This window comes from Gobio gobio (genome assembly GCF_949357685.1).
Source record: "Gobio gobio genome assembly, chromosome: 6".
Lineage (NCBI taxonomy): Eukaryota > Metazoa > Chordata > Actinopteri > Cypriniformes > Gobionidae > Gobio > Gobio gobio.
Genome location: NC_137102.1, coordinates 40,899,667 through 41,171,517, shown reverse-complemented (window position 1 = coordinate 41,171,517; position 271,851 = coordinate 40,899,667). Strand labels below are relative to the sequence as shown.

The 271,851-nt window shown below is 38.7% G+C and overlaps 11 protein-coding genes across 19 annotated transcripts; 1 reads left to right on the top strand and 10 right to left on the bottom strand.

Moving 5' to 3' along the window:
* Nucleotides 1–18,449: 18,449 nt before the first annotated feature.
* On the bottom strand, nucleotides 18,450–29,102 carry pdcd10b (programmed cell death 10b). Its single transcript, XM_079819134.1, has 8 exons — nucleotides 28,929–29,102; nucleotides 26,784–26,947; nucleotides 26,059–26,112; nucleotides 25,748–25,865; nucleotides 25,425–25,551; nucleotides 20,626–20,704; nucleotides 19,045–19,127; nucleotides 18,450–18,886 (listed from the first exon to the last, which is right to left on the bottom strand). The coding sequence occupies exons 2-8, from the start codon at nucleotides 26,871–26,873 to the stop codon at nucleotides 18,805–18,807; spliced, it is 633 nt and encodes a 210-aa protein (XP_079675260.1). The 5' UTR covers nucleotides 26,874–26,947; nucleotides 28,929–29,102; the 3' UTR covers nucleotides 18,450–18,804.
* A 2,461-nt stretch (nucleotides 29,103–31,563) lies between these two features.
* On the bottom strand, nucleotides 31,564–46,324 carry golim4b (golgi integral membrane protein 4b; the record flags this gene model as incomplete). The annotated part of the gene is made up of 12 exons (XM_079820457.1): nucleotides 45,824–46,324; nucleotides 42,621–42,695; nucleotides 42,407–42,456; nucleotides 42,235–42,288; nucleotides 41,971–42,121; nucleotides 41,719–41,801; nucleotides 41,368–41,451; nucleotides 37,829–38,162; nucleotides 36,018–36,094; nucleotides 34,259–34,399; nucleotides 31,806–31,874; nucleotides 31,564–31,701 (listed from the first exon to the last, which is right to left on the bottom strand). Exons 1-12 carry the CDS (start codon nucleotides 46,008–46,010, stop codon nucleotides 31,564–31,566), a joined length of 1,443 nt encoding a protein of 480 aa, XP_079676583.1. The 5' UTR covers nucleotides 46,011–46,324.
* A 12,265-nt stretch (nucleotides 46,325–58,589) lies between these two features.
* ptx3b (pentraxin 3, long b) lies at nucleotides 58,590–66,077 on the bottom strand. The gene is made up of 3 exons (XM_079819399.1): nucleotides 65,718–66,077; nucleotides 63,832–64,386; nucleotides 58,590–60,677 (listed from the first exon to the last, which is right to left on the bottom strand). Exons 1-3 carry the CDS (start codon nucleotides 65,890–65,892, stop codon nucleotides 60,061–60,063), a joined length of 1,347 nt encoding a protein of 448 aa, XP_079675525.1. The 5' UTR covers nucleotides 65,893–66,077; the 3' UTR covers nucleotides 58,590–60,060.
* Nucleotides 66,078–76,599: 10,522 nt separating this feature from the next.
* Nucleotides 76,600–77,866, bottom strand: LOC307127425 (cytosolic 5'-nucleotidase 3-like). The gene has a single exon (XM_079818642.1). The coding sequence runs from the start codon at nucleotides 77,740–77,742 to the stop codon at nucleotides 76,876–76,878; it is 867 nt and encodes a 288-aa protein (XP_079674768.1). The 5' UTR covers nucleotides 77,743–77,866; the 3' UTR covers nucleotides 76,600–76,875.
* Nucleotides 77,867–77,903: 37 nt separating this feature from the next.
* On the top strand, nucleotides 77,904–89,605 carry ccnl1b (cyclin L1b). The gene is made up of 11 exons (XM_079818703.1): nucleotides 77,904–78,236; nucleotides 78,527–78,601; nucleotides 78,682–78,791; nucleotides 83,402–83,519; nucleotides 83,639–83,703; nucleotides 84,724–84,823; nucleotides 86,058–86,162; nucleotides 86,281–86,422; nucleotides 88,212–88,311; nucleotides 88,608–88,703; nucleotides 88,821–89,605. The coding sequence occupies exons 1-11, from the start codon at nucleotides 77,997–77,999 to the stop codon at nucleotides 89,161–89,163; spliced, it is 1,494 nt and encodes a 497-aa protein (XP_079674829.1). The 5' UTR covers nucleotides 77,904–77,996; the 3' UTR covers nucleotides 89,164–89,605.
* An 896-nt stretch (nucleotides 89,606–90,501) lies between these two features.
* On the bottom strand, nucleotides 90,502–103,423 carry klhl6 (kelch-like family member 6). 2 transcript variants are annotated; one of them, XR_013816645.1, is made up of 8 exons: nucleotides 103,025–103,423; nucleotides 102,724–102,889; nucleotides 100,992–101,441; nucleotides 98,283–98,520; nucleotides 97,968–98,170; nucleotides 92,935–93,148; nucleotides 92,067–92,830; nucleotides 90,502–91,540 (listed from the first exon to the last, which is right to left on the bottom strand). XR_013816645.1 is itself a non-coding variant. In XM_079818688.1 (7 exons), the coding sequence occupies exons 1-7, from the start codon at nucleotides 103,294–103,296 to the stop codon at nucleotides 92,529–92,531; spliced, it is 1,845 nt and encodes a 614-aa protein (XP_079674814.1). In that variant the 5' UTR covers nucleotides 103,297–103,399; the 3' UTR covers nucleotides 90,901–92,528. The 2 variants fall into 2 exon arrangements, 1 of the variants encoding a protein (XP_079674814.1); XM_079818688.1 differs by having other exon boundaries at nucleotides 90,901–92,830; nucleotides 103,025–103,399.
* pak2a (p21 protein (Cdc42/Rac)-activated kinase 2a) lies at nucleotides 103,360–139,269 on the bottom strand. Of its 5 annotated transcripts, none has more exons than XM_079818697.1 (15): nucleotides 139,206–139,257; nucleotides 129,630–129,892; nucleotides 122,649–122,881; nucleotides 121,278–121,381; nucleotides 120,878–121,022; nucleotides 120,676–120,797; nucleotides 120,398–120,530; nucleotides 120,192–120,255; nucleotides 119,990–120,038; nucleotides 112,825–112,937; nucleotides 109,342–109,459; nucleotides 109,156–109,255; nucleotides 108,879–109,075; nucleotides 108,596–108,733; nucleotides 103,360–104,906 (listed from the first exon to the last, which is right to left on the bottom strand). In XM_079818697.1, exons 3-15 carry the CDS (start codon nucleotides 122,833–122,835, stop codon nucleotides 104,820–104,822), a joined length of 1,557 nt encoding a protein of 518 aa, XP_079674823.1. In that variant the 5' UTR covers nucleotides 122,836–122,881; nucleotides 129,630–129,892; nucleotides 139,206–139,257; the 3' UTR covers nucleotides 103,360–104,819. The 5 variants fall into 5 exon arrangements, with proteins under 5 accessions (XP_079674823.1, XP_079674826.1, XP_079674827.1 ...); XM_079818700.1 differs by having other exon boundaries at nucleotides 129,630–129,737; XM_079818701.1 differs by lacking the exon at nucleotides 129,630–129,892 and adding an exon at nucleotides 138,600–138,720 and having other exon boundaries at nucleotides 103,511–104,906; nucleotides 138,858–139,257.
* Nucleotides 139,270–139,405: 136 nt separating this feature from the next.
* ing5b (inhibitor of growth family, member 5b) lies at nucleotides 139,406–141,521 on the bottom strand. Its single transcript, XM_079818733.1, has 8 exons — nucleotides 141,264–141,521; nucleotides 140,873–140,944; nucleotides 140,623–140,789; nucleotides 140,430–140,541; nucleotides 140,237–140,330; nucleotides 140,005–140,140; nucleotides 139,850–139,911; nucleotides 139,406–139,736 (listed from the first exon to the last, which is right to left on the bottom strand). Exons 1-8 carry the CDS (start codon nucleotides 141,298–141,300, stop codon nucleotides 139,697–139,699), a joined length of 720 nt encoding a protein of 239 aa, XP_079674859.1. The 5' UTR covers nucleotides 141,301–141,521; the 3' UTR covers nucleotides 139,406–139,696.
* A 2,944-nt stretch (nucleotides 141,522–144,465) lies between these two features.
* LOC307127483 (H-2 class II histocompatibility antigen, E-S beta chain-like) lies at nucleotides 144,466–148,335 on the bottom strand. 2 transcript variants are annotated; one of them, XM_079818732.1, is made up of 6 exons: nucleotides 148,240–148,335; nucleotides 147,694–147,969; nucleotides 147,257–147,538; nucleotides 146,499–146,631; nucleotides 146,367–146,394; nucleotides 144,466–146,234 (listed from the first exon to the last, which is right to left on the bottom strand). In XM_079818732.1, exons 1-4 carry the CDS (start codon nucleotides 148,301–148,303, stop codon nucleotides 146,501–146,503), a joined length of 753 nt encoding a protein of 250 aa, XP_079674858.1. In that variant the 5' UTR covers nucleotides 148,304–148,335; the 3' UTR covers nucleotides 144,466–146,234; nucleotides 146,367–146,394; nucleotides 146,499–146,500. The 2 variants fall into 2 exon arrangements, with proteins under 2 accessions (XP_079674858.1, XP_079674857.1); XM_079818731.1 differs by having other exon boundaries at nucleotides 145,613–146,234; nucleotides 146,509–146,631; nucleotides 148,240–148,331.
* A 5,609-nt stretch (nucleotides 148,336–153,944) lies between these two features.
* On the bottom strand, nucleotides 153,945–155,595 carry LOC307127481 (H-2 class II histocompatibility antigen, A-U alpha chain-like). Its single transcript, XM_079818729.1, has 4 exons — nucleotides 155,504–155,595; nucleotides 155,033–155,278; nucleotides 154,478–154,759; nucleotides 153,945–154,270 (listed from the first exon to the last, which is right to left on the bottom strand). Exons 1-4 carry the CDS (start codon nucleotides 155,559–155,561, stop codon nucleotides 154,089–154,091), a joined length of 768 nt encoding a protein of 255 aa, XP_079674855.1. The 5' UTR covers nucleotides 155,562–155,595; the 3' UTR covers nucleotides 153,945–154,088.
* A 5,981-nt stretch (nucleotides 155,596–161,576) lies between these two features.
* On the bottom strand, nucleotides 161,577–256,240 carry LOC307127455 (cadherin-2). Of its 3 annotated transcripts, none has more exons than XR_013816643.1 (16): nucleotides 255,890–256,192; nucleotides 252,644–252,752; nucleotides 198,880–199,100; nucleotides 195,761–195,898; nucleotides 194,627–194,782; nucleotides 192,555–192,699; nucleotides 192,288–192,460; nucleotides 190,958–191,095; nucleotides 189,418–189,603; nucleotides 187,592–187,845; nucleotides 187,208–187,350; nucleotides 184,877–185,110; nucleotides 170,675–170,931; nucleotides 169,832–169,971; nucleotides 164,003–164,164; nucleotides 161,577–162,750 (listed from the first exon to the last, which is right to left on the bottom strand). XR_013816643.1 is itself a non-coding variant. In XM_079818678.1 (16 exons), exons 1-16 carry the CDS (start codon nucleotides 255,944–255,946, stop codon nucleotides 162,544–162,546), a joined length of 2,694 nt encoding a protein of 897 aa, XP_079674804.1. In that variant the 5' UTR covers nucleotides 255,947–256,240; the 3' UTR covers nucleotides 161,577–162,543. The 3 variants fall into 3 exon arrangements, 2 of the variants coding, with proteins under 2 accessions (XP_079674804.1, XP_079674805.1); XM_079818678.1 differs by having other exon boundaries at nucleotides 170,701–170,931; nucleotides 255,890–256,240; XM_079818679.1 differs by lacking the exon at nucleotides 198,880–199,100 and having other exon boundaries at nucleotides 170,701–170,931; nucleotides 255,890–256,114.
* Between the last annotated feature and the right edge of the window lie 15,611 nt (nucleotides 256,241–271,851).

The following is a 271,851-nucleotide window of genomic DNA, read 5'->3' as shown; positions in this document are numbered from 1 at the left end:
AGGGGTTTGTGATGCAGTGCTCCATTGGGACCTAATTTACAGAGAGAGGTGCTCCACAATACTACAGAGCAAAACCCCAACAAACAAACTACTTACAATTCATTTATTCCGGCACTCATGCACAGGAGACACAACTATTTTCACTTTTACCTAGTGCTTCAGGAGCACCGTTTCTAATGCAAAAGTTTTCTTTTCCCCCTCTGCAAATCTCTTACAGAGGGAAAGAAAGTCAGCATGCAAATAATTGTTTAGGTTCATACATTCATGCGTATGGATTTAAGGTTTGGGTTCAGTAGGCAATCTATACCTTTAAATATTCATATCAAGTTTTAAAAGCATGCATTGTAGATTTAGCTTTAGAGAAATATACTTCTTCAATGGGGTAGAGCGACGCCGAGCTGCTGCTCTTGCAGTTTTTATGTGACTTGGTTTTCAATAAGGTTGGTTTTTTAACCATAACGATGGTTATTTTGAGTTTAAATGACTTTAAGAATACATCCAAATTATTTTATTATCATTACAATTTCAGAGTTTAATTAAAAAAACGGAATTTCTCAGTATGCAATATGTCCACTTTTGATTTAATGACCTTGAGCTAAGTTCTCAAGTGATGATGATTCATGGTTTCCAGCATGATTTGAGAATGTTCCAAATGGAAGGAAGAAAAATGTGAACATGCTCAGTGTCACAAATGTGCTTATTTGATCAGTGACCTAGAAAGAGTGTCAAATCTTAACTATTTCTCATTATTACACACAGTGCTGCTATGGAGTACATCCTTCTGATTGGTCAATTGCAACATTCAGATATTTTGTAGTATTTGCTGTCATCCTTGGCAACACTGTATATCTTGGGTAACTGATACTAACTCTCGTATCACACCGTGGACTCTCTATTTTTTTCATACAAATGCATCTGGCATCATCTTACGCCTATTTATTCACATAAATGCCAGATTGATTGTAGTTAAAATGGCCTTAGAGGATCGTATTCATATTACTGTAGTGTTTTCACTGTGTTTGTCTGGTTGCTAGGCCGATTGTTTTGTACATTATAATGGATTATATATACAGTGGGGAGAACAAGTATTTGATTCACTGCCGCTTTTGCAGGTTTGCCCACTTACAAAGCATGCAGAAGTCTGAAATTTTTATTATAGGTACAAAAATCCAGAAAATCACATTGTATGATTTTTAAGTAATTAATTTGCATTTTATTGCATGACCTAAGTATTTGATACATCAGAAAAGCTTTTGTTTGCCATTACAAAGATCATAAGCTTCCTGTAGTTCTTGACCAGGTTTGCACACACTGCAGCAGGGATTTTGGCCCACTCCTCCATACAGACCTTCTCCAGATCTTTCAGGGGCTGTCGCTGGGCAATACGGACTTTCAGCTCCCTCCAAAGATTTTCTATTGGGTTCAGGTCTGGAGACTGGCTAGGCCACTCCAGGACCTTGAGATGCTTCTTACGGAGCCACTCCTTAGTTGCCCTGGCTGTGTGTTTCGGGTCGTTGTCATGCTGTAAGACCCAGCCTCGACCCATCTTCAACACTCTTACTGAGGGAAGGAGGTTGTTGGCCAAGATCTCGCAATACATGGCCCCATCCATCCTCCCCTCAATACGGTGCAGTCGTCCTGTCCCATTTTCAGAAAAGCATCCCCAAAGAATGATGTTTCCACCTCCATGCTTCACGGTTGGGATGGTGTTCTTGGGGTTGTACTCATCCTTCTTCTTCCTCCAAACACGGCGAGTGGAGTTTAGATCAAAAAGCTCTGTTTTTGTCTCATCAGACCACATGACCTTCTCCCATTCCTCCTCTGGATCATCCAGATGGTCATTGGCAAACTTAAGACGGGCCTGGACATGCTCTGGCTTGAGCAGGGGGACTTTGCGTGCGCTGCAGGATTTTAATCCATGACGGCGTAGTGTGTTACTAATGGTTTTCTTTGAGACTGTGGTCCCAGCTCTCTTCAGGTCATTGACCAGGTCCTGCCGTGTAGTTCTAGGATGATCCCTCACCTTCCTCATGATCATTGATGCCCAACGAGGTGAGATCTTGGATGGTGCCCCAGACCGTGGGAGATTGACCGTCATCTTGAACTTATTCAATTTTCTAATAATTGCGCCAACAGTTGTTGCCTTCTCACCAAGCTGCTTGCCTATTGTCCTGTAGCCCATCCCAGCCTTGTGCAGGACTACAATTTTATCCGTGACGTCCTTACACAACTCTCTGGTCTTGGCCATTATGGAGAGGTTGGAGTCTGTTTGTTTGATTGAGTGTGTGGACCGGTGTCTTTTTTACAGGTAACGGGTTTAAACGGGTGCAGTTAATACAGGTAATGAGTGGAGAACAGGAGGATTTCTTAAAGAGCACCTATCATGGCATTTAAAATGTTCCAAATATTGTTTTAGAAGTCCCCAACAACAGTTTTGCATGCATGCAATGACAAAAAAGACTTTAGTTTTCTTATAATATGCATTTATTTTTACCTGTTTTGACAGCGATTCTCAAATGATTCCTTTAGTGATTCACTTTTCAAAACCCCGCCTTTACGTGACTCTAATCTGCGGTGATTGGTCCGATGACCCAGTCAGTTGTGATTGGTATAGTCTGTGCAGATATTTTCGGAAACGGAACGCCCATCAAAGTCTTATAGTGACAGTAATTTGTTAATATGTGTCAGGAGTTATGAATATGAAAACCGCGTCTGTACCGTTTGATTGTAATATGAGCCTCAGCTGATCTCATTCATAAAAAAACTCCTCTATTCTCCTCACGAAGACTCGCGACAAATCAACATCCCTCAGGGCTTTTAGTTCAAAAGTGTGCAGATGAGGAGACATATTGATAGATTCTCATATGTCTGTGTCAAATTTCTAAACAGAGGAGTATTTTTTATTCAATACTTCCTCAAAATGCGCAGATATAGCCTAATCATGAGCGATTGAGTCTCTTATGTGTTGTTTTCAATTCATACTGGCAGCCGGAGGGCGCTCTGTGCACATGTAGTCCATGTACAGACAGACGAAGAAGAACCATGTGCCATAATAGAAGTCCATAATAAAAGCTTCCTGAGATCGCGAAACATACATTTGACGACTAATAAACACACAATCGCGACGATGTATGGTTTGTCTTCAAGCCACGTATTCTTCAAATGCTCATCCTTGGGCAGATGAAAAAAGTTTGCTTTTGAGTCGCACTTCAGAACACAGCATCTCGTCACCATGATGTTTTCTAGTTTTCACTGGCGTCTTGGAACGCAATAAGTGGGCGTATCGTATTCAAATAACTTGACAAGTTGACGTCATCTAGTCAGAGAAAAAGCTTCGGTCTTCTAAAGATTCTTAAAAATGACTCAGAGTCGACTCTTACTTTTGATAGAAAATAACTATATATACGGTGCACTGTCATATTTCAAACTATGCAGGATGTTTTTGTTCACTTAGATCTATGTTACACACTACATGAAAGGTACATTTCAAAATTCCATGATAGGTGCTCTTTAAAGAAAAACTAACAGGTCTATGAGAGCCGGAATTCTTACTGGTTGGTAGGTGATCAAATACTTATGTCATGCAATAAAATGACCATGGACCACAAAACCAGTCATAAGTCGCACAGGTATATTTGTGACAATATCCAACAATTAATTGTATGGGTCAAAATTATCGATTTTTCTTTTATGACAAAAATCATTAGGATATTAAGTAAAGATCATGTTCCATGAAGATATTTTGTGAATGTCCTAACAAAAATATATAAAAACGTATTATTATAAGTAATATGCATTGCTAAGGACTTCATTTGGACAGCTTTAAAGGAGATTTTCTCGATATTCAGAATTTTTTACAGTTGTATCTCGGCCAAATATTGTCCTATATCCTATCAAACCATACATTAACGGAAAGCGTATTCATTCAGCTTTCAGATTTTGAATCTCATTAAAAATTTTTAGAAAATTGGTTTTGTGGTCCAGGTTCACATATGTCCACATATTTTTGTTCTTCTTTAATTTGTCGAGTAGCCCTCATCACTGTTTATTTAGCGGTAATGAATATACATTATACTTAAATATACATCATAATGTTTTTTTCTTTTTCTTTTAAATGTTCAAAATCCTAAAACGTAGTTTATTCACAAGTTATTCAACATCTAGTGGATCATGATGCTTTGTATGCTATCACTCTTTTTCTTCCAGATGCTGAATGCAGCGTACATTTGACTTTACAGTAAAGCTGTCATTTATAACCACTTTAAGCAAAATAATAGGTTTGAAGGTTTGGGAATATTATTCAATTTTACAGCCCATCGTGAAAGAGGTTTTTTTTTTATCTCCCTCACAGATGAATCCGTCTGCCCAATTGCTGTTTCTGGTAATACACAATAAACAATATCAAAATGCATTTTTGCAGAACAGGAAGGGCAGGAATTGATCACACTCTTCCATTACTGGAGCAAACAGCGGGCAAGAGGGAGAGGAGGAGAGATGAAAGAACATCAATGCGGAGAAAATGTGCAAAGCCACAGAGAAGCACTGCCCGGCATAATGACTCAGCTACCGCGCAGGGACCAACAACTTTCTAAAGCATCTCAGACATTAGGCAGAGAGATGGGATGCTCCTTGCCCAGTACTCTGGCTGTGGGCGCTGCCTGATGCAATTAAACCGAGCCCTCGTGTCTGTGCGCAGATGCAGTGAGGTGCCTCACACTACTGAAGGATCACATCAGTGTTGTAAGGCCGGCCGGGCCCTAATCTACACTTTTTCAACAGCCGGCACACAATGCATAATTAACACACATTACTAATTCAAACCTAAAGTGGTTCCCATGTAATCTACTGCAGTTCACTTGAATTAAACACATGTACTCTCAAACGATCTGAAACAATGAATGGATAAAGAACTGCAGTGGACTTGTGGTCATGTGCAGCCATGGAAACATAAACGGAAAAAGAGATGGGATCATTTAAGGGAAATAATATTTTGAGATATAGTGTACCCAAAATGTTTTTGGCCATTTAAAAAATCATTGCACGGATAACAAAATGTAAAAGTGGCATCTCCAAACAAATGATAACTACTTTTCTCTGAGCTAACTTCACTTTGCTGAGCTACTGTTTTTAAAGGTGCAGTGTGTCAATTTTAGCGGCATCTAGCGGTGAGAGGTCACCCCTCTCTTTCGAAGGACAAAGATGTCATCGTCTGAGACAGCAGAGAGGAACTAGCACTCTGTAGAACAGTTTGTTCGGTTAGGGCTACAGTAGAAACATGGCAGCGCAAAATGGTGACTTCACTGTAAGGGGACCTGCAGTGTATATAGACAGAAATGGCTCATTCTAAGGAAATAAAAACATAACGGTTCATTATGTAAGGTGTTTATCCACCAGTGAAAACATAGTTATGTATATTATATTGCATTTCTGTCATCGATCCTCATAAATATTACACACTGCACCTTTAACTAACTGGTCTATACAAATTATAATTATATATATATATATATATATATATATATGCATTTATTTGATCAAAAATACAGAAAAATAGTAATATTGTGAAATATTTTAATTTAAAATAGTCGTTTTCTATTTTAATTTACTTAAAAATATTATTTATTTCTGTGATGGCAGATGAAACTTTAGCTTTGCAGTACTGCAGTCTTCAGTGTCCTTCAGAAATCATTGTAATATGCTGATTTATTATCAATGTCAAAACAGTTGTGCAGCTTAATATTTTTTTTATAACCTGTCAGACTTTTTTTCTGACTCATTGATGAATAATATTGATGATACAAAGTTAAAAAGAACATATTTTATTCAAAATAGAAATCTTTTCTACTCATATAAATCTTTACTATCACTTTTTATCAATTTAACACATCCTTGCTGAATAAAAGTATTAATTTTTCACACAAAAAATACTGACCCCAAACTTTTGAACAGTAGTGTTTATTGTTACAAAAGATTTCTATTTTAAATAAATGCTGTTTTTTTACATCAAATAATACAGAAAAAAGTATCACAGGTTATTAAAAAAATGTAAGCATCACAACGGTTTCCATGGATAATAAATAACATTTTAGAATGATTTCTGAAGGATCATGGACACTGGAGACTGGAGTAAGGATGCTGAAAATTCATCTTTGCATCACCGATAAATATATAATATTTTTAAGTAAATTTCTGTACATTTGGGTGGGTGGGTATAGCTTGAGAGAAGAATTAAACTTTAAAAAGCTTACAATAAAACAACTGTAAAAAGTATGTGCATCACTATTTGTGGGGTGAGGTTGTGGAACGGTTTGAAGCTGGGGTTAAAACATTCTACAAACATAAAAAGTTATATAAAAACACTTTATTAAAGGGATATGAAGAGGAAAAGAAGTGATGGTGAGTGTGGGTTAAAACATTGATTGCAATAACTAGCAGGTAAAGGGTTGTTTGGTGCAAAATATACAGTGAAAATGTGGTTGTTTTTTAAATTATTGTATATTTGTTATCTTGCTGAGAATATAAAATGATATGTATATAAAACATTTATAATATATAATGGAATTACTTATATAAGTTATATAAGGGATGGGGGGGGGGGTTATTGTTATAAAACATTATAAATATTGTTTTTTACTTTGGTATGGTATAAAATGCGGAATATATATATAAATTGACAATGCTTATTCAATGTTCAGTATAATGCAGAAAGAGCCATTCTTGAAAAAGGACTAATTTAAACAATAGTCTCACATAGTCAGATCTATATTGTCAATTCATATGGATTAGTTTTACAGTATCTTTATTAACTTTTTGAAGCGTCAAAGGGGTAGTTGCATAGACTGTCAATGGAGATTTCTGTCAGATTTCATTAAAAATAACTTAATTTGTGTTCCGAAGATGAACAAACATCTTACGAGTTTGGAACGACATGAGGGTGAGTAAATGATGACAGATTTTTTTATTTTGGGTGAACTATCCATTTAATGGCCACAGGTGTCACTAATAACAAGGGTTTCTGAATTCTACTTATAGCCACTTTAATTTAAAAGACACAAAGGCATTTGTTAATGCGTCTTAAGTGTGCAAATATTTTTGTGGGGTATTTTTGGGGTAAGTGTCCAAATATTTTTGGGGGGTATTTTGGTTACACTTTATTTCGATAGTCCACTTTAAACATTCTACTAACTATAAGTAACTTTGCAACTACATGTCAACTAACTGTCATTAGAGTATTAGTTGACTGTCAGTAGACTGGTAGGTTATGGTTAGGTGTTAGGGTTCGGGTTAGTAGAATAAGTTGAATTGTAGTTGCCAAGTTACTTATAGTTAGCAGAATTTCTGTTGGGGGACTACCAAAATAAAGTTTTAGTAAATATTAATCAGTCTACAAATACTCTAATGACAGTTAGTTGACATGTAGTTGCAAAGTTACTTATAGTTAGTAGAATGTCTAAAGTGGACTATCAAAATAAAGTGTTACCGGTATTTTTAATCTGCATGACTTTAGGAATTCAAATTATATATGTTTGATCTTGGAATGTGCATAAATAAAAAGCAAAACCTTTATCAGCTGGTGTCCATAAAGTATAGGCTGAAACTCTGCAGTGATTTGTAACCAAGCATTTGAGATTGCCAGGAGCCAGGCTGACCTTTGACCTCTCCTGAAACACATTATTAAGATAAACCTTTTAAAGAAAAGTCGGGAGACTGGATTTACTCTATTGTGCTTTAAACACAGTAATGGAAACAACCCCAGTGGGCAAGCCTTTGCTGGAACGTGTTATCAGACAGCTGACCTACTGAAATATCAGTGTTGTGACCCACGCTGCCCCTGCATTAAAAACAGCTGTCTCCTCACAGAAGTCGGCCGGAATGGAAAACGCATCTTTGCTAAATTTAACAAAGGATCCTTAGTGAACCGAAATTGTGTTTTCAATGCAAATGAATTTGTTTCCTTCTGTCGTCCTTTACTGTTCCGGTTCTGCACAGGCTCATACATGTAAACGGAAAATCTGAGGCAACACATTGTGGGTGTTACGAAGGTAGAGTTCAGAGACAAATTGTGGAGGTGTAAGAAAGGCAACAAGAAAATTATACATCTGTTCTATTGCTGCTCAAACATGTACTTTGACACAATTACCTTGCGTGAGTGAATTTTCACCCTTCGGCTTGTGAGAGGTACAGTGTGATGGTGACAGGTGGGAACGGAGTTGAGGATTGCCTCCAAAGTGCTTGGAGAAATTGACAAGCTGCTAGAGGGATGGCAGCAGTTGATACTTCACAGCCAACAAACATCTCAAGCGTAGTGATATGACTGCAGAAGCCACCTATCACTCTTTTACAGTGTTTACATGTGTTGTTTGTCATACACTGGTAGCGTGCTTTTTTGAAATGCAAAATTATTTCTAATTGGTCAAATTATGGTAATAAAACACCACTATTTGATCTATAAAAAATAATAAAAACTAACTCCTACTAATAGGGTGCAGTCAGGATAACAGTCAGTACTATACTGGCATCCAGTGGCTGATATGGGAAGATTGTGGGAACCCTGTTACACCTACAAACTTGGACTTGGTTAAGTTTTTTTTTTATATCAATTTAAATATCAAATCCTGTGAAGTTTATGTTAAGGGGGTAGTTTGGTCATTAATATACTATGCCATTCAAAAACAACAACAACAACAAAATAAAATAAAAAATAAAAGAAATGTTGTTTTGTGTGTGTGTGTGTGTGTGTGTGTGTGTGTGTGTGTGTGTGTGTGTGTGTGTGTGTGTGTGTGTGTGTGTGTGTGTGTGTGTTTGTGCTTCATGAGGACACAAATTTGTGTAATGACATGGGTATTACACTGTATTACGATGTAAACGTGAAATATGAGGACATTACAGATGTCCTCATATTTAATATAGTTTTAAAAACATACTAAACAATGTTTTAGTAAAAATGCAGAATGTTTCCTGTGATGGGTAGGTTTAGAGATAGTTTAGGGGGATAGAATGTACAGTTTGTACAGTATAAAAACCATTACGCCTATGGAATGTCCTCACTTAGATCTATAGAAAAACAAACCTGTGTGTGTGTGTGTGTGTTTTGGACACAAACTAAAGTCAAAGGGGTCTATTGTTGTTTTGCTTTTTACTTTTGTATAAGTACAAATATAAAAAGTTAGCTTTATATATATGTGTTAGCTCAAACGGTTAGCTCAGTCAACTTGAAATATATCTAGATATCTATGGTTGGAATCACTTTCAGAACGATTTTATCCAGCTGGACAGCGAATAGAGATCCACCATTAACCACCACCACGCTCGCGCCAGAAAATTAACTGCATCTCTGTAATTGGCCAAAATTCGCAGTTCGATTTTTCCGAGACCCTTTACTCTTCCCTGTTGATGACCCCTGACCTCACTGTTGCCAACAAATTTTCAGGGGAAGTTGCTAAAGGCAGATCGAGTTGTTGCTAAAAGTTGCTAAATGACGTTGTGACGTCATTGAGCAATGACGTCATTACGTAATCGGAAGGCAAAACTATGCCATTATGTAACACGTAGATATTATTTGAAATGCTAATTTAGATTTGTTTGTAAAATAAATTAAAGCAATGTGTTAGTTAATATGTACGGATCGAACCCACACATGACGTGCAAGAATAAAAAAAGTAAATTGTGTGCAAAATTTACAAATTTGTTCCCTCGATTTGCTAAACCGTCCACACGATTTACTCATTTGTTCCCTTGATTTATAAATCGTGTGCACTACTAGTTTTTTTCCTGCATGTCATATGCAGGGCTCCGTAAATATGCTACCTAAATGATCTTCTGGTTTTTACAGCGATCTTAAGGAATTATGAATGAACCGCTTGGCCTATTGAGCTAGCTTGTACGTGTGTTGTTTGAATAAGTCACTTTCCAGAAGTTGCTAAAAGTTGCCAAATAAATTAAAAAAATTGCTAAATTTGTTGCTAGGTGCTTTTAGAAAAAAAAGTTGCTACGGTAGTCTGAAAAGTTGTTAAATCTAGCAACAAAATTGCTAAGTTGGCAACACTGCCTGACCTACTTTCTTTAAGATCTGAATTTCTGCGTTTTGAATTTTAAAATACTGAATTTGATGTTCCGAATTTCTTCTTCATCTGAAATCGTGAATCTGTATTTTCAAAAACTGAATATTTCCAGGCTATTAATCCAGAACTAAATATCTGCTGTTTGAAAATATGTGTCTGTACAATTTCGACATAATAAGATTTCAGGTGTGTTCAATTTCAAATGTTCAGTATTCAAGATTTAAAAATTCAAATTCAGAACTATGTAGCTAAAATTTAACATAATATTCAATTTTGTTAGATTACACTTGTCAATAATTCAGATATACACAATTCAAATTCAGATCATTTTGTCATATTTCTAGCTCCATAACAGACTAGCAACAGACACGTTATCTTTATTTTAGTTATCTTTAGTTATCGTTGTTGGTGTGAACGGGCCCCAAGCTTGAAAAAGATCCAACTTAAAGGGTTAGTTCACCCAAAAATGAAAATTCTGTCATTAATTACACACCCTCATGTCGTTCGACACCCGTTTGACCTCCGTTCATCTTCAGAATACAAATTAAGATATTTTTGTTGAAATCTGATGGCTGAGAAAGGCTTCAGATAGGCCTCCATTGGCATTCAGTACATTTACACTCACAAGACCCATAAAAGGAACTTAAAACGTTGTTACAAAGTCCATCTCACCACAGTGGCTCTACAATAATTTTACGAAGCGACGACAATAGTTTATGTGCGCAAAAAAAAATCAAAATAACGACTTTATTCAACCTCTTCTTGTCTTCCGTGTGTGCCTCCACAACGCATGCGCGACAATATGACGTAGCGCCGGCGTTCGGGAATCCATGAAATGCACACTCTAGCCCCATTTTGAGCACTACGCCGAGACCTAAAGCACGATCAATGTAGAATTCAACAGCTTAGACACACGAGTCTTCCTCTGCTTGTAAACAAATCGCTTCTGGGTCATGTGTCCGAACGTCGGATCTGCGTCATATTCTCGCGCATGCGTCGTGGAGGCCTACACAGAAGACAAGAACAAGTTGGATAAAGGCGTTATTTTGATTTTTTTTTCCGTAAAAAACTATTGTCGTCGCATCGTAAAATTATTGTAGAGCCACTGTGGTGAGATGGACTTTGTAACGATGTTTTAAGTGCCTTTTATGGGTCTTGTGAGTGTAAATGTACTGAATGCCAATGGAGGCCTATCTGAAGCCTTTCTCAGCCATCAGCTTTCAACAAAAATATCTTCATTTGTGTTCCGAAGATGAACGGAGGTCTTACGGGTGTCGAACGACATGAGGGTGAGTTATTAATGACAGAATTTTCATTTTTGGGTGAACTAACCCTTTAAGTGGGGCGAAGCGAAATTCAATCGTACGAAACCATCATGAAACTATATCGCCAAAACGTAAAATATTTACAATTTGCCACGAAAGTGTGTTGGTTCTCCTTGCAAATGAAGCTGACGTAAAATGAAATCCGTCATACATGTAATCAAAAAGGTAACTTTTTTTTTACACAATGACTGCAACATGCTATTAAATGTATGCTGTGTGCTGAGACAGGAAGCAGGAGACGCTCTACTATACTCTGAATGTGCTTACGCTTGTGTATTCAATTACCGCGCCCCAAGTTAATCCATGGTTCAACAACAATTTTAATTTCATGGAAGAGTACACAAATACCTGGGGATTGAAAGATTTCTGCATTTTAATGACCTGGGTTACAGTAGGGCTCCTGCCGGCACCGTCTGCAGACTTTTTGTGCAATGGCGCTCGTTCTGACTGGCGAAAAATAAACAAACGCTCAGCAATCTATCAATCAAGCGTGTTGCTATGATAACTAATGGTGTGAGGAGGTCCCACGTCTCCACTGAAGTGCTCTCTCCATCAGTAACACCAGCAGGGATTCTCTGGATCTTTATACACCCTGGCAAGAGAGACCCAAAATCGAGGTATGATTGAACAGACAGAGATAACTGACATGAAACGTACCTCTAATGATTGAAAGCCTCAGTGCTTGAGCACATTTGTGATTATCTTTTGGATAGGTGCTATAAATGTTGTGGTGGAAATGAAAGTCAGCATGTAGCCTATAGCAGAGCAGAGAAAGTAAAATTCTGCCAAACTTAATGAATTAACCCTATTATGGTGCGGGTCAGTCTGCCCAAGTTTCAATTTTTAAAACACTGGTTAAATGGTTTTTATTTCTTCTTGAAACTTTGTTCTCAAATAGGATCATGAATATGAATGCAAAGTTATGACACAGATGCGTTTTGGAAAGGCTGTATACATTTTGGTGACTTCGACAGTGTCCAATGGACCCCCATTGGTTTCCATGCAATTAGCCAAAAAGAAAAAATAGCCAATATTGGTCTTATTGGTTTATTTAAAGGGATAAAAAAAAAAAAAAAATTTGCCCATGATTACTCATCCTCAAGTCATCCTAGTTGTATATGATGTTTTCTTTCAGACGAATACAATCTGAGTTATATACTTGTTCACGAGAGACTGGCATTCCAGTGTATGACGCAGGCGTATCGTAAGTTCCGGTTACGAACGTGAAAGCACATAGAGCAAAACAAAACTTGGTTCTCGCAAGAACTAGCATATTCTCACCGGAGCATCCTACGTCATCAATGAACGCCAGTCTCTTGTGAATGCGCGTACGACAGTTAGTGGTCGCATTTAGAAGAGAATCCCAACCGGTTGTTTGGTCATCTATATTTGATAGTCAATCATACATTTAATCGTTCCGTTTTAACCCTTTGTTACAATTATAACGTTCCACATTGGAGATAGTTAATAATTACAGATTAATTCAGAAAGGATCAAAATGTAACAATTTATTAACAATCAAGTAAATGTAAAATGTCAATTACATCATAGACATAAATCTCTTCTAAAAGGAAACACAAATTCTAGTTATGGTTACACTCTAAATAGTTTCAAATAGATGTAAACATAAACCATTAATTATGCTCTGTAGGCCTCTGCCTAGAATGTTACCTGTGAGAGAGAGAGAGAGAAAAAGAGAGAGAGAAAGAAAGAGAGAGAGAGCTAAAGAATAGAGAGAGAAAGAGAGAGAAAGAGAGAGAGAGCTAAAGAACAGCTCTCTCCAGAGAAAGCAGAGAAACCAAAGAGAGCGAGCTACAGATGAAATTCTCTTTTATCCTCTTCCCTGAAGCCACCAAATTCAAATCTGACTCTTGTAAAACTGACCAATCAGACCAAACCGTGAGACATTTGAAAGTAACCAATCAGACAAAACTTCCCCCATTGTATCAAAGGTGTTAACCATTTGGCCAGCCAGCCAATCATTCTTTTGTTCTTAGAAACTCCAACTGGCCCTTCTGATGGCGTTAAGGGGGAAGGGGTTGAGTCAATTTCAATATCTTGATCAGGACGATGGCAATTAACAGCAAAGCAGATGATTTTGTTCCATTTCAAATATCTTTGATTATTTTCTATTTTTACAGCGGACGTTAGAGATTACAGTTTGTAAAGTTTTAAATATGGATATTTTTCTTACACAAACGCATGGCTTCGCTTCAGAAGGCCTTTATTTACCCCCTGGAGCAATGTGGAGCAGTTTTATGATGGATAGAGGCACTTTTATGGACAGCCATTCACTGCCATTACACAGCTTGGAAGAGCCAGGACATTTTGTAATATAACACCGATTGTATTCGTCTGAAAGAAGAATGTCATATACACCTAGGATGACTTGAGGGTGAGCAAATCATGGGATAATTTTCACTTTTGGGTGAACTATCCCTTTAAAAGATTTAAATTATTAAAGGATTAAAAGGGATTTAAGGAAATAAAGACAAAGAAATAAGAAAGGTAAAAGTATATATATATATATATATATATATATATATATATATATATATATATATATATATATATATATATATATATATATATATATATATATATATATATTAAATATGCACACATTCAGTCTTATTTAGTCTGCCTAATATGTCAAAATGCTAAACGTTTCTTGTCACATCAAATTCAGTTATGATTTACATAAATAATGTAATATTTTCAATTCAAAACGTGAAATTTCATAAAAAAATGTCTAGTAGTTTGCATCACTCTATATTATTGTTGGCCGGTGAAAGTTTTTTTTTTAATCGTAAAGCAGTTATCAAATATTAAATGTTTAGCTACTTACATCTTACGACGCACTCTTTCACTGCCAAAACTAAAGTGTCACGTTGGAATTCTCATTAACAGTAAGCTCCGCCTTCTTTGATTTGATTGGCCATCTCACTCATTCTGACAGTGATGAGCGCTGTTAGACAACTTAAAAATGTAACATTTTACTTTTGTCATCCTATCAACAAACAAAGCAGGTGTGTAATGGAGTACAGCAGAGCAGCATCAACAATATCAAATATTGGGGGGGGGACAATTTGGTCATTTCTAATTATTTAGGGGGACAATGTCTATGGTGGTTACGGCCCTGGGTCAAATTGACCCCTAACACACAGGGAGTTTATAATTTCTGTTTTTTTTTTTTTTTTCAGTCTCTGACAAGCTTCAATAGAGGTTTTATGTTTTTACACAAATGGTGTATTATCAAGACATGAGGGTTGAGCTGTAGAATCTGCATTGACTGGACAGACTTGTGTCCAAATGTGTAAACTTGCTCCAATATTGCAAGAATACAGAAAAAACAAAACAAAGCTGTCCCTGGTAGAGGCTCATTAAACTCAACTCAGACCATTTTAAATGCTAATTCTGCACTGGCTTGTGGGCATTCTGCATTAATGCCTGCACTTTTTTCTGAATCCAGAAGATTGGAGAGCATCACATGAATATCAAACATTGAGTATAAATTAAATTGGAGATTTTGACTGGAATGACTTTGAGCATCTGATTTAAATTTAAAATTCCAAATGCAAAGCCCACTTTGGAAAATGAAATGGAATTTGTACTTCAGAGCCATCAACTCTCTGGGTTGTTTTTATTCTATAACAAGCACTTATTATGATGAGAGCTATTAAAGCAGGCAGTAGAGGAGATCGTGCCAGCAGCGTCTGCAATGTCAAAAGCCCCTGTATAACGTCCAACTGACAGCCCCTCTCTTCATAAAGAGACTTTTCAGCAGGTTCCGCCAATGCCAAAGGTCAGATTATGCACATAACCACTGTTGCTTTATCGGGCTCGCGGACAGAACCCCGCCAAACCACTCACCAAGAAGCGGTGGCACTCGGTCTCATATCGACAGGTGGAGGAAAATATTATGAATACAGTTGACGCACACAGTCATGCCTGCTGACATTTCCAATCAATAGGCCTCTATAATTGATCAATCTACCGCAGCTGCAAACTTCTAAACTGTTTCAACAAATAGCTTCAGACTAAATAGTTTTCACAAGACAAATCGGTGAGCCTAAAAGGGCATCATTAGATATTAAAGCAGAAGCAGCAACTTGTCTGTGCTGGCCTTGGGCGTTCTATTTAGAGTCAGTAATAAATGGTTTGCTCACCAGTATCATCTGTCGCCCTGCCTTGGCAGTCACTTACGCTTTTCTCTAAGGGATTTTACCACACATAAAACTACAGCAGAAGGCTTATATTGGCTCATACAAGATGATATTTAAAGGGATAGTTCACCCAAAAAGATTTGCAGCGAACATTCTACAGCATTTTGGCTGTTTTTGTTGTTCCTGATATTTACCTTAAAGGGATAGTTCACCCAAAAATGAAAATTCTGTCATCATTTTCTCACCCTCAAGTTGTTCCAAACCTAATTATTAGGAACAGCAAAAACAGCCAAAAAGATGTAGAATATCCACGGCAAATACTTAGTAGATAGTAGATAAAAAAGTACTTTGGTGCGCAAAGCTCAAAAAAACATCAAAGTTCAAAGGAGAGGAGCTGGCACACATAAGCCGCGTTTCCACCAAAATGACCCGGAACAATTTGTACCAGGAACTTTTTTTACAGGAACAACCTATGTTATTATCAGCTATTACGGACATTGACCATGCGATTGCTGAGACGAACGCGCGCCATCGGACAGAAAGAGCAAAAGACCGATATTTACTGAACGCAGAACTTTTAAAAATGCCGGTTGAAATAAAATGCTGCGTTAGCTCAACCAATCAGCATGTTCAGCGCCCAAGTCCCACCCCCGAAAGTTCCTGAACTTTGAAAAAGTACTACCTCGCGAGCAGGGCCATTTGGAGGGGGAAAAATTTACCCGAAACTTCATTTAGACCCTGGTTCCTGCGGTCGAAACACACCGAGTACCACCCCAAAGATCCTAGTTCCTGGGGAAAGTTCCTGCGGTGGAAACGTGGCTATAATAGTAGAACATGTCATATATATTTAAAAAAAAAAAAACGTAAAGGCGATCTAAACAAAAATGTTTCGTCTTTGCATTTGGCCTCTAAATTATTATTATTTTATGTAAGAAATCTACTTTTATGCGTGTGAGGTCCTCCCCTTGTTGATAGGTAAATATCAGATTCAATAACAGCAAATGCTATGGGATAATTTTAAATCATAATTTACTCGCCCTCATATCGTTCCAAACCTGTAGAACATTACTTTTCTGTGGAACAAAAAATATCTTTTAAAAAAAACAACAAAACAAAAACTAATTATTTATAATCAAGTTAAGTAAATTTTATAATATATACACCAATCAGGCATAACAATGATTAGCATGATTATAACATTACTAATATTGTTTTGGACCCCCTTTTGCTGCCAAAACAGCCCTGACCCGTCGAGGCATGGAATCCACTAGACCCCTAAAGGTGTTCTGTGGTATCTGGCACTAAGATGTGAGCAGCAGATCCTTTAAGTCCTGTAAGTTGTGAGGTGGGGTCTCCATGGATCGGACTTGTTTGCATCCCACAGATGTTCGATTGGATTGAGATCTGGAGAATTTGGAGGCCAAGTCAACACCTCAAACTCGTTGATTACTCAAACCATTACTGAACCATTTTTGCTTTGTGGCAGGGTGCATTATCCTGCTGAAAGAGGCAACAGTCACCAGAGAACACCGTTTCCATGAAAGGGTGTACATGGTCTGCAACAATGTTTAGGTAGGTGGTACATGTCAAGGTAAGATCCATGTGGATGTCAGCATGAGCACCCTGACTGGTCTGAGGCTATGCAGCCATACGCAACAAACTGCGGTGCAGTTTTCTGAAACCTTTCTATCAGAACCAGTATTAACTTCTTGAGAAATTTGAGCTACAGTATCTCGTCTGTTTGATCGGACCACACGGGCCAGCCTTCGCTCCCCACGTGCACCAGTGAGCCTTTGCCGCCCATGACCCTGTCGCCGCTTCACCATGCACTGTTCTTTCCTTGGACCACTTTTGATAGATAGTGATCACTGCAGACCGGGAACACCCCACAAGAGCTGCAGTTTTGGAGATGCCATCGTCTAGCCATCACAATTTGTCCGGTATCAAACTCGCTCATGTCCTCATTTTTCCTGCTTTTAACACATCAACTTTAAGGACAAAATGTTCACTTGGTGCCTAATATATCCCACTCACTAACAGGTGCCGTGATGAATAGATAATCATTGATACACTGATAATTCAGTGTTAGTTTATATATTATATAATTATATGTAATCTAACATGTTTTGTATTACATTATACGTGTTATATTATTGCAAAAGAGTTTCACTTCAAATAAATGCTGTTCTTTTTTCAGGATGCAAAGATTTCGAGGGGTCTAGGTTTCCACAAAAATAGCACAAAAAAAAATTACATACATTTTTCATCTGTTCTCAATATTGATAATAATAAGAAATGTTTCTTGAGCATCATTTTAGAATGATTTCCTGAATGATTGCCATGATTTTTTCATTTAGAATGATTTCTGAAGGATCATGTGACACTGGAGTAAGGGCCGCTGAAAACTGGCAGTCATAACAGAAATAAATTACATTTTAAAATATATTAAAGTAAAAATCAGTTAATGTAAATTTTAGTTATATTTAACAATATTACAGTTTTTACGGTTTTAAATAAATGTGAACACGAGACTCCTTAAAAAACATCAAATCTTATTGACCGCATACTTTTGAATGGTAATGTATGTTTGTACATAAAATCAAATACAAAAATAAAATGCGTTTCAAAACGCTTAAGTTTCAAAACCAATAGCATTATGAGGCTATCCTCAGCATCTTTCAGCCCAGGACACCCCCTTCTGTATCTGCTCAGACATTACAGAGACCATTAAATATCCACTTAAACAGAGAAAGTCGAAGAGCTCTTCCATTAACCGTGCTTCTTAATGTACATTACAGAGCAGACTTCATAAAAGTCATGTTCTTAACTTCCTTGCTGCATCTTAGGGATATATTAAGCACATCAATTGAAACCCTCCCAAGACAGAGAATATTAAACATTTGGAAACTATTTATTGAACATTTATAACCAAATATCTGTTAAATACATCATTTATTCTTATTCTTTATGCCTGAATGACAAAGAATAGCAATATTTACACTTTGTATATGGAATGTTGCATGACACTTTAAGGCGCAAAGTCTTTTGGCTTTCATTTGATTGGAACAACAGTGAAAGAAAAGTGAAAAAAATCATGATTATTCAGCTAAGAGTAAATGAACATGTCTTGAACTCCTCAAGTTCCTTCAAATGAGGCAAAAGTTTATAAATTATACTTTCAAAAAGACAAAAATCTTTGTATATTACACAAAACTGGCTCCACACACCCGCACACGTCACAAGCTGCGTCTCCTAGGCAACGGTTTTGAAGGTCTGCAGTATCAAGTTAGTTTGGTGGATAAGCCTGTTGGCACTGATAAAGACGTTTATTGCCCTGCGGACGAGAAAGAGAAAAGTCAGTGCTCGGGACATCAATTGGCCTGTAATTTTTCATTGATAAATGCACTTTCATATAAGATCTGTAAACTAATGTCTGCTTGAAGCATGAGCGCTGCACTTTGAAAAAACATCCGTCACTGTCTGCTTGCTTACTTTCCATCTTTGAAGTATGTTTTCAGCGTATCACTGAAGCTTTTGGAGTACTTCACAAACTCCTTCTTTTGGTGTTCAAGTGCCTGGGAAAAAAGGTCTCCATATTAGATTTAATAAAAAAATAAAAGTTACAAAAGTAATCCAAGCATGTTAACTCTTTTCCCACCAGTGTTGTTTTTTATAAGTTGGCAGCCACTGCCAGCATTTTTGACCATTTTCACAAAAATGTCATAGCCCCCAGAATATTTAGTTGTATGAATATCTGAACATGCAATATATCAAAAGAAAGAACGGACCCTCTGCTTTTAAAGGATTAGTTCCCTTCAAAATGAAAATTTCCTGATATTTTACTCCAAGATGTTCATGTCTTTCTTTCTTCAGTCGAAAAGAAATTCATTTTTTTGAGGAAAACATTCCAGGATTTTTCTCCACACCATTGACTTCCATGGCAACCAAAATGTTGAAGGTCTAAATCAATGCAGTTTCAAAGGGTTTCAGAGGCTCTGTGCGATCCCAGACAAGGAACAGGGTCTTATCTAGCGAAACGAGCGGTCATCGTTGGTAGGCACAATGGTAGGCAGAAGTACCGCCCCCGTGTTTACAAAGCGCACATGCGAAGACTAGCAAAACGCGTTAGTATTAGTCCTCGTACGTTCACTTGGGGCGGTACTTCCGTCTACGTCTAGTGTGACGTTTTCGCAAGATTGCGCAATCACTGGCGAACCACAGAGCAGTGCAAGATGAGCAATTTAGGTTAAAAAGTATATTCATTTTTGTTTTATTTTTTTAAATGACTGATCATTTAGCTAAATAAGACCCTATTCCTCATCTGGGATCGTGCAGAGCCTCTGAAACCCTTTGAAACTGCATTGATTTGGAACCTTTAAAACCTTCAACATTTTGGTTGTCATGGAAGTCAATGGGTGTGGAGAAAAATCCTGAAATGTTTTCCTCAAAAAACATATTTTCTTTTCGACTGAAGAAAGAAAGACATGAACATCTTGGATGAGATGGGGGTGAGTAAAATATCAGGAAATGTTCATTTTGAAGTGAACTAATCCTTTAAACAGACAAAAAAACTTTGTTCCAGCGTAATGCATTCATTTTTATCAACACTTGAATGTTTTCTGAATTTCCAATAAATTGAGCTCAATTGGCAGCATTTGAGGCACGTTTATTATGCAAAAAAGGGAGAAAAAAAGACATCATTATCTTTATAAAGAATTTTTGGATGGTTTAAAAGCAGAAAGCGATTTTCTTTTCCACACTAAAATCATGTTACACATTAGGGGCCCTATATTAACAGTCTAAGCGCATTGTCTAATGGCACAGGCACTTAGGGCGTTGACAGAACCCCATTTTGCTAGTTTAACAACGGGAAAAATGGAACATGATCTAAAAACTAGCAAAACTGAAACTAGCAAAAAAACACTTGCGTCGCGCCTGGACTTGTGGAGCTCTACAATCATAATCAAGAGCTGTTAGTTGAGCTTAACTCGTATTAAACCCAACATATTCTTTTAAAAAAAACATCCCAACTTGCTTGTGCAACAGTGTTTCTGTGAAATAAGAAATACTTACCCTGCGATTCTGATACTGATATTTCTTAAACACATTGTTGACTGTGTCCAGCAGCTCCTTTATAGCACTGGCGATGTCTCTGTGGAAATCAGTGAGAGGTCAGGAGTGATGAATACATTTATGAACAGCGAAGCACTGACTCAGCAGTCAGCCAGTGGAGAATGGCAAGATAATAGAGGCGAGGCCCATTAAAATGTCTACAAATCTTTCACGTTTGAACATCTCCTGAGGTCTATGTATCCATGTTATTGTCGGCTATGTGAGACTGCTTAGTCGATTAATTGCTGGCTGATTGCTTGATTAAAACTAAAGCACTTGACTTTATGCAAGGCTATAAGGGGGGAAAATCTATAGGCTCCAAACGATTTTGACTGCGGATATTGCGTAATCATTACTCTAGTTTGTAGTAAGTAAGTTCAACATAAGTAGTCATTTAGCGGATGCTTTCATCCTAAGTGACTTACAGTATGCTTATTACTGGGACAATCCCCCTGGAGGGACTGGAGGTGAAATGTCATGCGGATTTCTGGGCCAGGGGCCGGTTGCACCAGCTGTGCGCAAGTTACAACTTAGCTGAGTTTTTACATAAAGGGGCATTAACTTACAACTTGCACTCTAATAAATATTTTGCACCAATAAACTTAGATGAAACAACTCTACCTATAAACTAAATATTTACAGAAACCTCGACCAGGAGTAACAGTTGAAATAAAATAACACTGACTGAATTACATCAATAAGCTAGTTTACCCCACAGACATGACAACATTGACATTTACAAACGCTTACTTTCTAAGAGAGAGAACATTAAAGTCCCTTTAAGACAAGTCATTTCACTTGGCGGCCATCTTTGAAACGCCTCTCGGGCATGCAAGCTCCTATCTTAGGGAAACATCAAATTCTCAAACTCTTCGCCAAGCTTACGATTAAATTTTACATTTAAACATCACCAATGAAATCTGACGACAACAACTGTCTCATAAATGTGGTTTCTAAACGCTCAAATCATGACAAAAAACCCTGCTTTTTTCAGCCTGGACAAAGCTAAAGCTAAATGCGCGTCTCAGAACACTGTCTGTTTTTATAATAACGAGAGCAGTGACGTGATGACTTTACTAATCAACTATTGGCTCTTTCATTTATAAGGCGGGGCTTACTCGCCATATTGGGCATTGCACTCTCCCATTTAGAAGTAATCGGAGTGAACCGCGTCTTGTATAAAGTCTTTGGAGAACATTATGTGAATAAACTACTTTGTTAGCAGCTCTACAGCACAAACCTGTCCTAAACAGCGCACATCTATGTGCATCATTCCATGTTGTGCATGTCAGATGAATAAATGTAATTTCTTTTGTAAGTGTATTTATTTATTGATTCTTATCCATTTCTGGAAGTTATTTACATATAAAAATACCTATGATGTTATTCATGACCAAGTAGTAATGTATTTTAATGGAAAGTTATTTTTATTGTTAGTTATGTGAGGCAAAAGAAGTTAGAATCAAGGATACTTTTTTTTTTTTACAGCATTTCAACAACTTCTGCTCACATATTTGAAGGCTGCCATTGGATCATTGATTGTAAACATCATTTTATGCGACAATGCATGAAGGCCATGTCACACCAAGCCTCCCTCAAAGAAATAGCAGCAATGACAGCTGACAGTGTTGTCGCCTTGCATTCTGCACCTACGAGCAACTCAATGGTCTATATCAGCACATTCAGCAGGTATCAATACTCTATTTCTGTCATTCAAAAAGAGAAACTGAAACTAGGCCTGCAGATATACATGCATAAACAAAGCAGTGCTTGCTTACCACTTTGAAAATCAATCATGTTGATCACTTTCTTCATTACAGGTGGCTCATGTTGTTAATATTCATGTATTGGAATGAACTCAAGTATGAATTAGAACAACCTTCTGCCTGTGCCGCCTTGACTTCTTTGATCGCTTTCATCACTTTTGCTGAACAGCCAATCAGAGTTCTCAGTCAATGAAGGCCCTTGAAGCCGATTCAACATGCTGCATTGGCTGAACTGTCACGACGGGGGCCCGACATTTGAAAACACACCGCGAAAACTAGCCCAACAGATGCATACCGCGTACGGTGCCAAACCGATACTTTTAAAACGGTACCGGTGCTTAAACGGTGCCTCAACCGATACTTACAAATGTTTTTTATTTTTTTATTTTTTTAAGACACACAAAACGAGGTGGATAAAATTAAAGAATGCCTTTTTATTTAAAAAATTATAATTATTATTTAAATTGTACAATTTATTAAAAGTTTAAAGTATACTTAAATATATAAATAAATACAAAACACAATTTACTTAAATTCACAATAAAACCTAAGCCAACTAACCCAACTACAATAGGCCTAATTTAACACTAAATAACAGTTACAGTACTAATAACAGCAAAGTAGTTGTTATTCTTGGTATGCTGCAAACAAGCTTCAAGGTTCAGCTTTATTTTGAAATATGACCATATTCTCTGGCTAAATATTTTAGAACGCATCAACTTATTGTTTCCATGGCGACGCGTCATGCTTCTCACATGACACACAGCAGCCGCAATAGTGATGCATGACAGCTGTATCGGTTTTATTGCGTTTTTTCTTTTTTCTTCAAAATATTCACAAACTTGTTAACTATGTCACAAACTATCTGATATTCTGATTTTCAAATATGTGTGAGTGAATGTGTGTTAGTTGATCTATAATGTGCGATGGGCGCCGCCATGTTAGTTTGCGCCTCAGAGAATCGGATCTGTCGGATTTATAACGTGTATATTTATCCACGTCTCACGAAATACATAAAAGTAAGTGACCGCTGAACTGGGAGAAGAATAGAGTAAACTATATAGTATATAATGTGTATCTGATATGAATAAAACACGTAGCTAAATTATAACTGTCTGAAAGGATTGTCATTGACATCATATAGACATCAGTGTGTGTTTTTTGCTAGTACTTATGTGCATTTAAATGTCTGAAACCTAAAATAAATATTATGTGGTTGAAAACATAATGAATTGTTGTGATATGTGATGAGCGCGGAGCACGTTTGTCTCTGGCTCGGCGCCAACCAAAGCACGAAAGCACGTTTGAATTTAAGTGGCACCGAAATGAGGCACCGGAATCTGCGTTCTGATTCGGTCCAGTTACATAGGTACCAGTGCCAACCCTACCGACGGGCGATCGAATGAAACAAATGGTGCAACCGAATAAAGTACAGAGTTGGTTACAAAATAGCTAGTAGTCACTAAGCCTCTAGTGTGGACTTTCGGTTCAAATTTATGTAAAAATTACGAATGGCAGGTGCAACAATATCCAGATCTTAAACACTTTTCCATCAATGATAAAGGTATAGTTCACACAAAAATTGTAATTCTGTCATCATTCACTCACAGACTTTCGTTTATCTTCGGAAAACAAATCAAGATCTTTTTGATTAAATCAGAGATTTCTGTCCCTCCGTTGACAGTCTATGCAACTACCACTTTGAAGCTTCAAAAAGTTCATAAAGAGATCGTAAAACTAATCCATATGAATCGAGCGGTTTAGAACAAATTTTCTGAAGAGACACGATCACTTTATACAACGAACAGATTGAAGTTAGCCTTATATTCACATATGAACATTGATCAGCAAACATAAACAGAACCTCAACAGAACTTGCTTGACGCACAAGAACAAACCTCAATGGTTCTCGCACGTCAAGTGAACATGCTTGAGCTTCCGTTCACCACAACTGATGAGTGTGTTGATCTATGTTTATTTGTGAATAAAAGCCTAAATTAAATCTGTTCATCATATAAAGTGATTGTTTCTTCAGAAAATTTGGATCAAAGCGCTTAATTTATATTGGATTAGTTTTACGATCTCTTTATGAACTTTTTGAAGCATCAAAGTGGTAGTTGCACAGCAGTCAATGGAGGGACAGAAATCTCTCAGATTTAATCAAAAAGATCTTCATTTGTGTTCCGAAGATGAACGAAAATCTTTATGGGTTTGAAACAACATGAGGGTGGTAAATGACAGAATTTGAATTTTTTTGGATGAACCCTTTAAAGGTCCCGTTTTTCCTGTTTTTTTTTTAAGCTTTCATTGTGTTTACAGTGTGCAATATAACATGTGTTCATGTTTCGCGTGTAAAAAAAAAACTATATTTTTCACACAATTTACTTATCTGTATACCGCTGTTTTCACTGTCCTAAAAACGGCTTGTTGATTTCCTTATTCTATGAAGTCCCTCCTTCAGAAATACGTAACGAGTTCTGATTGTGCCAGCGGTTCCCCTGTTGTGATTCGACAGCAGCTTAGCGCACGTTGCCCGGAAAGGTCACGCCTCTTACCATAACGGGGAGATGCATGCGCTCAAAGTACAGCGTCCCTGAAGGCCAAAGGTGATTTGACTCCGGGATGAAAATAACAGCGTCTCGACGACATGACGACAAACGCAACCGAACGCAACACTTCCTCTTCTCCACGTGGGAGAGCAACAAGACCACGCCCCCTTTTTTGTGTATTCTTGTGGGCGGAGGTTAGTCAACAAACTGTTCTACTGACGTCATTAAAGCAGGGAGTACAGGGATGTAGTCCAAACCGGCCGTTCGCTGTAGGCTTTGAAAGGGAACTTCTGTTAAATAAAATATCTCGCTTGGCATTGAACTTTGAGCTTTATAATTTTACAGGTATTATTTATGCTCTAACAGCAACATTACACACTAACTAAAGTTTGAAAAATGGGTTCACGAAGAACAGGACCTTTAAGACAAAGGAAAGGATCCTCACTTTATGGTCTGTAGGAAGCGCACTCTGTCGTTGATCTCGTCTGGGATTTTACTCAGGATATGTTTGAGGGCTCGTGCTTTCTCGTTCAGGTCCTGGAATTCCTGCTCTGGTCTTTCAATCAGGTACTCTGTGAAATAGGAGTCAGACACAAACCTTATTAGTTTCAGATACTAAATCAGGTACACATGATCACATATCACTTTGATATTTACTGAAAAACCAAAGAGACTTTGTTGGCCAATCATTACATGTATTATTTTGAGTGTTACAGCAGGAAAGGTGCAGAAATAGGGACTTGTAACAGAGGCAAAATGCTTTCTTACCCTCCACATCATCTGCAGCCATGCGTAGTAGTGACTCTGTGAAGTTGAGCTCCACGTTCTTCTTCTCCAGTATCTTCATGATGATATCCTGAGTGAGCCCTGGGTTCTCTTTCTCTGCCTTCAGAGGGTGGCAATGATTAAAGAGCATTAAACTCACATCGGTAAACCTCACATTATGTTAAGCTTGAAATCAATCTTTTAAAAAAAACAAATACATCACAAGGTTCAGATGAAGAGATAACGTCAGAAAAATAAATACTGTACTATCGGCATCTGCCATCTGATAAATGGACACTTTCAGCAAGTCTTACTTTGATAAATGCTGCCCGCAATGTCTGTGCCGCTGACAGGTTTATCCTCTCCAACTGTCATATTATGAAAGTCAAAATCAGACCAGCATTTCATATTCAAATACTTTATGATAATATATCAACTGCTATCACCAGCTACACTACTGTTCAAAAGTTTGAGGTCAATAAGACTTTACTTTTTATTAAGTAATTTATACCTTTTATTCAGCAAGGACACATTCAATTGATCAAAGTGACAGTAAAGACATGTATAATTCAGTAAAAAATACTGTTTTTTAACTTTCTTTTTAATCAACGAACCCTGGGGGTTCACAGTTTCCACAAAAATGCAAGCAGCAATGTTTCCATAATTGATAATATAGGCCTATAATTTTTCTTGAGCATCAAAATCAGCATATTAGAACGATTTCTGAAGGATCATGTGACACTGACGACTGGAGTAGTGATGCTGAAACTTCAACTTTGCCCCCACAGGAATAAATTAAAAATTTTAAATGAATTCAAAATAGAAAACTATAATATTTCACAATATACTGTTTTTACTGTATCTTTGATCAAATAATGGCAGCTTTGGTGAGCATGAGACTTTTTTTTACTGTTAGATAAATTAAATCAATTTAAAAATCATAACTTTGAGAGAATATATACACAATATACACGGCAAATCATTTTTATGGCCAATAAACACTGCATACTGGCTTATACTGAAGTGTAAATGTAAATACCTCATTGAAGACTGGGTACATGACAGCATATAATGTCATAGAGACTATTGAATTTGTCTCAGCTTCATTCTTCATCTCTTCCATTGTCATCCTCAATGGAGGCCCACCGCAGGTGAAAATGGGCAGTTGAGCCACACAACTCACTCACAGTTCTCTCAAGCGCACTACAATGTTTGGAAGAAATATACTGAATTAATCTTCCAATTATTATTTTTTATTCCCAAATAATAAAAATCAATAGCACTTACATAAAGCATAGTAATTTTTTTTATAATTTAGATAATGTTTATGGGCCAATGACATGACATGTATTTTGTGTGTCCGAATTCATTATTTTCCTAAAAAAATAAATACGTCAAATATCAAATTGATCTACAATATTTCCTTTATAAGATACTCTTTAAATTTTATTGAAATTCAATTGACTTTTTGAGTTGTGGTGTTTCAAAGACCTAAAATGTCAGGTGGTGCGACCAGCAAATTTACATTTAAAAGTATCAATTCCCACTGCAATTGCAAAATGAAGTAAGAAATATAAATGTAAACCATTATATAATGTATACAAATAATAATAAAAAATAAAAATAAATAAAAAATTATATTATATATATATATAAAAAAACTCCTTATGGAAAATTTTGTTCTGAACACAGAAAAGTGTCTTGAATTACTAAAAGGGCAATACATAGAAAAGGGAAAAGGGATTTACCATGTGATATGCATTTTACAATGATTCATATGTATATTGTATATACATTATTTTAAATGAATATATGGTCGCACCACCTGACATTTGCTGGGTGGTAAAATCAGAAATCTTGTTTAATAATTAATTAATGCTGGCTTAAAAGCTGTAAAACCAATAATCAACCAACACCATACATTTTTGGACATAAAAATGCATTTTAAAACTCTTTAGCTTAAAATTATTATTTTTTTATCTTAAAAAATATATATATTATTTTTCTTATTTGTCATTGACCCTTATGCCAGAACTATTTTTAAGAACACTTTGATTTCAAAGAGGAGAGAATAGGGCAATTGTAGGTTGCCATGATTTTGCGCAAGGCAAGTTCCTGAATCAACATCTATCATTGATCCTGTCCATTCCGGTCCAAAAACATAGTCCTAACCCTATCCCTAAACATAATTTATCCCAAAAATCCGACTAAAACGATAGGTGAATAAGAATGGTGTAGAAGCCCCTAACTAACCCTTGCTGTGAGCCTAAACTTGACATTAACTAAAAAACTATCCCTCAAATAATCGGATTGGTTGATTGGAATGTTGTTCCAGGATCAATAAGGATGTTGATGATCCAGGAACATGTTCTACTTGGTGAAATCCAACTTTTTTTAAAAAAAAGTGTGATTGCAAGAAATGTTCAACATTTAAAAGGAACAATATTTCATTAAAAACAGTTTGTCTAGTTAAAGATTGTCCTTATACTCTGATCATTAAAAAAAATACAATGCCACTTAAACTTCTGCTCTATGACAATTAATATTATGCACTATAATATTAAATTAATTATATTGTTACTTGGAGGTATGCTCAAAAGATGCAATTAATATTACTCTGACTTACTGAAATCTCGTTGAAATCACTATTATAAAAGGTAATTCTCAATGTGAATATTTGAATGGCATTAATAGTGCCACATGTTTTACACCAAAAGATAGCAGTTAGATATAAAATAGCCTAGTTATGACGGAGGAAGAATACGTTACTGCTATGGTCTTTCTCTAATAATTAAACTTCACAAGTGACAGCAGAGCCTCACCTAAAGCACATAATATCGACATTATCTGACTCAATCTAGTCACCTTGTTTTAAAAACAGCCTAGAAAGTCGATGCTAGTTAAACTATGGTTAATCTATATCCATTGTAATGGACGGGCTATGTAGCAAATGTTTTCTAGCCTCTTTATTATTAAACTCAGTCATTCGGGTTCATATCGATTCAGTTTGGTTGTTTTTAAACCATCAAAGCGAAATCAAATAGACCTCATCCTGAAGCTCATTTTAGAGTTAGCAGCCTAGCTTTCATAGCAAGAGAGTAGCCGGCTGGCTATCAAAGTTAGCAGGCAGAGCTGCCCATCTCGACGTCTGTAGACTTGATCACAATAGTGTCAACTGAAATACCTGCTCTCGTCTTCGCCTGCACGTCCCACAGCGGAGAGGTAAGTACTAAAGGCTTCCTTGACTGACGCTTAGCTAACAAAATGTAGCTGTTTGTTTTCAACTTCGGAAGTCGGAAGTTTTCTGCGTGAGCTGTGGGAAAGGTGACGACTTCCGTCTCCTGACCAACCATACTGCACAATCTTTGGGCGTTTAAGCGTGTCTCACATTTTGTTTTGAATATAATGTAAATATTGTTTTAAATATTTTTATTGTTAAGCAGTAAACATACAGGAATTTATCTGCGTAAAAATACAGAACGCAGATATATAAATAATTGTATGGACAGAAGAGGAGTAAAAAAAGGTGAACATGACCAAAATAACCACAGTAGGCTAATCATCACATTAAACACACCAAACACAGTGGCGTGCACAGACCTCCTCAGGGGCAGGGGCAGAAGGACCACAAAGGGTACTAAAAAATAACAAGAATCTAATGTACTTTTTACATAATTTAAATGCATTTATTTATGACATAAATCACCTGTATTTAAAGCAGTACACATCTGTCTGTTGTGTTTTTAAATATTTTAACAACAAAAAAAGGGGGGGGGGGGTACATTTTGTTCCCCACTGGCTTTCAATATATGGTTAAAACCATTCTTAAAAATATTCCATATTTCCTTGGCATTCTATGAAAAGACATTGATACAAATACAATGCATAACACATCTAACAAAAACAGGGAAATTATGATAATATTACTAAATATATATATATATATATATACATATAATTATTTACTTTGCTAAACTAAACAGTGAGAATCAAGCAGGTAATTATGAGGAATTCATGTTCAGTTTTGTTGATGTTGTAAGCCTGCATTATAAGTATGAAAGTATTAGCTATCATGAAATCGGTAACATTTTACAATACAATTTCATTAGTTAACTACATTTGTTAACATGAACTAATAATAAACTGCCCTTCTACAGCATTTATTAATCTTATATTAATTGAGTTTATATTAATTTCAACATTTACTAATACATTATTAAAATCAAAAGTTGTAGGCTGTTATATTAGTTAATGCACTGTGTCAAGTAACATGAACAAACAATGAACAGCTGTATTTTTATTATCTAACATTAACATTAAGATTAAAATATTAATATGCAATAACAAATGTATTGCTCATGGTTAGTTCATGTTGGTTAATACATTAACTTTACAAATGAGACCTTCATGCAAGTGTTACCATGATATCAAATATATACATTTAGAGTTTGACATGGACTTTTTCATTTAATTTCTCTAGATTTATTTCCCCGAGCTAATAACACGATAAAAACAAATTGAATGACATTGTCAGACTCGTTCATCAGCCAATCAGATTCAAGCATTCAACAGCCCCGTAGTATAAGCTTTTATTATAATTAAGCATAACTTGCACGCTCCCGCAACCTTTACAGTAGCGTGGTGGTAGGATAAATATACATTTCCTGTATTAGCTTACCTGCTGATCGTGTAGTTTGAAAACTCGCGCGGCTAATTGCAGTGCTGTGTGCAGGCTGCGTGCATAGAGCTGAAAGGGTAACTCCGCCTACCGATCCACCTCCGCCAATTTTTTTTATAAAAAAATACTTTTTGTAATATTGTTAGTGGTAAAATGGTATAGAAGCGTATTGTTATTTATTAAAATATTTATAATAATAGTAAAAAATATTGTTTACTATTACCAGGGAGGGGCACATTACATTTTGAGACAAAATGTCTCAAAACGACCCCCCCCTTGTGCACGCCACTGACCAAACACACGGCTTTATGGCTAAATTCAGGTTCCTACTGAGAAGCATACACGTTCCATTTAATTTTAATAATAGAATACAATAACAGAGCTCATATTTATGCTTGACAAAGAAAGTCCAGATGTAAACAAAAAGTAAAGAAAAATATTTTTGAAAAAGCATAAAAACATTGACAGTTTTCTTCCTCTATTTTTTGTTGTAAATTCTCTCTTTTACTACAGTACCACTTTTAATATTTGAAAAATAATTAAAGATTCATTTGAAAGCATTTTAACCCATATTTAACTTTTTAAGGGAATATTTAAAAAAAAATGCCTATAAGAAATCACTGAAATATTCTCTGACATATGGAATGCATGTTTACTTTAGTTTTCATTCAGCAGGGTGCCAGTTCATATCGCCTTAGTAAGATCAAGAAGATACAATGCTTTGATTAAATATAAATGCTGAACAAATCCTTGTACATGAAAGTTCAAGGCACTTGCATAAGTAGTCGCTAGGTGATCACAGTTGATGCACTTCAGTTTTCAGCCAGTCAAGAAGAGATGTGTAAAGCCTCTCAGGCAGCAGACACTAGAAGCAGTCATGTTCACATCTCATGCTTTTGATTGCTTTCCTTAAGGTCTTCCTCGTCCTCCTTTTATCAATGTTTCTTGGAAGCTCTCCTGGCGTCCGTTTCTGCTTCTGGGGTTTCGTTCAGTTTATTGAGGCCCTGAAACAATTCATTATTTTACGATATTTCAAATCTTCTGTTTTCAAAACGCACTATTTAGCCTGTCTAACATTAAAGTGCTATTACATTCTGAATACACTGTTCTGCATTTTCAAGTACAAAGTTAAAATCCTTTTCTAGATGCTTCTCACTAATTGATTGATAGGAAAAGACTTCTTGGGCATTTGGCTGACCTGTGCTCCATTACGCTCACTGAAGGGACTCTCTTCCTCCTCTGCTCTCTTCTGTCTGTCATGCACCGAGTCATCAAGAGTCTAATGGATGTTGCAGTGGGGATGATGGGAACAAGTCATTTTTCATGTACCATTTTGTATCAGTTCCTCAGCACACCAGTCCATCAATGCCTGTATTCCCTCACCTCATCCTCTACATCGTCCTCATATTGCTCATCCGGCTGGTCCTTTTGCTGCTCGGGATTGCCTGCCACCTATTGATATAGTGCATCAGTAATCTGCTTATCATTCCATAGCAGTGGGTTTAGTTCTTCTGCTGGCAACTACTAACAGCAACTCAGTCAACAGGTTCACAGCTGTTTTTATGATATTAAAATGAATTCCAATTCCAATTTTGTCTCAAATAAAACTAAAACTAAAATGAGTCATTTAAAATGCTACAAAATTACAACACATACAGTATGAAAATGGATGGTAATTTTAAGATTTGCTAAAAGTAATTAAATGGTAAGTATTTTTAAAGATTTATTTTAAGTGTGCGTTCGATGACGGCAAAGTTAAAGTTCATCGTAAAAATATAAATGTTAAAAAAGTAACTTCAATTCAAAAGTTTAGGGTCGTTAAGATTTATTAATGTGAAAGGTGATTCTGAGATCCACTGCCGCTTCAATATAATTGTATATATCCTAATTAAATTTACAATCAAAGCCTTGATCAAAATGTATCTTTCTATAATGATTTTTTTCACGATTCTCTCCAGTTATGATTTGCTCAATCAATAGGACCAATGATTGTTGTTTCTTCCTTTATATTTTCTAAAGTCTGTATTTGGCCTCTGAGTGGTGACCATAGACTGTAAAAAAATATGGACGTAGTGTCCGTGACGTCGCCCATAGGATTCTGATGAGCAGTTTTGAAGCGCAAAGTATGGACGAGCAGGCCATTGCCATCTTGGAAGAGCGTCACTCCCGGAAAAAAGAAAATGGGCAAAAAGGCGGGACGTGGGCGGAGCTGAAGTGACGCAATGACCAACGGTCAGCAGTTAAATGGCTATCCACCTGTCACTCGAAGTGGCCACGCCCTTAATTATGCACAACTTTAATGCTTTATATAATGTAAACGAATGAGTTATAAAAAAATTCACCCCCCTCACAGTTGTCATGAAGGGCAAAATTAGCCGTATAGACCAAAACCACAATTTGTACCAGGCTGTAAACATGTTTTATTCTGCTGTAAAGTTGGGCATTTTAACATGGGACTCAATGAGATTCTGCTCCCTTCTAGAGCCTGTCCCTAGCGGCCAGTCGATGAATTGCAGTATATGTCACTTCCGTATTGGCTTCAAGAGAAACTGCGGGAGGTTGCCGCTTGGTGGTGACTGAGGGTCTGTTCTAGGGGTGTGTGATTTCACTCGAACACTTGATTTCAGTCATGTGTTTGGATTTTGGAGGCATCACACACTCCTAACTCGTCAGGAGTGCAGTAACAGTGATTGCTCATTTGGCTCAGCTTCCAGATATCAAATATGGATTTGTCTTTTATTTTATATTCCGTTTTGTATATCCTTTTACTGAAACCCTAAAGAATTGAATGAATATGGCCTGTATTATTGTCTGTACCTCTCACTGAGAGAAAGCACATGTTATCCAGTATGTTTTGGGAAACTTTTTCTTGCTCAACCGACTCCAACCTTGGAGATACTGTGTATCAGTGTATGTGCACTGTATTCCGTGTTATAGATCAGTATTGGAGGTAGATTACGGGCATCCTAATAGATGGGTAAACTTGTTGTCCTGGACAAGCTGGCGCCTGCTCCAGAATCTGGAAGGTCATTACGTGCCTAATTCCGGGGTGAAAGCGTCAAAAAGTGTACACGTGAATCTGATTAACTGACGATGTGTGGAAATTTACCATGACTGTCCATTTTCTCTGAGCCAATCAGAATCATCCACCTGGCAGTAATAACGTGGCTAGACCTTGAAAACAGTATAACTTGAGAAACTGTATGTACGATAGGCTGGTAGAGGGAGCGCGGCCTACAAACTCCTTGTGAGACTTGAAGCTGGCTTCTGCTGATGAAACTGCAAACTCTTCTTCAGTAAATTTCTCTTTTAAATAATTGCACTCCTGACTCGTGGTCTTCGGTTTTTTTTTACTACTGGTCCTGGGTCCTAAACTGTTACCCCAACAAATGTTTTTGAAGCAAGTCCCTTATGCTCACCAAGGCTGCATTTATTTGCTTAAAATACAGCTGTAAAACAGTAACACTGTGAAATATTATTACAATTTCAAATAACTATTTTCTATTTTAATTCATGTAATTTATTCCTGTGATGGCAAAGCTGAATTTTCACCATCATTTCTCCAGTCTTAGGTGTCACATGATCCTTCAGAAATGATTCTGATATGCTGATTTCTTTCTCAGCATTTCTTATTTAAAATATTTGTGCTGTCTTTTCAGGATTCTTAGATGAATAGAAAGTTCAAAATAACAAATATAAATTTTTCCATTTTAAAATATTTTTGTAACAATGTAAAAAGTCTTTACTGTCAATTTTGATCAATTTCTTCAAAAAAATACTTTAGTCCATGAATAATTGAAGAGGAACTTGTCCCTATAATCTTCTTGTTAACTCACCACAAGCTGCTCATCTTCTTCAGGCCTGATCTTGTTCGCATTGGCCTTGTACTCAGTTTCCTCTTCTGCCTCTTTAAATTCATCTTCGTTCTGGTTGTTGGCCTCCTTCTCAATATTTAGTCTTTTTTCTCCTAGGCTCTGCTAAAAGGAGCCATTTTAAGAGAGAATAAGTCATTAATAGAAATCTTAGACTTCAAATGATGTAATTTCCTGTGATAAAACTTTAACGAAATTGTAATTTGCACTTCAAAGTCAAATAATTGAGCTTTTCAAGAAATAATACAGAGAAAGTACAGCCATAGTGTTTACGCCACACTGCCTTGATGTTATTGAATAATTCATTTATGACTCTGCATGCAATTTGTCTACATTCATGCAGTGTGTAAGTGGTCCAAATGAGTTTTTTTCTCTCTCTGCATGTGACACAGATCTAATTTCTGAACAGCATCAACACATTGATCTATTCAAATCTGATTTGGGCCACTTTAAACTTGGGCTACAGCAACTACTCTCAATGCAGAGGAAAATTTGCAAATGCAGACACTGAGACATTACTGTATATACACTATATTGGCAAAAGTTTGGGGACGCCTGCCTTTGCATGCACACAAACTTTAATGACATCCCATTGTTAATCCGTAGGGTTTAATATGGAGTTAGCCCACCCCTTGCAGCTATAACAGCTTCAACTCTTCTGGGAAGGCTTTCCACAAGGTTTAGGAGTGTTTTTATGGGAATTTTGTACCATTCTAGAAGCGCATTTGTGAGATCAGACACTGATGTTGGACGAGAAGGCAGGTCTCCGCTCCAATTCATCCCAAAGGTGTTCTATCAGGTTGAGGTTGGGACTCTGTGCAGGCCAGCCAAGTTCCTCCGCACCAAACTGGCTCATCCATGTCTTTATGGAGTCATGTTAGAACAGGAAGGGGCCATCCCCGAACAAAAAGTTTGGAGCATGAAATTGTCCAAAATGTCTTGGTATGCGGAAGCATTAAGAGTTCCTTTCACTGGAACTAAGGGGCCAAGCCAAACCTCTGAAAAACAACCCACACCATAATCCCTCCTCCACCAAACTTTACACTTGGCACAATGCAGTCAGGCAAGTACTGTGCTCCTGGCACCTGCCAAACCCAGACTCAAGAAGCGTGATTTGTCACTCCAGAGAACACGTCTCCACTGCTCTAGAGTCCAGTGGCGGTGTTCTTTACACCACTGCAAACGACGCTTTGCACTTGGTGATGTAAGGCTTGGATGCAGCTGCTTGGCCATGGAAACCCATTCCATGAAGCTCTCTACGCACTGTTCTTGAGCGAATCTGAAGGCCAAATGAAGTTTGGAGGTCTGTAACTATTGACTCTGCAGAAAGTTGGCGACTTCTGCACACTGTTCACCTCAGCATGCGCTGACCCAGCTCTGTTATTTTACGTGGCCTACCACTTCGTGGCTGAATTGCTGTTGTTCCCAATTGCTTCCACTTTGGTATAATACTACTAACATTTGACCGTGGAATATTTAGTAGTGAGGACATTTCACGAATGGACTTATTGCACAGGTGGCTTGAATTCAATGGGCTCCTGAGAGCAACCCATTCTTTCACAAATGTTTGTAGAAGCAGTCTGCATGCCTAGGTGCTTGATTTTATACACCTTTGGCCATGGAAGTGATTGGAACACCTGAATTCAATGATTTGGAGGGGTGTCCCAATACTTTTGGCAATATAGTGTATAATAACACACACACACTGCATTATCATACACACCTTGTCATGCTTTTGAGTGTCCTCTACATCTTTTGCATCTTTTCGTCCAGCCATAACATGTGATAGCACGGCATTTCCTGTATTTTAACAGAAATCAAAACTAGCAAGGTATATATGTAAATGTATACTTTGATGGGTTATTAATCTCAGCTATACAGGGAGTGCAGAATTATTAGGCACGTTGATTTTCTGATCATATTTTTTTTCCAGGCACATTTGACCAATTCCAAACCACAGTAATCCTAATAACTACTATTGATTTAGTATTTAATAATGTATAAGTGATATATAATTGTTCATGAAGGCTGGAAATGAAAATCACCTTATATTCAGGTGTGCAGAATTATTAGGCATGTTTTCTTTTACAGATAAATTGAGCCAAAAAAGAGATTTAACTCAGACTGAAAAGTCAAAAAGTATTAAATGCCCATGAGAAGGATGCAATACTAATGCAATACTAGACATTGCAGTTAAGGCATGACCATTGGACAGTGAAATGCTCGTTGGGTCAGCAGGGTCAGACAAAAACATGTGGCGGAGAAAAGACACCTGTTAACCGCAAAAGAATTAAGAATTAAGGTGAAGAATTAAGGGTGAAACCATCAGGAACCCTTTAGTCTCCAGCGCCACCATTTTCCAGAGCTGCAACCTACCTGGAGTCTCCAGAAGTGCAAGGTGTCAGGATCTCAGAGACTTCAGTTAGGTAAAGAATCCTAAAAAATGACCCCCACTAGATAAGAATCACAAGCTGAAGTGTTGTAAAATACATGAAGAAGGTTTTTTTATAGGCTTTATGGACAGATAGGTTGAGAGTGACTCTTGAAGGACCAGCTCCTCATCCTCTAGTACCACTGTTTGAAGAATTCATCTTCCAGAATCTGGCAGTACATTTTGGGAGTTCATTTTACTCCATCCTGAAGTCCGTTTTGCAGAGATGGACTAAAATGAACTCCCAAAACGTACTGCCAGATTCTGGCAGATGAATTCTTCAAACAGTGGTACTAGAGGATGTGGTGCTGGTCCTTCAAGAGTCACTCTCAACCTATCTGTCCATAAAGCCTATAAAAAAAACCTTCTTCATGTATTTTACAACACTTCAGCTTGTGATTCTTATCTAGTGGGGGTCATTTTTTAGGATTCTTTACCTAACTGAAGTCTCTGAGATCCTGACACCTTGCACTTCTGGAGACTCCAGGTAGGTTGCAGCTCTGGAAAATGGTGGCGCTGGAGACTAAAGGGTTCCTGATGGTTTCACCCTTAATTCTTCACCTTAATTCTTAATTCTTTTGCGGTTAACAGGTGTCTTTTCTCCGCCACATGTTTTTGTCTGACCCTGCTGACCCAACGAGCATTTCACTGTCCAATGGTCACGCCTTAACTGCAATGTCTAGTATTGCATTAGTATTGCATCCTTCTCATGGGCATTTAATACTTTTTGACTTTTCAGTCTGAGTTAAATCTCTTTTTTGGCTCAATTTATCTGTAAAAGAAAACATGCCTAATAATTCTGCACACCTGAATATAAGGTGATTTTCATTTCCAGCCTTCATGAACAATTATATATCACTTATACATTATTAAATACTAAATCAATAGTAGTTATTAGGATTACTGTGGTTTGGAATTGGTCAAATGTGCCTGGAAAAAAAATATGATCAGAAAATCAACGTGCCTAATAATTCTGCACTCCCTGTACAACTGCAACCAAGTTGGTAGCATGCACTTTAGATTTTTGTGCTAGAACCCTTAGCTTCATAAAATACAGCAGTATCAGAAAGGCCAATACCTGCCACAAAAATATACGTCCTTACCAGCAATAACTGTATCCAAAGCCTCAAAGTGTACTTTGGTTCTGTGAAGTGGCTCTGTCTGTGTCTGTTTCTCCGGGCTTTGGCTTAGCGTGTTGCGAGGGTTAATGCCCAGCTCTTCTGGGTTTGATAAGGAATGTTCCAGCACTGCCTTTTCCACCTTATCCTCTCCTCCTCTATCCTTTGATGTGCTTCTCTCCTCTTTCTTGCCGTTTCCCTCAGCAAAAATATCAATTTTCCGAGGCTGCTTCATTGCCACTTTGGTCGCATTGTTATTTTCAATCTCCAACACAGCTTGAGGGGATAACCCTTTTCCATTTTCCTCATATCCTTCCACCTGTAAAGGAGAAACCAAAAAGTGTGGTGTGGCCTGATGATAAGACACTTGTATTAGCCACAGTCACACATTTACATTATTAAGTTACATGAGTCATCTCATCCTGGAGTTGACAAACTAGCCCAAATGGCCTTTGAATATATACTTCAGCTGCAGTAGAAAGTGAGAATAATTTCAAAAAAGGATTAAGACATAATCCATTTGTGACCCGAGAGTGTGAACAGCACACATTCATGTCAACAGTAGACAACTCCATAGGCTTTCTTACAAATACAAGGGAAGAAAAGCCAAATAATGAATGAGGGAGTCTTTTAACGTTGTATGTTACATTTCCATCTGTACCTGAATGGGCTTATTATCCAGCTCCTCATTTAGGGATTCTACTGTCTCCAGTGTATAGCTGTGGGTGCATTCAGTAGCAAATTTATTAATTTTAGCTGCATTGCCTGCACTGGATGCTTTATTGCGATTCTCTTAACCGCCTCAGCTCTTCCACCTGAAGCTTCATTCAAATATTGAATTAGGATGGAATTAAGCATTTCTGATGTGATACTTTGTGATGCATGGATAATGAAAGTTAAATAGTATGAGACCTGACGCTATGAGAGAAATGCTAACTCAGCAACAGAGATAATTCAAAACCTAAATTAAATAAACTACAAAGGAGAAAATGTACTGAATTTATAATGCAAGACAACGGCGTGTTATATATTCTAACCTTCATAAATCATTTTAATGATAGATATTTCCCAGTTCCATTTGAGAATTATTCTTTTTTTCATATATTATTACATGATGCTACTGAAGAGATAATGCCTGCAATGTAAGTTTTAAATGTTAGAATGTAGTTTAAATGTTAGAATGTGTCAAAGGGGCGCATTATATCCAGTCAGATATAATGACATGTTAATGAAATGTTAATGGCAGGCAAACATGCATCACTCACACAGGGTCAACTGTCAGGGAGGAAACACGTCTGTAGTATTTACAGCTTGAACCTGTGGCCTGAGGCGTAGAAAAAGATGTAAGACATTGCTAGAAAGCAGCTTCCAACAACTTCATTTCACATTGGTCTGCAGTGCTGCACATTTCATCCGCTGTCTTTGTAGGATGAGATGGCATAAAATGAGAAGAGAACAGGGTTAGTAGATTTAAAAGTGTGGTCTCTCTCTCTCGCTCTCTCTCGCTCTCTCACACGCACAGGCACACACAAATCTGATCTGGTTCGCCATCTTTGCGGGGACTCTCCATAGATGTAATGTTTTTTATACTGTGTATTCTATCCCCTTACACTTGACCTACCCCTAAACCTATCCATCACACAAAATATTCAGCATTTTTACTTTTTCCAAAAAAACTCATTGGGACCCCTTGAGTCAGTGTACATTCAGGTTGAAGTCCCCACCGGGATAGAAACCAACTAACCAACTCACTCACTCGCACACTCACACACGCACGCACACTCACACACGCACACACACAGTTACAAAAACATCAAATAAATGCTTTGATCAAATATATCCATCAAAGAATCCTGAAAAAAATAAATAAAGCAGAATAACTGTTTTACCATAAATAATAATAAGAAATGTTTCTTGACCAGCAAATCAGCATATTAGAATGATTTCTGAAGGATCATGTGGCACTGAAGACTGAGGTAATGACAAAAAAAAATCAGCTTTGCCATCACATGAATAAATCAAATTTCATCTTGAAAACTGTTATTTTAAATTGTAATAATATTTCACAATATTACTGTATTTTTGATCAAATAAATGTAGCCTCTGAAGAGACTTCCAAAATCTTACCGATCAAAAATCTTTACCAAATCTTTGAACAACTGTCTTAAACAGTCTAGCTTGATTACAGTCAGCAAATACAAGTTATGTCATGAAACTCTAGATGGCACAGGCTGATAGTTCCTTAACTCAATTTGCTTACAATCACATCATTCTCTACAGCCGCGTTTCCACCGCAGGAACTTTCCCCAAGAACTAGGAACTTTGGGGTGGTACTCTGTGTGTTTCGACCGCAGGAACCGGGCCTAAATGAAGTTCCGGGTAAATATTTCCCCCTCCAAACGGCCCTGCTTGCGAGGTAGTACTTTTTCAAAGTTCAGGAACTTTCGGGGGTGGGACTTGGGCGCTGAACATGCTGATTGGTTGAGCTCACGCAGCATTTTATTTCAACCAGCATTTTTAAAAGTCTTGCAAGGATCGTTCTGCGTTCAGTAAATATCAGTCTTTTGCTCTTTCTGTCCGATGGCACGCGTTGTTTCAGCAATCGCACGGTCAATGTCCGTAATAGCTGATAATAACATACATTGTCTTATTTTAAATCTAGCTTTATGAGCTTTCAGAATACGCTTTAGTATCAGTGCTCATCTCTTTTCCGCCATTTTGTTAATTACATATTTAGTAAACCAATACATAAATAACAACAATACATGCTTAAATCTCCCCCATACTTGTTATTGCTGCAGACAGTATTGCACAAAAATGATTACTGTCGCGTGCAGTCCCACGTCTCTGGACTAATTTGCCTAATCTTCACGGTACTTTAGACCGCAGTGGAAACGCAGACAGTAGCAGGTCTGGGGGAAAAAAAGTTCCTGTAAAAAAAGTTCCAGGTACAAATTGTTCCGGGTAATTTCGGTGTAAACGGAGCTTATATGGCACAGTGGATTGGTTCTTGCAGTATCGGTAGCCATTGAGTTTGCTGCTAAACCCTCAAATACCTGATCAGTATTTGGTGTAGCATTTGCAGTGCGCTTTCAGAAATCCGCCACCTTCCCCAGCTCCACCTGTATAAATCTGTTATGGGTAATGCATGCAATGCATTGCTATATTGTACAGCAGCAGCATGTCTTACTTGCTCACAGCTGCGTGTCGTGTACGTATTGGCAGTAGCAAGCGCCTTACTTGGTCTGCAGCAGCAGTGTAGCAGATCAAGACCAAACATATATCCATTACCAAGCCAAACACTCAGAACTTTGTCATGACAGAACTTTTATTGCTTTCTTACATTAATAGCAAACAGTTAGTATTAGGAAAGCCATTGTTTTGTTCTATTATGTGCTGATTTGTTCTTTTATTTGTTTAAAGCGTTGAAGCATGCAGTGTCAGAATGTGATGTACTTCAAGCACACACACCAATATATCTAGATTCTGGCAAACTTATAGCAGTAGTCATGACTGTGTGTTACCTGAGCTGCAACAAGTGCTTTTCTATGGTCTTCTAATGCGAGTTTGAGATGATCTTTTGAAGCTTGCAGGTTCTTGTGCTGTTCCTGAAATGGCGAATGGTATAATTTCAGTATGCCAGCCTTGAATAGTTTGAGTAGTACACAAAGAAATACAGATGTTCGTTCTTGATGTCAATTTGTAGGGCAACCCGTAAGTTAATTTGCCATAGGTTCCCTCTGGAATTAAGGTTTAGAACGACAAACTGAACAGCAATATTATTTATCCTTAACTGAAATACTACATGCAAATTCAAGCTCCCTTTAAACCTTAATCGCATAATGTATCCCAGAATCCTTTGTAGTTTCTCTGACCTGCACATCAAGTAACTGTGTGTAGATGTCCTGATGAGCTTTCCGCAGCTGTCTGTTCTCCTCTCGAAGGTTGTACACATTCTCTACAAGTAGGAAATCAGGTAACTCTAACAAATGTGTATGGTCAGGTACATTTTATATGGATGGAAATGGATTTGTGCATTTTATATGGATGGAAATGGATTTGGTCTGAGCCGTAAATCTGATGACTCTGAATACATACACAAGAATAAGAGTAGCACTCTGGCTTACCTTTCAGTCTGGATATTTCAACCTCCTTCTCTCTCTGCAGGTTGTCTATTTCCAGCCTGTGCTCATCCAGCGCATGTTCATGATCCTGCCCTTGATTCTGGTTCTTCTCTTGAAGTTCATAGTATTGCATCTTTAAGTCTTCGTGCTGGGACTGATTAGTTGTATGCAACAGAATTTGATATCCAAGGAAGATTTAATATGTTTAACATCATCCACAACTACAGAATTACTTTTTAAGAACTTCCATTATGAAGGTCATCTCACCTTCAGTATTTGGTGCTCTGTCTGCAGAGCATTCAGTCGATATGTTGATTCTTGCTGTTAGGTCGAATAAAACTGCAAGTTATTATGCATCCACAGCATCTGAAATGGCTTTTTCAGCTCTATCATGTTTACACATCATTTAGTAATCAAAACACCATACGTTTTAAATTACCTTTTCTTTGTTGAGGGCCTTCTGTGATTCCCGCTTAAACACAAGGAAATCTATGTGTATTGACAATCAATAGAGGCTTTTAAAAACAAACATGAAGCACAACCTGGACTCATTATCATTCATTATCTATCATCATCATTATCAAATCGCATCTAGATTAAGTGGGTTGTGTAAATCAGGAAAACAATTATTGTGCATATGAACAGGACATTACCCTCTTCAGCCTTCTTATGCTCGACTCTCTCTTTCTGGAGGGATTTCTCTAGTTTAGAATGATGCTCATATACCACTGAAAAGAGAGAGAAAAACATATTTTTTATTGCATTATTGCCACCTTATTTATTGCAATATTATTAATCAAGTCATTTTACTCCATAATCATTACTGTAATGCAAAAATCTCATTCTCAATAGTAAAACATGAAAAATAATGAATAATTAACATAAATTATTTTAGTTTTAGCTATACACCATGGTATTAAACTGCCTTTAATTACAAATATATATATATATATATATATATTTAATAAATTAAAATCACAGAAAAACTGTATTTCTTACTGTAATACATTAACAAATTATAACAAAATAAATAAATTATGAGAGAGACAATACCAGGCACATTACAGTAATAAAAATACTGTCCTGAAAATAATGTCATCAAGCAAAATATAGGCTTATATCTTTTTATTTTATATAACATTTTTTATTGAAAACATGGATAACAAAATATCCACACACGCACACACAAAAAATACATTATATATATATATATATATATATTTTAACCTGTAAAGAAGTTATTAAATCAAGGCTAAGACAGAAATATCCACATATTTTTGTATACAAAAGCACAACATACACGTATCAATCAGTGGAGTGAGAGGTGTCGATATTTGGTTATTTTCCAGAAAATGTATAAAAAGATTCCACATTTTATGGTAGTCTTTTAGTTTGCCCTTTATACTGGAAGTTGTTCTTTCCTATGCAACGTGACAGATCTTTCAACCAATGATCAATGGATGGACCTTCTATGTTCTTCCAGTAAAATGCTACTAAACGTCTTGTAATAACAAGACAAATGTTGATCATTTTAGTGTGGTAACCTGATAATGATAAACTTACAGGAATTAAACCCAAAGCACATATTTCAGGGGTCACTGGAATTGGTTTTGAGATAATTGAGAAAATTAGTGTTGACACTTTTTTCCAGAATGTCTTAATCACCTCACATTCCCAGATACAATGGAAGAATGTTCCCTTATGTTTTTGGCATTTAAAACCGATAACTGGGATGGTTAAACCTATTTAAAGGGATAGTTCACCCAAAAATGAAAATGAAATGATTTACTCACCCTCAAGCCATCCTAGGTGTATAGGGCTACACAATATGTCAAAATTATCGAAATATCGCAAATGTACATATTGCGATATGCATATAGCAACGGCACGCAATATATGAATGATTTTAATAGGCTACTTCGACACTGTTGTACTTTTTAGGTCGACGCATATAGCAGAGAATAGACTGGGCACACACCTGTTACTTATGTGACTTGCTTGACGTTAAAAAGAGTTATTAAACTCAATAACTTGCGAAAAACAACTCCTTGCAGTCTCGCGCTGTCTGACACACACACCGAAACGTGCGCACAAGCCGCCTCTCTGAAAGCATGTGATCCCTTTAGTTCTGTCGAACTGTCAAATAATACACACACAGTTATGTCAAAATGGCTGCCTTGATGAGTATGCATGAAAACACAGTCGGTGAACATTATCAGTTGGGGAAAGAAACCGAATGAGTGTCAATAGGATCCATGCATTAGGTCTTATAAAGTGACCTCCAAACCTGCCGCTATACAGTAAACCTGCCGCTGTCTGTCAAACAACAAAAGAAAAAGAGAAAAGAATAACCTTTGTAGATTTATTATGTATCAGTGTATATTTAATTAATGTGAAGACTACTGTTTTTAGTTCTTATTTTTAATAACAAAGATAAATTAAAATTAAAATAATTGTCCACACCTAGTGCAGGTGTCTTTGTTTACCTGGGTGTTCTTGATGTTAAGTTTTAGGTTGATATAACTATATATTACCAAGTCAAGCAAAGAGTTTTTGGTATTTAAATATTGGCATTACATTTTTTTGTTTGTTTACATTGATGTCAAAATTATATTGTCAGATTTGTGACATTAATTTGTGCTAAAACACTGCTGAAGTCACTTTCAGAAGTTGTAGCGATGCTTTCTTTTCCCAGAAAGAATGTGAAACACATTAATGGTATCATTCTCAGTTTTTTAATTTAAAAAAAATATAATTTAAATAGATTTTACACACTTAAAGCAATATCGTATCGCATGTCGAATATCGCATTATTTAACAAGATATTGCATATCGCATTTATCTTCAATATTGCACAACCCTAATGTATATAACATTCTTCTTTCAGACGAATACAATCTGAGTTACATTAAAAAATGTCCTGGCTAATCCAAGTTTTCTATTGGCAGTGAATGGGAGCCCAAAATTGAGAGCCCAAAAAAGTGTATCCATCCATTATAAAAGTAATCCATACGGCTCCGGGGGTTAACAAAGGCCTTCTGAAGTGAATCGATGGGGTTTGTGTAGGAAACATATCCATATTTAAAACTAGATATTTCACTTTATAATGTTTTAAATATGGATATTTTTCAAACAAAAACCCATCGATTTGGGCTCAAATTTTGGGCTCCCATTCACTGCCATTATAAAGCTTGGATTAGCCAGCCCAGGACATTTAACTTTTCAGGGGTGACATAAATACACATTAGTATTTTAGTATTCTAGAAGTATTCTAGCATCTAGTATTCATTGACAAATTCTGGGCTCTAACACATATCTGGCTCCATTCTGATTCTGAAAGGTCATTGTAAATCTATACCCCATGCGACTCTCTAGGATTCAGATAATTCTTTAGAACTGTTCACAAATTTGCCAAAATATATTTAATATTATTGTTTTCTTTTGGGCTGAAATGTGATGTGGACATTTCTTGACAGGTTTGATGACATTCCCCAGATATTATGAACAGTATAATCTGGCACAGAGAGGTGAAAATCCTCAGTGTAGTGTTATCCAGTGTTTGTCAAAGGACCCCATTCAAAAGCTTAAGAGACAGACCGCATTGCCATTAAATGAAAGCAAATAAGTATTCTCAAAAAATGTTGCTCACAAGAAAATCTTGATGCTGTTCTACTCAATTATTATGTGCCAGCTATTGGGCTGATGCTTGGATAAGAGGAATTAACAAACAGGCCAAAACATTTTGAATAGAAATCTCCAAAGGCATCAGATATCTCAAAACAATCAGGTAATCCCTAATCAAACATGATCTAATACAAAGTGCCTTCACTGTAGGATCTTTTCATTAATTTTCTACCTTGCAGCTGCGCAGAAAGTGACTCTTGATGCTGCTGGTACTTCAAAGCCGTCGCCTCGGTCTTTTTCAGCTCTTTATGCATCTCATATGAGATCATGAAGGCGCACAACGTCCCGCAAACGAAGATGAGAAGTAGGAAAGACTGAAATATTCTTCTCTGCCGTCTCGAACAAATTCCTTTCCCCATCTTTTCCTCCTCTTCTTGAGTAGACGGTAAAGACTATGTGCCATCCGATTCTTCAGTAACGTAAATGTTTAGGAAAGCCACAATGATCCGTCTGTTTATTTTTTCCCCTTGCGATGCTGTCCCGTTTAATGGACGCACCGGTTGCTTTCTCGTTTAGGCCTACTTCTCTAGATAGCTCTAATTATAGGCTTCTTATCCCTTACGGAAAAAGTAAGTCCGACTAATGGCTATGAATTGGCTATTTCCAAACTTTCATACGTGTCATTCAGAAAGGACTATCATTACAGTCAGTTTGTTCTCGCCAACTCCTCCCTTTTGAGTACAGTGCCACCCAGAGGCCAGTGCGCGCATGTACATTAGATCCGTAGACTGCAATGTATTTCAGAGATTATTTAATAATGTACGTCTGAAATCCATCCAAACGTTATTAATGCTATAAGCTATGAGTTATTTCTCACCTATGGGCGAAAATATGTATTTACTAATCTCTACCACGTTGTAATTTCCACACTTTGCACACACTTTGCACACACTTCAGATTGTGTTATATGTGATTAAAGTTTTTACAATCGCTGTGACAATTTTTTCAATAGCCTACTTTTAACAAATTTCCTAAACTCTTAACACACCAACACACCTACATCACACAATTGCCAAAACGATTAATTTCATGCCCAAAATCACACATTGTAAACTTAACTCCAGAACAAATTTTCAAAATACAATTATTCACTAACACAATACACTATGTCTACCAAAACCCTAACACATGTTCTCTTCCATTTAGTCAATCATAGCACAATGTCATAAAAACAATAATACTAGATGGAATTACAGAAACGGCATTATTTTCTGTGTCAGGTCTGCCCTTGTACAATAGACAGGGGCGCAAATTTGGGCCATATGAAAGAATATGAAGTAGGGCCCCCAACCGCACCCTTTCCACACCAAACATACAAGCCAAGCTAGCTATCCAAAATCGAATCTAATACTGCTCAGCACTGCTCGCTCAAAATATGTGAAGTTTTTTCTATACTCGACTAGTAGTTGTTCTTTTAACCATTCGTCAAATAAACTCCTTTATTAATTTAATTACATTATATATATATATATATATATATATATATATATATATATAAGAACCGGCAAAAGTAATGATTATGAATGTGTCAAAAATAGCAATAGACATTTTTATTGTTTATTAATAAACTTAATAAACACTAAAGTTTTCTGTGTCAGTGTCGGATGACGATGCTGACTCGCCATCTCTGCAGTAGGCTATAGGATGCGCCAAGCGGGAAATGCACATTTCATTACATAATCAGAGAGTAGCCTATTTTATTTTTTTCATTTTGAATTGTTTCCTTTAAAAGTCGACTTTTCAAGCGACATATTTCTCATGTCTGTGAGACGCGCTCCAGTTCACGTGCAATGCAATTAATCGCGCCACCGCTTCCATGTCTCGATTATATTGTCTGCTATTTGCTTATTGTTTATTAAATCCGGGCAATTGGTTGATGAAACATTGATTCAAATTAAGATACAATTTATACAAAACAAAATTCACTTTAAAGAAAGGCTTTCTACAAAACAAAACTTAATGAAGTGGTCATTTCTGACCCGCTCCATGTCTTCCGACATATCGCATCTTATGAAAGGTTTCTAAACACAGACTGGAGTATGTTTGCTTCTCAAGCCACCAGTGGCGCTCACACGGACATTGACTCATTCACTTCCTCTGTATTGGATCATATCAATACCACCATCGACAGTGTTACAACCCAGAAACAGATCACCACATACCCTAATCAGAAGCCTTGGATGAACAGGGAAGTTCGACTCCTGCTGAAGTCACGCAATACTGCCTTCAGATCAGGTGATGCACAAGCCTACAGTACGTCCAGGGCAAACCAGAAGAGGGGCATCAAAAAGGCCAAGCACTGCTACAAGCTAAAGATAGAGGGTCACTTTTCCAACTCTGACCCTCGACGCATGTGGCAGGGCATCCAGGCCATCAGTGACTACAAACCCCCCCACTCCACCCCCGCAGCCACTGATGTCAACTTCCTGAACGAGCTAAATTACTTTTATGCTCGTTTTGAAAGAGACAACAGAGAAACTGCCACCAAGCTCAAACCCTCAGCTGACCACCCACCAATCACACTCTCCTCCACAGATGTCTGCAAGGCACTGAGCCGGATCAGCGCACACAAGGCTGCTGGACCAGACAACATCCCTGGACGTGTGCTCAGGGCATGTGCGGAGCAGCTCGCTGGGGTTTTTACAGACATTTTCAACCTGTCTCTTGCCCAAGCAGCTGTACCGACATGCTTTAAACGCACTTCCATTGTGCCAGTGCCAAAACACTCTAACCCGAGGTGCCCTAATGACTACCGCCCTGTAGCACTCACACCCATCGTTATGAAGTGCTTTGAGCGGCTGGTCCTGGAACACCTAAAAGACTCTCTACCATCCACATTGGACTCACACCAGTTTGCCTACCGCAGCAATAGGAGCACAGAGGATGCCGTTTCCATGGCACTGCACTCTGTGCTCACCCATCTGGACCATAAGAACACGTATGCACGCATGCTGTTTGTTGACTTCAGCTCCGCATTCAACACTGTAATCCCATCCAAGTTAATAGCTAAACTTGGAGACCTGGGCATCAACACTTCAATGTGTAACTGGATTTTGGACTTCCTAACTGACAGACCCCAGAATGTTCGTTCAGGATTCACCTGCTCCACATCCATCACACTCAACACTGGTGTACCACAGGGCTGTGTGCTAAGCCCGTTTCTCTACTCCCTCTTCACCGCCGACTGCAAGCCTGTTTATGGATCTAATTCTATCGTCAAGTTTGCGGACAACACTACGGTGATTGGGCTCATCAGCAACAACGATGAGACTGCCTACAGGGAAGAGATCCAGCACCTGGCCACATGGTGCGCTGATAATAACCTGCTCCTCAACACCACCAAAACGAAGGAGCTCATCGTGATTCGTGGACTTCAGGAAAGAGTCAAGAGGCACACACGACACCATCCACATCAATGGAATGGCTGTTGAACGTGTCTCCAGTTTCAAGTTCCTGGGGATCCACATCTCGGCGGACATGTCGTGGACGACCAACACCTCCAGCCTGGTCAAGAAGGCTCACCAGCGCCTCTTCTTCCTGAGGACACTGAGGAAGAATCAGCTCTCCTCGGCTATCCTGGTGAACTTCTACCGCTGCGCAATAGAAAGCATCCTGACCAACTGTGTGGCAGTGTGGTATGGGAGCTGCTCTGTTGATGAGCGCAAGGCACTGCAGCGGGTGGTGAAAACTGCCCAGCGCATCACAGGGACTCCACTGCCTGCCATCGAACACATCCAGAGGAAACGCTGCCTGCATCGAGCTCGCAGCATCCTCAAGGACTCCTCTCACCCAGCCCACAGACTGTTTTCTCTCCTGACCTCCGGCAGGCGTTTCAGGATCCACCGGACCAGGACCAGCAGACTAAAGAACAGTTTTTTCCCCAGAGCTGTCTCTTTATTGAACTCAAACCCCCGTTGATCCACTTCCCTCATAAACTGATAACTCTCCTACCTCACATCTTCCTTCACTTTGTTATTTGCACTACCGACTGTTTATCACAGTAACAACTGTTTACATATGCATCTTACACTGCCATATCTTAACTGGATTATGCTCATTTGCACTGCCGACTGTATTTATAGTACCAATGTTTACATTTGCATTTTTGCACTGTACTTCTAAATGTAATATGCAACCACTTTCCACTGCACTTTACACTTTTTTTCCGGATAGCTCTGTCCATAATTTATTGCACTACCCTAATCCACTGCTATTCCTCATATTAGCCTAACATATTATTGTATACCTCTATCTGTAAAATTCTGTTTATAGTAATAGCCATCTGTATATTGTATTCATAGTACATATTCACCTGTAAATTCTGTTTATAGTAATAGCCATCTGTATATTTATTCACTGTACATATTCACCTGTAAATTCAGTTCTGTTTATAGTAATAACGTCTCTCTATTTATACATATTTATACATATTCAGTACATATCCATGTCCTGCACTTACGCATCCATTGTATATCCTGCACTTGCTGCTATTGCACTTCTGGTTAGACCTAAACTGCATTTCGTTGCCTTGTACTTGTACTTGTGTAATGACAATAAAGTTGAATCTAATCTAATCTAATCTAATCTAATCTAATGATGTGTCCTTTCTTACTCACTTTTCATAATCCACATAGATGAAATTAAAAAATAACATTATAATATTTCAAACTAAATATGAAACTAAATACATTTTCTTAATAACTACAACAAGTAGCCTACTGTACAGAGAAATTTCATGTCGGAGCTAGGGCTGCACGATTAATCGAAAAAAAATCACGATCTCGATTCAAACATAAATGCGATCTCATTTCTTAAAGCTACACTATGTAACTTTTCCGTCCACTAGAGGTCGCCTGTTCAAAACAAAGGCGTAGTTTGATGACGGCACGTTTGAGCGCAGAATCTCGGGACATGTGGTCTTCACCTCACAGCCGGTGGAAAACAGACTCGGGCAGAAATCATGTTCATGGATGCGATTATTAACATTACTGTAGTGAAGCAGAGCAGGACCGAGTGTTGTGGAGCTGAGCAAGGCCGCAGGAGCGATTGAAGAGCGGGACTGTTATTATGGCATAGTCGCTGGCGGGACTTTTATTATGACACGGTTCCCGGCGCCACTTCCTCTTTTCCAGTCATGAGTATATGAGGTAACGCAACTCTGTTTATCATATTACATATATCTGAGTGTGTTGAAAAGGAAGTTATGACGTTCGCTTGGCGGCTGCTATGACACTTGTTCACACTGCAGTGAGAGTAAAGTGTTTCACTGAATAAAACCGGAGACCGAGGGTGACGCAGATATGACGCAATCGACAGGCGACTCCCTCACACGCATAGCTCACACGTCCCGGTTCCTTGGTTAAAATAGCAATTTTCTCACGATTTACAAATAGTTGAAAACATTTGGGATATTCTAAGTACTCAACTGAACAAAATATATAACACTGGCCTAGTGGTTTCTGGATATTTTACTGCAAAAATCCTACAGTTCACCTTTAATGTTGGCGATTCACTTCCGTGTATTTCCCTCATCATGCTGCGTTCACGCGTTATTGGTCACACCAGAGCTTGTCACACTCACACAATAGGCTTGTTTGAGATGCGCCTCGCCTCGCCTGAAATTCAGCCGAGACTAGGCGGCTGCAGTGAGGGGAGGAGTGAAAAAAGTGCAGGCAAGACGGACAGTTCTCTCTTCTCGTAGTGGATCCGACACCTGCGAGATCAAAGGCGGATATCGCGGGATTCACACTCGTGCGCTTTGTTGTTGATAAACTGGATGTAATTTAAGTTCTGTTACTTTTATATGAAAATAAATATTATGAACAAGACACCCAACGTTTTTGTTATTTATTTCCATTCGAAAGACGTGTTTATCAATCATTTTTGCCTACATACATGTTAGTGTATATATATATATTTTTTTATAAATATGACAACAATCACATAACCCACAGAGAGATTGCCTTTGTTAGAGAGTTTGGGAATATTCACACATAAAAACATGATATCAGAGTTTTAAAATCAAACATTTTGAAAAAGAGCCATACATCACGGTTGTTTAAACCAATAAGCATTAAGCTGTGTCGTCAGCAAGTCGTTTCCCATCATGCTTTTGCTCCGCGCAGTCGGTGGAGAGCAGCTGCGCTCGACTGCAGAATCCGACACATCCGCCTTTCGCTCGCGAGAGTTTTTTGACATACGTCGGCATGACATCAGAGCAAGGCGGACCGCCCTCGGACACTTTTCTAACCGCAATGCATCTCGTGCTGATCACCAGTGATCGGTTCTGCGCAGATTTTGCTCATCTCAAACAAGCCTCCTGCCCTTTTTCAAAATTAATCAAAAGTGCCCCTCTCAGACAAATATCAATGATAATATCGTGGTCAATAAAACTAAATAAATATGATTATTATAACATGACAAGGTATACAATAGTATCGAACGGCTCAAAAGTCGGACAATTTCTGTTGAGGCGTTGCCATAACGCGTTGCTATGGGTCGCGTGCGTTTTGATTGACAGCTGATTTTCCACTGTTCGGAAACGGCTCTCGAGCCAAATATGGTCCTTTCAGAGAGAGTGTGGCCTCGCGAGAAAAAAATACGCCAATATTTTTTTTTCCATCCATAATCAGAGCTAATGTGTTGATTTAATTACAAATCTATATATTAGCTATATATTTTAAAGTATTACACAATTCACCAATGCCCGTTTGTCATGTATATACACCAACCAATCGTGATCTGGCAAAGCAAGTTCAAATTCCATTGGGTGATGTAAAGTGGAGCGGTAATTTCTGTTCTTATTCATAAATCGGTTGAAAATTACATGGACAGACGAACTAACGTTTGTGGAACAATTTCCTGCGGTTTGTCTCATTTTATAAATAGCATCACTGACAAAATGGATTTTAACAGACAACAAACAAATCCCTGCACAAAACCACAGCAGCAAACGTCGCATTAATGGTAAGTAGTGTTGAATTCACTTGTATTTATTTATATTGATACACCGTTTACTATTTCATGAAACTATAAAAGTTAACAAAACCCAAGTGCCACCGGCACCTACAGGCCTATTAAGCGAAGTGTAGGCTGGCGAAATGGTTACATGAAAGGAAAGGACTTATTACCATTTTTGAATATTATGTAGCATTATGAAAGAAGTCTCTTATGTTCATCAAGCCCGAATTTATTTGATAAAAAAACAGCAATATTGCGAAATATATTAAAATGATGGTTTTCTATTTTAAAATAATTTAAAATATAATTTATTCCTGTGATCACAGCTGGATTTTCAGCATCATTACTCCACTCTTCAGTGTCACATGATCATTCAGAAATCATTCTAATATGAGGATTTAATGTCAATGATGGAAACTGTGATACTCTTTTCAAGATTCTTTGATTAATAAAAAGTTAAAAAGTATATATAATAATATTTCACAATATTAGGCTACTGTTTTTTCTGTATTTTTGATTAAATAAATGCAGGCTTGATGAGCATAAGGATATATATTAGTGCTGTCAGTTAAACGCGTTATTAACGACATTAACGCAAACCTATTTTAACGGCGTCAATTTTTTTATCGCGAGATTAACGTTCTTTTTGGTCTAACAAACTTTGTAGTTTTTTCACATGCTGTTGCAACAACTAGTAACGTTAGAAAAACTACAACACCACTCCGGATGTAGCTAGACCGGAAACAAAACATCAGGCACGCTGCGGCTGCCCGCACTCGTTTGGGCCATTAAAAGATTAGACGTGGATGGCAAGCGTGAGACGCCGAAATGAGAAACGTATTAAGCCATGGTTTAACTCAGGGGTCTTCAACTAAAAGTGCTTGTCTTGATCGCTGCTTTCTGCTCTGATGGTGCATTCACACCAGACGCGAATGAAGCGTTTTGCGCGAGTGATTTAAGTCAATGCAAAGACGCAAATAGACATTCTGCGGCGCGGATTAAGCGGCGTGCATGTCGCGTCATTCGCGTCCGGTGTGAACGCACCATCAGTCTCTTCTTCACTGCATGCTTGACCGCGCGTCTGGGTCTGAACGTAGTAACAGAGCATTGCAACGTTAACTGTTTCATTACGTCAAAAGGCTTCGCGGTCCGGATTCGGACCGGAGTCCGCTAGTTGGCGACCCCTGGTTTAACTGCACTATAGGCGGAGTCCTAGTTTACCTTGCATGTGCACTTTGTAATTTTATTTTGTATCACCCTGTTTTGATCCCTTAGAAAGGGCTGTTGAAGGGGCTGTTTGTGCAACAAAGTATTTGTTTCACCCTTTTATTGATGGGCAGTGTTACATTGTGTGAGCGATTATTTGCTCCAAGTGAGAATGTTGGTGTGAAATCGAACACTAAAGTATGCCAATGTTGTTTTCAATAAAACAAACATTTGAACAAAGCAAGCCGATCCACTTTTCTATGTTGAGAAGAGCATTAAAATAAGAAAAAATAATGGGACAAAAAGAAATCAAGGGACATTTAGAATAAATAAAAATGTGCGATTAATTGTGAGTTAACTATGACATTAATGCGATTAATCGCGATTAAATATTTTAATCGTTTGACAGCACTAATATATATATATATATATATATATATATTGCCCCTTTTTTAAATTTGAGCCCCTGCCCCTGACGAACTCTCTGCACGGCCCTGTACAGTGCCGCCGCTCCCATTACGCACATCACGCGCTGCGCGTCGGCACCAAGTGCTGAGGGGGGCACCACAAGAATGCTCTCTCCACCTGTATTTCAAGATGATAAAATAATTTCAAATCCATATTAGTTCATTTGTGCGCGCGCACGATCTGCATGCACTCGTCGAGATGGATCGTGAGGAGTTGAAGAAAAAAATAGCCCCAAATGTGGAAGTTCATCGCTGAGGAAGCACGCAGATAACTGTGGTAACAAACCAAGCACATGCAGTTCTATCGAACAGTATTTTTGTTATGTTTCCTGATTTTGGTCTCTTAACAACACTGTCTTAGTACATTAAGCCACGTTAAGCGTTTTCTTATAAAAAACATTTTAAACATATTTTTTTACATTATTTATAGTTTTCATTTTTTACAAAAACACAAAAACAAAATGAAACAACGAAATAAGACAACAAAAACCCTCTCTCCACAAGGCAAGATAAATAATCATAAAAATAGAAATAAACAGTAATAAGCATATATTTACATCTAGTCTGTCTTCATTTGTTGTTTCTACATTTTAATTTAATTGTAACTAATTACTTTTATTTAAAATTGATTCATTTTTCACATTTTAGCAAGAATCGTGCAGCCCTAGTCGGAGCGGATTTGAGCGAACATAGTTTTACTGGTGAGCGTGAGCTGTTCATGAGTGGAGTGTTTTGCCGGAAATGCAGAAATAATTCATAATTTAGTTTTATTTGTAACTCTTTGGTAGATTATACATTTATAATTTGTATTACATTACTACTAGGCCTACTAATAAAACCGATCTCTGGGGGCCCCAAAAGTGCGTGGGCCCATAGAATTGTCCTAACCCCCCATCCCCCAGTTAGCAGCGCCCCTGACAATAGTATATTTTATTGATCATAGATTGGGTGTCTTCTGAAGACTCTCCACATTTTTGTTTTGTTGGGTTTAGTAAAGGCATGCATTTTGTTTATTTTGCTGCAGAAATTCAATACAAAAAAATAAATGACCCATCTCAGAGTAGCTTTATAGAATGCCCTTCGGTTTTATTTCATTATCAGCAATCACCATGTTGATAATAGCAAGTTCCTGTTCTTCATTTAGGAGCTTTCCTCTGCCCCCTGAGGGAGGTAGATGTTGAATCCTTAGATAGACAAAATACAATTAGGGACCAGCGGCATACAATCACTGTAATACATGGTACAATTATTTACACTTTGCAGTAGGAGAAGCCCTTATACAATATCCTACCTGTTGGTTTCTCGTAATGGATGCCACTGTGTCCCGGCTGAGATTTGGCTGTTCTCGTTCACCAGCCTCTCTGTATGATAGCCTGTGGTTTATGAAATGGTCTATGATAGTAGCTCTTATTTCATCAGTTACCCTAATTCTGGCCTTCTTTGAGCGCCACCATGCATTCTAACTCCTCAATACCTTGCCCTTGTCCAGGTATTCCTCTCCCTTGCCCTTGTCCAAATCCTTTCCCTTGCCCTGGTACTCATTTTCCTCTCCCTCGTGCAGGCATTTTTCTTACTTTCTTTGTGTTGCTCTATATTGTTCCTTTTTCATACAAGATAAGCCCAAAGAGGTCCTCTTTGACTGTATACCATATGGTCACGTGACTGAAAGAACATCAACACCTGAACAATTCCTAGATGGGAATTCATAACTTCAATCAGCTCTTTCTCTGGAACAATGGAATAAAATACAGGAATATATTTGTTTCAATTCTCAATATGACCAGTTGTTTACTTTAGCCTATAAGGTTGGGTTTAGAACATGGTGTTATCTGTTCTGACATCCAGTGTTAAAGCATTGGTAAATTTGGCAGTAAAAATCTATTGTTTTGCAAAAACCATGGTCTTAGTTGAGCTTGTGTGTAAAAGAAGTTCAAGCATATTCAATTTGTGTTAACAATATGCATTTTATGTAAAAGCAACAATAAATGTGTTAATTTTATAGCCTACACAGACAGATGTTGTGCTAACTGCGTTAAGAGTGTAGGAAAATTGTTAAAAGAATTGAAAAAACTGTACTAGGCTAGTGTTGTATGGAGATGACGTATAATACAATTTCAAACATTGCTGGAATAAAATGTGTAGTGTATAAAATACAACTACTTTGTATTGCTGTGGCTAATTCCATTGCATTTTATATTGTCACGCTTTTTGCATAATTTGACAAAATTACATCTTTTTAATTACTCATAATAACAATTCTGTTATTGTCCAATTTCTAATTTAGACTAATTTCCTCATTTCTGGCTGCAACAAATTAAATTAGTACATGAAATTCAGATGAAAAGCTTCCATGGATGGTAATCTGAAACAAGGGGATCCGAGACCTCTACCAGTTTTGTCATTGAACTTTTATCATGTTTGCAAATCAGTGGCCTGTGACATCATCAGCATATTTCTTTGATATATGTCTGAGTTGTGCAGCTGTGAAATTGACAAGCTAGCGATGGATAGTGCTTTGCAGTCCTTTGTCTCATGGGCTGACGACGACTACTGGATGCAGATCAAGTGGGATGAAGTGATAGACTCCAGAGAGGAGAAGCCCGCTCCAGAGAGAAGAGTTCAGGAGCAGAGGAGTTTTAAAAGGCAGATCTGCCGTCCTACCATGCGCTCTGTGAATGGACAAGCGCTGTGGGTGCCATTAATTTTGTAAAAACGGTTGAGTCTTTCTCTTTAGCGGTGGTGATTCCATGCCTGATTAAACCGCTTTCCAGTCTACTGCTGCTATCTGGGATGAGGACATCGACTTGAGCAATGACTCTGCTGGAAAACTAGAGAGACAGTCAGATGTGATGTGCTCACTGCGTAAGATCTACTATAACCGTGAAGCCTGCTGTGAACGCTGGGATGACATAAATCCTATTCGCTCCTTTCATGACAAGCTGGAACACAAGTCAAAGGACAGAAAGAAGGCAGTAAAGAAACCCTGCCAGATTCATGAGGGATCTGAACCCTTGTCTATTGGTAAATGGCCAGCAAAGATGGACCTTGAAGATTTCCTTTGCCACCTTCAATGTCCACCGGCATGACAAAGCCACTTTTGAACACTGAATGAGTGGGATGACATAGATGCTGTTCGCTCCTTCCATGACTAACGCAATTCAAAATTAAAAAAGAAGGTATAGTGAAGAAATCCCGCAGGCTCATAATGAATCTTGACCCCTTGTCCTTTGGTGAATGGTCGGCAATTTCCTTTGCCACCTCCAATGTCCACCGGCATTTCGTCAAAAACAAGTTTTAAAAAGTGTGCTGAACATTTTGTGCTTGCCTGTGAAGTTCATGAGCTCTCAACCTCAGAACACTACAACACAGGTGTGTGTGAACGTAAAATCTAGATATGAATTAAATCAGAATTATGGCTCAATGTAACTAAAATCATCAGTAACAGCATCTCCTGGAGAGATGAATGGCAGATCATTTGATCATCAACTTATCTGTCACACAGACCCTGAAAATGTACTTTCTGTGGGATGAATTTTAACATTCATAATGTTTTCTTTTAGTATTATTTTAGGTGTTTCAGAGTACATTATGCAGATAAATTGCAAGTATCTTGCATCAGCATTTTTTGTCACAGTTTTACTACATTGTGTGAATCCAACGTAAAACATATCTTTCATTAAAATGGGTTAACCTTAACCCTGTTTCATATTATTTAATAAAAAATAAACATATAATGTACATTTATAACACTATACTGTGTATTCTTTCTTTCTGTCATTTAAAGGGAAAGTTCACCCCGAAAATGAAAATTTGATGTTTATCACTTCCGCCGTTTGCGTAAACTACACCAGATCGTGTAAAGACCTCACGTACGGAAGTGATCGCGCGCTCAAGGCTGTTGGATATAGTGGTGTATTAGAGGTAAAAATGATATAAATACTGTTCGGTTTCTCACACAAACCGATCGTTTCGTGTCTTAAGACATCAATGTGTCGTCACGAGCCGCAGGGTTTAGTTTGGATTTGTCTGTGCATGTTTTTTTACTCTCTGAGAGTTTTTTGTTACCATTCACATGCATTATACGACTGACAGACTGCAACGGTTGGAGTTAAAAATCTTCATTGGTGTTCTGCTGAAGAAACATAGTCACCTATATCTTGGATGCCTTGGGGATAAGCAGATAAACTTCAAATTTTCATTTTAGGGTGAACTATCCCTTTAAATTACAGAAAACCAGTTAATGCTGCTATGTGAGGGTTTGTAATAATAGGGAATGATTGAAAAAAAGACATATTTCTCTCTTCTGGACAATGTAATCAATCTCTCCATATTTATTTTCGAAATTTTTTTTTGGGAAAGTCATAGAAATGTTATCACAGATTTTTTATTTTGCTATTGGGGCAAATGGGAATGCAACAATTATGTTTGATGTAATTTCCATTGTAGTTTACCTAAGATGACTTCCGCTTCTGAGAACCCCGGAAATGTGAAAAGGGTCCATTCATTGATTTAAAAGTTCTGACATCAGAAACAAAAAGCTCCTAAAATTATTCTGTGACAATGATTAAACAATTAAGTTTACACATGATGTGGCATTTGAAAAAGAAAAAAAAAATATTTGAGGAGTTGCTAAAGTTTCCATGTCAGTTTTAATGTGTCCTACAAACATTTTCAAAACTGCTAATTTTAATAAAAAAATTCAACTCCTTGGAAATAAAAGTGCCAGAAGTAAACCAGAATGCAGAAACAACAAGTGAACACATTTGCATCAACTTATTTTTGTCTATATATAAACAGTCATTTAAATTGATGTTTTAGGCCTTCAAACTGGTGAAACATTGCCTCTAGGTTGTCAAGACAAAGTCAAGTCAGTCAACATATGCCTCACACACCACTGGAAAATACAGCTCATTGTAGCAATAATTACACATACACTTGTGGGTGTCATTTCAGAGTTACTGTCTCTATAGTTTAAGCACACGCCTTGTTTGGGTTAACTTAATATTATTTGTGGTCAGACTGGACGAACTGGCAATAGTCGTATGGAGCAACACCTATGCAGCAATGAGACTGAGAAACATTGTAAATTACTAAACTACAAGAGCAGGAAAATCTGTTTCTAATTATTGGTGAACAATGTAAACAGTCATGTCCAGCGTGGTGCTGTAAATAAATCCAGACTTGCCCCACCTTAAGTCATTAAAATGTAAATTTGGAACAACAGAGAAGCAGTTCTGCTATTTGTAGTCCATCAATTATGCTGACTGAGCCACATTGCTAGAATTTATTAGCTTTTTACTCATTTAATTTATTTACATGTTAATGCAATTTACTCTTTAATGTACTAAAGTACAAAAAAATAATACACAATTAAACTATTTTAATTGGCGTTGTGTACAGTGTTTTAAGGTCAAAAAGGAGAGTTCGCCCAAAAAATTATTCTAAATCATCATCACCTTCATGTTGTTCCAAACCTGCTGGATTTTCTTTGTTCTGTGGAGCACAAAAGAAGATATTTTGAAGAATATTTCAGCTGTTTTTGATATACCATTAAAGTCCATTGCACCTCGTTGATTTTCATTGGACAAAAACAATGAGAATTTGTTTTGTGCTCCACAGAACAAGGAATAACATAAGGGTGAGTAAAATATTTTTTTGGGGTAGAATATCCCTTTAAGCAGTGCTTTTTATTTGGAATGAAAAAGAAGCTAATTACAAAATCATTGATATACAATATAATATACAACATTTTGTTGTGATGAATATTGGTGCAGTCTCAGTTGATATATTGAGCGCCACCATGTGGAATGATCTCTGAAACACCCCATCCAATCACATTCCCGCGGCAATCACAGGATCCATCGTGATTGGCGTACTCTTTAATCCTTTCTGCTTCCAGCACGTGGTCCCACATGTTAACCCCTGTCATTTTTCCAGTGAAGGCAACCGACGAGTCCAGATCTCTGTAGATACCCGACCGGCTGCGCTCTTGCCCGAGCAGAATGAACCCATCACCGGACAATACGTGCCCCTCGGCTACTCCAGTCACTCTGGCAACGTTCTCTCCGTTCACCCACAAAGTGGCCAGCCCTTGCTCCGAGCTCCAAGCTGCACAGAAGTGTCCCCACTGCCCATCTGTTACTACGCTGTGAGCTTCCACTAGATGGGTCTCATCGCCAACCGTGAAGAGCACAGAGCGCCTTGCCAAGAAAAGCTGGAGCTCTTGAGTTTTTTTCTTGGTTCCATAAGAGAAAAGCACTGTTTTAGTCAGAGACTGAGTCACTTTAGCCCACAGACAGATGGTGAATGATTGTAGGGACATAGACATGGAGGGTGTTATTTCTGCAAAGATGTGCTTGGAGCGCATTGGGAATAATAAAGCCATTTCACAGCCTTAAAAAAGAGAATGAGAGTTAGTAAAAAAAATAATAAGATTAATTATTGCACTAAATTAGCTTGCAAATACTGACAAAGTACAATATTCTGAGGTATTTGCAAAGGATTTATTTATTATTTCTCAGGAACACAGAAAAGTGAGGCTATTATACATAACCTATACACACTACCGGACTGGTCAAAAGTTTGGAATCATTATGATTTTTTTGTGTGTTTTGATAATAAATTAATAATTTCAGTTAATAATGTAAAAAAATGTATCAATGGTTTTGCTGCTTATTATTTTTGTGATATATTTTTTCAGGATTCTTTGATGAATAGAAAGTAAAAAAAAACAGCATTTATCTAACAATTATTTTGTAAATGTATAAATGTCTTTACCGTCACTTTTGATCAATTTAAAGGGGTCATGAACTGGCTTTTTATATTTTTTATACTGTTGTCTGAGGTCAACTTATGACGTTTGCGTGGTTCATAATGAATCATAACGAATAAGTAATAGGCTATTTTCTGCCCTGGCTCTCTCAAGAAACGCTCAGTTTTTATGGTCGTGCCGCACTGAAGACTTGGAAGTAAACGCCCAGGGCTAGGATTGGATAAGATTTGCATATTTAATGAGCTTCGGCTCCCCTGTGGTCAGTGGGGAAACAGCAACTGGAATGAATCGCCCAGAGGGCTCGCAAAATGTCTTTATCAAACAAACACAATGATTCATCTCTCATCCACCCGAGATTGATTGGAATGTTATTTTTTTATTAACGTTACTTGGCCCACCCGATCGATGAATATAACCGCGAACCATACACACACACACGCGCGCGCCCTTCAAATATCAAGTCAAGTGAGTGAACAGCCCACATCAAGAAAGGAATGTTATTTCACTATTTAAGATAGCCTGTCGGCAGACCGGGCTTACGTTTTTGCTTGCGAGCACTGGCCAATAAACATGTCTGATCTCGAATCGCAATGAACCACAACACCACAAATAAAGGATTCTCCAGCCTTTGCCAGCGTGCTAAGGTATGTTCAGTTAGACATGTACAGATAATCAATACTATCTGTATTACCATCAATACTAAGTATTAAGAAACAATACTATCATTACTCACATAAGTGTGTTGCTTCATATATTCATGTAATCTCATCCTGTCTGTAAATCCAGTCTCTTGTTTACAAACGAATCCGTGGTTAAATGAAGGAAAAGACGCGTAATGTCTTCCCCACGTGAGCTGGGTATTCCTTAAAAATAAAGTTCATCCATGCATTCATAATATTGGAATCCGAATGAAGCTTATGTGGTATGTTTACTGCTTAGAAATTCGATGCGGTTTAGCTCTATGTAGGCCTATATCATGTTGGTGGCACAAGTCGGTGGGCGGAGCTACAGAATCAGGCGTTGTTCTTTTTCTGTTGAGGCGGCGTTTCGCCACACGATGACGTCAAGGTTTAGCCTGCTCTTACCAGACTCTCGTACATTTCATTTGTACAGAGAGTCTGGCCACTCTCCATTGACAAGCGTTTACTTCCTTGAAGGTGGGAACTCTGTTGAAGTTTAAAACTATTGGATCTGCCCAGAGCCACTCTGGATCTGCCATAACCAATCGCTAATGTTTGGTTCTGACGTATGTCATGTGCCATTCGCCTCTGTTTCTCACATGGAAGTCCGTAAAAATAACTGTGCAGATTGTGCATGCCACCTCAGTGATAAAACCTAAAACTTGTGCTTGTGGATTGTGATTTGATCACGGTGCAGGGGAGAGTTTTGTGATCGGGAACGTGCTGCTCACGTGGTCCGCAACATGATTGTATGCTGTAAATAAAATGTCATATGCTTGGTATGATGAGAATACATGCTGCTGTAAATAACGGCCAAATTCACGTTCACGTGCTTTTATTTTTATTTTTTGAGCGATGATTAAATATATTGATCTTGTAAATACTTGCCAGCATTTAAAGAAATACAAGTCTAGAAATGCATCCAAATTACAGCGAAGCGCAACCGCACGGTGCTCTGCAGTGGTCAAAAAGGATATAAACAGTGAATTTTGAAGTGATATAGTCTTGAAAACTAGTCTTGAAGACGTGGATTCGGACAGCAATTAAATGACCACACAACCTTGGTGTTTGTCTAAAACAGTAGGTAATTCGGCTGGGGATTTTTACGCGGGTGGTGGGAGACAGACGGCAATAAAATCCCTGACTAGCCCCTGTAAATGATGCCAATACCTTCAGACCCCACGAGAAACAATTACCGTCCGAATAAGTCCTTCACCACTAACAGAGCGAGCTGGAAAATCAAACTTTTCCCGAACCCCGTGGGGAGGAGGGCCACAACATCATGGCCACCAACAAAACTCAGCTAAGATTGTTCTTTCTCCGGCTTTAACTTCTGGATATTCGGCAGCGATGCCACAACGGAATGAATGGCTTCGTTCACCTCTTTCTCCGCCGCCATTACTGAACTACAACTCAAACTAGTGCACAACATCAACGTCATCGTTCTCAGCCACTCCCTCTGTTTGCTGATTGGACCGGTAAAAATTTTTTCCGAGAAAACCTACGAATATACCGCAGTCCCAGACGGAGTACTGAAGAAAAATGAAAACTGAGCGGAAGTACGTAGGAGGGCGGAGCCAGGCTAGTCAAGGTGTGGCATATTCTGAAATCGATCGTTTGCTGGGCCAGGTGTAAATAAAAGCTTTTCTTTGACTAACAAGGAAGTTTTCAGCTCTGAAATTTACAGGATATTCTTATATTACTATGACCTTTTATATATCAAAAGCTCAAGGGAAAGTTGATTTCTCAATTCATGACCCCTTTAATGCGCACTATGTAGCATTTATAAGGGTTTCCACAAATATATTAAGCTGCAAAAACTGTTCTCAACAGTGATAATAATAAGACATGTTTCTTCAGCACCAATTCAGCATATTAGAATGATTTATGAAGGATCTGGAGTAATGATGCTGAAATTTCTGCTTTTTTATCACAGGAATTAATTAAAGTTTTAAATATATAAAAATGGATAAGACAAATGTATATGTCTGTCTGCTCTGTCTGTTCCCTATGCCCTAACCAAATCGCCAAAGTATATTAAATTAAAAACAGTGAAATCATCATGAATTTGTTTTCGTATAGTTGAAACATCTACCTGAGGGCAGATAACGGTGTGCCGTTGTTCTTTGGAAAAGGGCCAGCTGGGCATGTACCCTTTGGAGATCCGCAGCTGTGGCCATTAGTGCTCTCTCCAGCTTCCCGCCATCTGCATTGCTTGCTTCTTGTTCCTTTGGATAAGCGGAGAAAGACTTCATGGCCACCTGTCCCAGACCTGCTCCTAGCAGTGAGTTGCTCTCCAGTTTGGTGAGACGGGAGGCCTGGTTCCTGCTGAACTGAATGAGCTGCTGCAACGTTTCATTGTTTTGGGCTTGATACATATCTGCAGCCTCTCTGAGCTGCTCCATGGCTTGGTTCAGATTGTGGTTCATCTGTTCACTTATACATTTGCAGGTGTTTTCTGAAGCTTGGACGCACGCTTTGTTGTTGTTAAGCTTACGGAGCTCCTTCCGTATGGTGTCCATCTCCGCCTTAACCATGTCTTCACTCTGCTGCAAGAGCATGTCTTGCTTCATCTGAGAGTCCTCCAGCATGATGAAAAGTTTGTCCCAGCGGGAGAGGTCTTGGGGTGGACAGGGTTTTTGCGTAGGTGCTGTGAATAAAGAGTAGGACTTTTAATGCTCTGTGTTGATGCTACGTGACTGAAAAGGTACCAACATCAAGTAATAATCCTTAACAAAATGTACTTTTAATTAAATAAATAACATGAACATTTTATGGTTTGTTGTCATGCTTTCTTCTTCCCAGGGATGAAGGTTTTGTAGCAGGCACAAGAATGGCTAACTGCGGCTTTGCTTGTTCCTCAGTACCTAACTAAACTCTCAGTCAAGATCTCAGAAAATTAATAACCTTATGCTCATAAGCATCTTCTGGTTAATATGTCCAAGCTCCAGGCTTAGGTTTGCAGGAGAAAGCGTCAGTGGAATGGTATGTAAATGTCAAATGTCATGAAACCTGCTAACCCTTTTCTTCCCTTTTTTTTAAGCTATGGGTCATGACTCATGACACACGACACATTATACTTTCATATCATTGTTATTTACAAATACAGATGAATTATACATTTGGGTTGTTGACATTAAATACTTTTAGAATGTTGCCATATCGTGTGGTCTGATATGCCATATCTAAAACATGCAGGTTTTATGAAATCATATCATTTTATAGATTATATGGAATATTGATATGATTTTAATTTTAAGTTGGCACACTGTAATAACATTAAAGGGATAGTTCACCCAAAAAGGACAATTCTGTCATCATTTACTCACCCTCAAGTTGTTCCAACCCTCTATGAGTATCTTTGTTCTGCTGAACACAAAAGAAGATATTTTGAAGAATGTTTGTAACAAAGCAACCACTGACTACCACAGTAGGGGAAAAAATACTATGGTTGTCAATGGTTGCTCTATCTGCTTGCTTACAAACATTCTTCAAAATATATTATTTTGTTTTCAGCAGAACAAAGAAACTTGAGGGTGAGTAAATTATGACAAAATGTTCATTTTTGGGTGAACTATCCCTTTAAAACTTGTGAAAAGCTAAATATTATTTAAAAAATGCAACAAAAAATCTTCTACATGAAATATTTGAACTTTTAATATTAATTTGCTACACGTTAAGACCATCTAAAATGGACTAGCAAAATTTTAAAAATAGTGAAAAGAAAATTTACAAGAAATGATGACCAGTTATACCACCACGTGTCGTTTATACCTTATCAATATTAACTTGAAAGAAGCAATAATAATACACACACAGATACATAAAGTTTGTTCACATATACCCATTTACTAAACATTTCTTTTAAAGTTATTTGCCATGCCGCCAGTTATTTTTAAAAAAGTCAAACGAGAATCAAAATTCTGTACAGAAACATTTATAAATAAAATGAAGAGACTTCTGGAATGGAAAAATACTTACTTTGCAGGCGGTCACCATTGGAGATTTCATTATAGTAGGAATCGGAGTAATCCTCTCCATATTCATAACCAAACACATTCCCACTCAAAAAGCAGGGCAGGCAGAGGGCCAACACGGCCCTGGGCGCATACATTCTGATGTTAATGCTGGTGTGTATGTTAGTCTGTCTCTGCATGTAATCAGATTATTTTGAAGTAAATCAGATGTTCCACAGCCACCAAGATCCCTTGTGGGGGCTTTTTTCTCCCTGTGTTGTTACACAGCCACCGTGCCTCGTGTGCCTGGGAGTCCACTGAGTGTACATGAGTCTGAGCAAGCTCTTTTAAACCGCACTCAGAGCAGGGCTGTCACACTGTGAGTAATGCTTTTTGGAGGTGGGCAGCATATGTGATGTACTCAAATGTCACAGTCTCTACCGCTGTATGGGCAATAAATCGTCGTGGGGGTGTGGAAAGGAAAAAAGGAAAGGGGTTGGGTCTCCTCAAATGAGAACTCTGCCTCAGGTCAAGGTAAAAGGATAGAGAGATTTGGACAAAAAGATGTTTCATGTTTTGGGAATAGCTAATAACTCCAGAGGGAGCTTTCCTTTGCATGTTACCTTCTCATTAACTTCTCGATTCATATCTTTCTTATTGCTGTTCAACACATTAATGTGCCAGTTCCACTTTTGACTCTTAAAGGGATAGTTCACCCAAAAATGAGAATTCTGTAATTTACTCATCACCCTCATGTCATTCTAAACATGTATGAGAGTTGTTAACGTGACATGGCATTTTCACCATCACACAAGATGTAAATGAATATAATTAGTATTGTCATCGTTTAAAATGCAGTAAATGGTTAAACAAAACATTTATTATTCTTACATGGACCTGTTGATATAAAAACTGCTTTGTCTTTAGATTTGTTAACATTTTTGAGTCAAATCTCAAAATTGTACTATGGTGTGACTGTCTCAAGCATGGTTCAATAAATTACAACTTTTATCAATTAAAAAGAAAAGCTACAAATGTTATGCATAATTTTACAAGTGTCTATTTTAATTTTCTACATCCATATATTTCTAAAAGCGTAGGTATTGATACATTTTGTCACTGAAAACCATGTCCTCCCGTGTGACACCATATCCTGATATTATTAAATTGGGCAATTCCACTGACAAGTTGAATTAGTTGAAGGACCCCAGTGAAGACCATGTCATCTGCACATGGTAAGATTTTGTCTCAGAATTGTTCAAATATTTAACTTTTTTGGAACCATTAGAAAAGTGTTCATTTCTGTTGTCCTTTGGTGCGACATCCCTATATTCTTAATTCTTTCTATATCACACCATAGGACACATTTCAGTAAAAAAAATTCAAAAAACATTGAAAGGATTGAAAAAGTTAATTTTCTCAAAACATCAGACCTCACACTACATAACTATATGCATTGTTTTCTTCAAAAGTGGTGTTTTAAACAACAACATAAAAAACATTTTTTGCTTACTTGTCAACTGCCTGACTTTCTTTTTTCTGCAGAAACGTGCAGAACACAATATAGGATATTCTGAAGAACTCTCCATACAATGAAGGTCAGTGTGGTCCAAAACAACATGAGACATTTTTGTTTTGCACAGATGAAAGAAAGCCATACGGGTTTGGAACAGTAAATGATGAATAAAATGATGGCAGAATACACATTTGGGGTGGACTATTCCTTTAATATTCTGAGGTTTCAGCTCTCTGAATATTAACAGGTTGTGTAAATATTAACTGTGGGTGCATTAGAGCATCAACTCTTTGCTGATTGAAGTTTAACTCATTTTTCAGATTGAAGAGGACTTGGGAATTAAATTACGCCACACAATATTGAATTAATTGCATCAACCTATATTAATAAATTACCAGCAGATCTTTAGAGAGGCGTGGGATAAACAAAGAATGATTGAGTTTGTCATGGCTATTTAGACCCTAAGGCCAAAATGTTAATAACACAACTTAATAAACACAATACGATACAAATACTAAACAATGAAGTAATATCGTCACATCTATGAAGTAATATCTGGTTTACAGCTTTCATACTACAGAAGAAACGTGTAACCTCAGTGCATTTTAATGGAACAGACTGAACACTTGCGGTCAAAGGATTGGGGCTTGAACACCTGAAGTTTATTCTTTTTCCAGCAAAAATATATTTCAAACCAGAGCAGTTTTAAACTAATGCTTCACCCTCTGCTTATGAGCAGAGAGAATGTTTTAGAAACGCAGCCAAATAATTTAATGAGGGGGATACTCCTTGCCTGGGGTGTGTCTTTAGTTTCAAATAGGCTTTTATGAAAGTGACAAAAATAGAATTGTCTGATTTAGTGTTTGTCGGCTCTTGTGCTGTGAGTTAATCAGTATCACCTTTCACAATCCTTTACAGTCTGTTCTTAGATCTTTTCTTCAAAAGTGCATCTTATTCTTGTATATTACTATACATGTTAAAATATAATATAATTTATTTGGCACCCAAATATACTGCTTTTATACATTTTACAATCCTGATGGTAATCTGTTGGAGATTATGATATGAATCATTTCTTCAGTTTTATTATGGTGACTTTGAACATATCCCATATATTTTAGTTTAATGGTTTAAAGGGATAGTTCACCCAAAAACGAAAAATCTGTCATTAATTACTCACCCTTATGTCCTTCCAAACCCGTAAGACTTTCTCGTTCATCTTCGAAACACATATGAGAGATTTCTGTCCCTCCATTGACATCTACGCAACCACTTTGACGCTTCAAAAAGTTCATAAACAGATCGGAAAACGAATCCATATGAATCGAGCAGTTGTCCAAATTTTCTGAAGAGACGCGATCGCTTTATATGATGAAAAGATTACATTTAGGCTTTAATTCACATATAAACATTGATCAGTGAACATAAACAGAATCTCAACCAAACCTGCTTGATGCGCGAGAACAAACCTCATTGGTTCTTGCGGGAGCTCAAACGTGCAGGGTATTGTGCATAACACACGAAAATCAACCTCAATGGTTCTCACACGTCAAGCAAACATGCTTAAAGGGATAGTTCACCCAAAAATGAAAATTAGCCCATAATTTACTCACCCTCAAGTCATCCTAGGTGTATATGACATTCCTCTTTCAGAAGAATAAAAAAAAGTGGATCTGCCCATCAAATAACGTGCTCCACGCGGCTCCGGGGTGTTAATAAAGGCCTTCAGAAGCGAATCAATGCGTTTGTGTAATAAAAATATTCATATTTAAAACTTTATCAAGTAAACTTTCGGCCGACCACCTTCCGTGGAAAAGTGTTGAATGTTGAAAGTGAAACTCAAGATGCGTACGTGATGTCATGACGAGCTAGTCAGGTCGTGTTAGTCTTTCGATCGGCAGGGGAACTTTCAACAATTTTTCCATAAATTGAACAGGGAAGGCGGTCGGCCGAAAGTTTACTTGATAAAGTTTTAAATATGGATATTTTTCGTACACAAACGCATCGATTTTCTTCAGAAGGCCTTTATTAACACCCCAGAGCCGCGTGGAGCACGTTATTTGACGGACAGATGCACTTTTTATGGACTTCAAAAACAGAGAAACTATGAATCCAATTCTGATGCTTGGATTAGCCTGAACTTTTGTAATATAACTCAGATTTTATTTGTCTGAAAGAAGAATGTCATATACACTTAGGATGACTTTTGGGTGAACTATCCCTTTAAGCTTCCGTTTATCATAACTGATGTGTGAGTTGATGAATGTTTGATCTCTTTAAGAGCTGCCATGGAGGGACAGAAAGCTCTCAGATTTCATCAAAAAGATCTTTATTTGTGTTCCGAAGATGAACGAAAATCTTATGGGTTTGGATTGGAACAATATCAGGGTGAGCAATTAATGACAGAATTTTAAGTTTTGGGTGAACTAACCCTTTAAGACTGACTCTTTATCAGCATTTATCTAAATCAAATTATATTATAATTATTTTACAGTTCTTTATGTATTTTGAGCAAGAGAATCAATATTTTTCTGTTTTTTCTAATATTCTTTACTGTTTGTCATGTGTTTTTTCCCTTTAGACACACAGTTGTTGACATCATAAGCAGAACACCTTGTCATTTAAACCATGTTGTCATGAATTGTTTACAATAAGCTTGGAAATTTAGACAAAAAAAATATTATTTTCCTAAATGTATTGATATCCTAATTTTTTTTCAATACAATTTGCAGAACAGGTTTTACTGTTAAACTTGCAGTCAGAATTCAGAAGGCATTATTAATATGGCAGCTTTCATTTGGTTCCCATTTAAAAATGATATTCTTTTTTAACATTGTCTAATTATACAATTTTAAATCAATTTAGCTCTGTTGAGATTGAAGAAACATATATAAAACCATTCAACAGCATTATCTTTTCCCTATTTTTTAAACACAATGTCCTCAGTTGTTGTACTTGGCCCACAATTGTAATTCCTCAACCTCAATTAAATAAATCAAGGTATGGAACATTACATTTTTTTTAATAAAACACAACTAAAATGGGCGGCTCTATCTTTGCAGCTTTTTAAAAAAAAAAAAGTACCCTAAGTCAGACAACAGTATAAAAATTCCAAAAGACAGAAATTCTGAGAAACAATCATTAACTGAACATTTATGAAATCTCTCCCCCAGTGATTTATCATCTGCTGGCAGAGCAGTAGTGGAGTTTCATTCCATTCTGTTTGTCAGTGGGGGTTTTACAGACATACCACATACTAAATGTGTTACATAGAAACAGAAATCAGTGATCACGTGTGATTTTGTTCTATAGTTAGGCAATCAGTTCACAAAACAGCAGCCTAAGTCAGAACAAAATTGAGAACATGCGGAGATGGAAATATTTACACTTCTGGGGGGTTGGGTGAGGTGGGAATTAGGCCCAGTGTGAACCGGGCAACACCAGATCTGGGCTGTTTCTATAAATGGGTTTCAGATTATGAGGTATAGGAACTGAACTTTCTGCAGGTGTTCTATGACACTGAGTCTCAATAAAGCAATGCAGCTGGTGTGTAGACCAGGTCAATAGCTGTACAACAAGACATCTGTATACCATATACCAGAGGGGATATCATATATTTACACTTGAATAACCAACCCCCCCAAACACCCCCCCCCCCACACACACACACACCACCTTTGCTTCCCTCCTCTGACACACATTAGAGAATGGAAAATGACCTCAGGCCTTGCACCGTCTGAACAGCGTTGAGGAGAGAGGTGAGAGGTTGAGAATGTTTCAAACAACAGCAGTTTGTATGTTTGCCATCAGCTGCCAGGTCTCTTTGGCCCTGCTGTATGTCACAGTCACAGGCTTTGGCAAATCCTTAGCATGTTAAGAAAATATGGCTGGCTTTGCTTTCTAAAAGGAACTCAGTTGGTTCTTACTGGCATACAAACAGCGAATCAAATCTGTGTGAGGTAAATATGGATGGAGACTTCCGAGAACAAAAACATTCATGAGCATTCCTTAGGTGCAGGGCCATAACCACCATAGATATTGAGGGGGACAAGTCCCCTGATCCCTAATCAAATCTAAGCAGGCGGGTTTACGTTCTCTTTTGGCTCACGCACAGTCTTCACACAGACGCTAAATGCCGTTAATGCCAAAACAAAATGCAGTTGCACACAAACGTGTCCCTGCTCTTAATAGCCTACAATCATTGATTAACATCTTTGGGGGGGAAAAAAACGATAAGGGTGGATTACAAACCGGAACCTTTAACACTGTTTACATAAAGGCTACCACTAGGAAACCCAAATGTGCACTGCAGATCTATGTTGGCCTATTTATTTATTCACTAACGTGAATAATCTCAGGACTAACAATATATGTGACGCAAATGAATGCAAATATTATTTGCAAATAGTCCCAAAATCACTATTTCACAACTAGAATTAGACCTAGAATTCCATTCACTGTTTTGTTTCTTTATGCTATGCTTTAAAAAATAAATAAAATTGGTCCCACCCCAATGTAAGACATGGTTACGGCCTTGCTCAGGTGAAAGGAACATGTTCGCCATGAAGTCAGACATAGAAACATGCTGATTTATGTCACTCGGTTGTCTATGTCGAGCGCGCTAGGGCAACAACTTTTTCTCCAATCTCAGGGGGCTACTTCAAAACTGCCTCATAAAGCGGTGTATTGTTCACGTTTAACTGCGCAGTACTGCTGATGACATTTCCTTCCTGTGGACTTTAGGGTTTTAGATATTTGATTCACTCAAGAATGTCTTGTTCATAATGATGGTCAATGAAGCTCCTGCACTGTGAAATGAAGGACTCGCAGAGAATTCAGCATGTAGGCAGATATCATTTTTGGTTTTAAACATCAAATTTTCATTTCATTATTTATGTTAGATGATAGATAGTATTATTAAATTGCAAATACACCCCTCTGAACCTGTGAGGTGAAACATTTCAGCTCTCTAAGCAGATCCCAATAGTGCCATTCAAGCCAGCAGATCTGGAATACATTATGAATCCCCCAGTCACTGACAGAAAGGATGAATAATCACCTGATTAAAATGTCTCAGTGAGTGATTTATGCAAAAAGAAGCTGCAAGATGTTCCTCCCCTGGGACATTCGGTTTATTCAGTGCTACTCAGCTGCCAGTAATACATTGTATGTTTGAGAGAATATGACACTTTGCACTTGCATGGCTGACACGCAAGGTAATTTAAATGGCTGTCCAACTGAGCTAATTTTCTCTATTTTGAAGTGAAAGCCATAACATAATATAGTCATAAACATGTATCAAACTGCATTCAGAAGCAAAGGGAATGGAGCTTAAATTAAATCAACTCTCTCTCTCTTGAGCATATGGTGTACCCTTTTATTCAACAGAAAAAAACACCTTGTGTGCAAGGCGTTATTTACATGTCTTATTGACATTCTGGCATGCACAGAAATTTCACATTTGCAAACCTCTTGAGAAGTCAAACAGTGAAACATTTCAATTTAATGCATTTACTTGTAATGGCAACTTTATTTTTCCTTTTATATTTGCAGTTTCAGAAACAGGATGTTTTAAGTATGTTTCACAGAATTTAGAACTGCTACCGCAGTGGCAGGATATTTTGTCTGTAGGTCTTGTTTACCGTTTCTCAACTTGGGACATGCATTTCGCAAAAACAACCACAGGCAAAAAAACCCAGTGAAAACACATTGATTAAAAAAATGATTTACTGTTTGCTGGCAGTGACATCAAAATGTTATTTTCACTTGAACTGAGAAAAAAGCATTTTGCACAACTTCTCTATAAAAACTATTTAATAGTACATTTATGCAAAACGTGCTTTAAAACGTCCAAGAGATCAAATTGGATTTAATCCATCTTATACTAAATATTTGTTAATCAAAATTAGTGGTGCTTTGAGAAAAACAAAATCAAATGTGGAACAACTTAATGTTTTTTTTTTAGACATATAAGGGCTTTAGTTGGGAGATGAGAGGGGCAGGCGGGTAAATGCAATAAGGTCAGAATGAGTATCAATGACAGCTGGCATCTCTCCTACTTCCTGCCTGCATGGTGAACAGTAAAGTCCAAGGCGATCCTAAATAGAATAGCCAGAACATTGCTAATGAAAAAGTTCACAGCTGAGCTTTCCGTTCACATATAGTGCCATACCAGCACAAAATCAAATTGAAACAGAATAAAAAAAAACAGAACATTAAAATGTGCCAATACAAATGTAAAGAGGACCACAGTGCTTTATTGCATTGTTGAAGGCATTAAAGTCCCATCAGCTATCAGATCTTCTTGCTCATAACAAGTACATTAATTCCACCCTAGTGTCATTGATATGAAGAGGGGAGCACAAGATTTCCTGAAGTCAACAACCATCTTTTTTATGTCTTGTTGACCTGGTGTGAAGCGTATCACATCCCCCCTGTAAGCTGTCTCATCATTTTCTGTGATGAGCCCCCTCACTGTGGTCTCAAATATGATGATTTGATTACCTTGGTACTTGGCAACAGTCGTGGATTACAGCACATCCCTGTGGGAACAGAGTACCAGAGCATTAAATCCAGTCATGCATCTATCTATCTACAGTGGCATGCTTGCAGTCTGTGAAAATGGGAATAATTTTAACTAAATAAGAGGGATCATACAAAATGCATGTTATTTTTTATTTAGTACTGTCCTGAATAATATATTTTACATATTTTTTTTTTTACATATAGTCTACAAGACAAAAAATAGCTGAGTTTATTAAAATAACCCTGATAAAAAGTCTATGAACCATTGATTGTCAGTGCTGTGTTTTGTTCCCAGGATGATCCACGGCTGTTTTTGTTTTGTTTTGTGATGGTTGTTCATGAGTCCCTTGTTTGTCCTGAGCAGTTAAAGGATTAGTTCACTTTTAAATAAACTTTTGCTGATAATTTACTCACCCCCATGTCATCCAAGATGTCCATGTCTTTCTTTCTGCAGTTGAAAAGAAATGAAGGTTTTTGATGAAAACATTCCAGGATTGTTCTCCATATAATGGACTTCAATGGGCTCCAAACGGTTCAAGGTCCAAATGACAGTTTCAGTGCTGCTTCAAACGATACCAGACGATGAATAAGGGTCTTATCTAGCCAAACCATCAGTTTCTGTGAGAAACCGAGCAGTATTTATGCTATTATTTTACCTCTTATCAGACGAACGTGATCATCTCTGAGCTCTGCCATAACTTCCGCTAAGTGAGGTTAAAATACGAGCGTGGCCATAGATGTATACGTAGATGCCTCATTAGCGCCTGCACGGATCAGTAGAATGAAGCATCTACGATCGATATATCTATGACCACGTTCGTATTTTGACCTCACTTAGTGGAAGTTATGGCAGAGCTCAGAGATGATCACATTTGTCTGATAAGAGGTAAAATAATAGCATAAATACTGCTCGGTTTCTCGAGAAGCTGATCGTTTGGCTAGATAAGACCCTTATTCATCGTTTAAAGCCCTTTGAAGCTGCACTGAAACTGTCATTTGGACCTTGAACCGTTTGGAGCCCATTGAACTCCATTATATGGAGAACAATCCTGGAATGTTTTCATCAAAAACCTTAATTTCGTTTTGACTGCAGAAAGAAAGACATGGACATCTTGGATGACATGGGGGTGAGTAAATGGTCTGCAAAAGTTTATTTAAAATTGAACTAATACTTTAAACTGCCCAATGTTCTTCAGAAAAATCCTCCAGGTCCTGCACATTCTTCAGTTTTCAAGCCTCTTTTTCATATTTGAACCCTCTCCAGCAATGACTGTATGATTTTAAGATACATCTTTTCACACTGAGGACAATTGAGTGACTCAAACAAACACAACTATTAAAAAAGGTTCAAACATTCACTGATGCTCCAGAAGGAAACACAATGCATTAAGAATGCATTAATGAAAACTTTTGAACCAGACGAAGATGTCCACATTTTTCTTATTTTGTTAAAATATAATTTTTTTTTCATTTAGTACTGCCCTTCAGAAGCAACAGAAGATACTTGCATGTTTCCCGGAAGACAAATTAAGTACAATTTACCTTGATTTTCAAATTCAATAGGTTTTAACCCCCCGGCTCTTAATGCATTGTTTCTCCTTCTGGAGCATCAGTGAATGTTTCAACCTCTTTTAATAGTTGTGTTTGAGTCACTCAATTGTCCTCAGTGTGAAAAGATGTCTCTTAAAATCATACAGCCATTGCTGGAGAGGGTTCAAATATGAAAAAAAGGCTGGAAAACTGAAGAATGTGCAGGACCTGGAGGATTTTTCTGAAGAACATTGGGCAGTTTAACTGCTCAGGACAAACAAGCGACTCATGAACAACCATCACAAAACAAAAAAACAGCCGAGGATCATCAACACATTGAGAATCAATGGTTCATAAACTTTTTATCAGGGTTATTTTAATACATTCAGCAATTTTTTTGTCTTGTGGACTATAAACATTTTTTATGTAAAATATCTTATTCAGGACAGTACTAAATAAAAAATAACATGCATTTTGTATGATCGCTCTTATTTAGTTAAAATTATTCCCATTTTCACAGATTCTGCAAGCGGTTCACATACTTTTTCATGCCACTGTATGTATCTATCTATCTATCTACACTCTGAAATAATGGTGCTATATGGCACTAAAACTTGGTCGTAATCATAGGGGAACCACTTTTAGTACTATATAGCACCATATCTTAACATGTTCTGTATATGGTAGTGGTGCTATATAGCACCCCAGCCAAAGAACCGCTGAAGAACCACTAAAGCACCAAGATTAGTGCTATACAGCACTTAAAAAGGTTCCCCTATGATTACGAGCCAAGAACCACTTTTAGTGCCATATAGCACCTTTTTTTAGAGTCTGTCTGTCTATCTATTTATCTATCTATCTGTTCTATTGTGGTATAAAGTCGTTTTCCATTTCCTTTAAAGAGTTAGTTCACCCAAAAATGAAAATTCTGTCATTAATTACTTACCCTCATGTCGTTCGACACCCGTAAGCCCTCCGTTCATCTTCGGAACACAAATGAAGATATTTTAGTTGAAATCTGATGGCTCTGAAAGGCCTCCATTGGCACAATGTACTTTACACTCTCAAGACCCTTAAAAGGCACTAAAGACGTCGTTACAAAGTCCATCTCACTACAGTGGTTCTAAAATAACTTTATGAATCGGCGAGAATAGTTTTTGTGCGCAAAAAACCCTAAATAACGACTTATATAGTGATGACGATTTCAAAACACGGCATCATGAAGCTTCGAAGCGTTATGAATCAGTGAGTCGAATCAGCAGTTTGGATCGCCAAATTTCAGCAGTTTGGCGGTTTGACACGCGATCCGAATCATGATTCGATTGTTTTATGTATTACAAATATTTTTTTTATTATGATTATATAATTTACAATAGTTGTGAGAGCATTTTGGAGGAATATTTAACACAACATTTTTTTCTTCTTCACTTAATTTATTTGTGTGAGTAAAGAGTGAAAAGACAGAATGGAGGAAATTGATGCACATGAAGAAAGCATAACATTGAGCTATAGAGATCAATTTATCTTTTGATCTTCACTCAAGGACAGAACGTGTGTAGCATAATGGAGACACCAAGTTTGATTCTTTAACAAGAAATATATATTTCTAAGTTTATTGTCCTGTGATGTATAACAAAATGGCATTAGGAACATCCATGGTTTCATCTTTCTCCAGGATGATATCATAGGCGTCCAAGTATGACTGTCTCCTCTCATCAACCTTATCATTGAGGTATCCGATCTTCAGGATGTTTTTTAAGTCCATGACTCCCTCAGCCATGTCGAGATCCCCGAGAGAGTCTCCGAGTAACAGGACATTACCGCGGCTCTCGAGCGCTTTGAAGTGTTCACCATTGAGCAGAGCTCCTTCCCGTTTGTTGTAGATGTGAATTAGCTCTCCTTTAAATGCTTGCAAAACACCAGATTCATCAAAGTCCATAAAGTTGGAGAAGACTTTGACATTAGGATGAAAAACACCAGCTTGTCTGATCACCTCCTCTAACACGTCCCCAATCCCAGCAGAGAAGATCAGCAGAGGAACAGACATTTGACGGAGATGATCAAAGAACTGCTGGTGTCCATCCCTCAGCATGGCTCCAGACTCTTTTACAGCTCGAGACAATTTATCCCTACTGATCTTCTGCTCCACAAGGAGCTCGTGAGCTTTAGTCCACCATTCAACCATGAGTGGTAACTTCTCTTCCACGGAGCGTGTGGAATCGATCTCTATAGGGTAGTATGTTTCCAGAAGTTTCTGCAGCTTGGCTTTGCAGTCTTCACTGATCAGTTCACTATTGTCCAATATACCATGGCAGGTAGGGCACCGTTTGCCATTGTAGGCGAACCTGGTAAGAGTCATATCAAAATCTGAGATCACCTGTAGTGTGCAGGATCCATCATTCCTCATAGATGTCAATACCTGTTCTACCCTCTCGCGGTCCCTCATGCTCACTGAACTTTTTGATAACTCTGGAATCATGTTAAGACTCAGGGAGATCGTGGTTATGAATTGAATTAAATAGATAATGTACAAATCGATCACTTAAAATTACCACGTATGCACGCGCCGCTTCTTCTTCTTCCTGTGTTTCAATCTCGCGTTATTCTACTACGAGATTTCAACGAAACATTGACGTCACTTCCGTTGTTGTATTGCGTCAGTTACGAAACGTTGCCATTTCCGCCTGGCAGACGAAAGGTCTACGTTTTACCATACCGATTTACTCCATCAAAATGTCTGTGGGCGTTTTATCTCCTCATTTGAACACTCCACCAAATAACCAAGGCATACTTATCGGCGATAAAGTGTATTCGGAGGTGTTTCTGGCCATCGATAGCTCGATAATACCCGATGAAAGATTCTCTGCGACCCCGTCCATGCTGGATGGCCTCGACAATGAGACCGAGATAGATCTGCGGATTTTGGGCTGCGAACTCATCCAGTCTGCCGGGATTCTTCTACGTCTGCCACAGGTTACTGTCTAACTATGTTTATATATGTTCATAAATTCGTTGGGTTGATTCCCAACGTCCCGAGACGATGCGCTTAGCGCGGCTTGCTAACGTTAGCCGTAGCCGGCATACTTAAACCGGCGGCCTTTGTCTGGCAGCGAGTCCTTAGATGGTGCCAACCGCGGCCGTGCAATGTAGTTTGGGTTGTATTTTATATATTTTTTAAAATTGTTGTTATATAACAAGTGTTTATTTCCGCTGTAAAGTGTCATGAACGTCGTTTTAATTTGTTGTTTGGTATTTTTGGTTAGGTGGCGATGGCGACAGGACAAGTCCTTTTTCAACGATTCTTTTACTCGAAGTCCTACATCAAACACAGCTATGAGGCAAGTCAGAAATACAAAATGTATTCACTGACTCAACGCAGGTCATGAAAATAACTAATGTGACTTTCACTTTAAAACAGATTGTTGCTATGGCCTGTGTGAACTTGGCGTCAAAGATTGAGGAATCGCCGAGACGAGTGAGGGATGTGATCAACGTTTTCCATTACTTGAAACAAGGAAAGGGCAAAAAGTAAGTCGATCGTGTTTTTACTATTTAGTTAAGGTGTTAAGCTTTTTTTTTTAAATTTTTTAGATGTGTAACTATTTACCATGAGATCCAAAAATAAGGAAAGGGCAAACAGTAAATGTATCATATGTTTTTAATATTAATTAATCTGTTAAGAAATGGTTTGATAGTTGTTTTTTAGATGTGTAACTTTTATTTTCCATGAAATCCAAAGTTAGATATTAGCTGTTATTTTATATCCCTCAATTACTTGTCTGTCTTCTATACTAAGAATTGGATTGCACATTAAATGATGATTTCTTTATTTGAAACCATTTTGAAGATGTTTAATTTTTGAATGAGATGTCATTAACAAAAATAATCTTCAAAGTGTATGAAACAGGGATGCACGATTTGCGGAAAATATCTAATTGCGATTATTCTGGTTAAAATTGCGATTTGCAATGTAATTTTTTTGTGTGTGTGTAACATTGTGTTTATATATTATGACTAATTATTATTATTATTGTTAAATATAAATATTAAATAAAATAAGAAATATTACTATTACAATATAATTTTCATTACTAAAAATTAAAAATAGTATTTAAGAATAAATATAACAATACAATAATAATATATATTATATTTTACAGAACTTATTTTACAATAAAACTGCAGACAGCCTCTGACTAAAAATCATTAGAAAGTAGGGCTGCCACTAAAAACTATTATTATATCGATTCATCTATTGACTAATTTATCACAATAATTTTCAACAATTTTACTTAAAAACATTTAATTTAACTTGCAACGTTGGCCTTCGGTAGTGTACTATAAAACAAGTATAAATGTAAACAAGCCCTTGACAAAATGTAAAACTAAGAGTAAAAAGGTACACATTTGCAAACCAACATAAAAAAGAGAATATCAGCAAATACTTTTTATATAGAATAGTGTTGTCACGATACCAAAATTATGACTTTGATACGATACCAGACTAAAATACCTCAATACCGATACTGAATCGATACCATGGCAAAAAAACAGTAAACGTAATTTAATAATATGACAGAACTTACTATACATTGTTTTATCATTATTTTAGGGTTAAAAAACCCTAAAAACCACCTTGGCCGGCATGTTCCTGCCCTGCTTCACACAGAATGTTAGGTCCGGCCCTTTAAGATCTGCACGGACGAAATTCATTGTAACACGATTTCTCATTCTACTCTGTATACGTTCACTAAAGACATGCATGGTGGCGTTTACCCAAATACTCGCCTGAACGTGCCTTTTTAGATTTTTTTTTACCATTCAAACCCAATTATCCTCAAAACTGCCGTTGGATCTGTCTGTGTGTGCGCGCTTCAGGTCAGAGTCCGGCAGCACGCACGAGCACTTCCCGACCGCACCGCACTTTTCTGTTGCTTTCTTTTTCTTGAGCTGCGCATATATTTTACTGTTCTGCTTCCATTGTTTAGTGAACGGTGAAAGCAGAGCTCACACACAAGTCCTCACTCCTGCTGTCACACATGGACGCTAATTAAGAAAAACTCCTTAGTGCTGTCATTTTTAAAGTACCGGTACTAATACAATTTCATATCATACCCAACTTACCCAATCGACTAAAAATATTGATGTTGACTAATTATCAGCGTCGACGCAGTCGATTGTATCGACCAATCGTGACAGGCCTATTAGAAAGGTCTAAGGATTTATATAAAAAAATCTGTACTTTTTATCTGATATCAATTTCTTAGTCAATGTCTTTAATATGAAATATTAGCCTCTTATGCATCCACTGTGGGGGAAAAACTCCTGTACATTGAAGAAAAACATGGATTGTCATAAATTTATTTAGAGAGAAGTATTATTTTTCTTATTTTTTACTCAAGTTTCATTCATACTGGATACCAGAGGGCGCCTTCAAGCAGAAACTCCACATTTGCCGCAGAAAAGTAATCGTTTTCAGGAAACCCCTTATGTGAAGCTATCACTGTAGGCTGAATAAAAAGAAGATAGAAACGGTTTGACTGATTAAAGATGAAGAGAATAAACACAACTGCATCAAGAAGGTGTATTTGAGTTTTTCAAGCCTTCTCAGGTGTTTTCATAATAATAAAGCAGTGCTGATTGACAGACTATCACTGTATAGAATACTATACAATAATGCATTGTCTTCCTCATTCGGTGATAAGAAGCCTCATCAGCTCACAAACACTCGACTGACGATATGAAGTGAGTTAAAACGTGTTATTAAACGTATTTTGTTGGTCAACAGGTTTATGAACATACAAGTATTACTAGTTTGTCAAGATGTTTGACGCATGTTGCTTTTTCAAATGTACGTTATAAACGACTCAAACTCGCAGTGCTTTAAGACGGAGCAGCGCTTACTCCTGGTCACAGAGTCGCTCTTCACTAACACGCTGTGCATATATTTATTTAATTAAAATGCACCTTCATAATCGCACATAAGCCAAATCGCGGTTCGATTTCGATTAATCGCGCAGCCCTAGTATGAAATAAAGCAAAATTGTAAATGCTAGGGAGCGACACATATGAAAATTTTGGCCAATACCAATAACTCTTTATATTTGAAAGCTGATAACCTATATATGGGGAGATAAATCTAAATACAAATTTTGATAAACTTTGAGAGCCTAATTACAAAAACAATAGGGTCCCCCATTGCCTTGTCCCAAACACTTCAACATAAACAAATATACAATACAGTAGCCTAATTTGAACTAGTAGAAGATTCCTTAACTTTTATAATACATTTTACATTGCTATGGCCAACTTTACAACAAGGTTTCATTTTTTCGTCAGCATTAGTTAACATGAACCAACAATGAATGAACAAAACTTCTACAGGATTTATTAATCTTAGGATCTGAAAATGTTGAGATCATTATGAACTAAGTTGTATCTGTTAACATTAGGTAATGCACTGTGAACTCATGCTGTGTTCCTGACAGGTTTTTGAGCCTGTAAGTTACGACTTCAAACCACGAGTCACGTCTTTGTAGCGTTCCAGGCAAAGTCATGCCAAACAGCCAGAGTGCTAGGAATTGTGGTAGCTAAATGTACACAAAGCATGGCGGACCGTACGGGGCTAATGCTCATTTACAATCATTTCTATCGCCAAAGGTGTTTACTCCTTGCTTGAAGGAAATGGAGGAGAAAAAATGGCGCATAAGGCAAGAGAAGGTTTTATACCCTTTTATTTTACGTTATTTGTATATTCCCACCGCATCCGTAGGGCCTGCCGTTGTTGTTTCGTGGGCTATGTGACGTTAGAGCTCTTAACTCGGAGTACATCGATCTAGTACGAGTTCACGGGTGGGAAGTCACATGTTTGACTGCCGTTCCAGTGGACTTTCACAGGTAGAAGGTTGGAAAAACACTGGTTACGGGTTGCCTGGAACGCAGCATCACATGAACACAAATGTTATTGCTCTCTGATTGTTCATGTTAGCTAATGCATTAAATGATTAGTTCATATTTAAAATGAAAATTACCCCATTATTTTCTCACCCTCAAGCCATCCTAGGTGTATATGACTGACTTCTCTCTGATAAACGCAATTAGAGTTATAGTAATAAATAGGGCTGGGTAAAAAATATTGATTTCTCGATTTTAATCGATTCTCACTTTTACAAAACAATATTGATTTCTTAAATCCCAAGAATCGATTAGTCATCCTGTTTTCAGTTATGAATGAAATAAACATTGTAGCGCGCCTCCCATCCAATAAATCGCAATTATCTTTGTGCTTTATTACTATAGAGATGAAACAAAGTCTCAGATTTCAAATTACTTATATTTTTTTTCACGAAATTCAAAAACATAAATACCGTTTTGTCGCTGTGGCGCGAGATCACTGCCGCAGCTCAGCTCAAGAGAAGCGGCAGCGCGGAGCAAACATGAATGGATCTTCTCTTCCGCCTTAATACCAGTAACAGCGCGAAATAACAATATTTATATAATTGTTATATTATAACAATACAATAACAATAAACAATATTTCAAAAAACGAATTGGAGTAGAATAATGATTATGTAATTGTAAAGTTAATATTGTAACTTTATTATAAGGAAAACATCATTTAAGTGTTTGTATACAAATCAGATAATTTTTACCTTCAATATTAGTAGGCTAATGTAGTATCAACTGACTCCCATAGTTTACAACATTGTTTTCCTTGAGAAAATTGTCCATGTATTATACCTGATACATATCCAAAATAATCGATATTGAATTGAATCGAAAATCGAATCGAAAGCTTGTGATTCAAATTGAATTGTGAAATTTGTGTCAATACCCAGCCCTAGTAATAAATATCCTGGCTAATCCAAGCTTTATAATGGCAGTGAACAGGGCCCATGAGTTTGAAGCTCTAAAAAGTGCATCCATCCATCATAAACGTACTCCACACGGCTCCGGGGGGTTAATAAAGGCCTTCTGATGTGAATCGATGGGTTTTTATAAGTAAAATATTAATTTAAAACTTAAAATGTCTAGCTTTCACCAGACCACCTTCAGTATTCAACTTATGATTATTAAAAACAAGTTTTTATGTCCAACATGAATCTACATGAGCCCCTTTACTTTTTGTGCTCTACCAGGAGCAGCCCTCTTGTCCTTGACCAAAACTACATTAACACCAAGAACCAAGTGATCAAAGCGGAGCGCCGTGTCCTTAAAGAGTTGGGCTTCTGTGTTCACGTCAAACATCCACACAAGGTGAGTTTTGTTTTCTAAAATTCTTCATTTTGTTGCTATCAATTTCTTTTATATGAAGATCCTGATAGTGTCCATAATTCAGTTAATTAATGAATCAAAATGTTCTATTTCTATTTCAGATTATTGTCATGTACCTACAAGTGCTTGAATGTGAGAAGAATCAGATGCTGGTTCAAACAGCATGGTAAGTGTGCTTTTGTCTTCGGAGCTCATGAAAATGCCCTTTAAATTGACTTGAACATTTTTCCCACTATAGAGGAGACATTGGATCAGGTTTATGGTTGGACTCGTGCTGTGTTTCCACTAGTAGCTGTCATTATTTGCTGATAAAGAGCTTGAACTTGTGAAAGAGCTTTCTACTTAGGCATCGACAGGACTTAGTGGAAACACTGCATTTTAAAGTATGAATTGCATTGTAGCTTGGTATACCTAAAGGTAAGATAGGCTCACATTATTCCGGCTCCCCCCCCACCTCCTTTGTTATTTGTTTTTTTTTGTAATAAAAATGCAGGATTATTCTGTAGGTCATGCATTATTGACTTGTTGCACATCATTGAGGTTCTGGCTTATGGAGAGCTCTGTTTAACTTTGTCCTTTCTCTACTCTTTGATTAAAGGGTAGCCCATGGTGGTAAGTGTCACAGAAAACACCCGAACTCCTCAGGCACAAGACCCAGGAACCCCTCTCACCTTATTGGCTGGCCTTTTCGAGGCTGCCAGCCAATCCAGTGCGAGCTCTCAGCGGAGGTTGGCTTTGCTGGGGGGTCCAGGATTATCTTTTTTTTTTGTTTTTGTTTTTTTCCCTAGAGCTCAAGTGCTAGTAGTTAGTTGTGCACTTATTGCTCTCTATATCAAATTATCTTTTTTTTTTTTAGCAGTGAAAATGGTATGTTACTTTTTTTCATATGAATCATGTTCATGTGAATTGTCACCGTAAGTTGTCCCCTGATGTTCTCCATGAAGTGATCCTTGCCTCTCCTCACACCTTTTTTGATATGGGGTTTGAAAGTTTCGCCAAACATGCACGTTTGTTTCAGCATAATTTGAGATGTTTTATTACTCAAATTTAAGATTACACTGTTGCTTCCATCATGGCTACATTTATAAAGTGAGGGAAAGGACATGAAGTTAAGAGTCTCCATTATAAGCCATATGTGAGAGAGAGCATGGCAGGTCTTGCATAGGTGTTTCTTCATGTTTTGCAGGAACTATATGAATGATGCCCTCAGAACCAACGCATTTTTGCGGTTTGAACCCGAGACCATTGCGTGTGCCTGTATTTACCTCGCTGCTCGAGTGTTACAGGTACGTCCTAGGCTTTATTTATCTTCATTTTCTCTCTTTCTTTATTTCATTACTAGGGAAGCAACAACACACTTAGTCCACAGTTCAATACATACCTTGGTTTTTGAACCATGGTGTTCTGTTCTGATGGCTTGTCACATCAGTTTTTTGCCATTCTATTCTTAGGCGACAGGAACAGAAAGAGGTTAAGGAGGAAAAAATACACAAAATTTTAATTGCAATACTCTTTCTTTATTTTACTTAAAAGACTTGAAAAACTTTACTTAAAACGAATCCTTGTACACATTCCTAGTGTATAGTATAATATAAAATAAATATATATAAAGATTTACACTGGCAGCTCAGAGCTGTACAGCAGCATTTAAGTATGAAATTTAATTAATAAATGTAAAAATAAAACACTACATAGACTTTACTATAAAATAGTAAAGTATTAAAGTTTTTCAGTCCAGAGCAGTGAGTGATTTTCTTTGTCTTTTGTTGTTTTGTTAACATTAAAGGAATAGTTCACTCAAAAATGAAAATTCTGTCATCGATTACCCAAGTTGTTTTAAACCTGAAAAAAGTTCTTTCTTCTGTTGGACATAAAATATTTTGAAGAATGTTGGAAACAGTTGCTGGTCCCCATTGTAGGAAATAATAATATGGATGTCAATGGCTCCATCAACTGTCTGTGTTCAACAAAAAAAAATGAATACAGGTTTGGAACAACATTAGAGTGTAAATTTAAGCTGTGAATTGTCAATTTAAGACCTGCACACATCTAATATACAGACACACGGCAATTTTACTTTCACTTTAGACATAACCGACTGTGTTTATGTTAACCTTGTGTGTATTTGACAGTATTAGCGCAGTAAGACTACTTAGTCCAGTAATCAGGCTTTAAGTGCTCATACTTAGAAAAGCGCATGTTAAAACAGTGCATAAGCACGCAAATGGCTTTAAGACGCATGCACATAATGAACTTTCGTGATTGTGAATAACTATAGTGTTCCGTGAGTATAACTCTACCACTAACGTGTGATGTGAATGTATGTCGCGTTGTTCAGTATATTGGGATGGAGGCAAATGATAGAATGTATAGAAAAATAATTAATTAAATACAAAACCGAAGGGGAAAAAAACGCAATTCACAAGCGCGTATTGAACCGTGAATGCTGTACCGAACGGTTCAATATTATATCTAGAATTTTGGCATCCCTATTCATTGAATGTTTTTGTATTTCTACAGATTCCCCTTCCTTCCAAACCACACTGGTTTCTTCTTTTCGGTGCTACTAAGGAGAACATCAAAGAAGTATGCATTAGCACGATGAAGCTTTATTCTAGGGAAAAGGTAACTTAAATTTGATAAAATTACAGATTTGCATTACTTTGGCTATCTTTATTTCTACTAAATAAACTACTCTGATTTTACTTGGATGCTGTTGTTAATACTCTATCCATTTTTTCAGCCTAACAGTGAACAGCTTGAAAAACAGGTGGAAAGGAGGAAGGTGGCCCTGGAGGAGGCAAGACTAAAAGCCAAAGGACAGAATCCTAGTGTCACACCAGCTCTCGCTGCCATTGGTGGATTTTCCCCAGCATCAAAACCCTGTATGTTTGTGTTTCTGTTTGCTTTTTCTTATGCTGGTTACACGCCGCATGATTTTCAAAGTCATCAAATCGATGTTCTATTTGTTCGCATTTAGTTGCTGCTGTGTGCACATTACACAACGGATCTTGGTGACAAAGGGTCACACACATTACACAGCATTTCAATAGGAAGAATCGCTGAAAAATCTGCCTGGTCTACAAAATAAGTTTCACAACCAAACACTTGAGAAGTGATACAGGACATTGTAAGGTCACGTGTGAGACTTGATTTCTTCATGTTAAATTGATGCACGCAAAAAGCTTATGATCCAGGTTGTCTGCGTTGGTTTGCAGGGGGAACAAAAGAGCATCAAGGAGGGAATGGTATCTGCTCCTCCTGAACATTCCCTTGCGCTGTATCTTGCGATCTCACTGGCTGTAGGTCACCAGCAAAATTATTTTCAAAAACACATTTCACACTGCATGATGGTGGTGCAACAGATCACTGAACTCACGGTTTGAATCATATTACGGTTTTTGAGTCACGGATTGGTTCATTTTTCCGATCAGCTGGTGGGTACTTAGTGCAGGTATTTAAAGTTTGCTTTATTACTTAAAGCCAACTTTAAGTACTTTTAATATCACAGAAAAAAATCTAGCTTTTAATATTTAAACATTATTAAAGACAAGTGAACAGTCAGTAATAAAATAAGAACAAATATACAAATTACAAGCATGGATAAATAAAATATAATAAAGTAAGGTCAATCTAGTATTCAGGTACAGAAATGTAATTTAATTAAAAAGAAAACGAGTGTTCACTGTATAAATTAAATGTAGATTAATCTTTGTTAAAGATGTTTTGTTTGACTAACATTAATGACATTAGGATTTTTATAGGCTGCTGTCACTTTAAGACACGATGAATGAACAGATCGGATTTTTCTACACTGTTTATGCTCCCTTAAGACATAACCGGCTACTTGCAGAGATGGATATTTTAATATAATTGTGTGTATTTGTCCATTCAAGTGCAAGGAGATGCAAAGGAGGTATCACTTTGGGTATATACGGTTGTACATTCAGATAACGGCGCACGATCGAGTTCTTTCGCTGCCTGTTGAGCTTGAATGGTTCAAAATCACTAGCTATGTTTACATGTGCACACTTTTGTCATTCCGATTGAAAGATTCGGTGGACTGTTTACATGAGACGTTATCTAAACCGAATCATTTCGTGACATGCGCACACAGTTTGTCATCGTTTATCCCACCCCTCTTAAACCGATTACAATTTTATTTGGATTGGACTTTTAAACCAATTACAGTGCTCCATGTAAACGCACCTACTGTGTTCAAATATGTAAATTGTCAAGAAAAAAACACGTACAGATGATAAACTTTCACTCTATCATTAATCTTAGAAATTAATCCGTGAATCATGGGCTGCGTTTTTGATAATACATTTACATTTATGCATTTGGCAGACGCTTTTATCCAAAGCGACTTACATTGCATTCAAGGTACACATTTTACATTTTATCAATTCTTGCTTTCCCTGGGAATCGAACCCATGATCTTGCCGTTGTTAGCACCATGCTCTACTGTTTGAGCTACAGGAAAGCACATAATACACACTACGAGCTTGTTACCCGCATGAACGGGCACCAATTTGCCTCTGACTTTGGGCATTTGTCTGACTTTGCATGATTTTTACTGACTGAAAGTGTACCCGGCATTACGGATTGCGCTCTCTGCAAGTACTTGTCAATTCACTGACATCTAAAAGTTGTTTTTGTTTTTCTTTCCAGCTTCTCCGCGAGAAGTGAAGGTGGAAGAAAAATCGCCAAACTCTAAACTTGTAAAGGAGTCCGAGAACAGACAGTTGTTTCCTAAAAGCCCATTGAATGGGTAAGTATTTTAATATACACCACCTAAACTGATAATTACAGCTTATTAGTAAAATGATTTATTTTTAACACTGGGGTCTGGGTGGTATGTCTAAAAGATTTATACTGGCATATCTGTGATAGTTAAAAAAATCATGAAGTATTCCCTGTTCTTTAACTGAAGTGTTATTTTAATTTTACCTTCTGAGAGTCATTTATGTAAAAAAAAAATTACATCTCAACTGTTTTTAATAGTTTAACAAAAGCAACACAGCTATACTATATTGTTTGCCTTTTTGTTTTATTTTTTTTATATAGCAGCATGAAAAAAGAGAGAAAAGTGTTTCAGAATGGCAAGAACCATAGCCGGTCTCGCTCACGATCACGCTCTCAGTCTCGTTCTCCACACCGACAGTAAGTTACAGCATGCATGTGTTTCATTTTAAGGGATATTTTGTACCTGTACACCAGGTTGACATTTAAAACCGACTTTTTCTTTCTGCCGTTGACATGATGCTCTCTTCTCCTTAGTCGGAGGAGCCACTCAGGAACATACAGCTCTCACAGCAGCCACAGCCCGTCTCCACGGCAACACAAAGGTCGCAGAGCTTCGCCAGTTACGCAACTCAGGACGGAGCGAGACAGACAGAGCGAGTCTAGTCGGCATGGCAACAAAAGGAGGAGATCACGGAGCCGAACTCGCAGCACTTCTCGCGAAAGAGGCCGTGACCGCGACTACGTGAAACACAAGCACGATCGCGGCACCAGTCACCACTGGGACCATCGCGAACGTGAGCGTGACCGCTCGCATGATCACGGACGAAGCAAACACCAGAGCAGGTCACATTCTGGACACAGCAGACACAGGAAATGAGACACGTGGCACTGCTGGATAAAAATGGAGGGAACTGTGATGGCACTGGACAATAGGACTAAACATTTAGATTGGAATAATGCTTGCTTCAACACAAAGTTTCCTAAAAGTTGACCTTGTTAAGAAGTGGATGTTCTCTCGATGTTATTGTTCTTGCATCTCTGATGGACTCATATAGAGTTGTTAAGCAAGGTAGTGGTGCCTTTTTATGTATTGTGTTTTACTGTAAACTTGAAAGTGAACAACAGACTGCTAAAAATCTGCCTAAATCAGGGATGACATTTGCACAGGAAGCAGCAGACTAGACCTGTGCATGTTAAATATTTTTCAAATGCACAACTGTGTTTGTGCACTGTACATATAAAGCTTATTTTTATGATGTCAGAAGACTTTGTATTCGTCTCTTCGCAAAATAAAAATGTTATAACATTCAAAATCTGAGAAAAATAGTTAGACTTTTTTGTTTGTATTGAACTTTTTACATAAGTATTGGTTTAACAACCTGTTTTCAGTGCCTGATTAACCACATGTGACATTTCTTATCCGGACCACATAGCATAATAAATAGTATTAGGTATGATAATGAACTTATGTGAGCCATTTATAATCTAGGTTAATTTATTAATAGACTAAAGTTGCTGCCATAAACATCCTAGTTGATTTTTAAGTCGGTTTAACTTAAATTACATTAAAGGGTACATAACAGTTTCTGCCAATCTCATGTTAGTACCTATAGAGTAGTATTGCATCTTTCATATCTCCAAAGAGTCTTAAATTTTATATTTATAGATTCTTTCGGTGGAGGTGTGCAGTGGGCGGAGCTAAAGAGTCACAAGCACACCTATGTCAGACACAACAATGTGATGTATTGTGTGTGTGTGCTTGTGACATGGCATTATCCCTGGATAACTTTTGATGCGTTCGTGCTGTTATTTGCATTATATGCACTTGCGTGCCGATTACCAACAAAACAGACATTTGATGCTGTTTCAACTCATGGACAAACAAACACTCGGAAACAAACAAACACTTGCAGAACGCCGTTGCTGCTCTGGAAAAACAAACTGCATCCACTGTTTCCTTAACGCTGGGTTATTTGGGAAGCTGAACAAGGTTATCTTTCCCTCTCAACCCAAAACACACTTTAGTGACATTTGATTTCATGGTCTAAAAACAAAATGACAGCGCTGCCAACAGCTTCTGTAACCCAAACGAAGCTCGTTGCTCTCGCTCTGGTTGACGTGTGCACGCGCTCATCTGGAAGTGTCCATACAAGGAATTCTGCCCTTTATAACCTCATACAGGGCCATACTCGGAAAAAACTTTCCGAAACATATTCAGATTCTGAAGCAGTGTATTTGGCACAGAAATAGTCCGTCATATACGTCAAACTCGTTTTTTAATTGTATTTTGGCCATGTTTGGCATGAGAATCCAACTCTTTAACAGTGTAAATAAGTCAGAATGCATGAAATGGCATTAGACCCCTCCCTTTAAACTGACTTAAGAGTTAACGCAAGCAGCAACAGCTTTTTTTCTCTTCCATATTGTGACATACATCTGAGTGAAACGGAATATCGTAAAAAGAACAAATGTAGCGTGGGGACTTGGTTCTATCTATCGGTTGTTAATTGGATGGAGATAGATTTGAATGTGAGCTTGCAGTCGACTGTAAGAAAGGGGCAGGGTTCAAGTAGACTAAATGAAGTCTGGCATGTCACCAAAAAAATGTCATTTTACCGGAAGACAGTTGTATTTTATTTAAAAATCACGGTAAAAAAATTTAACATGCATGTGTATTGTTATCAATAAGATCAATAACATACATTTAGAAATGTACGAGTTTTCATTGTTTAAAAATGTTAGTACGTTTACCTAGATTGATAAATTGCATATTGTGTTCCTGATACCTAATGTGAATAGAATGTTATTAACTGCAACTGAATAAATATCTATGTATAAAAGCTGTACTGTAAATGTTAAACTTTTAAAGTGCAAGCGTTTCTTTGCTTGACAAAATGTGTAAAAACTGCAGAAGAGAACACTTCCAGTATCAATGTAATAGAGTTACATTGCTTAAAGGGATAGTTCACCCAAAAATGAATATTCCGTCATTTACTCACCTTCAAGTTGTTCCAAACTTGTATGAATGTCTTTCTTCTGCTGTACACAAAAGAAGATATTTTAAACAATATGGGGAACTAAACAGTTGATGGACCCCATTGACTTCCATAAGCCCCGTTTCCACTAAAATTACCCGGAACAATTTGTACCAGGAACTTTTTTCCCCCAGACCTGCTACTGTCTGCGTTTCCACTGCGGTCTAAAGTACCGTGAAGATTAGCCAAATTAGTCCAGAGACGTGGGACTGCGCGTGACTGTTCCTCCCAGTCAGCGATGGACAGTTATCATTTTTGTGCGATACTGTCTGCAACAATAACAAGTATGGAGGAGATGCAAGCAGCGCTGCTTTTGCTAGTTATGTATTGGTTTATTAAAGCTGTAATAAACAAAATTGCGTAAAAGAGACGAGCACTGATACTAAAGCGTATTCTGAAAGCTGGTAAAGCTAGATTTAAAATAAGACAACGTATGTTATAATCAGCTCAGCTATTACGGTCATTGACCGTGCGATTGCTGATACAACGCACGCCATCGGACAGAAAAAGCAAGATTGATATGTATTTACTGAACACAGAACGAACCTCGCAAAAGACTTTTAAAAAAGCTGGTTGAAATAAAATGCTGTTAGGAGTCAACCAATCAGCATGTTCAGCGCCCAAGTCCCACCCCCGAAAGTTCCCGAACTTTGAAAAAGTACTACCTCGCGAGCAGGGCCGTTTGGAGGGGGAAATATTTACCCGGAACTTCATTTAGACCCTGGTTCCTGCGGTCGAAACACACCGAATACCACCCCAAAGTTCCTAGTTCCTGGGGAAAGTTCCTGCGGTGGAAACGCGGCTATAGTAGGTAAAAAAAATACTACTGTATTCAAAATATCTTCTTTTGTGTTCAGCAGAACAAAGAAATTCATAAAGGTTTGTAACAACTTGAGGGTGAGTAAATGATGACAGAATTTTCATTTTTGGGTGAACTATTCCTTTAAGCCTGATCATACGATCTGAAAAATTGCTGGGTTATAAAACAACCATTTTGGCAACCCAGCACTGGGTAGGTATGTGAGGGGGTTCATCATTTATATTGACAGAAAAACTACCCAGCACCTGGGTAAAAATATTACACATAATGACCCAACAGGCTGAACCCAGCATTTTTAGTGTATGGGGCCTGAAAATGTTTTCCGAGTCATATACAGTATGAGTAAATCATCTAGTAAGATTGTAGTCTCTGAAGCGGTTACATATGTCATCCGGTGGCTGTTCCAGGCGTTATCCTGCGTATGTGTGTATAGGACTTCCTGAGAGTCACACTACCATGGTGAGATACTCCACGTGGAAGCACACACTCCTCAGTCAATTTTTTGGCCTCCGGGTTCCAGCAAAGAACGGTAGCAATCACCTCGTTCTTGTCGTCTCGGCCACCAGTAATGAAGAGCTTGTTATTGCAGGCAGCAATGCCACAGCTGGCCCTCTCACAGCCCAGCTGGATTATTAGCGTCCAGGAGTCTTCAAGAGGACTGTAGGAGAACAAGGCCTTCATCGCTCCACCTTTATTTTAGAGCAAGTCACATTTCAATCATCAGAGCATTGCAGTAACCTCAGTGTCTATGGTATTATTCAAGCTCTAACGTCAAGAAGTAAAAGGTACAAACCAACAACAAATATGGCGTCCTTAAAGGTCACTGCGTTTGTGCATTTGGCCTCAGTTGGCATTGGGCTTTTTAAGCTCCATTTATTTGATAGGGAATCAAAGCATTGCATGTTGTTTGTGGCTAGCTTGCCATTGGGGCCTCCACCTATCACAAAGATGCATTTGTCATAGCTGGCAGCAGAGAAGGAGCTCACACTCAGCATGAGAGGCGATGCCTGGAAGTAGGACAAAAACGCACACAAATAAAAACTCAACTCACGTGAATTGTAAAGAAAATTCCTGTATATATGTATTAAAGGATTAGTTCACTTTAAATTGAACATTTCCTGATAATTTACTCACCCCCATCTCATCCAAGATGTTCATGTTGTTCTTTCTTCAGTGGAAAAGAAATTAAGTTTTTTGAGGAAAACATTCCAGGATTTTTCTCCACATAATGTACTTCAATTGCAACCGATGGGTTGAAGGTCCAAATCAATCAAGGGCTTCAGAGGCTCTGCACAGTCCCAGGTGAGGAATAGGGTCTTATCTAGCAAAACCATCGGTCATTTTCAAGAAAAAATAAACATTTATATACTTTTTAACCAAAATTGCTCATCTTGCGCTGCTCTGCGACGTGCCACGGATTGCGCAATCACGTCGGAAAGGTTACGCTAGACGTAGGCAGAAGTACCGCCTCGTGTTTACAAAGCGCACATGCGAAGACTAATACGTCCTTTAGGAAAAAAAGATAAAACAGTGATGTCGGATGTTCGCTTGGGGTGGTACTTCCGCCTACGTCTAGCGTGACCTTTCCGACGTGATTGCGCAATCCGTGGTGCGTCGCAGATCAGTGGAAGATGAGCAATTTAGGTTAAAAAGTATATCATTATTTTTATTTTATTTTTTAGAAAATGGCTGATGGTTTCTCTAGATGAGACCCTATTCCTCAGCTAGAAGCCCTTCGACGCCCTTTGAAACTGCATTGATTTGGACCTTCAACAATTTGGTTGCCATTGAAGTTCATTATATGGAGAAAAATCCTGAAATGTTTTTCTCACAAAACTTCTTTTCCACTGAAGAAAGAAAGACATGAACATCTTGGACGGCATGGGCTGAGTAAATTATGAGGAAATTTTCATTTTGAAGTGAACTAATCCTTTAACAATCATAAATCCACTGAAAAGTTATGATTCAGACAATGATTGAATATTGAATGGCTAAGACTTTTAATTGTTTTGTTTTTTAGTAGATGTTTACATGCCCTCTCCTGAGATAAATATTAATAATGCATATACATTGCCAGGCCAAAAAAAAAAAAAAAGAGCTTTTTGCATTTAAATAGGCATACATTGCTGCTTAATATTTGTATGTTTTTAATGTTATATGTTTGGCAACAGTTCTTATAACCCTAATTGATGAAGTGTGTAGCTTTTCATTTCTTAAACAAACATATAGGAAGACACATCATGGCCATATTCCAGGATAACAATGTCAAGATTCATCCGGCTCAAATTGTGAAAGAATGGTTGGGAGTGAGCATGAAGAATCATTTTCACACATCAATTGGCACCTCTGAGTCCAGACCTTAAATTCATTGAAAGCTTTTGGGATGTGCTGGAGTAGACTTTACAGAGTGCTGGACTCTTGCATTGTCAATACATGATCTTGACCAAAACAATTGATGGAAATAACATCACAACATTTATTTCCATCAAGAGGTGCATACATTTTTGGTCAAGATCTTGTATTGACAATCCAAGAGTCAAGCACTCTGTAAAGTCTACTCCAGCACATACAACATATGTTTTTACATTACTTCAACTCATCAAAATAAGGTAAGCCATTTCAAACATTATGTTTTAAATTATACGAGATTCAACTTTTTTTTTAAGTCAGTTTAATGTAATTTAAGTTGAAATGACAGTCAAGTTGATTGTACTTAAAGGTCCCATGGCATGGCATTTTTCTATTATTTTATAGTGTTTCCTGAGGTGTACTTATATTGTTAGTATGATTTTTACATCATAAAATGTCATAATTTAGAAATAAAAGGCATTTTTTCTATACTGCTGTTTGCCCTGTGGCTGACTGCCCTGCTTCAAGAGGCGTGTCTGCTGTGAGACTTCAGGAAAAACGCCCACTGTTGTGATTGGCTGACATCTTTGCATTTTAAATGAGCGGAGGGGGCGTGGTTTAACGAGGCACGAGCAGGCACGAGTCTGCCAGAGACAGATGGACCTGTGTTCACTTCTCATCAGTTCTCTCAGCATGTCTCAGTTCAGGGTGAACTGTTGTAGTTACTAGAATATACTTCAGGTTATTAGTTTATTTCTAGTCAGAGGGGCTGTCACTCATGTCAGAAAGTTAGTAAATTATGGATCAGCGCTGACTCGAGACGCGAACCGTTTAGAACGATTCAGTCCGATTTGGTGAACTGGTTCGGTTCACTAAAAAGAACCGATTCAAAAGAATGATTCGTTCGCGAACAGGACATCACGGAGACGGAGCGATTGCTAACAAAGTTATTTATAGTAACTACTGAGTTATGAGAGCGTTGTCTGTCAGCGCGAGTTTATTGTGTTTGTATCTGAGAGTTCTGAATAAACACGAGTCCCAGTCACACCGAGTCCTCTTCATCATTATTCTACCAACTTTGTAACACATGCAATGTACCATTACAGCGAGATGAACGAGTTAGTAAGTTTGATTAAAGCATTATTTCTAGATATGTTCCAATCATATGAATAGCGTCAGTGATGCGCATTGAGTAACTTACACAGCGCAAACAAAGACACAACAGCAGTAATCGAATGTAATCCAGTTTATTGTGGGGAAAGCTGGCTAGCCTAGCCCAGATACCCTCACGCTTACCCCCCTTCTGCTTGATCTCACGCCGCGTTTGGTGCCTCCGCTGTGGGCCAGATGCAGTACTGGGGGTCGGGGATGTTGAAGGCCGAGCTTCGGCGTGTGTGAGGTTTATCTCTAAAGATGTTACTGCTGATGTTAAACAGAAAAGACTGTATGCACATTTTAGAACAGATAGACGCGACGAGGACGTACAAAACACTGACTCACAAGATAGAAAACACGAAAACACCGTTCTGTCGGGAGAGAGAGAAGCCACAGCGTGTGCACGAATAATAAATAATTAGCTACACATCAGAAATCAATGATCACAGATCAGAAGGAACTGAAGAAAGACTTCTATTTTCATTTGTACATCCAAACACTGAGAAACTGCCAGTTCACTCGTTCACAAGTAACGTTAATGATCTCTCGAGCGTTTGCATGGGCGTGCCAGATTCTCTGGGCGGAGGAAAGGGAGGAAACCGTTCCTGCTTGGACGTCAAACCAGGAGGCTTCAGGATTGGCTAGTCTGGCCTGTCATTTTCTCAAAGGCAGAGAGAGACAGCCAGAACTCGGGTTTACACCGATCAACATTTCTATCCACTTGGGGACAATATTCAGGCTAGGGGAACTCATATTAATGTTGAAATACCTCATAAAATGAAAATTTCATGCCATGGGACCTTTAAAAAAACAAAAACAAGGCAGCAAGGTTTTTTTGTGTATATGCATTAGTAGCACATACATCAATAGCACAAAAATGTTATTGTTTAAGGGTGCTTTCACACTAGCAGTTTTGGTGCGCACCCGGGTTCGATTGATGTCAGAGTTCGCTACGTTTGGATGATGTGAACGCGGTCTTCCGAACTCGGGTGCGCACCCGCAAACCGTACCAGAGTCCGCTTAAAAAGGGTGGTCTTGGGTACGGTTCATGTGAACTCCGGTACGGTTCGCTGTTGATGTGAACGCAATCGTACTAAATCGCGGAAGTGAACCGCTATTAATGACGTGATTTGATAAAAATGTGTTTGTGTGTGTTTCACTCATTTTCCTGACGAGCAGGACTGACATACTGCAAGCAGAGAGCTGTAAATCTCATTTCTGCTCGTCTTCAGCGTTTTTTAGAGCATTTGCAGTACATTTGCGGCATATAGACGCAAGTGCCATTATGTACTGAAGCTTTAGAAACAAAACCAACAGTTAAAAAACTAAAATATAAAAGTGAGGTGAGAAACACTATGCATTTCGCCGCCTTCACGCTCGCTGTCGTTACTAAGCAACTGGGTAAACAGCTGCTGCTTTGATGATGCAAACGCACCCCGGTTCGGAACCAAATAATATAATATGAACACAGTCCAGCGGGGGCACGGGGAGGGGGGAGCAATCGAACTCAGGTTCGGTCCAGGCAATCGAACCAAGTGTGAAAGCACCTACTGTCTTTTACTGTTTTGAGCCTTGGTGAGCATAACAGACTTCTTTCAAAAACATTAAAATTGGATCACACATACAGTAAAAATATAGTAATATTGTGAAATATTAATACAATTTAAAATAACTGTTTTCTATTTGACTATATTGGACATGTATTCATGCTATGCAAAAAAAAATGAAAATGAAAATATGCTGATTTAGTGCTCAATTATTAATAATGGTTCTTACTAATGTTGAAAATGTTTTTTGCTGTTTAATATTTTTGTTAAACGTGATTAAAAAAAATCTTTAGAAAGTCCAAAGAACAGTATTTATTTGAAATGGAAAATAATCCTTTATAATCTTAAACATTACAAATGTTTTTACAGTCACTTTTGATCAATTTAATGCACCTTTTCTGAAAAAAAAAAAAACTTACCCCAAACTTTTGAATGGTAGTGCATTTCAGTTTCCACTAAAATATTGAGCAGCAAAAACTGTTATCAACAATATTAATAATAATAATAATAATAATAATACAAATGAGCACCAAATCATATAGTCATCAATTGAATGCATACTTGCTTTAGATATTTAAAATGATCATACCACACTATCTATATGATCATATATTGATCATATATCATATTGTGGTAATGACTAATAAACACTCTTTCAATGAGGTTAATTAAAAATGAAAGGGTAGCTTATGTTTTTTGCTCACATTTTTACTACTGGCCTGTAGTTACAGAATTGCCCATACCAAATATTTACCATTGTGTCTTCAGAACTCACCTCTGTCCAGCAGTTATGAAATGGATCATAGGCTTCAACACTGTTTAATCTCTGAGTTCCATCAAAGCCACCCAAAGCATACACCTTTCCTCCAACAACTGCCATTTTGTGTCTCCAGCGTCCTGTGCTGAGGTACTCTATCTGGATCCATTTGTTCAATGATGCATTATACTTCCACACATCATGCAATGTTTCCTTGCCACCTGTTTTAAGTTTAAAACAATGTTTTACAAATGTCTTGCACATCAGCAAACTGCATAGTTACTGTCACTTTATCGCCATCTCAGTGAGTCAGTGTGATGTGTCAATGCTCACCTGATATGTAGACTTCGTTTCTGAAAGTGACACATGCAAACTCCACCCATTTCTTATTTTCATTCTCAGACTCCATCTCCGTGTTTGGTAGTTTTGCGACCTCCAAGCGGCTCCTGCGTAGTGGGTCCAGACAGGTCACTTCAGATACAAACTTCTCTTCCTTTGTGCATCCTCCGATGATCATAAACACCTCAGACTGGAACTCCCGCACTCTTGGTTTGGTGCGCTCTGAGATCACCTATAAACCAAGAGGATTTAACACAGGATGTCTCAGTTGACGCAAAATATTAGAGGGTTCGAAAGGTGACTGATAGGCCTGTAAGCTGCAAAAATAAATATAAAATATAGCTGCAAGCAGCCATTATCGGGGCCAAGCGCAAAGAAGAAGACAAGACATGCCAAAATGGCTGGCAATGTCAGATCAACTGCAGCAATGAGCAATTAAAGACCTATTAAGGTGATTTTAGGCAAAATGCACGGTTCACTCTCAAGACCCTTAAAAGGTACTAAAGACGTCGTTACAAAGTCCATCTCACTACAGTGGTTCTAAAATAACTTTATGAATCATCGAGAATAGTTTTTGTGCGCAAAAAAACCCTAAATAACGACTTATATAGTGATGACGATTTCAAAACACGGCCTCATGAAGCTTTGAAGCGTTATGAATCAGTGAGTCGAATCATGATTCGGATCGCGTGTCAAACCGCCAAACTGCTGAAATTTGGCGATCCAAACTGCTGATTCGACTCATTGATTCATAACGCTTCGAAGCTTCATGAGGCCGTGTTTTGAAATCGTCATCACTATATAAGTCGTTATTTAGGGTTTTTTTTGCGCACAAAAACTATTCTCGCCGATTCATAGTTATTTTAGAACCACTGTAGTGAGATGGACTTTGTAACGACATCTTTAGTGCCTTTTAAGGGTCTTGAGAGTGGACGTGCATTTTGCCAATGGAGGCCTTTCAGAGCAATCAGATTTCAACTAAAATATCTTCATTTGTGTTCCGAAGATCAACGGAGGTCTTACGGGTGTCGAACGACATGAGGGTAAGTAATGACAGAATTTTCATTTTTGGGTGAACTAACCCTCTAAAGGTATGGTGCTGATGGCACATACCAAATTTCGTAATGATACACCAATTCATTTGTAAAGTATAGCATTTTATATCATAATACTGCATTGTAGTCAATGGGAATTTCATGTTTTGTTCTATTATAGCGCCACCAAGAGGCACAATCCTCCCATTTTTGGATGTGTCCTCAGAGTGAGCCCATATATGTGTGTGTCAATTTTGGTGAAAATATCTCATTTCATTTTAGAGTTATAGACATTTATATGAAAAAACGCGTAAAAAATGATTTTACTAACCCTTTTTTCAATATTTTGACATTTGGGCAGTTAAATTAACCTATCGGCCTATGTTTCCGAACTTCTGACACTGGTTTCGTCTCGATCGGACTAGCGGTTTCGAATATATCAGCTAATGTTTTTAAAGCGCTAAATTACCACACTGCACAAACCATACGCCAAAACCTGGCAAGTCTGGTATCGTTGGATTCAGGAGAGTTATAAGAAGAAAAAAAACTCCACTAGGTGGCGCTGTTTAGAAACTTCTCAGGCTCCTTCTGGGCATCGTGCTGAGGACCCATACAGAGTTTCGTAACAATCCGTTCACGTGTTCATAAAATCCAGCATTTTAGCACATAATTCAAAATGGCCGACAGCCAAAATGGCCGATACGGTAAAATTGGATATCAGTCGACTCGGCATGCCGTCCTGAATCTAACGAGTCCACATTTATGACAAAAAGTTCAAAAGTTATAAGCAAAAACAGCCCTTTTTCGTATCACCGGATCAGTAGGTGGCGCTGTGCCGAAACGCTGCATGTTGCCTCAGGTCATGCTTTTGAGGTAAAATTCCAAGTTTGGTTTGAATACGATAAAGCGTTGCGGAGATATAGCCTTAAGTATATTTTCGCAACCGCTACGTAACATTTGTTTGCGCGTTTATCGAAAAATATTTACGAATCAACTTGATTTGCAAGTTTTTTTGTCAGCATGGTCTGAAGATGATCTGGTTCAATTTTCGTGCAAATCGGATGAACCGTCTAGGAGGAGTTCGCAAAAATAGGTTTTTCGGAAAATTCTAAATGGCGGGAAAATTGGTGCAACGTCATAGGGTGCAATCGAATCGGCTTGAGCCAAGGAATCAGAGAAAAAAATAATTTAGTTTCTAGCCCTTATGGTTCAAAAGTTATTAGCATAAACATGAGTCAAACTTTGGACTGATAACTTTCCCACAAGCGGTTTATTGGGCTGCCATATACTTCAATGGTGGAAGAAGAATAATAATAATAGGAACGCTAACGGTTTCAATAGGTGTCTTCGCACCTTCGGTTCTTGGCCCCTAATAAATGTATATGTCATATGTAAGCAAAGTGGATGTTATGATGTAAATATGCCAAAATTGATTGAAGTCAGAATCTAATTAAGAGCTTGGGAATCAAATCAATGTGAGAAATTTGTATCAATACCCTGCCCTAAAATTCAAGGACGAAAAACACTTATGAAATACACTTCCTCCAAAAAGGCTTGCCATGTCATTATGACGCACAATTATAATTCCTAAGCTTGTTTTTCACTTCCTTTTTGAATGAACTGTCTTGTGATCAGCATTCAAAAGAAAGGTCACCTTGATAAAACTGACCTCTTTCCCTGAGAGGTGATAAACCCGGGCTTCCTGCAGCAGTGGGAACACCTCGGCACACTGGCGGATCAGCGGGTCTCCTTCCACCCTTTCTACAAAGTACCATGGGTCCAACAACGGCAGTCGCACATGTGTGAGGACATGGGGCAGCAGAGCCAGCCTTTCATCCTCTCGGGCCCTGACCCAACGTATAACCACGTCAAACACCTGTTCCTCCTCTGTTACCCCCAAGTCATCATGCTGAAGCAGACTGACCAACACATCTGCAGGAAGCTCCAGGATCTCTTCATGCTCCACTACTTGAGAGAAGTTTTGGATAATGTAGGCATGGACTTGGGCTTTCAAAGTCTCCAACGAGTGGGCGTCAGCTAGATGCAGGATGCCCACACAGTTTTCCGGATGTAGGGCCTCTGCTAAGTAACTGGCACAGGTGTCCACTATACGTGGAAACTGCAAACGTAGATTAAATTTTAAGTCATTATAGAGCATAACATTTTTGAACATAAATTTTACGCATTTATGGACAGTACCTTTTACAGAAGTTTGGGGTCAGTTAAAGAAATGCATATTTTTATTCAACAAGGATGCATTAAATTGATCAAAAACGACAGTAAACACTTGTGTAATACTACAAAAGATGTATCTTTTAAATAAATACTGTTCTTGTGAACTTTCTATTCATCAAAGAATCCTGAAGGGTTTCCACAAAAATATTAAGCAACGTTTTTACAACATTGATAATAATAGTAAGAAATATTTCTTGAGCACCAAATTAACATATTATTAGAATTATGATTTCTGAAGGATCATATGTGACCCTGGACCACAAAACCAGTCATAAGTCGCATGAGTATAGCCAACAATACATTTTATGGGTCAAAATTATTTTTCTTTTATCCCAAAAATCATTAGGATATTAAGTAAAGATCCATGAAGATATTTAGTAAATTTCCAAACGTAAATATATAAAAAATATATTAGTAGTAGTAATATGCATTGCTAAGGACTTCATTTGGACAACTTTAAAGGCAATATTTAATTTGTTTGCACCCCAAGTTGGATCTTGGCCAAATATTGTCTTATCCTAACAAACCATACATGAATGGAAATATTATGTATTCAGCTTTCATATGATGTATAAATCTGTCTCAATTAAAAAAAGAATTGACCTTTATGACTGGTTTTGTGGTCCATGGTTACATATATATGTATGCCTATATGACATTGAAGACTGGAGTATGGCAATATTATTGTTTAACCTTTTTACATTCGTTTTATGCTTTTATTGCTTTAATAATCTGAAATCAAATTTGGCCTTGGCAGCAATTTCAATATACCTAGGTTTGTGCAAATATTTTATGATATAAAAGCTCTATATCATCTATATTTAGCAAACATATGACTCCACCCAGGTACCTCCAGATGTGACAACTAAACTGTTATGGAAAATATCCTCTCAGTAAACAATGTTCATTTTCACTTCCCTGTTATGCTTGGTACTTTAAGGTGGTTTTGATGGCTTCTCCTCAACAACAAAAAAAAACTTACGAAGTAGCCTACCACAAATGTTGCAGTGGGGAAGTAAAAAGTGAAGTATAAATGTCATGTGTATCAAGCACAAACTTAACGAAACAAAACAATTATACTTTACAGAGACCGTTACAGATAGGCGAGTTACTCTATCATCCAATCATGTTAGTGTTCATGAGAAAGTATATTTGTTAGTACAAACCTGAAAAAGGCTGGCTGCCTCAAGCATTCTCTGAACATTGTCCTTGGTAATAGTGACTTTGCTGGTGTAAGTGTATTCTAACAGGATTCTCATGGTGTCAGCATCAAGGCCTTTAAGATTTACATTTTCTTCATGTTTTTCTCTCAAGTCATTACAAAACATTGCTCTGTAACAATATAAAAGCAAATAGTACATAATTCCAATTTATTGAGACTTAAAAAAATCTTTACTTGCACTAGAAACACAATCATCTATATATTTTTTTCTCTGCACATCACATCCAAATGTGCTACTGGCTGACCTGAAATAATGACTGGCTGCAGCAAGGACCACACGATGACACTGGAAGCTCTGGCCCTGTACGTGGAGATTGACGTCTGTCAAGCTGTCCTCCAGCCGAAGACTGTGCAGTCCATCCTGCAGATAACCAGCAAACACAGAGTCTTCAAACACAACCTGACCATCTTCCCGGTTCTCTTGTATCGAGCTCTCCAGCATGCTCAGACCCCCTGCTGAAGCTTCTTTCTTGGCAGATGAAGGGCATTCAGAGTTATTCTCTAAAGTGTCAGCCATGATCTGGAGTCCCACATGCAAAAGTTACAGAATAAAGTTGAACAGCATGTGATTACTAGACATCGGTGAAACACTACAGCTTAAAGCTGACTTGTTCTCTTCTAACACGCAAGCTTCCTGTTTTGATAACGGCCTACAAAGAGGAAGTGCTGAAACCTCTCAAACGCAGCTCTGCAACTACACAAGTTACTTGGATTATGCCTGTGAATATGTTGTCCAAAACTTGTGTATTTTAAGTAAATTACGGGTAAATATATCATTTCACATGTTCAGACTATAAAACAGGTCTTACTGCTTCATTAAAAACAAGAAAACACATCCCTAAATCAACTTATCTTCCTTAAACCTCACAAAAAGAATTTCTATTCAAGTGCAGAGATTATTAAAAACTACAGTCTGTCCAAACAGGATCCATGGTAATACTAACACAAATTTCTTTTAGATTTCATCAACTGTAGTCGGTAGTACCCCAACCATCTCTTTTAAGATTCATAACAGAATGATGCAAGTTCTAGAAATGTACCAGTCCATGTTAGAGGTTCAACCATCTTTGCTCCAGGTCTATTTTAATAATAACTTACAAAGGATGTGTTTTGAGATGGTTTCATCATCAACAAAAACATTGTGTCTCATAGGAAACAAGCAGAAAACAGACAGAAAGCGTATTTACTCAATTGGAATGTCTGAAAATGTCTCTCATTGAAATATTGTTAAAAAAACAGTTAGATTTAACATGCAAAGAATATAGCAAATTATTCAGTTCTATGACAACCACTGAAGACGCATTAAACTCTGGTATTCCGTCAGATTGTTAGTTAAAATATAAAATACTGTGTACGTACACATAAATATAAAACAGCTTGTCAAAAATGTCCTGATTCCTGTTCTTTTTCCCAATTTCTGTATGCTAATCAAAATACACAATATACAAAACGCTTTAATAAACTTTAGGTTTTGCAATAAAAAATTAAAAACAGAAATGGTTCATTTAATTTCATACAGCAAAATTGTTCCATTTTGTTGAGACAAGTGAAGGCAAATAGGTAGTAGGCACAAGTGACAGGTCAATAGGAGAGGGTGGGATAAATTCAAGTATTACACTCTGGAAGACAAAATACTTTGTTAGGCCAGAGCTCAACAATACTTAATACTAATAAAATACAAGAGAATTCTGACAGAAATGCATGAAATGTTCAGGTACACACTGACCGATGCAATGGTGTCAAACCGTTTACATAAAACCAATAAAATGAGAGACATCAGTAGAAAACAAGAGAGGTCTACAGTCAGTGGCTCCTCTGGTTTTGTAGCCCCTTCAGGAACATTAAAGGAGAGTTTGGTGTGAGGAGGCAAGACGTGGTGATTGTGCAAGTTAGTCGCCCAGGTGGAGATGACTAAGGTCTTCAGGGCTCAATAGCAAAGGTCCTTCACGGGACTAGAAGGGGACTCTGCCGGAGTGATAGAGGTTCTCACAGGAATCGGTCGCGAGAAGGAATTTGGGCATTGGCACAGTGACAAAAGGGCTAGCGGTTACTCTTCATTGCCTCCTTGGCAGCAAGTATGAGGGGAGTGAGGCTGGAAAGAGGCTTGGCCAGCTTGAGGAAAGGATGCTGCAAGAGACAAAAGGACATTAGTACATTTTCTGGCAGATTATCTAGTCATAGATAATTACATAATTACTTCTCGAACAACTCCATAGTCTATTCCAGGGGTTCCCAAACTTTTTGTCAGCCGATCCACTTAGATGTACAACATTTCACTTGATGTACCCCTTGATAATTCAAGTTAATATTTCAATAATTTAATAACACATTTGCATATTCACAGTTCTCTGATGACTGTTAATAGTCACATGACATGCCAGTAAACACTTTTTAAGATCAAATTCTCACTATTAACTAACTATTAACTACAACTTTACTGCTTATTAATAGTAAGGTAGTTGCTAAGTTTAGGTATTGGGCTGGTTTAAGGGATGTAGAATATGGTCATGCAGAATAAGGCATTAATATGTGCTTTATAAGTACTAATAAACAGCTAATATCCTAGTAATATGCATTAGCAACTAGTTAATAGTAAGAATTGGACCCTAAACTAAAGTGTTACCTTCATTTTTTAGTAAGTGTTTTACTTTTTTATTGTTTTTGTTTTTTTAAATATTTAAATGAAAATATTATTATTAACTTTATAAAAAACAAAGTGAGAAACATATTACTGTTGCAAATTAAAATTGTACTGCAAAGTAAATGAATATTTGATAATTATATTTCATTTTTCACTTTCAAACATTCAAAGCTTTTATTTTGGCGGAATACTGGCGAAATGCTGCAAACTTCTGTATACAAAATGTTGGAAATTATGCAAATGTAGCTAAAGAGAAACTGGCGCACATAACAGTCCTAAATGCACATTAAATTCGAAGCATGTGCAGTTTGTGAGAAGCAGCGTTTACTCTGAACAAGCTGCTGTGTGCATGTTAACGGTGTTGGGGGTAACAAGTTACAAAATAACGGATTACACTAACGATATAACTTTTATATAAGTAAAGTAACGCATTACACTAAAAACATCGGTAACTACACTACTTTACTAGACAATAGGAATGCGTTACCCAAGCCGTGTTTGCCTGTATGTAAAGTTCTGATCTGTTTAAGTGCTGCGTGCATGCGTGCAGCCTGTGTGTGTTTGAGTGACGTAGCTGCTGCCTGCAAAATAGAGAGGGAATGGAGACAGAGACAGGGGGTTTCGGCCAGTGGCGATATTCACATTACTTTCAGTTTATTGCTCGAAAGGACAAAAATATTCGTGTGAAATGCACTCTATGCCCAGGGGACAAGTGTCTTTCAACTGCTGCCAACTCAATGAGCAACCTGTCTAAGCATTTGTCAGCCCAGCATGGTAATACAAAACTTGTGGCGAAAGATCCTGCTCGCCGGTTATTTGAAGGAGTCACTCGAGCAGCCGACCTGCCTAAACAAGTGAAGCTTTTCTCAAGTCTTGGAGCGCAGCAGGTAACACAAACAGAAATTAACAGGCTAGTTGCAGGGTTCACTGTAGAAGACATGCTTCCCCTGTCGACCATTGAATCGTCCAGGTTTAGAAAAATACCCATGACTCGCAAGCCAACGTCCGACAATGGGATGACGTGAATTTTCTATTTATTTAATTAATTGCATTTTCTGTTTCCTTTTTATGGGATTAAGTGCATTTCTGTTTTAATTTTTTGGAATAAAGTGACCTTTATGTAGGCCTGTCGCGATAGTCAGTAAATAAATTAATCGCGCAATAAAAAAAAAAAGAGCTTGATAATTTTTCCGGCCGCTATAATTTCCAGCGTCCATTTTTATATATTTTGCTCTTGAACAAACAATAACAACAACACAGAGAATTTTGAGTATTCTCATATTAGGAGTCTTAAATTAGTTAAATAACGTCTTAAATTAACTTAAAGAGTTGTGAGGAAATGAGATGCGCCGGACAGCGCATGAGATCCGCGGCATGTTAGGCAGCGGCTGTTCTTAAAGTGACAGGACCAATGATGATGCCTGTCATTAATGTTCATCAAAGAACAACGGGAACAGAGAAAATTGCAGCTTTAATGATGATTAATCTATATTTAATTTATTATTTATGCAGTTAAGAAAGGTGTTTGATAACTATTACATTTCTGTATATGTCTAACAGGGAAGGCCACAGGTAAAAATAACATTTATTATAATGGGTTTATGTAAAGATTGTTTTAAGTTCACTTAAATTAAAAAGGTTTTTTTTTTAAGCCTAATAAATGTTGAAATTGGTAGCTTTCAGTTATACTGTAATGTACGTCATTAATGTTTCATAGAGACATCAGTGATACTGGCCTTCATTCATAAAAACATGACAATACAACACATATTTAAAATATGCTGTCAATAAATTGTTTCTACATTAATTTGGAGTAACTGAAATTATTACAATATCAAAACATTATAAACGTATTAATCGTGATTAATCAGACATTTTTTTGATTAATTAGTTATTTTTTTTAATCGATTCCCAGCACTACCTAAAACACAATCCATTGCAGTTTTCCCAGCTGTTTATTCAAGTGCATTTTTTTGTTAACAGACTGAGAGTCCACTGCTTTTTCTGTTTTGGTTGTTTTGTTCATTAATTGTGGATATTTAAAATGCTTTCCGTTTTCAGTTTTAAATAGTCTTTAGAAATAAAAGTTTATTGATCTTTGAAAAGGTGTACCTGCATTATTATGCCATTATCATTATTTAAGATGAAAATGGTCTCAGAACGACAATATTATCGTTTATTGCAATAATTTCTTGGCCAATTTATCGTGCAGCAAAATTTGTTATCGTGACAGGCCTACCTTTATGTTTATATTTTTCATTGACCACTTCATATTTTTTTTGCCACAAATCTAAATAAAGCTTGTTTTGTTCTCAGGAGAAGAGATTTGTTCTCATGTTTCCCAAAGCCTGTGCTTTGAAACTTGTGTGTTGACCCCATTTTAAAATGACCCCACCATAGCCTCCTTTATCCTGTTGTTTGTGCATTTTACAGTGATGCATACACTCTAAAAAAATGGTGCTATATGGCACTAAATGTGTTTCTTGGCTCGTAATCATAGGGGAACCACTTTTGGTGCTATCTAGCACCATATCTTAACATGTTCTGTATATGGTAGGGGTGCTATATAGCACCTCAGTCATCCCAAAGAACCTATACAGCACCAAAAGAGGTTCCCCTATGATAACAAGACAAAGACTTTTAGTGCCATAGAGCACCATTTTTTAGAGTGTATTTCTTTGTGCAGACAGGGACATTGTTCTTTCATATGGTTTTACTTGCCATTTTGTATACAGTGATGTTAGGGCTATGATCCATTTATCTACACATGGTAAATTAAGAAACGGGAAAGTAAAGTAATAAGTAGTGAAGTTACTTTTCAAATGCAGTAACTAGTAAAGTAATCTCATTACAATTTACAGAAGTAACTAGTAACTAATTACTTTTTTTGAGTAACTACCCCAACACTGCATGTAAATTGAACACAGTGCCACAATTCACACTGAAACACGCCGCGCAACAGATTATATACTTATTTAAACTGCAGTTTTATTTCAATAAATTGTGCAGCCCTATTTATCCATTTTAATTTTAAATTAAATTTGATTAATTATTAGCTTTACATCAACTCACAAACCCTGAACCCTCATTTGGGAACCCCTGGTCTATTCAAATGGAGTTGTTAACAAACAAATCTCATTTGTTGGGGCATTTTGCGATTCAGCTTGCTTCTTACTTGCAAGAGTTCTTTTCCTCCACCTCTCTTCTCCACATCCATCTCGAGACAGCGGTTTAGGAAGTCTCTAAAAATGGGTGACAGCTTCTCTGGGTTCTGGAGTTCTGGGGTGCCATTAGTAGCGATGAGGTACAGCGCCTGCAGACGAACATTATCCATTAATGCAATAAATCTTTTCTTTAAAAGTTAAACAGATCACTTGAGCCATCATCAATAATTACAAAAAGACTTTACAAATGAATGCGAGATCGAGTAATAAAAGTACAGGACAAGAAAGCCTCACCCTCAGAGGATTCTCATTGAGATAAGGAGGTTCACCCTCTACCATCTCAATGGCCATGATACCCAGAGACCATATGTCCACTTTGGGACCGTAGGCTTTACGTGTGACCACCTCAGGGGCCATCCAGTAGGGTGTTCCTACCATGGTGCTCCTCTTACTTTGCTCAGGAGTGATTTGAGCACAGAACCCAAAATCGGCTGAAAAGAAGAGGAAACAATTTTTACAAAATATGCTGACATGATGAAGCCACGACTTGGCAGTGGGATCATGGACTCACTTAGCTTGACAGAACCGTCCATTCCTAATAGAACATTGTCACTTTTGATGTCTCGATGGATGACCTGGTTCGAATGAAGGAACTCTAGAGCTTGCAAACACTGTGAAGGAATCAGACCACAATGCTTAGGCGGTGATGGGAAAAACAAACAGTTCAGATCTCACAACTATGCCAGAAATACTGTACCTCTCTGCAGACAGCAGCAATTTGTGCCTCATCCATGCAGGTTTCTGTTACCACATCGGTCAGAGAGCCTCCAGCCAGGTACTCCATCACCACAAAAAGCTCATCTCCAACCAAGAAGCTACACACATACACAAGAAAAAAGAAAGTAGATGTTACAATAGATGGCTGGATTGGAAACATGTGCACAAAATAACATTACTACTTGAGACATGTGCAGTCGCCCTGTCCCATGTGTAGAAAAACACCCCCAAAGCATGATGCTACCACCCCCATGCTTCACAGTAGGGATGGTGTTCTTGGGATGGTACTCATCATTCTTCTTCCTCCAAACACGTTTAGTGGAATTATGACCAAAAAGTTCTATTTTGGTCTCATCTGACCACATGACTTTCTCCCATGACTCCCAGAGACTTTGACTCCCAGACATCTTTAATGATGTCTTATGATTCAACCGCAACTATCGCCCGTCAAGAACTACTACACCGCTTTACAACTATAGGACAGGAAGAGCTAAATAAACTTATCATTGCATCTAAACCAACAACATGTTTATTAGATCCAATACCCACTAAACTACTGAAAGAATTGTTACCTGTAGTGGAAGAGCCTCTTCTCAATATTATTAACTCATCTTTATCTTTAGGTCATGTTCCAAGAATATTCAAGTTGGCAGTCATAAAACCTCTCATTAAGAAGCCACAATTAGATCATAATAACCTGGCAAATTACAGACCAATTTCAAATCTTCCATTTATGTCTAAAATACTAGAAAAAGTTGTGTCCGCTCAATTGTGCGCTTTCTTGCAAGAAAATGATATCTATGAAAAATTTCAATCAGGATTCAGGCCGCATCATAGCACAGAAACTGCACTCGTTAAAATCACAAATGATTTACTTCTAGCTTCTGACCAAGGCTGTATCTCAATACTAGTTCTACTCGATCTTAGTGCTGCGTTTGATACCATAGATCATAAACTACTCTTAGATCGACTTCAAAATTATACTGGTGTTCAGGGACAGGCATTAAACTGGTTTAGATCGTACTTATCAGACCGCTACCATTTTGTCTGTCTAAATGGGGAAAAATCAAAGATGACGTCAGTAGACTATGGGGTGCCGCAAGGATCCGTGTTAGGCCCTCTGCTATTCTCTATATATATGCTGCCACTTGGTAATATTATAAGAAAACATGGAATTAATTTCCACTGTTATGCTGATGACACTCAATTATATATTTCATCACGACCGGATGAAAACGCTAAATTATCTAAACTGACAGCGTGTGTTGAAGATATTAAATACTGGATGACGTGTAATTTTCTGCTATTAAATTCAGATAAAACGGAGGTGTTACTTATTGGTCCAAAAAACTGCCCACAAAACCTCTCGCAATACAATTTTACCTTGGAAGGATGTCCTGTCACTTTATCCACTACAGTAAAAGACCTGGGTGTTATATTAGACCGCAACCTGACATTCGAAAATCATATTTCATATGTTACAAGAACGGCATTTTTCCATCTTAGAAACATTGCTAAGCTACGTAACATGCTATCTATTTCTGATGCAGAAAAGTTAGTTCATGCATTCATGACCTCGAGATTAGATTACTGTAATGCTTTATTAGCTGGTTGTCCTGCATCCTCAATAAACAAACTACAGTTAGTCCAAAACGCGGCTGCTAGAGTTCTTACTAGGTCAAGAAAATATGATCATATAACACCAATTTTATCATCTCTACACTGGTTACCTGTGAAGTTCCGTATCAATTACAAACTATTGCTACTAACCTATAAAGCCCTAAATGGTTTAGCTCCAGTGTATCTAACGGATCTTCTATCGCCCTACAATCCATCGCGCTCTTTAAGATCACTAAACTCGAGGCTTCTGGTCATTCCTAGGATATCTAAGTCCACTAAAGGAGGGAGGGCATTTTCACATTTAGCTCCTAAACTCTGGAATAGTCTTGTGGAGGTGTACAATTTTGTCTCTAGTGTCTTTGGACAGCTCTTTGGTCTTGGCCATGTTAGTAGTTGGATTCTTACTGATTGTATGGGGTGGACAGGTGTCTTTATGCAGCTAACGACCTCAAACAGGTGCATCTAATTTAGGATAATAAATGGAGTGGAGGTGGACATTTTAAAGGCAGACTAACAGGACTTTGAGGGTCAGAATTCTAGCTGATAGACAGGTGTTCAAATACTTATTTGCAGCTGTATCATACAAATAAATAGTTAAAAAATCATACATTGTGATTTCTGGATTTTTTTTTTAGATTATGTCTCTCACATTGGACATGCACCTACGATGACAATTTCAGACCCCTCCATGATTTCTAAGTGGGAGAACTTGCAAAATAGCAGGGTGTTCAAATACTTATTTTCCTCACTGTATATATATATAGCCTATATAATATATAGCGGTCCCCTATTTTTTATATGGGACCCTTCAAAAATACAATTATGGCTAAGCCACTGTTTCACACACGTTAATTCACACACCACTGCCAAAATGTGTCATGCATTGATCAGTCAAAACTGAATAATCGTTGATTCAAACCTTTTTCAGCAGCTGTGAGGGATGAGTACAGACCAGTCTACGGTTTAAAACTTGCAGATGTCCTAGTCAGTGTGCACACAATGATGGACAGGAGTCATAGTCACTTATTCGTCATTCAATTAAAGCCATTCAACTGTGCTCTCAGAGTTGGTTATGTTTATAAAGAGGTGTAATCCACGCTGGATCACTCTCCCACTCTTTACTCTAATACAGATACAACTTCTTTATGCAGATACAACTGTATATTTATGCCACTTTAGCATTGCGATCACTTGAATATACAGCTACAAGATATTGCGCTAAAAACCCTTCAGTCATGAATGAGCGCGTCTGCCTGTTGATCGCTGATTGGCTGGAAGTGTGTGCTCGTCGGCGACGTCAACACCAATGCCAGCTGACTCTGCATGTTACTCTCAAACCATTGGTAGGCAAACTCATGAACTCGAACGTGATATCAACAGTTTTTTATATATAGAATTTTTCTCCGCAGCCAAACGCCGCACGCCGGAGATCCGGCACGGTGCCGGAATACTTTAAGCCCTGTATATTCTGGCTGACCCACCAGTGATCTCGTCACACCCCTAATTATTATTGTCACTTCCATAGACATCAGTGTGTATTTTACAAACTCTAAATGCATGGTTTTGCTGGTACTGTATATTTAAATGTCTGAAACCTAAAATAAACATTATGTGGTTGAAAACACTGAATAGTTGTTATATATGACAAGTGCTGAGCGTCTGCCTCTGCCTCAGCGCCAGCCAAAGCGCGAACGCACATTTTAATTTAGCAGTTGATCACATGATGCACTGAACATTCCAATCACACTTGTGTGATCATATGCTCCAGGGACCATCTAAGACTGACAACATCGGTGTGATCGTACGTGTGAAAGGGTTAAATGGCTTTAAGGGCTGTAACTACCTGTCTACGAAGTTAACAATGTTGGGGTTCTTCATCTCCTTCATCACCAGAATCTCATTGATGATCAGCTCCTTCTTGGGCTGCTTCTGTAGGTTAATCTGCTTGATAGCGACCTATGAAAACACATCACTGTCAGTTCACTTGGCCTATGTCAACTAAACCAAAATTAAATTCACAGTTAAATTGTTCAGTGAAAAAAATAAATTTAACGATAATTCAGTGTGATTAATTATACTAAATACACTAGCATTAAAAGTTTGTGGTCTGTAAGATTTTTTAAATGTTTTTAAAAAAAGTCTCTTATGTTCACCAATGCTGCATTTATTTGATCAAAACTATAGTAAAAACAGTAATATTGTGAAAAAAATGTTTTCTCTTTTAATATATTTTAAAAGTATTTTATTCCTGTGATGGCAAAGCAAACTTTTTTTAGAATTATTACTCCAGTCTTCAGTCACATTGGCCCTCATTTATCAATCTTGCGTAGAAACAGGCGTATATGTTGGCATAAGATTATGCTTACACTCCTCTCACCGCCTGATTTATGAAAGTGTGCGCACCTCTGAAATCCAGGCGTACGCAAAACCTGCCCTTGATAAATGCCGCGGCTGAAAACGATCGTCATTAGAATAACACGCCCCTATATATTCAAGTCTCTGCCTCCCCCACGCCCTCATTTTACACCATGGACACTCGGAAGACGGCAAAGAAGCGAAACTTCTCTGACGTGGAGATCGAGACCATCACCAGGGAAGTGGAAAAATAACTAAATTGTTTTATTTGGGAGTTTAAAGAGTGGGATTAAAGGCGCCCACAAAAAGGTGTACGGTGGAAATTCAGTTTAAATAGCTCTTTGGATGAGAAATTACCTATCACAATTCATTATTTTACAGCACGTGTTTTGAAATAATATGCATTTAATTTCGTATCACATCACATGTATTGGGGTGTACAATAGTGATGATGATGTGATGTGGAGTACCATTCATTCACATTAATATAATTGCATGACAATTTGTTAGATTCTTATTATTATTATGATTTGTATTATTAATGACGCTTATTGTTATTTAGAAGAAGAATGTCGTTATTATTATTATTTATTTTATTATTATTTAAAAGAAGAAGAATGTCATTTTTATTATTTTGTCAGTCTGAATTATATTCAGTCCCAGTCCGTGCGCAGCTGCCGGGCCTAACCAACGTCAGGTAAAGCGCACTGGCTCGCAACTGGAGGAATACATATCAAATGCTTTGGTCACACAAATTAAACATTGAAGTCCATGTTGCACAAAAATAAACACTGAAGTTTATAATTACTTCCCTATTCGCACGGGATTAGTATATGTGGGGAGCTCTGGTGATTTGTAATAATCGCAGAGAATGTCTGTGATCTTAATCCCGTGCAAATCGGCCATGTCTGTAATATGTGAAGTAAAAATTCCCCCGCAAATGACCTACCATATTTCGCCGAACACCGAGGTCCTGTGATAATATTAGTCCTGTGCGAATCGGCATCTATTTGGCCGGGATAAGGCGGATCGTATATAATTTTTGCAAGGTTTTTGTGTCCTGTGCGCATTTCTATCTTTATCTTTCACGAAGAATGGAGCTAGGCTGCATATAATGCACACCGTTATGATTTCCCGTGCGGCCGCGCGGATTATAGGCTACTACTTTCACTTTAGAATGAGCACAATTTGGGAGTACCGTAAAACTTCAAATAATAGCCCGGGCTTCTATTTACCCACATCACCGAACTGCACCGGCTTGTATTTGAAACAGGCGTCTATAAGAGACAGGCCTTTAATTTAGTGTTGAGATGTTCAAGCATGATGGTAGGAGGTTACCACATTATATTACGTTTTATTTATAATTAATTCGAATGTGTTTAACAAATCATTTAATGTAAGAAATTAGGGTTGTGCCGATGGACGATATCATCGTGATGCCACGCCCCCGTTGCGAGTCTGTTGTGAGTGCGACGCACACTAATCCTCTTCTATAGTTATAGTTAAACTAAAAACTTAGCAGGGATTGCTCTGTAAATTAATTTGAGAATGTAACTAATGCATATATGCTATTTTAAATACTGAAGTCTATGCCAGATATATGTATAGCCTACATTTTGAAATCATTTGAGGCTGAAACATCCATAAGCATGCGTGTTTATTTTAGCACTTCCGTCAGTGAAACAACACAGCCTATTCAACATTTAAACGATTTTCAGTAAATAATGGTTACCTAAAGAATATAAGAAAATTAAATATTAGTTAGAAAAATATTTGATTCATACTATTTCCCCGCAAAGACGTACTCTGCGCTTTGAGAGGAATTGGACAAAAGCTGGATAGACACCTTTCAAATATATCTTCGTGTTTTCTCCTGATGTTGCAAGGCAACACTTGTTGTAAAAGGTCTGAAGAGCGGATTTTATCTTCCACAAGGTCAAGACATTTAGGCAATGTTTGATTATTCACAGCCAGAGAAAACGAAACTAAAATCACCGCGGCGTGTGTGTGAAATGCGCTATTCAAATAAACCAAACTTGACGAGCATTACCAAGTTTAATAACAAGAACAAACTGTGTTAAAAAAAGTTTGAAGTAAAAAGGTATTCGTCCCACAGTTTTTTTTATTGTACTTTACCACAGTAAAGGATGTGAATAGTTATAATAGACTTAATTATAAGCAAACGAAAGGAAGAAACGTTTATAACATTAATCCCCTGCGAAAATGGCGACGTCCCCCCGCTTCCATCAGAAGCTACTGTCAGGCCACATACCTAAGGATAAAATCCCGAGGTTAATGAAATATATCTCCTCCTAGGGCTGTGCAATTAATTGAATTTCGATTTCGATTTCGATTTTGGCTCCCAACGATCACCAAAATACAGGGAGTGCAGAATTATTAGGCACGTTGATTTTCTGATCATATTTTTTTTCCAGGCACATTTGACCAATTCCAAACCACAGTAATCCTAATAACTACTATTGATTTAGTATTTAATAATGTATAAGTGATATATAATTGTTCATGAAGGCTGGAAATGAAAATCACCTTATATGCAGGTGTGCAGAATTATTAGGCATGTTTTCTTTTACAGATAAATTGAGCCAAAAAAGAGATTTAACTCAGACTGAAAAGTCAAAAAAGTATTAAATGCCCATGAGAAGCATGCAATACTAATGCAATACTAGACATTGCAGTTAAGGCATGACCATTGGACAGTGAAATGCTCGTTGGGTCAGCAGGATCTGACAAAAACAGGTGGTGAAGAAAAGACACCTGTTAACTGCAAAAGAATTAAGAATTAAGGTGAAGAATTAAGGGTGAAACCATCAGGAACCCTTTAGTCTCCAGCGCCACCATTTTCCAGAGCTGCAACCTACCTGGAGTCTCCAGAAGTGCAAGGTGTCAGGATCTCAGAGACTTCAGTTAGGTAAAGAATCCTAAAAAATGACCCCCACTAGATAAGAATCACAAGCTGAAGTGTTGTAAAATACATGAAGAAGGTTTTTTTATAGGCTTTATGGACAGATAGGTTGAGAGTGACTCTTGAAGGACCAGCACCACATCCTCTAGTACCACTGTTTGAAGAATTCATCTTCCAGAATCTGGCAGTACGTTTTAGGAGTTCATTTTTAGTCCATCTCTGCAAAACGGACTTCAGGATGGACTAAAATGAACTCCCAAAACGTACTGCCAGATTCTGGAAGATGAATTCTTCAAACAGTGGTACTAGAGGATGTGGTGCTGGTCCTTCAAGAGTCATTCTCAACCTATAAAATCTATAAGGCCTATAAAAAAGCAGGCTTCATGTATTTTACAACACTTCAGCTTGTGATTCTTATCTAGTGGGGGTCATTTTTTAGGATTCTTTACCTAACTGAAGTCTCTGAGATCCTGACACCTTGCACTTCTGGAGACTCCAGGTATTTTGCTGCTCTGGAAAATGGTGGCGCTGGAGACTAAAGGGTTCCTGATGGTTTCACCCTTAATTCTTCACCTTAATTCTTAATTCTTTTGCAGTTAACAGGTGTCTTTTCTCCGCCACATGTTTTTGTCTGACCCTGCTGACCCAACGAGCATTTCACTGTCCAATGGTCACGCCTTAACTGCAATGTCTAGTATTGCATTAGTATTGCATGCTTCTCATGGGCATTTAATACTTTTTGACTTTTCAGTCTGAGTTAAATCTCTTTTTTGGCTCAATTTATCTGTAAAAGAAAACATGCCTAATAATTCTGCACACCTGAATATAAGGTGATTTTCATTTCCAGCCTTTATGAACAATTATATATCACTTATACATTATTAAATACTAAATCAATAGTAGTTATTAGGATTACTGTGGTTTGGAATTGGTCAAATGTGCCTGGAAAAAAAATATGATCAGAAAATCAACGTGCCTAATAATTCTGCACTCCCTGTAGTACAATCGAGAAAATACGATAATTTTGCCATGTTCAGTTTTGCAAGAACACTCTTATTTTGTCTTGCGTTCTGAATGAAACGCGCACGCGCACATCCGCCCCTCCCGAAGCCACAAACTCTCTCAGGTCGTGAGTCTCGTGTGCATATCATCCGCTGGAATTTAAAAACTCAGCGCGAGTAAAGATGGCAGAAGGAGGGCAGTTACAGCAGCGTTTGGTGAGCAAAAAAGGCAAAACCAACTCCGTTGTCTGGGAACAGTTTGGCTTCGAGGAATCAGACGACGAGCAGAAACATGCTACGTGCAAGATTTGCTACATGGTAGTGGCTGCAACTCAAGGGAATTTGTTTAACCACTTGAAAATTAAACACAGAGAGAGTGACCTATGACAATCTAATAAAGAAACAAAAACTAGCGAGAGCAGGGGTGCCGTGTAAACGTCCTTTTTTTTCCTTCATATTTTTCAAATAATTCTCTCTTTGTAAACTTTGTTCAATGCATGCGAGTGCTGCCATATTTTCGAATGTGACCAGTCATTTTCGCCGTCATCACCCGGGTTTAGTGCCAGAAGACGCGAATGAGAAGTAGCGCGCGCTGTGAGAAAATCTCTGTGCACTCATCTGATAGCGCGCACACGTCTCACAGCGCGCAAAGTTCTCTTTCAAGTCTTGCTCTTGAACGGACAAACTCACACAAAACGTATGTCAACGTCCATCTTGATGAGTATCCTAGCAGACATAGTCTGTATATACAACTTTATACAGTCAAGAAAGACGACGCATATCCATGCATTAGGTCTTAAAGGGGCAGTAGCCTGCTGTCTGTTTAATGTCAAACAACAAAAGACAAGGACATCACTCACATGCATTTCTGTACCTGAAAACTAATGTTAGACGTACCTGAAAAACCTGAAAAGCATATCTAGCCGAACCATATTGTTTATCTTATTTATTTGTGGTTATCATTTTTACTTGAATACTTTTATACTTTGATTTGAATATATGTTATATTATTTATTTTAATAGTTCAAAAAGTACAACAAATGTTACAATTTCAATTGAATTGTTGAAAGGTGTCTTTTTAATAAATGCAACATTCCCAAAGTCATGTGAAATAATCGTTTTACATAATCGTAATTTCAATATTGACCAAAATAATCGTGATTATGATTTTTTCCATAATCGAGCAGCCCTATCTCCTCCTTCTCCCTCGCACACACAAACACACGCGCACGTCTGCGCGCAAACATTAAAGTAATTTTTCAGCCGCTACGTATCCAGCTTTACCCACGCTTGAAATTTGACAACGGTCAGCTTAAATGTCAAATTATACTTTTCTCCATGGTGGTATTGAGAGAATTAAGAAAAACTGAAGACTGAAAGTTCGTTAACCTCTTTGTTATGTTGCCATAGTGATGAGTCGTTCATGAACGGTTCCGTCTGTCACGTGAAATCTAATCAAAACATAGAACAGACGATCTGAGGGGTTTAAAAAGATAAAATACAGCCCGATACTAAAAAACAGACCCGGCGTCTATTTGAGACCGGCCTTTATTTACCCAAACCTGTCGTCGCACCAGGCGTTTAAAAGAGACAGGCGTCTATTTGGGACTCGGCTATTATTTGAAGTTTTACGGTAATTGCTTGAATGGTGTGTTTAATATTACTCTTAATGAAAAACACAAAAACAGAACAGTACAATGACAACTCGCTTAAATGGGCACTTTTACATTAGCTTTGAATCTTCCGTCGTATATTGTTATTATATTGCTCAGTTACGTTTTTAATTGCGTCTGTTCTCTAACTGAACGAAATTATTGGTATTACTATAAAACAATCAAAATGATATCGATACGACTGTTTATAATTTCATACAGCTATATAACGAAAAAACATTTTCAAGTAACATCATATCCGGGAGATAAGTCAGTAAATTCGAGTAAAATCACAGCTTATCCCGTGCGAATGCGCCACGCAAAATTCAGATGTGGGGGAGTAATTTCTAAATCACACGAGGTCCCCAGATAATACTTATCCCGTGCGAATAGGGCTTTATTTGTTGTTGTTGTTGTTTTTTACAGTGGGTCATAATATAGCATATCTTTGTCAGTGCGTTTTGTGGTGTTAGGAATTGTTTTTCTGCGCATTTCCGCACTAACTCAAAACGTGCGTACACGACCTCCTGAGCTGGCGTAGGATTTGAGCGTGCCGTACACCAACGTCCATATTGATAAATCTCAAAGTCACCGTGGTTTTGGGTGTACGCCAGGTGTACGCTGGAAAATTGGTGTACGCACTTTTGATAAATGAGGGCCATTATCTTTCAGAAATCATTCTAATATGCTGATTTGCTACTCAAGAAACATTTCTTATTATGATCAATGTAGAAAATTTGTTTATTTTTGGTGGAAACCGTGATACAGGTTTTCCAGGATTGTTTGATAAATAGAAAAGAACAGCATTTATTTGAAATATAAATATTTTGCAACATTATAAATGTCTTTACTGTTACTTTTGATCAGTTGAATGCATCCTTGCTGTATAAAATAATTATAATATATTTTAAAACGTATATTGTACTGATCCCAAACTTTTGAACAGAAGCCTGTACGTAAATTCCATTATGAGGATTTTTTTTTATTTGCTTTTCTCAGCAGAGATAGATTTAAGCAAATCATTTGATTCATTATCAAAGTAATTTGCTGTTTTTCATTGAATAGAATGCAAAATACCTCTTGGCCAGTAGCAACGTCAATGGCTGTGTACACCGTACCGGACGCACTGTAAAGAAACAACATTTAACTGAAGCAATCTTAGATTCCAGTAAATGTAACTAATCACCTGTAAAATGAAGAATAATAAACTGTTTTTTCAAAGAATGACAGATAGAAAGTAAAACTTCCAAAATGACTATAAATCATTGAATATATTTACCCTTGTCCAATTTTTTCGTATCTTGTGTATTTTTTCTTAGGGTCTCCAATACTGACAATGGTTCCTAAAATAAGTCACAACAACACAGTTAGTATTCTGACATACAAAAAAAATCATGCATAGGCACTTTCACATGCTACAGTGCACATAAGAATAGTAATTTTGTATTGAGCTTCTGTAATGATTATTAACCATCAAAAACATACTAAGTTTCTCCATAATCTCCTCATCTGTCATCTTGCCCTTGTTCTTCTTCTGTTTGTCTCCAGCTTTGGAGCCATCTGTATCCACAGTGGCAGCAGGTGCAGGAATGGGATCGATGACCGAACGAGTGTATACCTATCCAGGAAACAAAGACACCAACAATATGGTGATCACTCAAAAACCAAGAAGTACAAACTGAAAAAAGAATGAGTAACGCCCTAAACCAAAACTATGAATTTATTTAAAACATGATATGACAGAAAAGTTCCTGTCCACTCACAGATATGGTATGCTGTGGACGTGGTGCTACAACAGGAGGCGGGGCTTCATCATCGTCATCATCATCAGGGTCCTTGACTGGTGATTGCTCTGAGCCTTTTTTTGCTGGTGGTCCATCTTTTTCTGAAATCAAGCAGAACAAATTCAGCAGAGGATAAAAACGAATACAGTTGGAGTTGTGGTATGTTAATACACTCATATACCTGTAAAACTGAGGTATTTCTGCCTGCTGTTGCCTGTGGAGTCGTAGAATTTGAGCACATCCAGCACAGCCTGAGGGTTTTTCTTCTGCTCAGATTTCGTGATGTTGGAGGTCTGCAGCAGCCGAGCCCACTGCTCTGGCATGCCCTGAGACAGAGAAAAGAGAAACATGAAGAAAATGGAATGCAAAAAGAAAGTAAGGACCATTCTAATCATTTGAATAATTAAAATTCAGGAGGCTAATCAAATCAGTGGACTATGACAGGCAGGAGACAAATGGTCACAGAATTCAATCTAGGCAATTGAATTGGCAATTCCTTCCAGCATTTGATGGATTAAGACAGGTCAGGGGCAGAATAGGTAAACTGCACCAGAGGAAGGAGAAAAGCATGTCTCACTCACAGTGAACTCCCCCGTGACAGAATCGAAGCCCACGTGTATGGTGTGCTCAAAGTCTGAAGGGTTAGAAATCTCTGGACGCTCCTTATCCTTGTCTTTTTTCCTTCCTTCAACAGAAAACATGGTTGTGGTTAGATGATTCTGGTCACTGGCAAAATGACAGATTCCAGTGGACAATTTGACAATAAATGAACCCAAGTCCAGGATGAGCCTCTGTGTTCAAAAATGTGTGTATAACAGCATACAGAAGAAAAGACAATTAAAGGAATGTGCAGAGTTCAATACAAGTTGAACTCTATTGTCACCATTTGTGGAATCAATTTGTGCTGATCAGCACAGAAAATTCTTGCCCCTCAGTTTTTTCCTCAAAAAAGAAAAAGAGCAAACATTTGGGTCATCGCACTGATCCTGTGCTGTTAACAATCATAACTCATTAACAATCATAGTAAACAGTCTTCCAGTAAGCTCCAGCGGTAACAAAACCCCTGTGTATAAGTGTTACAGTAAAAAACAGTAAGAACAACATTTCCGTCTATGTGTGGTTTGCGATAAGGCGATATAATAACGCACCCTGACACAACAAACCAATCTGTAGAAAGAAATGTCAGACAAGGTCATAAATTGTGTATGTAAATCTCAAATAATTTTTTGCGACTTAAGTGCTACTCAAGTCCAAGTTGCAGACTCGAGTTTTCATCTCTTGTATTCGTAAAACTGTAGGTTCATAAAAAAGAACCCCGATGACTTGCTACTTCTGGCGAGATTCTGAAGAATGCATCCAGTGGACAATTTTCTATCCCATGAGGCAGTAAAGCAACACTGGTAGGTCACATGACAATCATATTCCTGTAATTATATTCCTACTGCAAACATTCATTCTACATAGATCATACTTTTTTAACGGTACACAGGGCAAAATAATTACCCACTCAGAGGGTATGTGATTTACCGAGCCTGTGATTTATTCATTTAGCAAACATTTTCACCCAAAGCGAAAGAGAGATTTTTTTGTAAAGATGTATTTTTTTATCTGTTCTGTTTTCAATTGATTCAAATTTAAACTAAAATTTAAATCACAAAATTAATTTGCTGAGGAATGTCTATACAGGTTGGAGACAACTGCATATTTGAAAGAAAAAAGAAAAGAAAAAAAGAATAACTAATTAACTAAATTAAGTTGAAACCTCATGACATGCTTAGGGATACATTTCTCCACAGAGAAAAAATAATTACAAGTTCATCTGCTTATAACCACAATCATACTGCAAAATTTACAAGCAAAATGCTTTATTCAAAACTGTGAAACTTACAGAAAACCCCTTTTTGAGTATTTTCTGTGGTATTCAACACAAATGCTGTTTTGTGACGCCATACCTTTCTCTGCTGAGAATATGGATATGATCTTGTTGCGAGGTTTGTCCCTCTTCTCCTCAGGGACGGAGGGCAGGGGTTTAGAGCTTGGATTTGTTGACATATTGTCCTTGATGCCGGTGCTAAAGGTGCTGCTCATTCTGACTGGGGGGGCAGGGGGTTTGTCCTCCAGCTCTCCGTTGTCAGACATGACAGGGAAACACACTCAGAGGGGTTAGAGGGTTTCAGAGATCAACCTGTAGAGGGCGGCAGAGAAACAAACATCTTAGCTGATAAATGAATTGTTGCATTAAAGACAACGGCAAATGGAGACAATGACAGACAACGGGGCATAAGTAAGGCTATTTCGGCAAGAGATTGTATCAGGGCACATCAGTTTTATCCGTGACTCTCACTAGCAGAATACAAGCTAAATAAACAAACCAGCCAAGGCTGGTCGTCCAATAAATGCAATGCACATAAAAACAATGTAACTATTTCAGTAAAATCTCAGAGGAACAATTTCAGAATTTTATTGTGCAGACCTTTTATAAAAGCTTTCCAACCACCACAATGGCCACACCAAGAGTCTGCTAAAACGGTGCAAAGCATACTAACCTCTAATCAACAGCTGCTACTGTGCTACAAAAACAGCCAGTCAACAAGTTAACATGGACAGAGAGAGACTGTGTCTCATGTTCTGTTAGCTGCCTCTGTTTTTGAAATGTGCAAACAATGTCCACCCCTGTGTGAAAGTCACTGATACTTTTTGGAGAATTCACTGTCTAGCAGCTGTGAGTTAGCTTAGCATTGCTATCCTAGAGAGTTCTAGCAAGTCATTAATTGAAATGAAAGTGCTGAGGTTTTCAAGTCAAGAGTGCAAGTCTGCAAAACAGGATGTCTTGCTAAGAATGTCTGTCTGACATAAACTCACTTCCAAAATCTAGTGGGCTTTGCTACCTTGCTGTCTACCATCTATGATAGAATCTTAAAATGGAACCTCATAATAACTGATTTGCTGTACTCAAACACACAAAGAGTGTGTGCTGCTCCTTACATGAAGTATATGAGAAACTCAACTCTACATGGCGCATACAAGTATTTGACAAAAATAGATGCTTCCAGTACTACATTTTCTATACGTTTCTCTTGTCTCAGTCTGCCATCTTGGATCAGGATTTTCACTGAGGTTGTCACAATGGATTATGAGTATGCCTTCTCTGGGAAGGATATGATACAATGGGTTTTCTGGGGATCTCCAGTGGGGCCACAAAAAGGTTCTAAGGAAAAGTGAAGAGTATTTTTATATTAGTTTGAAGTATTTTTAAGGTCCGTCAAAGTTAACTGTAAAAATGCCCTGGAACAATATACAGTATATTATGAAAATTGCTCTACAAAGAAAGTATATTTGTGAATTGAATTAAAAACAATTCTCTTAGTGATGCACTGACATTTCGGCAACCAGAAATATTTGGCAGAAACAGCAAAAAAACAAACAAAACAAAAAAACGTTTGCACGGCTGACATCATTGACTGAAACGGTTCTTCTCTAATGATGCCTTTTGAATGTTTCAGCTCCTATTAGCAATATGTAAAATTTGTTAGGCTGAAATATCAAGAGGCGACTTTGCAACAAATTATCACCTGTGAATACGAGGCCCTGTCTAGCATACAGTTTGATTACCAGTTAATTTTATTAAGTTTATTTACAGAAACTTTATTACGTTTCAGAATTTGCCTGTTAGAAGCACATTTATGATGCCTTAACATTCAGTTTTTACCATGGTCTGTCTGAATACTCGATTCTGATTGGCTGGAAGGTGCAATGAAAACTGTTTAATGCACAGGTAGTTCCAAGACTAACTGCTCTATATATATCAATGCGCTGTTTTCATTTGGCGCACACACGTCACTCGCACACAGAAAGAGCAGATCACACTGCCCGCACACAGACACATTCAGGAGCACAGAAACTTATCAAAGCTGTCCCATGACTTTCAGTAATAAAATAGCTTCAGTACTAAATCGCTACATTATATTTCTCAGCAACAAGGGGGTTACATCGGTTACATTACTATTACATTACAGTAATTAAACCTCACAGCTTCGTTGTTAATAGATAGAGCTACTAAACAGATGCAGGTATGAATTAATTCAAATAAATGCTATAATTCATTTATCCATTCAATAAATGTAATCTTACTCACTTCTTTATCTGTGTCTGATTCAAAGTGGGCAGAATGCAAGATATAACGAGCCGTAACTGACAAAAATAACCATCAATTTTACTCTTCCGGTCAAATATTGCGCTGCAAACATCAATAACAGCTTTAAGTTGTCCATGCTGGCAAATGACCATGGCATAAGTGGGATAATCCATGGCTAGCTGTGCATTATTTGAATGCACTTCGCGGAGGCAACAACCCACTGTTACGCTTACGCTTAATCACTAGATTTGGAAAACGAGGTTTCTTACTGCCCTGAATTTTTATCTGTACACACATAGAGGAAAATCGTGGGGGGGGTCAGGACTCAGGACCCCCCTATCTGAGGGTTGCCCTCCCTTAAACATATAATTAAAAACACATTGTGTATTATAAATAATATAGTGATATATTGTGTAAGTAGTAAAACAATAAAAAAAATCAATTTTAAGTTTAGAAACATTTTGAGTCCCCCCTCTCTTGCCTCACAGTGATTTGGTCCATGATGATGATACCAATGTATTTTTCCATAAGTCCGATATTTTTGGTAGCTTGTTTTAAGTCACCCTCTACAATTAACACGGCGATAAACCTGTGTGAATTGATATTAGGCTAATATAGATTTACCGCTGTGTTGGGTTTTGCTCGCTATGTGGAAGAAGCAAGATCATTTAATAATTATATTACCGTGGTGAACCCATGATAACTCATATTTAAACAAACATTGCTGTGTTATTGGCCAGATAAAATGATAGAGAAAAAAACTGACATAATTTTTCAGAAAAATGCCACACATATCCTTACAAACACAATTTTGGCTGTATTATTTGTGTCCCCTTCAAAAATTGCTCAAGATATTTTTTGTTTACTGTCTCCTCCAACTGTTAGATGAAATTTACGCCCATGTATAGACACTTCAAATTTCTGCTAGTAAGGAAGAGATTTTTGTTTTTCAGAAAACCTCATCAGATGCATGTGGCCTCAAATGGTACAAAGGTGTTTTCGTCATCAGTCAAGTCTGGTTAGAAATCAGTGCCATCATGCGGCTGTCTGCATCCTCTCCGCCCCTGTCATCAACATGTCCAAATAAGGTAAAATCCTTTCTCACCTTAGTGAGGTCAATCCAGGAAATAATGTGCAACTCAACCTCAACGTAACCACGATGTCTTTCTGTTTGACAGCACAGTTTGACTGTGCATTGTTTTCACACAACAAAGGACTAGTACCTGATCGATTACTGCAGAAAGACAAAAGAGAATGTGACGGCCAAGAGTTTTTAAGTTTAATGAATCTGAGAATGATTCATTTTTTATGTTCTAATGATAGATTGCTCTACGCAGCCATGGATTACACACTTTTCTAGTTTCTTCTGAACAATTTTTCTGAGTTATAACAAAGATAGTTGAGATAATGATCAATACAATTCTATAATATAAACTACTGTAGCCTAAGTCTTGCATGATCTAAGACTAACACTTGTGACTGAGCCAGTTCTACAAAGAAAACATGGGCAGAATAAAGACCATCGCAGGTACTGGGGGTGGAACAAAATATCATTAATCGATATAACACGATATAAAATGCGACAATATGTATCGTTGATGTAAACGATATGATTTGCTATATAGAGTTATTTTATCCAAGGCTCAACTTGCTGTATTTATTAGGCATAATTCACAAAAAAAATTTAATTCTGTCATCATGTACTCACCCTCATTTAGTTGTTTACCTTCCAAACACAAATGAAGATATTCTTTATAAATCCTGAGAGATTTCGTCCCTCCATTTAAAGGCCATTCCACTCAAACTCCTCTCAAAAAATTGAATAAAGGAATCGTAAAAATCTAATCGAGTGTCTAATCCAAATCCAAGTCTTCTGAAGAGACACGATGGCTTTATATGATGAGCAGATTTACAACAACACATATACTGTAGTAAACACAGACGTTCAAATGATTGCGTGACGCGCGAAAACAACATGAGAGTTAGAGTTTAGATTCTCTGCCCGAGCCCTAACTTGACCCGGTATTTCTCGCCACTATCCTCGGGCCGGGCCCATGATCAAGCATTTGTGTTTTTTTAATCATTACTTTATTAGCCTAATTGGGTGGGCAGAAAGCTATGCCATATCAGAAATAATATATATATATTTAGCAAAGTAAGAACTAATGCTTCAACTAAGAAACAAATGTGTAAAGTTGCACAAGTCAGGATTAGTCTAAAGATGCGTGTTAAGCTCACAGCAAATGCAGTGATGAAGCGCAGCATTCTGAACAGAAACGCTCTGAGACGGCGGTCATGAGCTGCTCGCGTGAACAGTACGCTTTGCTTAACTATTTCTTTTCGTTTCGGATTGTTTCATTTAAAAGTAGACATTTCAAGCTTTCTATACACATATTTCTCATGTCTGTGTGGCAAGTAGCCTGCTGAGTTTCGGTTTATTTATGAGACATGTTCAAAAGCAGTCGTGATCGCTTCGGCGCCTCCATGTCACGATTATTGTCTGCTATAGCCTATTTGCTTCTTATTTATTAAATCCAGGCAATTGGCCGATGAAACATTGATTAAAATTAAGATACAATTGATAAAAAAACAAAATTCACTTTAAAGAAAGGATTTCTACAAAACTTAATGAAGTGGTCAAAATCATTTCTAACCCACTCGCAACTTGCACTTTTCATAATCAATATAGCCTAGGTGAAATTCAAAAATAACACAATATGAAAAAAATACATTGTTTAATGGCTACAACTAGTAGGCTACAGTACAGATAAATGTCATGTCTGAGCGAACATCATTTTACCGGTGAGCGGTTCATGAGTGGAGTGCGCTGGCATAGAGCGGATTATTGAGAGTTGAGAATCACACCGGTCCGCTTCGCTCATTACAGGCTCATTCTCGTCAGAACGCCGACATATTTAAAAAATGGTCGGGTTTAAATCGGGCTCGGGCTCATAATTACATTTAATGTGTCGGGCCGGGCTCGGACACAACGTGCACGGGCTCGGGTAGGGTCAGGCTTTTTTTGGGCCCGATCTAAGCTCTAATGAGAGTGAGCAAATGCAGAATTAAAAATTTTGGATGAGTGAATGGTCATTTTGATTAGAACTGTGACGGATTGCATTGATCATCTGAAGTGCATGCGCTCATTGCGCTGGAATTGTACTCCTTTATTTTGGCTTAAAATATTGCGATACATATTACATACATATGTAATTTATATCGAAGTGTATCGTTACACCCCTAGCTGGTACTTTTAGAGAATTCTTGTATACTATACAACATCAAATGCATTGTGACACCAGGGGCGTAAATCACGGGGGGGACGGGGGGGACAGGACCCCCCCAATCTGAGGGCTGTCCCCCCCTAAAAACCATGCTGAGTATTGTAAATAATATAATGATATATACTTAAAATACATGTGTAAGTAGTAAAACAATACAAAAGCAAACAGGACAAAAAAATGCGTTTAAGTTTAGAAAAATGTTGAGTTCCCCCCTCCCCCCTTGCCCCACAGTGGTTTGATCCACCGCACACCTCAACTAACTTAACGTTACCCATGGAACGTAAAAAAAAACTACAACACAAGTTTGGGGAGACAACAAGCCCTTCAGACAGCAGTTATGAAACTCCAGTAAGCTGTCAATACTATTTTATTCACTTTAAACATCAGATGAACTCTTTCGGACTCTTTTCTCTTTAATACAGATTAGGCAAAACACTGTTAACATCACTTGCCCACCGCACCGCCCCGGGCCACCGTCGTTTTCATTTTTATAGTAATAAAATAATTTTGTTTAGTTAGAGAACAGACACAACAATTAAAAACTGAATGTGTCTGCTCAATACAGCACGAGCCGAACGAGAGTCAGATTTCATTAATCACCAGAGCAAACAGCTGACAGACAAGATGATCACGGAACATTTGGTTTCAAAGCGACATGTAAAAGTGCCTATTTAAGGGAGTGTGTCATTGTACTGTTTTCTTGCTGTGTTTTTCATTAAGAATAATAGGCTAATGAACCCATAATTCAAGCAACCCGAACCCGCCCTCGCATTGGCGCTAATTCTAAATCTAAAGTAGCCTATATGCGGACGGCCGCTCCGCCAGATCTGTGTTGGGCTTGCTGCAGTTGAATATCTAAAGATCTGAATATCATAGTATAAAATACTATGTGTAGGATACAAGATAATTTAATAATTATAATATGACTGCGTGGGGAACCTTACTCATATTTAAACAACTATCGCTTTGTGTTGTTGGTCAGATAAAATGACAGAGAAAAGAAAAACGGACATTAGATCATTTTTCAGTGCACCAAAACCCCAAGCACAAAATGTTTTTTTTTATTTTTTTAATATTATTATATATTTTTTTTGTGGTACACATATCCTTACAAGTACGATTTTGGCTGTATTATTTGTGTCCCCTTCAAAAATTGCTCTTGAGAAATTTCATGTTTATCGTCCCCCCCAACTGTTAGATTAAATTTACGCCCCTGTGTGACACCAACCTAATGAAAAACAAACCTATGCAAAACAAAAACCACAAGCTTGACATAGAAATCTTGAATCAATCTGAACGAAGAAAGACACCATAAATACATCAGTAGTCAAACAGCAAAAGTCTAAATTAATTATATTCATTGCTTTTGGAGCATGATCAGTTTAAATAGCTTTTTTCCAGCCACCACCACACACATCAACTTGTAAGAAGGGGGATAGTCAACACTAAAACTCAAAGAAATCAAGTAAAAAGGATGCAATTAGATGCCAGTGCCATCACTAAAACCATCTCACCCTGAAGAACCCCGATGGAAAGATCCAGCTGATGTCCCTGGCTCTGCTCTGGCACACTCCTGAGACATTGAAGATCTTCTGTATGGTGTCCACAAGTCTCTTTTCTCCCTGTATTTCCAGTGAAGTGAGTCGAGAGAGAGGCGTGTTGATGCAGGCATGCTTCATTCCACAGCAGGATGAAACGCTGCGAGTGCAGTCATGCCTTTGTGCTGCGCATTGCTATATTGATGTTCCACCCCTCAGGCTTGATGTAAGGCCCTACACTAGAGACATTTGAGTGGACATACCTTTACACACCACTGACTCTCGCACTGAGGAACCACCGCCATAACACAACAATCACAAATGAATCAGGATTATGGGAGGTATTTTAGAAGCTAGATTAGATAGCACTTTCACCCCCACATACCTATGGAAGAGGATCTGAAAGCTCTCTTGTTTGAAACAATTTCATACAATATTAAGTAATGCTGCTACATAGACTGCAGATTTCATATTTTCCATTTTTCCTCAAAGAATGTTATTCGGGATCAAGTCTTAACTTGCTTTCCAGTAATGACAGTGATTTAGAGATGGGTGTGACTCTCTCCAGTGCTTTATATGCTCAAATGCACATCTGCATGGTCCATTTCTTCTAGTTTTTTTCTTCAACTCAGAGCCAATGTTTTAGGTTTCTGCATAAAAAAACTGTTAGTCTAGTGCTTGTGAATCTTACAGCCTCGAGCTACTGATTCCACAACCATTTCTGCCAAGCCATACATAACCTCAGGGCTCCAACTTCCAAGACTATAAAACAAACATTTCCTTTTTCACAAATTACAAAAACATTTGATAAAGAGAAGTTATTGAAAATAATTTTTCATAAATCTTCTTCATAAGAACGATTGTCTGTAAATTGGACTTTAAGGCTTGCACTGGGTTCGTTGTTGCATGCAGGAAAAAACTGGCCTAATGCCACCTCACTGGACGTCCACAAAGCCAAAGGTGACCAGATTATCTTAATTTCTTTTTTGTTACATTTATGTTATGGGTGCATTCACACCACATCGGAATTACAATTATTTATGGGATTCCAACTTGTAAACCTTTTTTTTTTTCTTAGAGCTCCGACTTGTACCAACTGATTGCTGCAACATCATGCAGGGACACAGCGGTTTAGCAGTAAAATGTAGTTAAAGGCACAGTATGTAAGTTTCGCTGCTCGCATTTTCAAAACAATAACAAAGGCGTAGCTTTTTGATGCCGTGAATGAGCATGGAAACATGGGAGTTGTCATCTTCACCTCCATAGCCGATGGAAAGCAATCCGAGAGCACTCAGTAGGGCTGTACGATTAATCGAAAAATAACCGAAACCGACATTCAGAACCTCTAACCGACGTATTTTTCCCATGTCGGTTATTTCGGTTTTCACGTGACTCCGCCCCGTCAGTCGCATCAAGTGCAGTTTGCAGGCACACAGAGATGCAGGAGCAGTTATCTGTGTATATAGATGCCCAGAATCACTATAGTAACTGCATGTTTTACACAGTTTATACAGGTAAGTTAATTGCCGTTCTTCATATAGCCTACCGCTGACGTGCGCACACGCGCACATGCGCACACACACACACACACACACACACACACACACACACACACACACACACACACACACACACACACACACACACACACACAGCGCGCGCAAGCCCTGAAGCCAGATTGCTTTCACTTTCGTGCTCATAAAGTTTGTCAAGTACATGCGTTTAAAGGCTTGCCAGTTTCAACATTTAAAGCGATTGTGCACTATTCAAAAACAACAATACGGAAAACGTATCCGTTCAGTGCTCAGCTTTTTTCAGTGACACAGAGCCGAGCCGTGTCACGTCTCTGACAACGCACACGCCCTGAAGGCAGACCTCTTTAACCTGCGTCCTCAGAAAGTTTGTCATTTGTATGTGGTTTAAGCCCTGCCAGTTTGAACATTAAAGCGAGTTTCGGCCATCAGATGTGTATTATGTTGAACTAATGCCTGATATATTGTGATAACGAACACTCAGACAGAAGCTCGCACATCACGTGAAGATCGCGCGCAGAAACGCAGTCTCAACGCTGTCCTGAGACTAAAGTAAAGTCACTAAAGTAGCTTAGAAACTCAACCGTTATAGTCATACATTTTAATACCTTTGAAGTACAAACCACAGCTTCATAATGAATAGAGACGGTATGAGTAATTCACACACACCATTAGGGCTGTGCAATTAATCGAATTTCGATTTCGATTTCGATTTTGCCTCCCAACGATCACCAAAATAGTACAATCGAGAAAAAACGATTATTTTGCCTTGCGTTCTGAATGAAACGCGCATGCGCTCATCCGCCCCTCCCGAAGCCACAATCTCTCTCAGATCGGGAGTCTCGTGTGCATATCATCCGCTGGAATTTAAAAACTCTGCGCGAGTAAAGATGGCAGAAGGAGGGCAGTTACAGCAGCGTTTGGTGAGCAAAAAAGGCAAAACCAACTCCGTTGTCTGGGAACAGTTTGGCTTCGAGGAATCAGACGACGAGCAAAAACATGTTACGTGCAAGATTTGCTACATGTAGTGTCTGCAACGCAAGAGAACACCACGAATTTGTTTAACCACTTGAAAATTAAACAGAGTGACCTATGACAATCTAATATAGAAACAAAAACTGACGAGAGCAGGGATGCCGTGTAAACGTCCTTTTTTCCCCCTCATATTTTTCAAATAATTCTCTCTTTGTAAACTTTGTTCAATGCATGCGAGTGCTGTCGTATGTTCGAATATGACCAGTCGTTTTCCCCGTCATCACCCGGGTTTAGTGCCAGAAGACGCGAATGAGAAGCCGCGCGCTGTGAGAAAATGTATCTGTATCTGATAATGTATCATCCGAGAGCGCGCACACGTCTCTCAGCGCGCAAATATTGAGTTCTCTTTCAAGTCTTGCTCTTGAACGGACAAACTCACACAAAACGTATGTCAACATGTCCATCTTGATGAGTATCTTAGCAGACATAGTCTGTATATGCCTTAAGTGAACTTTATACAGTCGAGAAAGACGACGCATATCCGATCCGGATTGAATAGCTTTTGTAAGTTTAATAGGATTAATCTTTAATTTATGCACTCAAATATGCAATGTTATTTTACATTTGAGACATTTCTGTACCTGAAAACTAATGTTAGACGTACCTGAAAAGCATATCTAGCCGAACCATATTGTTTATCTTATTTATTTGTGATTATCATTTTTACGTGAATACTTTTATACTTTGATTTGAATATATGTTATATTATTTATTTTAATAGTTCAAAAAGTACAACAAATGTTACAATTTCAATTGAATTGTTGAAAGGTGTATTTTTAATAAATACAACACATTCCCAAAGTCATGTGAAATAATCGTGTTACATAATCGTGATTTCAATATTGACCAAAATAATCGTGATTATGATTTTTTCCATAATCGAGCAGCCCTACACACCATCACTCTCGTTAATGCATTCAGATAAATGTAGTGTAGGCCTACTGTGCTAATGTATCTGTATTTGATGTACAACAAACAGAAATCTGCCCCATAGACAACAACTACTGAAAGTGAACCGTTTCCTTCAAGTATTTTTTAAATCACAAAGAAATGCACTTTTTCATTAGAAAAAAAAAAATCCACCTGTTCTATATATAAATATGTAGAACATATTTACAGTACAAACCTTATCAGTGAACTTACTCAAAAACCTTATAAGGGCAAAAAAAAAGAAAAATAATCGTTCATTAATTGTAATCGAGGTAAAATTTTCAATTAATCGAGGTTTTTATTTTTGGGCAAATCGTTACAGCCCTAGCACTCAGGCAGAAATCATGTTCATAGGTGGGCTAATGTATTAAAGTTTTATTTAAGGTCCCACGATGTGGATTTTTAAAATTATTTTATAATGTTTCTTGAGGTGTACTTATATTGTTAGTATAATTTTTTACATCATAACATGTCATAATTTAGAAATAAAAGGCATTTTTCTATCTTGATTTTAGCCCTCTGGCTTGAATGCTCTGTTTGAAGAAGCATGTCTGCTGTGAGACTTCAGTGAAAATGCCCACTGTTGTGATTGGCTGACATCTTTGCATTTGAAATGCGCATTACATGTGGAAGTTGGAACCCCTCTCGAATACTTTTACTACTTTTTTTAATATGACAGCTAGGGTTGCCAACTTCCGGAAAAGAAAATAAGGGACAATCGTGGTTCTTTATAGGTAAATAAGGGACAGAATAAGGGACACTCAGAATATTTGTACTGTACCACACAGTGTGTCATTTCAGTATCTGCAGTTAAGTGTGTGTATAAAAGGTTCTCAGACAAACACATTTGGGTCATTCCATGTCAAAATCAACCAAATTTCAGAAACTTTCCCAGCAAATTTGTTTTATTTTGTTAATTTTGTTTCTGAAGAAAGACAAACATAAATGAAGAAAAAAGACTAAATAGTATGTGATGGATGTATATTTACTGAGTAATTCAATATTTTATAGTGGGGGTCAGAATGACCATTTTAAATGTACAAAATAAACTGAATCCGTTTTCTGCAAATTCTCTGGGCGGGCAAAGCAGAGAAAGGGGAGGTAACCTTTCCCCGTATGACGACATTTTCTCAAAGGCAGAGCAGGATACCCAGGGCTTGGTGTACACCTTTCTCCATTTATAGCCCCTGGGGGACCATAGACAGGCTAGAGGAACTCATATTAATGTTAAAAAAAATCTCATAAAGTTACATTTTCATGTCATGGGACCTTTAACGTTACTGTGTTATGAAGCAGGGCGAGGCAGAGAGGTTGGGACATTTTATCTTGCTGTTTTTATTATGCTTATATGACGCAGTCGGACGCTCCTTTCATTTTGTTGCTTGTTTATTTTACGATTAAAGTTACATTTAAAGTTTGCAGCCTCCTTTCCTGAACTTGAACTTTTTTAGTTATGTTTGATCACTTAAATTAACATTATCTTTTTTAATTCTAATAAAACAGCCGGAAGTGCTGAATGATTACTCATACAGGTCACTTTATCTGACTAATTAAAATTGTGGGGTAATGCAGCGCTGTTTTACTTGGTCAAAACAGTAATGCTAAAACACATTTGAGAGTGTTGAAAGTTATGTTATAACCTTGGCTGGTATGACACTTGTTGCACATTGCAGTAAACTAGATTCAATAAGCTAAATATCATATTAATGTAAGGTAGAGCATTACATTAATACAAGCTGAATGACTTGTGTTGCTAAATGCTACTACAAATAAAGCTATTTCTGATTATGCTATGTACTAGGGATGAAACGTTATGGAAATTTAACATCACGATTATAGTGACCCAAATTATCACGGTTATCATCAATATTATCACGGTTTTGTTCAAACGAAATGAAAGTGTTCAAAAAGAACAGATGCACACACTTAAAACATTTCAACAAGTTTTATATTTGAAATTCAACAAACAACAAATAACTAAAGCAGCTCTAAGCACTTTTTTAAGCTAGATTCTGTGGGATTTCCTTCCTTAATGGCCGTCATCAATAGCAACGCATAACACATAAATAATAATAATTTGTCGTAAATATAATCTCTAATATTATCACTGTAAATATATTCCCAAGCAATATTCTCATCAGTGTTCTATCAGACACATTTAAATCTAGCATATTTTGTGTTAGAGCCCAAACAGTATCCTAGTGAAATAATGCATATCCATATTTCCATATGATTTGACAGTTTATTTTATTAAATATCAAAATGTGTGCATCATACCTGACACCTAGATGAACACTTTACAGTCTTTTTATGACTGTCATTCTCTTCAAATGCTATTGAAGTTTGAAACGTGTATAACGTTACCAATGTTGTATGTAACTTTACAGACGGTCCCTAAATTCGCCTGCGTTATGCCAGTCATATCAGATGCGCTGTGGTTCTGCTGTGTTTTTTTTAAACCATTTTCGCTGCTGAAATAGAACAAAAACAGTCATCCACTGTATGATGAATGAATCTCCTGCGTACAGCACACGTTTATCTCTGCTTTGAGTGCAGATTTCAGCGTGTGAGAGCGGCGCGCGCTCCGAACAAAACTCCGCTAATCTGAACGCCTCTGATTATGAGACATTGCATTCATAAACTCAATAGAAGCACGTGTAAGTGCTTATAATGCGCAACGCGATTATAACAGATGGCTTTTGAGAAGACTATTATAAGTTCAACAGCCAGAGTGGCTAGTGTGCAGCCGAAATAACGTTACACTCGCAAATGGCGGTTGTTAATGTCAAACCCTGATTATTATCCCTTAAATGTCACCCTAGTCTTGTCTGAATTTGTTTGTTCGCTTCACGTTATTATTTCCCAGACGTAGGTTTGGTATTGAGGTCAAAGTCCACTTGCCTTGCGTTCGTAGTTTTGAAGTGTTTTCCCTATTACAGCGACTTTCTTCTGGCATGTTTGCAGACAGGGTGACCATCTTAGATTAAGTTTCCCTCAGGACTTTTGTAAAAGCCAAAATATGACCACGCCTCAGATTTGGTCCTTTTAGAAGGCAGAACAATCCCCCGAGTGCTGTCACTGCTTTCTGCCATTTCTCCTCATTCAGAAAACAGCGGTGCGCCAGACTGACGCTGACTGGACAAGATTTACCGCGAGTTTTCACAACCGTGATAATCACACGCGGTTTTAATTATAATAAAATTTTATACGATATTACTAACCGTCACTAAATTTTATCGTGGTTTATCGTGAAACCGGTAATCGTTTCATCCCTACTATGTACTTGACAAAATAGTGTTGTCTTTGAGGCATGGAACAAACATGTTACTCACAGTAAATCAAGAAAAAATAAGAGATTAATTTGGGATAATGTAAGTACACAAGTCAATTAGTGATTGCTAATGAGAGATGAGCAGGACACTCGGCTCAACAGCAGCGGAACTTTTATGCCAGTCACCATTTCGTCCGGTCAAGCCTATGTGGAGAAATGCAGCGCTGTTTTTTTCATAATAGATACATTTGAGTGTGTTGAAAATTGTTATAACGTTACTCTAAGCGTCTTTGGTGTTTCCAAGGCTTCTAAAACTGATATCGAAGGTAACGAGTGCATGATGTAATTGATAGGTGATGCACAGAAACGGTTAAAATTGCTTATTTCTCTGGATTTAAACATTCTTGGAAATATGTGGGATAACGTAAGTACACAGGTCAACAAAATGTATAACATTGTTCTAGTAATTTTTGGATATTTTCATATTTACATATTGTGCCTTTAATAATAGAGTAAGCAGAAAGCAGAAAAATAAATGAAAGACATACAATACAGTTAAATTATCTAATGTGCCTTAAATAAACTACAACTACAAGTAAATAAGGCACTTGCATAACAACTGTTACTTGTATTGTGTAAAAGTATTTGAAGTCATTCAATTTTTTTCAGAAAAAATTCCTACCAACGTCACACTTTTGAACATGTATTGTATATATATTAAAAAAAGTATAATAAAAGTGACAGCATTCCAGTAGCTCAAAAAGAAGAGCATGGTGCTAGCCACAAAGACAAGGATCTGATTTCCAGGGAACACATGAACCAGTTGCCGATAAAAATGCAAACCTTAAAATGTCATGCTAGTTCCGTTAGATAAAAACATCTGCCAAATGAACAAATGTACAGTAAAAATAATCAAGTTGCACTTGTTACAAATTACAAGACTTTCTCCAATAACATAACTTCATAAAAGACATTATTTTCCAACTACGGCATGCATAAGTATGAATTCAGCCAAAGGCTGTTTACTGTCCTCCATTTGTGTGACAAAAAAGGGAAGCGAGATAAAAACGGCAGAGAAAGCTAATGGGAAGCAGGACTGTGGACATTCCCGTCTGCTCCCCTGAGCCTGTTTGATTTGAGCCATATCAGGCCTAAACTAACGAGCATGTATTGGGATTTCGCAGTTGCATGCTCGCGGGCCAAAAGTAAACATAAGGTGCCAGTGACTATGCATGCAATGTGGGTCAGACTGACTCCTCCATATAAATGCAAGAACATCACTATTCACTAATCAGCATTAAACCAACAGATATGATGCACTGATTCAGTTCAGTGAAGACTATCGAACATTTCTGATGCATTTTTCTGATTCACAAAATTCTAGTCGTTACTTCTGATAGTGCTGATTACAATCTTCAAGCAACCACAAGACAGACAGTGATGGCAAAAAACCATCAGCAGAGTGCCTCCACTTCCTATTACTCACATCCCCATAGCTTCTGATTGGTGGACGGATAACAGAAGCATTTCCTGATCCTACTAGCCACGACCACTATAGGTCTCACACTTGCACTTCATCTGGCCAACTGGACCAAAACAAAGATATCGGAGCACGCCTCTCTTTTACAGATGTGTGGTTGTGTAGAGGAACTGTTTACAGGAAGACAGACCAAGGGCCTTTTGTATTTGCAGCTTCTATAAAAGGAAATACTGAGCAAGACTTCCTGAAATAAGCCTAGCTGCCATCCTCCTTCCATGCTATTGGAGAATGAAGGCATGTGTTGGTCCAGAGAGAAGAAGCAAGCTTTCAAACCACTAAAAAACTGCAAATATAAATTGCGTCATTATTTCTCTTGTAGAACACAAAACTAGATCTTAGGTAGAATTCTTTGTGTGAATTATCAGCCTCGGTCACCATTTATTTATTGCATCTTTTTCGATACAACGAATGTGCATGATGACTTAAATTGTGCCTTTCCCCCCAAACATATACTTGGTGTCCCATGAAGAAAATATAATTATCGCATGGCAGTCGTGCTAAAACATGATAGAAATGCCCCAAAAAGATGGGACAGTGTCACACAACACAAGTAACGTTACATTTCAAACAACACTAATAAAACTACACATCATGTGTAAATAAACCCATTCTTGAGCCTTCTGGAAACTAAGACTTACTTCGCTTTGGTTCTGTTGGCTATTATCCACTTGAGTTCATTCTTATTACTTTGTGGGAAGAAAACAATCCAGAATACAGCTAATCGGATAAGCAAACAGCCCAGCACTATCAAATACAAAACTGTCAAAGTGTTATAAAAACAAAGGCGCAGTGATAAACCATCAATACATATCCTTTTTGAATCTCAAGTGATCTGCGCAATGCTGGCCGAGCACATATCATAAACTATTAACGTTAGACTAGCATTTTCAACTCACCAGAACTCCCGCAAACCTCTTCAAAGTTTTAGCTCCGCCTTTTTCACGACCACAAACCAAATTCGCTGCAAGTATAACGAGAATATTTCCCTGGAGATTATAATTTTGGACGCCGTGTCGACGTGCTTGTAAGTTTTTTTTAGTTAACTAGTTACTTCTTGGACCCGGGATCTGTCTGCTATGGCGGAGGGGAAGCGGAACTGTTGACCCAGCCCAATGTTTGTACTTCACTAAACGTAGCTTTTTAGGTATGCCAGTTTTATTAGTCTATTGTTCATATAAATCTGAATAAAAAATATAAAATTTGCGCGAAATATTGATTGTAATAAGAAGTTTTCTGCAACCTACTACTGTTAGCAAATGGGTTCCGTCCATGAGAGTTCTGACGCCTCCGTTGCATGACGGGAAATGTATTCTAGATCTCATTGCACTGCGTTAAGTTGGAGTACTCTAAAACTACATTTCCCTACACTGATCGGTGGCAAATTATTTCACTCTACGAGTCACCGATATGCCAACCGTACGTGTTTCATTCAAGACTAGAGTCAGACGTTATTTAAAACTTTAATTCAGATAGTAAAATAAAAGATTCAATTGTTCAGACAAGATATAAAAAGTAACAATGGTAAGCGTCAACATAAACTTTATTTCAAAGCTAAATGAAAAAGAGATCCAAACACTGTTGGCAGCAACTGGAAAATACATTTTATTCTTCCCTGTTGTAACATTCATGGTCATCTACATAGTAAAGGCACTGACACAAAAAAAGAAATCAACTGATTTTGAATAGGACATAATCCCAGAAAGAGACTCGATATTTGATTCAGGGTCCACTGTAACTATTTGTTTCTCATCTCTTGGGTACATCTGGGACAGTACCTGTAATTGGAGAACAAAGTATTTGAAAACTGCAATATTAACTTAAAAGAGAAGTCAGTCAGCATGTGGAGTGGGCAAATAAAAACAGGGCAAAATAAGGAGAATTAGCTCACCATTTTCCCTTTGGTTTGGTTGTTAGGCCGACACAGGAAAAGTGAAACCATTCTATTGGACACTGTTAAAAGAGAAGAAATATTTTACATTATCAACAACAACAACAAGATGACTTCGGTTACTGACAACACCTTTAAACAAATCTATTACTCACATCAGAATTGTCACATCCAATCATTTCTCCATATGATACTTGACTACACAAACAGTATGTGGGTTCATTAGGGTCCACTGGCATATCAAGGACATCGGATGGATGCATGGCGAGCAAAGATTCACTTATGTTGGAACTAGAGAGAGAAAACATGCAAAGAAAAAGTTGAATACAACTCCTTATAATAATAAACTTTGGCATCAATAAATTGTGTCCATATAATTCCTGTTACCCAGTTTTCAGTTTTTTCTGCTTGGGTGAGTCTTGATCTGATCCTTTCTTGTCTCTTCCAGTGGATGCCCTCTTGTCTTTTACATTCTTATCCTCTGAAACAAAAACATTAGTCTGTTTTACCCGAAATTAAACAAAATGGGAATTCATTGTATCTATACATGAACATACATGTTCTGAACAATAAAACTTACTTCGAGATTGCTTTTCATCTGAGCTATCAGGGCTACCGGTGTCCAGTTTCTCCTGCAGATCGTTCTCAAAGCGGGCTAGATCAGCATCCAACCGCCGGATGTGTTTATCCACCTGGAAATACAAGCAGACTTGTTTTTGCTTGATGCATGGAGTGAGACAAGCAAATATAAAATGGAGGACTCTGCATCTCACCATTTCATATATCTGCATTGCAAGCTGAACTTTGTCATCACTGAACTCTTTGCATTTGCTGTAGGCATTTTCAATCTTCTTTAAATGCTGGACACGATCCTCGGATGCCAGATTTCTAACATTTGCAATGTAATCAGTAGCTAGTTCACTTATCTCTGCTTTTTTCTCTGTGAAAAACAGAATGCAATTGATTAGAGAAAGGGAAGTGCACTGTAATGGCCTCGAAGTATAATGATGCAAACATTCATACCTTCAGTTCTATTATCCAAATCTCCCATTAATGAAAAGTTTCTCTGCAACTCGCAGGGAAGTCCCTCGATACCTGGAATAAATGATTACAATAAAAACATTTCGCAAACAATATTTACGAGGCAGGGAAAGCAACAGCATGCATGCACTGCTACCTGTAAGTTCACTTTACATACTGACCAAGCGTATTATAAGACACAAAATATGCAGTCACTTAGTCATGTATACTTCAGCAGTGTATCACATGAGACACTGATACATTTGTAATGTTCAAACACAATAACTCCTCAACTCAGAAGTGCTGCAAGAGGTTGAGTTGATTACATTCATACAACTTGACAGTAATTCAAATGTGGCAACAAGTTTAGAAGAATATCTTTTAAGAAACTTACTGTCTAAATAGTGCTCTAAGTACATCCCTTTCGCCATTTTTGTTAGTATGGGCTTTGTACTGAAGGCGTGTACGATGGTTTATTTAGCGCGCGCTGAATTTCCGTTCCTGGAGTTGCTGTGCAGGTTATTAGATTCTTATATGAAATTGATCAACCATACTGCTATTAAGTAAAGAGATAACACTGTCCGTGTAGTTTATAGATCATGTTGTGGATTGTAGCGTAACATCTTCGTCTGTACTAAGTAACTTGCTCTACATCGCCATCTAATGCAGTGGAGTTTTGTTTCGATTTCCTCGCCGCTTCTCTTTCTGTGGAAACTATAAGAACTAGTGGATTTTGGTGGTGGGTATTATAACATTTTAAGTGTAAATCGTATACTATATCGTTGGTTTCTTAATAGCTGCAACCTTATGCCTTTTCGGTCATTCTTAAAAATTGAGGGACAAGACAACGTGCAGATACTAGTTAGTATGTCCAGAACTCACCACAAGGTGGCAGTGTCGTCTTAGGAATAAGATTTTCGTAGCTTTATTTGCAGATGATGGCGTTATGTGGAAAAAGGGAAGAAATATAGAATATATAGTGAAAAAAAAAAAAAAAAAAAAAAAATTTTATATAGTGAGGGAAATGCAAGATGCAATAGGGAAAGTAGAGTGTTGGGGAATGGAATGGGGTTTTAGGTTTTCAGTGGCAAAGACCAAAGTAAAATTCAGGAAAAGGACAATTCAGGAAAAGATTAAACTTAAACTTTATGGAAAACATTTATAGAGAGTGGAGTGTTTTAAATACCTAGGGATATGGTTTGACAAAAACTTGATTGGAAAATAGGCTACATATTGAGAATATATTATTGAAAAATGTAAAAGAATACTAAATGTCGTAAGATGTTTGAGAGGTAGAGAGTGGGGAGCAGGATCTCTTTGAAAGCAGTATACGGATTAATTAGGGCAGTTTTTGAATATGGAAGTACAATTTATCAATCTGTTTCGAAAACATTAGCCTACTAAAAATGTTGGATGTAATTCAATATCAGGCTTTGAGACTGTTGAGGTGCTTTTAAAACAAGTAGCAGCAATTCAAGTAGAAAAAATGAATGAATGCCATAGAATATTAGAAGAAATCATAGCATTAACTTACTGGGTAAACTTAAAGGGGCATAAGGAAAATCACCCGACTCAGAAGGTGTTACAACATTGTCAAGAAAAGGAATGAAGACGGATTAATAGCTTTGGTTGGATAATAGGAGATGCAGTCAATGAGATAGGGATAGGGGATATAATGTTAAGCCGCACTGTGCCATTATCCAGTGTCCGTAAGACCTCCGTTCATCTTCGGAACAAAAATGAAGATATTTTAGTTGAAATCCGATGGCTCAGAAAGGCCTCCATTGGCACAATGTACTTTACACTCTCAAGACTCATAAAAGGAACTAAAGACGTACTAAAGCTTTGAACCGTTATGAATCAGCGAGTCGAATCATGATTCGGATCGTGTGTCAAACCGCCAAACTGCTTAAATTACGTGACTTTGGCGATCCAAACCGCTGAATCGACTCACTGATCATAACGCTTCGAAGCTTCATGATGCATTGTTTTGAAATCGGTAATCACTATATAAGTCGTTATTTAGGTTTTTTTGCGCACAAAAACTTTTCTTGTCGATTCATAAAAATATTGTAGAACCACTGTAGTGAGATGGACTTTGTAACAACGTCTTTAGTACCTTTTGTGGGTCTTGAGAGTGTAAAATACATTGTGCCAATGGAGGCCTTTCTGAGCCATCGGATTTCAACAAAAATATTTTAATTTCTGTTCCGAAGATGAACGGAGGTCTTACGGGTGTCGAACGACATGAGGGTAAGTAATTAATGACAGAATTTTCATTTTTGGGTGAACTAACCCTTTAATATGGTCTTGTGGACAATGATTTATGTTCGATTGTGTATGCTCAGCACAGGACAATGTAATACAGTCCAAGCAAGTTATGACAGCTTTAGAAGATGGAACAGCCACTCTTGACTGCACTTACAAAGCAACCAGCACTCAGTATCCAAGTTTCTTCTGGTACCAACAAAAGACAAATGGTCCATGGATCCCCAAAATACATGCTGATGAGACTTTCTGGATCAGGCAACAATGATGAAGAGTTCAAGGGGAGATTTAATGCAGATCTCAACACATCTGCATTATCAGTTCCTCTGAAAGTCAAGGATGTGCGCGTGTCTGACTCTGTGTAGCCTACTACTGTGCTCTGAAGCCCATTGTGACAAAAGTCAAACCACATACAAAAACCCCCACATGAGCTGAAACATCTCTGTTTTTGAAGCTTCTCTGTTTTAATAAAGTCTATGCTGATGATATTATTTTAGTTAAGATTTGAATAACCCTGGTGTAGAGTAATATTGTTTTGATATGAAATATAGAACAGATTTCTTTTGACTAATAACTAATTTACAAATGCATTATAGATTGTTGATAAACAGTTATAACTGCATGAATAAAAAGGGTGACTTTAATGCAATACCCTCCAAATAGTGAGCCCTTTTTAACTCACATGTTATAAATGTTTAATAAATGTATTTAGTCACACTCGTTTAACTCAAAACCAGATTCCTGATTTATATCATGATGCAGCTAAAATTGTCTTAGTGAGACTGAAGTGTTGTATTTATATATATTTGTGGTTTTCTCATTGATGTCTCATGACTGCCACTTTTCTTAAAATGTCCCTTACCAGAATTTACTGTCTTACCCATTATATTCCACAAAAGGTTCATGCCTATCCACAGCAGAGTATAAAGCTGATTTCTTGCTTATCAAGGTGAAATTATCAAACTTTATTTTGGGAAAAAACAAATTGATGAGATATAGATAATCAATATTTTATTTCCAATATTTAGTTACTTGTGAAGTGCAAACCTGTGAATTCTTATTAATTTGTTAATGAGTTACAAACATTAATAACCTGTGAAAGTGAACCTTAATGTAAAGTGAACACATGTGAACCATTTATTAATGAGTTATAAATATCAATAACCTGTGAAAGTGAACCTTAATGTAAAGTGAACACATAAGAACCATTTATTCATGATTTATAAATATCAATAACCTGTGAAAGTGAACCTTAATTTAAAGTGAACACCTGTGAACCATTTATTAATCAGTTACAAACATTAATAACCTGTAGTGAACCTTAATGTAAAGTGAACATGTGTGAATCGTGTATTTATTCATTATTATTGCACACACAGAAGATAGTATTTTTTTCTGATGAAATTTGAACTTGAACATTAACATATTAATATGCAATCAATAATTATTTTGATATCATGATAAAGGCCAACCTGAGTAACCTGAGCATCTGACCATCCACACTTTAGTTACAGTAACGTTGCGCGTGTCAGAGGGCGCGCGCCAGAACGGTTATTTATGTATGATAACTACAAACGTACACAGCGACAGCCGAGGTGAAAGTTTGGTTTTGCAAGAAGTGTCTGAGGTTTTGTAAATGTAGCTTGAAAATTGAGTTGTGTGTTCACAGTTTAAGAGAAAAGGTGAGCTGCTTTCAAGAAATGTGTTTTAGCAATCGAGAAAAACTGTAAGTGCATTACACAACTTTTGATGTAAGTACCTGGTAGTTAATGACACCTAATATAAAGTTTGACCCCACTTTCTAAAAACAATTGCAGCATTTTACTGGTTTTACAAAAAACAGTTTGTACCATTTTCACAAAGACAGCAAACAATATTCTGTGAATTTTTCATATTCTAAATCGCACATGGTATCTTCTCGCCCTACAATCCATCGCGCTCTGTAAGATCACTAAACTCGAGGCTTCTGGTCATTCCTAGGATATCTAAGTCCACTAAAGGAGGGAGGGCATTTTCACATTTAGCTCCTAAACTCTGGAATAGTCTTCCTGACATTGTTCGAGGTTCAGACTCGCTGTCCCAGTTTAAAACTAGATTAAAGACGCATCTCTTTAGCCAAGCATTCACATTATAATTACCTTTTATACTACAGTTAAATCGGATCAAAAGCATTAATATTCTGAACAGCAGCTATGCTAATTATTTCCAATCTGCTTTTCTGTTGTTATCTTGGGACACTAGTCCCGAGGTAACCAGTTCGTCAGCTCCAGTTTGTATCCAGCCACTCATGGAGACTTCAGATGCCCCAACACCTGTGATGAGACGACTCGACGCCTGTGAAGAGACGACTCAACGCCAGCGTTGTTATGGCCTAAATTAATACATGATTGATTAACTTTTCTTTAAAATTTTCTTTAACATTCTCTTTCTAACATTTTTCAATGTTCATTTATGAAATGCACTTTCTGTAAAGCTGCTTTGAAACAATGTGTATTGTGAAAAGCGCTATACAAATACATTTGAATTGAATTGAATTGAATTACCACCAAATTGGTATCTGCGAGATCAGTAATACACACAGCACAGAAAATGTCTATACACAACTTGCATTTTGCATGGCAATAGAAATTAACTTTAAAAGAGGATGTGAATTCCCAAAGCAAAAAACTTAAGTGTTAAGTGGAGAAAGAACAAGAATGAAAAGAGGTGGCGTGGGAAGAGAAGGAAAGAGTGAAAGACGTAGAAGGAGATGACAGGAGTGGAAAGAGAGGGAGAAGAGATGGACCGAGTGGAGAGAAGCAACGTAGTGGAAAGAGCAAGAGAAATTGCAAGAAGACATGATAAGAGAAGAAGGGGACAGCAGGGAGGTAGAATAACTATAATACAATGGTACCAAGTATTGACATCATTACTGCCAATATTGCCTAAAAATGCTGAAATATTAGCCAGAAGCATGTACCAGATACAATGCTTTAATTCTGTTTTCATCATCATGTTTATTTTGAAACATCAGTTGAAGAGTTAGACGTGTGTGATAGTTGTGTCATGTGGGCTTGTGCTTCTCCATGATGAGGCTCCTTGCAGTCAGTGTGAGGACCTGCAATTTGTGTGATGAATATTCATGTTACTGAGGTTGATTATTCAGTATTTCATTATATGTGATTGGTAGAGATCACACAGAAATGCTATAAGTTGTTATACAAATAACCGAGTAAAATGTAAAACTTACCATCATCAATGTGGTCCTATAATCTTCTCTATCAAAACAAAAAGAGTAATTAATTGTAAAATAAAATGTCATGATGTTTATAGCTTGTTGTTCCATAATTGAAATAGATTTATATCACTGGTTCGCTCTCACCTCTACAGACCTGTTGATTTTATCTTGTAGGAAATGAATCCAGCAGTTGCTACGATGATTCCCAGCAGCAGTCCAGCAGATTCAATTGTGAATAATAGTTGAATATTCCACTCAAACTGAGGGGCAGGGGGGTCTGTGAGGGACAGACATTGCTCTATTACCACAATATTATCAAATAAAGTATAAGGGTTAATCCACGGCTAGCTGTGCATTAAACGGTTTTAATGCACGACGTGGAGGCAAAGAACACAACGCAGAGTTCGTTCAAATCCTTTAATGCACAGATACCCGTGGATTATCCCGCTTATACCATGGTCATTTGACAACTTAAAGCGTCTACAACGCTTTGAGTTTAGTTAAAAACCAGCTATGTTTCCTTGCTGAGACATAGAATGAAGCGATTCAGTAACAAAGCTGATTTACTAATAAAAGTCATAGGCAGTGCTGATAAGTTTCTGTGCTCCTGAATGTTTCCATGTGTGTGCAGCGTGATCTCAGAGTGACGTATGTGTGTATGTACTTCAATGAAAACAGTGCATTAATATAGAACGGTGATTCAACCAACTTGGAACTTCCTATGCATTAAATTGTTTTATTGCACACCTTCCAGCCAATCAGAATTGAGTATTCAGGCAGACCATGGTATAACTGTAAAATATAGCAGGTTGACAACTGGACAATTTCCACAGTTTCTATTATGTTGTAATTGGTGTGTCATTTTCAAAGGTAGGTCTGACCTGACAGGTCTTCTCTCTTACCCCAGTCATAGATCATGGGTTTCTCGAAGCTGGCATGCTCCACCACACAGGAGATCTTCTCTCCAGATTTGGGAGTGTATTCTAGCTCAGAGTGAATTTGGTAGTGCCAGTCTCCATTAGGCAGCTCCTCAGTGGAGGTCACATCAGAGGTCACCACTGCACCATCCTTCAACCAGGACACTTTGATTGGTTGAGGGTAGAAGTCGTAGGCACTGCACATGACCAGAGCTGGATGTTTGCTGTCACCCGGCATCACTGAACTGAGCTTCACCTTCGGCTGCACTGAACCAACAACAGCCACATCCTCAATTACTTTTTAATGTATATGCTGTGATTACATGAAAGGTGCAATACACAATTATTTTAGCAAATTATTTTCCTTTAAAAATAATAAAAACATTTAAAACAAGAGTTTGTTTGTGTCTTGTGTAACGCACCTGTTTTATTATAGATAGCTGCTTCTGTAATCTCAGCATTATGTCTGCAGAATACATCAACTTGAGCCTTAGTTTGCTGTAATAAGTTTGGATCTTTGTTCCACATCTCTGCATTTTTCACTCCTAACTCTGTAAACCCTACAAACTTCCCCACAGTGCTGTTGAACTGTACGATTGGATATTTATTGAAGTAAAAGCCTTCAATGTACACCATGTCACTGAGATCAGGAGAGCTGTAGATGCATTGTGACCACTGGTACCAATAATATCCATTAGCTGAAAAAGAATGTCTTCGTGAGTTTATTTCAACAATAAAAAACACAAGCAGCCAGTTGCTGTTATTACTGGAATGTCCTTTCTAAAACTTCACATCATATCTGTATTATTAAGATATACATAGAACCATCATAAGTAACAGTTTAAGAAAATGTTCCTGAAAAATCCTACCAACACTGTTACACACCAATGTCCACCACTACTACTTTACTACTACTAATAATAATGATAATTTATGCAATGTCTCTTAGTAACGCCCATTTATCTCACCTGCTCCAGTGAATACAGACAGCATCAGAATGTGATGAAAATTCAAGAGCTCAGGCAGTGACATTTTCACTCACTCTGACTATCACAACTGAAAGTAGCCAATATGCTGTTCATGTTAATTAGATCAATGTCGAAAACGACAGACCAATCAGCCACCCTTGTCCATGTGTCAAGTGTTGCTGAGCAATATCCTGCTTTCATTTTAAAATCACAGTTCAAATAATGGTTAGATTGCAGCAACAGATTAAACACAATTACCTTTAAACTTCCTGGTTCCTGAAAAAAAACCCTCTAAAGTTTTAGAGAACACAAACTAGTAACAGCTTTCTCAAAGTATTTATATCCAGAAATGTGAAGAATCAGGGAAAATTCTATAGTTGGGAAAGAGTGGGCTGTGAAGGGGCCATCTTCACAATCCATGGAAAATGAGTTATCTCATTTTAAAATAAAAAAGAAAGATGTATGAATAAGATACACACAAGTATGTACGCTGTGCACTAAACATCAATAACAATATATTTGTTTTAAAGAATCCTGATGGTTTTAATAGGCTTTGGCATTATGAAAATGATGTTGCCCTCCTTTATGGCTGTCAGGGTTCTGCTTTAGTCTGTGTAGTTTCATTGTGTTTTGTTTTCCCTGTTCCTGTTTTGCCCGTGTTCCTCCTCAATTTGTTTCTATGGTTTCTGATGTATTACACACCAATGTCTGTTCTAGTTATTTACCTCATTCTGTGTCCTTAGTTCCTCTCAATTATTTCAGTTCCGTGATCGCTGAATACAACGCAAAATCAACAAAAGGTCACATTTTGTTTGCAATGATGCATAATTCCCCATTTCACAGCAAAATATCACAAAAATGACAAGGTCTCACAAAAATGTATTATAATTATCTAATTGAACTTTCCCTATTTTAATTAAAGTTGTAATGCATTGTTTACACGAGGATACGGATGTTATGCACATAATGTCAGTGGTCTGTGTGAAATCAAGTTGTGTTTCCACTATTGGACCAGTAACCCCACTAAAACCCACCCTTAACACCTCCATACACTGATGTCACACAACCCCACATTTCGCCAGCTGACTGAACACTAGTCCATCTATACTGTTATCCTTTCAGTTAGAGCAAGAGAGGGAGCTCATGAGAAGCACAAGAAAAAAGTTATGAGTTATATGAGTAACCAGAGTGCATGTATGCGGATGCATTAGTCTGGTATCAACAAAGGAGACACGAAGCCAAATAAATGCACAATTTGTCTACCTTCTTCAAACAGTCTCTGGTATGTTCTATAAACATATGTGTATTTATTATCCGTGGGCCAAAAAACCCTGGCCGTTGGCCCAGAGGGAGCCAAGATGAGGCCCGATCAAGCCCCGGAAGTGACAATGAGCACCGTCTTCAGAGTACTGATCACCTGCACCTGTCTCCAATCAGCACCTCACAGATAAAGCACACACCTCGGAAACCCACATCATTTCAGAAAGAAGGTTAAGTGAGAATGTTAACCCTGAAATGAGGGAAACTCTGGGTTTTCTGTATAATATCAGGGATGCAGAGCATATTAGTAAGGCCGCTGTATGCATGGTAGGAAAGGATGCTCTTTCTGAGATAATTTGTGTGGTTTCCTGGGCACAAACCCATGAGAGCCATCAAAGAGGAGTTTCACAGGATTCACAGCATAAAAATATAAAACACAATTACAAAGTAATATGAATATAGTTTCAAAGAGTCATCATATCTGGCACAGTAACTGTGTGTACTGTGCCAGGTATGATGACTCTTTGAAACTATTTTAGTTTCACTTTTAAACAACTATTTTAGATAGATAGATAGATAGACAGACAGACAGACGGACGGACGGACGGACGGACGGACGGACGGACGGACGGACGGACGGACGGACGGACGGACAGACAGACAGACAGACAGACAGACAGACAGATAGATAGATAGATAGATAGATAGATGACATTGTATCATATGATGCTCATAAGTTTCTTCATATTGCGTTAGTTGCAGATAACACCAAATCAGTAGAAGAATAAATATTGCACTATCCGAACAATCTCCATGATAAGCTTGTTTTTGCACTTCCTGCTTTTCCCTGCTTGACAGTTTCTGTCCAATTAATGGATGCCCTTAGCACACATGTGGTTTTGTGTACAAATTTTGATTCACATGCAAAAAGGGCAGTGTGAAAGCGAACCACACCAAACAAAAAACATTGTATTTTGTCCGGACCAAAGCAAGTGAACTAGCAGACTTTTCACAGGTGTGAATACACCCTTAAGAAGTGTGTTTCTGGTTGTGAGGGAAGGGTAACCTTGTTCAGCTTCCCAAATAACCCAGTGCTAAGGAAAGAGTGGATGCAGCTTGTTTTTCGGGAGCAGCAGTTCTGCAAGTGTGTTTGTTCCCGGCCATGAGTTGAGTGAGTGAGTGAAGGCAGTGAGTGAAACTGCATCAAATGTCTGTGTTTTGTTGGCAGTCGGCGTGTAAATGCATATAATGTAAACAACACCAACTTATAGTGAATCGAAAGTTATCCAGGGATAATGCCATGATGTATTGTGTGTGTGTGTGTGTGTGTGTGTGTGTGTGTGTGTGTGTGTGTGTGTGTATGTGTGTGTGTTTATGTGTCTGTGTGTCATAGGTGTGTTTTCGGAAAGAATCGGTACAGCGTATCTGTCTTTTATAAATATGATAAAACTAGATATGAAGGATGCAATACGTAAGGAATAATTGGCGACGGGCCGTTCAATTATTAGAATGATAATGCACACCCGAGGTGGCGCGTCGTGACCGTTACACCTCGGGTGTGCATTATCATTCTAATAATTGAACGGCCCGGAGTCAATTATTCCGCTTATACTACGGTTACCACACCTCAAGACATCGATCCGATTATATATTTAATGGGATTCGTCCGGTTTTTGTACTTAAATCGCTATTGTGAGTAGGACTATTTGTTCCGCGTCTCATCCAACAGCTCTTTTGCTAGTTCCGAAACGTCATTTTAAAGCTGTTAACGAAGGCTTGAGCCGTTGATAGCATTCTTCTGCAGTTATTAATAAAGTTATGAGAGAGAGAGAGAGAGAGAGAGAGAGAGAGAGAGAGAGAGAGAGAGAGAGAGAGAGAGCTTGTGTGAATTAGGCTACCTCTGTGCGTCTCTAAACAACGCTGTTATTACCTCGCTAGTGAAAAAATGTCACGTGTAGCCTTTAAGTGTCTCCACTATATAGGCTAACTGATCAAATCGTCAGGGCAGCGCTGACACCTTTCTGTGCAAACTGTAGTGTGTGTGCGAGCATGTGTGATTTCAGTAATGTGACAGAAAAGCTTGCCTTTGGTGTCTGCTTCCGTCTGTTGGTTTTCATCTGGACTGTCTAATACTGCTGCCGCCCAGTTGTTGAACGTTTTATATTCACCGTAAATATTAAGATTTACTTTAGGAAAATCGTCTGTCATATTGTTGTTTTTTAGTCCGTTATTACAGTTAACTATGCGAAGTGATATGGAACTGTAATGCGGTCAAGAGCTACCTGGAACTACGTTCGCTGTGCATCTCCCAGAAAATAATTGCACACCTCAGAACGTTCATCAGCCAATCAGATTCAAGCATTCAACGGCCCCGTAGTATAATACTCTATAGGTACTTAAGATTAACATGAGATTGGCAGAAACTGTGTGTTTTTGTAGGCCTACCCTTTCAGATCCTTTTTTTATTCATTTCAACACAAGATGTTTTAAAGGTCCCGTTTTTCGTGTTTTTTTGAAGCTTTGATTGTGTTTACAGTGTGCAATATAACATGTTCATGTTTCGCGTGTAAAAAAACACAGTATTTTTCACACAATTTACTTATCTGTATACCGCTGTTTTCAATGTCCTCAAAACGGCTTGAAAGATTTCCCTGTTCTATGAAGTCCCTCCTTCAGAAACACGTAACGAGCTCTGATTGTGCCAGCGTTTCCCGTGTTGTGATTCGACAGCAGCTTAGCGCACGCAGAGAGCACGTTACCGGAAAGGTCATGCCTCTTACCATAACGGGGATGCATGCGCTCAATGATCTCTAAGGACAGCGTCCCTGGGAAAGCCAAACAAAGGTGATTTGACTCCGGGATGAAAATAACAGCGTCTCGACGACATGGCGACAAACAAACTATACGAACGCAACCGAACGCAACACTTCCTTTTCTCCACGCGGGAGCAACAAGACCACGCCCCCTTTTTCGCGTGTTCTTGTGGGCGGAGGTTAGTCGACAAACTGCTCTACTGACGTAATTAAAGCAGGAAATACCAGGATGTAGTCCTAACCGGCCGTTCGCTGTAGGCTTTGAAAGGGAACTTCTGTTAAATAAAATATCTCGCTTGGCATTGAACTTTGAGCTTTATAATTTTACAGGTATTAATTATGCTCTAACAGCAACATTACACACTAACTAAAGTTTGAAAAATGGGATCACGAAGAACAGGACCTTTAACGTGTATTTCAAAAGAAACCTGAATGACACATCACTGTAGAATATCTTCCTTGGTTGCAGCCCCGCACACACCAGTTTCAGAACCCCATCCACAGAACCGGAAGTGAGCGGCGCTACCCATACACGTTGTTTTCATATGGATTTAAATCGGATCAATGTCTAAGATATTTAACAACAATACTTTTAAATAAAGTTACTTTTCAGAACAGAAGCATGAAGGAGAATATGTTGAGTTGTGTGTGATATTTCTGTCATGATACATGTGGTGGTGAACGAATATTGAATCTGTTCACATCTTTCACATTTTATCATTAAAGCTTTTTTTGCATTTGTCAAAAGATATTATTTGTCTTAATATTAAATAACTATTAATTAATAAAACATGAATTTTGTTTTCAGGGATGAAAACACTTTCATCTTTTCACGTCTTTCATGTTTTATCATTAAAGCTTTTTTGCATTTGTCAAATAAAAATATATTATTTGTCTTAATATTAAATAATATTCATTAATAAAACGTATTCATTTCATTTTCAGGGATGAAAACACTTTCATCTTTTCAAGTATTTCTGCAGAAATGCCATGATATGGGCTTAAGAGTCACAAGTTTTTGTGTTTTAAGATAACTTTTTTGCATGTTTTTATTTTTGATTGTGTGCCGTTTAAATTCGTTTTAAGCCTATTATTTTAGAAATATTTTATATATGTCCTATTTGTTTTCTTTCAGAGAAACACGTTTCACTTTAAGGCCTTGTATTAAATGGTTATTTTTATTTGACATTTGAAAAATAGAAATGTCACATTATCTGTCTATTATTTTCAATCGAAATACGATTGAAGAGTCAAATGGGAAACACTATAACATGTTACAAATGTATTAGGCCTAATATATTTTTAAAATAATAAAAATAAGTTGTAGTATTGTTAAAGTAACTATAAACTACAGTGTTTGTGTCCATTAACATTAAATCTCATAGGCTATTTTCTGTCAGTATTATTTGTAACAACATGAATGTGAACAAAATAATAATAATATATCTATATAGTCAAATGGGAAACACTTTACAACATTTCAGTCCATGAAAAAGCTACTATATTTAAAATGAAGGTAGCAAAAGTGTTGTCTTTTAATCAATAAGTCACTCGATGTCAAGATTATGATTTGTTTAGATTAGTTTGATGAAATGCAAATGTAATGTTTAAACAAAGACGTTTAGACGAAAGCGCAAGTAAAGATTTTATTGGGTGACTTCATCCAAGTACTTTCAAGGTTCAACCAGATCTTTGCATGTATGAATCTATCAATCTTAAACATCTAAAATGACACAAATGCACTGTATCATTGTATTGAAAATCCTTTTTTCATCTTTATTGGTAGGTCCATTGCATTATTTTTCTTTTCTTTGTTGTCATATCTGTACTGTCAGTTGCAGCTCCTTTAATAAGGAAATAGATTCCTGTAGCCACTCCCAGCAGCGCCAGAGTCAAACCCGCACCACAGAACACCGCCGGACCCACACTGGGTGGGACAGCAGACACCTCTCGGACACCTGTTGATCATTGTAAGGTGTGTCAATGTTCTAACAGCTGCTGAGCAGATGCATTGTGAACAGAATGTTTTGTTGTAAAAACCCATTCATCTGATGTAATTTGTCAGAATGATTACTGTTGTTTTTATACAAACATCATTCATACAGAAAACAACTGGGAATAACATAAATTATTGTGATGCATTTCTCTTTGAGAGCGGATCTTACCCCATATTTTGGTCTGTGGGCCCTGGAGGGCTCTGTGGTTCACCGTACAGCTGTAAATGTCTCTCTCTTCAGGAATGATCTTCAGAGAGGAGAATATGTGGAAGCTTCCGTCATTCCTTGGTCGGTACTGGCTCAGACTCACGCCGTCTGTCACAATGACATTGTTCTTAGTCCATGAGACATTGACAGGCGGAGGAAAGAACCCAGTCACATGACAGATGAGGGCATTTTCAACACCCAGCTGAACATCATTCTTTGGATAGATGGAGGTCACGGGTGGGTCTGTGTGTGAACACAGAAAACTGTTGAACTTTGCAGGAGTAAATCTGACCTCATTATAAACTAATCTCTTACAATTGTGAGCCAAAACTCATGCTTAACCAAAATCTTGATGACACTGAATGTGTCATCAAGATAATGCATAATGCATAATTTAGAGCTCATTTAATTTCCACTTCCAAACGGATTAATGTGAATGTTAAGAAATGTATTACAGTAACATTAAAACACATGCAAAACTGCAGTCATACTTTACAGTGCAAATTCATGTCATACCCATTTCCTCTGGTGGGTTGTTATAAGCTTTAATGCACACAGCTAAGTTTTGTTTGCATACTTCTAGTTGTCCAACACTTGCTTCATAATATCCTGGAAAGCTAATGGGATCTGCAAAGTCAGGTAATGTATTTACTCCTATCTTTCGAGTAAAGTCAGCATGCCACATCTCCTCTCCATCAGATCCACACATACTTTCTTTTTCTGTATCAGAACATCCATCAATGTTGAAATAGTTGTGTATAACTGAAATGGAAGAAACATTAAAAAGAAAACGATAAATTAGAAATATCCAGAGGCCCAGCAAAATAAAGGATGAACTGCATATCATATTTAAAGATTGTACACAAAACTGTAATTTTTTTGTTATATATTGAGTAATTGGTGTACTTAAGGAAATCATGCATCCTTGTACATGCTTTTCATATTAAAAATCTGTGGAGGTATTTTAATATACAAAGTGTGACTTACATTGCGCATCAGCTGAGAGAAAAACAGTGAAGGTAAGAATGGCCCGATACAGATCCATGATTGTAGATGACAGTGGAACAGAGAAGCAAACTTTAAATGAGGTGAATGAGAGGAGGAAGTAATCCCTCCCTGTGGATTTAGCTTCAGTTCTCCTCCACTCAGAATTGGGTTTATGCTGTGGCACTGCTGTATCTAGGGGAAAAAGGTTTTCCTGTTTCAGCTGTCAGGCTTCTGTCACATGACTCTCTTTACGCAAAACTAGTTTTAAGATTTGTGCTCTGGCCTGAATTGATTGTCAGTATACATATGTGAATGCAAAAGTTTATAATGAAAAAAAATAATTTTTATTATGAAAAAGGACTGAGCATCTTATTCCATTTTAAGGCTGTCACGTCGTCTGCTTGTTAGCTGTTGTGTGGTTTTGGGGCTTTTAGTTTCAAGTTGTTCTTTTACTTTTTTTTTTACATTACATTTTTTTTGTTTCCTGTCTCCATGTTCTGTTAACCACTTTGTTCGATTGCAAATCTACAACTGTGAAGTACAGAGAGAAAAAAAAAACTCAGTAAAAAAAAGACAGTATGAAGCAATGGTATAAGTAAATCTGTAGGTATATAATATAAAAAAATTCAACCCAGTTGAATATCTGTAAATTGTCAGGATTATGTCCATGTCTGTTTTCATTGTGCTTTGGTGTAGTTTTTCCTGTGTTCATAGGTTATTAGTTTCTGATTTTCTCCTGGATTAATAAAAGACTCAGAGAACGAAGTCAGCGTCAGAATCGGATAGCGATGGACGTTCTCGGAAGGTCTATGTAAGTTTTGAGACAATTGGCCCATTGTATTTCTAGGTGTCGCAGACATCTTTATTATTATTATTTTTAATGATAAAAAGTAGTGCTGTCAAACGATTAAAAATATAACTTATTAAAGGGATAGTTCACCCAAAAATGAAACTTAGCCCATAATTTACTCACCCTCAAGTCATCCTTGGTGTATATGACATTCCTCTTTCAGACGAGAGAGTTATATTACAAAAGTCCAGGCTAATCCAAGCATTAGAATTGGATTTATAGTTTTTGAAGTCCATAAAAAGTGCATCTGCCCATCAAATAACTGCTCCACGCGGCTCCGGGGTGTTAATAAAGGCCTTCTGAAGCGAATCGATGCGTTTGTGTAAGAAAAATATCCATATTTAAAACTTTATCAAGTAAACTTTCGTCCGAACGCCTTCTGTGGAAAAGTGTTGAATGTTGAGAGTGAAACTCAAGATGCATACGTGACATCATGACGAGCGTACCTGGTCGCGTTAGTCTTTCGATCGGCAGGGGAACTTTCAACAATTTTTCCATAAATTGAACAGGGAAGGCAGTCGGCCGAAAGTGTACTTTGTAAAGTTTTAAATATGGATATTTTTCTTACACAAACGCATCGATTCACTTCAGAAGGCCTTTATTATCACCTAATGACTACAGCCCCATTGACTCTCTATGTAAATGCATTGATGAAGTTAACAGTTGGATGTGCCAAAACTTTCTTCAGTTAAACAAAGACAAAACTGAAATTACTACATTTGGAAACAAAGATGAAATTCTGAAGGTGAATGCATATCTTGAGGCTAAAGGCCTGAAATCAAAAAATCAAGTCAGGAATCTTGGTGTGATTTTGGAGTCAGACCTGAGTTTCAATAGTCATGTCAAAGCAATAACTAAATCCGCTTACTATCATCTCAAAAATATATCAAGAATTAGATGCTTTGTTTCCAGGCAAGACTTAGAGAAACTCGTTCATGCTTTTATTACCAGTAGGGTGGACTATTGTAATGGTCTTCTCACCGGCCTTCCCAAAAAGACCATTAGACAGCTGCAGCTCATACAGAACGCTGCTGCCAGGATCCTGAGCCGAACCAGAAAATATGACCATATCACACCAGTCCTCAGATCTTTACACTGGCTTCCAGTTACATTTAGGATCGATTTTAAAGTGCTATTACTTGTATATAAATCACTCAATGACCTAGGACCTCAATACATTGCAGATATGCTGATTAAATACAAACCCAACAGATCACTCAGATCATCAGGATCAAGTCAATTAGAAATACCAAGGGTTCACTCAAAGCAAGGAGAGTCTGCGTTTAGCTATTATGCCAGCCGTAGCTGGAACCAGCTTCCTGAACAGATCAGATGTGCTCCAACAGTAGCCACTTTCAAATCCAGACTCAAAACACATCTGTTTAGCTGTGCATTTACTGAATGAGCTGTGCCACTGTACGTGCTTTGTCCGAACTGCTTGCATTTTAATTTATATGCTTAAATTTAACCCTGTTTTTATTTTTATTTTTAATTATACTCTTTATTTTTATCTTTCAATATTTTCTTTATTTTTTATTTCTTTAAATTCCTATTATAACTGTAATATTTTTATTTCATTTCTGTGTAAAGCACTTTGAATTGCCACTGTGTATGAAATGTGCTATACAAATAAACTTGCCTTGCCTTGCCTTGCCTATTAACACCCGTTATTTGATGGGCAGATGCACTTTTTATGGACTTCAAAAACAGAGCAACTATTAATACAATTCTGATGCTTGGATTAGCCTGGACTTTTGTAATATAACTCCGATTTTATTCGTCTGAAAGAAGAATGTCATATACACCTAGGATGACTTGAAGGTGAGTAAATTATGGGCTAATTTTCATTTTTGGGCGAACTATCCCTTTAATCACACATTTTTTCTGTAATTAACCATGATTAAAAACATCAATGTTTTTAGTATTTTTATATTGTAATAATTTATTTGTAATAATAATTTACTCTCCAATATCACTAATCCAGCTACTGATGTCTGTAAAAATAGTAGATTTTTTAATGTTAAAAAATGAATGTTAAAAAACATTAATGATAGACATTCAACATTACAGTATAATTGAAAGCTATATCAATTTCAACATTTATTAGGCTTTAAAATGTATTTTAATTTAAGTGAATTTAAAACAATTTTTACATAATCCCATTATAATAAATGTCATAATTACCTGTGGCCTTCTGTCTAACAGGTAGGTATAAGGTCAATTTAGCTCAAAGGGAATTATTAATTAATTTATAGGGAGTTTTAAAAGAGTTGCTTATTTTACGACAGAGGAAATTACTAATGGTAATTGTCAGCTCTGTAGCGGACAGTGGCGTTGGCAGAAAGTGGATGATGGGTGGGCCTCTAATAGTGTGGGTGGGCTAGAATAATTTGCATTACCCCTTAATTTGGAAGAAAAATCTGATTGAAACATAGCAACACAACTAAAAGTATTCCTCATATATTGGACCTTTTATTGTCTATTGTCTTTTAATATAGTCTACTTCTACATCTGGATGCCTTCTTAAGCCCTTGTACGAGCTTTGTTTGTGATGTTTGAGTGCAACGCGTGGAAGAACTGTTTGCAAGATTGATTTTTTTTTTTTTAATTCCGCTAGTGCTACTAGTGTCGCAGAAATTAAGTACTTCACCTATAAGCATTAAGCTCCGTGCAATCAAGTGTGAGGGGCTGCAACGTGGAAAAAAAATTGAAACATGAAAACAAAGCAGGAGAGAGATCCAACCCGAGTCCTGAGAACTATATCGCGAAGAGAAATCACAATGTCCAAGTCCTGTATCGACAACCTGCCATTGTTAATACAGTACATGTGGCTTATGTACATTTCAGAAAACCACTTGCTCACAAATATTACATGCAAATATTGCATAGCTATGCCATGGTGGGCCAGACTAAAAACCTACCCATAGCTTACCTTGTATGGCTGATGTCTGTTCTAAACAAGTCGGAGTTGAATGGGTTTTGAATTAATGTTAATAATATCATATTCTGTTAGTTCACTTTCAAACAACAGAAGTGTCATGGCATCCTGTCATCTTTGTCAAGACGGTTTTCTTTCTTAAATGTGTCATAAATCGTAGTTTAGCCATTTTTTTAATAAACAAAAAAGGTGCTGCTAGGGTCTTTGAGAAGAAGAAGGTCTATTTTGTATATCTGTCGTGTGATCAAACAACTTCTGCCGTTATCTTTGTGGTTTTCTTTGTGCAAGTCGCAAAGTCTGTTCTTTTGATCATTAGTCTTTGATTAACTGCCTAACGGTGACACGTTCTTCCTTTAGGATCATCTCTTGAATGTTTGCATGGCCATAAAGTACTTAGCTGTGGGATTTTGTTAGTTAGCTCAGACTGGATAGAGCCTCAAATGACATATCGTCTGATATCTTACGTGTTGATTTGGGATTTCTGTGAAATTCTGCTACTTGGTCAGTCCGAAAGAGTAGTTTCTGTCCGATCCGCTCTGTTCCTATATATGAATAAAGATATCAAACAGTCTGCACTGCATAAATAATAAATTGAATATAGATTAATCCTTATTAAAGCTACAAATTTCTCTGTGGCCTTTGTTCTTTGATCAACATTAATGACAGACCGTATTAGTGGCTGCTGTCACTTTAAGATCTGCCGCTGCCGAACATGACGCGGATCACGTACATCTCATTTTCTCACAGCTCTTTAAGTTCATTTAACCCTTTCGCAAGTACGATCGTGCCGGTGTGATGATCAGTCTTGGCTGGTCCCTGGAGTGTACGATCACACCGGTGTGATTAGAACGTTCAGTGCATCATGTGATCAACTGCTAAATTCAAATGTGCTTTTGCGCTTTGGCTGGCGCTGAGCCAGAGTCAGATGTACTCAGAGCTTGTCGTACAACAACTATTCAGTGTTTTCAACCGCATATAGTTTATTTTAAATTTCAGACATTTAAATATACAGTACCAGCAAAACCATGCAGTTAGAGTTTGTAAAATACACACTGATGTCTATGGAAGCGACAATAATAATCCTTTCCATTACAATTAGACAACAAGATCCGATTCTCTGAACTGCGACACAAACTAAAATGGCGGCACCCTTCGCATATAGCTTAACTAACGCGATCGTTATAAAGGTGTTTAAACAACAAAACACATCCACTTGCCCATATTTGACAATCAGAATATCAGATATTTCATGCTATAGGTAACAAATTTGGGAATATTTTAATAAAAAAGGAAAAATTAAATATAAGCATCAGTCATACAGCACTATAATGTGACTGCAGTGTATCATGTGACAAGCAATGACGCATCACCATGGAAACAATAAAGTAATACATTCTAAATAATGGTCACCTAGAAAAACTCACGCTTGGGGGGTCAGCCAGAATATTTTAAACTTACGTGTGAAAGGGTTAAAACGTTATTTAACTCATTTAAGACTGTTCTTATGAGAATACTCGACCAAACAGCATTTTGGCATGATTCTGTGTGTTTTTGTCATAGACTGTAAAAAAATATGGACATAGTGTCCGTGACGTCACCCATAGGATTCTGAAGAGCCGTTCTGAAGCGCAAAGTATGGACGAGATGGCCGTCGCCATCTTGGCAGAGCGTCATTGCGCGTCACTCCCGGATAACAGAAAATGGTCAAAAAGGCGGGACGTGGGCGGAGCTGAAGTGGCGCAATGACTAACAGACAGCAGATAAATGGCTATCCACCTGTCACTCGAAGTGGCCACGCCCTTAATTATGCAGAACTTTAATTCTTTATATAATGTAAACGAATGAGTTATAAAACAATTCACCCCCCTCACAGTTGTCATGAAGGGCAAAATTAGCCGTATAGACCAAACCAAAATTTGTACCAGGCTGTAAACATGTTTTAATCTGCTGTAAAGTTGGGTATTTTAACATGGGGCTCAATGAGATTCTGCTCCCTTCTGGAGCCTGTCCCTAGTGGCCAGTCGATGAATTGCAGTATATGTCATCCGTATTGGCTTCAGGAGAAACTGCGGGCTGTTGCCGCTTGGTTATTGTTCATTCAAGCGTGAAAGAGAACTCGATTCTGGTGCATGTCTTTCTGTGCGTTGTGTGTGTCAAAGTCCGGACATTCACAGACAACTCGTTGTCTTTTGTCTTGTTGTGTTTGAATGGTTTAAAAGCATTTGTATGAATAAGAGCGTGATAATATAATATAACGCTGGCCAAAGGATGACAGAAAAATCGGATGCTGCGTTAAATATTTATAACACGTTAAACTGAATTTTGGCAGCACTAATAAAAAGATGTTATGCAAAAACATTTCCATTCCAATATACTTCAGCTTTTTAGCATGTCAATACTGAAAAACTTGAAAAATAAAGTTCAAATGGTGAACTTTAATTTTTCTTTCCAAAGATACCACAACTATGCACATACTTTAAATGGTTTAGAAAAGACAACCAACCCTAAGCTGTCATATCTATAAAACAACAAAGTTTTTTTAAATACATTTTTGAAAAACCAGTTACACTAGGAAATAATTGCTAGGAAATAAAACTATTTACAAGTCATTTAGAAATTCATTCTGCTCTTTAATGAATAAAGTCAAATTTTCTTTACTGTGAAGCACAAACTTATGTGTACATGCAATGTAATGTAACCACAATTAATGTAGGAAAGTTACAAACATTTCAGTTATAACTTTTTTTTTATTTCAAACTATGTGCATATGTTAAATTGTTGTTGAACAAATAGCCTAATAATCCAGTGAACTGAATAGTGTCTTGAAATGTGTCTGTTCTACCAGCGACTCTTCATTGTGTGAAAAAAAGTTAAATAATCCTTTTGAAAAACAGTTTGTAAGCAAAAAAAAAGCATGATCATTTGTATCATAGATGAACACATTCTTAAATCTCAAAATCACTCAAGTCAGTATAATTAAAGCCTTGAACATAAATCATTCAGATCCCAAAAATGTACAAAAAGGCACATTAAATCCCTGTGCTTCTATACTGTAAAGTTCAAGTGTAATGGGTATCATACTCTGAAAGTGTTCCACATAAATGCATAACTAATACTTTAAGCCTTGAGTTACTTTTCAACATTTAGCTTTGCGATGTTGTATTTGCTTGTATTGATCCTTTAAAACCCATTTCTGCAGCTTTCATCTGAAATGAGGAAAAGAGCTGTGGTGTTTCCCTCTTTCCCTGTCTTTCACTCATCTGTGCCATCATACATGTCCGCTAGTTTGGTGAAGCGGGGACCCCAGTTTTTGAGGTAATCGTAGTCCTGGTCTCCATCACTGCTGGAAGAGTTGATGGAGCTGAGTGATCCTGCAGTCGAGCCGTTACCGTCGTAGTCAAACACTAACAGAGAGTCATACGGTGGAGCAGTAGGATCATTATCAGCAGCCCTCAGACCCTGCAAAGACAATGCACAAAGTACCAGTTAACTTTACCAACGGAAAAAACGAATAGTTCATGAATAAAATGCACATCATCATCTGAGAAGGGTAAAGCATAGTATTTCAAAATAAGGAAAGACAAAATGAGTGTTGACAAAGAATACAAAAACATGTCACATAGGGCTAAATACATACAATTTTAAGAAGAACACCATGCAAACATACTAGTTTTATACAATTTAATCTGCTACGGCAGAGGGGAAGATGCATGAGCATTCATTTGCTTTATTTTTATGTTTACGGTTGTTTTATACCTAAACCTACCCTATTGAGATGGTGATGTCCACATTCAAGCATTACAGTGGGCTGCCTTAACCCCTAGAGGTTGATGGTCGCGCCGGCGTGACCAACATGTTTTTTTTCTTATCAGTGTGAAAGAGACTCAAAATACTCTGTCGATTTTGGTCATACAGGTAAGTGTTATCCATAATTAGAATCTGTTAAGTTTCTACTTTTAGTTGTGTACACACTCAGAAAAAACGAAATGTTGTGCTTTTTGCTAAAGAAAGAAAACAAACATTATGCGCGATCTGCCGCCTCTCTCTCAGTGAAGTCCATTGAGGTACTCACACAAACATAAGACATATGTCTAAAGAAACGTTGACATTTTTGGACTCTTGCTAGAAAAAAGCCCTGATTTAAGTGAATAAGACCATTTCCGCAATGACTTGGAAAAGTGAGATGCTAAACAATAATTTCACTTCATATTTGCCTTAAGGCATTGGTTCCCTGATTACCTTTTATCCTAGCATCAACAAAAGTTTACAGAGACATGTTTTAATTAAAGAGACTACAGTAGTAATTTGAAGTTCAAGTAATTTGAGATACAACTATTATCTCAAACACTCAACCTATTCAGTGAAATACACCCTACACCATTAAATCCTTGTTTTACACATAAGTTGGCACAGGGTTGTTTTCTGCCCCAGTGGAAAGTTGAAAGCATTACACCCAAACCCCCCTCACTGCCGCCCACCAGTCACCATCTCCCTTGAGAATAAGTGATCTCACCTAGGGCACCTGAAGTCAGAAACGGCCCTGAGCGTCTCAAAATATGTCAGTACTAGCAACGACACATCACCTGAAACATTTATGAACATACCTGCTGTACCATTAGACAATCTGTAGTTTTCAACTGTTTTCTTCTTTTTTTAACAACTATTTTTAATAGTATTTTGTTTGTTTGATGCTTGTATAGTGCTACTTCACCTCACTGATGAAATCTCCAATATCTCCAGGATGAGGTGCAGTTGATCTGACAGGGTAATGGGGCTCGGGATGCAGAGGTCTCTCATCAAACCTGCGGATGCCTATGGGCTTGATGACATCAATCTCTGTATCTGGCTGCTGCAGCTGGCTCAGGTCATAATCCTGTTTGCAAACACAAAAGTGCAGAAAGATGCTAAGTTGAAAAGCATTAGAGAACTGTGTTGGTGTGTCTGTGTTGTTCTGCAAGCACATAGCCAAAGCACTGGTGTGGTATCGACAATAGGAGCGATGCGTAAGCAGAAGACGTTTGTTTACTTTTGTTTATGGAGAAGAGCAATGTTGATGCTTAGACCACTTCTTTTGTTGCAACTGGAGTTAGTATTATTCTTTTTCAAATCTCTGTCATGTTATGACAGATATTGTTGTTATATGGACAAACAAATGTATTATGTGATATTATGTGTGTTTTTTATTTCCTATGGTTCAGTATTTTCTTCATCCAAACATTTGTGTGTAATCATTCTCACAACTTTCAGCAATCAGGCTCTATTTCATTCTGCATTTACCTCTATACATGTGCAGTGAACAACAGTGAAGTTCCAGGGCCCAGTTTATAGCAGGGTGACTGCTAGTGTGGAGAAAGATGTGCCACACTGTGATTAGATCTTGGTAAATTAACATAAAGACAACTGCAGTGCCAACACTTCTTACAGGGCAGGAAAGAAGATATCCTTTGCACACATCCACATAAGAAAAATGTCTCATTGGATAAGAAGTTGACCACCAAATGCATTCGGTTTTAGACAAAACATTAGTTAGAATGGCTTTATTTGTAGTTTCAACCATATACAGCAACACAGTGAAAGAAAATAACATTCCTTCAGGACCATGATGAGATATGAGGACCATATGAGACTAAAAATAGACAACAGAGATATTAGATTAAATGAACTAAATAAAAATGAAAAAACTAAACTACAACACTTAACAAATGGCGAAGTCTGTACCTCTCGTTGGTTTCATACAGATTACATTATCAAAAGAATATTTGTTGTCCAATACTCCTTATGTCTGTGGGATCAGTATACACTGAGTTTCGTTGTATTTTTGTGGCATGCTTCAGAAAAAAGTCCACAGAGGCTGAAAAATCTGAAAGCGCACACTATTTGTCTCATATTGTCTAACACTTGATGGATGTCTTTCTAACATCTGTAATACCGCATTCTTCCATCTTGAAAAATATATATAAATGAATGCTCTTAATGACAAAGGTCAAGGCTAGATTATTTTAATGCTCTACTGGGTGGTTGCCCTGTACACTTAATAAACAAACTCCAGCTGGTCCAAAACGCAGCAGCTAGAGTTCTTACTAGAACCAGGATGTATGATCATATTAGCCCAGTTCTGTCAACACTGCACTGGCTCCCTATTAAACATTGTATACATTTTAATATCTTGCTTATTACTTACAAAGCGCTAAATGGTTTAGCTCCCCAGCACTCGAGCGAGCTCTTAACACATAGATCTCCACATTCTGGCCAGTTGATAATAATTAAACACATTAAAACACATCTCTTTAACCTGGCATACACAACACATCATACATTTCTATAATTCAAATATTGTAAAATAATTGTAGGCTGCATAAATTAGGTCAGACAGAACCGGGAACACTTCCCATAACAGCCCATAACAACTTGTTACATCGTAAGAAGAACAGCATCTATTAGTCAATTTTCAACATCCAGACGGCTCCAGCCACTGACCAGCATCCAGAGATTGCTCCAGCCACTGACCAGCGCCCAGAGACAGTTCCAGACCATGACCCCATAGCTCCGCCCAAGAAATTGCCGTGCCTCTGTGGCCCCCTGAACTGCCCGAGCCGCCATGGCTCCAAGAACTGCCCGAGCCACAATGGGTCCCTGAACCGCCCACCCTCCACGGCCCAGGTCCGTCCACAATCCACGGTCCTGGTCCGCCCACGCTCCACGGCCCAGGTCCGCCCATGCTCCCAGACCCGTCTATGCCCTGCCTGGGTCCATGTCCTGTTCCCCTGCACGGGCCTGGCCCACCATCCCTCACCCAAAACCACCCTCCCGGTCTGCTTCTTCTTCTTTAATTTTTTATTGGCGGTTGGCATCCGTCTTGATTGGTCACAGGTGTGTCTTGTTTAGTCATTAGTCTTTGTGTATTTATAACCTTATGTTTGCCATGTGTCAGGTATTGTTACCTCTGTCAAGTCAGTTCATAAGTCAAGTCAAGTCAAGTCAAGTCAAGTCGTTGTTTCTGTTTGCTCACTTTGGATTATTGGATTTATGTTCATATTTTGGATTTAATAAACTGCACTTGGGTTCATCTTCGCTTGCCATCAGTGGACTTATGTTACAATTATATGATATAAAATACAGGATAAAACAGGCAGATACGACTGCATGCACAATTTATTTAAAAAGTACAAATATTCCAAATGTTCCAAGGCCAAACGATTGATTTGTGTGAAGAAAATCCCCAAAAGCGATCAGCGTCTCCATCCACCGAAGATCATGCACACATTCAAATTTTAAAAATTGCCGCCTGAAGAAATGTTATGTCAGATTTCATAGTGAAACTGCATTGGCTCTCGTATGTCTCGTGACCAATTGCGTCATTACGTCAGCTTTGATTGTAAAATGTCATTGGCTCTCGTGTGTCTCGTGACTGATCGCGTCATGCCAAAGAGTCGTGTGTATAATTTGAATGAGATATGAATGAGTGCGTTACGTTCACGGAGCGGCTGGATCATCATTTCAGTGATTAAAACATTAAGATCAACTCTGTTCTTTAAATGAAGATATCGTATGACTTCAGAAGACTTGGAATGCAACATGAGTTAATACTTTTATACTGTTTTGGTCAGTTTTTGCAATAAATACCTGTGACTGTACTTTTGTTAGCCTGTTACGTGTTTTATATTGTTTAGAAATGGGTAGGTTTAGGGTAGGAGTGGGGTTAGTTGCTCCAAAATATAAAAGTAGCCTATAAATATTCATAAAATCATGTCTGCTTTTGATGAAATCAAATGAATGTCAAATCTGACGCATTGGGCAAACAACTGAAATCTATGGAGTACTCTGCGCGCCGATATAGTGACGCCTAGTTACTTTTGACACAACAGTGCAAAGGAGTTGACCTATAAATGTATAAATTAATGCATCAGTGATAATTCAACTATTTTTCAATATGTTTGGAATTTATGTATTCCGCACAGTGCTTAATAATTTAAAAGAGATTTATTAAAGTAATAATGGAGAGGTATGTTAGAGAACTCTGTTCTTTATGCTATGGAAATAGAGGTTCCCTAATAGGGTGGGAAACACTCTGCCTACTTCTTACACCAGTTAAGAAGTTCTGATTAGTTAAGATCTGTCAAGTTAATTTAGGATTTCACAAATTTGTATTACAGTTAGGAAGCTTCTGTAATACCATTTTCCTATCCGCAGTTAAAATAATATAATGCCCTTAAGAAATGTCATTCTGTCCTAACTTAAGGTTCTAACTGAAATGGCCATGGTTCTCAAACAGATATGATAGGATTCTAAAGTTAGGATCTTTCTGAAATATTCCCACAGATTCCAATCTTCTCCTCATTGGAAAGTAATAAATGTAGCCCTATGGGAGGACACTACTAGATTCTATGTTTCTAACCTGATGGGGAAAGAGATATTAACACAAACATCACGTTCTGAGTTTCTGACTTGACATTGCATTTTAAAGGGGTGATGAACTGAGAAATCAACTTTCCCTTGAGCTTTGATATATAAAAGGTCATGGTAATATAGGAATATCCTGTAAGTTTCAGAGCTGAAAACTTCCTTGATAGTCAAAGAAAAGCTTTTATTGACACCAGGCCCAGAAAACAAGAGCTCTCAGAATATGCGGATCTCTTACGTAACAGGACCTAGACGCCACCTCTACAGATAAATATGCTTCTGTAGCCCCGCCCACCGACTCGTGAGCTAAGGATTGTCCCTTCATAAGCTTCCTTCTGAACACACACTTATGTGAGTAGGCTAAAACGTTTTTTTTATAGGCTATGTGTTCGTTTTGCATAACATTACAGATCATTGGAAATCTATTGATTACTTACCTTAGCACGCTGTCACAGGGTGGAGAAGGTGTTATTGAATTGGTTCACTCGTGATCGGAATTGTAACGTTATGGGCCAGTCGCGAGTATGTGTGTCTCTGCATCCACGCGAGTGTGTGTGTCCACGCGACGCGAGTGAGTGAGTGTGAGTGAGTGAGTGTGTGTCCGCCTGCGCCAGTGAGTGAGTGTGTGTCCGCCCGCCCGCGCGAGTGAGTGTGTGTGTCCGCACGAGTGAGTGAGTGAGTGAGTGAGTGTGTGTGTCCGCGCGAGTGAGTGTGTGTGTCCGCGAGAGTGTGTGTGTGATTTAATCATTGTGTTTGTTGATATTTTGCGAGTCCTCTGAGCATTTCCCCCAGACGATTCCTGGGACTGACGGTAGCTGAAGCTCATTAAATATGCAAATCTTATCCAATCCTTACCATGGGCGTTTATTTCCAAGTGTTCAGTGTGGCATGCCCATCAAATCCGAGTGTTTTTCAGAGAGGCTCAAAACCAGGGTAGAAAATAGCCTATTACTTATTCATTATGATGTTTTTGAATGTAAAAACCACACAAACGTCATAAGTTGACCTCAGACAACAGTATAAAAAAAAGTAAAAAGCCAGTTCATGACACCTTTAAAGGTGCACTGTGTATATTTTAGCGGCATCTAGCGGCGGGGTTGTGAATTGCAACCGTCCACCGCTCACACCTCTCTTTCGAAGCACATAGAGAAGCTACGGTGGCCGACACAGTACAAAAATGTTGTTGTCGGAGAGAGCAGAGTGACTACCACTCTATAGAGTCGTTTGTCCATTTAGTGCTACTGTAGAAACATGATGGTGCAAAACGGCGATTTCACTGTAAGGGGACCCGCGGTGTATGTAGAGAAATGGTTAATTCTAAGGTAATAAAAACATAACGGTTCATTATGTAAGGTTTTTATGGAGGCAGATGGAAATTACATAAAAAAGGTCAAATTCCTCCATTTAGATTCATTTGAATAAATATTGCATACATGATGCAGAAAACAATCTTTTTCCAGTATTTTCTGGAATTTAGTGAAAACAGCCCAAACTGTCTGCAGGGTGCTAGAGCACACAGGGCCTGAGTTACACACTTTCAAAAATGAATTTATAACCAAAAAAATTTAAAAGCGTCTCTTTTTTGGGGGGGTTATTACTGCTCAGACAACATACACTTAGATGTTTATCACTTTTAGCAGTGTTTTATGTAACTTCAAAGGGTTTCCTGTAAAATGACACCAACATTTTGAATTTAGACCACTGTATGTGGGTATGGGAAGCTTTTCAATTTGGGTAGGCCAAATCCATACGGAAATGATACCAGAGTAATTTAGTGTAAATAAGTTACTTTGTGTAAAACAAATGCTAAAGTGATGCTATCTCCAGAAAGTAGAGACTCCAAGCTTTCAAATGGTACCACATATGAGGTCAAAGCTCCTCCACAGACATTTAAAATTTATAGTATATACATGATGATGTCATTCCGGTCCCTGTACAGGGTCTGCAGAGTTTAAGTGGCTAAGTCGTATTGTGACATTTGAAATATGCCCCCCTCCTTTATAATATTAATTTTAAAGGGTCACTGATGTTTTTCCTTGCGGTTATACCAAGAAAAAGGGGCTAATTTTTTTTTTTTAATTCAAATCTAAAAATGCTAAAAGTCTTTTTAGTTAAGGCAGTTAGGGTTAGTGGACAGTACCTGGTCTTCCTCCCCTCCTCCCTCTTCATCATATTTCAGGATATTGTCTCTGATGTCCTCCTCCGGGTCAATCAGCAGCTGCTTGGCTAGTCGTTCTTTATCTCTCCTCTTCATCCACACAAAGAACAACAACACAAGGACTACAGAGAGAGAAAGTTATTAATAGAAATATAAGAAAACATTTATTTTCCTCATCAGCACTGACATCTGTACACAAATACTACTGAAAGGGTGAATCTCAAGAAAGGTATTTTGCTTTGTAACACTATATTCACAATTAAAATGTAATTATTAATTAATATAATTATGCACAATACCCTGCAAATTAGCATAATGCAATGGGTCCGTATGTTTTTGTTATGCCAGTAGCATAAAGTTTGACTTAATACAGCATGTTTCATGTCAAAGCATTGCCTTTTTGGCATCTTGGCAATACATTTGTTAAAATTAGATCATTACTTATTCTCACTGTTAAATGGGAACATTGGCCACTGGCCAAAAGTTCTCAAGTACTTTTACATGTTCAGACTTTCCTGACCTGTGTCCCAAATATCATAACTCTCCCATGTATGGTTCTATTGGCTGCCATATTCTTCAACAGCAGAAAACGAACATTGATACAATAGGTCTCCAGGTCTCTTTTGTACATTTGGTGCTTGCCTTTTAATTAAAAGCAGAACAAATGTTTAGATGCTGTATAAATGTACTCATTTAAATATTACACATTTTTTTCATAACTGTAATGAGAATGAGATTTGTTTTTAAGCAAAATATAATTTTTAGTTCCTTATATTGGGAGAAATGTGTTTTGGACATGTGATTGACAGATTTCATGAGATTCACCTGTAAATGTGGCATATGTGACTCACTGAGGAGGGTGATGATACAGAGCAGGAGGGTAATAATCACTCCTGTGCTGAGCCCAGCGATGATGCGCTCCTGGTCAGTGCAGTCTCCATTATGATCACACTGACAGACCTTCACTCGCAGATATGAGGTGTTGGACAATGGCATCTTACCAGAGTCAGTGATTATAATGGGGATCTTGTAGACTCCATTCTCCAAAAAGTCAATTTTAAGAGCAAGTTGAGCATAATCGCCTAGGAAAGGGATTTAATAAATGTTTAAAGCAATACTTTCATACATTACTTTTAATTATGCAAATGTATTTAACTGCAGGTGAATTATTTGTGGTCTTGAGTCTGTGATAAAATAAGAAATTAACGAAGTGTCACACTATGACAGAACTTACTGTGAGGAATTTTCAGCAAGGAGCAAAATGTATCTTTTGCTTATGTGTGCTAGTAGTAAATATCAGTTTACATTTCTTTTTGCCATTAATTGTAATAATCTGGTAATATTTTTGTTTGCATTCCTCAAGTGTCCAGACCTGGGTAGTTTCCTTAATGAAAAAAATAGTATACATAAGCACAATTTATTTGTATCTACTTTAGTATAACTAAATGTATTTGTGACACACTATAAATTGGTATACTTAAGGTCTGTTAAAGTGGAACAACATATTTTGTACTAAATGCATTTTAGTTGTCCAAAAGCAGTGCTGAAGTTCAACTAAAATTGAATTAAATATACTTGTTTGTGCTAAAGTGGAACTATTCCAAGTACATTTAAGTAAGGGTGAATTCAGGGTGATTGGGACACTTTTTGCCATTGAGATGACCTGGAAAAAGTGTCCCAATCACCCTGAAATCACCCTACAACTTAAATATACTATATGTTCCTGTGCAATTGCCTGTGTTACAGTTCTGTTCTGTTTGGATGCTGTTTTCATCGTAGTTTAATTCTCCTGGACTTTTAGTTTGTTATTTTTAGTCACATGTTTCCTTTGTTCAAATTTCACACTACTTATCAGTTGTCATGGCGATTCATTTGAAATGCACAGGTGTTTATAATTTCCCTCATTTATCATGTATTTAAGTTGCAGTCTTTTCAGTTCTCTGTCGTCTGGTATTGTTTATGGCTGACACAACTGTCTCACATTTGGCTTTCTACTTTGAGTTACTGAATAAAACGTACTCGGTTACTCACGTAACCTCGGTTCCCTGAGAGAGGGAACGAATATTGCGTATGGGAAAACTCCTTTTCTCGAGAATATGAAGCAAAAACTTTATTCTATAAAGTGTCTATGTAAAACGCAGTGCGGCGAGCTGCGCGCTGATTGGCTGTGCTGCGGCTAGCGATGGCCAAATGAAGCGTTTCGAAGCATTATTGCTTTCTGATACAATTGTGTCGAAAATGGTTCATTACTCGAAGCTTCATTCAGATAGAAATTGCAGCACCATCTCCTGGTGAAGTAAATGTAATGCAACAAAGCTGACAACCATAAAATGCAAGTAGGCTTATATGTTAACGCCCCGTTTATTACGTGTTTACTGAGGCGATCAAAGCTGAAACAGTGTTAGTGCTGTGAAACTCATTTAGGTGAATTTTACAGATACTGATGAATTGCATGTGTTCACCTTGATAATAAAACATTAAGCATGATGTGTGTGTGTGTGTGTAATTATTTATTTAGACAAGGACAGAAGATCAGACCAGCTTAAAAAAAGTTGGAAACATCACAGAAATTCTAATGGTTTCTATTAAAATACCAATAGGAACCATTGGCTTTTACCATTTAAACCACTACAGAATTATTTTTGGTAGTGTGTTTGGGACATATTCCATTAGGATTTAATGCCCCCACCAATAGAACCCAACATATATCAGTAGAGACCACTATAATTCCCATTACAACCAATAAAATTCCCATAAACCATTAAATCCAATAGAATTTCTGTAATGGTTTCTATGGTTTTTTTTTGCAGGGCAGTATCATGTGTGAAAGCTTTGTACTTGTGTAATGTAGCAGAGGGTTTATGAAGTTTCTGTCTTTGATGCATTTTTTTATGTAACAATGTTCATATGTTCTCTAATTAATAATAATAAAAATAAATAAAATAAGAAATATGGCAGAGGGTGACACTGAAATAAACTCAATCCACTCTCCTCAACAATAACGCCAATCCAAACACCGACTACGGTGTTGCCATGGTTTGGCTTCACTTTTATAAGAAATACAGCCGCCAGGTTTCAAACCTGTCAACACTGAATTGGGCTGTCAAAGCAGTCAGGTGGTTCACTACAGGAGTGAACCAGTGTGTTTGCTTCAGACTTCATTTTCACGTGACTAATGACGTAATGATACAAGCTCCGAAGCAGTGGTTCATTGCAAGGACCTTTCGAGTTTGAAGCAAGCTTCGCAGCGTCGGTGTCAGACGTAACATCACTAGCCGCGGCAACTGCAGGAACCTATGGCGAGGCGGCTGAGAGAGCGAACCAATAGGGGTCGCTAGAATTAGCATATTGAGGCTATAAAAGACCGTGATCAGCCATAGGAATTCAGGTTTAAAATCGACTGAAGCGATACCCTGAGAAGCACAAGCATGGCGCGTTACGCAATACTCGTTCCCTCTCTCAGGGTACCGAGGTTACGTGAGTAACCGAGTACGTTCCCTTTCGAGAGGTCTCTTGTATTGCGTATGGGAACCCCATTTAAAATGCTGTGCATGCTTAACCGACCCAAACTGTGGCTTGAGGAGAACCTGAGGCACATAAGATGGGTAACAGTGAGCCCCAGGGAGGCCAACAAAGTGGGCCTCCTATAAGGGCATAAAGTATATATGTATAGGCCAGATAGAATCGGGCCATATGAATATAGAATATATGACCGGACGTAGTCGGGCCTTATAGTTATGTAGTATAACACATGCTTGTGAACACGGTTCATATGTGTATAACAGGAAGACCAGAAAATCGGGTCTTAAAGGACAACTCCGGTGAAAAATGAACCTAGGGGTAATTAACACAAATGGTTACCGAGTAGATCATTCTCTGGGATGCTTTTTCATGAAAATCGAATGTAAAGAGTTTTATCTCTAAAAACAGATTAGCTTATAATGCTAGTATATGGGGCATAGAATAAGTCAAATTAAATCGCTAGTTAATACCACTAACAAGGCTCAAAATAGCCTCACACTAACACGGTAGCATAATGAGGGCCCTACATGCAAACTGAAGCATTGAGAACTTTGTAAGTGTACAAACAGTTTAATAAGAAGATACATTATAAAGACAGTACATTACGCGTATACAGACAGGAGCCATCCTGGAAAACAGTCTCGACAAGTCGAGCCACGAATGCTGTGCTAAGCTGCGATAATTCCTATCGACCAGCTCACTTAGCACAGCGTTCGTGGCTCGACTCGTCGAGACTGTTTTCCAAGATGGCTCCTGTCTGTATACGCGTAATGTACTGTCTTTATAAAGTATCTTCTTATTAACCTGTTTGTACACTTACAAAGTTCTCAATGCTTCGGTTTGCATGTAGGGACCCTCATTATGCTACCGTGTTAGTGCGAGGCGCCAGGGATAACCCGAATGGCAGGACTGTGTATTGATAAGCCTGACCCTCGAAGGCGAATCTCAAGAATGGCCTGTGATGGGGTGCTATCTGAATGTGAAAGTAGGCATCTTTCAGGTCGACTGTGAAAAACCAATTCCCCGGGTGAATGTGCGCGAGCGCATCTTGAGCATCTGAGATCTGGGATGGGCCTGAGGTCACCATCCTTTTTCGGGACGAGGAAGTAGCGTCTGTAAAAGCCTGACTCGCTTTGTGTCGGGTGCACGGTTTCCACCGCTCCCTTTTCTAAGAGTTTCGATACCTCGGCGCGGAGCACGTGACTCACGCTGCTTTTCACTGAGGTTTCAACCACGGCGCGAAAGCGCCGGGGTCTGTGAGCGAACTGTAGCAAATAACCTTGTTTTATTATGTTCAACACCCAATTTAATATACCGGGAATGGCCTAGGCCCGTGAAGCCAGGGGATAAATTAGAATCGGGGGCGAGCCGCTTAGTGATAGGGACCCGGTAACCCGGTTGCTTTGTGCTTGTAACACTGTGGGGATAGTGTTTATGCTTGGCAGCGTGCACTGTGTAGTGGGCACGCGCATTACATTTGTGGCACAGGACAGCGCGTGAGCTGTGTGGGAGGTGTTTGAGTGTAGGGGTGCATACTGTGAAGTGGGCACACTGTCTACAGAGAAAAAGCTCTTTTTGAGATTTATTTGGGTCGCCGTAAAAACGGCGTTTGTGTGCAGGTGAGTGCTTTTGAAAACAGGCTCGTTGACTGCAGAAATTGAGTCCCCAGTCACCTGACTGTAGGGAACTGGGAGACGAGAGTGTGTGGTGGGGGTCCGGCCGAGGCGGGACCTGACCACCTTCTCTTCCTTCTTACGGCTAGGACGCCTTCGGTGGCTCGGGTCTCAACGGGCTGCCTGCTGCGGCTTGCTAAGCTTGAGCGTTGCAGGTTCCTGGATGTTGAGTGCGGCCGTGAGGTCGGCGGCGCCGCCTTAGCGGGTTGAAGGGGCGATGCTTTGTGACGGCCAGAGGAAGAGCTGGAGCGTTTAGGCAGAAAGTGCTTCATCGCTTGCAACGCTTTCTGAGCCTACATAAAGCACTCGGTGAAGCCAACAACTGCCAGACCGAAAAGACCAGAGGAGGGAATAGGAGCATCCAGGAAGGAGGCTTTGTCGGTGTCCTTCATCTCTGTAAGGTTAAGCCATAAGTGACGTTCCAGAACAGTCAGGTTGGACATGGTCCTCCCGATAGCCTGCACGTTGGATTTGGTAGCACGTAGGGCTAGATCAGTGGCGCTGCGCAGGTCCTTCAAAGTCTCAGAGTCAGAAACAGACTCATCCAGAGGGCGGAGGAGTTTGGCCTGGTAAACTTGAAGGACGGCCATGGTGTGGAGCGCCGAAGCAGCTTGGCCAGCAGAGGCATATGCTCAACTGACGAAAGATGAGGTGGTGCGGCACGGTTTAGAGATAAGTGTTGAGCCCTGGCCTGCCATCCTCTGGAGGAGGGCGGGCAGAGGTGCACAGTGACGGCCTCTTCGAGGGGAGGAAAACCTTCATATCCTTTTTTTCCTTAGCACCATCGACAGAAGAGAGCGCTGAGGAAAACGAGGATTTAGCACGAGTTGAATAAGGGGCTTTCCAAGCCTTCGTCAGCTCGTTGTGTACCTCCGGGAAGAAGGGTGGCTTGTGAGGGGAGGAAAGGCGCCAGCTCTGCAGGAACCATTCGTCCAGCCTACTCCATGTTGGCTCCTGGGGGTGGGACCACTCGAGCCCGAGGTCTCCCACGGACCTTCGTGAGCACACGACCAGCTCTGAATCGAAGCTGGCTTTGGCGCTCGAGACAGAGTCTGACCACTTGCTGCCAGATGCAACCATAGAAAGGCTGTCCTCCTCCTCCTCTTCTGCTGCTGGTCCACCGAAGGAGACAGAACAGGCCGCTGCGAGTGAGGGGAGCTGTTCTTCTTGGGTGAACTTCACTGGTGAGAGCGAGGCACGTGTTGCAGTTTCTAATATGCAGCAGCAAGTGTGTGAAATTGTATCATGTCAACCAGATACATTACGTTGTTGCAACTGTCAGAAGTGCAAAATTATCCAAAACAAAACCTTGTATTTCCAGTTATTTTCTACTATTACTGTAAAGCAGCTTTGAAACAATCTGTATCGCTACAGTATATATATGAAGGTGAATTGGCTTGGCTTGACTATTATTTCTAGACTTTGTATGTCTCAATTTATAGAACAAAGTTTTTTTCTTGCCCGGTTTGATTAGGAGATTATTTGATCCCAGATATAGAGTGTACTTGGAAGTTTTTCCACAAAGGGCTCACTACTATTATAAATATTATAATAGTTTCAAAGCAATAGCACTACAGCTGACTCAGCATTTCTCCCCTGCTTCAGGGTTTCCCTGCTTCCCTTGGATGAGCACACTGAGTGTATCAATTGCCTGGGCCACGCCCATGCAGAGACTGAACTCATGGAGACCAGCTGTTATCACTGCGAGAACACTGCTGCGTTCCCGGATCACATTCTTTAAGGAAAGCGATCCTGCCTTGTACACTCTCCCATTCTCTTCCTCTCTCGAGCAGAGACGTAAAAAACAGCGGAGCTGTGGGGCTGAGCAACAGGGCTGTAGCGAGCTTACGTTGGCCCAACGCCTGCATGCCTCACTCCCCCCTCAGCTGCTCTTCACCCACAAAGACCAGCGCCCCTTATCTGGTGCGAGCGGCCTGGTTTCATTTGGGACATCTGAAGAGGACTTCAACACTATGTCTCTGGCTGCCTCTGAAGCAAAGGACTGGGTGAAGGACTGGGCGAACTCCGGTGATGACTCTGCCCCTGTCCACCATCTAAAGAACCGGATGCAACCAGGTCTTGGCAGGACTTGGAGCTTATCTGCGTCCTCGTAAAAGCCATAGAAGAGCTGGACTTGTAGTAGTCTGCCCGCAGCTACCTTGAGTGGTTTCTGCAGCCTGAGTGGACCCTGAGCAGCAGCCCTGGGGAGAAGGCTAAGTCCCGCTAAGGCTGGACCACCCCACCAAGTGTTCACCTCCCAACCCCCTGTTGAGTTCCAGGTGTTGAAGGCTTACTTTCATATCCAGATAGCCCCTCATCATAGACCATTCTTGAGGTTTGTGTTCGAAGGGTTGAGACTATAAATTGAGATGGTGGTCCAGTGGGTTAAACCATGTAATTGATACACAGAAGGTTGCTGGTTCAATCCCAGTGGTCACCACCAGTGTGTCCTTGAGCAAGGCACTTTACTCCATGTTGCTCCAGGGGGATTGTCCCTGTTATAAGGGCACTGTAAGTCGCTTTGGATAAAAGCGTCTGCCAAATGCATAAATGTAAATGTATACCCAGGTGAAAAAGTCGTACTATTAAATATATTAAAAATATACTTGGAATTCAAGTAGCATACTTATAATACATTTGTATTCCCAACATGCTTATTTGAAGTGCATTAAAAATATATTGAATTGCATTTTAATATATTTCTAAAAAGTATACTAAAAGTACTTTGGTAATAAATATATACTTAATTATACTTTTAAAAAATATGCTAAACACAAGCGTACTTTTAATATATTTCTAAAAAGTATACTAGAAGTACTTTGGTAATAAATATATGCTTAATTATACTTTTAAGAAATATGCTAAACACAAGCGTACTTTTAATATATTTCTAAAAAGTATACTAGAAGTACTTTGGTAATAAATATATGCTTAATTATACTTTTAAGAAATATGCTAAACACAAGGGTACTTTTAATATATTTCTAAAAATTATACTATAAATTCTTTGGTTATAAATATATGCCTAATTATACTTTTAAGAAATATGCTAAACACAAGCATCCTTTTAATATATTTCAAAAAAGTATACTAGAAATACTTTGGTAATAAATATATGCTTAATTATACTTTTAAGAAACATATCTTTAGTGTATTTATATATGCAATATATTTATGCAATATAAAATACATATATAATGCAAAATATATATAATATATTTATGCATTTATCTTTTTAATATTTTCAAAAGACATTTAACATTTAAAATGTACCAAATTATAATGTATTATAAACATTTACAAACTATTATTAAGCATTTCAATATGCATACTTATTAATATCATAGATTCACATGTTGTTCATTACATGATCTGTTTGTATTAGGCTACTACTGAAATTCCCATAAGGATTTCAACATCATATTATTTAAATCATAAATCTTTAAAGGGGTGGTAAAACACATTCTTTTGAAGGCTTGATTGTGTTTGTGGGGTGCACTGTAACATGTGTTCATGCTTCGTTTTAAAAAAAATTGCCTTATTTGTCATATATTTGACCTTTATTCTACACTGCTCTGTCCCTCCTTGTAAAACGGTCTGATGCTTTCCGGGTTGTATGAAGCCAGTCCCTCAAAAATACGCAGTGGGCTCTGATTGGTTAGCTGGCCCAGTGTGTTGTGATTCGCTAACCGCCTAGTGTACGTTTGTCCGAAACGTCACGCCCCTTACCTTCACCGGAGGCTGTGCTTTGGACAGAAACAACGGCGTCAATAAAACCATATGAGCCCGAATCAGACCCAGAACATTTGAGTGAAGATGATCGAGCAGAACCTGTTCAGTCCTCAAGAGTAAAGACTGCGGATCTATAGTGATCGCTACTGAATGGCACTTTAACTTTTGTATTTTTAGAACGATTATAGCCAAATATCTGTCGCAAGAACTAACCCAAAACGAACACTAAGCACTGGCTTTAACTAGTAAGTTAGCCAAATCACACACAGAACCATGTTTAGCATGCCTGTAGATAAACAATACATAAAAGCTCTAATCAAAGAATCATTTACACTAATGCCAGGTTCGCTGTTGAGATTTTACCTTAGTGTTTGTAACGTTAGGTGTTCGTCGGATAACGTTAAGTATGAATGAGCATTTAACAGACTGGTTTGCAGAACAGTGTTGTCATCTGTTTACTTCCTTGCTACAATGTACAACCTATTACAGGAAAACACATCGATGAAAAATAAATCAGACTTACAGGTTGTGGCCCGTAAACAGCTTCTGTTTGTAAATCCAGCTTTCAGGACAAGCCGTGGTGCATATCCTGTATTGAACTCGCGAAGTTTGTGGAAGTTTGTGTTGTCCTCCGTGAAATGTGCAGCGCGCGCGTCGTGCATCCACGCACCGGCAGTGTTTTTTTCACGCAGCTGACGTTGTGCAAATCTGGCATTGAAATCGCGAAGACGGTGGATGTTTTCCTCTGTTAGATGTGCTTAGATGTTAGATCTCCTCTGCAGGGAGCCCTGCGCGCGCCTGTTCCCCGCTGACTCAAACACACGTGCATATAACATGCTGTATGTTAAACGCTCTGCAACGCACCCCTGTCCCTATGAAGGCTGAACAGAGCAAGTACCCCAGACCTGCAATCCGGATGAAAATAACAGCGTTTCCTCGGCATCGCGGCAACAACACTCCAGCCTACTATACCACAACAGCGCCGCGATACAAAATGGCCTCACCCCCCCTTATTTAATATTCTCGGAGGAGGGGTTTATGTAAATATTGAGCCTGTTGATGTCACCAACCCTTGAGGAATGTTTGTAGTCGCCTACTGGCCGTTTGCTGTAGTTCTTAGAAACTGATTTCTTTAAAAGCAAATATCTCCCTTTGCTTTAAACTTTGAACGTTGTAACTTTGCAGATGTTGTTTATGCTCAAGCAGCAACATTACACGCTAGCTAAAGTTAGAATAGTGAAATCGTGGTTTACCACCCCTTTAATAAAAAAATCCCTGTTTTTACTTGTGTTTAAATTCAAACCACACATGATTAAACTCCTGATTGGTTCCAGAGCCGATGAGCGGCTCTGATTGGTTCTCATGATAATAATGAGCTCGGCCTCGCTCGTACCTCAGTCCTCAGATTATCTGAGGCTGTGCGTGTATATGTTGCTTGAATGCGATTATAAATCTAAATTTAAACTGTAAATCACATAGAGCGATCGTGTCTCTTCAGAGGACTTTGAGGAAAACATGTGATTCATATGGATTACTTGGGCGATGTTTTTTTGTTGTTGTTTTGTGCGATGTGCATTTTGAAACGGGATCAGTTTTGGCGACTTGTCTTTCATCGGAGGGTTATAAATCTCTCATTATTTTGTGACTCCAGGTAAGATTTGTATTTAATCAACGTTATTTTCTATGCCAGTCGTATTTTTGACATCAAATGTATTTGACACTTTTTTGTTTTCAGTTAATGTACATTCAATTTGACCAATCAGAGCCAAAGCTACATTTAATCGAAGCAAACACGAAGAGATGAAGATACTGCCCACAGAAGTTTCTGGTAAGTTTTAAAAGCTGTTTGCATAAATAAATAGCTCACTGTTTAGTTTTGTCCTAGGTGGATAGGGCTGCTATGCATTTGCTAGCTAACAGTGGAATACTGCTGTAACATGATACTGACACCAGTTAATATTAGATATCTAGCAACTTTAGCACTATAGTCATATATAAAGTCCCTTTCTAAAGACTTTGATGAATCTGTTTAAAATTGACCTGGTGACATTTGTCTGTCTTAAAACAACTATAAAACATTGTCCAATGCATCGGCAGAAAACATAATTAGTCATTTTAACATGTACAACATTACATTAACATTATTTTTATTTGCAAAATGTAGTTTTGTATTTATTTCTGATTTCCTGATACATTTGGCTTCATGGTAATGAGGTAAATGATCTTTGAAAAGTTTGAGGTAACACTTTTCAATACGGTTGTATTAGCTAACATTAGTTAATGCATTAGTTAACATGAACTAACCATGAACAACACCTCTGTTCAGCATTAGTTAATCTCTGTTAACGTTAGTTCTTAAAAATCCAGCTGTTCATGGTTTGTTAATGTTAGTTCACAGTGCATTAACTAATGTTAACAAGATTTTAATAATGCATTAGTAAATGTTGAAATTAACATTAACAAAGATAAATAAATGCTTTATAAGTGCAGTTCATTATTAGTTCATGTTAACTAATAATGTTAACTAATTAACCTTATTGTAAAGTGTTACCAGGTTTGAAATAACCATATTATATGAACATACATTTACTTTGTCTTGAGCTGACCAGCCAACTATGGCAACGTTGATTGTTGTTTGTTCAAGCTTGACAACCTACCTTTTTGTTTATTTTCTAAAATATATTTTTAATTTCAGATATGTACAAAGATTAAATTGTAAAAAGGGAATCCTTAAGAGAGTGTACATCTGAAACTGCTGAGGCTGTGAAGGGTTTTGGTTATATTACCCACCAGGAACATTCATTGTACTCACGTCATTCTTAAAAAGAAAACAAATCATTCATCATCATTTGTCTGCCTTTTTTTTGTGAAATATTAATTAATTTGTTTTTCCCTTTAGATCAGCTGCTATAGAAGACAGAGTGCAGAGACAAGCAAAGAAGAGAGAAGTAAGTCTCATTTAATCTTGTATCACCTCTGTTGTACAGATTTTGAATCATGCCTAATGGAGGGTGATTCGGTCAGTCTTGATTGGAAAATTATATCACAACTGGCTCCAAATGGCTCATTTCTGTGCTTCCTTTGAGTCATTCATGTAAAAATCTGTCTGTTATTTAACTGTTTTTGTTTTTCGGTAAAGCCCCAGGTCGTCCTGGCATGCCATTTTGCACTACTTCTAATTTCCTTAAATATCTGCAACAGAGGTGAAGAGTGCATCACTCTTTTACCTGTTATCATGACCACAATAGACACATTAATTGGAAATATAGGTTAAAATAAACCACAATAAAGTGGCGCAGGGGTAATACTGATGTGTTTTATGTTGTAGAATAAAACGTAAAAGTGTCTTGAGCTTGTGTTCACCACAGACCTAATTTCAGCCATTTAAACAAAATCGCATTCAAAAAACACATTGACTTCGGTACGAGAGAACCGGAAGTGCCAAATGCTAACTCGCTTCCGTGTTTTGGCCTACAAAGTGATGTAAATGGTAATTGGACTGCATTTATATATGATGAAATACCCAAACCTGGTATATAACCTGAAATACACAGGTTGCATTATTGCTTCAAATAACAATATCAGTGAGTAGAGAATCATCAGTCACTGATATTGTTATTTGAAGCAATAATGCAACCTGTGTATTTCAGGTTATATACCAGGTTCAGGTATTTCTCTTCTTCTAATCTTATGTTCATTGTAACTCATAGAGTGATGTATAGTGACGAAGGACAAGAGGATACAAATGGACAAGCTTGATGATATAGTCAAAGATTTGAAAGGTACACTGAGAAATATTATATTCAAACATGGATGCAAAACTGTTAATCATTGATTCATTTAATATAAATATTTTTTTCCCTTTCACAGATCCTGTGATAAAGAAGTCTTCAAACATTACGGTGTCTGAATTGCAAGCCCTCAGTTGCAGAAAATGCAAGTCGTACTCCGAAGTGAGCGTCCACTTGAAGATGATGTGGGATTTAAACTCTTCTGTGTCTTTGTTTGGTTCAGCCTTTTGCAGGCTTGTTTGTTAAATTAAAAAAAAAGTCCCAGGTGAAAAAGACACTATTAAATGTATTGAAAATGTATTTGTATGTTTTTAGTACAATTCAAATATAATATAAACATACTACTTGAATTTCAATTGCATTTCTAATACATTTAATAGTATGTCTTTTTCTCCTGGGCTTTGTTTCTGACTTTTATTCATTGTCATATTCATAGTGTGCTTTTCAGTAATATAGGTATAACTTAAATGTTCTACAAGTGGATGAAAATAGCTCTGCCATAGCATTTCACTGATCTTTCATTTATTATAATGTATTTGTCAAGAGATTATGTATGCTGCTGTACTTTTTTAATGTACTCAAGGAATTTATTTTGTAATGTATATAATGATATAGTACATTAAAGTGTTCTAGATTTCAAAGTGTTTACGTGTCTTAACATATATATTTAATAATATTGCACCTTTTTATACCATTTTGAATGCTGAAAAAAAACAGCTTTATAATATACTAGTAGTGTAATACTAATGCATTTCTAATGTACTAAAAATGCTATTAAAATGTTCTTGAAGTGCATTAAAATGAATTATTAAAAATATATTTTAAATTCATTTTAAAGAAATACATTTAAATTGCACTAAATGTACTTAAAGTTGTTCCATTTTAGCACAATTTAATATATTAAAATATATTGCAAATAGCTTAAAATTGATCTTAAGCATATCTTAAAATGCACTTAATATACTTAAAGTTGTTTCAAAATAATACATTTAATATGCATTTAGTATAGTATAATTTAAATATAATAAATATGTCCAAAAAAGCAAAATTTAAATATATTTCTTTTTCACCTGGGTAGTCCTACCATTCGGACTGTCAATAGCTCCACACACTTTTATGAAATGTGTGGATGTAGCCCTCTCCCCACTGAGACAGATCGGAGTATGCATCCTGAACTACCTCGACGATTGGTTGCTTTTAGCCCCATCGAAGCAGGAACTATGCATGCACAGATCTCTGCTCCTCAGCCACTTGGAAAGTAGATATTTGTCCACTCACTTGGGAGCAGCTAAAGAAACTTGCCCAGGATCTAGATGTGTGTAAAACTCACCTATGTTCCATAAGGGGCTACAGGCAAAAGTATAGAGTTTTTAACTGGTGGTGTGTTGGCTGTTACATTCCAATGGTGCATTGTTTTACACTGTACACATGTGGCAACACAATGTAGGTGTCACAGGTGCGTGCTGGCAGGAAGACGAAGACAGGCTAATACAGTTCCAAACGTAGTTTAAACTCAAATAATCAAAAAACAGGCAGACAAGACAGGAAACACATACTGAAAAGTTCTCATGTACTTGTCTTTTCTACCCACCATTAGAGTTAGATGTATAAAACTGAATAAATGGCTGTCAATAGAACAAAGTAATTCGATACAATAAAGAAAAAAGTGAATGAACTCATGATTTCTGACCTGTCTATGACATATCAAATTCATAACAATTCATATTTTGTTATTATTTTATATTTTTTAAGCTATTTTCCAGCTGAACCCCCTTTGAAGCCCCAGCACCCAATTAAAAAATCCTGGTAATGTAACTGTTTAGTAAGTCTTTAAAGGTGTCATGAATTGAGAAATCAACTTTCCCTTGAGCTTTTGATATATAAAAGGTTGTCGTAATATGAGAATATTCTGTGAATTTCAGAGCTCAAAACTTCCTTGTTAGTCAAAGAAAAGCTTTTATTGACAGCTGGCTCATCAAACGATCAATCTGCGAATTTGCCTCCCTGTGACGACAGAGAGCAGTGAAACGCCGCCACAACAGAAGAAGAAGAATGCCTAATTCTGTAGCTCCACCAACCAATTCGCGCATGACATGTAACATAAATAACATTTTTGGGCAACCGAGCAATAAACATGCCATTAAAGACAACTAATGACCATGGTAATGAAAATCGAATTGCTCATGTATGGTGTAGACAATACAGGAGGCCAATGAGATGTAGTTTTCTGCATATTTTAGAGTGTGTGTGTGTGTGCATGTGTGTATATGTGTGTGTGTGTGTGTGTGTGTGTGGATGTATTTTCTCACCACTGAGACGTGTGATTGTCCAGTTCCTTCTAATGTCAATGGGTTGTAAGGGCAGCTCAAAGGAGAAAGGTCCAGTGTTGGGGTCAATGTCGGCATCCAACGCTGTGATGTTAATGCCGTTGTTTTCAGGTTTTTCACACATCACTGTCTCTGGAGGGAAAACCTCAGGAGCATTATCATTGATATCCAGAAGAAGGATTTGCAGAGTACCGGTGCTGCTGGCCGGAGGAATTCCTGGAGACCAAACAGACTCATTATTGTTATGCTTCCTTCCTGGGACACTTTCCCAGAGTGACACCAGAGTACTCCCTCTCCTGAATATTAAACACACCTGTTTCTAATTTGCTCACCAATCTGAGACTATTTAAGCACTGCAGTGCAACACGTTTGCCATCAATGACATTTTTAAACGGTTATTGCATTCTTGTGTGTGATCTTGCTTGCCTTGTCTTACTGGATTCTTTGCCTCACAACTTTGGTTCGGATGCCTGGTTTTGAACTGTTTAACTTTGTTTTGATCCTACATGTTCTACACGTTCTGGATTTATCATTTTGACTAATTCTCTATGTATGACCCTGCCTGTTTTACAAAGGTTTGGATTTACTGTTGTGGACCGGTTCTCTGTGTATGACCTGGCCTGTTATAACACCTCCAGGATTTATGTTTTGGTCTCTCTCTCGGCGTATGATCCTGCCTTCACTTTAATAAATGTTTTGTACTTTGTACCAAACTTGAACTTTCCTGGCACCCTGTCACAATTATAAACAATACATAGAATAGAAATATAGAAAACCTGTCAGCGATTGCAGGCTTTGTATTTACAACAAAGTGGAGTGGTGTGAAAGGAATTAACTTACAAATTGATCAAGTGTCCTCTTATATATACTTGGGTGCCTATGTGGATGCTGCTTTATCATGGAGTGCACATATAGGATGGACTTCAGGAGCCTGATCGAGATGGTACGCAGCACATAAACCATGACGAGCATCATTGTGTCCGGACATGAGGATATGAAAGGTTCAGTAGACTATTTGCTCTAAATGAATGGTTAAGGTTATGGTCTAATGAACAGAAACTGCTCTTTGTAAAAAAAAAAAAGCCTAGGCTTTTCCGTGATGATGGCCTACACCCCAGCAGGATCGGATCGGATTTTCTGTCGGAGAAAATCACAAGAGAACATCTCTAAGACGCTACGCAATGTATGAATAGTAAGTCATACTACACATGACAGTCTTTGTTCTGCCCACTTACTTCATAGAAGTGCGAGTGTAGTGCATTGTATAGAAACTGTGTCTATTCCCCAAATAGTGAGGTCATATCATAAATCTTCTATAGGATCTAGAAAAAATCTGATCATGATTAAACCAGAAAATCTTTTTTCACCATGCCTCTTGCAGTTCAAAATGCTTACGCTACGTCTGATGACATTGCACACCAATTACGCTCGTCTGACGTAGCGTAAGCATTTTGAATTGCGAGAGCCGCGGGCGCTACACTTTTTCCGTAAGTTGAATACGGAATAGCTTCCGTATTCAACTTAAAGTAAAAGATAATTTACTTTATACACTTTTAAATATGGATATTTTTCTTACACAAACGCATCGATTCGCTTCAGAGGGCCTTTATTAACCCCCCGGAGTCGTGTTTTATGATGGATAAAGATGCACTTTTATGGACTTCAAAAACAGAGCAACAGTCACTGACTTAAAGTGGTTTAGATTGTATCTATCAGACCGTTACCATTTTGTCTTTTTAAACAGGGAAAAATCTATAATGTCAGTAAATTATGGAGTGCCGCAAGGATCTGTGTTAGGCCCTCTGTTATTCTCAATATACTGTATATGCTGCCACTTGGTAATATTATACAAAAACATGGAATTAGTTTCCACTGTTATGCCGATGATACTCAGTTATATATTTCAGCACGACCAGATGATATCTCTAAATTATCCAGGCTGATAGAGTGTGTTAAAGATATAAAATATTGGATGACCTGCAATTTTCCCCAATTAAATTCAGATTGAGGTATTATTTATTGGACCAAAAACCTGTACAAAGAATCTCTTGGAATATAACTTGAATCTATAAGGATGTACTGTTACTTCATCCTCCACAGTTGAAGACCTGGGTGTTATATTAGACAACAACTTGTCTTTTGAAAATCATATTTCATCTGTAACAAAAACATCCTTCTTCCACCTCAGAAACATCGCTAAGCTACGTAACGTGCTGCTTTTCATGGATATCCTTTTTCAGATTGTACTTTTCAAAAAAAGGAGCATGAATAAAAGAAAACAAAAATAATTATTTCCTCAGACAGAAAACATACCGCTGTCAATGACAAGGAACATCGCCGTGTAGATATTGTTTTGAACAAATGGAGACTCTCTGTCTAAAACATCAATGGTTGTGATTTGTCCATTCATGGGATCAATTCTCAGCCAGTTTGCAGGGTCAGACAGCGTGCTGTACCTAAGGAGAGAGTAAAAATTTTAAGAAAAGGGAACTCTTCGTTAAAATATATTTATTCAGTCAATTTTTTGGTCCTTGAATCTGATTGGTCGAACAGCTTTTGGAACAGCACAGAATCTCTTGAAGGAGGTGTTAGTTCTTTATTGTCTCTCCATTATCTTAGATTTTAATTCTACGCATCCTCAAACACATGTGTAACTTCTGCTCTGATTTATATGTTCATGACAGATGTGTGCGTCACCTGAGGCTCTGCTGCATGAAGCGGTCTGGATCCCGAGCAGTAAAGGTAGCAATCGCAGTCTTTGCCTGCAGGCCCTCCTGCAGTTCCAGCACCTGTGGGTTGGGCTGGAAATACGGGCTTTCATTGACATCTGTGACGCGGATGGAGACGGTGGCTGTGGACTGACGGGGCAGACGGATGCCTTTATCAAGAGCAATCTCATTTCCTGCCACCACTGTCAGCACGAACGATCTGTTGATCTCGTAGTCAATGGGCTGGAACAAAGATGGAATTTTTTTTTTATTTTTTGTATTATTATGATTCGTCATAAAATTAATTAATTAAATAATTTTTAATATTCAGTGAAGATTCATTAGTTTAGGATGAGTTGGGGAAGTCCATGATATTCTTGGGTAGTCTGTCCATAGAAGCTTTCTATGATTGCTGTTTATATAACATGTATAACCTTCCACCCCCTTTATTATTTTTACTGATGCCTTTCTATTCACACTGTTTTAATCACTCATCCCTTTAACAAACGTCTCATTTCACCTTCTTTGTTTTGTATTAATGCACTTCTTAAAAATGAATTATAGATTAGACATAAATATAATTGCTCCTGGCAACAGGTGCATAAAGGCTTGTTAGTATGTCAGCTTAGCATTGCATAGCATCAAAACACAGCAATTTATGAGATTAATATTTTGCTCCAAACTCACTATAGAAAGTCAGTCAAGTGTTTGAAATAATTTCCATCTGTGATCTGATGTGGCTTATGACTGACACACAACATATATTATTTTATAGAATTCTATACTATGAGACAGGAGGCTATGTCGATTAGCATTGCATTATAAATATACTTTATTATATGAAAATACCTGAGATGGCTTGAAGAACACAGATAAACCATATATTGTTACAATTGTGTGTTTATTGTCTTCAAATTTCACCAGTCAAAGCATCTCTATCTGGACTTCATTCAGCTACAGTGATATCTCGATGTCTTTGTCCATATAAAGGATTTTATATGGTTTATTACTTCTATGAGTCTCACTGGTGGACTTTCTTTGCGAGGGCGTTGCCTATAAGTTTCTGATTTAGCATGTAGTCGGCCAAGCAAAAGGCATTTCTGCATAAGGCTGACATGCATTTGGAAACATAATACATTTAGAATTGCAATCTTCCGTGGTCTTGAGTTGACAAACTATAAAAAAAATTCACCTGTCTGCAAAAACAAATTTCTTCTGCATGAATTACATAAATTAAAAACATAGGGTGATTTCAGGGTGATTTGGACACTTTTTGCCATTGAGTGAGATGACTTGGAAAAAGTGTCCCAATCACCCTGAATCCACCCTACTTTAGATATAAAGCTGTGATTTTTGGCCAAAAGGTGATACGTTTTTTTGTTGTTGTTGCAATTGCATACAAACAGCTTGTTGTTAACCAAAACAGTTTTTAAACAAAATATATTTTTGAATTTAATTGAAGTTATTTCAAATTCACCTTCAAATTCAAACATTTACTTCAAGCGGTGCGAAAACACATTGTGAATGTAAAATGTAGCTTTTTTAAAATATATTTTGAACAACATAAATATATTTACTTGGAAAATGTATAAAAAAAATGTCCAAAAACATATAAGGAAATATAAGTATGTTCGAAAAAAGATTTTATTTTATTATCTTATATCTTTTTTATATATATATGTGCGCTAGAACTATACTCATTAATATTATGAATGCTATGAATATTAACTAATAATTTTATCAGACTGATTTGGACGATTTGTGTCATAATGGTTTATATGTCACAAGTGTGTTCAGTGCACATTTCCCCCCTACCTTGATGACAGTCACCAGGCCTTGATTGGAAACCGGATCAGTGGGCACAGAGAAGTGAGCCGCGGGGTCACCCGCTGTTATCCTGTAGACAGTGTTCCATGCTGCTGTGTTGGGCTGGTCTCTGTCCGTCACCGTCAAGTTCCCCACAATAATGTTGACCTGGTTCTCTGGAACCTCGCCAAAGAACTGCATAACATAACACGTATGTGACAATAAACAGAGGTCATGTAATGTTATTATTTACATGGCAAATGCTAATACTGCATTGTAAATTTGGCTTCCATCTGGATGAAAAGGAAGACATACATTTGTGGAGATATCTTTGATGTGGCTTTAGTTTCATTATGATGTAGTTATGGTCTATGCATATTTGCATTGCTTTAACACCTCTCTGTAATTCTTGCACACCAGTTGGCAGTGTTGGGGGGTAACGCAAGTAACTTGAGTTACGTAATCAGATTGCTTTTTCAACTAACTAGTAAAGTAACGCATTACTTTTAAAATGTACAAAAAAGTTTTGAACACAAAAAACACAAGTTACTTTTTCACATTTATTTGCCTGACAGCTCTCCTGTCCTCATGTTGAGAAAAATCTAGAGTAAGTGCAGAAGTGTTGTGTGTAAACGTGTTATTGTAGTTCTAGACTAAATGTGAGCATTTATTCATCTCACTTGCACAAAAAAGATTCAGTATTCGTCAAAATGAAAAAAAATCTGTCAAATGCAAAATCAGAATACTATGCAAACCTCCAATAATTAAATATTAAATGAAACAAGTATTTTTATGCATTTAATCTACCTTTATTGACCAATGTCTTTCTGCTAACCTTCGATGATTCAGTTAAACCATGAGCAAAAATGACTTTAAATCTTTTTTTGTTTTTAAACTTTTTTCTTCTGCAACCTTTTCTTCCATTATCCAGAATAATGGCACAGCTGAAAGGTTTGTCTGTCAAATTCCTGCCTCTCAACCATTAGTCTACTCATAGCATGAACGCTGTGGATGGCATCACACAGTTGCTTGTCAAGAGCAGCAAATAACAGCTATCCTGAGCCAAAACAACGTCCAAACAAAAGTACACATTTATAAAGGACTTGCTCCTCAAAAATGTCCATTCTTTTGTTCTTGTCAAAATGTTTGACATTTAAAGATGGCACTTTAGTTGAGAATAAAGGTGCAAGCATTTTAGAAGCTCACATTATGAGAGCTTAGCAAGAGGACTGAAAATCAAATGTGTCAAGGAACAGATTTTATTTCGGTCAAAAACCAATATTTGGGCACCCTATCAATAGTTGGTTGATTCTCAGGTATGTCAAGTCACCTTTATTTCCATAGTGCTTTATACAGTACAGATTGTTTCAAAGCAGCTTTGCAGTGATAACAGGAAAATAATGATTCAGTGATGCAGACAAAGTTCAATTCTGCTGTAAAGCAGCTCTAAAAAGACTATAGTAAACAGTTTCAGTTTTGATTCAGTTCGGTTCAATAACTGTGTAAAAGACATTAATTATGAAATGAGTTAATGAGTGCAGGAGCTTACAGTGTCAGAGGTGAACTCTGGAGGGTTGTCGTTGATGTCTGTGATGGTGATAACAGCAGTGCCTGTATTAGAAAGACCGTACATGGGGTTTCCTTCCATGTCAGTGGCTTGAATAATCAGTGTGTACTGCGGCACTTTCTGCAAAGACAGCGAATGTTCACATTTACACTTTTCTTTTCACTTTGAAAAAAGCAAATCTTATGAAAACATTTCCATTTCACCACAAAGTCAGAAGGAAAAAAGAACATGCATTAAGAAGAAAAGGATACTTAATTGTTACAATGCAAACAGATTGTAGTGGTCTTCTTGTTGGATGCATGAAATAAAGAGTTTTGCCTCCCGGTCCCCAGCGTGTGTTCTATTTCCACCTGTAGCAAGCTGCGTGCTTTTCTTTGTTATATGTCGTTTGTTGCTTATATAAGATGGTGCTCAAAAAGTTATGTTTGATTTCTTCTGCATTTCTATGGTTATGTTCGTGGTAAAATAATTATTTTGGGATTAATTCGCACTCCCCAGTAGTCCGATGGAGTCAGACAAATCTATGACAAATTATGTATAAACTAATAATGTAATTCAAACTGTGTCATGAACTGAATCAGCTTTATTGGCCAAGTATGCAGAATTTGTCACTGGTATAAGGATTCCCCCAGTGCACATTATTAATACACATACATGCATTGCATTATAATAATTACAGATACCAAATACAGTGCTTAAAGGAATAGTTCACCCAAAAATGAAAATTCTGTCATCATTTACTCACCCTTATGTTGTTCTAAACCTGTATGAGTTCCTTCTGCTGAACACAAAAGAAGATATTTTAAAGAATGCTGGTAATCAAACAGTTGACGGTAGCCATTGACTTCCTTAATAGGAAAAAAAAAATACTATGGAAGTCAATGGCTACCATCAACGGTAACCGTCTGGTTACCAACATTCTTCAAAATATGTTTGTTTATTTTATTTTTATTTTTGGGTGAACACTTCCTTTAACAAAAAAAGGGTTATTTAAAAGTAATTTAAATAATATTGCACTTAAATTTGATATTGCATACAAAAAGAAGAAAATAATGTAATTGTAAAAACCAGATGGTATTTAGAATGTTTGTGGCTTCCAGGAAAAAGCTATTCTGATAACTGGCAGTTCTTGTTATGTGGAGATCCGAGGTTTCTGCCCAACAGTGACAATATACAGAATCATATTTTGTGTTTGCAGCTGTTTATTTAATGTGCAAAGATAGATTTGAGCCTACATATAAAAAACAGTTGTGGATCAGTTGAACTAATCAAGATTACAATCATACAATCAGATAATGTGTTATTGATGTACCTCTCGGTCCAGCCCAGCAGCAACAGTGATGACACTTCCTGTCCTGTTGTTAATGGTGAACATGTTTGGACTGGGGCTGTCAGGATTCTGAGACACGATCTTATAGCGCAGCTGCCCGTTAAGAGTTTTGGGATCATCCTTGTCCACTGCCGTCACTGTCATTACTGTTGTGCCTATGGAAATTAAAGACAAGATATAATAACACACACAAACAAAAAAAAACACTCAGCAAAACTTTGTTTTATCAATCGGAGAGCTTGGGTTAACCTGGTTTAGAGCCTTCAGGAACGCTTCCATTCCAGATCTGCTGGATGAACTCTGGGCGGTTGTCATTCATGTCAATAACGTTGATCATGATGTCAATGGGGTTTTCCACCTGATTACCATTCAGGTCCACAGCATGTGCCCTCAACTGATGCCATAACACACAGAGTACTGTATATAAATCAATAAATACAGGGCATGCAAAACACATTTAACGGTGTTAATATTTCAATGTACTGAGAAGTGCAGAATATTTTTACTTTGCTCACTGACTTCATGGCAACAAATATTTAAATAGTTGCACAATAAATTGAGAAAATGTCTAGAGAAGGTTAATACTTCTCACATTAATTCATGTAAAGTGGGGTGATGTTAAATCTCAGGACTGGTCTCATACCCTCACTTTAACCACTGCGGGTCAGATTGGTCGACTTAAAGGAGATTATTATAATACTGACTCTCTGAAATGCTTCATTTTTATTGGTAAATCATGACCTTCTGGGTCTGATTGGTCAGTTATTCCCTGATAATGACAACTTCTCTGAGAGAGTTTTATCATGCTGTTGCATTCAGAACAGTAGTTTTTTTTTTTTAATATTACTGACCCGAAAGAAGGCTAATATGATCACCCTCTAGTAAGCACTCTAGATGCTGAATATTCAACAGCTGCAATGAATTTAATAATCCTGGGAACATCCACCCAGTAAAGCATTACAATTATTTTTGAAGTCACAAACAGGTGAATTAGCTTTTAGGCGTATGAGATTATGAGCATATGTTGAGACAAGAATGTGATTTATAAATGCTAGAAATGTAACTTTCTTGTAATAGTTGAACAGTTATGTTAACATCTCTGAGAAACACTCTAAAAAATGCTTTTGGGTTGGGTTGCAATTGGGTTGTTTTAACCCAGTGAATAGGTTGTTTTAACCCAGCGGTTGAGTTAAAGGAACACTCCACTTTTTTTGAAAATAGGCTCATTTTACAAGTCCCCTAGAGTTAAATAGTTGAGTTTTACCGTTTTTGAATCCATTCAGCCGATCTTTGTATCTGGCACGAGCACTTTTAGCATAGCTTAGCATACATCATTGATTCTAATCTCATTCAAAAAATGACCAAAGACACTTTCAATATTTTTCCTATTTAAAACTTGACTCTTCTACAGTTAAATTGTGTGCTAAGACCAACTGAAAATGAAAAGTTGCAATTTTCTACACCTATATGGCAAGGAACTACTTTCTCATTCCTGCGTAATAGTCGCGGATCTTCGCGGCCGTACCATGGCTGCAGCAGTGCAATGATCCGTTGGTATTCTGTGAAACATGGTGGTTGTATACACCTTCGACTTACTATCACAGCCCTTTACAACACACAGAACCATGGCTAATGACACAGGTAAATCCACAACACAATTTGTCGGCTGCAAGCCTGAAACTTTCTCTGCAACTACACAAACTTAGTGCCGGTCACATTGAAAGTTACCTAGCTGGGGGCTACTTTCAGCGCTGCGTAATATCATTGCGCTGCTGCAGCCATGGTACGGCAGCGAAGATCCGCGACTATTGGATCCACACGGCTGAATGGATTCAAAAACGGTAAAACTCAACTATTTGTTTGGGACTTGTAAAATGAGCCTATTTTCAAAAAAAGTGGAGTGTTCCTTTAAATGTTTGCTTAAAATAACCCAATTGCTGGGTTAGTCCATTTTCAACCCAACTTGGGTTGTTTTTAACCCAGCATTTTTTAGAGTGAAACACATCTGATCAGTGTTTGGGGGACATAAACTTAATAATTTCAGCTAAATATGATAGCGCTTAAGACTCGCTAGACATTCAAACCGCTCATTAGCTGATTTTGAAAACATTTTGCATTGTTTCTTAAAATCTAATGTTTAGCTTACATTGTGTATACTGAGAGATCAATACTGTGGAAATGCTGATTGAAATGCTTCAACTTCACAGTCAAATGTGGATTTTTGTTTCAGATTCAGGGAAGGACTTTCACATAGCATATTCTTGAAAACAACAGAATATTCTAGTTTAAAGTACAGAAGAGGTCAGCAGTAATGAACTTACATTGAAGCTGGGCAAGTGCTCTCGGTCCAGAGGCTTGAGGACGGTTAGTTGTCCTGAGACGGGGTCAATGGAAAAGACTCCAGTGGGCGGCTGGTCGGCCCCGGGGCCCGTCACGCTGTAGCGTAAATTTACCTTCTCATCATTATCTGAGCGAATCTGAGCGACAGCAGAGAGCACAGCCCTGAACAACATGAAGCAGCTTTCGCAACACATTTTGCTTTTGCAATTAAATACAGTATATATATATATAATATAATAATATCTTGAAACAGAGTGTTTAACTCTTTCCCCGCCACTGACGGAAATGTACAGGTTACCGTGTTTTCACTGTTATATGGTAGGGGGCGCTATGACACATATTCTGAAAGATTACTGAATCTCCTGATTAAAACACATGCAAAGCAGAAGAAAGCAATATCATATGTAATCATATACATATGCAAAATAATATGATCATCCGCATTAAATGGCATATAAATCAAAACTGCCTAATGTTACTGAATGATATGTCGACCCAGGACGAGCTATAGGTCTGTGAAGCTTTGGGGGTGTTGATGGACTCCATCTACTCCATCTGTGTTTGATCATCACTCTGAATCCCATCTGGATGTAGTCTTTGACAAAAGCAAGATTTTATCAGCTTTTTGCTTAAATGTTGCTTTTTTATTTAACTTACACACATTCAAGTATTAATAAAAAAAGAATGAATGAAGATAGAATAAAACAGCTTTTAGATTTTTTGTTCTGATGTTCAGATTTTCATACAACAACATATTCTGGGGACCATGAAACTTTTCAGGCAATAAAACCCTGAAACTTCAGTGGCAGGCAACTTTACTTTAAAAAAAAAAAAAAAAACAGGGAATGAGTTAATAAAAAGCTATGGACATGATTTTCTCCATAAGTGAATTTACTGGATTCTTTTCAGAAGCAGAGGGAGTAGACAAAGGCAATTTAGATTTAATGTTAACATATCCTTTATCACAGCAGATTCAGCATCCTCTATCAATATGCATACAAATATAAAATTGTGTTCACACTGTATAATGGGTGTATGTGAGTATATATGGATAAATATAATCTATATAATATGATAAATGTGTGCGTGTGTGTGAGAGAGAGTGTTGATCTTACCCTGACCAGTTTCAATGGGAAAGGTCCTCTTGAGTTTTCTGCCACATTGATAGGAGGAATAACCCAATCTCTCTTCATGCGTTTGAGAGACATGTCTATCAGTCGGGAAGGAAACACTATTTCTGGTATATCTTGTTCCTGCAGAAATGGTCATAGGTGAAGAAAAATGTGTTACATTTGTATAACAATGAACAGATGCAATGTAATACAGCAGCAGGTGTTTACATGAATCAATGAGTTTTCGAACCGGGGAATTTCATAAAAAAAGACGGAAAAGTTTATTTTAAGAACCATTAACAATTTTTTTAATTGTGGCATTATTTACAACTAAGTAGAAATCCGGCATAACAGTAATGAGTTGGGGTGTTTAATATGAATTAAACAAATGAAGTTTCAATAGGTTTATTTAACATGTAGTTAGAAATAGTACAGAAACTGAATAATCAAATGTAAAAATATAATACGTCAGTCTTCATTCTGTGAATTAAATATAACTTTGTTCTCATCAAAGCTACAAAAGTTATTCAGTCAGGAGTTCTCTTTCACAGCATTCAGTTCTTTTTCACAGCTTATTGCGCTTAATAACTCTTGATAACATCAAGCACATCCCGCTCTATTGTCTCATGCATGTGTTTCATCACTCTAAGTTGTCAATAGTGCTGTGCTACACGTATATATTAACCCTTTCACTCGTAAATTTTAAATATTCTGGCTGATCCCCCCAGCATGAGTTTTTCAAGGCGACCGTTATTTAGAACGTATCACTTTATTGTTTCCATGGTGACGTGTCATTGCATGTCACTCACATGACGCACCACAGTCACAAAAGTGCTGTATTACTGATTATCTGTTTTTATTTCGTTTTTCCTTTTCATAAAAAAATATTCACAAATTTGTTACCTATAGCATGAAATATCTGATATTCCGATTGTCAAATATGGGCAAGTGGATGTGTTTTGTTGTTTAAACACCTTTATAACGATCGTGTTAGTTGAGATATGCGCGATGGGTGCCGCCATGTTAGTTTGTGCCGTAGTTCAGAGAATCGGATCTATTGGATTTACAACACGTGAATTCATCCACTTCTCCCGAAATATATGAAAGTAAGTGTCTGGTAAACTGGGAGAAGAATAGAGAAAACTTTTAAGTTACTTACACAATGTGTATCTGATATGAATAAAACCTGTCTAATTATAATGGAAAGGATTATTATTGTCGCTTCCATAGACATCAGTGTGTATTTTACAAACTCTAAATGCATGGATTTGCTGGTACTTATGTATATTTAAATGTCTGAAACCTAAAATAAATATTATGTGGTTGAAAACACTGAATAGTTGTTGTATATGACAAGCGCTGAGTGCGTCTGCCTCTGGCTCAGCAAACATTTGAATTTAGCAGTTGATCATGTGATGCACTGAACGTTCTAATCACACCAGTGTGATCATATGCTCCAGGGACCAGCCAAGACTGATCACACCAGTGTGATCGTATGTGCGAAAGGGTTAACATACAGCAATATACACAATATAGCAACATTTTATACCGTTTTATACTGTTATATCGCCATACCACCCAGCCCTGGTAATGAGAACGTCATGAAAATAGCCACTGATAAATTTATTTGAGAAGCGTTGCGTTTTAATTGAAAACAATGAGAGAGCAAATTAAACACAGGTGTGATGTCCGAAGGGGACACATTTTTTTTTGTGAGGTTTAACTGAGACAAGGCACTGGAACAATTTAAGTGCAAACTAGAAGAGTTAAATAGATTTATATGTTGGCATCCCAAAACATCAAGTCAATCTGCTACAAAGGAACTACAAATGCTCAACGGAGGTGAAATAATATCCGCTATTTTTTAAAACAGAGGAGCAATATGATCAGCACCTTTGGAATATCACCAGATTGGGCATCCATTTCATTCAACAGAACCTTGAACTGCTGGTGAGACAGCGCCTTGGAACGCATATTATTCACAATTTGGATGTCGTCATGCATCACATCCACAAGACAGATGGATTTGGCACATAGGTGTTCTTGATGTAAAATACAGTGGTACTTTACCACTTTCCCCCCACATTTACTGACTTTATGAGACACCAACCTAGCAAGGCCAGATTTCCTCCCTAACCCATCAACAAAACAAAACCCATACAATCGTACATAAACTCTAAATACGTGGGAGAACAGTGGTTGAGTACACAATCAGCTTCCGGATAAGTCTGCCAAAACACAATTACAATTCAATACACCTACATTCATACACAATTTAAAATATACAGTAAACATTTAAAACATGCATTTCAATGAATCACACACTTTTTTAAAATATAAAATCACATAAAACATTCAATTACCTCCACAATGTTTCTCATATTAGACTGAACATGCCTTTTCACAAGTCAGCAACCGCAATGGCAAGTTTGTTGCTACAAACGAAACAAACAAAACATACATGCTCAAGAACAAACACCGCTCTGCATACTGCGCATAATAAATCAAACGCCCTACCCGGATATCATCAGCAACATGAACAGGGAAGAAGCGAGCGGTACGAGATGTGTGTGTGTGTGTGTGTGTGTGTGTGTGTGTGTGTGTGTAGCAGCTCTCCACGCTCACACCAATAACATGCCAACAACCATGTGCTCGTCTCAAATTACATGGGATGCACTTCGCAGTGACGTCACCCAAAAGATACACCAACACACTACAAACCCTCTACACACATACTCATTTATTTTTTTCTTTTCTGTATCGCATTGACAATGTAGAGTAATTTGTGGTCAGACCAATAGTAAGAGTGCATTTTTCATTATAGGGAACATTGACAACATGGCTAGCTTGTTTGTGAACAATGACACAAGGTCATTCTGATGGCACTGATATGTTGTGTTTTGAGAAATTGGTTTGCAAATGTTAAGGATGATTTGAGAAATGTACCAAAGCGACAGAAAAACTGTAGCAACATATACATGTTTAAATATGCAACAGACTTTCATTTAGAAGTTATTACTAAACAAGTCCAGAAGAGAGCTCCACATTATAGGGCAGTATGTGTGAAACTCCAAACTTTATTATCTCTAGAATCACTTGTACAGATGATGCAGATGTCGTACCACTGATGGATGAGCTCCTGCAGGAAGCAGTCTGACCTGCGTCCTCCACTGCTGATGGGTGGCATCGTCCTGGGCTTTAATGAGCAGAGGGGACGTCCAGGAGCGGGACGGCTGCAGCCGGCGGAGGGCGTACACAACTCCATCCACTGATATACGAAAGTCTTCAGGCTGACTGCATTCAAACCTCACATGAGCTCGCCTGCCACAGTCCACATACTTCACTGCCAGAGACAAGAAACATCAACAATTACATCTTTGACATATCAAATGTTTTGGTAACGCTTTAGATTATAGCCCGGAAAGTACTGCATAAGTAAAACAAATTTACAGTGTAACTTTCTGTAATTATAGTGTAATTATAAAGTATGTATGTGTAGGTAAAAGGGAAAAATATGTAATGTTTGGGGAATAAAGGGGGAACTACCAGGAGATTTAACAAATTATTTATACAGTATTTTTTAATTAAGGGGTATTTATTTGTGTAGTTACAGGGTACGTGGTGCTTGTAATTCCATGTAGATACAGGGCTGTAAATTAAAGTGGTGTTTGTACCCCTCTTGTTTCATGTAGTTACAGGGTAAGTATGAATCTACAGGCTGTAAATTAAAGTGGTGCTTATTCATGCTCAAGATTCATCTGTGGCAAGAATGAAAAAGAAGAGGAACAAGAGGAGGATGAAGCCAAGCAAGAGAAAAAAATAAGTGTCGTAAATCTGTTTTGAAAGTTGTTTTTCAAATAAAGATTTCCGAGTGATATTAGATTGTGTACGTGTTTTTATTGTACTTACCCTGTAACTACATGAAACAAGAGGGTTACAAACACCACTTTAATTTACAGCCCGTAGATTCATACTTACCCTGTAACTACATAAAACAAGAGCGGAACAAGTACCACTTACCCTGTAACAACCCCTTAATTAAAAAATACTTACAGTATAAATAATTTGTTAATTTTCCTGGTAGTTTCCCCTTTATTCCCCAAACATAACATATTGTTCCCTTATACCTACACGTACGTACTTTATAGTTACACTATAATTACCGAAAGTTACGCTGTAAATTAGTTTTACTTACGCAGTACTTTCCGGGCTGTAATCTAAAGCGTTACCAATGTTTCTCCTACACAGAAATGAGGTTAGATGAACATCAAGTGGACTATTTCACACATATGTCTCCTCCTAAGTTTTAGAAGAGATCTCATCACAAACTGTGCTCATATTTTTCTCCTAAGTTTGAGACTCTGGTACTCATATCATTTGTCTCCTCCAATGTTTCAGATAAGGGTGCTCCGATCAGGATTTTTGGAGCCGCTCACCAAATGTTGATCACAAGAAGCAGTATTGGCCGATGGGATAACCGATACTGATCTATTTAAAGCCTTCTTTTCAACATGTAGAATTATTTATAGGGCTCCGATCAGGATTTTATAGGCTCCGATCAGGATTTTTCTAGACATTTAAAAAAATAAAATAATAATAATTATCTCTAAATTTGATCATGCAGTGCATTTTTGTTTTTACAATGGGGCAAGTGTTGCACAATAGCACAAGCCTGATTTCAAACTCTGAATTGAATTCACAAAAAAGACAAGTAAACAGTCAGTAATAAAATAAGAACAAATAAACAATTTACAAATAAAATAAACATTGCTTTAAGTTTTTCAAGCTGTTTGTGAAATTATGTCTCACAGAAATGACTCTGTAAGTTATTCAATAAAGAAATATGAATTGTACCTCACCTTCAGCATTATAATTATTTTACCCGTGCCGGACAGAGATTGAAACGGTGCGGCTGCATGCCATGCTATATCTCCCACGACATGCGCTTCTGTATGCATTGTCAAGAGATCTGCCTTCATAGAGATTGCCGATCAAACTTCCCAAAGCGACTATCGGCCACCAATTGGAACACCCCTAGTTTCTTTGCAAACTGTGCAACAAGTCAAATGTCTCAATATGAACTCAAACATTGTATAATACTGCCATATAATATGTATTAATAACCAAATTATTCAAGGATTGAGTCGTAAGTGTGTTGTATAATCCTTATACATCAGTTTTAGCTTTACAATTGTTCATTTGTTATAGGATGTATGCAGGTGGAAGTGAGCAGTAAAGAGATCTTGTTCAGATGTGGAAGTCTGTGTTTTATGACAATGAGCCATCATAGTTTTTCAGTGAAATTGATAAAGGCAAGGCAAGGCAACGCAAGTTTATTTGTATAGCACATTTCATACACAGTGGCAATTCAAAGTGCTTTACATAGAAATTAAGTTAAAATAGTCATAAGTGAAAAAAATATATATATATATAGTATAACAGTTATAATAGGAATTAAAAGGAAATAAAAAATAAAGATGAAATCCCCTATCTGTGGTGGAAGAAAATGGAGAGTCAGGTTTACTTTAAAAATATTTGTCAGGTAACTGTGCGTTTAGACAGTACCCTTACAGACAAATCTTCTTGGCCTAACTTGAGGGCGTTCTCTAGATGTTTTACCCGTCAGAGCAGAAAGGAATGGAAAGGAAAAGGAATCTGGTACATGACTACTTCCAAGAACAAATCATCTGCCCTACACTACCGTACAGCTCCATGCTCTTACTGTATGTCAGTGCACGTGTCAGGACCACTCATTGTCGTAATCATACTTTAGATCTAATATTGTCACATGGAATCGATGTTGATGCCGTTGAAACTCTGCAGAAGAGCGCTGACATCTCAGATCATTAACAGGTCTCGTGTGGCTGCTCTGTCTCTTCATCTTCAGTTAGGAACATGTGTGCTATTTGATGACAATCTCTCATTTCAAAACCACATTTCTACCATTTGTAAAACCACATTTTCCATCTTAAAAATATCTGTAATTTACAAAGTGGTATTCAGGAGATGCATGACGCAAACTATCAATTAAAGATAATCACCCTGATGAAGGCTTGACAGCGTAACGCATAGGTGCAGGGGTGTAGCACAAAATCCTGGGCCCTATGCATAGGCAGCAGTCCTGATGGGCCCCCATGTTCCATGTTAAAATATATTCCAGACTTTTCAAAGGGCCCTCTCCCTAGACGGGGCCCTGGGAAGTCAGGTCCACTTTTCCCCCCACTACCACGCCCATGCATAGGTGTATTTGTCACCTGTTAAATGAATACTGCCATGATATATTAAAGGCTTTTTAATTATTTCTACATTACCCGAGTGCCTTGGAAATTCTTCAATTTGTATCAATTAAAGATATTTTTAATATACACACAGAGACTATCCACAGGCAAATGCAGAGAGAACAATACCATTAACCAAACTTAACATTAGACGTGAACCGACAAAGAACTGAACAGAACCAGGGGTATGAATATACAAGACCAAACAAGTGAAGTAAATGAGACACAATAATCAGCATTTAAGGAAACTAAAAGGGAGTAATTGAGTTCACAAAGAACGCTACAATAAGGGTACATGACAATGATGTACTAAAAACAGAAAAGTTTGGTCGTTAAAATATAAATGACAACATTTTCCCAAAACGACTGAAAACGCTGTATTCTGCTGCCAGGCCAGTAGATGTCACTTTGTAAAGAAAGACTACACGCCTGGACACATGCCTGTAGACCTTATTACACTTCCTATTTCCGGTAAGTGAAGCAGTTGCATTCAAAACTAATGTCTGAATACCCTCGCTGGTGTTTGATCACCGTTTGTATTACAGTTTTACTACAAATACCATGGTTAAACTATGGTTAGTGTAGCAAAACCACGGTTGATTTGTGGCTACCATGGTTTAACTATGGTTGGTGTAGCAAAACCATGGTTCATTTTCATGAGAGCAGTATTAAAATAGATTAATGAATGTGTGGTATCTGCCTTAAAGAAATGTAATGATTTACACATTTAAAACATTTAATTACATATACACTTAGGGACAGATTTACTAAACAGGGCAAATTAGAGTGCGAGTGCAATTCCATAAAAGCACCGATGGGAGTGGACAGTTCTGCACGTGATCTACTGACGACGTGCAAATGAATGAACACAGATGCAGCTGGATAATTTCTATAATGACCAACATAATCTACCCATTAGCGTCTGGTTTAAGGCGTGGTAAATAATGGCGCAAACACCAGTAAATTGATGAGCACAAACCTTTTTAAATCATCTCGCATGATTCGTTTAAATAATGTCCTCCCATGAATTTTCCCTGAAAGGGAAACTCCTACAATTGCATTTTGTCAGCAAGGTCAGCCGCAAAAATAATATCCACGCCTTTTTAGCGCTAATTTATCACTGCATGTCTTTAGTAAATCCTGATTGTAGTTTTTTAACGCCAAAAGAGAGTTTGCACTGGCGCAAGTTGTTAATAAATCTTGCCCATAAACACATAATGCATAAAAACGCATAAAAAGTTTTCCATTTTTAGTTGAAAACGGTGTCGTGTAAACGGCCCCTAAAAGGATAGAAGAAACCAAAACACATGACCAGAAAGTCAAGGAAACTACACAGAACCCTGACAATGTCTAAATTACGACATATGCTATCACTGTCAAATGCAGAACAGTTAGTTAATGTGTTCATGTCCTCAAGGCTAGATTATTGTAATGCTCTACTAGTGTTGTAGTCAAGACCACCTAATCCGAGACCAAGTCGAGACCAAGACCAATGTGTGTTGAGATCAAAGACAAGACCAAGCCAGCACTCCTTAAATTCATAAATTTGTATAAAAGCAATATCATGTTTGCAGTCATGCTTAAACTTGCTCTTGTGATAGCTTAATTATTCAACGTTATAATATAAAATTCCAGATCTCATACAAGTTCTTTTTTGCAACATCTTGAATTTTGTGAGCATTTGTATTAATTTTGGTGACATTTTTAACACAATCCCTCATTCCTTTCTGATCAAGCACAATAATATCAAATTAAAAATAAGTTATTGATTGCATCTGAAGCGTTTTACATCTTTTCACAACATGTTAATAAATAAATCAGACAATGCACTGGCAATTTAGTAATATCCCAGCAGTTGTGGTCTTGACTGGTCTTGAAACAAAGTCTGAGTCTGAGACCGAGACAAGACCGAGTATAAATGTGGTCGAGACAGAGACCTTCAATAATGGTCTTAAGACCGGTCTCAAGATTGCTAACACGCATCGGTCAAAACCGAAGTCATATGTTCAAAACTCTTCACACATCCAGTGAAACAGAAGTCTTTTTGGACCACACTGTGAATAATTTTTTATTGCTTTCACAAAAAAATGCTTTCAATGAGCACATTTCCCAAAATCCATGAAAACTTTTGTCATTCATAAATTTTTTTAAATGCTAACACTTCAAAACGGATAAAAGCACATGTAAATTAGAATGATGGCAAATTTCATGCATTTCTACAGTAATTATTTTGATATATAACAAATCTTAGTAGAAAACGAAATAATAATAATTCCAAACAGCCAACTGCAATTTCAGCTGAAGGCAGACCCAGGTGTCCTGTTTTAGTCTCAACATGTTTTAGAAAAAAGGTGATGGCTTCGAAATGATTTTGTTTGAAAACATGGATCAAAGAAGAGATTGGTGAGGAAAGAGGAGTGATACAGAAAGGAAGAATGAATGCGTGGAGGACAAATGAGAAGAGGACCAAAAGCGTTGATCTCTGATGCGATAAGGGCCACAATTATTGACCCTGTTATAAACTATGGTCTCTCTTTGAGACAGGCATGCAACCAAAGGGTGCAACCAAATCTGCATTGGCAAAACAACAGCTGATATGAGCATCCTGAACTACATATTACACTACAAAACAATGTCTAAATTTTGAAACATATTACAAAAATGTTTGTATTTTAGGATCCAAAGGCTGAATCTTTTCAGATGTGCAGGAAATTGCCAATGTTGACATGGAAATTACCAACAATGACATAAAACTCTGTGATATTTGGGACAGAGTGCTGGCAGACAGTATCACTTTTGGGAATGTGCAAATGGAGGTTGTAAAATAAAGATGAGATGGGATATAAACGCAGCAGTATTGTTTTTATTAACAGAACTCGAAATACTTAGAACATTAGGAACAGAACAACCACTAAAACACAGTGGAGAATGGACAAATGAACAAGGGAAACTCAGGACTCAAATACACATAGGAAAAATGAAGAAACTAAATGATCAACAAGTGAACTTAATTAGACTAACAGGGAAACTAGTGTTGCGTTCCAGGGAGCGTTCCATTCGACCGTAAGTGGACTGCGAAGTGGACTTCAGAGAGTATTCCGCCATCTTAAGTGAGATTCCAATCCAAAGGGATCGAACATGTTCAGTACAAAGGGCACTGCGAACGGCGTAGGGAAGAAGGGAACATCGATACATCACTTCACAGGAAGTGGAGAGTGAAAATCACCCAACTGCCATTGCGCGTCATATTACCTGTCTGAACGGAGCAGCGCCGTTGGAAGAGTTTTTACAGTTTTTACACAGCTCTGCGATGGAGGAGTTTACGTATGCATTTGAATATTCATAGTTATTATACAAACTAGAGTATTTATGAATGGGTGTGGCAATAACTGTTACATTCGCATATTATATTTAATTACTGTCATTCCATCATTCTGATTTGAATGTGCTTTTATCAGTTTTGAAAGCAGTGTCTTAGCATATGAAAAATATTTGTGGAGTATGAATGGCACAAGTGTTTGTGGATTTTGAAAAATGTGACGATTGAATGCATTTTGTCTGAAAGCAATGAAAAAATATTCACAGTTTGATCCGTATACACTTGTGTGTCGCTGAATGTGTGAATTGTTTTGAAAATGTGGTTTCAGGATAGAACAACGCTTGTTAGCAATTGAAAAAAAACTGTAATGGAGGAAAGGAGTAGTTGAAGGAAAAGAGGAGTAGTTGATGGAGGGAGAGAAGAAGTTGATGGAGGAGAGGAGTAGTTGAAGGAGAAGAAGAGTAGTTGAAGGAGAAGAAGAGTAGTTGATGGAGGGAGAGGAGTAGTTGAAGGAAAAGAGGAGTAGTAGATGGAGGGAGAGAATTAGTTGATGGAGGAGAGGAGTAGTTGAAGGAGAAGAAGAGTAGTTGAAGGAAAAGAAGAGTAGTTGATGGAGGGAGAGGAGTAGTTGAAGAAGAAGAAGAGTAGTTGATGGAGGGAGAGGAGTAGTTGAAGGAGAAGAAGAGTAGTTGATGTAGGGAGAGGAGTTGTTGATGGAGGAGATGAGTAGTTGGATCAGGACAAGGGAGAAGAAGTGGTAGGAGAGAGGAGGAAGAATGTTTGCCGGACTGTGCATCTGTATGTTTTCCCTTCTGTGCCTATTTTACTGTAATTGTGTTTTATTTTTACACACGTGGAACCAAAGGCCATGCATGCTGGGATTTTTATTGATCATTGGAAGCAATAACATGTTGCTAATAAAGCTTTTACTGCAGTGATTCCAGTATCACCGCTCCATATATCCAGAGCATGCGGTCTGTGTAGGGCACACACTACCAAGGGGGCTCCATCCCACCCTCCTTGGGGTATCATCGACACCCCCACCCCACAGAAAGAGATTTCACCAGAGGTGGCGTAGGGACCCATTTGAGCAGGCCTGAGCAATGCTTACAATACTTACTATTTTTTTCTGCTGCACATTTTATAAAGTAATGACTCATTCACTGTTAGATAGTATGTTGCCAAAAATGCACACATTCAACACAAACATGTAGAATGGTTTACAGTAAAAGTAAATTTAATTATAAAAAACAATGCATTTTATATTGTCTATTGTTTACATGTAGAACTGAAATTGTGGTATGATTGAATATATGTTGCTGTTGGATAGAAAACATGCTAGTGTTTGCTAAGTGTGCAATGAATGCAGGGTGTGGAGACATTTCTCCTGAACATTGCCAGGGTTGGATTAGACATTCCAGAAGGTACTTTCCAAGATGCACTGAGAAAACAAGTCATGTTGATGAGAACTTGTGGCCAAATGCAAGAGAGAGGACTACAACCCTCACAGTATCGATGTTGTAGATGTGTTGACTTTTTTTTGTAATTATCATTGCAGCCCTGGAATCTGAGGACTTATTTTGTTTCACCTTTTATTTTTCGCAAATAAAGTATATGCAAAGAAAACAAATTGCAGCATTTCTAAATCATTCTTGTTACATATGCTTTAGTACAGTCAATAAAGTAAAAATGGTACTTTTAAATAGTTCATCATTTATGTATAATGTTCCCTGTTGTTAATGTTTTTTATGCTAGTGTGTCATGAATGACGTGTTTTCTGAATGAGAATTGTTGCCAGTGTTGTGATGGAACAAGCTTACTTTGAGACATAAATGAAGTGTTTTTTTTGTTCTGAGAGAGTTTTGGAGGTGAGATGAACTGTTTGGTCACGTTTCAAGATTCAGAGTTTTTAAAATGTGGCTTCAGTATTGAACAATGCTGGTTAGCAATTAAAGAAAAACTGTAATAAACAAAGTCTAGCTGGTCCAAAATGCAGCAGCTCGAGTTCTTACTAGAACCAAGATGTAACAAATTAGCTCAAAGGGGAAATATTAATAATTAATCACAATAATTAATTACAACTAATTATAAATATTTGTTTCAGTTAACCAAATCAACTTAATGTAACTGAATTAATATCAATTCAATTCAATTCAATTCAATTCAAATTTATTTGTATAGCGCTTTTCACAATACACATTGTTTCAAAGCAGCTTCACAGAAAGTGCATTTCATAAATGTACATTGAAAAATGTTAGAAAAGAGAATGTTAAAGAAAAAATGTTAGGATAAGTTAATCAATCATGTATTATTTTTTATTATTTTTAATATCACAATCAAATAATCTGTTCGTCCAGCGAACATTCAGTACTGATTGTCTATCAACTCTTCAGAAAGGATATTTTCTGTGGCCACAGAAAAATAACTCTTTCTTAGCTCGTAGCTATAAAGCTGTAGCTATTGTTAAAGTGACAATTTATTTATAAGCAGACCAGAATTAACTCGTACAAATGTGCAACAGTTTATTTAACTAAAACACGAACACATAAATAACATAAACGCACAACACAAAATCATACAAACATGGGGTAGAATGGAAAGTGGAAGTGACAGAAAAACCGGATCAGAATGAAGCTACAAAAAGAGTCTAAAACCTGAGAGAACCATCAGTTAAGACAACAAGCTCCTTTGTTTGAACAAAGGGGTTTACAGCTTTAACTAACTACACAGCAAATTTGTATATTGTATGTTTCTTGCATTTTGCTTGAAATGCGTCCAGATATACAGTCGCAGGAGAAAGTCTTGATAATTCGGTCCGATGTTGTTCCAGTTGCAATCGATTCCTTCCGTGTTGAGCAAAGGAACAATGGTGAACATGCAGAGACTCCGTTATGGTCAAAGAAGGTCCACATGGCTTGGTGTGTGTGTGGCTGGTCAGCGCAGCATTCAGGAACGAGGCGCTGAGCGTTCAGCGTTTTTTACTGGTCGCTGAGAGTTGAAGAATGTTCAACTTTGAGCAAAGCGCAGCGCTGATCAATGTCACTTTTCACCCAGCCGTCCAATCACAGTGGAGGAGGGGCGGGACAAATACAACACCAACCAACCGCCACATTCTACTTGTACAACGTTAACAGATGAAAACAAGCAGTATAATAATGGAACTAAATCATTTAAAACAAGAGCCAGAACAAATACCTTACATTGTATCAGCATTTTTATATAGTATCAATACAGAAACAAACAATCTGTGAAATGAGATACTATTAACTCTTCCGCGAATATTCCGTATCATAACAAGCAAAGAGTCTCAACTGAAAAAAACGCTGCACTGCCAAAACACTCTCAAGCGCTAACAGCAATAAGTTTTCAGCAGAGCGCCTAGCGTTTTCAGCCGTCTGTCCACCAAAGTGTTTGTGTAATGACTTTGGTCTGATCTTGTTTTGTCTTTTGTGTCTCCGTGTCTTGCATGCTTTGTTTTCTTGTGCACATGGTCTGGGTTGACAAGTTTGTCAGGTGTTTCGCTGACTTTGTGGTGTTTCCCCTCCCACTCGTTATCCCTATTCTCATTTGTGTTCACCGTTTACACCTGTTGCTAATTTCCCCTCATTATTCTCCCCTATATAGGATCCTCTCTTTCTCACTTGTTTGTCCGACCGTTGTTGTATGTTGCGCAACGCCTTTGCTCGTGACCGTCTCTTGTTATTTGTCAAGTCTTGCCGTGTCCTGCTTTCCCAGTCTCCTAAGTGCTGTTTGTTTTCTCGTTTTTTATTTATATATTTTTGTTCCATTCTCTCTCATCCGCCAGACCTTTGTTCCTTTGCTACCAGCCCAGGTGATCCTCTCTCTGTGGAGACTCGGATTCTTCTCTCCATTTCCTCAGCGCGCTCACCACTCTATCCGGGGAATTACACTCTGCACGCTCACTGCGCCCACCGCGCTCATCGGAGGACTCTGTAGCACTCCTGTATTGCGTCGTTGATGACGTTGGGAATTGTCCCTGTTTAAGGGAGCTCACCGGACCTGTGGACATTTGATTTGGATTTTTCAGTTTTTTGTTCTTGATATTTTTCCCTGTCCATTCCTGAGCTCATAAATAAACTTTTCTGTTTCCTGCATCTGAATCCGTATTCTTCCCTGACAGAACGGTCGGACCAAAGATGGATTCAGCAGGTGCGGATCAGGTCAGAACTGCAGTCAGTCAACAGGGCATTCTTCTGGGACAGCATTCCAGCCAGTTAACAGCCACTTCACGGGATGTTGAGTGTCTGTCAGCTCAGGTAGCTGATCTCAGTTTCCAGTTACAAGAGCTCCAGCGGGAGGCCATGACCGGCAGGTCAGCTGCTGCGTACGGCCATTCTCTGCCTCATGCTGAGCCGGAACCTCATGCCAATAGTCCGCCGCCCTATGATGGTGACCCCAATTCGTGTCGGGCTTTCTTGTCACAGTGTTCTCTGGTGTTCGCTCTCCAGCCCCGCCGCTATGCGACTGAGGAGTCCCAGGTAGCGTTCGTTATCACCCTCCTGAAGGGAAGGGCCCGTGACTGGGCTACAGCCGTGTGGGATGCTCATGCCCCTTTCTGTTCCACATTTGAGGACTTCAGAGTCGAGATGTTAAAGCTGTTTGACCGCTCTGCTCAGGGCGATGAGGCGGCTTCCCAGTTGGTGCGGTTGAGTCAGGGCAGACGTTCTGTTACAGAGTATTCAATCCACTTCAGAACTCTGGCAGCTGCCTGTGATTGGAATGAGGCAGCATTACGGGCCAGGTTTCGAGAGGGACTGGACGGTGACATCCTGGACGAGATCGTCACTCACGAGCTGCCTCACGATTTTGACGCCCTTGTAGAGCTGGCACTTCGAGTGGAGGGGCGTCTCCAACGTCGACGCCAGCGGTGGACAGCTCAACCGTTTCGGACACTGGATGAGGGTGCGTCTGGTGCCGTTTCTTCATTTCCTCCTCCTTCAGTAGATCCTGAGCCCATGCAAGTGGGGCGTCTTCGTCTCACTCCGAAGGAGAAGCAGGATCGTTTGGCTCGGGGTCTTTGCCTGTACTGCGGGAAGCCGGGCCATCGGGCTATTCTGTGTCCTTTAAAAGCCAGAGCCCATCAGTAATCCGGGGAATCCTGGTGGGCGCTACTCCTGGTTTCAACTCCCCCATCTCACGTACTCTGCTGAATGTCTCTGTTCAATATAAGGACACTGTCCACTCCTGTTCAGCCTTGATTGACTCAGGTGCCGAAGGCAACTTCCTGGATGTCTCTGTTGCAGCGTTGTGGGGTATTCCTGCCATTCCCCTTTCCTCTCCTATCTCTGTCCGTTCCCTTAATGGTCTTCTCATTACCTCCATCACCCATTCCACACCTTCCATAAATGTTATTGTCTCAGGCAATCACCGTGAGGTAATTGAACTGTACCTCCTAAATTCCCCGAGTGCCCCCATTGTCTTAGGGCACCCGTGGCTGGTGCAGCACAACCGTCACGTGGATTGGTCAGGGAATTCTGTGTTATCTTGGAGTCAGTCTTGTCTTGCGTCATGTTTGGGTGCTGCCTTGTCTCCTGGTTCTGTGTCTTCTGTTTTTCAGGTCGAGGAGGCAGATCTCTCCGGGGTCCCGGCGGAGTACCGTGATCTTTGTCGGGTCTTCAGTAAGTCCCGAGCCACATCCTTACCTCCTCATCGGCCGTATGACTGTGCCATTGATCTTCTCCCAGGCACTTCTCCGCCCAAGGGCCGTCTGTACTCGCTGTCTGGTCCTGAGAGAGAGGCCATGGACAAGTATATTCAGGAGTCCTTAAATGCCGGCCTCATCCGTCCCTCTTCCTCACCCGCTGGGGCTGGGTTCTTCTTCGTTAAGAAGAAGGATGGCTCCCTGCGACCCTGTATCGACTACAGGGGTCTCAATGACATCACCATAAGAAACAGGTATCCTCTGCCTTTGATGTCATCAGCTTTTGAGTTGTTGCAGGGAGCTAAGGTCTTTACCAAACTAGACCTCCGTAATGCCTACCATTTGATCCGTATCCGCGAGGGGGATGAGTGGAAGACAGCCTTCAACACTCCAACGGGACACTTTGAATACCGGGTTCTACCTTTTGGGCTCACCAACGCCCCAGCTGTCTTCCAGGCCCTGGTGAACGACGTGTTGAGGGACATGGTAAATCGATTTGTCTTTGTGTACCTTGATGATATTCTTATCTTCTCTCCCTCCTTGCAGGTACACACTCAACACGTTCGTCAGGTGTTACAACGGCTACTAGAGAACCAGCTCTATGTCAAGGCGGAGAAGTGCGTGTTCCATGTTAAGTCTGTTTCGTTCTTGGGGCATATAATTTCAACGGAGGGAATTAAGGCCGATCCCGCTAAGGTAAGGGCCGTGGCCGAGTGGCCAACCCCTGACTCTCGGAAGGCTCTGCAGCGGTTCCTGGGGTTTGCCAACTTTTATAGGCGATTCATCCGGAACTTTAGCCTGGTCGCTGCACCCTTAACTGCACTCACCTCACCTAAGGTACCGTTCAGATGGAATTCCCAGGCCCAGGGGGCCTTTGATGTTCTTAAGTCCCGTTTCATCTCTGCTCCTGTTCTCTGTCTTCCAGATCCTGAACGGCAATTCATTGTTGAGGTGGATGCCTCTGATGTCGGGGTAGGCGCGGTCTTGTCTCAGCGGTTTTCCAGAGATGGGAAGGTGCACCCTTGTGCCTTCTACTCTCACCGTTTGAGTCCTGCTGAGCGAAATTATGACATAGGTAACAGGGAGCTGCTGGCGGTCAGGCTGGCTCTGGGGGAGTGGCGCCACTGGTTGGAGGGAGCAGCGGAGCCCTTCTTGGTCTGGACGGATCACAAGAATTTAGAGTATGTCCGTTCGGCCAAGAGGTTGAATGCTCGCCAGGCTCGCTGGGCACTCTTCTTTGGGCGATTTAACTTTTCCCTCTCGTATCGGACAGGCTCCAAGAACGTTAAGCCTGATGCCCTCTCTCATCTCTTCGAGGGTCCTGGGGGAGAGTTGACACCCGAAACCATTCTCTCCAAGGAGGTGGTGGTGGGGTCCCTTTCCTGGGATGTCGAACGACGGGTGAGGGAGGCCGTGCGGGGGGATGAGGTCCCAGGGGGGTGTCCAGGGGGTCGGTTGTTTGTGCCGGTTGCGCTGCGTCCTGAGGTCCTCCGGTGGGGGCATGAGTCCAGAGTCGCCTGTCATCCGGGGGTTCGGAGGTCGCTGGCTACCATCCGTCAGCGATTTTGGTGGCCGTCCAAGATGTCAGGCAGTTTGTGTTGGCTTGCTCGGTATGCGCTCGTAATAAGACGTCTAACCATCCTCCTGTTGGTCTGTTACAGCCTTTGCCCATTCCTTCTCGTCCTTGGTCACACCTGGCCCTTGATTTTGTCACCGGTCTCCCCCCATCGAGAGGTAACACCGTGATCCTGACGGTGGTGGATCGCTTCTCCAAGGCGGCCCATTTTATCCCCTTACCCAAGCTCCCTTCTGCCAAAGAGACAGCGCAGGTGGTGGTGGACCACGTCTTCCGGATCCATGGTCTTCCGGTGGATGTGGTCTCCGACAGAGGACCCCAATTTGTCTCTCGGTTTTGGAAAGAGTTCTGTAGACAGATCGGGGCCTCAACGAGTCTGTCTTCAGGTTTTCACCCCCAGACCAACGGGCAGGCCGAGCGAGCCAACCAGGATCTCGAGCGAGCTCTCCGCTGCCTGACCTCAAGTAATCCGAGCTCCTGGAGTCAGCAGCTACCCAACTCCCTGCCGGTAGCGTCTACGGGTATGTCTCCCTTTCTATGTTCAGTGGGTTATCAACCACCTCTTTTCCCTGCACAGGAACCCGAAGCCGCGGTTCCGTCTGCCTTAGCCTTTGTTCGTCGGTGTCGTCGCACCTGGAGAAGGGCTAAGGAGGCCGTGGCCCGGGCTTCCAGACGGACCAAAGCGGCAGCCGACCGTCACCGGACTCCGGCTCCCCAGTATGTTTGCGGTCAGAAGGTATGGCTATCCACCAAGGACTTGTCTCTCCGGGGGTCTTCTCGTAAGCTGGCTCCCAAGTTCATTGGGCCATATCGCATCATCAAGGTCCTGAGTCCGGTGGCAGTGCGGCTCAAGCTTCCTCACACTCTTGGTCGGGTTCACCCTGTTTTTCATGTGTCCAGGGTTAAACCTGTGTTTTGGTCCCCTCTTAATCCTGTTTCTTCCCCACCACCCCCCCCCCTCCTCGTCTAGTGGATGGTTCTCCAGTGTACACTGTGAGAAAGCTTTTGGACGTTAGACGCCGTGGTCGGGGTTTCCAGTATTTGGTGGACTGGGAGGGTTACGGTCCGGAGGAGAGGTGTTGGATCCCGGCTCGGGATATTCTGGACCAGACTCTGATTAGGGACTTCCGTCGGCGACGAGGTGAGCCCCTCTCAGATGCGCCAGGTGGCGTTTCTGGGGGGGGGGGGGGGGGGGGTACTGTAATGACTTTGGTCTGATCTTGTTTTGTCTTTTGTGTCTCCGTGTCTTGCATGCTTTGTTTTCTTGTGCACATGGTCTGGGTTGACAAGTTTGTCAGGTGTTTCGCTGACTTTGGTGTTTCCCCTCCCACTCGTTATCCCTATTCTCATTTGTGTTCACCGTTTACACCTGTTGCTAATTTCCCCTCATTATTCTCCCCTATATAGGATTCTCACTTGTTTGTCCGACCGTTGTTGTATGTTGCGCAACGCCTTTGCTCGTGACCGTCTCTTGTTATTTGTCAAGTCTTGCCGTGTCCTGCTTTCCCAGTCTCCTAAGTGCTGTTTGTTTTCTCGTTTTTTATTTATATATTTTTGTTCCATTCTCTCTCATCCGCCAGACCTTTGTTCCTTTGCTACCAGCCCAGGTGATCCTCTCTCTGTGGAGACTCGGATTCTTCTCTCCATTTCCTCAGCGCGCTCACCACTCTATCCGGGGAATTACACTCTGCACGCTCACTGCGCCCACCGCGCTCATCGGAGGACTCTGTAGCACTCCTGTATTGCGTCGTTGATGACGTTGGGAATTGTCCCTGTTTAAGGGAGCTCACCGGACCTGTGGACATTTGATTTGGATTTTTCAGTTTTTTGTTCTTGATATTTTTCCCTGTCCATTCCTGAGCTCATAAATAAACTTTTCTGTTTCCTGCATCTGAATCCGTATTCTTCCCTGACAGTTTGTCATCAAAGGAGGAATATTTTGATAGGAGACACCAGCTAGATGGGCTAACATTAACTAGTAATTCTATCATCAAACATGCATAACACTTTACAATAAAAGACAATGTACAAACAGTAATGATACACAAAATGTACTGGGGAAAAGCATGTTCATTCATTAAAACAGATTGTCAATGAATTTGAGGATAGAATTCCATTTCTAGAGGGGATTGAGTGTCTGTTGGTTGTACTGTTCTCTCATTTAAGAAAACTCAGCCAAAGTGTCTTTGAAATATATGAATTAACATCAGGGTGCTAATTCACAGTGGGGCCATCATGGAGCCTGTCTGGGTCCTTAAGGAGATTAAATTGTAAAGATTGTTTGTTTGATCAGTCCAGTCTCTACAAGGAAGTATGATCATATTACCCCCTTTCTGTCAACACTGCACTGGCTCCCTATTAAACATCGTATACATTTTAGAATCTTGCTTATTACTTACGAAGCACTAAATGGTTTAGCTCCCCAGTACTTGAGCGAGCTCTTAACGCATTATAGTCCTTCTCATCTATTGCGGTCTCAAAAATCTGGCCCGTTGATAATACCTAGAATATCAAAATCAACTGCTGCCGGTCGATCCTTTTTCTTTTTAGCACCTAAATTGTGGAACAGTCTTCCTAGCATTGTTCGGGAAGCAGACACACTCTGTCAGTTTAAATCTAGACTAAAAACACATCTCTTTAACCTGGTATACACATCAAGTCAAGTCACCTTTATTTATATAGTGCTTTATACAGTACAGATTGCTTCTAAGCAGCTTTAGAGTGATAACAGGAAATTAATGATTCAATGATGCAAACTGAATAAATTCTGATGTAAAGCATGTCTAAAAAGACAAAAGTAAACAGTCATTATTCAGTTGTAGTCAGTTCTTGGCATCTAGAAGAGCCCTCGGCACAGATCCTTGGCCAGTGATGAACGTGTCGTGCCAGGAGCAGCTGGGACCTAAACACAGTTTTAACAAGAAGGATGTCATCGTGCTTTAGGACACAGATCAGCCAGTCGTGTACTACTTGCTAAATGGCAGCTCATCCTTCATGTTTCAACCTGCTGGACGGACTACAACCCTTCCGTCCCACCATATGCCAATCTTCAAGCTGAAGAAACTGGATGAAATATTCTGAATAATATCTATCCACAATCTGACCTGTCAGAAAGTCAGTTCCAGAACCGAAAATCTGTAGCGGTCTCTGACAGACTGATATCAGAGTTGCGACTTCCAGTAGACTGATGTGAAAAAACGCTCCACCTGTGTGCTCCTGATATTGTTCTATGTTGTGCACCATTCAACATAACTTCCTACCATCCTAATATTGTAAATGGATGTCACTGATTGCCTGACAAATGCTATTAAAGAGAAGTTTGAAGAGGATATATTTCTCCTGTGCCTGATTCTCTTACCGGTATCACTGTCCATAATTGTCCGTCTGCAGAACTGTAAATTAACTAAGGTTGTGAAAGGTGCAACCCCACAACATGACCCGTAATGCTGCCTGAATCATAATCACACCATGTTCGTTCGTTGGCCAGAGGAGAACTGAGCGACTGAGCCCTCCCAAGGTTTTTTTCTCCATTTTGTCTCCTGATGTTTGGGTTCTTGCCTCTGGCTTGCTTAGTTGGGGACACTTAATATTCAACATTATTGATCTGACTATACTGACGTATACTGAGTTTGCAATAACGACATCGTTATTGAACTGAATTGAATCAACACTGAACTAAATTGAGCTGAATAATGACACTATCATCTTGTTACAGCTGCGGAAAACCACCAAAAGTTAAACATAACTATAATAATAAAATAACATAAACAGCAAAGTGAAAGTAAAACACCAACATAAATGTCGCAGGCCTGGTTCTCTCTCGTCTTCCACTATCACCACTCCTCCATTTATCCTTTCGCTGTTCCTCCGTAGGACTCGAGGCCAGTGGTTCCCATGGCTCTTGGTCCCTTCCTGCTTACCACAAGTTGTTTTACAGCAGAATTGAGATTTTTCTCATATTTACTAAAGTTTGCATCACTGATTCAGTTACTTTACTGATAATACAGTTAAGCTACTCTAAACAATTTATATTGTATAAAGTACTACAAAAAAAAGGGTGACTTTAGGGATGAAGAAAAATATTCCCTGAGTAACTATGCAATACTCTTTGTTACTGCTTCTGCTTCTTTCATGGAAACCTGAGGACTGATGGTGCGGGCCCATCTTTATGTGGTGCAGATGCCTCACGGGCCAGTGCTATAGTGTCATCAGCCAATTAAAGGGGTATTTTTCATATGGGCTTCAGACAAGGAGCCATAGTAGCATCTCGCTCCCTACCTCAAGGAACCAGGGTTATATGATCTCAGGAGTGCATTTATGGATTGCTCTGTGCATGTGTATCTCTTGTTGGGGTTGAACAGCCTCAGGTTTTTTGAAGTCGAATCTTATGTGATTAAAGTTGAGTTGACGTCGACTAATCGCTGATTAGATGTCATTAATAAAAACAGAGATGGGAATGCTTTGCAACATGCCACAATTTGCACAAACTTTGATGTTGGCTTGAGAAGCCTGAACCTCGAGCCGAGACTCAAACTTGTGTACAGTTGCGGCATATGTCACCATGCTGCCTACAAGGCTATTGCGCCGACAAAACAGCTTAATTTTATCAGTTATTTTATCTATGGGTCATTATATTTCTTACAGATTTATCCTCGTTCTAAATCAGATACAGATAAATAGCACACTAAGATTACATTTATTTGAATGCATTAGTGAGAGAGATATTGCGTCTGTCAATCCCTCCTACCTGACTGTGCAGCATCTCTCTAAATAATAGTGAAGCTGTGGGTTTTAGTTACTTCAAAAACAGAAAGGAATATATGCTAGCACTTTTCAGTTTATAAGCTATTTTATTGATAAATCAAAGGACAGCTCTGACAGTAAGTTTCTGCGTTCCTGATCTGCATGTGATGTGTGAGCTACTGTCTGTATGTGTGTGTGTGTGTGTGTGTGTGTGTGTGTGTTACAATGTAGCAGTGCATTAGTTTAGAATGGCAATTAACTAACCTGTATAATAAACTTTTTAAAACGTCCATTCACCTGATCAATATTGAGTATCCAGATAGTATAAACAAACATATCTTGTGGAGCGCTCTCAGAGTATGCATTTATTTGTCATTTTAACTGATGGAAACAGGGCGTAAAAGTGTACTTCAGAGATTTCTTATCCTGTGGCCCCCTCAATAGGACAGCATTAGTATTACAGCCAAACTACTACTCCAGATCACTACTCCATTACTCCAGATCATGCCGCTGCAGAGTTTAGCTCCAACCCCAAATAAACACACCTGAACCAGATAATCAGTGGCCGTTTCTCAATATGCATTTTTGTCTGTACTTGTGTTCTCGTGGACTTGTGAAACATCATCAGTCACTGCCCAAGTACTGTTCCAATTCACAGTTCACATCTAGCCAAGTACAGTTCAAATCCCCGGATGTGTTCTTGATCCGCCCCTTTTATCGAGGATGCATCGAGAGGTGACTTGTGTGGACTTCAGACAGACCGGTATCCCAGAATGCATCTCGCACCAACAAGCAAGCATCAATAGCGGATGAGAAACCCAGCGTAATTTAAAAATACGACTGTTATTGTGTCACAAAATGTAGTTTTAAGACTTTTTCACGCGAGAATGTAGTTGTTTAAATCTCAAATCTGGTTTATTTATAAAGAGACGTCTGACGGCTCTGATGTCTCTGTAGTGGTTAAACATGAGATATCATTTGTTTTGTGTATATCTAATGGGCGATTTTTGGTCTAATGAATCTATAATTTGTTCCCTGCCAAATCGTTTTGCTGAGGGCAAAGTGAAGTTTCATAACTTTATTTTTTTTAGGCTATTTAACTTTACCGTTGTAGCCTACTAGCGCTGACTTTGTTTGACTGAATTGTTTGCTTTTATATTTTATTTTGTTATAATGCAGTGAAGATAATCAAGCTATGCGTTGCCTGAACCGCATTTGTGTGGCTATAATATGTTTAATATTTTTTTTCATGAAAAAGGCAGAGTGGTGTTTTATGACATATATTTTGTTTTATTGTAGCCTAAAATATACATACAGGAGTGAGAGCAAGCTGAGTGACGCTATCAAGAACATTGCTGTTCCATTAGCAGAGTACCGGACTTGTGTCCTCCTGTCCACGGGAGTTTGTTCTCCCGAATCGAACTTGGCAAGTCTGAACTACCAAGGATGCAAGTCAGAAGTTTGCGTACTTGTTATTGAGAAACGGCCAGTGTCTTACTAGGCCCTAGTAAGACACTGATTGGGGTTGGAACTAAACTCTACAGGACATCGGCCCTCCAGGACCGAGTTTGGAGACCCCTGCTCCAGATCACTACTCCAGACCTATCACCATTTTCAAGCACTGCTCAAGTAACGATGAATTTAGGAAAGAGCTTGTAATTCTAAAATTATTTGTATGATCTACTAAGGAAATTCAGCACCGAAAATTCCAAAAAACTGTTAGCCAAAAGATTTCTCTGACAAGCTAAACTATTCCATGTCAAAAGCTATATTGCCTCAGTTCTTTCTCAAAGCAATACTGAATGTCAACTGCAACATCAATAGTTGATATACTCAAACATTAGCTAGAATGTGTCATCACAAACACCCTGACAGTTGAATGATGGGAATGGTGGATAATGTGTGTGGAATGCTTACAGGAGGGCTGATGCAGCAGTAGACAGGATGCAGTCAGCAGAGAGACGCCAAACTAATGCCTCAAACCACACAACACATTACGTCCACCTCAATACAGCCATTCAAACATGCGCACACACACTCTCACACTCACTCACACACACACACACACACACACACACACACACACACACACACACACACACACACACACACACACACACACACACACACACACACACACACACACACACACACACACACACACACACACACACACACACACACACACACACACACACACACACACACACACACACACACACACACACACACACACACACACACACACACACACACACACACACACACTTCCTCACTACCACCCCAACCCCAGAGACAGAGATGTAAATCTAAATGTTTCTGGACAGAGGAAATTAAAGAGTTTATTAGTAGTATTAGAATGGACACTGATATGGATAACCAAACAGTTAGACGAAAATTGTACCATATACCTACCTAACTGTAATTATTTAAGCAATATCACACAAGCAAGAGTGCTATTGGTCTGAATTTCATCACAGGTAATAACATGACTCCTATTCAGATCAATAGCATGATCGCAATTGTGTGATATTTCTTTTACACAGTTATGGACAAAGTACACAAATCATGTACTTTAAATTACAGATACTCTAAGGAAATCGTCATTTTGTTTGTTTATTTATTGCAATTTGATCATATGTATCAAAAAGGAGTCTATATCAGACAGAACAAAGCTTAAAGAGTTTAGAGCTCTGACATTATTTAGAACTATTTTGGGCATGTCAAATAGCCAGCATAGTCATCAAATACGATTACTGGGTGCAGACCTTAGATAATTGAACAGCACATATAAAATTCTCAAACTCCAGGCAACAGCCACTGACTCCCAAACAGCGCACATACTTGAGTAAGAAGTGTGTCATTGCAGTCAGGAGCATGAAATATTGCACAGTTATTGAAAGAGAATTAATTTAACCAAAGTCAAGGGCCAATTGCTCAACTAAAGTGAACACGAATCACCATAAATGGTGACTAGGGCTGCAGGATATTGGGAAAAACTGACATTGTGATATTTTGTTTTTCAATTACATTATATTGCTATATGAAAAGTTCACCAGATTACTTGAATAGCTTGAATAGTTTGGAGAGAATTAATCATTCTAGAATGGCTGATTCTACAGTGATTTTGTAGGGGGTGCACCGGCATAGAAAATAAAAATTATAAAAAAAAACTTTAAATTGACATTAACTCTTGTCAATTTTGACTTGTATGTGAACTAGGGTTGCATGATTATGCCAAAAATCCTAGTCGTCAAATTATTTCCCTTGATATTGTAATTGCTATTATTAATTTGGATAAATACAATGTACAATAAAATAAAAAATTTTGGGGGGCAACTGGATGTCATATCCTTTATAAAGATCCAAAAAAGTTCATTAAGGGCGCTGTTTAAAATCATTAAAACTGCTGGACATTTTTTTATTTGGTAACTAATATTAAATTGGTCAAATATAGCAAACACCAAATAGGTCAAACTGTTGCATCCACATCTTTCTTGCTCACAGCCACTAGATGCAAAAATGTTGCTATGGTTACCACTATGACAGTTCATCACTCCCAGGGAAATGCATTTAAATGCACTTGTCACTCCTGAAATTTTGCGGTGTGTACGTGGCCATTGGCCCTCTTAAATAAATGGAGTATCTATTTACACTAAGTGCAAGAAGCCTGCCTTGTTGGCAGAGGCTATTAACACTAACTCCGCCCACTGACGTCTGGTTGGGCCAGACACAATTACAGAAGACGTTGGATTGTAAACAGTAACAATAGACCCTTTTCACTGACTGTGATGACGTGTTTTAACGGTCATCAATATCGTAAATCCTGCAAAGTTTTTTGTATTTTCATATTATAACGCTAATATTTTGTATTATATTACTTTTGCATCAAATTACGAAAAACTAGTTACCACTGCTGTGAGGGTGTTTCTAATACAGGGTCTATGGGAGTGATGGTAAAAATGAACATCTTTCTCTCTTTTCACTGCCGTTATCAATCTCACTCTATTTTTTCACTATTGAGGAGTTTTTTGTTTTTCCATTTGAGCAAATGGGGACACAAAAAAACATATTTAATATATACTCTCATTCACCGCTATAAAAGTTAACCCAACTAACTAACCCCTAAATGCATTGAAGCAACTGCCATGTGATTGGTTGATTAGATAATTGCATTAATGAGAAATTGAACAGGTGCTCCTAATAATGGTCCTGGTAAAGACAATCTCCTGAACTCCAAACTGAATGTCAGAATGGGAAAGAAAGGTGATTTAAGCAATTTTGAGCATGGCATGGTTGTTTGTGAGTCTGAGTATTTCACAATCTGCTCAGTTACTGGGATTTTCACGCACAACCATTTCTAGGGTTTACAAAGAATGGTGTGAAAAGGGAAAAACATCCAGTATGCGGCAGTCTGGTGGGCGAAAATGCCTTGTTGATGATGGTCAGAGGAGAATGGGCCGACTGATTCAAGCTGATAGAAGAGCAACTTTGACTGAAATAACCACTCGTTACAACCGAGGTATGCAGCAAAGCATTTGTGAAGCCACAATACGCACAACCTTGAGGCGGATGGGCTACAACAGCAGAAGACCCCACCGGGTACCACTCATCTCCACTACAAATAGGAAAAAGAGGCTACAATTTGCACGAGCTCACCAAAATTGGACAGTTGAAGACTGGAAAAATGTTGCCTGGTCTGATGAGTCTCGATTTCTGTTGAGACATTCAGATGGTAGAGTCAGAATTTGGCGTAAACAGAATGAGAACATGGATCCATCATGCCTTGTTACCACTGTGCAGGCTGGTGGTGGAGGAGTAATGGTGTGGGGGATGTTTTCTTGGCACACTTTAGGCCCCTTAGTGCCAATTGGGCATCGTTTAAATGCCATGGCCTACCTGACCATTGTTTCTGACCATGTCCATCCCTTTATGACCACCATGTACCCATCCTCTGATGATCCGCCCCTTTTATCGAGGATGCATCGAGAGGTGACTTGTGTGGACTTCAGACAGACCGGTATCCCAGAATGCATCTCGCACCAACAAGCAAGCATCAATAGCGGATGAGAAACCCAGCGTAATTTAAAAATACGACTGTTATTGTGTCACAAAATGTAGTTTTAAGACTTTTTCACGCGAGAATGTAGTTGTTTAAATCTCAAATCTGGTTTATTTATAAAGAGACGTCTGACGGCTCTGATGTCTCTGTAGTGGTTAAACATGAGATATCATTTGTTTTGTGTATATCTAATGGGCGATTTTTGGTCTAATGAATCTATAATTTGTTCCCTGCCAAATCGTTTTGCTGAGGGCAAAGTGAAGTTTCATAACTTTATTTTTTTTAGGCTATTTAACTTTACCGTTGTAGCCTACTAGCGCTGACTTTGTTTGACTGAATTGTTTGCTTTTATATTTTATTTTGTTATAATGCAGTGAAGATAATCAAGCTATGCGTTGCCTGAACCGCATTTGTGTGGCTATAATATGTTTAATATTTTTTTTCATGAAAAAGGCAGAGTGGTGTTTTATGACATATATTTTGTTTTATTGTAGCCTAAAATATACATACAGGAGTGAGAGCAAGCTGAGTGACGCTATCAAGAACATTGCTGTTCCATTAGCAGAGTACCGGACTTGTGTCCTCCTGTCCACGGGAGTTTGTTCTCCCGAATCGAACTTGGCAAGTCTGAACTACCAAGGATGCAAGTCAGAAGTTTGCGTACTTGTTATTGAGAAACGGCCAGTGTCTTACTAGGCCCTAGTAAGACACTGATTGGGGTTGGAACTAAACTCTACAGGACATCGGCCCTCCAGGACCGAGTTTGGAGACCCCTGCTCCAGATCACTACTCCAGACCTATCACCATTTTCAAGCACTGCTCAAGTAACGATGAATTTAGGAAAGAGCTTGTAATTCTAAAATTATTTGTATGATCTACTAAGGAAATTCAGCACCGAAAATTCCAAAAAACTGTTAGCCAAAAGATTTCTCTGACAAGCTAAACTATTCCATGTCAAAAGCTATATTGCCTCAGTTCTTTCTCAAAGCAATACTGAATGTCAACTGCAACATCAATAGTTGATATACTCAAACATTAGCTAGAATGTGTCATCACAAACACCCTGACAGTTGAATGATGGGAATGGTGGATAATGTGTGTGGAATGCTTACAGGAGGGCTGATGCAGCAGTAGACAGGATGCAGTCAGCAGAGAGACGCCAAACTAATGCCTCAAACCTTTAGGCCCCTTAGTGCCAATTGGGCATCGTTTAAATGCCATGGCCTACCTGAGCATTGTTTCTGACCATGTCCATCCCTTTATGACCACCATGTACCCATCCTCTGATGGCTACTTCCAGCAGGATAATGCACCATGTCACAAAGCTCGAATCATTTCAAATTGGTTTCTTGAACATGACAATGAGTTCACTGTACTAAAATGGCCCCCACAGTCACCAGATCTCAACCCAATAGAGCATCTTTGGGATGTGGTGGAACGGGAGCTTCGTGCCCTGGATGTGCATCCCCCAAATCTCCATCAACTGCAAGATGCTATCCTGTCAATATGGGCCAACATTTCTAAAGAATACTTTCAGCATCTTGTTGAATCAATGCCACGTAGAATTAAGGCAGTTCTAAAGGCGAAAGGGGGTCAAACACAGTATTAGTATGGTGTTCCTAATAATCCTTTAGGTGAGTATATATATATATATACACACACACACACACACACACACACACACACACACACACACACACACACACACACACACACACACACACACACACACACACACACACACACACACACACACACACACACACACACACACACACACACACACACACACACGAGTCAAACAAAGAACCTTAACAAGATCACTAACGAGACACAGGTGAGGTAAATGATTACCAATTACACAAACACATTGGGGAAAACTATTATACAGCTAATTATGCAGCTAAATGCGTATCCGTGTGGACGGGGCCTAGGTTACAGGTAAACTAACCAAAAACACAATGAAACACACTAGGAGATGGCTCCCTGAACTGCCCGAGCTCTCAGACCCATCAATGCCATGCCAGGATCCATGTCCTGTCCCCCTGCACAGGCCTGGCCCTGGCCATCCCTCCCGCAAGACCGCTCTCCAAGACTTTTGTAAGTATAGTTTTGGTTTTGTTGGGCGTCGGGAGCCGCCCATAGAGGGATAGATCTGACACGGTGTGTTTGGGTTTTGTTCATGTTCATGTCTCTTATTTTGTCATGTTCACTGTCATGTTTCCTGGTTTTGTCATGTGTTCCTGTTTGTCATGTGATCCTGGCATGTGTCCCAATAGGCTTGTTCGACTTCACCCAGCGATGCGCAGACCGATCGGCGGCTGACTTGAAGGAGTGCATGCCGGTTAGAAATTTTGTCCGACTTGAGGCAGCGCCGACGCCACGTGACAGTGACGTATGTCAACAAAGTGCCGCGAGAGCGATTCGAGAGCAGCCGGCGATTACAGCCGGTGCAATTTCTCCAGAGCGGCTGCTCGAGGCTGCAGGGGCTCTGATGACGGCACAGCCGTTCCACGATTGGCCAGATTCACCGCATGACAGCGATCACGTGTGTTTCGTGTTTATTCTAAAACCTTCATCTCCACTAATGCGCACAAATCTGTTTTTTATAACAGTAAAACCTCCTTTCATGTAGTCGCGATGTTATATTGTCATGTTTATCAAAATATAACTGATTAAAAACATAGACCCCACTTCATTGATAGTGTAGGCTTATATGTTGAACTTTATTCTTGTACAAACACACCCTGTATTAAGCAGTACATGAAGTATTACATGACAATAATGTCTCTGAAACATCTGTGTATTGCCAAATATTGCATTTATTTCACTTCAGCTGATAAAGTATTCAAACACAGCGCGAGCGTCACTGCGGGAAGCAGAAAGTGTCCGACTTCATGTCTATGTTTGCAGCTCCTCCCTGCCTGCACGTGGCTACTCTCGACGATCAGTTGCATCCAGCCGCAGCCGATGTCGAACACACCTAAAGTCATGTGATTCCCTGGTCTCTTGTGTCATGTTGTCATTGGTTGATTTAGTCATGTGGGTTCTCAGTTCAGTTTTGTCATTGGTTCATTGTCTTGATTGTTCACAGGTGTGTCTTGTTTTGTCATTAGTCTTTGTGTATTTAAGCCCTCATGTTTGCCTTGTTCCCTTGTCGAGTATTGTTCCCGTTAACCCGCTGTTGGTGAGTGTCTGTCATGGTTCAAGTCAAGTCTGTTCTAGTCAAGTCAAGTTCAAGCCATTGTTTGTGTTGTATCTGTTCATGTTTGTTAATAAACTGCACTTAGGTTCATCACTAAACTTGCCTCCAGTGGAATAACGTTACACCCATGTAAATACAGCAAAAAAAAAAAAATGAGTATGTTCAGTTATAAAAATCCAGTGGTGCGCATTCAATACTATTCTGATGACAAGATTTGCGTCACATGGACCGTATTTGAGGAGTTCAAGAGGCTGTATTTCTGCTGGACAGGTAGTCTTTCATTTTGAATATAAATTTTTTTTGGTTTATGTTTTCATGAAGCATGTATCACTAGCACACGTAGCTGCCTAATATAGCTAACATAACATTACTTAGCATAAAGTTACAATGTTATACACTTAGCGAGCCATTAGTAGAGATGATAAATACTCTATATGCTTAGATCAAGTTGATCGCTGTCGTGTTTCGCAAAATGTAACTTTAAGGTCTGTTCACACCGGGACGATTTTCACGCGCGTTTATCACCGACGTTTAACGCCTCGTGACTAAACAATGGGCGCCAATGTGAGTGTTCACACCGACGCGTAAAACGGCAGGCGTAAAAGCGTCATTAAAAAAAAAACGCCTCGGGTTCGTTTTTTTTTTTTGACGCGGCGCGTTAAAAACTGGCCGACCAATGAGATCAGCGCTTTTGTTCACGTGCCTGGAGCTGCTGAAGTGACAGTAAAACACGACTGGGTGGCGCTCAAGCACAAAATCGGTCTTGCCGAGCACACATTGATACGAAGAAGAAGTAGTAAGTAGACAAAGAAGAAGATGGGCTGCTAATGCTGCTTGCCAGTTAGCAAAAAGTGTGTGAATGGTTTTGCCATAGACATAATATATCTGTGGTTTTGGCAAGCACGTAAATACTGTCTCTCCTCTTCTTCTGTGTGACAAGCGAGTGTCAGAAGCGTAAGTGCCGCAGCACCACCTTGTGTACCGGGAGTGCATCTACTGAATGTGCACGTTCACTCGGCGCATCGCCAGTGGAAATCGCTTGGGTGTGAACACTCAAGACGCGCCGAAAAACGTCACGAAAAACGCTGGCGATAAGCGCGTGCGATATTCGTCCCGGTGTGTACAGGCCTTTAGATAACAAAATGCATGTGTAAAAGCTAGTACACCTAATCCAGGAACTTTTTTTTAGAACTAAGTTAGCTTTAGCTACTACCCTCTGTCTAAACTCTTTTACCATGTTCACCGGGAACTTTACCTGCACGTTTATTTCTGCCTTTGGTTTGTTTTTATATTCTCTACCTATAGAGACAGAGCGACACGCGTCATAATCTGAAGACCACGCCTACCGGGGGGGAAAACAATCGAACGCTCTCCATTGACTTTGCATTGCGTGAAGCGCCATCCTGGTCATTTAGGACTTATAACAAAAAACAGAACAATGTCTAAAAGCGGATATGTGACAACGTGTACAGCAAACAAGCTAAACAAAACCCACAACCAAAAACCCAGAAGTTTTTATAAGCTATTGACCCAAAAAAACAAGCATTTAAGGACAAAAAAGTGGATACAGGCCATTGAGACAGAGCGCGACACGTTATATTACACTGAGAACTACACCCACTAGAGGGGAACGTAATCAGCGACAGGAAATATCATTATATAAAACTGACATTTGGATATTTGACTTAACAGTGACAACATATTTACTGCACACATAGGCATACTGAGACATACTGAGTGTCAGGATCCCAAAATGTACCCCCGCTTCTTCCTGCTGAAGTGTCACGTTTTACTGCCTTTATCCACTTTTGTCTCCTTAAACTCTTGTTTTTTTGGGTCGACAGCTTATAAAAACTTTTTTCTGTGTTTTTTAGCTTGTTTGCTGTACACTTGGTCACATATAAGCTTTTAGACATTGTTCTGTTTTTTTGTTATAAGTCCGAAATGACAAGGATGCAGCCTCACGCAATGCAAAGTCAATGGAGACCGTTGGATTGCCCCCCCCCCCCCGGTGTGGGCGTGGCCTAAATACGCTCTGTCTCTGTGTTTACTGATGTTTTTATCTTGTATCTGTGTGTGTCGTAGACACTGTGTTGTGTGTGTAATTTAAACGTTACCAGTATCGGTATTCTAGCTTGATAGTGAGTACTAAAAGACATCTTATTTGTTTATATTCATAATGATAAAGTTAGATTTTTTTTTATTACATGTGATGATTCTGACATGATTTCACTACATGCACACCGCTCCTTCTTCTCTGCTCGTCTCAGATAAATAATGCGTCTTCCAGCTGAGCGGTCGGCGTAGCGTGTTCATGTGTTTTGGGGGCGTGGCTTTGGAAAGAGCCCAGAAGGGAGAAGGTGGAGTGAATGGAAATAATGAGCTGTCTTTAAAACAGTCGTGAGAGGTCTACAGACACTCAATTTGTATACTTTCTTTTTCAGAGTACTTACATTTTAATTATGTATTGATATATTAAGACAGTTTAAACAAATTTGGAAAAAGTTTTTTAACCAATTCTTACCTACCCTACCTTTAAAGCTACACTGTGTAACTTTTTTAAGTTATTATTAGCTAAAAACACTTAGTTCTTTCAAAAATATATGTGCTCATTAATGTATATTTACTTCTTTCAAGTAATAAAGTATTCTCGTAAGTTTATAATATGCCATTAAAAATACATACGGGTAATGGGTTCGAATGCGGGTCGCCATGTTGCCCCTCCATCTTGAAAGTACATTAGCCAAAGAGGGACATACCCGTAAATTCAAGCTTCGCCTTTCGCGTTTTAACACTCGATGGCACCGTGTCGAATGTGGACGAGGTCGAACTGGAAGCCATGTTAATCTTGGACTAAATCGGCCACCGTAGGAGTTAAAACTAAATCGGAATTGAGAGGAAGAGAAACTAATATTCACTGGATGGTCATATACCTTTTAACCGCTAGATGGGGGAAAATATCACACAGTGTAGCTTTAAGCATCGCATATAAATGTAAATATATTTCTGCCTCATATAACGCTCAGAATCCACACCAGATTGCAATCAGAAGTTATTACAAACATTAAATGGTGTCTAAAAGTAACCAGTTTGAGCTGGAAATGGTTTTAAAAGTCTTGAGCTTTGCTGTTAGCCAGTGGTAGTCTGATACGAGAGCATGGGAAATGAGCAGCGATGTTGACCCTCTCCTGACTCTGGCTTTGTTCATCATGACCACTTCTTAAGACCATCTTACCCAATCCACACACATTTTACCCCCCTCACTCTCTGTAATAGCTGTATTAGTCTGCATATTAAAGGCTCAAGCCTCCCTTATGAAGCGTGGGATGAGATGCGTAAGAAATTAGTCTTACACACGAGAGTGTTTTAATTACAAAAACCTGACAAATGCCTTGAAATGAAACATTTGAACAATGTCTTGAGGTGTGGTGAACCTAGTATAAGCAGAATAATTGACTCCAGGCATTGAATTATTAGAAAAATAATGCACACCCAAGGTGGTAATGCGGCCACGATGTGAACAGGAGTTACACCTCGGGTGTGCATTATTTTTCTAATGATTCAGTTACTCCCTACGTAAATTAATATTGTCATTCTTCAAACTTAAAGTGAAGTGACGTGTTAGCCAAGTAAATAGAACTATCAACAATAATTTTATCTCAGTCAGTTTTGTGTGATTCTTTCCCCCTTCAAACTCGCCCTACTGTGGCTTATATGCAGCTGTATGAAAAATAAAAGTAAAAAATGAACACCTAAACAGAACAGTCGAACGGTTCCAGAGGTATCAGCAGACGGGAAACATACACTGAGGTCAAGAGGAAGGTTTGCTGTGTGTTACGGCTATGATCATACTGTACAGGAACACAACACCTAATGCACTACTGACTTCACTCACTGGCCTGAATATACGTGTACAGTGTACATGTGTTTTTGATAGCAAGCCATGTAAAGTAACGTCATGGCACAATAATGAATTAACAAGTCATGAGCATTTGTTAGTTTATGGGTAGTAATAATGAGTTAGTGACCCTTCAAGTAAATGAAGACATTTCTATTTGTTTAAATCTTTACGCATATAAGTAAAATATGGCATGTCCCTTTTTTGTCAGATGAGAAATGCTAATAGGCTAGAGCTAATTGAAGCAAATAATGCATTAAAATGACAAAAGTAGAGAGAATTATTGTAACTGTAATATAAGTAATTTTAATATATATTTAATATATATTTAATATATAAGGTTTATATAGCAACTAACATTTATTGTATTAAAATGCCAGCAGGAATACAGTTTTGCAGCTAATAATTGCCAAAGAACATACTGCATTAACATTACATTACATAACATAACATAACATAACATAACATAACATAACATAACATAGCTAGGGAGCTAGGATCCATGTTAAAGAAGCTTTGCAGTGCAGGAGAAGACGTTACAAAGCAGGAAAGCCTGAAAAAGGACGCAGAGGTGGCTTTGTTTCTGCTCGATACGTAATAAGATACTTTTACGGAGGCTATTTTATTTAGTTTGCACCTGGATAATTGATGCATTAATTCAGAATAATGAATCCAAATGACTCCAGTCATAGTTAAAGTTCTCTTTATTCATTCTCGGTTCGTTCAGAGCGCATGATAAAGATATCAGAGCTGTCAGACTCCTCCAGCTGAGCGGTCTGTAAGTGCACACAAACTTATGAAGGTAAGAGATGGTCTGCTATGATTGCAGTACATCCTCCCTTGTTGAAATCCAGCTGCGATGTATCTGTGAGCTGATAAAACTCATATAAAACATGTGCACTGCTCATGTCTCTTACAACAGCTAACACAACAATACTTCTGGGGAATTAAATTCTGAGTTGCCTAAATTATTTGTATTTGTATAGACAGAAGAAGTTTTTCCAAGAAATGTCCAACCCCTGTACACACATGAATTTGTTCTTAACCTCATTCAAATGTTAATGAATTTGTAACATTCTAATGAGCACCAGTGTGTCTGAGGTCAGAGATTTGCATAAAACACGGCTGAAATATCTCTTTCCTTCACAGCCTTCTGACCACCCAGAGTATGTGATTTTTGCACATGCGGTTTCGGTTGTTTCTACACTTATTTGTAAATTTAGAATAAATGTTATTATGAAAGTTATTGATGAATCATGATCTGTTCATACACAGATGTCATGCACGGTTAATGAATCACTGTCAGCATATAGTTTTATCGTCTCATTCAACTGCATATCAGGGGAAACAAATTTGTACACCATCTTTTCTGATCTTGATGGTTAATTCTGATTTTAGAATTTCATCCTTCCCTTGCAAATCCTTCCCTAACGGGTCAAAATTACCCGAAGCCTTAAAATTATACATAATTTTTTCTTAGTCAAGAAAGCTTATTTGATTTCATTTTGATATTATTTCTATTGTAATGAATTTTTATTTACCTTTACATTACTATATTTTATCAATAAAATAAATAATAATTTAACCACATACTTCACATTATTTCAAAATAACACAATTTCGTGCATAACCCTTTTAATTCAGCTCAGAATATCTCACATTGGGTGTCTTTGCCGACCTCTTGTGGAAAATTAATAATATAACATAAAATTTCATGACTCTTATGGCCTTATAGCTCAATATGGAGTGAATGAGCTGTTCCGCTGGGTCCTAAAGTCAGTTAAATTCAGAATGTATACATGTAGACATTATAAAATAACTGTTTGGTAGTTTTAGCATTTTCATGCATTTTAATGTTTTTCTATAGCCCCGTTTCCACCGAAATTACCCGGAACAATTTGTACCAGGAACTTTTTTTACAGGAAAAGTCCCCCCCCCCCCCTGCTACTGTCTGCGTTTCCACTGCGGTCTAAAGTACTGTGAAGATTAGGCAAATTAGTCCAGTGATGTAGGAATGTGCTCGACTGTTCCTCCCAGTCAGCGACGGACAGTAATCATTTTTGTGCGATACTGTCTGCAACAATAACAAGTATGGAGGAGATGCAAGCAGCGCTGCTTTTGCTAGTTATGTATTGGTTTACTAAAGCTGTAATTAACAAAATGGCGGAAAAGAGATGAGCACTGATACTAAAGCGTATTCTGAAAGCTAGATTTAAAATAAGACAACGTATGTTACAATTAGCTATTTCGGACATTGACCGTGCGATTGCTGAGACAACGCGCGCAATCGGACAGAAAGAGCAAGACTGATATTTACTAAACGCAGAACGAACCTCGCAAGACTTTTAAAAATGCCGGTTGAAATAAAATGCTGTGTGAGCTCAACCGATCAGCATGTTCAGCGGCCAAGTCTCCCCCGAAAGTTCCCGAACTTTGAAAAAGTACTACCACGCGAGCAGGGCCATTTGGAGGGGGAAATATTTACCCAGAACTTCATTTAGACCCTGGTTCCTGTGGTCGAAACACACCGAGTACCACCCAAAAGTTCCTAGTTCCTGGGGAAAGTTCCTGCGGTGAAAATGCGGCTTATGTGTACTGAAGCTTTCCTCGCATTCCATTAATTTCTAAGAGGGTCAAATTGACCCGCGAGGGAAGGATTTGTTACTTTTTTTTTTTTACAAATTTGTTACGAACACAAAACTTATATAACCAGAATGATATAATTACTCAGAATTATATAATTACACCAATACGATATAAAAATATTGTAGTGGTGCACTTCTTCAGCAAAATACAGGTTTTTATAAATTTTATTTTATCTATAAAAAATTAACTGTGCTGTAAATTTGTCACGTCACGTGTAGTATAGAACCCTCAGGTAACTCTTACACACGTAGAAACATAGACGAGAACTAGGGCTGTGCGATATTGAAGAAAAATGCGATATGCGATATCCTTGTTAAATAATGCGATATTCGATATGCAATACGATGTTGCTTTAAGTGTGTAAAATCTATTTCTTTCCCCAACTGATATCTTTCACTTAAAGCATAACCAAATGTGTTTACATGAATACTCATCAAGACAGCTATTTTTTACACAACTGTGTGTGTATTTGACAGTTTGAGTGTGTAACAAGACACGAAAAAAAGAACGGCTTGTGCGCACGTTTCGGTGTGTGTGTCAGACAGCAGACAGCACGAGACTGCAAGGAGTTGTTTTTCGCAAGTTATTGCGTTTAATAACAATTTTTAACGTCAAGCAAGTCACATAAGTAACAGTCATGTGCTCAGTCTATTCTCTGCTATATGCATCAACCTAAACCGTACACATTTCACAATGTTGAAGTAGCCTATTAAAATCATTCAGATAATGCGTGCCCTTGCGATATGCATATTGCGATATGTACATTTGCGATATTTCGATAATTTCTATATATTGCGCAGCCCTAACGAGAACCGGCAAACACTGAGGGAGAACTAAGAGCTTAAGTACACAAAGCAAATGAGAACAACAAGGTGATAACCGAGGCACAGGTGAATTATGTAACTAATTAGACAAACTGGGGAGAACTGGGTCACAGAGACACAAAGACAGAGCAAACATGTAACAAAATTATTGTAGTGAGTTAGATAAAAAAAGGAGAAATTTTAATAAGCATTAATAACTTATTATGATTATTCATTATGATTAATTATGAATATTTGAATCAGTTAATGAGATTAACTTGATGTAGCTACATTAACACTACAATCAATCAGTTAATCCTGTGAACACTCAGTTGTGATTATTAATTAATTCTAAGAGAAGGGTATTTTTCATGGCCAAACATTTACAGTGCTTAGAGCATGTAACAAAATCGATCATTTAAGTGACAATTTGTTTGCAGGCAGAGAGTCAGAACCAGATATCTATTGTGCACAATTTTATTAACTAAATCGCGAACACAACTAAACTAACAGAAACGCATACATACAAATCACACATACATGGGTGAGATGGAAAGTGACAGAATGAAAAACCGGATTGGAACAGAGGAATGAGCTATGAAAAACACCTGGGATTTTGTATTTCGTACGTTACTTGCATTTGCATGAGCGGTTAAAGAGCGTCCAATGTACAGTCACAGGAGAAAGTCTTGACAGTTCGGCCCGATGGTGTTAAATTTGCAGTCGGTTTCTTCTGCGTTGACTGAAGAAGATATGATGAATTTGCACAGTTATTTCAACTTAAGGTCAAGGATGGCTTGAGGTGTGTGTAGGCCTGCCAGCCTGGCCTCCTTGGCCACCTGAGAGACAGCAGAGGTGACGTGTCGGACATCGGTCAAGAGAGAGAAAGAGGCGGATCTGTGCATCTCTCTTTAAAGTCTGGGAGAAATCACACCCCTAGGGTCCACTTGACCAATGAGATTGTTGGGATTTCCAAGCGTGAAATTCCTCTGTTGGAGATTTTGTTGCTCTTTGTTTCAAGCATGATTAAACTGGGTTTGTGCACACACTGCCTCCTATGAGGAAGTGACATACATGAAAGTGTAAGTCATGAATAAGATATGTTTAAAACGAAATAGCATACAAGAGACACTTTACAAGACGAGCCAAGAGGAACGCTTATAGACGCTTTAAACGGTGAGGGTATGACGATGATGCATAGTTTATTCCCGCCTTCAGCTTGTGTTTCCTGGCTGCACTCGGCCTCATGTAGAACTGTTGAGCTGTCTTTCTTTCTTCACTTTTTCACTTTTTCTCTCTCATTCACATGTTCACTACATTACATAATGTGATTATTGGCCGATATCGATTGATCGATCGGAGCTTCCCTCATATTGAGACAGAGCCGTGTGTCGTGGTGTGCAGCCGGCCGTATCGTTTACTTGAACACACAATAGTTCAAGAAGAATTAGAGGCAATGCTAGACATGGGGGTAATAGAAGAATCCCACAATAATTGGGCAAGCCCGATAGTTTTAGTTCCTAAAATGGACTGTTCAGTTCGATTCTGTGTGGATTATCGTAAGGTGAATGCTGTGTCAAAATTTGACACATATCCAATGCCTCGAGTTGACGAGCTGCTTGATCGACTACGCACGGTTCGCTTTTATTCGACATTGGATTTAACTAAAGGATATTGGCAAATTCCCTTGACACCACTATCGAAAGAAAAAACAGCCTTCACAACGGCATTTGGATTGCACCAATTCGTTACACTTCCGTTTGGGTTGTTCGGGGCACCGGCCACCTTTCAGCGTCTCATGGAGAGAATTTTGAGACTGCATGCTGCATATGCCGCGGCTTATTTAGATGACATTGTCATCTATAGTAATGACTGGCAGGAACAAATGCAGCATTTGCAAGCTGTCCTGGGATCGCTGAGAGGGGCTGCACGAAGAGAGAGTCGGGAGAGTGGCGGTGAGTAAGTAGGTCAAGTGCAAATGATAAACACCTGTGTCTGATTGCAGTGATTGGCGTGGAGAGACGGTATATAACCAGAGGAAAACAAACACTGCCAGAGACGGAGAGCTGGATAATTTTTTTTGAGAAAGTTATATTGTACTTAGTTGCTGAGAGCACGAGTTTATTTTGTTTGTACTACAAGAGTTCTGAATAAACATGAGTCCCAGTCACGCCGACCCTGTCTTCTTCCTCCTTATTCTACGAACTTTGTTACACATGTATTACTTAATAAATATAAGCGCCTGTTTTTCAAGTGACCATACACAGGTCTGACTGAAAGAAAAAACTAAAGGAGCAATTTTAATGTAAAAAAAATACTATAAATTCAAATGTTTTTCCAAGGTAGCTGTGGTCGGTTAAACGGAATCATTTGTGCAGAAAGTATTTCGTTAGTTGTATGAATTTGAGATCTTCAGAGGTTGAATCAAGAGTTATAATCATACAGTATGTATTGTTTTCATATTGACTAATGATTTCAGGTCTTGAATATGGTTGTATAGCTGGTGTAAAATGTAACAAGTGTTCTAGAAACCATTCTGCACTGAGGAGTGATGCTCTGCCTCCACGAGATTAACGGATCACAAGTCTCTCACCAATGTGCCAGAGCTAAACTCTCTCCCGTGAGCCCTACTTTCAGTCTCTCTTCCTTCAGTCCTTCTCTCTCGCACTTTTAAAACTGATTCGTACTAATGAAAGCCAATTCTGGGGCTAAAACAAATAAGTGAGTACAACAGCAGCCCTTAGAGGGTTTAAACCTGCTGTAACAGTCCATCACTAATATAAACACTGAGACTGAGTATGTGTCCAGTTAACAGGATGAACACAAGCGTTTCCTGCACAGAAAAATGTGGGCAGTTTCAATTCAGCCAATCGAACAGCAGCAACTCAGCTGGGGTCAAATTCTTCCTGTAATTTGCTGAAACTGGCTGGACACTGCTATTCTTTTCCAAATCAGGAATTCCTCAGACTTACAGTATGACAAGAGCCTGAAACAACAGTTTCACACAACAATACAATTAGCTGATTATTATCAGCTATCAATACAATTAAACAAGAATCACAGTCATAGTACTAGAGTGACATGTTTGAATTGCCTGATAACACTGCATTTCATTATATGCAGTTCGACGGTAGGTAAAAAGCATTCATTCGAATTTAAGTTAATATATCTATATAAACTGAACAAAAGAATACGTACTTTTACAGTACATTTTGTTTAAAATGTTTTTGGTGTCCTTGTTAAACATAACGTACTTACTATAATAAAACAGTAAATTATTTAAAATTAAAAGCAACTAACACTAAACCTACAGTATACATACATGCTATTAATTAATATTTCTCAGTAATTAATTGTATAATTACACTGTAACAAAGACATTTTAAAATGAATGTTTATTATAAGTAAAAATACAAGTCACATTACAACCTACAGAAGTCCCAGCCTGATTCATCATGCATGACTATATTTTATATAAATAGTTTTGTTTCAGTAATATACATTAGGACATTTTTGTGTTTACCCTCTTCATAACTCCTGCAGGATGATCTGCTCAAGTGTCTGTTACAATCATGTGCAGGCAATGAGCTCACGGAGACGAAGGAGAACAGGAAACAGGAACTTTAATATAAAACTCAGGAACACACATGAACACGTCTAACATGAAACGAGAACTGACAAACACTGAGGGCAAACAGAGGGCTTAAATCAGTTATTAAAAATAGAGTTATTCTCAATCTTTCCACTGGCCAAGTAGTATTTTTAATTGGTTTAAATAGATCAAATTTATGCAATTTTGCCTATAAGGTAAACATATATTTGAGAATGTTTATATATTTTTAATGGAAACTGATAGGCCTAGTTTCTTGCAGTGTAAATAATTGTCTGACTCCAGCACTGACAAAATATTTTTAAAATAAAACATGCATATCTTACAGTTTCATTCAAATATCTTTCCAAAACAATAGTATTTTTTATAACATTAGGAAGACCATGAAAATAGTTATCATTAGGCTGGTTAAATCATTAAATTTAGGCTGGATTTCTGAGCGTTTCCCTGGTTTCTTGTCTGTCGGTTTTTGGATTATTTGCCTGTTTCGTGTCTTACCCATTTGCCTGTCTCTCCTGCCTTGTTTGCCTAATTGGACTGATTACCTGTTATGACCTCTTGCCTGTTTGTTGACTACGATTGTGGATTACCCTCTCAATAAAGCTGCGTTTGGATCCTAAACCTTCTGTCTCAGAGCAGTATGTTACAGAAGACTTCGCCGAACATGGATCCAGCAGAATAGATACTATTCTTGCGTCAAGGTACCTGTAGCATTGAGGATTACACTGCTCAGTTCTGTGCTCTGACTAATCAGGTAGATTGGAAGGATACTGTTTTTAAAGATTTTTATGCTCATGGATTAAATTAACCAATAAGCTCATTTATGCCACAAGGTCAAAATGACCTGACAGTTTATAGAACAGTTTATAGACTATGCCCTATTATTGTCTGGTTCCTCCTACACAGTTGGGGAAGAGGAGGATGCTACCCCCAAACATTTTTGCGAGCCTGTGTCCTCGGACAAGATGGCCACCGAGCCTGTGTCTTTGGACAAGATGGCCGCCAGCCCAGAGATGGCTCCAGCCACTGACCAGCGTCCAGAGATGGCTCCAGCCACTGACCAGTGTCCAGAGATGGCCTCCGCCACTGACAAACGTCCAGAGAGGGCTCTGCCTCCCGTCTCGAGTCCAGAGAGGGCTCCGCCTCCCGTCACGAGTCCAGAGAGGGCTCCGCCTCCCGTCACGAGTCCAGAGAGGGCTCCGCCTCCCGTCACGAGTCCAGAGAGGACTCCGCCTCCTATCACGAGTCCAGAAAGGACTCCGCCTTCCATCACGAGTCCAGAGAGGACTCCGACCGGGCCACTTGCTCTGCCCACGCCGCCCAGGCGCCTTGCTCCACCCACACCGCCCAGGCGCCTTGCTCCGCCCGCACCGCCCAGGTGCTTTGCTCCGCTGCGGGGGTCTCAAAGACTGTCTGCACTGCTGTGCTGGTTGTCTGCTCTGCTGTGGGGGTCTTCAACCTCGTCTGCGCTGCTGTGGTGGTCGCATGCTCCGCCGTGGGGGTCTTCAACCTCGTCTGCACTGCTATGGTGGTCATCTGCCCATCCTTCTCTGCTCTGGCTGTCTGCCCGGCCCGAGCCACCCTGGTCATCTGTTCAGTCTGTTCCATCCTGGCTGCCTGCTCTGCCTGGGTCTCCAGGCCCTCTTCCGCTCCACGGGCCTGGCCCTCCATCTCGCCCCCTGGTTCCACCTCCGATCCACCTCCCTCCTGGACAGTTTAGGAGCGTCTGGAAGCCGCTCCTTTGAGGGGGGGCTATGTCACAATCACCAGTGAGAGTGCCCCTGATAACCACCTGAGGGCACTCCACCCCGGACTGTCACTCCATCACAAACTACATTTCCCATAACTCGCTGCTCCTCATCATCCCTGATTACATGCACCTGTGTCTCATTACCCTGTTTACCTCACCCTATAATAGCCTGGCCATGTCTATCATTCATTGCGAAGTCTTGTCTAGTGTAACATTGCAATTCTGAGCGTTCTTCATGTCATGTCTTTTGGTTTTGGATCTCTTGCCTGTTTCTGGATTACCCTTTGCCCGTGTTTCCTGCCTTGTTGTGTTTGTTTGTTTGGACTGCCTGCCTGTGTATGACCTGTTGCCTGTACTTTTGACTACGATTGTGGATTATCCTCTGAATAAAGCTGCGTTTGGATTCTCAACCTCTGTCTCGGAGCAGTACGTTACAGTCTGTCATTATACACTTTGTTGCTAAGCCATCTGCTTAGACGGAGTAAGTGCGCATCATTGATATTATTTGCATGAAAATATCTTCTCAGAACTAGGAATTATCATGTGCCAAGCAATCCTCGCTGTGGTTAAATCATTAAAACATAGCCTACCACAGGAAAAGTGTTCTTTTCAGCAGTGCATCAACTACAAATATTTCTATTTATTAAATGAATGAAAAAATGTTGTAACTTCTGGATAATTATTTAATATAATTTCTAGGGATGCACCGAAATGAAAATTCTTGGCCGAAACCGAAAACCGAAAAAGAGGAAACCAAGGCCGAAAGCCGAAAACCGAAACACCGAAATAAATTATGCCAAATATTAGTACCATAGCATTTATGGCTATGACTGTGTACTAACTTTACTAAAATCAAGGCATTGCAATTGCATAAATTAATATTCAAGTTTCAAAGAATAAATCAATAACAAATTATGCCAATATTTATTTAGCACATTGCAACAATGCACAGTATAAAATAAAATTCAAACTAAAATGTTTAACTTGACCCCACTCATCTGTACATTAAATAATAATGTACAGGCCTACAGAAAGGTTTTTAAATTAAATGTTCTCTCATAAAAACAAAGTGCATTTAGGTCTAGTGCATTTAAAAATTTTCTCTGTAGGACTACAAGAAAGTGCATTCAGAACAAGTGCAACTTAAAGATACAACTATTTTCTCTGTAGGCCTTCAACATAATAGTGTATCAAAGCAAAGACTGCCATAGCCCATATGTTAACTGTAGAATAGGGGTGTAGCGGTACACAAAACTAACGGTTCGGTACAGCAGTTTTACAAAATGGCTTTTTATTTATTTTTATTGGTTTACTGAAAAAAAAAAGTCTGTCCTTAAATGAATTAAATTATAACTAAAAGTTTATTGAATATATTGCTCTAAACTATAGAGGGAGCCCTTACTTTAATTTTAAAGGTTAAAAACAGAGCCCAAACTATTTGCCTAAATTCAGTTGCTATTTATTTTTAGGTCTAATAATCAACACTCAAATAACACAGTACACAAACATGTACACTTCACATAAGGCAGTTTTTGCAATAACTTCTAAATCTAATTATAAAATAGTTTTTTATCCAATTCGTTGTTGAAATATAATCATTTATACACAGTGTCTGTCATTTTATTTAAACATACATGAAATAATCAAGACATCATTAACAGGTTAAGTAGAATATAATGAATATAACGGCTAATATAGGTCATATATTTAGTGAAAGAGTTGATTTCTCTAGTGAACTAACAGCTGTGGACACTGAATGACTGCCTGAGGTAAATGATGCTACATGACTGTTTAGTTTACAGCAGTTATATTGAGGTCTTTCCGCCGTTGAAACACTGATTGAGCGATTACACCACATATATACACATGACAGTAAGTTGTAATGTATCCTCAACACACCTTAGATGTTCATTCATGTTTATTCTTAAGGAAGAGATGATCGATCGCGCTCACAGATGATCGCGTTCACGCGCGCTGCCGCCAGATTGAAGTGTGTTCCGCGCTTAAAACATGCCCACTGTTAAAGATTGCGTTCGGTTTCACAGTGAAGTCTGGTCCTCTTCTCATCATGAGCTCTTCTCAACATGAGCTCTCGCTGTCAGTGCCTGTGCGTGGAGCAGACGTGGGTGTTTCTCAGATATACTGAAATACGTCCACACCGCAGACATGTTGCATCAGACAAGCACGTGCAGGTCGCGGTTTCTGTTTGCGTCATCACAACATTTCGGCCATGTTGTTTCGGTGATAAAAGTCTTTCGGCCGAAAACCGAAAATGCACTTTTGGGGCATTTTCGGCCGAAAATTTTCGGTGGCCGAATATTCGGTGCATCCCTAATAATTTCAGTGCTTAACTCACACAATGGTGTGTGTGTGTGTTCATGACATTATTCCCAGTCCTTCAGCACTCATTCCTCCCTGTATAAGAGCTTCTTCAGAACTTGATCTTCCCATGGGGATCATGCGCTTCTCAATGTTCTCAGAAGTGTGTAATGGCCGTTCATTTTCATTGCTTCTGCTAGCTCAAGAAACACTTGCTTGGCATTTTCCTGTATAATGAAATATACGTTTAATGAAAGCCTGATTTTTTCCAGGGATCGTGTTTCATGCTTGTGGTCCGGTAAGAAGAGGCAATGCACAGTGGATCGAACTGCAGAAATATTAACTGTAATATACTGAACACATCAAAGATACAGAGAAGACAAACACACGTAACAGTGTGAGCGAACACAAACAATGGCAGACTATGAACTGAAATGAGAGAGGGCAATATATACACAGCTAACAGCTCAGATGGCTGCTGTACAGGTACCCCTAGGGGTACTTATTGAATTTGAGGCGATGTATTGGTGCCCAGAAAGTCCTCCTGTCTCCTGTCCCCGTTGAGAGTCCAGTGACGTCCCCCGTCTCTGTCCTGAGCCCAGTGACGTCCCCTGTCTCCGTCCAGAGCCCAGTGACGTCCCCTGTCTCCGTCCAGAGACCAGAGAGGACTCCAGCAAATTAACTCTCTTCAAAGCCTGTAGCTTTTCCCAAAAATAGTTTTTGGGGGGGCGGGGGGGGAGCTGCCTGCACCACCATGGTTCCCTGAGGTGCCTGAGCCATCAGGGCTTCCTGTACTCCCACATAGCCTCCCTCTCCCACCTCCTTCCATCGTCTATTCGTTATCCCCGCCTCCGTTGCTTCCTGTCAGCCCCTCAGTTCGCCTTCAGTCCACCATCTGTGAGGTGTGCTCGCCGTGGGTCTGCCAGTCTCCAGCTCCATTATGGCTGGTGGATTCACGGTTTCCGACCTCCGGCCTCCGCAACCAGGACTCCACCTCAGCCCGTCGGTCCATTAGCTCAGCCTGTCGGTCCACCCTGGTCTCCACTTGCACTTGCACCTGCTCCGCCTCCGCCTCTGTCAGTCAGCCCCCTGGAGTTGTCAGCCCTTTCTCCGCCCTGGTACCTCCTGTATCCTGTGTCGTTTGTCTACCCTTCACCTTAGCCGCCACCTTCCCAGCCGCAATTTCAGCAGACAGGCAGAGGTGAGCACATCCAGATGGTCAAAACACCTGCAGCAGGGTACTGGACAGAAAACAGCTAAGGCAGACTCGACTAGACTAGACTGGACAAGGGTACTAGGATTAGTTTAGAACAGATAGACGCGAACACCATATGCATGAAGCATATATCCAACCTATATCAAACAATAATCTGACCAAAAAAGCCAAAAACAGGGCGACACTAAATAGCAAGACAGATGAGAACAAAGAGGAACAGGTGAGAGCACAATCAGCCCTTGGATAAACCCTCACTGAACCAGCAGATCGACAGTTTTATTGGCCCTCATTTATCAAAAGTGCGTACACCAAATTTCCAGCGTACACCCAAAACCACGGTGACTTTGAGATTTATCAATATGGACGTTGGCGTACGGCACGCTCAAATCCTACGCCAGCTCAGGAGGTGGTGTACGCACGTTTTGAGTTAGTGCGAAAATGCGCAGAAAAACAATTCCTAACACCACAAAACGCACTGACAAAGATATGCTATATTATGACCCACTGTAAAAAAACAACAACATAGTAATTATAAACTTCAGAGTTTATTTTTGTGCAATTTTTAATTTGTGTGACTTTACCAAAGCATTTGATTTGTAGGCATATGTATTCCTCCAGTTGCGAGCCAGTGCGCTTTACCTGACGTTTCAGGGTTAGGCCCGGCAGCTGCGCACGGACTGGGACTGAAAATAATTCAGACTGACAAAATAATAAAAATGACATTCTTCTTCTTTTAAATAATAATAATAATAAAATAAATACTAATAATAACGACATTCTTCTTCTAAATAACAATAAGCGTCATTAATTAAAAAATAGATAGGTAATTTCTCATCCAAACTGCCATTTAAAGGCTCCTCTTCAGTGCCGAGACGCGCCTCTTTGTGGCAATCTTTATATCTGACCACTTTTTTTTCACCTACAATAAACAAGAAAACTCACTTAACTTGATCACTATTGGTCTATATTAAGCAATAAAACATTATTACCTCTGCTGGAGTGCGCTTCTCAACCCCTACACTATTAACAGTACTCGTAATTTGGGTCCATATTTTGTTTTTGTGGGCGCCTTTAATCCCACTTTTTCAACTCCCAAATAAAACAATTTTGTTTTTTTCCACTTCCCTGGTGATGGTCTCGATCTCCACGTCGGAGAAGTTTCGCTTCTTTACCGTCTTCCGTGTGTCCATGGCGTAAAATGAGGGCGTGGGGGAGGCAGAGACTTGAATATATAGGGGCGTGTTATTCTAATGACGATCGTTTTCCCCCGCGGCATTTATCAAGGGCAGGTATTGCGTACACCTGGATTTCAGAGGTGCGCACAGCTTCATAAATCAGGCGGTGAGAGGAGTGCAAGCATAATCTTACGCCAACATATACGTCCGTTTCAACGCAAGATTGATAAATGAGAGCCATTGAGTGTAGCGGCCTTGGCTCGCTTTTGAGGCTACAGCCTATATAATCCACTGAATAAAACTATTGTTTTTCATGCTGTTAAGAGGACCGATGGCCAATTGCATGCTGAAAAGTTTCAGAAGTGACAACTCTATTAAAGTCTAGAGTCTAAAATCTATTAAGAAGTAAAACTCTATTCCGATTATTGGTAAAAGTGATGGCTAATTAATCTTAAATATCTCACTGTACACTTCTATGGTGGAGCCGTTGCTTCGCCTACATCTGCACTTTACTAGAGCACCCTCAGTGATTTGATCATGGAACCGGACCTGAGTACAGGTGCAACATTTATTGGATTCACACTTTAGATAGTGAGTGCATCATGTGACCTTTATTGGTTAATTAACAAATGGCTGTCGTTGGAGTGTTTTAATTGTCTGGTGAAGAGTCTTGTGCTCGAAACAACACCTTTGTGAGAGACTGTCAATAAATTACTATATTTTTGGACCTGTTTTAAGTGATTTCTGGATGATCGCCCACTTTGAGCAATCTGACAGTGATGTGTGTGTTTTTATCTTGTGTTTCTGGTGTATTTATAGCCCTGTGTTGGAGTCTTTAGTTATCTGTCTTAATGTGCCGTTTACTGAGCAGTTGCTGTGGTGTTTGGTACTGTTCTGTAGACAGAAACTTTCATTTGAGAACTCACAAAAGAATGTCAAGCCTTAGCCAAAACTGAGGATTTGGAAATGGGCCTGTAATAATTCACTCCCTTAAAACTGCTGAGGTTTGCAGGGTGGATCTAATCGCAGCTTGTTTATTAACACATGCAGATTAACAGAATCCAAAACAAGAGGAAGACAAGAGTGACAAACACACAACCATTAAGATTCAAGCACAATTTGCTAATTTTATAACTACCATAATGCCAAAAAAAATAACTCATTATTTGTAAAGTCCAGCTGTTAGTAAACATAATGTTAGCATTGTACTGAAAAGAGTAAAATATGATCATTTTACCAGGGTCAAATACTGTCTTGAGCTAAAACAACACGATGAGATGAGCCACAGTGATTACATCACACATCACATCTGCCACTCGTTTGACACAGATCTCAGCAGGTATGACTTTGACCTATTACAACAGTCTCTGAGCAAATATGAGCCGAAATCCTCAGGATCTGCTGAACTGGGAGACAGGCAGTGCCGGCCATGAAACCTGACACCACGTTCAGAGAGCTCACACCCGTGCCAAGAGGACCCAACCCAAAACAAAGAGAGATCTGATGGACATCAACAGCAGGCCTGCCAGAGAATGCCTGTTCTTCTCTCTGCCGTGTGATGAATATGAGGCTGATCCTCAGTGCATTCTGCCTGTATAATGAGAGAGCAAGGGAGGACCAGGGCTCAATGAAAGAGGTATTGAACGCTGCTCAGTGAATTGGCAGCCCACGCTGCAAACAGACCACGCTTTGTGGAGAAAGAGACAGAGATCCACACCTCTCACCCCATGAAAGAGAAAGAACAGAAACAAACATCGACTTCACTCTGCATTATTGACCAGTGCCAGACACACACTTCTGCTGTACGGCAGATTTAGATGATAGAACTGAATAGAAGTCCTAACATTAAGACTCCTGAGATTTAAGGTCAACAACCATTTTACTCCCCTAATGTGATGTACAGCGAAATTCAATGGGAATGGAGGGCAAGACTTGATTTTGTCTATAAAGAATCATCCGGATTGTGAAATGTATATATATATATTTTTGCAAACAGCAATTTACAAACTCATAACCTAATTCATATTCACCGAATATGATTTGCAAATCCACAACCAAATTGACATTCACAAATGCAAAGCACATTTCATTTACACATGTGTTTCTGAATGTTTATATATGAATCAATTGTTGAATCTGCGTTCAAAAATTGTTGTGTGTTGTGTGTTCCTGCCAGGGACAGAGTTATAAATAAATAAAATAGATTTTAAGCCAGTTATTTATATCTTTTGCCGTAGTGTGTCAGAAGGAAATATCACTTTACATTTCCAAACATTCAGCCCGATATGAGCCGAAAGCAGCCAATATAATCTGATCTCACCATCATCGAGTCCGTCTGTGAATACATGAATAAACAGAAATGAGACGGACTAAATCCAGAAGAACTGCGGAAACTAGAACCCGAGCCCAATGGGGCACGACTTATTTACTCCAAAACCTTTTTTTCTGTTGATGAAAATACTAATGTGCTAAGACTTTTGCACAGTACTGTATATGCATGATTAACAAACATTAATTTGATAAATTGTTTTGTTTAGCATTTTGCATTACCATGCCCCAAAATATGCTGCACCATATATACTGTATATATATATATATATATATATATATATATATATATATATATATATATATATATATATATATATATATATATATATATATATATATATATATATATATATATATATATATATACGTACACAGGTTCTACATTTAACTTCTATGACATTTCTCTGTTTTATTCTGTTGTATTCAGCCTTGTGGTATTTCATGTGTTGACCCACACCCTCTTACTGAAAGTGCTTCATTATCAGCTCTGTGTCAGATTAATAACCACCTCTCTGTGATAAACAAATGAACGATTAGATAATCCGTTATTTATGAGGCTGACCAGCGTGCCGTCACATTCTCCAGTGACAGGACGCATGAACACACGGGTGCAACATATTTATAGAGTTGAACCGTCTCAATGAGCACATCAACCTGGAATGAGACTCCAACAAACTACAGCAGGATTTCATTAGGGACGACTTAATCAGCGTCCCTTGAGCAACAGTTATACAGGACCACACATGCTGAGCAATATCCTCTCACAGAGATAACTAGCGTCAGCCTCAGCAACTCCAGGATTGTGCTGTTCTCATCAAGGCATCAATCGCTCAGAGCTTCTGGACAGCGTTTCACTGTGAAAGCAAAGACACACATGCCCGTCTAGCACGTTTATATCGAAAAACAAGCTTTTCATCAGTTTCAAATGTCATTTGGCAGGGGAAATGCAGGTCCAGAAGAGCCATATATACTGCAATAATTTAGCTGTAAAATCTAAATAGACTTACTTTAAAAAAGCATGTAAAGCGATTGCATGAAAAACCAAGTAAAGTGAAATAGGAATAGTATGTTGTGCTAAAAAATTCTAGTATAGTAGTTAGTATAGTTCACTTACACAAGAGTTCTAGTTCTAGTTCTAGTAACTAAAAAAGAACTGTAGAGAGTACTTGATAATTTATTTTAGATTTACTCTTGACTTAGTATAGCTACCATTGTTGTTACCATTGTTGTGTTTTGTATGCTGAATGTTGATGTGTGTGACTCAAGCATGGTCAACTGCAAGATATCAACCCGATTAAAAGTTTGGATTAAAAGGTGTTTATGACGTAAGTATTAGCAATAAAATTGTAAACGATCATTATATGACATGAAGGGAAATATTACATAACTAAATAAAGAAGTAATAAATAGGTTTTAATAAAAAAGTCCCGCCGGCGACTATGCCATAATAACTGTCCCGCTCTTCAATCGCTCCTGAGGACTTGCTCAGCTCCACAACACTCGGTCCTGCTCTGCTACATACTACAGTAATGTTAATAATAGCATCCATTAACATGATTTCTGCCCGAGTCCTATCCTGACTCTTTTCCACCGGCTGTGAGGTGAAGACCACATGTCCCAAGATTCTGCGCTCAAACGTGGCGTCATCACACTACGCCTTTGTTTTGAACAGGCGACCTCTAGTGGACGGAAAAGTTACATAGTGTAGCTTTAAAAGCAACCTATTTATTATTTCTCTTCCTTTGAAACCAAATAACTGGGATTTCTTGTTGCATCGCTGCATCAATAGGTACAGAGTTATAATAATATGAATATTCCAAGTGCCCAACCAAAGTAAACACTGATCACCATAATGGTGAGTTTTTGTGTGGAATGTTTTTTTGCTTGACAAAATGGCACTCAAACCAATCAATTAATCTTAACTTTCTGAGTTTTCTGAGTAAACAACTAGTGAATAGTACAGATTACTAGATTTTTACAATAAAGACATTAAGTAAAGTTAACTAAAAAGTGTTAGTTAGAATGACTGTTGGATTTTTTGCGATGGGTTTGAGCAAAGAGACGAGATTCTTTCCATTCATCTATAAGAATAACTCCCAGAAGATCGTTCTTCCATCGTTATCCGTTAAAGAATTTTCTTTTGATCCCTCTAAAAGTATATATTTTAGATCAGAGATACATTTCCCTTCCAATTACTGTGTTTCAAGTGTGATTTTCTATGGTTGACAATGGTGGTTCTGAATAATTTGTCATTTCAGAGTATTCCCTTCATTTCAGACCTTCCCTACGTAGGGCTGCACGATTAATTTAATTTTAATCGTGATAACGATTTCTGCTTCTCTCGATTCATTAAAAATAATCATCGCAATATTTGCCCCGTTTATTATATTCGTCCTGAAAACATTGGTATCAAGCCTCCACTATCTTTCCTGCTTGGTCAGATGTCAAGAGAATAAATCCCCCAAACTGAGCTTTTCTCTTAAAAGGACTTATTTTCTGCCCAGCATTTTAGTTAATCTTCTCAATCTGGCAACCATGCGCTCCTGCTCTCTCCGAGTTTAGCGTTGTTCATTTTGAAATTCTGCTCGAATGAAACTGTCATACTGCCATTCTGTGTTCCTTCACAACGCTGTTTGCTCTGTAATAAATCCAAACATGATTTATGACCATATCATTTGCGATCATGGTGGGTGAATAAATGCAGTGCGACCTCTGTGATACAATACAAAGTAAAAATGTAACATATCAGTCCTATTTTGGCTAATGTTCAATTTAAACCAGGGAAATGTGATGCAGGATTTCAACTATGGGCTGAAAAAGGGTTAAGGAAAGTGCAAGATATGTACAACAAAGATGAAGTAGGCTACTTATGTCCTTTGCAGTAATATCAACCAAATATGACATTCCAAAGACAAACTCCAAAGACCCATCTTCAACTTAGAAGGTTTATATCCTCATCTCAAAACCATTCATTAGATATTCCTGTCATCTCCCCATTAGTCAACAGTAGCTTGAAACTCATACAGTTCAAATGGCTGATGCGAACATACATAACCCCTGTTAAGTTGCACAAGTTTAACAATAACATCACTGATACCTTTATAAAGTGTAGAGGTACATTGTACCACTGTATATGGCAATGTGTGAAAGTGAAACCCTTTGGCAAGGTATTATTAATACACTCTAAAAAATGCTGGGTAAAAAATAACCCAAGTTGGGTTGAAAATGGAATAACCCAGCAATTGGGTTGTTTTAACCCAGCGATTGGGTTGTTTTAACCAAACATTTAACCCAACCGCTGGGTTAAAACAACCCAATTGCTGGGTCCATTTTCAACCCAACTTGGGTTATTTTTAACCCAGCATTTTTTACAGTGTATGATTGACCATATTCTATCAAAGAAACTATACCACTGGATCCTAAACTTTTTCTCCTGGGTATAAATCATATCAGCCCCCACTTACAGAGCATTGAGGTCAGATTCATAGATGTGTATTTTAGAAGCTAAATGTATAATTGCTCTTAATTGATTTTTTTTCTTCCGGGATGGGGTGATGTATGGAAGCTTGTTTCCGCCATAGAATAAAAAGATTAAGGTAATTGCGACTTTTCATCTTTCCCCCTCAGAATTGGACTTTATAACTTGCAATTGCGAGTTTATATCGAGTTCATATGTGTTTATATTATTATTTTTCTCAGAATTGCAAGATGTAAACTCACAATTGTGAGATAAAAATTGCAAGATGTAAACTCACAATTGTGAGATAATTGCAATTACCTTCTAAAATGTTTTATTCTGTTATGTTTAAATGATTGTTATTTATTGTGTAATCTGATGTGATATGCAAACAAAAAATTTAATTAATATATTGTTAAAAAAATAATTGGAAATTATCGGAATTAATAGGAATTTGCAGTCGGTCTACAAATTTGCATTTGCATCTGTGGTTTGTCTCAATTGCAACTGAAACACTGTCGTATTATTACGTGTTTGAATAGAAGCCTGTACATTTCTAAGAAGAAAAAAAACGATTGCAAGTTAAAAAAAAAAACTACAAATAAAAATAGTAAAGGGGTTAAAGGAAACCCTTGGCATGTGCCTCTATACATTCCTAATGGTTATTTGCTATTACTTCTGGCTGTAAATCAATATAAAGCAACCTGACCCATTTCAGAAACCATCACCAGTCTAAATCTTTCAAGTGTCTCAAGGAGGTTCCCTCCGTTCCCAGTGTGACCTCATGCTAAATATAGTCACAGCGGCTGGAAGAAAGGTAGAAAAAAAACATCTAGCCCATAGACTGAAAAAAGATCCACATCCTCCCACTGTAGATACAGTCAAAATATCCCAGAAATGGTCGTTGGGTCAATGATGTTACTAGTGATGCTGAGGTGGAGCCGCGGTATCAAGGCCCCACCCACACTCTTGCTCCCGTGGACTCATTCGCTAGCACAGCTGTCAATCATGACGTCACACCCCATCTTTATAGCAGCACATAACTAACTAAGTCCAAACATAATGGAAAAACGAACATACATGAGTGTGATAAGAACTACCTAAAATGACCGAAACCATCTTTGAAGTGTGGTTGTATTTTTACAGTAGTTTGTCTGGCGTCCCATTGAGCACAGATGTGCCCAGAGTGGACAGCCTTCAAATAAACCCACCACGAGATAGATACCACCCAAAATAATCACACCCGCCTGTCTGCATACAGGGACTCAGTCTGTGTTCCATCAGATAGATCACACCAAAAATCTGCACAGAAACCGCTACTGTAACAGATCCCATAACAGAAACAAACTGTTTCCTGATGATGTCCAGCCAGAGAGCTTGTTTTAAGCTGATGACACATGTTGAATGAAAACAGAGTCATAATCTTCAACACATGAACACAACGGATCCAAAAAATGCACACAGGAATCTCAGACAGACACACATAGATCCTGACAAATTACATTACCAATGACAACCAAATAAACATTAGCTCTGATTGATCATCACATGAAAAACAACTGACAATGACAACACATATAACAGCAGCCGCATAAGAAAAACAAAGCAACAAAGTCATAAAAAGAAGGAAAATACACTAATACATCAATTTGCATAATTCCGTGGTATGTTCCCAAACTATTAAGAATATGTAAGCGAACTTCTGCTGGTCGAACTTTTATCTGTTTGGAAATTGCACACAAGTTCTATAGAATCTGTGGAAATATATAGATGTAGCAAATGATTCAAGGAATAATCATTAAGATCCGCTGGATATGTTAAACGAGTTAAACCGCATGAGAACAGAGTTTGACAGTGAATGAAATGTTTATATAGATGAAACACTTGTTATGTGTTGTGAAAAGAAAACTGTGATCATGTGTGTTTGTACTGACACAATTGAAAACTGATCTTTTGTGAAATTTGTACTAAAACCTCTTTCTTGATCAAATAAAACCAAAGCTATTTGAAAAAATAAATGTGTATGTATTACTTATTTTTGTATTTGTTTGTGTCTTGTATATATTTTAGGTTTGTTTCCATATATAGCTTCCAATTTTTACTCATTTTCATTTTTATTCATACACCGATCAGGCATAACATTATGACCACATTATGATGAGGTGAAGTGTATAACACTGACTATTACCTCTTCATCACGGCACCTGCTAGTGGGTGGGATATATTAGACAGCAAGACTGGGTCAGAGCATCTCCAAAACTACAGCTTTTGTGGGGTGTTCCTGGTCTACAGTGGTCAGTATCTATCAAAAGTAGTCCAAGTAAGGAACAGTGGTGAACCGGCGACAGGGTCATGGGCGGCCAAGGCTCATTGATGCACTGGGGGAGCGAAGGCTGGCCTGTGTGGTCCGATCAAACAGACGAGATACTGTAGCTCAAATTGCTCAAGGAGTTAATGTTGGTTCTGATAAAAAGGCGTCAGAATACACAGTGTATCACAGTTTGTTGCATTTGGGGCTGCATAGCCGCAGACCAGTCAGGGTGCTCATGCTGACCCCTGTCCACCGCCGAATGCGGCAACAGTGGGCACGTGAACTGAGCATCAGAACTGGACCATGGAGCAATGGAAGAAGGTGGCCTGGTCTGATGAATCACGTTTTCTTTTCCATCACGTGGATGGCCGGGTGCGTGTGCGTCACTTAACTGGAGAGCACATGGCACCATGATGCACTATGGGAAGAAGGCAAGCTGGCCGAGGTAGTGTGATGCTTTGGGCAATGTTCTGCTGGGAAACCTTAGCTGCTTTTCCACCGCCGGGCCGAACAGCTCTTAGAACGGTAAGGAACAGTTCCAGTTGTGTTTCCACGGCCTGGTTCGGCACAGCACGTGCTGGTAGAATCCGTGAAGTGACGTCGCAACTCACTTGTCTGTTCTCTGACTACCGGTTTCTCTGTAGTTGGCTAAGCACAATATTTGAGCGACGTAAACACAAATAAATAATAAAATTAAAATAAATACCTGATCATCCTCCATAACGCGGTCGCTATTTACATCTCATATTGTCTGTAAACTCTTGCGTTACCAAGGCAACGACTGATGCTTTTGTATGACATTCCAAAGAGCAGCCGTTATCAGCCCCACAGTGGAAAAAGAAAACCGTAACCATACCAGCTGGCCTGGAGCAGCACAGCACCGCAATGAGAACCGTCCGGCCTGATGGTGAAAAAAGCGGCTCTTGGGTCCTGCCATCCATGTATACGTCTCTTTGACACTTACCACCTGCCAAAGCATTGTTGCAGACCATGTACACCCTTTCATGGAAACAATATTCCCTATTTCAGTAGGATAATGCGCCCTGCCACAAAGCAAAAATGGTTCAGGAATGGTTTGAGAAGCACAACAACGAATTTGAGGTGTTGACTTGGCCACCAAATCCCCCAGATCTCAATCCAATCGAGCATCTGTGGGATGTGCTGAACAAACATGTCCGATCCATGGAGGCCCCATCTCGCAACTTACAGGACTTAAAGGATCTGCTACTAACATATTGGTGCCAGACACCACAGCACACCTTCAGGGGTCTATTGAAGTCCATGCCTTGACAGGCCAGGGCTGTTTTGGCAGCAAAAGGGGGACCAACACATAATGTTATGCCTGATCGGTGTACATTATTTAATTTTTTTTGCTGATTTTCAGTGTTTTAAGTGTAAATTCACATAATGTCCCACCCTTTACTCACACTAAACGAACGGCATGCCGTTCTGTGTGGCTGATGTGAATTTTCGAGCTGATGCTCACAGAGGAACAGTGCCATGTGTGTGAAGGTCTCGTGTTTACCGGTGAAGACGGGCTGTCCCGGCACAGCTTCAGGAATCACTGTGGTGTAGGAATCCTCAGAGAAACCCGGCTGACACACACCACGGCCTCCGTCCTCTCCGTCCAGAGACTGCAGAACACAACACACACTCATCAATCAGCACGATCACCTTACTGTTGATGGATTCCCATTAGCCAGAGAGAATAACCAGAAGCTGCAGCCTTCTGAGTAAAAGCTGTTTAAAGATATTTTAAGAACAAAAAAAACAAAACAAAAAACATTAAAAATGAAACCCCTTACAAAAACATGTATAGGCTAATAAGCATAGTTAGCCTTCTACAGTTTTTGTTGGTAACACTTTACAATGACAGTACATGAATAATCATGTATTAATACATGAATTAATAGTTAATTCAACATGAACTCATAATTAGTGAAGATATGAACTAATCATGAACAAATGAGGAGCTATCATGAACTAAGACAGGAATCATAAGGATTCATGCATGAATAACAGCAGCATTAATACATGTTAGTACATGTTTGATAATTAATGCATTAATTAACATGGGTAAACTAAATCAAACAGGCTTTCTAAGAATGAATAACAAATATTTTGACTTTGAAATACATTTTAAAATGTATTATTGTCATAATTTAAACCATTTTTTATCAGAAGCTTCATCATAAATATTACTGAAAGCCACAGGAATAGTTTTTCATTACTTTCACTGATCACCCTTATCAAACATGGAAAATACTAAATCTGCTATATTTTATCTCAAAAGGTCTCAGTCTGTTTTGTGATATTCTCTTTCCCGTCAAACTAAACCTACTGTGACTTATAACAGTTCCTGAGAAATCAGTTACCAAAAAATAACAGGAAACATGCAGTAAAGTCAGGAAGTGAGGGATCGTCTGCTGGAATCCGTACAGTTCTCTCTCCACCCAGACACAGGCCGTGATGATACTGTACCTCCATTCTCTTAACTGGGCTGAATACTAGTTACACTAGTTACATGTGTATTTAAGTTTATGATAAATCATGAGCTGAATTTGGTAAGTAGTTAACAGTGAATTAGTCATGATGTGCCCCCTCAAGTAAAGTCATGACACAATGATGCATTAACAAGCCATGAGTTGATGTTAGTGTATGGTTAGTTAATAATGAATTAATCATGATGTGCCCCCTCAAGTAAAGTCATGACATAGTCATACAGTAACAAGCCATTAGTTGATGTTAGTGTATGGCAAGTTAACCATGAGATAGTAATGCCGTGCTCCCTGAAGTAAAGTCATGACACAATGATGCACTAACAATTCATTCATTACAAAATGAATAAACATATACACTAAGAATCCTTATTCATTTACACCCTTGGTACAAAAAAAACAAAGATAAAAAGTATTTGTAGGCTAGTTCTTTTATTTATATTTATATAATTAAACATATATGGACTTAAAAGAAAGCCCAAACATACCTGTAAAGACCCACATAAGGCATGTTTACATGTAAAACAGGGCGCATCCACCGGCTAATGCTAATCGAAGCATATAAGTTACAATTAAAACAATTAAAAAATACAGTTAATTAAAGTACACACCTCCAGAAATATCCCAATACAACAATCATACAAACATGTCTTAAATTATTATTTCGGTTAACCAAAGCAGTCGACATATATTATTTGATGAAAATGCCAGCAAAACCGAAGGAACACAACTGACGCGCTAGGAGCACCGAGAGCGCCACTAATGAGTATGCCACCAGAAACAAACCCTACATACTGTTGTTCCGGGAAGAAAACTAGCTGTGACTAAACGTAGCCTAATTGAACTATAAAAATCTGAAAACGGTTTATATCAAATTAAAATGATTAGTGATAGTTATTAGTCTATTTTCAACGTTTGATTAGACAAATGTGTGTAATTAATGGCTCACAAAAATGGCTAAAAATCACAAAGCTGCAGATGGCAGATTATAATAGGCTATTACAGTTTAAATTGACAGTATTAAATCACATGTTTAATTCAAAGTCAGAGTACTTCGTATTTATTCTTAAGGAGCCTGTTTGATTTAGTTTACCCATACATGTTAATTAATGCATTAATTATCAAACATGTACTAACATGTATTAATGCTGCTTTTATTCATGCATGAATCCTTACCCCTTTCTTAGTTCATGATAGCTCCTCATTTAATAATTTGTTACATTTATATAGCGCTTTTCTAGGCACTCAAAGCGCTTTACATATAGAATGGGGGGATCTCCTCAACCACCACCAATGTGCAGCATCCACCTGGATGATGCGACGGCAGCCATATTGCGCCAGAACGCCCACCACACACCAGCTGATTGGTGGAGAGGAGACAGAGTGATGAAGCCAATCTGTATATGGGGATGATTAGGAGGCCATGATGGAGAGGGGCCAATGGGCAAATTTGGCCAGGATGCCGGGGTTACACCCCTACTCTTTATCGAAGGACATCCTGGGATTTTTAATGACCACAGAGAGTCAGGACCTCGGTTTAACGTCTCATCCGAAGGACGGGACATTTGTTCATGATTAGTTCATATCTTCACTAATCATGAGTTCACGTTTAATAAACTATTAATTAATGTATTAATACATGATTATTCATGTACTGTTATTGTCAAGTGTTACCGTTTTGTTAGTAATGACATATAGGCCTAAACAAAATGTATTGATTTGATTGATAGTGGCACAAAGTAGGCTAAACATGTTTTCTTTTCATGATTTTATTGCAGCATCTTTGTTCTCATTTAACTTTCAACAATAATTGCCGTCAGTTCACTGGATTTATAGTTTCAAGTCGAATTTCTTCATCAGTGATGAAAATGCAAAGTGCTTGAAAAAAGTAATTTATTTTACTTTTGAATTTCATACAGCAATTAAACTAAAGTCAGTTTAACGTGTGGAGTTTTACTGTGGAGTTGTATATCAATTTACCCCAAGACAATCCCATACGAAAATGAATGGTTTTACTACAAACAAACAAACATACAAAAAACATGGTTATTGTAGTTAAACCATGGTATTTGTTGTATTAAAGCTGTGGTTATACAAATAGTAGTCAATCTTCCAAAAACACATGGTTACTACAAAGAGGACATAACATGAACTTCTTCCATCACTGCCTGTGTGTAACGGGCTCAATTTGCGTCAGTGCCGCGACTGTTATTCCCCACAGTGCCAGATAAAGCGTTATGTTAGCTGTCGCATTTCTACACAAACACGTTTACCTGCGATGCTGCCAGGAGGAGAGAAAGAAGCAAAGCCCGGTCCGGGATGAGCAGCATTGATGTGCTTGTTTATGAATCCGTGTTGAATGCGAGTCTCTCTCGCTTCAGTCTTTATAGAGGGAATCTTTCTGCAGCTGCGTGTCTGTTTCTGCTCCTGACCTGCTACTGGAGTCCTGAAACTCCCTCAGAAACAGTCTCTCTCCAACTCTCCCTGCCGGACACACCAAACACACACTCAGCACTCAGCAGCAGCAGTCTCTCTCTCTCTCTCTCTCTCTCTCTCTCTCTCTCTCTCTCTCTCTCTCTCTCTCTCTCTCTCTCTCTCTCTCTCTCTCTCTCTCTCTCTCTCTCTCTCTCTCTCTCTCTCTCTCTCTCTCTCTCTCACACACACACACGCGCGCACACACACACACACACACACACAGCAGCAGCAGTCAGTCACAATCGGACTCACACATGTCTGGCGCGCTATCTTTGTGGGGACTTTCCATAGACGTAATGGTTTTTATACTGTACAAACTGTATTCTATCCCCTTACGCTAACCCTATACCCCAAACCTACCCATCACTCAAAACTTTATGTTTTTTTTTACATTTTTAAAAGAACTCATTCTGAATGATTTATAAGCTTTTGGACCCATTGGAACCTCAATTTAGGTCCCCATGATGGGTCTGTGTGCATTCAGGTTGAAGTTCCCACCGGGATGGAAAAATATGTCCACTAGCGTTCCGAGGTTTGGGATCAGTATGATTGATCAAAAATACAGTAAAAACAATATGTGAAATAAGTGAAATAATATTTCAGTGTAAAACAGCAGTTTTCTATGTGAATATCGTTTCATTTATTCCTGTGATCAAAGCCGAATTTTCAAGCATCATTCATTACTCCAGTCTTCAGTCACATGATTCTTCAGAAATCATTCTAATATGATGATTTGCGAAACATTTATGATTATTATCAGTGTTGAAAACAGTTGTGCTGCTTCAAATTTCTCTGGAAACTGTGCTGTGATAGCCTACATTTTATTTTGCAGGATTCTTTGAAGAATAGAAAGTTCAAAAGAACAGAATTTATTTGAATTTTAAATATTTTGTAACATTATAAATATCTTTGCAGTCACTCACTTTTGATCAATTGAATGCATCCTTGAAGAATGAAAGTATTCATTTATTTCCAAAAACAATCGTACAGATCCCAAACTCTTGAACAGTAGTGCATTCTTTAATTTAAAGAGCTGTCAACTCACAACCCCCCCCCCCCCCCAGTTGAACTGCAAACCCATTTCATATCCAGTATACAGTCATGTTAAAAAAAGAAAGCACACCCTTTAGAATTGATCAGACCGTAATTAAAACATCAGATTGTTAACAGATCTTAAAATGAGGTAACACATGACATATTACACTGTCATTATTTATTTTACAAAAATAAACACACACATGATTCAATTGCTTGCAGGGCCACTTTTAGCAGCAATAAATTGAAGGAATCGTTTTATGTACGACAGTATCAGTCTCTCGCATTCTGGCCCGCTCTTCATTACAATGTCACTTCAGTTCATTGAGGTTTGAGGGCATCTGTTCATACAAAGCTCTCTTAACGTCCTGCCACAACATTTCAGTCAGGTTGAGGTCTGGACTCTGACTGGGCCAGTGCAACACCTTTATTATTTTCTTTTTCAGCCATTCTGAAAGCCATTGTGTGAACACACCTGAAGGCTCAGAGCAGCAAACTGAAAAAACTTCTGCTTTTATTGAGGTGATCACTTGCTGTGCCTGACTGCTATTTACCCTTTTCATTCCTATGTTAACAGTAAGGGTGTCCTTAGTTTATCACCCATGGCTTCTCCATTTTGGCCTGGTTTTTAATAAATAAATAATTACAGTGTCATATGTCATGTGTTGTTGTTCATCTGAGGGTGTATTTACCTAATTTTAAGACCTGCCAAGGACCAAATGATCTTTTTTTCCTCATACAGCCACATCCAGATTTTCTCCTCATATTAAAAAGTTTTTAAAAAAGCTATTTTTAAACCATTTAACAGAAGAAAAACAAGAAAGGTGAAGAGTAAAGTTCAGAAGATAAAATGGAGGCCACTTTTGCATTGACACTCATTGTAAAAATGAGTTTTACAGTGTTAAAGCAAAGGACAAAAGAGTCTGTATTCATAAACCGCCGCTGAAACGGAGAACAGGGTGTATTCCAGAAAGCAAGGTTATCTTATTGTCAAACATACCCTGAACTCTTGGCTGATTAACCTAAACCTGCTTACTCGAGGTCTGCTGGTTCCAGGAGTAAGTTCATAACTAAGTGCAATGTCCTGTTGCAAAATAAAAAAACTGCTTGAATACAGATCAATGATGTGTGAGACAAGAATTATATATAGAATAAAAAAAAAACATTACCTTGTTTTAATAGTGCGTAATAATTTATATATATATATATATATATATATATATATATATATATATATATATATATATATATATATATATATATATATATATATATATATATATATATATATATATATATATATATATAGGCCTATATATAAAATATTGTGTGCAATGTCACGCCCACTGGAGTCTCATCAATGCGCTAATAAACTATGAATAAAACTAAACCCAGAGCAGGAGATGAGAATAAAGAATGAATGAGCTGAAAGTTAACTCAGGTCTTGGAACCGAAAGTTGCGATTATCCGCTTACTAAAGTAAATTTAGCCGGGCGTGTGACATAACCCGCATGCTTTTTGGAATACCCCAGCACTGATCCGCTTCCCGATACACATTCAGGCACAAGATTTCCAAAGTTATACTGGGATATGTTGCCAAAATGACAGTCAGAAATTTAAAGGAACCACAACCATTATAAACACCCGAGTTCAAAGCTGATGCAAACTACAAAATAAATATTTCCTACTCCAAGCAGGACTCCATGGATAATCTCCAAACATTATCCTGTCATCTTCTTTGACATTATCTTTTTTTTTAACTGAGATGCCGCTGATCTTTTCATTAGAAATACCAGTTTGCAATATCAAGCAGCATAATGAGTTGTATTGTACAGTACAGAAAGAAATACCTGGAAGCGAATGAGAACGGAGGCCAGAGACATTCAATTTACAAATGGCCGTACTGCTCCTAAGTTAAAGATGAGGTGGACGAGGACAGCCATGATCTGTGCCACTGCTGAACCACGAGAGATTTATCCTTGTGATTTCTGAGAGTTTGCACACATTTGACTTTGAGTTTCCTTGACGATGATTATTGGACTACTGCTATTAATGTGTAAATATCGCTTGCATATATTCTTTAAATTGTGTTAAATAAGGAAAGTAGGGAGTGTGACGCCATGTGCTTTGTGTACGTATCTTTTTCACTCTCTTTATTGGTTTAGGGAGTTAGAGAAGTGTGCTTGTACTTCTTTTGATTCACTTTTCCTTTCCAGGTAATTTAGAGGTTGGTAACAGAAAAGTTTTGTGTGTGATATTTTGGCTTGGTCTCCTGAAGCTGATCCCCTTTTTAAAAATAAAATTGTGCACTTTTTCTCTCTTTGGTGTGAAGACTCAATTCAAATATACTGTATATAAAAGAGTAAATAAAAATTACATTCCTGGTAGTCACGGATTCATCTGTACCGGTAAACATAATTCAACATAATACCGGTAAACATTCTTCAACACATTAACCTTTTAGTTATATTAATCAGTTAGGGGGAAGAGTCCTCATCTTCTCAAAATATGTGATTATGGGTTTCCCAAAAAACTTTTGAACAGGTCCTCTCATTAAATGTTTTATTTTCTCTCATTTTAAATATGATTTCAGGTCACATATCCATACTGAAGCCTTTGGTGGATCTGTTGATCAGTATTCTTCTCCTTGCTAATGAAGAGGCACAAGCAATAACATTTATCATATTGTTCATCAATGATATTTGTACTCCAAAAATAGCAATTTCAACACAGGTTAAAAGCATAATTTAATTATTTAAATATGAACGACCCTTAGTCTCTGGCAGGATCAAAACAAACAAATAAAGTCAGCCTTACCCCTTTTACATCAATCACACATATTAACATTAGGATACATTTTAAAAAGTTTTGATTTTGTGTAATAAGCATGGTGGAGGACCTTAGATTGTTTAAATTGTTAAAATTACCCATTTACTCTATTCAGAGCCTCATATTTCAGTTGGTATTTCAATTTTCATGTCCTTTACCCACTCTCCTCTCATTCTATCGATTAAAGCATTATTTAAGGACATGACTATATTAATGCTGAAATTTGACCTTTATGGACTACAGGGGCCTGTGAAATTTCATCCAGTAGTGTAGCAGGTGGTAGGCCAGGAAAGGTTGAACTCTGGGCTTGAATAAAATTATGGACTTGAAAGTAATGAAATAGATAGATGTTTCTCTGAGAGGTCGCTAAAACTGGCAAAAGTGTTATCTAGTTATCTATACAAAATCCACTACATTTGACTAAGCCTCCCCTCTGCCTCTGTGGATACGTGAAGTCTATTTTGCCAGCAGGAAACAGACAGAGGGCTTAACACAGAGAAGTCATCAAGTTTATTTGCCTAAATTGAGAGCATATTCTAAGCATAGAGTTTACAACAGGGTTTGAAGTATATTTAGATTTGCTTCCGCCTTTGGCCTCCGAAGAGTTGTGCCAACAAACGATTTTTTGAAGATTTAATAACCCATAAAAAGAGGAAGAGCCTCCCTGGGGTCGCTGCCTTTTGAGGAGGTTCTTATGAATTCTTGGATTCTTCCCTTTCCACAAAAATTATAACATGGGCTTATTTATTGAACGAAAAAAGGATTTGGGAGAAAAACTGGGAGAGTATAAAAACTAAGGTAAGACTTTTTATACAGTTTACTCTACCTGCTATAAAGAAAAATGTAACATGTCCCATCTCTGAAGATCAGATTGAATTGTATTTATAGGGGTGGGAAATGATTTGCATATAAACCTGAAAATGTATGAGTAATGTTCACTCCCAAGTATTTAAAAACAGATTGAGAAATGTGAAATGAAAGGGATGCTGCACTGATTTGTCACCTTCAATTATGTAGTTCTTTATACAATGCAATGCAGTTTCAAAGCAGCTTTAAAGTGATAACATGAAAATGATGCAACAAAGTTCATTTCGGCTGTACAGCTGCTCTGGAAGAAAACAGTGTATTCCAAAGCTGTATACATGTATTTCTTCTGCTGAGCACAAAGGAAGATATTTGGAAAAATATTTGTAACCAGGCAGATCTTGGCAGCCATTGACTACCATAGTATTTTTTCCCCAACTATGGTAGTCAATGGCTGCCAAGATCTGCTTGGTTACAAACATTCTTATGTCTTACAGGTGTGCCCGTCTTCTCTAGCAGCATTTTGGCCACAGACTTGACAGGATGTTGACAGTGTCTTAGTTGGAAACAAATCTTTGAGACCCAAACAACATTTAGAATATTAGTTCCCTATCGAGAGGTCTCTCATATTGCATATGGGAAAACTCATTTTCTCGAGAATATGAAGCAAAACTTTTATTCATATAAGTATATTTGTAAAACGCAGTGCAGTTGCACAGCAATACAACAGAGCGAGGTGCGCGCTGATTGGCCGTGGCAACTGCAGGAACCTATGGCGAGGCGGCTGGGAGAGCGAGCCAATGGGGGTCGAAAAGTGTTTCCTAAATTAGCATATTGAGGCTATAAAAGACTGTGCTTCGCCATAGGAATCAGATTTTATCTCCTTCAGCGATACCTTCAGTGACCTCCGGAATTAGCAACCACCGTCGAAAAGCAACCAGCGGAACTTCCCTGCAGTCCTGAGGACGCCGGATTCCCGCCTGGTATCCGCCTTAAGCAGCTTGCTGTTCCAGCTGCGCCATCCGGCGTTAAATATCCTGTATTCTGCTTGTCTATGTGAGTGTGTGTTGCCGCTGCAACGCCACTTCAAAGAGCATACGAGGCTTTGTTCAAATGCCTCGTCTTTCTCACGCTTCCGCCGCGCTGAAGAAGCTAGAGTACACGAACAAACTCAAGCCGAAGCTCTCCTCACTCTTCCTCTTCTCTCGCTTCCGCCGTGCTGAAGAAGCGCCGCGGACAGAGAATGCTAGAGTAAGTTAGACGAGCGAACTCAGATGGATATGTCGAGAACGCGGCTTACGTCACAGCCGTTCTCACTGCAGCGCTCGCCACAGCGCGCGTTCGCTGACTAGAGCGCAACTTACGTCATAGCACGCGCTCACTCTCTAGAGCATAACGGCGTCGTAATGGCTGCTAAGCCCTGCACCCTTTTTTCACTCTATCACTTCTCCCATTCCCCTCTATTCAGGCGGCTGGAGAGGTTCAACACTGTAGGCAACACTGTTCCCTTGGTTCAAGTGACTGGAGATGTAAATATTGCAGTCAACTAGCCTGTGGTCAAACACGCTCGTCTGCACACTAACGCTGTTGCGCGTTTACCCCTGTGGACTTGCTCTCCGGCTTGCGCCGTGAGTACTCTAAATGTAAGTTTGCGCCCACTACACAGTGCGCGCCACTGCACATTATTTACAATGAATCACAAAAAGAGCTTTTTCTATGTAGGAAATGTGCCCACTTTACAGTCTGCACCCCTGCACCCAAGCACTTTTCACACAGAGCACTCGCGCCACGAGCGTTATGAATGTGAGGCGCACGCCCACTGCAAAGTCTGCACCACCAAACATAAACACTATCCCCATAGTGTTACAAGCTCACAGTGTTACAGCACAATGCAACCGGGTTACCGGGTCCCTATTACTAAGCGGCCTGCCCCCGGATCTAATTCAACCCCTGGCTTCACGAGCCCAGGCCTGGCAGGCCATTCCTGGTATATCAAATTGGGTGTTGAACATAATAAAACGAGGTTACTCACTACAGTTCGCAGACCTCACTTGCAGTTCGCTTTCGCGCCGTGGTGGAGACCTCAGTGAGAAGCAGCGTGAGTCACGTGCTTCGCGCCGAGGTGTTGAAACTGTTAGGGAAGGGAGCGGTGGAAACCGTGCACCCGACGCTAGCGAGTCAGGCTTTTACAGGCGCTATTTCCTCATCCCGAGAAAGGATGGTGGCCTCAGGCCCATACCTCAGACATCTGAACAAAGCACTTATGACGCGCTCGTTCAAGATGCTGACGGTGAAACAAGCACATTTGCCCGGTGGATTGGTTTTTCACAGTCGACCTGAAAGATGCTTACTTTCACATTCAGATAGCACCCCGTCACAGGCCATTCTTGAGATTCGCCTTTGAGGGTCAGGCTTATCAGTACACAGTCCTACCATTCGGGTTATCCCTGGCACCTTGCACTTTTACGAAGTGCATAGACGCATCTCTAGCCCCACAGAGCTGCTGATACTGTGGTATGAGACAGTGCACTTTCGCGCACAGGGTTGCCGGTTCGAGCCTCGCTCTTACAGGCTTCTCAGTGAAATCTCAATTTAGAGTTTTTTCCTCTATTATACTGTAGGCAGTGTGTCCATGATACAGTGTGCACCCCTGCATAAAGCACTGTTAATTCAGTGCCAAAAAAATCACCCTAAAGTCCCGCCAAGGTCGGATTACCACTATACTCAACTACCTCAACGATTGGCTTGTCATAGCCCAATCAGAGACACAGTTGCCCATGCCCCCCCCTTCAACGCCGGTTGACTTCCCGCGTTCCGGCTCATGCATGTCAATCAGGCCAGTTTCGCATCAAAGCGAACCACAGCTGTGTCAAAGCTCAGGCTCCTGCCTGGTACCAGACAGGGGTGATTTATGGGTACGATTACGAAATGGAAAGTGGTCTCGATAGATGCGTCCAACCTAGGTTGGGGCACCCTACACGACGGCAAGTCAGTCTCTGGCCAATGGGCAGAATCAGAGAAAAGGCTGCACATAAACTGTCTAGAGACGAGAGCGGTTATTCTATCGCTTAGAGCTTTCCTTCCGTACATAAAGGGTCACCACGTCTTGGTCCGAACGGACAATATGTCAGTGGTATCACATATAAATCGCCAGGGCAGTCTGAAGTCAGACGCTCTACACTCCATGGCGAAACACCTCCTTTTATGGGCAGAAAGCAACTTGAGCTCTCTGAGAGCGGCTCACGTGCCAGGTATCTTGAATCAGGGTCCGGATATGTTATCCAGGGGCGGCATTCCCCCAGGGGAATGGTCCCTTCACCCACTAACGATTTAGTTGATTTGGAGCACCTTCGGCAAAGCGGAAGCGGACCTCTTCGCCTCAGAAGACAATGCTCACTGCCCAATATTTTTCTCCAAACGCAGGGATGCGCTGGTCCACGTTTGGCCCAGACTCCCTCTGTATGCCTTTCCTCCGATCGCGATGCTGCCAAAGGCCATCAAAAAGATCAAAGAGACCGTTTCCACAGTGCTTTTAATAGCCCCGCTATGGAAGAACCGGATATGGTTCTCCGAGCTGATTCAGCTGTCAGACACAGCCCCATGGCCTATTGCGCTGAGGAGGGACCTCCTCACACAGGCGAGAGAGAAAATCTGGCATCCCAGTCCCGAACTATGGGCCCTCCACGTATGGCCCATCAACGGATACCCGGGAACCTCTCTGAAAAAGTGCTGAATACTATTTCTGAAGCCAGAGCCCCCGCAACCAGGTGGCTCTATGCTCTGAAATGGTCAGTATTTTCTAACTGGTGTACAGCACAAAACCTCAATGCGCATTTGTGCGAGGTGGCAGAAGTGCTCGCCTTCCTTCAAGAGCTAATGGACGCGGGTCGTTGCCCCTCCACGCTCAAAGTATACGTTGCCGACCTAGCAACTTATCACGCTCAAGTCGCGGGACAATCAGTGGGAAAAAATGAGCTTATCGTACGCTTTCTTAAAGGGGCCAGGAGAATGAACCCGCCTTGCCCCCCCTCAGTCCTTATATGGCACCTTGCCACAGTGTTAGAAGCTATGAAGGGCTCCCCCTTCGAACCCCTTCAGTCTGCGAGCATAAAGCACCTCTCACTCAAAACCGCCTATCTGCTGGCACTGGCCTCAGTTAAGCGAGCGGGTGATTTACACGCACTCTCCGTGAGTGCTTCCTGTCTTGAGTTCGGGCCTAACGACTCCAGGGTTGTCCTCAAACCGAGACATGGTTATATACCAAAGTGCTTTCCACTCCCTTCAGAGCACAGGTCATTTCACTGCTGGCCTTACCCGAGTCACAGGGAGAAAAAGACGCTAGCCTGCTCTGCCCAGTCAGAGCATTGAGAATATACCTAGAGTGCTCCGCCCCTTTCAGGCAGTCAGATCAGCTCTTCATATGCTTCAGTGGCCGCACTCAACTGTCACACTGGATAGTGGACACTATCTCACTGGCTTATAAGTCTAAAGGTCTTGTTTGCCCAATAGGCATCAAAGCCCATTCCACTAGAGGCATGGCCTCGTCATGGGAATGGTGATGTGGCATTTCTATGGAAGATATCTGTGCGGCGGCAGGCTGGGCCTTTCCCTCCACTTTTATCAGATTCTATAATTTGGAAATTCCTGCTTTGCAAGCGGGAGTTTTCTCCATCTAGAGGCTCTATCACAATCCTATGGGCCCGTATCGTGTCCCATTCTTCATGTACAAATTGTTTTCACAAGCATGTGTTACATTATACCATAAGGCCCGACTATGTCCGGTCAGGTGTCCATACGGCCCGATACTATCTGGCCTTTTCATTCCCTTCATAGGCCCACTCTCGTCGGCCTCACCAGGGTTTGCATTATTACCCATTTCATGTGTCTTTGGTTCCTTAGACCAGGTTGGGTCAGTTAGCATGCACAGCGTTTTAAATTGGGTTCCCATACGCAATATGAGAGACCTCTCGATAGGGAACGTACTCGCTTACTCTCGTAACCTCGGTTCCCTGAGAGAGGGAACCAGTATTGCGTTCCTCACCGTGCTTGTGCTTCTTAGGTAGCGCTTCAGTCGCTTTTTAAAAAAACCTGATTCCTATGGCGAAGCACGGTCTTTTATAGCCTCAATATGCTAATTTAGGAGACCCTTTTCGGCAGGTTTTTCTAGCGACCCCCATTGGATCGCTCTCTCAGCCGCCTCGCCATAGGTTCCTGCATTTGCCGCAGCACGGCCAATCAGCTCGCACCTCGCTCTGTTGTATTGCTGTGCAGCGGCACTGCGTTTTACATAGATACTTATATGGATTAAAGTTTTGCTTCATATTCTCGAGAAAAGGAGTTTTCCCATACGCAATACTCGTTCCCTCTCTCAGGGAACTGAGGTTACGAGAGTAACCGAGTACGATATCACATATACTTTATATTCCTGAAAATAATTATGGTTTCTTCAAAAATATTAAACATTACAAATATTTTAAACATCAATAATGATAAGAAATGTTTCTTGAGCACCAAACTATCATATTACTTACCTTTGATCAGCACATTATGGACATTCAGAAAAGAAGAAGTCACCAAAGAATGTCAGTCATTCGTAAACTCAAAGGACTTAACGTTGCTCCCCAATTATTATTGTTACTTTATCAAAGTATTGTTCAGACAATTTTATTGTATTGTTCCATCTGTTTTTTTCAATATGCTTTCTGTTAAAAACCGGATCAAACTCACAAAGGTGTGCAATATTGCTGCAAATGTTATAGGTCTTCCAACACTTCATCTCACAGAGCTTAACATCAGAGCTATTATACGCATTGCAATTTCAATAGAACAGGACTCCACACATCCACTTAATGAGTATCTAGCCCCACTGCCCTCAGGGCGCAGGTACAGGGTTCTGAGGTGTAGAAGGGCTCGCTTTGGAAGAAGCCCGATTCCCTCAGCCATCACATACCTTAACAACAGACATTGCTGAGTGTTATCTTAATTGTTGTTATTTTTTTCATTCCTGTATTATATTTTTTGTATTATGTATTCTGTGTGTGTTAAACAAGTGCAGTACTGTGGAAAATAATTTTCACATTCGTCTCTGCTCCTATCCTGATCCATCCCAATCCTGAGTTAACTTTCATAGTATCAGTAGGAATTAGTTTTGTAGGAATCAGAGCAGTGCTCTCACAGCAGCAGGGGGATCCTCAATGCCTCCATCCATGTGCCTTCTATTCCAAAAAGCTATCCCTGGCAGAGCAAAATTACGACATCGGCAACAGAGTGTTCCTCGCCATCAAGTTTACTCTCGAGGAATGGAGACATTGGCTGGAGGGAGCTAACCAGAATTAGCTAACTTAGAATATCTTCGTGAAGTTAAACGCGGTAACCCACACCAAGCCAGATGGGCCTTATTCTTCACAAGATTTGACTTTGTAGTCACCTACCAACCTGGACACAAGAATTGCAAGGCCGATGCCCTCTCTCGTCTGTCTGCATCCATCCAGACAGTCCAGTTCTCCTGAGCCCATTCTCCCTCCAGCCATGATAGTCAGTTCCATTCAAAGGTCCATCGACGATCAGATCCGCCAAAACCACTCATGGTGAACCTGCTCCGCTGGGAGTTCCTGAGGGGTGAATCTACGTGCCTGCCCCTCATGGACTCAGATCATACCTCTACGGGATCTGGACACCCAGGTAGTCTGGTGGCCATTTATGACCCAGGATATCTCCCGATATGTCAAGGGATGCTCAGTCTGTGCCATCACCAACACTCCACGCAAACTACCAGAAGGGAAGCTAGTACCTCTGCCCATTCCTCAGCGTCCCTGGTCACATCTGGGTATTGACTTCATGACAGATCTTCCACCTGTATATTTGTCATCGTCGACCGCTTCTCCAAAGCTTGTAAACTTATCCGCCTGAAGGGCTTCACGGCATTCAAAGAAATGGAAGTATTCTTTCAACACGTCTTCCGGCACTTCGGCCTGCCCGAGGACATAGTGTCTGACCGTGGTCCACAATTCATCTTCCGTGTCTGGCAAGCAATCGTCAAACTCCTTGGAGTCTCCATCAGTTTATCCTCCGGTTACCACCCTCAAACAAATGGCCAGACTGAGCGCAAGATCCAGGAGATCGAGAGATATATGTGGTCCTACTGCCACCAGAACCAGAATAGCTGGAGCCGGTTCCTCCCCTGTGCGGAGTACGCCCAAAACTCCCTCCGTCAATCCACCACTGGGCTTACTCAGTTCCAGTGTATCCTCGGATACCAACCACCTTTGTTTCCCTGGTCCGGTGAGCCATCGGAAGTTCCAGTTGTTAACCACTGATTTGAGCAGAGCGAGAGGGTGTGGGACAGGCAGTACGAAAACCCAGGACTCAAGCTGACGTCCGAAGATCAGATACCCCTTGTTATCAGCCCGGACAGAAGGTTTGGCTGTCAACCTGGGACTTCCGTCTTCACCTGCCCTACCGTAAGCTGAGTCCCCACTACATAGGTCCATTCACCGTGCAGAGGCAGCTCAACGATGTCACCAATCGTCTCAACCTCCCGGCAAACTACAGAATTTCACTATCCTTTCACGTCTCCCTCCTTAACCTTTAGAGACAGCCGTCCGCGGCTAAAAATAACCATTGTTCTAAAATGTTTAATAGCGTTTAAATCGCTAATTCAATCTGTATGCTGTAAAATGCACTGTAAAGAGGAGAATCTCAGCTTTTTTTAGAAGTATCACATTTCTCACGGTTGATTATTCAGAGGCTCCGTGGTGAGCGTGGATGCGTCATCAAAATCGACAGCATTGATTCGTCAAGGAAGCGCATGTGGGTTGTTCCCCTGAGCCAAACAGAAACGACTGTTGATCATTAGTCCCAATCCCCCCCACCCAGCGTGCCCAGATTCGTTGAACCTGTCATCAACTCAACCAATAAACGTAGTGTTTGGTCTTTTGAACCACCAATCACGTTTCTCTGACACAACGTGAAAGTGGGTGTGTATTTGCGTGCATGAAAATAAACGCATTCAGGGCACTCTCTCACATAGCACAGCACACAAAAGTCAGTATACAGGGAGTGCAGAATTATTAGGCACGTTGATTTTCAGAATCTGGCAGTACGTTTTGGGAGTTCATTTTTAGTCCATCTCTGCAAAACGGACTTCAGGATGGGCTAAAATGAACTCCCAAAACGTACTGCCAGATTCTGGAAGATGAATTCTTCAAACAGTGGTACTAGAGGATGTGGTGCTGGTCCTTCAAGAGTCACTCTCAACCTATCTGTCCATAAAGCCTATAAAAAAACCTTCTTCATGTATTTTACAACACTTCAGCTTATGATTCTTATTTAGTGGGGGTCATTTTTTAGGATTCTTTACCTAAGTGAAGTCTCTGAGATCCTGACACCTTACACTTCTGGAGACTCCAGGTAGGTTGCAGCTCTGGAAAATGGTGGCGCTGGAGACTAAAGGGTTCCTGATGGTTTCACCCTTAATTCTTCACCTTAATTCTTAATTCTTTTGCGGTTAACAGGTGTCTTATCTCCGCCACATGTTTTTGTCTGACCCTGCTGACCCAACGAGCATTTCACTGTCCAATGGTCATGCCTTAACTGCAATGTCTAGTATTGCATTAGTATTGCATCCTTCTCATGGGCATTTAATACTTTTTGACTTTTCAGTCTGAGTTAAATCTCTTTTTTGGCTCAATTTATCTGTAAAAGAAAACATGCCTAATAATTCTGCACACCTGAATACAAGGTGTTTTTCATTTCCAGCCTTCATGAACAATTATATATCACTTATACATTATTAAATACTAAATCAATAGTAGTTATTAGGATTACTGTGGTTTGGAATTGGTCAAATGTGCCTGGAAAAAAAATATGATCAGAAAATCAACGTGCCTAATAATTCTGCACTCCCTGTATTTCTCTGTTTGTATGTAGTTTGTGTTTTACACCGTTTCAGTGTTCTGTTATTATATAACAATCTTTCTATTTATTTTACTCCCTGAACTTTTTTGGGGACATCTACATTGTCAGTAAATAAAAAACACCTGTTTTCACTCAAAAACGCCTAGAATAATATTATAATAAATGGCTATAACTTGCTGAGGGATTGTTAAATAACTAACTTTCTAACTTTCTAAAGGAAAAAAATCCAAACTTCATTAAGTTCTGTTTGAGTTCACAGTAAAAACCCCACATTTTTGCTGCCGTTTTTCTTAAAGTTCTATTAATTTAATACAGTCTCAGACTAAATAAATGTAAAATTGGGACTTCAAATAAGATAGATGGAAACTTCATGTTCTCTTGTTTAAAATTATATATGACACTTGATGCTAACTGCTAGAATGGGTGAGAAAATCAAAGAAAAGTAAAGGCAAGTCAGGCGCCCCAAAAATGTTCTAGGTCTTTAAGGGTTAAACCTTACACTGAACCCTTGTTGTCTCCCCACACAGGATCTGCTGATGATGGCGTACCTCCTCTTCCAGAAGTCGCAGACGAGGAATCATCTACTGGGTCCGGTCCATCCTCGACTCGAGTACTTGATCGACTGGGAGGGGTGCGGCCCAGATGAATGCTTCTGGGTCACTCGAGACAATGTACTCGACCCATCACTCCTCACCCAGTTCCACCACGAACATCCTGATCGCCCAGAAGTCGAGGTCATCCCTGTTGTCGCAGCATCCGGCCGTCAGGAGCCGCCTGTGGAGGAGGGGGTACTGTTACGGATTCAACAACACCATCAATCCAGCCATCAGCACCAGATTACCACACTCCACCCACTCGTTCAGTCACCAGAGTTCTGATCACCTGCACCTGCACACCCTCATCTACTCACCCTTTATTTGCCACTGATCCCTCCACTTCAGTGTCTGGTCTCGTCTACGAGAAGCTCTACAGACTCTACCCATTCAAGTCCTCATTAATTTACCTGCCTGCTGCCTATTTACTCACCTGTGTTTGTATTCCCGCTCTGGTCTCTCCTTTGCACCTATAATAAAGATGTGTTTACTAACTTAAGGCCAATTTATACTTCTGCGTCGAGTGCACGCAGAGGGTACGGCGTACCCTACGCATAGACACGTTGGATACGCCGTACCCTACGCCGTACCCTGACGCGCACCTCTCCAAAAATGTAACAACGCGTCAATTCTACGCGGACCGCAAGCGCTGTGATTGGTCTGCCAGAACCCTTCCCTCAGGTCAATAAATAAATAAAAAATCTGCGATAGTGTGTGTGTGTTTCCAGAAATTGGATGATAGTTCCTTACGTCTGCTATAACACAATATTTTGTAGTCCAGCGATTCTTTATGGTAGTAAATAAATACATAGATCCGCTGATTATAGTTTATTTATTTTCTCATTAAAACCAAAGAGTTAATCAGTGAATGCATATCAAGAACAGGGACACATTAGGGTACATTTCGTGAATGGAGTCTCCGCAACAGCAATCGATTGCTCGAGCCACCGCTAGTGAAAACAGCGGCCACGAGCTCTGCATGATTTCACACACACATTCCAGCACCAGATCGCCTTATTTAACTTTACTAATCAACTAGAGATGCTTAATTTGTATTAGATACAACAACTCAAGCTGCAAGAAAAGCCGCTCTCTCACTGCTGCTGATAATCCGACATGAATGCACACATTCTACACAACAAGCTGCTTCTTCTTCGGCTGTTGTCTTGATTACACCAACATGCCTGAGGACACTGCCTACTAGCGTCTGCATGTGTAATTGCACATTGACGCAGACAACAGCGCAGAAGTATAAATGCTCACGACGGCGTACATTACGGCGTACTCTCGACGCAGAAGTATAAATGGGCCTTTACCTTGTCTGTTCTCTCTGTGTGTGTGACACATACATTATCTAGGAATTACAGTACACAGTACTTTAGATGAGGGAAAGTTCACTATTCTATGTACAGTAGACTCTAGAACATGTTGTACACCCTCAAACTTGTGATTGTCAACTTTATTTGTAGCCATTTTTATGTGTAGCCTACTGTATTTTTACAGAACTGAGAAATGACTGCCTAGGGATATAGTCTTGTGTCAAAAGACTGATAAACTGCAATAGTACTGTATACTGTAAAGAA

Bases quoted from the DNA above. Each gene is read 5' to 3' on its own strand.
- ccnl1b (XM_079818703.1), top strand. From the start codon at position 77,997: ATGTCTGTGGGCGTTTTATCTCCTCATTTGAACACTCCACCAAATAAC. The intron at 78,792-83,401 runs GTAAGTCGATCG...GTGCTCTACCAG, and splicing joins AAACAAGGAAAGGGCAAAAA to GAGCAGCCCTCTTGTCCTTG. The intron at 83,704-84,723 runs GTAAGTGTGCTT...CATGTTTTGCAG, and splicing joins ATGCTGGTTCAAACAGCATG to GAACTATATGAATGATGCCC.
- LOC307127483 (XM_079818731.1), bottom strand. From the start codon at position 148,303: ATGTCACTGCCTGAGCTCTTGAATTTTCATCACATTCTGATGCTGTCT. The intron at 147,970-148,239 runs GTGAGATAAATG...ATTCTTTTTCAG, and splicing joins GTCTGTATTCACTGGAGCAG to CTAATGGATATTATTGGTAC. The intron at 147,539-147,693 runs GTGCGTTACACA...TTGTTGGTTCAG, and splicing joins AGCTATCTATAATAAAACAG to TGCAGCCGAAGGTGAAGCTC.
- pak2a (XM_079818699.1), bottom strand. From the start codon at position 122,835: ATGTCTGACAACGGAGAGCTGGAGGACAAACCCCCTGCCCCCCCAGTC. The intron at 120,798-120,877 runs GTATATGAGTGT...GCTTGATTTCAG, and splicing joins GAAATACCTCAGTTTTACAG to AAAAAGATGGACCACCAGCA. The intron at 109,256-109,341 runs GTACAGTATTTC...ATTCCTTCACAG, and splicing joins TTGCTGCTGTCTGCAGAGAG to TGTTTGCAAGCTCTAGAGTT.
- LOC307127455 (XM_079818678.1), bottom strand. From the start codon at position 255,946: ATGCTGCTCATCCCGGACCGGGCTTTGCTTCTTTCTCTCCTCCTGGCA. The intron at 199,101-252,643 runs GTAAACACGAGA...TGTCTCTGGCAG, and splicing joins GGGACAGCCCGTCTTCACCG to TGAAGTATGTGGACTGTGGC. The intron at 187,351-187,591 runs GTGACGCACACA...CTCTCTCCTTAG, and splicing joins TTCATGCAGCAGAGCCTCAG to GTACAGCACGCTGTCTGACC.
- pdcd10b (XM_079819134.1), bottom strand. From the start codon at position 26,873: ATGACAATGGAAGAGATGAAGAATGAAGCTGAGACAAATTCAATAGTC. The intron at 20,705-25,424 runs GTGAGGATCCTT...TGATTTCCACAG, and splicing joins CGCTTCCTACAGACCATAAA to AGACATCGCCAGTGCTATAA. The intron at 18,887-19,044 runs GTAAGCAAGCAG...TCTCGTCCGCAG, and splicing joins ACATACTTCAAAGATGGAAA to GGCAATAAACGTCTTTATCA.
- ing5b (XM_079818733.1), bottom strand. From the start codon at position 141,300: ATGGCGAAAGGGATGTACTTAGAGCACTATTTAGACA. The intron at 140,331-140,429 runs GTAAGTTTTATT...TTTTTGTTTCAG, and splicing joins AGATGAAAAGCAATCTCGAA to AGGATAAGAATGTAAAAGAC. The intron at 139,737-139,849 runs GTGAGCTAATTC...CTCCAATTACAG, and splicing joins ACCAAACCAAAGGGAAAATG to GTACTGTCCCAGATGTACCC.
- klhl6 (XM_079818688.1), bottom strand. From the start codon at position 103,296: ATGGCTGACACTTTAGAGAATAACTCTGAATGCCCTTCATCTGCCAAG. The intron at 93,149-97,967 runs GTGAGTTCTGAA...TCCTACTTCCAG, and splicing joins TTCATAACTGCTGGACAGAG to GCATCGCCTCTCATGCTGAG. The intron at 92,831-92,934 runs GTTTGTACCTTT...TCTAAAATAAAG, and splicing joins GGACGCCATATTTGTTGTTG to GTGGAGCGATGAAGGCCTTG.
- LOC307127425 (XM_079818642.1), bottom strand. From the start codon at position 77,742: ATGATTCCAGAGTTATCAAAAAGTTCAGTGAGCATGAGGGACCGCGAG.
- LOC307127481 (XM_079818729.1), bottom strand. From the start codon at position 155,561: ATGGATCTGTATCGGGCCATTCTTACCTTCACTGTTTTTCTCTCAGCT. The intron at 155,279-155,503 runs GTAAGTCACACT...CTTCCATTTCAG, and splicing joins TCTCTCAGCTGATGCGCAAT to TTATACACAACTATTTCAAC. The intron at 154,760-155,032 runs GTATGACATGAA...GTTCACACACAG, and splicing joins CAACCCACCAGAGGAAATGG to ACCCACCCGTGACCTCCATC.
- ptx3b (XM_079819399.1), bottom strand. From the start codon at position 65,892: ATGCAGAGACAGACTAACATACACACCAGCATTAACATCAGAATGTAT. The intron at 64,387-65,717 runs GTAAGTATTTTT...CTTTATTCACAG, and splicing joins CAATGGTGACCGCCTGCAAA to CACCTACGCAAAAACCCTGT. The intron at 60,678-63,831 runs GTAGATGTTTCA...CTCTTTTTTAAG, and splicing joins ACACCGTTATCTGCCCTCAG to GCTGTGAAATGGCTTTATTA.